Genomic DNA, 288,358 nt, shown 5'->3' with positions numbered 1-288,358 from the left:
TTCTACAATGTATAAAATAGTAAAAATAAAGAAAAGCCTTGTGTCCCAACATTTGACTGGTACTGTATATACACACGTATAGCTATATAGAGAAGACATAAGCACAAAATACACACACACTCCACCGAGAACAGCTTATACTGTCTCTCTCTGTCACACAAACTCTCACACACACTGTCTCTCACCACGCACGCACACACACACGCACACACACGCACGCACGCACGCGCACACACGCGCACACACGCGCACACACACACACACACACACACACACACACACACACACACACACACACACACACACACACACACACACACACACACACACACACACACACACACACACACACACACACACACACACACACACCACCTGCACATTTGACCATCATGGAAACAGGGACAGCTGTGTTATGGCCGGGAAGGAAGGACCCCTATGAAATATCACCTGTCTGTCTGTCCCTTCTGTCTCCTCACCCTCTCACCGAGGAGGTTGTTATTGATCGAGAGGACAAACATGAGTGAAGACATACAGACCTAAACATCATGGAATATAAACCTACTGTACATATGAAGAAATGAAATACAGACCTAAACATCATGGAATGTAAACGTACTGTACATATGAAGACATGAAATACAGACCTAAACATCATGGAATGTAAACATACTGTACATTGATTCATTTGAGGCTACTGTCTCTACATCTCTGTTTCTGTCTAAACAGAATAGTACAATCATAGTAGGAATGTGATTCCCTTCACGGCTAGTCACTTCACCCCATGCAAGAGAACAGGAGGAATGGACTGCATGCCTAACGTACAAAGCTCACTACGGCTATGCAAGAGAGAGAGAGAGAGAGAGAGAACTGGAAAGGACATTTCTTGGAAGAAGAACAAACACAGGATGACAAGGATATTACAACTCTGAGAGCAATCCTTCGAGAACGGTCAGGAGAGTGAAAGCATTATGGATAAACTTCAGTAAATCAACAAAATGGATTCTAAATGCATGCTTGAGGTGGAATTCAGAATTCATCAACTCAAGTTTCAAGAACAGAAAGAAAGAAAGAACAATGGTGACTTGTGAAAGGCTGGGGAAGAGAGGAGAAACACTCAACGATGCAGTAACATCAGGCCTAGACCTCTCTGAATAAATGATACTAGACGAGAGAGAGCGAGAGAGAGAGAGAGAGAGTATTAAGTTAACAGGCCAAGGCTTCAAAAATCAGCTGTTGTGTGATTACATTTCATACAGATATATAGATATATAGATATATAGATATACAGATATATAGTACTTGTTAGAAGTGCAACACCACCCTTATGTCTGAGTGTCGTGTATAACTCATAAACACAAGGAAACGTGTCTCTTCACACACTGGCCGCGAGACACACTGAGGTGCACAACAACTAATTCACTTCTGTAAATAACATGAAAAGATATGAAAATAGAGATATCACATTGCAAATATGCAGTGATGACCATATCTTGGATATATGGTGTCAAGCGCACGCACAAGTAATAACACAGAGTATAAAAGAAATAAAGGAATTGATCGAACGCAGACCACACAACAAAGGAAACTACAAATATAACTTTTTGCAACAGCACACACCAATGTATGACCATTCCATTTAAATCGATTAAAATTGTATAATATATTTATTTAAAGTATGTCAGAGGAACAGTACAATCATTAGTATTTATAAATTGTGTAAGAGATTATGATGAATGCATGTACGAAATGTATCCTATAATTGTAAAGGCTCCGACAGAGATGTACTTGAGAAAAGTGATACAGAACAAAAAAGACGAAATACCAAATATTTTAATACTACAGTATCTATATAGGAAACAAAGCATAATCACATGTTCAGGTCTTAAGCACAGTAACAATGCAGATGACATTTCTAAGATAAATTTAGCACACTTTAGTATGCCTAAAATGACTTGTATTGTTTAAATATAGAATGATAGCATCAAATCAAATCTAATCACATTTTATTTGACACAGGCCCCAAGTACAAACGATTACAACTTTAACGTGAAATTTAAAAAAAATTGAGTTAAGAAAATATTTACTAAATTAAGTAAAGTTTTAAAAAAGTAACAAAAATAATCCTTAGTGTATTATGGTGAAACTATCATTCCGTTGATATCAGGATCCAAATTAGCCTGGTCTCAGATCTGTTTGTGCTGCTTTGCCAACATCTATGGTCATTGTCATGGCTAGGCAGACCAAACAGATCTGGGACCAGGCTAGATCCAAGTCACTCACAGCCAAACAAAGTGCCTGTATTGTTGTAGCAGCAATGTAATATATAGTAGAAAGAGTGGCCTCCCTAGCCAGGTCCTAGATCTGTTTGGGCTGTCTTGCCAACTGACCATAGGAGTTGGCACAAGACAATACAAACAGATCTGTGACCAGGCTAGGGCCCCCTCCTAGGACAATATGATACAGTATTTTCTGTAATAGAGGGGCCTCCCTCCTAGGATAATATAATACTGTATTTACTTTAGTACTAGGGCCTCCCTCCTAGGACAGTATAATACTGTATTACTGTAGTAGAGGGGCCTGCCTCCTAGGGCAATACAGTACTGTATTGACTGTAGTAGAGGGGCCTCCCTCCTAGGACAATACAATACTGTATTTACTGTAGTAGAGGGGCTTTCCTTCCTAGGACAATATAATACTGTATTTACTGTAGTAGAGGGGCCACCCTCCTAGAACAATACAATACTGTATTTACTGTAGTAGAGGGGGCTCCCTCTGTTTTAAGATGAATCTAACCAGGTTATTATTAGGCAGACAGACAAACCACAAAGAACAGGGATCAGTTTCATATTACGTCAGACTTTGAGTCATGCTATATGTTCCAGATATGTTTTATCTCTTATTTATTCTATGTCTAAACAAATGAGAAATGTAAATATGTCAGTTGACGTTGTTACTACCTTATGTTGACATATGTACAGATGTATGTATGTTTTTGTTATATTTTCCATTCCTTTACTTTGAAATGATAATATACTGCATAGATCCTTCAACTGCATGACATACTTATGACAACAATAATCTGTTACAAATGTTTTGTAAGATCCTTATTACTATGAGCTACCTATACTGAGTATACCAAACATTGGGAACACCATACTAACATTGACTTGCACCCCCCGCCCCCTTCAATTCATCAGGGCATGGACTCTACAAGGTGTCGAAAGTTCATTGCAGTTCTTGACTCAAACCAGGTGCACCAGGCACCTTCTACCATACACCATTCAAAGGCACTTAAATATTTAGTCTGCCCATTCACCCTCTGAATAACACACATACACAACCTATGTCTCTATTGTCTAAAGGCTTAAAAATCCTTCTATAACCTGACTCCTCCCCTTCATCTACACTGATTGAAGTGGTTTTAACAGGTGACATCAATAAGGGATGTTGGTCAGTCGATGTCGTGGAAAGAGCAGGTGTTCTTAATGTTTTGTACACTCAGTGTACGTACATGTTGTATCTTTATCTGTGTATACAATTAAATCCATATATCAATGTGTCTACCAATTTCAAATCAGACTTTGACCAGTGTGGTTTGTGAACTGAAAATATGTGGCCAGATGGTACAGTATAATTATAGGAGGTCAGTTATAGTAGACTGATGGTTGTGGTGGCTCAACACTTCCCTATGATTTGTGTTCAATATTATGTCCTTGTTACACTACTGAGCCAAGCCAAGTCAAGCAGAACCGTAGTTTTCACACTAGTGAGCCAAGCCAAGTCAAGCAGAAGCGTAGTTTTCACATTCCTGAGCCAAGCCAGGCAGAATCGTCGTTTTCACAATACTGAGCCAAGCCAAGCCAAGCCGAACTGTCGTTTTCACACTACTGAGCCAAGCCAAGCCAAGCAGAACCGTAGTTTTCACACTCCTGAGCCAAGCCAAGCAGAACCGTAGTTTTCACACTACTGAGCCAAGCCAAGCCAAGCAGAACCGTAGTTTTCACACTACTGAGCCAAGCCAAGCCAAGCAGAACCATTGTTTTCCAGTCTGGTTACGCATGATCCACCATAGTTGCAGTAACCTTGAAGGAATAATGTGATAAGGAAAAATCCAAGCCAGTGTCAAAAAACTTCTGTGGGTTCTCTTCCGGAACAGAGATGATCTTTATCTGTCCAGGACACTCTCTAGCCTGGCTTTCATATATTTTCAATCCGCCACAGGTAAATTCACCAGGAATAACATGGTCACACAGCTATGTTCCATAAGAATAACATGGTCACACAGTTGTTCCCTAGGAATAACATGGTCACACAGTTGTTCCCTAAAAATAACATGGTCACACAGCTATGATCTCTAGGAATAACATGGTCCCACAGCTATGTTATCTAGGAATAACATGGTCACACAGCTACGTTCTCTAATAATAACATGGTCACACAGTTGTTCCCTAAGAATAACATGGTCACACAGCTATGTTCCCTATGAATAACATGGTTACACAGCTACATTCTCTGGGAATAACATGGTCACACAGCTACATTCTATAGGAATAACATGGTCACACAGTTACGTTCTATAGGAATAATATGGTCACACAGGTATGTTCTCTAGGAATAACATGGTCACACAGCTATGTTCTCTAGGAATAACATGGTCACACAGCTACGTTCTCTAGGAATAACATGGTCACACAGCTACGTTCTCTGGGAATAACATGGTCACACAGCTACGTTCTCTAGGAATAACATGGTCACACAGTTGTTCCCTAGGAATAACATGGTCACACAGCTATGTTCCCTAGGAATAACATGGTCACACAGCTACGTTCTCTGGGAATAACGTGTTCACACAGCTACGTTCTATAGGAATAACATGGTCACACAGTTACGTTCTATAGGAATAATATGGTCACACAGGTATGTTCTCTAGGAATAACATGGTCACACAGCTACATTCTCTAGGAATAACATGGTCACACAGCTACGTTCTCTAGGAATAACATGGTCACACAGCTACGTTCTCTGGGAATAACATGGTCACACAGCTATGTTCTCTAGGAATAACATGGTCACACAGCTATGTTCTCTAGGAATAACATGGTCACAGTTATGTTCCCTAGGAATAACATGGTCACACAGTTGTTCTCTAGGAATAACGTGTTCACACAGCTACGTTCTATAGTAATTACATGGTCACACAGCTACATTCTATAGGAATAACATGGTCACACAGCTACGTTCTCTAGTAATAACATGGTCACACAGCTACATTCTATAGGAATAACATGGTCACACAGCTACGTTCTCTAGTAATAACATGGTCACACAGTTACATTCTATGGGAATAACATGGTCACACAGTTGTTCTCTGGGAATAACATGGTCACACAGCTACGTTCTCTAGTAATAACATGGTCACACAGTTACGTTCTATAGGAATAACATGGTCACACAGTTGTTCTCTAGGAATAACATGGTCACACAGTTGTTCTCTAGGAATAACATGGTCACACAGCTACGTTCTATAGGAATAACATGGTCACACAGTTGTTCTCTAGGAATAACATGGTCACACAGCTACGTTCTATAGGAATAACGTGTTCACACAGCTACCTTCTATAGTAATAACATGTTCACACAGCTACCTTCTATAGTAATTACATGGTCACACAGCTACATTCTCTAGTAATAACATGGCCACACAGCTACATCCTCTAGGAATAACATGGTCACACAGTTACGTTCTATAGGAATAACATGGTCACACAGTTATGTTCTCTATGAATAACATGGTCACAGCTATGTTTCCTAGAAATAACATGGTCACACAGTTGTTCTCTGGGAATAACATGTTCACACAGCTACGTTCTCTAGTAATAACATGGTCACACAGCTACGTTCTCTAGTAATAACATGGTCACACAGCTACGTTCTCTAGTAATAACATGGTCACACAATAATATTCTCTAGGAATAACATGGTCATGTCCGCTGGCAGTAACAAACAATCACATTTCTGTTAAAACAAACAAAGTGGATTGTTGCTGTTGTTGTTGTTTAGAGCTGTAAGGGGCCCAGGACATTTTCTGTTGAGAATGTTTTTTCTGTCTCTTATCCATTACATTTTTACAGATTCATGAGCCAAGCAAAATATATTTTCACGGTACTTTATACTTGGCTAAGCTGTCCATCTGTGGCATGACCACAACTAAAGACCAGAGAAACAAGAGGATGGGAAGAAAAACAGAAACAAGATTTCCTCAAGAAATACAACATCATTCCTAGAAACATTTCCCTATTGTCTATTAACATGTCTTCGCAGGGGCAGTGTTGCCTATCAGACCTGCCTGCCCGGGGACGAACATGAAACACTGTTATAATTTTGAATGCTGTCAGAGGACCTTTATAGATGGCAGTCAGACCAGGACCAGTGGTCATTTGTAATATGCCAGGTGCTCGGCTCAGAGCTCCGGCTGTGCCCAGAGGAATTTGTTATTACTTTAAGCGTCTGCTTTGGCCTGCCTGGAGTGCCAGATCGACAAGGATTGAAGTTCTGGGACTATTCTATTGTCCCGTTAAGCCAGGCAAGCTCAATCAAGCGCAGATAAAGGCATTTTAAATGATTTAAAATAGTATTTGAACGCAGGACTTTGTTCATATAGAGGACACATGCTGATTGAATCTGGGCTTCTGTCTGTTGTCTCCAGTTAAGGTCACTTCTTCATTACAGAGACAGCTCTGCAGGGTCGGCTGCCTGGGTCGCACCAGCATGCGTGTGTGTGACAGGGTATGTATGACAGGGTATGACAGGTGTGTGTGTGTGTGTGTGTGTGTGTGTGTGTGTGTGTGTGTGTGTGTGTGTGTGTGTGTGTGTGTGTGTGTGTGTGTGTGTGTGTGTGTGTGTGTGTGTGTGTGTGTGTGTGTGTGTGTGTGTGTGTGTGTGTGTGTGTGTGTGTGTGTGTGTGTGTGACAGGGTATTAGAGAAATGAACAACCTGCTGTGTGACTATATGAATGGCCTGCCCGGTGACATACAAGGTTGATGTAACAGAACTTAATGTAACAGAATAGGAAAAGCAAACAATCTGGTCAAACCATCACATTATTCAAATACAAAGCTTTTCTTTCTTTCTCTTTCATTCCCTCGATGACTTTAAATTTAGCGAGGCGTATCTAGGGACTAGTTGGCCAGAACAGCTGCAAATATTATTTTGGGAGTTTGTTTCTTACCAGGACAGGCAATTGCGCTGCCAATACTTACGACTAAAGTTCAACTGCAACTGTTTGTAACCTCATCAGTCATACTCTTAATATAGTCACACATTGTTTTGTTAAGCTGGATATCGAAATCCCCCAAATTGCTCTGTGAATACTTTTGACAGAAGTTTGTTTTTGTATTATTTGTATTATCGCTTGAGGTTATTTTGTTTAGAGGCCAATAGAATCAGGGTGAAAGTTTATTGCTTAACACCCACCTGTTGTTGCCATGGTTATGGAATGTTTTTTTTACGTTTTTTTTCTAGGCCTGTGTTTTTCCATGCCTGTTGAAGAACCTGGGATTTGTCCAACCTGGTAAAAACAGACATGTGTCATGCCCTGACCATAGAGAGCCCTTGGTTCTCTTTGGTGTAGTAGGTCAGGGCGTGACTAGGGAATGATCTAGTATGTATATTTCTATGTTGGTGCTAATGTGGTTCCCAATTAGAGGCAGCTGTTTATCGTTGCCTCTGATTGGGGATCATATTTAAGTAGTTATTTCCCCACCTGCATTTTGTGGGATATTGATTGATTGTTAGTGTGTTTGGGCACTACATCCTCACGGTCTTTGTAAGTTTTGTTGTTTTGTTTTGTTAGTTTCACTTAAATAAATATGTGGAACTATACTCACACAGCGCCTTGGTCCAATCATTTTCAAGAACGTGACAATGTGAGCCAGAGAGAAACAAGTGATTTCTTTTTATGAGCGCTCTTTTCTTTCTTTTGTGGTTCTTTTCCATGTTTTATGGGAAACATAGGTCTCAGAAAAATACCTGCTCTTGCGCACTTTACAGTTGCAGTTCACAGACACTGAAATATAGTATGTTAGCATGTCTGAGTCTTTTGAAATGTGTTTAAAAACATAACTGCTGTGTCATGGTGCTGTGACCAGGGGGTGCGAAAGACAGAGCAACTCTCAGATGATTTACTAGGAGCCCACTGGGCATAACCTGGTAGAATCAACATTGTTTCCACATAACTTCAACCACAAACATCTATGTGATGACATTGAATCAACATGGAAAACTGATTGGATTTGCATAAAGTCATCAACGTAAGGGCACTTCGTCTTTTTTTCACTAAACTTTGAACCTAAATCTAATGACATGGTGAAATGTTTGGTTGATTTCAAGTTGAATTCACCAAATCTGAACTCAACCAAATGTAAATGAAAATGTTGAATTGACGTCTGTGCCCAGTGGCTATTCCCTTTGAAGTGCACTACTTTTGATCAGAGCCCTATTATAGGGAATAGGGTGCCATATGGGACCCTATTAGGCCTACTGTCAGAGACATACTGTAAAACAATTCCCGTAGATCAATGGTGAGCGTTACAGCAGAAGAACCATCCATTATTCTCAGTAACATACCAGTGTGTGCTGTTCAGCCACAGGTGGTACTGTACTGTATCAAACAAAATATATGTCTAACATAACTCTATAACGGTTGATGGCTTATTAAACTGTTATGTTTAGCTCTTCAGCAACGAAACCCTCCTCCAAACTGAAGGGCCTCAACAAAGGCTACTGTCTGTCTGCCTACCTGTCTGTCTGTCTGTCTCTCTATTTTTCTCTCTCTCTCTCTGTCTGCCTGTCTGTCTCTGTCTTTTTTCTCTCTTTCTGTCTGTCTCTGTCTTTCTGTCTGTCTTTTTCTCTCTCTGTCTGTCTGTCTGCCTGTCTGCCTGTCTGTCTCTGTCTTTCTCGCTCTGTCTGTCTGTCTGCGTGTCTGTCTGTGGTAGAAAACAGTCGCTAGGGACCGGTAGCTACTACTTCATGTGAGATTAATTTACGTGACGCCAGTTTCCACTCCTACGTTGTCTGTGGCGCAGAGCCCCAGCCTGGCTGTGTGTGTGTGTGTGTGTGTGTGTGTGTGTGTGTGTGTGTGTGTGTGTGTGTGTGTGTGTGTGTGTGTGTGTGTGTGTGTGTGTGTGTGTGTGTGTGTGTGTGTGTGTGTGTGTGTGTGTGTGTGTGTGTGTGTGTGTGTGTGTGTGTGTGTGTGTGTGTGTGTGTGTGTGTGTGTGCGCGTTTGCGTGTGTATGGAGGCCTCCGGAGCAGAGCCTGTTTTACACCTCCAGACAGAGAACAGACACGCTGCTACACAACAGTACACTACAACCCAATTACCCCATACTTTAATTCAGGGTTTCCCAAACCCCACACTCTAAATCCTAACTCCACACTCCAAATCCTAACCCCACACTCTAAATCCTAACCTCACACTCTAAATCCTAACCCCACACTCTAAATCCTAACTCCACACTCTAAATCCTAACTCCACACTCTAAATCCTACTTACGGAGCCAGAGATGGGCTAGCAGACAGACCCTCTGGCTGACTTTCTTTTCAACAACTATCAGTGGACTGAAGAAATGTTGATAAAAGTAATGGGCTGCTGTATGTTTCATCGATCATGAGGAATGTGTAATCATTCACAGGACACAGTCCACTACATGAACTAATACTGTTACCCCACACTCAAACAACTAAAACAGATGGGATTTTTCTTTTCAACAATGATGATGTTATCCAGTCAATTGCTGCTGGATGTTTCCCCCCTTCTGTTAAATCTCTTATTCGTGTGAAGAAATTGTAACCTCTAGGTAGGCAGAACAATTATAACTAATGTATCTATTTACATCTAGTCTCATGAAAGTACTGTGTTGATATATTGTACAACTAATAAAGAAACAAAGAAAACTATTCCTGTACGTCAACATTTAAACCTTTCCCAGTGGACAAAACTGGTTGCAATGACACAAGTTCAACCATATTTCAACCAGTAATGATGTAATTTTGACCATATTTCAACCAGTAATGACATCAGTTCAACCAACTGTTCACTCTGGGTTGCTGACGTGTCCACTACTATTCCCTACTATTCCCTATATAGGTAGTGTTAGTCCAAGAGGGCCTAGCAACACAGGGAGGGCCGTTAGATAGGTAGTGTTAGTCCAAGAGGGCCTAGCAACACAGGGAGGGCCGTTAGATAGGTAGTGTTAGTCCAAGAGGGCCTAGCAACACAGGGAGGGCCGTTAGATAGGTAGTGTTAGTCCAAGAGGGCCTAGCAACACAGGGAGGGCCGTTAGATAGGTAGTGTTAGTCCAAGAGGGCCTAGCAACACAGGGAGGGCCGTTAGATAGGTAGTGTTAGTCCAAGAGGGCCTAGCAACACAGGGAGGGCCGTTAGATAGGTAGTGTTAGTCCAAGAGGGCCTAGCAACACAGGGAGGGCCGTTAGATAGGTAGTGTTAGTCCAAGAGGGCCTAGCAACACAGGGAGGGCCGTTAGATAGGTAGTGTTAGTCCAAGAGGGCCTAGCAACACAGGGAGGGCCGTTAGACAGGTGGTGTTAGTCCAAGAGGGCCTAGCAACACAGGGAGGGCATTTAGACAGGTGATGTTAGTCCAAGAGGGCCTAGCAATGCAGGGAGGGCCGTTAGACAGAGAGCAGGGAGGAAGAAAGGAAGGGTTAGCCATATCAGTACGTACTGTATGTGTCAGTCTCAGGTTTGGTCCCAGTTTATTTGTTCATTCCATTTATTTACAGTACATCTCTTGATCCACTCAGCAGCGTTGCAGTGCTTGACACAAACCAGTGCTCCTGACACCTTCTACCATAGGCACATAAACATTCAAAGGCACATAAATATCCTTTAAATCCATAGATAAGCCTAGACCAGACACTGCTACTGTATAGAGGCCAGACACTGCTACTGTATAGAGGCCAGACACTGCTACTGTATAGAGGCCAGACACTGCTACTGTATAGAGGCCAGACACTGCTACTGTATAGAGGCCAGCCGCAGACACTGCTACTGTATAGAGGCCAGACACTGCTACTGTATAGAGGCCAGACACTGCTACTGTATAGAGGCCAGACACTGCTACTGTATAGAGGCCAGACACTGCTACTGTATAGAGGCCAGACACTGCTACTGTATAGAGGCCAGACACTGCTACTGTATAGAGGACAGACACTGCTACTGTATAGAGGCCAGACACTGCCATAGAGGCCAGACACTGCTACTGTATAGAGGCCAGACACTGCTACTGTATAGAGGACAGACACTGCTACTGTATAGAGGCCAGACACTGCTACTGTATAGAGGCCAGACACTGCTACTGTATAGAGGACAGACACTGCTACTGTATAGAGGCCAGACACTGCTACTGTATAGAGGCCAGACACTGCTACTGTATAGAGGCCAGACACTGCTACTGTATAGAGGACAGACACTGCTACTGTATAGAGGACAGACACTGCTACTGTATAGAGGCCAGACACTGCTACTGTATAGAGGCCAGACACTGCCATAGAGGCCAGACACTGCTACTGTATAGAGGCCAGACACTGCTACTGTATAGAGGACAGACACTGCTACTGTATAGAGGCCAGACACTGCTACTGTATAGAGGACAGACACTGCTACTGTATAGAGGCCAGACACTGCTACTGTATAGAGGCCAGACACTGCTACTGTATAGAGGCCAGACACTGCTAATGTATAGAGGCCAGACACTGCTACTGTATAGAGGCCAGACACTGCTACTGTATAGAGGCCAGACACTGCTACTGTATAGAGGCCAGACACTGCCATAGAGTCCAGACACTGCTACTGTATAGAGGCCAGACACTGCTACTGTATAGAGGCCAGACACTGCCATAGAGGCCAGACACAGCTACTGTATAGAGGCCAGACACTGCTACTGTATAGAGGCCAGACACTGCTACTGTATAGAGGCCAGACACTGCTACTGCCATAGAGGCATATGAAATATTCACAATGGGTCATGAATTAAGGAAAAGTCTGAATGGAATAACATAGAACACACAAAAGTTTAATGATAAAACTTAGGGTGAAATGTTTGTTCAGCATTGTATTGCTATTATATAGCTTTAAATGTATTGGTTCCTGTGACAATCTTAGATAACCCGTAGAGGGACCTATATATAGATATAAAGTGATGGTTTTTCAGCTGGAGAGAGTGTGTAGCAACACTGTTTCATTATAATGGTGTGAACAAAAGACATGCAGCACACAGCTGCCACACACTGTCCAGTTGAGAGTACTGCTAATTGGTGATGGGGAAAAAACGTTTAATGAAACCATTTGTGTGTGTGTGTGTGTGTGTGTGTGTGTGTGTGTGTGTGTGTGTGTGTGTGTGTGTGTGTGTGTGTGTGTGTGTGTGTGTGTGTGTGTGTGTGTGTGTGTGTGTGTGTGTGTGTGTGTGTGTGTGTGTGTGTGTGTGTGTGTGTGTGTGTGTGTATATATATATATATATACAGTGCCTAAAGAAAAGTCTACACCCCCCTTGGATTTCTTCACATTTTATTATGTTACAAAGTGGGATTAAAATTGATTTCATTGTAATTTTTTGTCAACAATCTACACAAAATACTATGTAGAAGTAAAATGCCCCAGAAAATTATGATTATTGAAAAATAAACACTAATTCACCTTGATTAGATAAGTATTCACCCCCTGTGTCAATACATGTTAGAAACTCCTTTGGCAGCGATTACAGCTGTGAGTCTTCTTGGGTAAATCTCATAAGAGCTTTGCACACCTGCATTGTGCAATATTTGCTCATTATTGAATGGGCAAGGTCAAATATTTATCTGCCTTTGAATGTTTATGTGCCTATGGTAGTAGGTGTCAGGAGCACTGGTTTGTGTCAAGCACTGCAACGCTGCTGAGTTTTTCACGCTCAACACTTTCCCGTGTGTATCAAGAATGGTCCACCACCCAAACGAAATCCAGCCAACTTGACACAACTGTGGGGAGCATTGGAGTCAACGTGGCCCAGCATCCCTATGGAACACTTTCAACAGCTTGTAGAATGAAACTCTTATTAATGATTTGTCCACTCAGTGTATTTGAGTTATTTCATTTGTATTAATTTGTAGAATTTTTCTTTTCACATTGACATTATGGAATATTTTGTGAAGATCAGTGATAAGTAAATAATCTACAGTCGTGACCAAACGTTTTGAGAATGACACAAATATTAATTTCCACAAAGTTTGCTGCTTCAGTGTCTTTAGATATTTTTGTCAGATGTTACTATGGAATACTGAAGTATAATTACAAGCATTTCATAAGTGTCAAAGGCTTTTATTGACAATTACATGAAGTTGATGCAAAGAGGCAATATTTGCAGTGTTGACCCTTCTTTTCAAGATCTCTGCAATCCACCCTGGCATGCTGTCAATTTAACTTCTGGGCCACATTCTGACTGCTGGCAGCCCATTCTTGCATAATCAATGCTTGGAGTTTGTCAGAATTTGTGGGTTTTTGTTTGTCCACCCGCCTCTTGAGGATTGACCACAAGTTCTCAATGGGATTAAGGTCTGGGAAGTTTCCTGGCCATGGACCCAAAATATCGATGTTTTGTTCCCCCGAGCCACTTAGTTATCACTTTTGCCTTATGGCAAGGTGCTCCATCATGCTGGAAAAGGCATTGTTCGTCACCAAACTGTTCCTGGATGGTGGGGAGAAGTTGCTCTCGGAGGATGTGTTGGTACCATTCATTATTCATGGCTGTGTTCTTAGGCCAAATTGTGAGTGAGTCCACTCCCTTGGCTGAGAAGCAACCCCACACATGAATGGTCTCAGGATGCTTTACTGTTGGCATGACACAGGACTGACGGTAGCGCTCACCTTGTCTTCTCCGGACAAGCTTTTTTCCGGATGCCCCAAAAAATCGGAAAGGGGATTCATCAGAGAAAATGACTTTACCCCAGTCCTCAGAAGTCCAATCCCTGCACCTTTTGCAGAATATCAGTCTGTCCCTGAAGATTTTCCTGGAGAAAAGTGGCTTCTTTGCTGCCCTTCTTCACACCATGCTATCATCCAAAAGTCTTCGCCTCACTGTGCATGCAGATGCACTCACACCTGCCTGCTGCCATTCCTGAGCAAGCTCTGTACTGGTGGTGCCCCGATCCCGCAGCTGAATCAACTTTAGGAGACGATCCTGGCACTTGCTGGACTTTCTTGGGCGCCCTGAAGCCTTCTTCACAACAATTGAACCGCTCTCCTTGAAGTTCTTGATGATCCAATAAATGGTTGATTTAGGTGCAATCTTACTGGCAGCAATATCCTTGCCTATGAATCCCTTTTTGTGCAAAGCAATGATGATGGCGCGTGTTTCCTTGCAGGTAACCATGGTTGTCAGAGGAAGAACAATGATTCCAACCACCACCCTCCTTTTGAAGCTTCCAGTCTGTTATTCGAACTCAATCAGCATGACAGAGTGATCTCCAACCTTGTCCTCGTCAACACTCACGCCTGTGTTAACGAGAGAATCACTGACATGATGTCAGCTGGTCCTTTTGTGGCAGGGCTGAAATGCAGTGGAAATGTTTTTTGGGGATTCAGTTCATTTGAATGGCAAAGAGGGACTTTGCAATGAATTGCAATTCATCTGATCACGCTTCATAACATTCTGGAGTATATGCAAATTGCCATCATACAAACTGAGGCAGCGGACTTTGTGAAATTAATATTTGTGTCATTCTCAAAACTTTTGGCCACGACTGTACTTTAGTTCAGGTAACATGATATACACTGTATTACCTACTACTCTTAAACCTTTGGATGCCATCTACCATAGTGCCCTTCATTTTGTTATAGGTGACAGTTTTGATACTGTATCTCGTATCAAAAGGTTCGGTGGACTTTGCTAAAGACCAGTAGATCTCTACATTACTCCCTTTTTGTTTACAAGGCCCTCCTTCATAAACTGAACTAGGTAAATCTGCTTTTGTATGTGAGTAAATACATATATTTTTATAATATGTATATTTATGTACAGGGCACATTTGAAAAAGAGACCTAGGTCTCAATATGTCTTCCCTGTTAAAATAAAGGTTAAATAAAAAATGATTGACTTCATTGCCCCTCCCTGCTCTTTCTACTGGGTTTTGCTATGCTTACTTCCTGCAGGAGATTGGTGGGCGGAGTAGGAGAGGTGGGCGGAGCTGGGAGGGTCATCAGTGCCTATGGGGCACAACTGTGAAAGCTCAGCTGTGGCATAAAGCCACTGTTTCCCCATTCTACAGGAGATTCCTCTCTCCATGCATACCTTTGATTGTTTCTTTGTGGCGTTGGTAGTTGACAACTCATTTACTGACCTTTATGCCTCATCTGATTATTGTTGAGTGTTTACTTTATTTATGGAATAAATTCATTTTGTTATTCCTTTACTCAGTGTGTGGTTTCCCATTATTTGTTACAATATTGAGCCAGGTTGTAACACTTGTTAAATCCACTTCAATCAGTGTAGATGAAGGGGAGGAGACAGGTTAAAGAAGGATTGTTAAGCCTTGAGACATGGATTGTGTATGTGTTCCATTCAGAAGGTTAATGGGCAAGACAAAATATTTAAGTGCCTTTTGAACAGGGTATGGTAGTAGGTGCCAGGCGCACCTGTTTGTGTCATGAATTGCAACACTGCAGTTTCCGTGTGTATCAAGAATGGTCAGCCACCCAAAGGACATCCAGCCAACTTGACACAACTGTGGGAAGCAATGGAGTCAACATGTGCCAACATCCCTGTGGAACGCTTTCGACATCTCGTAGAGTCCATGCCCCAACGAATTGAGGCTGTTCTGATGGCAAAAGGACGGGGGGGGGGGACCCCTAGGACTCTGGTCAAAAGTAGATCACTATATAGAGCATATGTCCACTTGGGGGACCATCAGGGTTTCGATAGAGGTCTCAGGCTCTTTAAAGTCATGCATGTGACACTGTTTACAGCAGTAGGCATCATGTGATGCAGGGATTTACGGATATGTTTACCCCATAATACCACACAAACAAATGTGAAAGGAGAGAGAAAAGAAAATAGTTAATATGGTTGCTAATAACGATATCTACTTGTGTTTTTTTCAGAATGTATCTCCATAGTTCAAGTAGAAAGGATGTTGTGAGTACATTGGAAACATAGTGGCGAGTCAAGAGCAGGCTGCTGTTTATTGGGATGAATCTTGTCCTGGAGGCAGAGCTGAGCGGTTTCCGCTAGATGGGCCTGTGAAGTCAAAATTGTCTAACAGCTTACTACACAACATACACTTAGTATTACTTTCTTAGCTACAGTATACATATCTCCCTTGCATATTACATAATTTATGCAGTAGCATAGAAGAGCTTGGACTCACCTTGGCTTGTTATGTGCTCACTTAAACATGAAGGTGGCGTGGCGGTTTTGTCATCAAACTGTCATCAAAGTCTGGCGTTCTCTGGATTTATTGTGGGAACTCGGGGGGAAAAAAACACACAGCCACTCCATTGAATGGCAGGCTACTTTGCAATGCTTGCAGTTAGACACTGATTCTTTCCAAACAACTTATTGTTGAATTTGCGATTTCCAACTTGTGTAATGTTTATGTCCAATGGCCGATGAGCACCGATACATTTTATCTATAATTTCTCTTCATTATTTCCCTTCATATGATCAAGGATTAAAAAGGATTTGCCAGTAGATTGTCGACTTCATTCATGATGATGACTGCTAACTAAGACTTTAAAAGTAAGATGATGACATGATCAGTCAAATCAAAGCTACTGTACATATAACATGATTTGATGTCATTTTATCTGTGGCCAATGACCTTGAGCCTTATTGGAAGGGCACTCGTAATATAACTCTATGGCAGGAATCAAAGGGCTGACATTTTGGACGTCTACCCTTAAGGACATAAACTTGGCAATGACGTAGTGTCCCTATGAGTGACAGAACACTGAGCCAGTCACAGCGCAATGCCCCTATTTTTTGCCGACTCGCCCCACCACCACAGAAAGCAATTAGCTAGGTTGAAAGACCTGCATTTTGGAGCTGCCTTACTCCAGAAAACAAAAAAGACCATGTTTGTATGCAGCTTTATTAACTCAATGATAAAAAAACTATTTTTTTACATTGTTTGCAAACTGGCATGTGACACGTATTAATGCCAAAATAACAGGCAAGTCCTTAAATATTTTGTTGCTAAAAATGTGGGGCTCAAAACAGGTGGCTCTGCCCACCTGTCCTAAATGACAGGTCTCAACTGAAAACCTATACAGTATAACAGGCATCCAATTTCACAAACCCACCCCCCCACCCCTTGACTGTTAAGACAGACAATGTTGGCATTTTGAAGCTCACTACCTACAATTTTACATATTTTGTAATGCCTCATTCCAAGTGACAAACATTCGAGCGAAATTAGAGGGGGGCATCCTGCATACCCAGTCTATAATCCAGCCATGGTAATGAATGTATGAAGCAGCTGATGTCACATCACAGACTGTAGCATGATGTACTGCAGTACCCATAATGCAATAGACAGTATTGCATTATGGGTGCTGTAGAACATGCCTCACACACACTGGGAGAAAGACACACAAGGATAAAAATCTAACCATTTATTAATTTGACCACCGAGCAACAAATAATCACCAATCCTGAAATATTTGGCCTCATCAGCCAGCCAGTGCAACAAGTTACATTTAGATCAGTCAGCCACTACAAAGTTCACAGCGGCTTTAGACTCTTGCACACCAGGGTTGGTATTCACAAAGTGTCTCAGCGTATAATTGCTGATCTGGGATCAGTTTTGCCTTTCAGAGCATAATAAGACCGAGGGGACCTAATGCTAGATCAGCACTTCTACTCAGACCCCTGTAAGTACAGAACCACTTATTTTAGAGTGTTTAGTATTAGTACAGATATCACACAACACATAAGTCCTTTACAAGAAAGACCATGAACTGATGGACAGATATTCTTGTCTTTCAGTGGTTAAGTCCACCGGTAGATAAGCAATAAGCATGAGGCTGTGGAAGGAAGTCAGCACTGGTATATAGAAACACTCCTTTCACTTTCAAAACTTGGGTTTACTTTTGAACACAAAATTACTGCATTCAGTTAGTGGGGTACATTGGGTTCGATTGAGGTATACATTATTTATTTTTGGTTGACAAAACAATGGCTTCTTCTAGGAATTGATGGAAAATAATCAGTCTGCGTTGAAAATAAAAAATAATTACAAAACAAATTGTTCTAGTTCCTTATCTCAAAATGGATGGTGGCATATTGTTGTTCTGCCAAAGGTATGCTCAGGTTGGATTGTTAGAAAAGTCACCAGCATTCAAAAATCTTTCAGAGAGCCAGTTGTAGAGAACCTTGGGACATGTAGTCCTTTATGCCTGGATGGTGCTCTTAGAGAACAGTGGTCCTTTATGCCTGGATAGTGCTCTTAGCGCTGAAGGCCAGGTAATACACCAGGATGCCAATGAGAGCAGCCATAACCTCAGTAGGCACCCACGGGCCGTTCCACGCGCCCTAGAATAGACAAGACAAAGCCGCTGTTAGGAAGGAATCTCAGGTGAGAATGAGGTACACTAGGAGTTTCCCATTTTCAAATTGTATTGTGCGTAGAAGACACATCCATAAGTGGTGATCGGTATTCATTGGTTATGCTCTTCAGACTCACCCTGTGATCTACATTGACAGAGAAAAGGGGCTGGATGGATTCTACATCCTCGTTGTTCCTCTGGGCCTGGATTAAACAAACAATATAAAAACAGACAAACATTTGCATATGGCTAAAAGCTACAGTATTTCTTTAATCAAATGACAGGGGCACAAACAGACAAGCATGAATGCACCAGGGTTTCCATTAGCCTGTAAATGAGGGCTTTCAGCCTATAAAAAAAGAAATACGAAAAGTCGATAAATAAGTGTAGCCGGACAAGTTGTCCGTGAGAGAAAAGAAAAAAAATCCATTGTGAAATGCTTGTTATTAATTATTGTAAAACACCAGTGGATATGCTCCAACTTCCAAGGCAAATATGTCATAGGCTAATAAATCTTCAAGCTGCTTGGAAATTAGTATTGGGTATGTCTACTTACACAAAAGATGTGAGATCCTAATAAAAGGGACTGGGCCAAATTGGCGAAGAATGTGTTAATTATCCCTGTTTCCCATGTGCACGCCGACAGGGTATTATCTCTCTAAAACATTTAAGACGGCCTCGCACCATCTTGAGGACAAAGTAACAAGGCTGATGTGCATCAAGCTGCTCCAAGGAGTTGGACAGTTTTGACTTTCCAACAGCAACAGCTCACTTTGAGGGGACAAGTCTCTGAATGTCCTTGAGTAGCCCAGCCAGAGCCTGGACTTGAACCCGATCTAACATGTCAGGAGAGACCTGAAAATAGCTGTGCAGCAACGCTCCCCATCCAACCTGACAGAGCTTGAGAGGATCTGCAGAGAAGAATGGGAGAAACTCCCCAAATACAGATGCCAAGCTTGTAGCGTCATACCCAAGAAGACTCGAGGCTGTAATCGCTGCCAAAAGTGCTTCTACAAAGTAATGAGTAAATGGTATGAATACATACTTAAAAATGTGATAGTTTAAAATTTGTATAAATTAGCAAAAATTTCTAAACCTGTTTTCGCTTTGTCATTATGGGGTAGTGTGTGCAGATTGAGGGAAAAAAATGAATCAATTTTATATTAAGGCTGTAACGTAACAAAACGTGGAAAAAGGGAAGGGGTCTGAATACACTATTTACATAACGAATTTGATTGTCCAACATCAGTTTTATATTTTCTTAATTTTGTGGCCGCCTCGAGTGTTCACTGCTGTGGTGCTGAATCGCAGCAGGAATGGGTGGGCAGTGGGGCGGGCCGGTCATGGCTGGAGGGGATACAGATTTTGTGAAATTAAGATCAAGTCGATTTTTATTTTAATTAACCCTAACCCTTTCCCTAATTCTCCTAACCTGCCTCGTTAATTCTCATACTACGCTGCATAAGTTCTCCTAACCTGCTACGAAAAGTCAAATCGGACGTTAATATGACAGAAGCTGGATCCCTTCTAGCCATGACCCCCGGGCCCTGGTGTTCGTAGACAGAAGCGTTTTGTTATTTATTAGGCCTAATTAAAATGATCATGACGAGGCTAAAATAAATAGGCCTAGATAGTATTTGAAAACAGCTTGGTTATTATACAAATAGCCTATAGGACAGGTTATATTACACAAATATATATTGAAGTTGTGTTTTATTACTGTGTAGGTGATGTGTTCTTCTAGGCTAAATGTTTTTTTATATTCATTTATAATTTATAGCAGGGATGAAGACAACGGCTAATGTTTTGCTTTTCAATAAAACCTGTCATGTTGGTATAAGAACATCGTTCTACATTATTTTAACTTTACAGGCTAATTTATATTCTGTTACGATGAATTACAATAATCTAAATGTGATTTTAAACACCATATGGACATTTCTCAAACGTAAATTAAAATCTTTCCGGTCTCATTGTCCGGCGCCAAATTTTCCCAGCGGAATCCCTGGTAATGCACCTACCTTATGCAGACAGCACTTGCTTGTGTGTGTGAGAGAGAGAGAGAGAGAGACACTATAGGGCCTACCTTGCGTAGAGAGCTGTAGGACTCCTCATCAAAGAACTTGACCTGGTACGTACCAGAGCTGGCCTGTTTGTGGGGCATGCTCCAGGACACCTGAGAAACAGAGAACATATGTCATATAGCTAAACCCAGGACACCTGAGAAACAGAGAACATATGTCATATAGCTAAACACACAAGTTACTCTTCATAAGTGCGTATTGGACATATAGGGGTGGTTTCCTGGACACCGATATGCCTAGTCCTGGACTATTAAGCATTTTCAACTGAGATTCTCCATTGAGCATATTTGTTTTAGTCAGGGAAACAGCAGTATGTGTGTATGACAAGAGCCATTTATTACCTGGTACTTGCCAACATCCTGGCCTCTAGTCACAGGGAACTGTCTTCCATTGACATCAGCATACAGAGCCACACTCTGTTGAAGGAAGACAAAGAGATTATATATATATATATATATATAAATAAAAGAGAGACTTGAGTTTGATAAGTACAGTACCTGGGCTCCATTGGCACAGGCCAGGCTGAGCTCCACGATGAATACGGACTCAGAGGAGATGACAGCATCAGAAGTGGTGTAGGCAGAGGGTGTAATCACAGGGTCTGAACAACTCTCACCTAAACAACAGACAGCAAAAACGTCTTTATTAGAGATTTATGGTATCAAACATTGCAAAACATGAACACATTACTTGTAAAGATATAGTTAACTCGCTAGCAAATTCTCATCAGTTAGTTAGCTACTGATGCTAACAAGCTAGCTAATAGCTACATTTCCTTGACGTTAAGTATTTCTCTGAAATTACTTACCCATGCACAGGCATATAAGAGAAAAAAACGCTGCTATTCTGGTCATCATGGTTGATTTATCAAAATGTGTTAACACGACTAAGAATTGTGGAACTAGTTATTTCGAGATTTCACCAATAATTACAGCCACGTCTTCCTACAAAAACACTTTCAGACCGGTGCGCTATAATGACGTGTACTGTGTCCGCGGGATGCATTATGGGAACGTGACTCTGTTGACACGTCACCTCTCACTGATAATATATGAAATGTCTTTATTATAGGCCATAAGAATAAATAAAACAAAACCATACTGCATGACGGTACACTTATATTTAAACCCTTAAACCCCACCTCTTTAAGGAATACCTAGGATAGGATAAAGTAATCCTTCTAACCCCCCCTTAAAAGATTTAGATGCACGATTGTAAAGTGGTTGTTCCACTGGATATCATAAGGTGAATGCACCAATTTGTAAGTCGCTCTGGATAAGAGCGTCTGCTAAATTACTTAAATGTAATGTAAATGTAATTATATTTAATCCAAATAACCATTTAAAAATAGATGTACCAATCCCATATCGGCTCTTTAAATAAGCATTTGAAGGTTATTTCATTCCAGGTAACAGATACTCTGTGTTTCTGAGAGGGTAGTGCACTATAAAAGGAATAGGGTGCCATTTGCGTTGCATTTCTTGAATTTGCCTGCTCTGATATCGAGATTGTTCCTTTGTTACAACTTGTATTGCACTGAAATTGATTTATTACCAACCGCTGCACAATGTTTTGGGTCCTGACTTTCCCCTGAAAACAAAGTAACACAAGTAGGCTAAGATATACATTTTTATTTGATCAATAACAATGCTAATTTCATTAATCCAGCCACAGCTATAGTATATGAAAGCAAAAAAAAATCCCATTTCATTTAGCAGTTTAATGTGCTCTGTTTACTCTAAATTTTAACCACTAAGTTAAGAGACGGTAAATACCCACAGTGTACAAAACATTAAGAACACCAGCTCTTCCCATGACATAGCTTTCACTTGATCAGTCTATGATCCCTTACTGATGTCACCTGTTAAATCCACTTCAATCGTTGTAGATTAAGGGGATAAGACAGGTTAAAGAAGGATTTGTAAGCCTTGAGACAATTGAGACAAAGATTGTGTATGTGGGGCATTGAGGGTGAATGGGGAATACAAAAAATGTAAATGCCGTTGAACACGGTATGGTAGTAGGTGCCAGGCACACTGGTTGAGTGTGTCAAGAACTGTAACGCTGCTGGGTTTTTCATGCTCAACAGTTTCCCATGTGTATCAAGAGTGGTCCACCACCCAAAGGATATCCAGCCAACTTGAAATAACTGTGGGAAGCATTGGAATCAACATGGGCCAGCAGACCTGTGGAACACTTGAAAACTTGTAGAGTCCATGCCCTGACAAATTGAGACATTCTGAGGGTAAAAGGGGGTGCAACGCAATATTAGGAAGGTGTTCTTAATGGTTTGTACACTCAGACTAGGTATTTGTGGCACAAACACAATGGTTGTTTTTTTTTAATACAGGGATATATGCAATTCTGGTTTACAATTATGATTTCCCCCCCACTGGATCAAGTGAAATACAATATATATATCTATAAAAGAGTATAACATCAACATATTATATTTCAGGGTACAGTTCTGAGTTGTTCATATAAAGACACAGTCTTTAACAGACAAAGAGGAGAAGTTATAGACCAGTATAACAAAAAACCTTACAGATGCACTACACAGAAATCGCTCCGCCATTTCCTGGTTGCTAAAATTCTAATAGTTCACCTAATTAGTATAGTGTAGAGAATCATTGTACCATCTAAACCGCTGTGAAATATATTTTCCATAAACAAAAATATTGTATTTTCAGCTGGTGTACCTAACCGAAAGTAAAAGACGCAAAAACAAAACTTAAAAACTGGAGGCATAGAAATAGCGCACATAGAACAGATCTACGTCTTTTAGACTTGCTTTCAACGAGAATTACATTTATAACATTTCCACATGAATTTGGTCAGGTCGCCCAAAAAGTGACATATTGCAGCTTTAAGGCAAATTAAAGAGTACTTAAAGAGTACTTAAATTGATTTCAAGATCACAAAAAGGACATTGGTAAATCATAAGACTTTGGTATCTGTGGGAAAGATAAATCTGATAAAGTCACAGATAAAGTGCCCCCCCACCCCCCTTTTTACGCTGCTGCTACTCTGTTTATCATATATGCATAGTCGCTTTAACTATACATTCATGTACATACTACCTCAATTGGGCCGACCAACCAGTGCTCCCGCACATTGGCTAGCCGGGCTATGTGCATTGTGTCCTGGCACCCACTCTTTTACGCTATTGCTACTCTCTGTTCATCATATATATGCATAGTCACTTTAACCATATCTACATGTGCATACTACCTCAATCAGCCTGACTAAGCGGTGTCTGTATGTAGCCTCGCTACTTTTATAGCCTGTCTTTTTACTTTCTTTACTTGCCTATTGTTCACCTAATACCTTTTTTGCACTATTGGTTAGAGCCTGTAAGTAAGCGTTTCACTGTAAGGTCTACACCTGTTGTATTCGGCACACGTGACAAATAAACTTTGATTTGAGGCAGAGAAAGGGGGATACCTTGTAAGTTGTGCAACAATGCATTCAACAGAAAATGTAACCCAACCCCCCTGAATCAGCGCTTCTACCTGCCAGGTTACCTGTAGACGTAAAGCTAAGCGCTGGACTGTGAGAAGAACATAAAACCGTCTATAATCTTTCAGCAACATTGCAGTACCACTAGCGGTTCTGGGGGGGGGGGCAGTGCCCCTGTGACAACAATTTTGGACCCCCTTGTGGCCCCCCTAAATGTGGAGTATGAAATAAGTTTTACATAACAAGTTTTTGCTATCGTTTTTTTTTTTTACTTCCGTTTTTAGACAGTGGCAACGATGATGATTATGAACATGGTCTTTTGCCTGCTAATGCCTGCAATCCAGTGAAGAAAACGATATGACAACAATAATGTCTAATGTAACTGGCCCCTCTAACAGTACAACTGGCCCCAGCTTGGCCCCCCCCAGTTGAAATGGTCTAGAACTGCCACTGTGCAGTACCGTACGAAACATAACCGTTTACACACTTTCTTTTCTACTGTACGATAAATTGCAATTAGGAAAATAGGTCGACAGTATAACCGTTTCAAGTCTCACAAAAGTCTGCAGTGAACCGATATACCTAAGAAACAGTCGCTCAAATATAAATCACACAAACACATTATCTACATATAATACGTTTAAGTGGAGCTGGAGGTGTTGCTGTCTAGGCCATCATGTCCTGGGATGTAGGATGAACCTAGCAGAGTAGCTAGAAAGTGCTGCAGTTAAACCCAAGAAACAGATCCTAGCTGTTACTACTTCACTACAGCATGTTATTACAGATGCAGTTTGAGCCTCCTACTTCCTTTGTTTACACTCAAATGTTAAATGTGTTTGAAACAGCCAAAGAATGGTTATGGAAAGACAGAAGGGTGTTAAATTGAAATAACATTGAAAGAGACAGACATGAATGAATGAATGAATGAATGAATGAATGAAAGGCATGCAGAGGAGAAGATAACATGGTCCTGTGTGGCTCAGCTGGTAGAGCATAACACTTGCAACACCAGGGTTTTGGGTTCGAGTCCCACAGGGGACCAGTACAAAAATGTATGCACTCACTACTATAAGTTGCTCTGGATAAGAGTGTCTGCTAAAATGTACAAATGTAAAGTGATGAATAACTCTGCTCATCTGAAAGGTGTGTGTGTGTGTGTGTGTGTGTGTGTGTGTGTGTGTGTGTGTGTGTGTGTGTGTGTGTGTGTGTGTGTGTGTGTGTATTTACAGACAAGACTAAACTGCTCAACGGTGGAGCATTACTATGGAAATAAACATGCACAAACACACACCCACTCTCTCATATGGCACACAGTTGTTCAAATATACGAGACACACCAAGTATTTGTATGTTATCCAGCAGCATTGACTTGATGTGTGTGGTCGAAGTGCATGTTCAGAGCTCGCTGGTGAGAGGCCCCTTGCTCTGGATGTGTCTCATGATTGCCTGAACCACCTCAGAGGTGGTGCCCTGCCCCCCGATGTCAGCTGTGTGCAACTGCAAGAGAATAATAAAATACTGTAATACCAATCACATTGCCTGCTTCGGTCAACATTCAGAGGTGAAATATTTCACAATGTTGATAACAGAAATAACACAATTGTTGTTCTACACATTTCTTTCAGAATATTCTGCAACATCACTCTCCCCTGTACAGGCCTCAGAATTACTATCCATCACACTTATCTAGAGGATGCTGGTGGGAGGAGCTATAGGGCTCATTAAAATGGCCATCCTCCTGTAGCTCCTCTCTGCAGACAACTCAGAGGCATTCTACACAGGTAATAAATCAGTAGGTACATTAGCAACATTTTGTACACTAGAAGAGACTCTATAGAGAAGCATATGTTTGATTACAGGTTGGACTAGAGAGAGAGTGTCAAAGATGAATTTGAGAAATGCCAAGCTATATTAACACAATTAAAAAACATGTGAGTAGCTCTTTATTGGCCTGTGCGCCGTTGATAACTGGCCAGACCTGTCTCTCAGGAGGTGAGCAGGCAGTCAGGTGTTACATCAGGCGAGAGTGCTGGGCAGGTCAGGCGAGAGTACTGGGCAGGTCAGGCGAGAGTACTGGGCAGGTCAGGTGAGAGTACTGGGCAGGTCAGGCGAGAGTACTGGGAAGGTCAGGTGAGAGTACTGGGCAGGTCAGGTGAGAGTACTGGGCAAGTCAGGCGAGAGTACTGGGCAGGTCAGGCGAGAGTACTGGGCAGGTCAGGCGAGAGTACTGGGCAGGTCAGGCGAGAGTACTGGGAAGGTCAGGCGAGAGTACTGGGCAGGTCAGGCGAGAGTACTGGGCAGGTCAGGCGAGAGTACTGGGCAGGTCAGGTGAGAGTACTGGGCAGGTCAGGTGAGAGTACTGGGCAGGTCAGGTGAGAGTACTGGGCAGGTCAGGTGAGAGTACTGGGAAGGTCAGGTGAGAGTACTGGGCAGGTCAGGTGAGAGTACTGGGCAGGTCAGGTGAGAGTACTGGGCAGGTCAGGTGAGAGTACTGGGCAGGTCAGGTGAGAGTACTGGGCAGGTCAGGTGAGAGTACTGGGCAGGTCAGGCGAGAGTACTGGGAAGGTCAGGTGAGAGTACTGGGCAGGTCAGGTGAGAGTACTGGGAAGGTCAGGTGAGAGTACTGGGCAGGTCAGGTGAGAGTACTGGGCAGGTCAGGTGAGAGTACTGGGAAGGTCAGGTGAGAGTACTGGGCAGGTCAGGTGAGAGTACTGGGAAGGTCAGGTGAGAGTACTGGGCAGGTCAGGTGAGAGTACTGGGAAGGTCAGGTGAGAGTACTGGGCAGGTCAGGTGAGAGTACTGGGCAGGTCAGGTGAGAGTACTGGGCAGGTCAGGTGAGAGTACTGGGCAGGTCAGGTGAGAGTACTGGGAAGGTCAGGTGAGAGTACTGGGAAGGTCAGGTGAGAGTACTGGGCAGGTCAGGCGAGAGTACTGGGCAGGTCAGGTGAGAGTACTGGGCAGGTCAGGTGAGAGTACTGGGAAGGTCAGGTGAGAGTACTGGGAAGGTCAGGTGAGAGTACTGGGCAGGTCAGGTGAGAGTACTGGGAAGGTCAGGTGAGAGTACTGGGAAGGTCAGGTGAGAGTACTGGGAAGGTCAGGTGAGAGTACTGGGCAGGTCAGGTTAGAGTACTGAGCAGGTCAGTGTATTGCGCATAGTGACAAGTGTGCAGTGAGGTGAGAGGACTTGACTTACCTGAGTCTCGTTCATGGTCGTAAGGACCGCATTCCTGATCATAGTGGCATAATCGTGGAGCCTGAGACACACAGAAGGACAATGACTTTCATACCCTCTGTTCTGTCCAACAAGTCGACCGCAGCTCAGATTATACAGTACATACACATCGTCATGGTTTAGAAACATCACCTTCATTAGACTACGCAAGGTGAACTCACTTGAGGTGATCCAGCATCATGCAGCTGGCCAGTAGCATGGCAGTGGGGTTAGCAATGTTCCTGTCAGCAATACTCTTCCCTGTGTTCCTGGTGGCCTGAGAGACATATAGAGAAAGAGCATATTGCGAGATCAATGATATACAGTGCATTCGGAAAGTATTCAGACCACTTTACTTTTTACACATTTTGTTAAGTTACAGCCTTATTTTAAAATGAATTATTGTTGGTTTTTTCCCCCCCCATCAATCTACACAAAATACGCCATATTAACAAATAAAAAACAGGTTTTTATACATTGTTGCTAATTTATATTAAAAAAATTTAAAAAAATGAAATATGAATTTTACATTAGTATTCATCGATCCCAATGGGATCGAAACATTGTTTGTTGTTGGGGCATCTCAATAAACCACTGTGGAAGCATAATATTATATTATCAGAGTTGTGGACACTACAGGTGCCCACTGGACTGACCGTTTCGAAGACAGCATAGTCACGGCCATAGTTGGCCCCTGGCACCAGGCCTGGTCCTCCCACCAGGCCAGCACACACGTTGCTAACCACATTACCATACAGGTTGGGCATCACCATAACGTCAAACTGCTGGGGCTTAGACACCAGCTAGGGAATGAGAGAGGGATAGGTTAACAACACCAATAAGCAGTAGTAACACAGACAAAACAGACTTAAAAGATATTTAAAAGCAGGGATATGAACCTTCTTTGCCTGGTCCCAGATCTGTTTCTGCTGTCTCGCCAAGTGCCAACTCATGGCAATATCAAAGACCGCAGGAGTTGGCGAGTCAGCGCAAACAGATATGAGACCAGGCTAAAACTTACTGGTGTGCCTCTATCATAAAGAGAGCATTGATTTTCATACCTGCATGGTGGTGTTGTCGACTATCATGGCGTCGAAGGCAATGTCAGGGTACCCAGCAGCCACCTCTCGACAGCACTGCAGGAACAGACCATCGCCCAGCTTCCTGTGAAGGAGAGAAAACAGGATGTTCAACACCTTGGTTGTAATATAAGTAATGTATACCGGATTGGTCTGAGTACTATCTATCCAAATGTAATGTATATGAAAAAACTATATCTTGCTATGTAACTACTTTGTAAAAAAAATATAAAAAAAATACCATGTAAAAGTAACAACAACAAAAAACGTCCTCTGAAGAGGTGTATGAAGAGGTGTATGAAGAGGTGTATGAAGAGGTGTATGGGCCAAGAAAAATATATACAGTACCAGTCAAAAGTTTGGTTTTTCTTTATTTTCACTATTATTATGGCAAGAACAGCTCAAATAAGCAAAGAGAAACGACAGTCCTTCATTACTTTAAACATGAAGGTCAGTCAATCCGGAAAATGTCAAGAACTTTTAAAGTTTCTTCAAGTGCAGTCGCAAAAACCATCAAGCGCTATGATGAAACTGGCTCTCATGGAGGACCTCAGATTGCAGCCCAAATAAATGGTTCACAGAGTTCAAGTAACAGACACATCTCAACATCAACTGTTCAGAGGAGACTACGTGAATCAGGCCTTCATGGTTGAATTGCTGCAAAGAAACCGCTACTAAAGGACACCAATAAGAAGACTTGCTTGGGCCAAGAAACACGAGCAATGGACATTAGACTGGTGGAAATCTGTCCTTTGGTCTGATGAGTCCAATTTTGAGCTTTTTGGTTCCAACCGCCGTATCTTTGTAAGACGCAGAAGAGGTGAAACGGATGATCTCCGCATGTGTGGTTCCCACCGTGAAGCATGGAGGAGGAGGTGTGATGGTGCTTTGCTGGTGACACTATCAGTGATTTATTTAGAATTCAAGGCACACTTAACCAGCATGGCTACCACAGTAATCTGCAGCGATACGCCATCCCATCTGGTTTGCACTTAGTGGGACTATCATTTGTTTTTCAACAGGACAATGACCCAAAACACACCTCCAGGCTGTGTAAAGGCTATTTGACCAAGAAGGAGAGGGATGGAGTGTTGCATCAGAGTACCGGACCTCCACAATCACCCGACCTCAACCCAATTGAGATGGTTTAGGATGAGTTGGACCGCAGACTGAAGGAAAAGTGCTCAGCATATGTGGGAACTCCTTCAAGACTGTTGAAAATGCATTCCTCATGAAGCTGGATGAGAGAATTCCAAGAGTGTGCAAAGCTGCCATCAAGGCAAAGGATGGTTATTTGAAGAATCTCAAATATAAAATATATTTTGATTTGTTTAACACTTTTTTGGTTACTACATGATTCCATATGTGTTATTTCATAGTTGAGGTCGTCACTGTTATTCTACAATGTAGAAAATAGTAAAAATAAAGAAAAACCCTTGAATGAGTAGGTGTGTCCAAACTTTTGACTGGTACTGTACATTGGTTGCATTCTGACTTCTTCTGGAAGTGTGCACTTGACTTGTTCACTTCACCTCATGCTTTTCAAAGCATTGGAATAGCGTACACATGGGCTAGGGGGCGGGGTCAGTTTCCACCATATTTGTTACACAAATGTTTCCTTTAAAAATCTATGAGGCGGCGTGAACGAGTGCACAATTTGGGGAAAAGGGTAGAGATTTGGACCGTAGCCCCAAAGCACTCAGAATGTAAGTCATTATAACACACATCTAGTGGAATACATAGACACCTCACTGACTGACTGACCTGCCGTCACTGACTGACTGACCTGACGTCACTGACTGACTGACCTGACGTCACTGACTGACTGACCTGGCCTGCCGTCACTGACTGACTGACCTGACGTCACTGACTGACTGACCTGACCTGCCGTCACTGACTGACTGACCTGACCTGCCGTCACTGACTGACTGACCTGACCTGCCGTCACTGACTGACTGACCGACCTGCCGTCACTGACTGACTGACCTGCCGTCACTGACTGACTGACCTGGCCTGGCGTCACTGACTGACTGACCTGACCTGGCGTCACTGACTGACTGACCTGACCTGCCGTCACTGACTGACTGACTGACCTGCCGTCACTGACTGACTGACTGACCTGCCGTCACTGACTGACTGACCTGGCCTGGCGTCACTAACTGACTGACCTGCCGTCACTGACTGACTGACTGACCTGGCCTGCCGTCACTGACTGACTGACCTGACCTGCCGTCACTGACTGACTGACCTGACCTGCCGTCACTGACTGACTGACCTGACCTGCCGTCACTGACTGACTGACCTGACCTGCCGTCACTGACTGACTGACCTGACCTGCCGTCACTGACTGACTGACCTGACCTGCCGTCACTGACTGACTGACCTGACCTGCCGTCACTGACTGACTGACCTGACCTGCCGTCACTGACTGACTGACCTGACCTGCCGTCACTGACTGACTGACCTGACCTGCCGTCACTGACTGACTGACCGACCTGCCGTCACTGACTGACTGACCGACCGGCCGTCACTGACTGACTGACCGACCTGCCGTCACTGACTGACTGACCGACCTGCCGTCACTGACTGACTGACCGACCTGCCGTCACTGACTGACTGACCGACCTGCCGTCACTGACTGACTGACCGACCTGCCGTCACTGACTGACTGACCGACCTGCCGTCACTGACTGACTGACCGACCTGCCGTCACTGACTGACTGACCGACCTGCCGTCACTGACTGACTGACCGACCTGCCGTCACTGACTGACTGACCGACCTGCCGTCACTGACTGACTGACCGACCTGCCGTCACTGACTGACTGACCTGACGTCACTGACTGACTGACCTGCCGTCACTGTCTGACTGACCTGCCGTCACTGACTGACTGACCTGACCTGCCGTCACTGACTGACTGACCTGACCTGCCGTCACTGACTGACTGACCTGACCTGCCGTCACTGACTGACTGACCTGACCTGACGTCACTGACTGACTGACCTGACCTGACGTCACTGACTGACTGACCTGACCTGACGTCACTGACTGACTGACCTGACCTGACGTCACTGACTGACTGACTGACCTGACGTCACTGACTGACTAAATGACCTGCCGTCACTGACTGACTGACCTGCCGTCACTGACTGACTGACCTGACCTGCCGTCACTGACTGACTGACCTGACCTGCCGTCACTGACTGACTGACCTGACGTCACTGACTGACTGACCTGACCTGCCGTCACTGACTGACTGACCTGACCTGCCGTCACTGACTGACTGACCTGACCTGACGTCACTGACTGACTGACCTGACCTGACGTCACTGACTGACTGACTGACCTGCCGTCACTGACTGACTGACCTGACCTGCCGTCACTGACTGACTGACCTGACCTGCCGTCACTGACTGACTGACCTGACCTGCCGTCACCGACTGACTGACCTGACCTGCCGTCACTGACCGACTGACCTGACCTGCCGTCACTGACTGACCTGACCTGCCGTCACTGACCGACTGACCTGACCTGCCGTCACTGACTGACTGACCTGACCTGCCGTCACTGACCGACTGACCTGACCTGCCGTCACTGACTGACTGACCTGACCTGCCGTCACTGACTGACTGACCTGACCTGCCGTCACTGACTGACTGACCTGACCTGCCGTCACTGACTGACTGACCGACCTGCCGTCACTGACTGACTGACCGACCTGCCGTCACTGACTGACTGACCGACCGGCCGTCACTGACTGACTGACCCGACCTGCCGTCACTGACTGACTGACCGACCTGCCGTCACTGACTGACTGACCGACCTGCCGTCACTGACTGACTGACCCGACCTGCCGTCACCGACTGACTGACCCGACCTGCCGTCACTGACTGACTGACCGACCTGCCGTCACTGACTGACTGACCGACCTGCCGTCACTGACTGACTGACCGACCTGCCGTCACTGACTGACTGACCGACCTGCCGTCACTGACTGACTGACCGACCTGCCGTCACTGACTGACTGACCTGCCGTCACTGACTGACTGACCTGCCGTCACTGACTGACTGACCTGACGTCACTGACTGACTGACCTGCCGTCACTGTCTGACTGACCTGCCGTCACTGACTGACTGACCTGACCTGCCGTCACTGACTGACTGACCTGACCTGCCGTCACTGACTGACTGACCTGACGTCACTGACTGACTGACCTGACCTGACGTCACTGACTGACTGACCTGACCTGACGTCACTGACTGACTGACCTGACCTGACGTCACTGACTGACTGACTGACCTGACGTCACTGACTGACTAAATGACCTGCCGTCACTAACTGACTGACCTGCCGTCACTGACTGACTGACCTGACCTGCCGTCACTGACTGACTGACCTGACCTGCCGTCACTGACTGACTGACCTGACCTGCCGTCACTGACTGACTGACCTGACCTGCCGTCACTGACTGACTGACCTGACCTGCCGTCACTGACTGACTGACCTGACCTGACGTCACTGACTGACTGACCTGACCTGACGTCACTGACTGACTGACTGACCTGCCGTCACTGACTGACCGACCTGACCTGCCGTCACTGACTGACTGACCTGACCTACCGTCACTGACTGACTGACCTGACCTGCCGTCACTGACTGACTGACCTGACCTGCCGTCACTGACTGACTGACCTGACCTGCCGTCACCGACTGACCGACCTGACCTGCCGTCACTGACTGACTGACCTGACCTGCCGTCACTGACCGACTGACCTGACCTGCCGTCACTGACTGACCGACCTGACCTGCCGTCACTGACTGACTGACCTGACCTGCCGTCACTGACTGACTGACCTGACCTGCCGTCACTGACTGACTGACCTGACCTGCCGTCACTGACTGACTGACCTGACCTGCCGTCACTGACTGACTGACCTGACCTGCCGTCACTGACTGACTGACCTGCCGTCACTGACTAAATGACCTACTGTCACTGACTAAATGACCTGCCGTCACTGACTAAATGACCTGCCGTCACTGACTAAATGACCTGCCGTCACTGACTAAATGACCTGCCGTCACTGACTAAATGACCTGCCGTCACTGACTAAATGACCTGCCGTCACTGACTAAATGACCTGCCGTCACTGACTAAATGACCTGCCGTCACTGACTAAATGACCTACTGTCACTGACTAAATGACTTACATGATGTTGGCCTTATGAACTGCAGTGACCCTCTTGCGACCTTTCTCCCGGGCCAATTTAAAGGCATACTCAGCGATTCTCAGGGAGTTAGTCCGGGTGATGATCTTGAGACACTCCACCACCCCTGATACACTCTACAGGACGAAGGGAAGGAGAGAGGGATGTTCATGCAGGTTATTTACAGCAAAGAGTGTGAATGGAAGAACACGAAGGGATGAGTTGAGGGAGTAAAAGTGAGTGTGTGTGTCTGCCTGTGCATGTGCATGTGTGCCTGTGTGCGTCTAACCTCATGCTCCAGACTGCTGTACTCTCCCTCAGTGTTCTCCCTGATGATCATGATGTCAATGTTGTTGTGGCGAGTCTGAACTCCAGGGAGGGATTTACAGTGCATGACGTTGGCATACAGGTCCAGACTGGTGCTGTGGGACAGAGAGACAGAGACGGTGTAAGCTGACAGGACTGGACAGAGAGATGGGGGAGACAGTGTAAGCTGACAGGACTGGACAGAGAGATGGGGGAGACAGTGTAAGCTGACAGGGCTGGACAGAGAGATGGGGGAGACAGTGTAAGCTGACAGGACAGAGAGATGGGGGAGACAGTGTAAGCTGACAGGGCTGGACAGAGAGATGGGGGAGACGGTGTAAGCTGACAGGGCTGGACAGAGAGATGGGGGAGACAGTGTAAGCTGACAGGACAGAGAGATGGGGGAGACAGTGCAAGCTGACAGGGCTGGACAGAGAGATGGGGGAGACAGTGTAAGCTGACAGGGCTGGACAGAGAGATGGGGGAGACGGTGTAAGCTGACAGGGCTGGACAGAGAGATGGGGGAGACAGTGTAAGCTGACAGGACTGGACAGGGAGATGGGGGAGATAGTGCAAGCTGACAGGACTGGACAGAGAGATGGGGGAGACAGTGTAAGCTGACAGGGCTGGACAGAGAGATGGGGGAGACAGTGTAAGCTGACAGGGCTGGACAGAGAGATGGGGGAGACAGTGTAAGCTGACAGGGCTGGACAGAGAGATGGGGGAGACAGTGTAAGCTGACAGGACAGAGAGATGGGGGAGACAGTGTAAGCTGACAGGACAGAGAGATGGGGGAGACAGTGCAAGCTGACAGGACTGGACAGAGAGATGGGGGAGACAGTGTAAGCTGACAGGGCTGGACAGAGAGATGGGGGAGACAGTGTAAGCTGACAGGGCTGGACAGAGAGATGGGGGAGACAGTGTAAGCTGACAGGACAGAGAGATGGGGGAGACAGTGTAAGCTGACAGGACTGGACAGAGAGATGGGGAGACAGTGTAAGCTGACAGGACAGAGAGATGGGGGAGACAGTGTAAGCTGACAGGACAGAGAGATGGGGGAGACAGTGTAAGCTGACAGGACTGGACAGAGAGATGGGGAGACAGTGTAAGCTGACAGGGCTGGACAGAGAGATGGGGGAGACAGTGTAAGCTGACAGGGCTGGACAGAGAGATGGGGGAGACAGTGTAAGCTGACAGGGCTGGACAGAGAGATGGGGGAGACAGTGTAAGCTGACAGGACAGAGAGATGGGGGAGACAGTGTAAGCTGACAGGACAGAGAGATGGGGGAGACAGTGTAAGCTGACAGGGCTGGACAGAGAGATGGGGGAGACAGTGTAAGCTGACAGGGCTGGACAGAGAGATGGGGGAGACAGTGTAAGCTGACAGGACAGAGAGATGGGGGAGACAGTGTAAGCTGACAGGACTGGACAGAGAGATGGGGGAGACAGTGTAAGCTGACAGGACTGGAAAGAGAGATGGGGGAGACAGTGTAAGCTGACAGGGCTGGACAGAGAGATGGGGGAGACAGTGTAAGCTGACAGGACAGAGAGATGGGGGAGACAGTGTAAGCTGACAGGGCTGGACAGAGAGATGGGGGAGACAGTGTAAGCTGACAGGGCTGGACAGAGAGATGGGGGAGACAGTGTAAGCTGACAGGACAGAGAGAGATGGGGGAGACAGTGTAAGCTGACAGGACTGGACAGAGAGATGGGGGAGACAGTGTAAGCTGACAGGACTGGAAAGAGAGATGGGGGAGACAGTGTAAGCTGACAGGGCTGGACAGAGAGATGGGGGAGACAGTGTAAGCTGACAGGACAGAGAGATGGGGGAGACAGTGTAAGCTGACAGGGCTGGACAGAGAGATGGGGGAGACAGTGTAAGCTGACAGGGCTGGACAGAGAGATGGGGGAGACAGTGTAAGCTGACAGGACAGAGAGACGGGGGAGACAGTGTAAGCTGACAGGGCTGGACAGAGAGATGGGAGAGACAGTGTAAGCTGACAGGGCTGGACAGAGAGACGGGGGAGACAGTGTAAGCTGACAGGGCTGGACAGAGAGATGGGGGAGACAGTGTAAGCTGACAGGACAGAGAGATGGGGGAGACAGTGTAAGCTGACAGGGCTGGACAGAGAGATGGGGAGACAGTGTAAGCTGACAGGACAGAGAGATGGGGGAGACAGTGTAAGCTGACAGGACAGAGAGATGGGGGAGACAGTGCAAGCTGACAGGACTGGACAGAGAGATGGGGGAGACAGTGTAAGCTGACAGGGCTGGACAGAGAGATGGGGGAGACAGTGTAAGCTGACAGGACAGAGAGATGGGGAGACAGTGTAAGCTGACAGGGCTGGACAGAGAGATGGGGAGACAGTGTAAGCTGACAGGACAGAGAGATGGGGGAGACAGTGTAAGCTGACAGGGCTGGACAGAGAGATGGGGGAGACAGTGTAAGCTGACAGGGCTGGACAGAGAGATGGGGGAGACAGTGTAAGCTGACAGGACAGAGAGACGGGGGAGACAGTGTAAGCTGACAGGGCTGGACAGAGAGATGGGGGAGACAGTGTAAGCTGACAGGGCTGGACAGAGAGACGGGGGAGACAGTGTAAGCTGACAGGGCTGGACAGAGAGATGGGGGAGACAGTGTAAGCTGACAGGACAGAGAGATGGGGGAGACAGTGTAAGCTGACAGGTCTGGACAGAGAGATGGTGGAGACAGTGTAAGCTGACAGGACAGAGAGATGGGGGAGACAGTGTAAGCTGACAGGGCTGGACAGAGAGATGGTGGAGACAGTGTAAGCTGACAGGACAGAGAGATGGGGGAGACAGTGTAAGCTGACAGGGCTGGACAGAGAGATGGGGGAGACAGTGTAAGCTGACAGGACAGAGAGATGGGGGAGACAGTGTAAGCTGACAGGACAGAGAGATGGTGGAGACAGTGTAAGCTGACAGGACAGAGAGATGGGGGAGACAGTGTAAGCTGACAGGGCTGGACAGAGAGATGGTGGAGACAGTGTAAGCTGACAGGACAGAGAGATGGTGGAGACAGTGTAAGCTGACAGGACAGAGAGATGGGGGAGACAGTGTAAGCTGACAGGGCTGGACAGAGAGATGGGGGAGACAGTGTAAGCTGACAGGACTGGACAGAGAGATGGGGGAGACAGTGTAAGCTGACAGGACAGAGAGATGGGGGAGACAGTGTAAGCTGACAGGGCTGGACAGAGAGATGGTGGAGACAGTGTAAACTGACAGGACTGGACAGAGAGATGGGGGAGACAGTGTAAGCTGACAGGACAGAGAGATGGGGGAGACAGTGTAAGCTGACAGGACAGAGAGATGGGGGAGACAGTGTAAGCTGACAGGACAGAGAGATGGGGGAGACAGTGTAAGCTGACAGGACTGGACAGAGAGATGGGGGAGACAGTGTAAGCTGACAGGACAGAGAGATGGGGGAGACAGTGTAAGCTGACAGGACAGAGAGATGGGTGAGACAGTGTAAGCTGACAGGACTGGACAGAGAGATGGGGGAGACAGTGTAAGCTGACAGGAAAGAGAGATGGGGGAGACGGTGTAAGCTGACAGGACAGAGAGATGGGGGAGACAGTGTAAGCTGACAGGACAGAGAGACGGGGGAGACAGTGTAAGCTGACAGGACAGAGAGATGGGGGAGACAGTGTAAGCTGACAGGACAGAGAGATGGGGAGACAGTGTAAGCTGACAGGGGACAGAGAGATGGGGGAGACAGTGTAAGCTGACAGGGCTGGACAGAGAGACGGGGGAGACAGTGTAAGCTGACAGGAGGGCTGGACAGAGAGATGGTGGAGACAGTGTAAGCTGACAGGACAGAGAGATGGGGGAGACAGTGTAAGCTGACAGGGCTGGACAGAGAGATGGGGAGACAGTGTAAGCTGACAGGACAGAGAGATGGGGGAGACGGTGTAAGCTGACAGGGCTGGACAGAGAGATGGGGGAGACAGTGTAAGCTGACAGGACAGAGAGATGGGGGAGACGGTGTAAGCTGACAGGGCTGGACAGAGAAAGCTACAGAGGACCATTTGGGATAGAGATAGGTGCCCCGTTAGCAGCAACAGAGCACTCAAGGAAGAGGTCCTCTGTCTTTTTTAAATAAACGATTGAATAGAAACCTTTACTTACCGGAGGAGGTTGTTTCTGGACTTGTGGGAAGCAGGCAGGGTGTGGAGGGTCTCAATGTTACCTACAAACACACAAACAAAAACATAAGCATGTTGACTGTTTTATAGGCATTCTATAGAACAGTGTTTCCCAAACTCAGTCCTGGGGACCCTAAGTGGTGTATGTTTAGTGGTTTTAGCCCTAGCACTACACAGCTGATTTAAAAAATCAACTCAATGTCAAGCTTTGATCATTTGAATCAGCTGTGTAGTGCTGGAGCAAAAACCAAAATGTGCACCGGGGGGGGGGGGGGTCGCCAGGACCGAGTTTGGGAAACCCTGCTATAGAATACAGACACACAACTTATCATATGACGCAGTGACTGACACAGCTGCAGTTAATGGACAACAGGATTAAATAACTAGAAGCTGCCTACAATTTTAGTACAAAATCACTTCAGTATTTCTCCCATAGAAAGTGCCTTGCTCATTCAAGTTAATGATGGCATAAATGGGTGGACTGGCAGCCATTGCAAATGTACCCATGAGTTCACTAGTCAAATTGCCAGCGTTAGAGCTTCCAAGGCCTTTCCATGGATTCTACAGTTTCTCCTACCTTTGAGGGCCACTCCGTTACGGCGGATGGCTGTGATGGCGTTGTTGACGTCATCCTCGGTAGCTGAGCTGACGTTCACAACCTCAAAGTCCACAGGTACACAGCTGAACCTATAGAGCACATTAACACAATATGGGAAGGACAACCCAACGACTCAGTCATTCTACCTCAACTCATTGGTTGTACTGTACAACTATGGGCATGAGACATATTGATGTCTATGTGTTTATAAGCTGTGAATATCCTGTTATGAACTTGGAACAAGGTAGCCACTCACTACCATTCCAACGCATTTAAAGGGACACTTCAGGATTTGGGCAATGATGCCCTTTATCTACACTGAACAAAAATATAAACGCAACATGTAAAGTGTTGGTCAGATGTTTCTTGAGCTGAAATAAAATATCCCAGACGTTTTCCATATGCACAACCAGATTATTTCACTCAATTTGTGTTTACATCCCTGTTAGTGAGCATTTCTCATTTGCCAAGAAAATCCATCCAATTTACAGGTCTGGCATATCAAGAAACTGATTAAACAGCATGATCATTACACAGGTGCACCTTATGCTGGGGACAATAAAAGGCCACTAAAATGTGCAGTTTTGTCACACAACACAATGTCACAGAGGTCTCAAGTTGAAGGAGTGTGCTATTGTCATGCTGACTGCAGGAATGTCCACCAGAGATGTTGCCAGATAATTGAATGTTCATTTCTCTACCATAAGCCACAAACGTTGTTTTAGAGAATTTGGCAGTACATCCAACCTGCCTCACAACCGCAGACCACGTGTAACCACTGCAGACCAGTACCTCCATATCCGGCTTCTTCACCTGCGGGATTGTCTGAGACCAGCCACCCGGACAGCTGATGAAACTGTGGGTTTGCACAACCAAATAATTTCTGCACAAACAGTCAGAAACCGTCTCAGGGAGGCGCATCTGTGTGCTCGTTGTCCTCACCAGGGTGTTGACCTGACTGTAATTCTGTGTCGTAGCCGACTTCAGTGGGAAAATGCTCATCTTCGATGTCCAGTGGCATTCTGGAGAAGTGTGCTCTTCACAGCTGAACCCCGGTGTCAACTGTACCAGGCAGATAGAAAACAGCGTGACTGGTGTCGTGTGGGTTAAGCGGTTTGCTGATGTCAATGTTGTGAACAGAGTACCACATGGTGGAGGTGGGGTTATGGTATGGGCAGGCATAAGCTACCAACAACAAACACAATTGCATTTTATCGAGGCCAATTGTTGTGCCATTCATCCGCCGTTACCACGTCATGTTTCAGCATGATAATGTACAGCCCCATGACACAAGGATCTGTACACAATTCCCAGTTCTTCCATGGCCTGCATACTCACCAGACTTGTCACCCACTGAGCATGTTTGGGATGCTCTGGATCAACATATACGACAGCGTATTTCAGTTCCCGCCAATATCAAGCAACTTCGCACCAGATACTGAATGGTTTTGTGATCCATGCCCCAAACTTTTTTTTTTTTTAAAGGTATCTGTGACCAACAGTTACATATCTGTATTCCCAGTCATGTGAAATCCATAGATTAGGGCCTCATGAATTTATTTAAATAAATAAAAAGAAAAATTCTCTGCGTGCAGTTTGAAGGAAGTTGCTAGTAGATACCACAGACTTCAAGTCATTGCGCTAAAGCCAATTGTATCCATGAGTTCATCTGACTCTGGACAAGTAGATAAAATCCTGAAGTATCCATTAAATAAACTGTTAAATGAATGAACTGTTATAAGTGTTTATAAGCCATGAATGCTATGACCAGTTATAATACAATTAGCAGACCTTAAGAGCTACCAGGGACATATTAGTGGCAATGTGTTTATAAGATGTTGATGAGGTGCGAATAACAGCTTATAAACACGTTATAGACTGTTATAAAGCATATTTGACTGACCTGAAGAGCTCCTTTACGTGATTGAGCAGTTCTGGTCCAATACCATCTCCAGGTATCAGAGTTACAGTGTGTCTGCCGCCATACTTCGCAGGAGGGGGCTGAAATGCATAAATGATTTTGTTATCCTTGCACACATTTCTGTCAGAGTTACCAGGCTGCACCAAAAGCAAATCAAACTATGGCTGTGTGCCAATGGTGTGAATAAGGCGTTTTGTGTGTGATGTGTAACGTGGGAATGTGATGTACGGTGATGCAATGCAACGCGGTACTTACAATGATTTGTCCCTATTAGTTGTAGAAACGGCCGGAAAAGCAGAACAATACAGTGAGAGATTAGCAAAGCACCAGAAAACAAACAGTTACCCTACACCTCAGATTGCTAGCTCATTAATGATCCCATCTTCCTAGAGGGGGGAGGGGAGTCCTGGATCAGATTAAAAATGCTCAGCCTAAAAAGTGACAACAGAGTTAGTTAGCTAGCCAGTTTTGTCACACCAAATCAACCAAACAATAATCAATACCAAGCAGAAGCTCATAGTAAGATACCTGAATAGGCTAGCTACATCACCAGTACCATGCCTCAAATAGGCATACTTGACAGCAAACAAGCCTTGTGATTTCTGACAGTCAAGTGTACTTGGCAACTCATCATGTGCCTAAAGTGCACATTATAAACTGGTTGGTTCGAGCCCTGAATGCTGATTGGCTGACAGTCGTGGTATACCACGGGTATGACAAAACATTTATTTTTACTGCTATAATTACATTGCCAACCAGTTTATATTAGTAATAAGGCACCTCGGGGGTTTGTGGTATATGGGCAATATACCACGGCTAAGGGCTGTGTCCAGGCACTCCGCGTTGCGCATAAGAACTGCCTTATTGCTTAAGTAAGAGGCCTAGTTACTGTGATCTCTGCACACTCTGCCAGACAGCTAGCTACTGTGACCTTTGCCTGACAATCAGACTGTGATAGGTCTAGTTCATAGTTAGATTAATGCCATGGCTTGGAAAATCTCCTCACACAAGCTCTACGAGCCAGAATATTGAATAAAATTATATTTTAACGGTTGTCTGTGTAGTTGGTCCTTTAGGCGGTAGGAATGTGAGACAATATATCCACAGGAAATTATAATTAAATCACCTTATCAAAGTGCTGGTAGTGCGTTCACATTTCTATCATCTGAAGCATGTAAACACTTACAGGAGCTCAAGTACGCATGCGTGGCGTGCATGTATTTTCATATTGTGCACATGCACGAGGTGATAGAAATCTCAACACACTACCAGCGCTTTGAAACGTTGATTTAATTATACTTTCCTGTTACTATATTGTCTCACATTCCTACCTGCAAAAGGACCACCCTAAAGTGAGCTAACATTTGATTGTATTTAACGCTCATTTCTGCCTGAAGTAGAATTCAACGCAATTCCACATCGGGTTGGTTTCCATGTAACTGGAATCTCTGCACATTCACCAGATGTAGATACAGTAGGCCTACTCAAACCACCACAGACAGCCTATCTGATGCAGTTTCCAAGATGGCACTCACTACTGTTGACTTCTCTCTGCGACTGCTCACGGTGGCTCCAAACACCTCAGAAAACTGAAGAACAGGACAGATAACTCAACATGAGTCCCTTTGGGTCTTTCTAGAGATAAGCAACAATACAGTATACCGTATGAATGTCAAATGAGAAAGTAGCGAAGGGAGAGATATTGGTTATCACTGACACTGACATGCGCTTCTTGCTGATGCCTAACCAGCAGACTAGCTAACCAGAAATGACCTTGTATTCTAGTCCAGAAACACAATTTCTCTCAATCATGTTGTATGTAGTTTATTTACCAGCATAACTGTGAATCACAAACTCTGTCTTACTTTTGCTGTCGTTGCCAACCGTCCACCCCAAATGGGTTTAATGATTTTGGACATTGATATCACTGCACTGGAGGCGGCCATCTTGACGGAATCTGACTAATGCCGTAACCGCGCATCTGCTCGTGCCCACACAACAGAGAGAAGAATCGATAGAGATCCTATTATATGCATTATTAAATTACTAATAATTATTACTATTCTAATTCCCAATTCTATGGAATAATATTGCCACATTAGAGCTCGAGCTGTTCATAAGTCAGTTTACCATATAATTTTGTAATCCATTCTGCCTCCGTAATATAGTTTATGTAATTAATTGGGTGGTGATATTCCCCCCTTCATAACATGAACAAAATGTATGACGCATGGAGGCACCATAATGAGTAACCAATGATTTACAGTATGTACTGTATACACATGGGAGTAATGCCGCGTTCAAAATAACTGGGAACTGGGATCTCGGAAATCGCGGACCTCCGACTTCAGTGCGTTCAAAACAACTAGGAACTCGGAAAAAAATCTAGCTCGGTTACTCCTGCCTTTTTCTGGAGCTCAGACGTTCCGACCTGAAAATCACTGACTTTGTGATTTTAAGTCGTATTTTTCCGAATTCCGAGTTGTTTTGAACGCAGCATAACAGTGGAAAAACGCATGCACGCAGACTTGAGGCTGACGTCACCGAAAATGAAACGCTCAAAACTAATCAGCAAGATCGCACGCTTGATGAAATTAAGATAATTTCTCCATGCTTGTCGTAACTGGAACGATGCAAACACTACAGACGGTGAACTAAGCCTCCCAAATCATATTTTTTGGTTTCCAAGTTTGTCTTGCCGGGAAAGGTGAATTTTCACGAAGAAAATCTAGATGAGTTTGCCTTGGAATAAATAACAGTGGGTGTTTCCTTTTTGCTCTCCTTGCAGTGGGCGCCTTTCCACTTTTGCCTTTGTCTTGTCGAATGCACCTCGAAAGAGCTATCTTGCTTGCCACATTGTATCATTGATAGAGATTCATGTAATTTGCTCAAAAGTATCCTTTTCATGTTTCAAACATTGTTGCTTCAGTGAAACTGCCACGAAATTACCAGGAAAGCCCATGTTCTTTCTGACATGACTATATTATTCTCATTGTTTTCTATAGGACTACTTGCAGGTCTGTCTGCCTTAGCTTCGGAAGAAAATAAATCATGAGATTGGCAGGTAGGAGTGTGTCTTGTCTGTGAGAGTGTGTCCATCGGTCTTTTTAGTTGTATCTAATGTATTTTTGCTGAGAAAGAGCCTATTCTAATGGGATGTGTCTGTGTGACAGGGCCTCTGCGAGCTGTTGCTGTGCTGCTATTGGTGGGCCTCACCTGGGTGTTAGCCAGCTCCATACTTGGAGGGGACAGCAACTTGGTGGTCAAACACTTCTTCAGTGGTAAGACTAAGACAACCTTACTGTCAGACGTCTAGCCCCCACAATAGTACAGTGCCTTTGGAAAATATTAAGACCCCCTGACTACTTCTAGATTTTGTTACTTTACAGACTTATTCTAAAATTGATACAATTAGCATTTTTTTTCTCGTTAATCTACACACTACCCCATAATGACAAAGCAAAAAACGTTATTTTTTTTTTTATATTTGAATGTATACAACAACAAAAAAACATACCTTATTTACAAAAGACTTAAATTGAGTTCAGGTGCATCCTGTTTCCATTGATCGTCTTGGTGTTTCTACAACTTGATTGGAGTAAACCTGTGGTAAATGCAACAGGACAAGGACCTTAAAACTAATTCAGGATCGGTGGGTCCCCTGCAGGACAGTTGAGCTAAAATAGGCTAATGCGATTAGCGTAAGGTTGTAAGTAACAAGACCATTTCCCAGGATGTAGACATATCTGATATTGGCAGAAAGCTTACATTCTTGTTAATCTAACTGCAATGTTCAATTTACAGTTGCTATTACAGTGAAATGGTACAATGCTATTGTTTGAGAGTGCACAGTTTTGAACATAAAGTTATTAATAATCAAATTGGGCACATTTGGGCACTCTTGATACATTTTGAACAGAAATGCAATGGTTCATTGGATCAGTCTAAAACTTTGCACATACACTGCTGCCATCTAGTGGCAAATCTATATTGCACATGGGCTGGAATAATACATTATGGCCTTTCTCTTGCATTTCAAAGATGATGGTACAAAAAACGGTTGGCTTTTTATTTGTTTTACCAGATCTAATGTGTTCTCCTACATTCCTTTCACATTTCCACAAACTTCCAAGTGTTTTCTTTCAAATGGTACCTTGAATATGCATATCCTTGCTACAGGCAGTTAGTTTTGGGTATGTCATTTTAGACGTAAGAGACGTGCGTTGTGCATCCATGCAACACTCACCTTTTTTTGGGGACCATGGCCTCCCTGCGGCCTCGGTGGATTAGTCCACTGAGACAGGCGCAAATCAGACTGGTCTCTCGTGCCATAAGAAAAAAACATTTGCGACTGCTTTACAAAAAATCTTGGTCGACCAACAGCCTATCAACCGATCAGTTGGTTAATGAGGTCAGCCCTAGTTGACAATATAGCGATCCCACATTCTTCCACAAACAAAGCACAGCTAGCTAAATAAAGTTCATAGTCAACACCAAACAATGGGAAACTGTCACTCTGCTAATGTATAATACATGCAATGGGTATTGCTCATCTAAAATGAGTAATTCAGTATGTTCCTGAGAACCTGAAGTTGCCATCTAAGTAAAAGTAGCCGTGGGGGGTGGGTGCACCAAGGTTGAACAAAGCCTACATTATTGCTTGCCTGACCTTTGCCTTATCTGATGAATCTCAGTTCCTGCTTTTTCATGCTTATGAGAGCACTAGGGTATGGAGAGAACCACAGTACATGCATACATCAGGCCGAGTGTCAACGTTGTAGGCTGGTGGTGATCGTGTGGGGTATTATTTTGAATTCATTGCCAATCAGGTGCATCCCTTCATGGCAGCAGTATATCCATCCGCTAATAGATTTTTCAGCAGGATAATGCCCCTTGCCACAAGGCTAGGATTGTCCAGGAGGGGTTCCACCAACATCAATCCAATTGAGCATCTGTGAGATGAGATATTCGGTGTAGAGATGCACTACCAGGAAACTTGGCACAACAGTGGGAAGCATTGGAGTCAACATGTGCTGGCTGGACTGCTTTCAACACCTTGTAGAGTTCATGCCACGACAAATTGAGTCTGTTCTTAGGGCAAAAGGGAGTGCAACTCAATATTAGGAATAAGTTCCTAATGTTTTGAAAGATAATTGTGTGTGTACACTATTTTAATAGGACACTGAAGAGTATGAATTAGGCTGTTTGAGAAGGTTTGAATCCTAAGCAACCTGCATAGACATTGTTTGAAGTACAATAGACCAAAAATAGCTCTGACCTACTACAGTAGCTGTGTGCTAAAAAAAACTTGGTGTAGACATTGTGGAGCACATGTGAATTTCCTTTTTCGGCTTCAGACCAATGCCTACTTCTGACAGTTTTTAATAGACTAGGGCTGGGAATTGCCAGGGACGTCACAATGCAATGGTTAAGGGCTGGTAAGTAAGCATTTCACTGTAAGTTCTACTACACCTGTTGTATTCGGCACATGTGACTAACATTTGATCTGATTTGGAATACGATGTTATCACCACACTTAGTGCCGTTAGTATTCACCCCCCTTGACTTTTTCCACATGTGTTGTTACAGCCTGAGTTTAAAATGGAGTAAATTTAGATATTTTTTTTGTCACTGGCCTACACACAATACCCCATAATGTCAAAGTGGAATTGTCTTTTGACATTTTTATAAATTAATTACAAATAGAAAACAGATGTTTTGAGTCAGGTATTTAACCTCTTTGTTATGGCAAAGCTAAATAAGTTCAGGAGTAAAAATATGCTTAACTATCTTATCTCTGTATCCCACACACACAATTATCTGTGAAGTCCCTCAGTCGAGCAGTGAATTCTAAACGCAGATTCAACCACAAAGACGAGGGAGGTTATCCAATAGTAGATCTACCTACTGGTAGATTTATTTATAATTTTTAAAAAGCGGATGTTGAATATCTCTGAGAGTGGTGAGGTTATGAATTACCCTCTTGGATTGGGTATCAGTACACCCTGTCACTACAGAGTTACAGGCCTCCTTCCTAATTCAGTTGCCAGAGAGGAAGGAAACCGCTCAGGGATTTCACAGCGGCCAATGGTGACTAAAACAGTTAGTTTGATGGCTGTGATAGGAGAAAACCGGATAGATCAACATTAACTCGTATCTATCTTTTCTACAGGGACAAACGAAGAGCCAACCACTGGTATGTGAAAAGTTAAGACCATTATTTACAGTGGCAATCACAAAAAGTCATCCTTTTGGAACCTGAACATTTCAATGTCAGTGGGACAGTGCTAATCGATGTCCCTCAGTTGAGCACCATATTCCCAGCTTGGGTGCGCTTTCATTCTAATGTGCTAATTTGTGTGTCCTCTCCTCTTCCAGAGCCCAAACCACGCAGGTACAAGTGTGGTCTGTCGGCTCCCTGTCCTCAGAAACATCTGGCTTTCCGCGTCGTCTCTGGAGCCGCCAACGTCATTGGGCCCAAAATCTGCCTGGAGGATAAGATGTGAGAATTATTGTACATCATCGGTGCCATCACACTTCTTACACCAATGATTCAACATCACCGCCAACTATCTCACTCTCCAGCTTGCCTCTGTTTCCTTTTATTTCTCTTTCTGCCATCTTCTCATCTTAACCCTGAAGTTTGTCTGAAGAGCTGAATGCAAGTATTTGTCTTTTTTCTTTCCTTCATTAGCCTGATCCCAGATCTGTTTGGGCCATCTTGCCAAAAATGACCGAAGGAGTGGTTTTGTCTGTAGCGTCATTCTGTCTGTCATTCTGTCTGTCTATGGTGGCTCCTTCATTGTCGGTGTGTAACAATGTATTGATGAACTCTTTAAGGGTTAGTTTCCTGAAAGTTTAGTAGCTCTAATCTCATCTTTCATCTACTGCCTAAAATGGGTTTATGATCGTCTTAAATTGAACCAGTAAGTTATGAAATGTTAATGGTCACATACATATATTTAGCAGATGTTATTGCGGGTGTAGTGAAACGCTGGTGTTCCTAGTTAGTACGTTAACTAACCCAGGTAAAGTGTTGGTACTTACGGTTCCTCCAACCTTTCCTTCTCTCCTCAGCCTTGTCAGCAGTGTCAACAACAATGTTGGTAGAGGACTAAACGTTGCTTTAGTAAATGGTAATTAGAACAATCTCTGCCAAATTGTTCATAGTTATGTTTCAAGTTAATTTGTGCAGTTGTGATTTTGACTTGACTGTTGCACAGAGTGCTAACTTTAAATGAATTCATGCTTCTGCTCATCAGGGGTATCTGGAGAGCTCTTGGACACAAAATCATTTGATATGTGGGCAGGAGGTAAGAGGATTAAACCCCTTTATCCTGATGTCCTGGTGTCATTTGACGCGTGTTCGTTATATTTGAATGAGTTTATTTTATACATAATTATCTTCAATATTTTCACTGTACAAGAGGTTAAAAGTGGATTAACGCCCCTCTACATATTGTTCAGTTAAATACAGGTACTTTAATAGGCTACATTCTACCCGTCTGTCTTCCATTCTCAGATGTTACTGACCTGTTGAAGTATCTCCTGCCGTTACATGAGGGAACACTTGTGTTTGTAGCTTCCTTTGATGATCCTGCCACAAAGTAAGAGTCTAGCATGGACATTACCCAGTGAGCCCCAGTCCCGTGCAATGCTTTCAGCGCTGCGTGGTTATAATATTAAGCTTCATGGCACATGACACACACACAGCACGAAAGGGCTTGTTTTACAGTCACCACAATCTTGTAAAATGCTTAACGAAACCAAATATGAACATATTGACGACTTGTAAATCTACCAGTCTATTTCTTACCATTGTAAACATTAAGTGAAAATTATGTTTGGTGTTAAACTATACAAAAAATGGTATATTGTACTGTATGGCAGGGTTTCCCAAACTCAAAATGGACATTCATCTAGCTAGCCTACTTTACTGTAACTGTCTGTCTCCCTCTCCTAACACCCGTGTCAGGTTAAATGATGAGGCTCGTCGCCTGTTTGAGGAGCTGGGTAGCACAGCAGTGAAGGAGCTCACCTTCAGAGACAGCTGGGTGTTTGTAGGAGCCAAGGGCATCGAGAACAAGAGTCCATTCGAACAGGTAGACTACCTGTACTTAAAGCCTAAAATATATATCATTTATACCATACAACAACGCAAGAGCGCCAAGCAAAATGGCTATCCTGCGTAGTTGCATCATTCATAATTGGATGTGCTTGTACATATACGTGTGCATGAGATAAGGATACGTGACCTGTGTGATTACGCTTGATGAAGCATCTGTTCACTCACTGTTCTCCTCATAGCTCTGCTCATAACTCTGTCCACATTATAGCTACACTGTGTTATATCTATGGCTCTGTCAGTGTGTTTCTGTAAAGCCTAATGTTCATGCCCTCTCTCTGCCTGTCTCTCTCTCTCCCCCCCAGCGTATGAAGAACAGTAAGAACAGTAACAAGTATGAAGGCTGGCCTGAGTCTCTGGAAATGGACGGCTGTGTCCCCCTCCGTTCCCCTTCAGAGGGTTAAACACTCTGCTTGTATCACTCCCTTCCTCCACTCTTCTCAGATGATGCTTATGCCCTACATGGATCCAATGCTTTTATATACTGGGAGTGTGCAAGACAACTGCACACTTTGGGAGAAGGGTGGAGAGTTGGCACGCAACCCGTTTCTAAGGACTAGCACCCTTTGAGAGTGAAGGCCTCTGGCTCTAAGGATGAGCAGCACAGATCTATCTGGAGAAACTGTAGCAGCAGAAGCAGTGACTATGACATTTTGACTAGCCTCGATTTACAGGCTTCCTCACATTCCTTCTCATTAATGAAACTTGTAGACGGACTGGGACCATAAATTTCCCCCTGCATTTCTATCACACCGGACCTTTTTTGTATCTCTCGGCACCCATTAATAGCCAAATGGTCATTTAGACAAGCCCACTTAATGGGCTTAAGATGGCCCTATGGCCAGTCTGTCCCTAATGAGACTTGAGTATGGTATTGGTATTGCACGACTACAGTTGGATGAATGATGCTCTGTTACAATATCATGTAACTACAGGGAGGTCAAGACTCGTAAATTTTTTTTCTTCACTTTTAGTTTTTTTGTCAAGTAAAACGTGCTGCAAAGGACATCTTCTCTTAAGTGGACTGCCTCACTGTAACAATGCTGGCAGCACAACAGGCAAGCTGGCCTGATGGTTGATATGCTAACTTGTTGAAGCAACTGTTTGGACTTGACATTTGAACTAGGAATTGATTTAAGTATTTGAGGCTTAACGTTCCTGGGAATGACCACGTAGGAGGACATGGATATTTCAGAGACCAAACGTTTGATGCACAGATAAGGGAAGAAGAAAAAGATGCTGGATAGAATAAATGAGAGGTAATGTCTGTAAAACCCTGTAAATGCACAGGAAGAGGGCGGATAATGCTGCCTATATGAACGGAAATCGCGAACAAAATACAATTAGGGTTCATAGCTACACTAGTACTTCACTAGTAACATGTTATTGCTGGCTGTTCTAGGAAGGATATTGTATGTTGTGATAAATTAAGATTAAAATGCATTAATATATATTTTGTATGCATAGTTTTAATATATTAAATTGTAGATTTCAATCTAGTTGTGCTAGCCTGAGTGTCTGTCTGTTCCATCATGCCAACTCTCAGCCAACTCGTCATGTCAAACATTTGGCTTGACAAGGTGCAATGGAGTTGCCAGAAGCACAAACAGATCTGGGACCAGGTTAAAGTGCTAATAACATCCACCTTTTAGTTGAGGGTTACCCTGGGTGTGGGCTACACCAATGCCACGATTACTGTATATATGTGATAACCTTTTGTATGCTTGCAATGCGCAGTGATGGGAAGGTACTGGGTAAATGGAGATGTCCTGCTTTAGTTCTCAGGCTGAGAATTGTCTGCACCTGCTGATAGTAGAGAGAGAAACCACAGTCTAGACATGTTTTTCTCATCTTAGATACTTTGTATCTAATCCAATGCAACAATGTTAAGATATGATTGACGGTAGGTTGTATAAAGAGTGTTGTCTCTTGTTTCGCACCACAGGTCTTTACTATTGAGCTATTCTGTATGTGAAACTCTGTCTGCAATTGCAGTTTATTACTAAAGAGTTTTATACCGAGGTTCCTGTGTCTGTGTCATCTGAAAGACTAATTGCTAAAGGAAACTTTTATCACCCCATGCAAAGGACCAAGCAACATTTTCTTAGAGAGAACATTGATTGCTGCACAGCTAGTTTACCCAAATACATTCTGTCAACATTTGCTTATCTTTAATGATTAATTATTTAACTTGAAATAGAACTAGCCTAGTCTAGAATCCTAAAGATACTTATTATACCTCGTAGGCTATATTCATGGTTTGATTTCACACTAAAGTGGACTTCAGTGCCTAAAATAAACATGATTGTACTGTTGGATAACAACACTATTCGTGCTTTTACCTGTGTATCTCAGGCCTTGTTCTTAGTGTTGTTTATTTGGATATTGTATCACTTTATTAAATTTTTTTCAATTTGATAGGTATCTTGCATATTTTGTTCTCTGGTTATTTGATTAAATATTTACCACTTGTTACATTTTCAATATGCTAAAAGCAAACTTCGCAGAATGTTTTGGTCCAGGAATAAGTGCTTTGAGACCAAGTGTACTATAGAATTCTACTATTCATTTTTGTGACTTACACTATTTTGTAAAATATTCAAATCTATAAATCTCTGTGTGCGGTGTGGTTCAGCCTGAGTGCCAGTCTGTGTGTGCTATCATGCCAATTCTTATGTCAATGATTGTCATGGCTTGACAATGAGCAATGGAGTTCGCAAGAGCACAAACCGTCTAGGACCAAATACTACCTTGAGTGAATTGTATAGGCTATCCTTTGTGGAGTATGACTGCATGTGAAGTATGTATTTGGTCATCTGATTACTGTAATCTTCTTTATGAGTTGATGTAATGACAATGTGAATGATTGAAAAAGCTGATGTCAACTCAATGTACAGAAGACGTGATATAAAAGGCAAAACGGGCCCGAGGTCAGCACTGATGCTCTTGAGACATACAGTGCAGCCCTTGGTTCCTTCCTGTCCATTAATTCTCTTAAAAGCAAAACTGATCCTAGATCAGCACGCCTACTCAGTCTTGTTACATGCAGCCCCAGATCTGTGTGGAAGTCGTGCATAATGCCCTCATCGGCATGCTCGATGAAGAATAGGGAGCAGTGTCATGCACCGTGGTCAGGCAGCAGTAATCTGTTAAACCCGTTAGGGGGCGCTAAAAGACGGGGTTATTCAGTTCATTCTGTACTTGTGTGAGTGGTCGGCAGAATGGAGGGAAATGGCCCACCCCCTTTCACTGAAGATCTCCTTTCCCTCTTTCTCTGTCATGTTTTGTGAAATAGAGATTTGATCATTATTGCATCTATATGCTTTTTGGGCATTATGAAAATGATATGCTAAACTCTGTCCTTGACTTTGAGCCGATGCATAAGAAATGGGAAATGAAGGCTAAACATATATTTCACAAATGACAAGTCATAGATTTTTGTTTTGTGCAATTACAGACATGTCTAGCATGCCCAATCTAATTGTAAGAAGAAGAACTCAAATGCCATGTACAGCAGATAATGACATAATCATGGCAACAATGTAATGGGGCTTACTACTGTGTAATGCAGTATTTCATTCAAATGGAAATGCCGCCCTCTTGTGGGCCTGTTCAGCAGCGCTCCCGGGCGCACATCAGAGCCTCTCGCGGATTGTGGAGAGGAATAGAGAAGCCAGCAAGCGCCTGCAGTTACACCTTGTACACAGATGGCCGTGTGACTCCTAGCTTGTAAATTATGTACATAAATTAACGTCTGAAGGTATCTGCGTGTATAAGTGTATATACATTTATGTCGCCATATCGACGGTTGACGGGGAAATCTGTACATCAAAGATCAGACCAACGAAAGGCAAGCATCATCTGTGTGGCACGTACCGTTAGACTTCCAGCCTGCTCTAGAATAGATTTAGAAAGACTCGACTCTAGTTGGGATTTTCAAACTTGGATTTACCGACACGCACTAATGGTGAAGCTTAATTTTAAAAAAGGATATAATTTGAAAATGTGTCGTATCTCGCATAATTTGATAGAATATTGATGTTAAAACAATTATAGCCAATGAAGTGCAATTTAAAGGTCGCTTGAGTAACGTTTGAAATAATTTGTGTAGCTACATAACGGAATATAAATTATAGGGCTTGGTTAGCTAGCTTGCTAGCTGTCTGGTTTACCAGTTTGTCTAAAATAATCAGAACGGACGTCAACGAGATGATACATTTAGGTAAGTGCAGTTTTCTTGCTACATTGTTTCAATTGTAACGAATTTCCAACAGTGGTCGACAGCCTGGAATGGAATCCCTATTTCTGTTCAGCAGGGTAGCTTAGGTGTTGCCATCTGTTATTGTACGCTACCATGATGTCTAATTGGAGAGTTAAATGCTTCTACCCGGTAATGTCTTGCCTCACATGTTCTTATTTAATCCCAGCACAGGGCAGGCTTCAATATTCATATATTATTTCCTAGGTTACATTGTTTACGTTATGTCAGATTTCTGTAGTGCGGGATAGCCTATTATTCGCGCCCGTGCGCCTGCTCCATGGAAAATGCCATCAAATGTATTATTTGCCAATTGCTTGTTACGTTAGTTTAGCTTCCCCTGCTGAAACAACAAATATGTTGTCTTATTATAACGTAGCGTATCCATGTATGATTTTTGTGGGATTTCAATCTGACGTGTCAATCATGAATGATAGCAAACCCTTGCGCGCTAGCTGACAACGTTGATCCTGCCACGGCTTCTACAGTCTGCTCCAGCAGCCAGTGAAATGTAAGAGGAGCCTTTTGGGGAAGGACCTGCGCTTGGCCGTGTTGTGTTTATTGTCAACAATATCAGGCTATAGCCTACAAACACCATCATTAATTGCGTTTTGCTTTTATTTTAAGGTCAAATTAGAATCAATCAACATGATGTGTCTTCCTCTTTTATTATTATTAAATGTTTTATATATATATATATATATACATAGTGATTATTAAAAATACATATTTTTTGTTTAAAAAAAAACGTTTGTTAAAAGAGAGGGTCAAAGTACTGGTTGTCATGTTTTATTGGATCACCCCACTGGGAGTAATAGCAGATGGGTAGCGTCTGAAATGGCACCCTATTCCCTATATAGTGCACTACATTGAACGGAGCCAATAGGGCCCTGGTTAAAAGTAATGCACCATATAGGGGATATGGTGCCATTTTTGATTCAGCCATGGTCTATAATAGTGATGTACTGTAGTCATGATCAGACAATTCCTTGTTGATAAAAAAAGCTGAGGACTTCATACGTTGACCCCTGAACCCAGTCACTGAAAACCATGAAGAGTACAGCTTATAATAAATCACTCTTCTAATATAAACTATGAAACAGTTTGGTTCAGAGGTGACACTCAGTAGCATAGAAATAAAATACGTGCCGTGGTCTGAGAGGCTTTGGCCATTCTGTTAATCCACTTTGATCAGTAGTATGATATGTAGTGGCCTAGACCTAAAACAGCAGACCTGTCCATCCACCATGGGGCGAGGGCTCCATCCACCATGGGCGAGGGCTCCATCCACCATGGGGCGAGGGCTCCATCCACCATGGGCGAGGGCTCCATCCACCATGGGGCGAGGGCTCCATCCACCATGGGCGAGGGCTCCATCCACCATGGGGCGAGGGCTCCATCCACCATGGGCGAGGGCTCCATCCACCATGGGGCGAGGGCTCCATCCACCATGGGGCGAGGGCTCCATCCACCATGGGCGAGGGCTCCATCCACCATGGGCGAGGGCTCCATCCACCATGGGGCGAGGGCTCCATCCACCATGGGGCGAGGGCTCCATCCACCATGGGGCGAGGGCTCCATCCACCATGGGCGAGGGCTCCATCCACCATGGGCGAGGGCTCCATCCACCATGGGCGAGGGCTCCATCCACCATGGGCGAGGGCTCCAGGAATAGTAAACCACTTTAGTAGCATGTGTAGTTGGCCTAGTTATAGTAATAAAAGTGCTCATTCATCCAAAGAGATGGGAGCTTGAGTAGATGATAGCTCCACTCCAGTAGTAGGCCTAGGTCCCTTCAGTAACATGTGTAACTCCTATTACTAAATGATTTCAGGTCAGAGGTGATCAGCTCAGTAGTATGTTATATTAAAACAGCTAAATCCATCCATTGGGATCGGAGCGCCATCTCAGTAGTAGACCTAAGACACTTTAGTAACATGTTGTAATCCTGATTTATCACAGAGACATCCGCTGATTAAGGCCCTCTCACCTGGATTAGATAGACTGTTGAGTGGGAGAGGGGAGGGAAGGAGAGGACAAGGGACAGAAGAAAGGAGGGGACAGGAGAAATGAGTAAAGAGGAGAGGAGGGGGAGGGGGTGGGAGGGGACAAGAGAGGGGAGGATGGGAGTGGAGAAGAGGAGAGGGGACAGGAGAGGAGGGACAGGGGAGGACAGGAGAGAGGAAAAGAGAGGGTGGAGAAGAGAAGGAGACAGGAGAGGGGACAGGAGAGGAGAAGAGAGCAGAGAGGGGAGGACAGGAGAGAGGAGAAGAGAAGGGGACAGGAGAAGAGAAGGGGACAGGAGAAGAGAAGAGAGGGGGAGTGGAAAAGGGACAGCAGAATAATAGACGGTTAGATAATACTCCTTCCTCTCACTCTCTCTCTCTCTCTCTGAATGATCTCACTTGATATCTCTCCTCTCCCCTCTCTCTCTCTCGCTCTCTCTCTCTCGCTCTCTCTCTTCCCCCCTCTCTCTCTGAGTGATCTCAGTCTCCCCCCTCTCTCTCTGAGGGATCTCAGTCTCCCCCCTCTCTCTCTGAGGGATCTCAGTCTCCCCCCTCTCTCTCTGAGGGATCTCAGTCTCCCCCCCCTCTCTGAGGGATCTCAGTCTCCCCACTCTCTCCGAGGGATCTCAGTCCCCCCCTCTCTCTCTGAGGGATCTCAGTCTCCCCCTCTCTCTCTCTCTGAGGGATCTCAGTCTCCACCCTCTCTCTCTGAGGGATCTCAGTCTCCCCCACTCTCTCCGAGGGATCTCAGTCCCCCCCTCTCTCTCTGAGGGATCTCAGTCTCCCCCTCTCTGAGGGATCTCAGTCTCCCCCCCTCTCTCTCTGAGGGATCTCAGTCTCCCCCCTCTCTCTCTAAGAGATCTCAGTCTCCCCCCTCTCTCTCTGAGGGATCTCAGTCTCCCCCTCTCTCTCTCTGAGGGATCTCAGTCTCCCCCCTCTCTCTCTGAGGGATCTCAGTCTCCCCCCTCTCTCTCTAAGAGATCTCAGTCTCCCCCTCTCTCTCTGAGGGATCTCAGCCCCCCCTCTCTGAGGGATCTAACGGTCCTCTGTGTGCTTGCTACCTACACTGCCCTCAGTGTCACATGCTTAACCTGGATTGGACAATAGTAGTTGTTGTGTTCCTAAGCCTTGGGTTCCTCCAATGGGAAGAGAACAATCACTGTGTGTTTGAGTGTTGTATGGAAGTTCCAAGTCCCAGTCTAAATGCAGGACAGGAGAAACAGTATCAAAGAGTCGGATACTGTGATGGTGATTATGATTAGAGGAGAGGAAGGAAGTTTAACTTCTCTCTTTTCAAAGTTAGATAAGGCATTTTATGTCTTTGATCATCTCTTCTCAAAATAGATTCTTATTGTAAACTGTGTTGTTGTTGTTGTTGTTGTTGGACGGTCTGATGTCTGTGTACAAATGCACATTTTCATTCAGCTTCTATCCAAATACAAAATATTCCTCTTCCTGGTATGTTGCTCAAGTCTGTACCTGTTAGCTGAAGCTGAGTGTTTTGGGCGTTGATATACAGTTGAAGTTGGAAGTTTACTTACACTGAGGTTGGAGTCATTAAAACTTGTTTTTCAATCACTCCACAAATTTCTTGTTAACAAACTATCGTTTTGGCAAGTCGGTTAGGACATCTACTTTGTGCATGACACAAGTAATTTTTCCAACAATTGTTTACAGACATATTATTTCACTTATAATTCACTGTATCACAATTCCAGTGGGTCAGAAGTTTACATACACTAAGTTGACTGTGCCTTTAAACAGCTTAGAAAATTCCAGAAAATTATGTCATGGCTTTAGAAGCTTCTGATAGGCTAATTGACATAATTTGAGTCAATTGGAGGTGTACCTGTGGATGTATTTCAAGGCCTACCTTCAAACACAGTGCCTCTTTGCATGACATCATGGGAAAATCAAAAGAAATCAGCCAAGACCTAAGAAAAAAATTGTAGACCTCCACAAGTCAGGTTCATCCTTGGAGCAATTTCCAAACGCCTGAAGGTACCACGTTCATCTGTACAAACAATAGTACGCAAATATAAACACCATGAGACCACGCAGCCGTCATACCACTCAGGAAGGAGACGCATTCTGTCTCCTAGAGATGAACGTACTTTGGTGCGAAAAGAGCAAATCATTCCCAGAACAACAGCAAAGGACCTTGTGAAGATGCTGGAGGAAACAGGTACAAAAGTATTTATATCCAGAGTAAAATGTAAATGTAAATGTAAAATGAGTCCAATATCGACATAACCTGAAAGGCCGCTCAGCAAGGAAGAAGCCACTGCTCCAAAACCGCCATAAAAAAGCCAGACTACGGTTTGCATCTGCACATTGGGACAAAGATCGTACTTTTTGGAGAAATGTCCTCTGGTTTGATGAAACAAAAATAGAACTGTTTGGCCATAATGACCATTGTTATGTTTGGAGGAAAAGGGGGGAGGCTTGGAAGCCGAAGAACACCATCCCAACCGTGAAGCACGGGGGTGGCAGCATCATGTTGTGGGGGTGCTTTGCTGCAGGAGGGACTGGTGCACTTCACAAAATAGATGGCATCATGAGGGAGGAAAATGATGTGGATATATTGAAGCAACATCTGAAGACATCAGTCAGGAAGTTAAAGCTTGGTCGCAAATGGGTCTTCCAAATGGACAATGGCCATAAGCATTCTTCCAAAGTTGTGGCAAAATGGCTTAAGGACAACAAAGTCAAGGTATTTGAGTGACCATCACAAAGCCCTGACCTCAATCCCATAGAAAATTTGTTGGCAGAACGGAAAAAGCGTGTGCAAGCAAGTAGGCCTACAAACCTGACTCAGTTACACCAGCTCTGTCAGGAGGAATGGGCCAAAATTCACCCAACTTATTGTGGGAAGCTTGTGGAAGGCTACCCTACCCTTACATTAATCATGCTTTGACGCCAGGACAGTTTCAGTTACGGGTATGCCTATCAAGTTAGGATTTGGCCAGTAGCCTTTGATAGAATACAAAATGACTGGTACTTGATACTTTGACCAATAGGACACATGCTTTCATCTCGTCATCAAAGTACTGTATCACTATTCATCCTTCTGAGAGTGAAATGTAAACTCAGATGATTGAATGATAGATACCTGCCACTGATGTCTGAATGATAGATACCTGCCACTGATGTCTGAATGATAGATACCTGCCACTGATGTCTGAATGATAGATACCTGCCACTGATGTCTGAATGATAGATACCTGCCACTGATGTCTGAATGATAGATACCCGCCACTGATGTCTGAATGATAGATACCTGCCACTGATGTCTGAATGATAGATACCCGCCACTGATGTCTGAATGATAGATACCCGCCACTGATGTCTGAATGATAGATACCCGCCACTGATGTCTGAATGATAGATACCTGCCACTGATGTCTGAATGATAGATACCTGCCACTGATGATTGAATGATAGATACCTGCCACTGATGATTGAATGATAGATACCTGCCACTGATGTCTGAATGATAGATACCCGCCACTGATGTCTGAATGATAGATACCTGCCACTGATGTCTGAATGATAGATACCTGCCACTGATGTCTAAATGATAGATACCTGCCACTGATGTCTGAATGATAGATACCTGCCACTGATGAATTTTTTTATTTATTTCACCTTTATTTAACCAGGTAGGCAAGTTGAGAACAAGTTCTCATTTACAATTGCGACCTGGCCAAGATAAAGCAAAGCAGTTCGACAACATACAAAAACACAGAGTTACACATGGAGTAAAACAACATACAATCAATGATGCAGTAGAAAAAAGAAAAAATAAGACTATATACAATGTGAGCAAATGATGTGAGATAAGGGAGGTAAAGGCAAAAAAAATGCCATGGTGGCAAAGTAAATAAAGTATAGCAAGAAAAACACTGGAATGGTAGATTTGTAGTTTGAAGAAAGTTCAAAGTTAAAATATAAATAATATGGTGCAAAGGAGCAAAATAAATAAAATAAATAAATACAGTAGGGGAAGAGGTAGTAGTTTGGGCTAAATTATAGATGGGCTATGTACAGGTGCAGTGATCTGTGAGCTGCTCTGACAGCTGGTGCTTAAAGCTAGTGAGGGAGATAAGTGTTTCCAGTTTCAGAGATTTTTGTAGTTCGTTCCAGTCATTGGCAGCAGAGAACTGGAAGGAGAGACGACCAAAGGAGGAGTTGGCTTTAGGGGTGACCAGAGAGATATACCTGCTGGAGCGCGTGCTACAGGTGGGTGCTGCTATGGTGACCAGTGAGCGGAGATAAGGGGGGACTTTACCTAGCAGGGTCTTGTAGATGACCTGGAGCCAATGTGTTTGGCGACGATTATGAAGCGAAGGCCAGCCAACGAGAGCGTACAGGTCGCAGTGGTGGGTAGTATATGGGGCTTTGGTGACAAAACGGATGGCACTGTGATAGACTGCATCCAGCTTGTTGAGTAGGGTATTGGAAGCTATTTTGTAAATGACATCGCCGAAGTCGAGGATTGGTAGGATGGTCAGTTTTACGAGGGTATGTTTGGCAGCATGAGTGAAGGGTGCTTTGTTGCGAAATAGGAAGCCGATTCGAGATTTCACTTTGGATTGGAGATGATTGATGTGAGTCTGGAAGGAGAGTTTACAGTCTAACCAGACACCTAGGTATTTGTAGTTGTCCACAAATTCTAAGTTAGAACCGTCCAGAGAAGTGATGCTGGACAGGCGGGCAGGTGCAGGCAGCGATCGGTTGAAGAGCATGCATTTAGTTTTACTTGTATTTAGGAGCAGTTGGAGACCACGGAAGGAGAGTTGAATGGCATTGAAGCTCGTCTGGAGGGTTGTTAACACAGTGTCCAAAGAAGGGCCAGAAGTGTACAGAATGGTGTCGTCTGCGTAGAGGTGGATCAGAGATTCACCAGCAGCAAGAGCGACATCATTTATGTATACAGAGAAAAGAGTTGGCCCAAGAATTGAACCCTGTGGTACCCCCATAGAGACTGCCAGAGGTCCAGACAGTAGGCCCTCCGATTTGACACACTGAACTCTGTCAGAGAAGTAGTTGGTGAACCAGGCGACGCAATCGTTTGAGAAACCAAGGCTACTGAGTCTGCCGATGAGGATGTGGTGATTAACAGAGTCAAAAGCTTTGGCCAGGTCAATGAATACGGCAGCACAGTATTGTTTCTTATCGATGGCGGTTACGATGTCGTTTAGGACCTTGAGCGTGGCTGAGGTGCACCCATGACCAGCTCTGAAACCAGATTGCATAGCGGAGAGGGTGCGGTGGGATTCGAAATGGTCGGTAATCTGTTTGTTAACTTGGCTTTCGAAGACCTTAGAAAGGCAGGGTAGGATGGATATAGGTCTGTAGCAATTTGGGTCAAGAGTGTCACCTCCTTTGAAGAGGGGGATGACAGCAGCTGCTTTCCAATCTATGGGAATCTCAGACGACACGAAAGAGAGGTTGAACAGGCTAGTAATAGGGGTTGCAATAATTTCGGCAGATAATTTTAGAATGAAAGGGTCCAGATTGTCAAGCCCAGCTGATTTGTAGGGGTCCAGATTTTGCAGCTCTTTCAGAACATCAGCTGAATGGATTTGGGAGAAGGAGAAATGGGGGAGGCTTGGGCGAGTAGCTGTGGGGGGTGCAGTGCTGTTGAATGCAGTAGGGGTAGTTAGGTGGAAAGCATGGCCAGCCGTAGAAAAATGCTTGTTGAAATTCTCAATTATAGTGGGCTTATCGGTGGTGACAGAGTTTCCTATCCTCAGTGCAGTGGGCAGTTGGGAGGAGGTGTTCTTATTCTCCATGGACTTTGCAATGTCCCAGAACTTTTTAGAGTTGGAGTTGCACGAAGCGAATTTCTGTTTGAAAAAGCTAGCCTTGGCGTTTCTAACTGCCTGTGTGTATTGGTTTCTAACTTCCCTAAAAAGTTGCATATCGCGGGGGCAGTTCGATGCTAATGCAGAACGCCACAGGATATTTTTGTGTTGGTTAAGGGCAGTCAGGTCTGGGGAGAACCAAGGGCTATATCTGTTCCTGGTTCTAAATTTCTTGAAAGGAGCATGCTTATTTAAGATGGAGAGGAAGGCATTTAAAAAAAATAACCAGGCATCCTCTACTGACGGGATGAGGTCAATATCCTTCCAGGATACCAGGGCCAGGTCGATTAGAAAGGCTTGCTCGTTGAAATGTTTCAGGGAGCGTTTGAAGGTGATGAGTGGAGGTCGTTTGACCGCTGACCCATTACGGGTGCAGGCAATGAGGCAGTGATCGCTGAGATCTTGGTTGAAAACAGCAGAGGTGTATTTAGAGGGCACGTTGGTTAGGATGATATCTATGAGGGTGCCAGTGTTTGCGGCTTTGGGGTTGTACCTGGTGGGTTCATTAATAATTTGTGTGAGATTGAGGGCATCAAGCTTGGATTGTAGGATGGCTGGGGTGTTAAGCATGTCCCAGTTTAGGTCACCTAGTAGCACGAGCTCTGAAGATAGATGGGGGGCAATCAGTTCACATATGGTGTCCAGAGCACAACTAGGGGCCGAGGGGGGTCTATAGCAGGCGGCAACGGTGAGAGACTTGTTTTTGGAGAGGTGGATTTTTAAAAGTAGAAGTTCAAATTGTTTGGGTACAGACCTGGATAGCAGGACAGAACTCTGCAGGCTATCTCTGCAGTAGATTGCAACACCGCCCCCTTTGGTCGTTCTATCTTGTCTGAAAACGTTGTAGTTAGGGATGAAGATTTCAGAGTTTTTGGTGGACTTCCTAAGCCAAGATTCAGACACAGCTAGGACATCCGGGTTGGCAGAGTGTGCTAAAGCAGTGAATAAAACAAACTTAGGGAGGAGGCTTCTAATGTTAACATGCATGAAACCAAGGTTATTACGGTTACAGAAGTCATCAAAAGAGAGCGCCTGGGGAGTAGGAGTGGAGCCAGGCACTGCAGGGCCTGGATTCACCTCTACATCCCCAGAGGAGCAGAGAAGAATAAGTATGAGGGTACGGCTAAAAGCTATAAGAATTGGTCGTCTGTGACGTCCAGAATAGAGAGAAAAAGGAGCAGGTTTCTGGGGGCGATAAAATAGCTTCAAGGTATAATGTACAGACAAAGGTATGGTGGGATGTGAGTACAGAGGAGGTAAACCTAGGCATTTAGTGATTATGAGAGAGATATTGTCTCTAGAAACATCATTGAAACCAGAAGATGTCATAGCATGTGTGGGTGGAGGAACTGAGAGGTTGGATAAGGTATAATGAGCAGGGCTAGAGGCTCTACAGTGAAATAAGCCAATAAACACTAACCAGAACAGCAATGGAGAAGGCATATTGACATTAAGGAGAGGCATGCTTAGCCGAGTGATCAAAGGGTCCAGTGAGATTCAGACAGCTAGCCGGGCCATAGGTAGCAAGCTGGTGGAAGATGGGAGGGAGGTCTGTTTTTAGCCACCTCGTGCGTTTCCGTCTGTGGGTTAGTGGGGTTCCGTGTGGAAGGGGGGACCAGTCCAAGTTGGCAAAATAGTTAGTTATAGTGGCCCAAGAAAAGTGTCCGATAGACCTATTCAGATCGCAGCTGAAAAGACAGCTAACGATTAGCGGGCCGCAGATGGGCGATCAGGTTACGTCGCGACGGAGGGGCCAGTTGGATAACTCCCTCGGGCAGATAACGTCGGTGGTCCAGTCGTGAAGACCCGATGGGGCTCCGCATCGGCAGTAAAACGGGTCAGGATAGGTGAGTTGTAGCCCAGGAGACACTTCAGCTGGCTAGCTCAGGAATAGCCCAGGAGTGGCTGACGGAACTCTTCAGCTGGCTAGCTGGCTAGCTCCGTAATAATGTGTGTTAATTCCGTGACCGACGTTGCCAATAGTCACTCAGGTAGCAGCTAGTTAGCTGCAAGATCCAGGTGTAAATGTCCAGAGCCTGCGGTAGAAATCGGGGAAAGGAGAGAGAATAGGTCCGGTGTGCTCTGGTCTGAGTCGCGCTGTACAAAAACTGGCGATAGCTTTTCGAGCTAATGGATAGCTGAGGACAGCTAACCGTGGCTAGCTGAACTTCAACGTTAGCCAGTGAAAATGGCTAACCTCTTGCTAGCTTCTGTTGTGGAATTCAGATGAGGTAAATAATACTTTCTTTTTTAAATTGGTGAGGCGGGTTGCAGGAGAGTGCTTTGAGGTTGAGTTTAGAATAAAAAAAATATATATATATTAAAAGATAAGTGAAGAAAAAAATATGTAAATATATATATACACGGGACACGACAAGAGGAGGGTAGAGGACGTCTGAACTGCTACGCCATCTTGGATGAATGATAGATACCCGCCACTGATGATTGAATGATAGATACCTGCCACTGATGTCTGAATGATAGATACCTGCCACTGATGTCTGAATGATAGATACCTGCCACTGATGTCTGAATGATAGATACCTGCCACTGATGTCTGAATGATAGATACCTGCCACTGATGATTGAATGATAGATACCTGCCACTGATGTCTGAATGATAGATACCTGCCACTGATGTCTGAATGATAGATACCTGCCACTGATGTCTGAATGATAGATACCTGCCACTGATGTCTGAATGATAGATACCTGCCACTGATGACTGAATGATAGATACCTGCCACTGATGTCTGAATGATAGATACCTGCCACTGATGTCTGAATGATAGATACCTGCCACTGATGATTGAATGATAGATACCTGCCACTGATGTCTGAATGATAGATACCTGCCACTGATGTCTGAATGATAGATAGCTGCCACTGATGATTGAATGATAGATACCTGCCACTGATGTCTGAATGATAGATACCTGCCACTGATGTCTGAATGACAGATACCTGCCACTGATGATTGAATGATAGAGACCTGCCACTGATGTCTGAATGATAGATACCTGCCACTGATGTCTGAATGATAGATACCTGCCACTGATGATTGAATGATAGATACCTGCCACTGATGATTGAATGATAGATACCTGCCACTGATGATTGAATGATAGATACCTGCCACTGTATAAATGCTCCCACAGTTTTATTGTGCAACGTTTTGACCTGAAGGACTTCATCAGGCTCAGATGTCTACAATCCTTTGAATGGCCTTATTTAGGTGTGTTGCCAGGCAGAGGGCAGTGTAGCAACAACTCTTTTATTCAAACTTTCTTTCTTTCCAACACACACACACACAAACACATTCATACCCACACATTCATTCATACACACACATTCATACACACACACACACCTCCCTGGCGGTCGGTTTCGGTCCTGTGCTCACAGGATTAATCAGCAGGAGATAACGAGCAGGCCTTTAACGGGCTTATGAGAGTCCCTCCTCCCCTGTCCCCTTCTCCTGTCCTTGCCCGTGGCAGGTCCTCGCCCCCGTTCCCCGTTCCTACCCGCATTCCTCCATATCCCCCCTTCATCCATGTCCCTCCCCCCAGTCCTCGTGGGGTTATTTAAGATACTATTTGAAGAGGTAGGGTTTCAGAAGTTTTTGGAAGTTAGGCAGGGACTCCACTGTCCTGATGTTAGGCGAAGCTTCTTCCACCATTGGGGTGCCAGGACAGAGAAGAGCTTTGACTGGGCTGAGTGGGAGCTTCCCTCCCGTAGGGGTGGGAGGGCCAAGAGACCAGAGGTGGCAGAACAGAGTGCTTGGGTTGGGATGTAGGGTTTGAGCATAGCCTGAAGGTAGGGATTGGCATTTCCCCTTGCAGCTTCGTAGGAAAGCACCTTGAAGATGATGCGAGTTTAGACTGGAAGCCAGTGGACTGTGTGGAGGAGCGGGGTGACGGGAGAACTTGGGGAGGTTGAACACCAGACAGACTGAGGTATTCTGGATAAATTGCAGGGGTTTGATGGCAGCAACGGGGAGCCCAGCCAACAGAGAGTTGCAGTAGTCCAGACAAGAGATGACAAGTGCCACACCACTTCCTGTGTGAGGAAAGGTCGTACTCTACTGATATTGTAGAGCGGTTCACTGCTTTGATGTTTGCAGAGAACAACAGGGTGTTGTCCCGGGTCACAGACACGCCAAGGCTCCCCGCCCCCCTGAAGGGTTTGAACCCACCAGTAGTGTGGGTCGATAGGGCAGCGTGGCACCGGGGCACCAAACACAAATAGATCACTATTTAAGTCAATGATGTCATAATGAGTGTATTGGCGGCGATTTGTGCAGTGATTTTATTTCTATGACCAAACTGCTGTGCCCTGGACGGAGCAATACGCCACAGGGAAAACCCCCCCGAGCTTCTGCTCCTTATGCTCCTAGTCACAGTCAGTGGCCATGTCTGAATACCAATACTAGCACACTACACATTTAATCTGCATACTCCTTTCGGCGTTTGATCTAGTAGAATTCACTTGTCTTTTCTGACGTGTTTGACAACATCTGAAAATGAGATAAATTGATTCGCTGTACCAAAATGAACGACTGGCGGGAGTCAACGCAGTATTGCATTTGATGGCGCATTCGGAGTACTATTTCTCCAAATTTCACATACTATAAAACTTTTTTTCTCGCATACTATTTAGTACACTAGTATGGATATTCAAACACAACCAGCCACTCAGCCTATAGAAATATTACTATGCTAATAGAATCAAATATCTCCAGTCATTTTCCTCTACCCCCAATCCATCCACTCTCATTCCTCTCTTTTTCTCATGTTCTCTGTCCTATTCATCCCTGTGCAAACAGTAGTTGTTTTTGTTCAAGCAGAAATGTAGCTATAGTCACTGCTTTCATTCACACAAACACTGGCATATTTAATCAGGGAGAATCCCCCACAACCCCCTTTTTTGTCTGTGCCCCCCCCCTTCATTTCTCTCTTGTTCTCTTTCACACAACATTTTTCCCACCCCTTCAAACCAGCCAGCCCCATTGCTTCTTTCTCTGCACATTTACAGTCGCTCTGGTCCAGGGTTAAGTGCCTTGCTCAAATGCATATCAACAGATTTTTCACTAAGTCGGTTCATGGATTTCAACCAGCAACTTTTTGGTTACTGACCCAACGCTCACCTGCCGCTCTTTCTCTCTAAATATCTCTCCCTCTCTCGTGCTCTCTCTCTCCCTCTCTCACTCTCTTTCTTTCAATTTGAAACCTTGATGTCCCCTCTCTACACTCTCAATCCCTTTCTGTCACACACACACACACACACACACACACACACACACACACACACACACACACACACACACACACACACACACACACACACACACACACACACAAACATTGCATCCCCCTCCTCACCCCCCCTCAACACACACATGCATGACCTCGCACACAGTGACGCACAAACACACACTGGCACGCAACCCCATTCCCCTGGCTCCTCCTTTGTCTGCCTGACTAAATCACCAGAAGTTGTTCAGTCCCAGGGGATTAAATGTGTGTATGCCCATGAAGGGAGGGATGAAAAAGAAGGGAGAGAGGGAAAGAGGGAGCACAGTGTTTGTTATGTTTGCAGTGCAGCGACTCTGTGGTACAGAGGGACCCTCTGTGTCCCATGTCCATGGTGTACTATGCGATGGAGACTGTGGTAGCCTAAATTGTGTGATGGAATTTAGTTTCCCATGCTTGCATTAGCCTGTACATTAACTATGTTTTCAAACTTTGAGTTCATGTTTCATTAGAGAAGTATGGGGTTACCACGTGATACATTTTACTGTAGCTAGTTTGTCATGTTTGCAGTAGACTGTAAAAAAAATCTACTTTGAGTTCCAGTTTCATAGAGAAGTTTGGGGTTAAATGGAACTGAGCAGTAATAGGCAAATTGTAAACATTTCGTAATAATCAACTGAAAGAGTCATGATTATTTCTGCTGTGCATTAAAAAATAATGATATTAGGCTGCATGCCAAGTGTACACACCTATATGGTCCATAAAGGGCCTGGAGGGACAGGGAGGAAGAACACAGCTGGATGTTCACATCTCATTACATGTAGGCCTACTTGATGTAACTCCATTACTGCAAGGCTGAATGGATGAGATTCAGACCAGCAGTGACATGATGTGATTGTGAACATGTGCCTTCACACAAAAACACAGGTCTACGATCCAAATGGCAACATATTCCCTATATAGTGCACTACTTTAGACCAGAAACCTATGCATCCTATTCCTTATATAGGCACTACTTTAGACCAGAGACCTATGCACCCTATTCCCTATATAGGCACTACATTAGACCAGAGACCTATGCACCCTATTCCCTATATAGTGCTCTATTTTAATAAAAGTAACAAGTAATTAACCTCTCTGGGGTATGTGGGACGCTAGCGTCCCACCCGCGGGACAAACTATTCAACAGCCAGTGAAATAGCAGGGCGGAAAATTCAAAACAACAAAAATCTCATAATTCAAATTTCTCAAACATACAACTATTATATCCCATACACTTCTCGTTAATCCAACCACATTGTCCGATTTCAAAAAGGCTTTACGGCGAAAGCATAACATTAGATTATGTTAGGACAGCGCTGAGACAAGAAAAACCACACAGCCATTTTCCAAGCAAGGAGAGGCGTCACAAAAACCAGAAATACAGCTAAAATTAATCACTAACCTTTGACGATCTTCATCAGATGACACTCCCAGGACTCAATGTTACACCATACATGCATGTTTTGTTCGATAAAGTTTATATTTATATATAAAAAAAAACATTTTACATTGGCGCGTGATGTTCAGAAAATGTTTTGCCTCCAAAACCCCCGGTGAATGAGCACATCAATTTACAGAAATACTCATCATAAATGTTGATAAAATGTACAACAGTTATTGAAAGAATTATAGATACACTTCTCCTTAATGCAACCGCTGTGTCAGATTTCAAAATAGCTTTACGGCGAAAGCACATTGTTCAATATTCTGAGTACAGAGCTCAGCCTTCAAAGCAAGCTATACAGTTACCCGCCAAGTTCTGGAGTCAACAAAACTCAGAAATAGTATTATAAATCTTCACTTACCTTTGCTGATCTTCGTCGGAATGCACTCCCAGGACTCCCACTTCCACAAGAAATGTTTGTTTTGTTGGATAAACTCCATATTTATGTCCAAATACCTCCGTTTTGTTCGCGCATTTAGATCACTATTCCAAAGGCACAATGCGCGAGCGCAAAACCCTAGACGAAAAGTCAAAAAGTTCCATTACCGTTCGTAGAAACATGTCAAACGATGTTAACAATCAATCCTTAGGGTCTTTTTATCATAAATATTCGATAATATTCCAACCGGACAATAGCATATTCATTACAGAGGAAAAATAAGGAACGGCGCGCCTGCGTGACCACGCAGTAAACACCTCATTGGCCTCAGGCAGTCCACTTGTTGAGTCAGCTCTTATTCTCTCCCCAGTAACAGTAGAAGCATGAAACAAGGTTCTAAAGACTGTTGACATCTAGTGGAAGCCGTAGGAAGTGCAAAATGAACCCTAAGTCACAGTATACTGTATAGGCAATCACTTGAAAAACTACAAACCTCAGATTTCCACACTTCCTGGTTGGATTTTTCTCAGGTTTTGCCTGCCATATGAGTACTATTATACTCACAGACATCATTCAAACAGTTTTAGAAACTTCAGAGTGTTTTCTATCCAAATCTACTAATAATATGCATATCCTACCTTCTGAGCCTGAGTAGCAGGCAGTTTACTACGGGCACGCCTTTCATCCGGACGTCAAAATACTGCCCCCTACCCTAGAGAAGTTAAATAGCAGCAGTAAAATAACAATAGCGAGACTATATACAGGGGGTTAACGGTACAGAGTCAATGTGCAGGGGCACCGGTTAGTTAGAGGTAATATGTACATGTAGGTAGGTAGAGTTCTTAAAGTGACTATGCATAGATGACAGCAACAGAGAGTAGCAACGGTGTAAAAGGGAGGGCAATGAAAATAGCCTAGGTAGCCATTTGATTAGATGTTCAGGAGTCTTAGGGCCTTCCTCTGACACCGCCTGGTATAGAAAGCTTGGCCCCAGTGATGTACTGGGCAGTTCGCACTACCCTCTGTAGACTCTTGCGGTCGAAGGCCAAGCAGTTGCCATACCAGGCAGTGATGCAACCAGTCAGGATGCTCTCGATGGTGCAGCTGTAGAACCTTTTGAGGATCTGAGGACCCATGCCAAATCTTTTCAGTCTCCTGAGGGGGAATAGGTTTTGTTGTGCCCTCTTCATGACTGTCTTGGTGTGCTTGGACCATGTTAGTTTGTTGGTGATGTGGACACCAAGGAACTTGAAGGTCTCAACCAATTCCACTGCAGCCCAGTCGATGACAATGGGGGCGTGCTCGGTCCTCTTTTTCCTGTAGTCCACAATCATCTCCTTTGTCTTGATCACGCTGAGGGAGAGGTTGTTGTCCTGGCACCACACGGCCAGGTCTCTGACCTCCTTCCTATAGGCAGTCTCGTCATTGTCGGTGATCATGCCAACCACTGTTGTGTCATCGGCAAATTGAATGATGGTGTTGGAGTCGTGCCTGGCCATGCAGTCATGAGTGAACAGGGAGTACAGGAGGGGACTACCCTTACTACCTGGGGGCGGCCCGTCAGGATGTCCAGGATCCAGTTGCAGAGGTGTTTAGTCCCAGGGTCCTTTGTCCAGGTGGGAAAGGGCAGTGTGGAGTGTAATAGAGATTGCATCATCTGTGGATCTGTTGGGGCGGTATGCAAATTGGAGTGGGTCTAGGGTTTCTGGGATAAGGGTGTTGATGTGAGCCATGACCAGCACTTCATGGCTACAGACGTGAGTGCTACAGGTCGGTAGTCATTTAGGCAGGTTACCTTAGTGTTCTTGGGTACAGGCACTATGGTGGTCTGCTTAAAACATGTTGGTATTACAGACCCGGAAAGGGAGAGGTTGAAAATGTCAGTGAAGACACTTGCCAGTTGGTCTGCGCATGCTCGCAGTACACGTCCTGTTAATCCGTCTGGCCCTGCGGCCTTGTGAATGTTGACCTGTTTAAAGGTCTTACTCACATCGTCTGCGGAGAGCGTGATCACAGTCTTCCGGAACAGCTGGTGCTCTCATGCATGTTTCAGTGTAATTTGCCTCGAAGCGAGCATAGAAGTAGTTTAGCGCGTCTGGTAGGCTCGTGTCACTGGGCAGCTCTTGGCTGTGCTTCCCATTGTAGTCCGTAACGGTTTGCAGGCCCTGACACATCCGATGAGCGTCAGAGCCGGTGTAGTACGATTCGATCTTAGTCCTGTATTGATGCTTTGTATGTTTGATGGTTTGTAAGAGGGCATAGCAGGATTTCTTATAAGCTTCCGGGTTAGAGTCCCGCTCCTTGAAAGCGGCAGCTCTAGCCTTTAGCTCAGTATGGATGTTGCCTGTAATCCATGGCTTCTGGTTGGGGTATGTACGTACGGTCACTGTGGGGACGATGTCATCGATGCACTTATTGATGAAGCCAATGACTGATGTGGTGTACTCCTCAATGCAATCGGAGGAATCCCGGAACATATTTCAGTCTGTGCTAGCAAAACAGTCCTGTAGCTTAGCATCTACTTCATCTGACCACTTTTCTATTGATCGAGTCACTGGTGCTTCCTGCTTTAATTTTTGCTTGTAAGCAAGAATCAGGAGGATAGAATTATGGTCAGATTTGCCAAATGGAGGGTGAGGGAGAGCTTTGTGTGCATCTCTGTGTGTGGAGTAAAGATGGTCCAGAGTTTTTTACCCTCTGGTTGCACATTTAACATGCTGATAGAAATTTGGTAAACGGATTTAAGTTTCCCTTTATTAAAGTCCCCGGCTACTTGGAGCGCCGCCTCTGGGTGAGCGTTTTCTTGTTTTCTTATGGTGGAATACAGCTCATTCAATGCTGCCCTAGTGCCAGCCTCAGATTACAGCTATGAGTCTTCTTGGGAAAGTCTATAAGGTCTTTGCACACCTGGATTGTGCAATATTTGCCCATTATTCTTTTCGAAATTCTACAAGCTCTGTCAAGGAGTTGGGGATCTTGGCTAGACAGAAATGTTCAATTCTTGCCTAGATTTTCAAGCAGGTTTAAGTCAAAACTGTAACTAGGCCAATCAGGAACATTCTCTGTGTTCTTGGTAAGCAACTGCAGTGTATATTTGGCTTTGTGTTGTAAGCTATTGTCCTGCTGAATGGTGAATTCCTGGTATAAAGCAGATTGAAGCAGGTTTTCCTCTAGAATTTTTCCTAAGCTTAGCTCCATCCCGTTTCTTTTCATCCAGAAAATCTCACCAGTTTTTGCCGATGTCAAACATACCCATACCAGGATGCAGCCACCACCAAGCTTGAAAATAAGGAAGCAGTTAAGCTGTGATGTTTTGTGTTGAATTTGCCCCAAACATAAGGCTTTGCATTCAGGCCAAAAAGTGTATTCCTTTGCTGTGTTTTTTAGCAGTATTACTTTCGTGCCTTGATGCATACATATGCATGTTTAGGAATATTTTTATTATTCTTTTCACTCTGTCATTTAGGTCATTATTGTGGAGTCACTACAATGTTGTTGATCCATCCTCAGTTTTCTCCCATCTCAGCCATTGAACTCTGTAACCATTTTAAAATCACCAATGGCCTCATGGTGACATCCCAAAGCAGTTTCCTTCCTGTCCTGCAGCTCAGTTCAGAAGGACGACTGCATCTTTGATGTGTCTGGGTGGTTTAATACATCATCCACAGCATAATTATTATCTTGACCATGCTTAAAGATATATTCAATGTCTGATTTGTTATTCTTACCCATCTACCAATCACTGCCGTTCTTTATGAGGCTTTCGATAAGCTCCCTGGTCTTTGTAGTTGAATCTGTGCTTGAAATTCGATACTTGACTGAGGGGTCTTACAGATGTTGAATGTATGGGGGACAGAGGAAGGGTTAGTCATTCAGAAATCATGTCAAGCCCTTTTATTTCACACAGAGTGAGTCCATATAACTTATGTGATTTGTTAAACCAATTTTTACTTCTGAACTAATTTAGGCTTGCCTAAACAAAGGGCTTGAATACTTATGCAACGACTATATTTTAGTTATTACATTTGTATTACATTTTTTATTAAATCTATTTCAATCCCACTATGTAACACAACAACATGTGAAAATAGCTCAAGGGTGTGTAAACTTCCTATAGGCACTGTATTTGTGTGTGTGTGTGTGTGTGTGTGTGTGTGTGTGTGTGTGTGTGTGTGTGTGTGTGTGTGTGTGTGTGTGTGTGTGTGTGTGTGTGTGTGTGTGTGTGAGTGTACGTACATCTGTGTGTGTATGTGCATATGTGTGTGTTTGTGTATGCGTGTGCATGTATACACGCCTGTGTCTGTGTGTGTGTGTGTGTTTATGCGTGTGCATGTATATATGCCTGTGTGTGTGTGTGTGTGTTTATGCGTGTGCATGTATACATGCCTGTGTCTGTGTGTGTGTATGCGTGTGCATGTATACATGCCTGTGTCTGTGTGTGTGTGTTTATGCATGTGCATGTATACATGCCTGTGTGTGTGTGTGTTTATGCGTGTGCATGTATACATGCCTGTGTGTGTGTGTGTGTGTGCTTGCGTGTCTGTAAATGTGTGTGTAGGAGAGAGTCAGTGACTGTGAGGGAGAGAGGGATGGGCTGTGTCAGTGTGAATGTGTTTGATGCACTGTGATAACTGTTCCATGGGAACTCCTTGCCCTGGGGACACTGGGGAAAAAGCTCTTATTTAAAGGAGATATTCCCCCGTGTCACCTATTTCCTGCTGAGGCCTTACTTATCGACCCATGTCTGTCTCATCCACAGACTCACTTATATAATGTCTGTCCCCATTCCCCACTGTCTGGTCCCAGATATTTTTGTGCTGTCTTGTCCAATGAATTTTCAATGACCATAGGAGTTGGCAAGATAGCACAAACAGATCTGGGACCAGGCTAATGTCTGTCCTATATAATATGTTTGTCTCCACTCTGGTTCCTTTCCCTTGTTTGTGGTCACATCAATTGATAAGGTCAAAGGACAGGAAAGAACAAAGAGAAAAGTTCAGGTTAGCACTGTAATGTGAAAGAGTCAATTGAGAGGTTTGGAATAATATTACTGTAGCTACCTGACTAGACAGCAGCTAGACCTACAGTATTCCTATGACATGTATCTACAGACAGAATAGAGTTTGTGCTCTTAATAGTTATAGTGTCTAACTTTCATCTTTGTCTCAATCCTCATGCTGTAAACAGACTATAGCTTTAATGTAGGCTACAGATGGAGGAGCATGTATTACTGTACTGTATGGGTCTAAGTAGTAATGTACAGTGCCTTCAGAATGTATTCACAACCTTTGACTTTTTCCTCATTTTGTTGCGTTACAGCCTGAATTTAAAATGGATTCAATTTCGATTTTGTTTCACTGGCGTTTACACAATACCCCATAATGTCAAAGTGGAATTATGTTCTTTGAAATGTGTACAAATTAATAAAAAATGAAAAGCTGAAATGTATTAACAAAGTATTCATCTCCTTTGTTATGGCAAGCCTAAATATGGTCAGGAGTAAAAATGTACTTAAGTCACATAATAAGTTGCATGGACTCACACTGTGTGCAATAAGTGTTAAAAATATATTTTTTAATGACTACCTCATCTCTGTACACCACACATACAATTATCTGTAAGTTCCCTCAGTCGAGTAGTGAATTTCAAAGACAGATTTAACCACAAAGACCAGGGACGTTTTCCAATGCCTCGCAAAGAAGGGCACCTATTGGTAGATGGGTAAAAAACAGGACATTGAATATCCCTTTGAGCATGGTGAGGTTATGAATTGAGCTTTTTGATGGTGTATTAATACACTCTGTCACGACAAAGATACAGGCGTCCTTCCTAACTCAGTTGCAAGAGAGGAATGAAACCGCTCAAGGATTACGCCATGAGGCCAATGGTGACTTTAAAAAAGTTACAGAGATTAATGACTGTGATAGAAAACTGAGGATGGATCAACAACATTGTAGTTACTCCACAATACCAACCTAATTGATAGAGTAAATATAAGGAAGCCTGTTCAGAATACAAATATTCCAAAACATGCATCCTGTTTGGAATAATACACTAAAGTAAAACTGCAAAGAATGTGGCAAAGAAATTAACTTTATGTCCTGAATAGAAAGCTTTATGTTTGGGGCAAATCCAATACAACAAATCACGGAGTACCAGTCTTCATTATTTCAAGCATGGTGGTGGCTGCATCACGTTATGGGTATGGTTGTCATCAGCAAGGACTAGGGAGTTTTTTTATTTATTAAAAGAAACGGAAAAGAGCTAAGTACAAGCAAAATAGTTCAGTCTGCTTTCCAACAGATACAGCAGGACAATAACCTTTCAGCAGGACAATAACCTAAAACACAAGGCCAAATCTACACTGGAGTTGCTTACCAAGATGAAAAGGCTGTTACTGTGTAATAGAGTAGCTACAAGTACGAGTTGACAGATTACGCTAAGAGTTGACAGTTCGCTAAGAGCATCCCTCTGCTCATGAATGAATAATGAAGGAATGAATGGTCCATAGTACTGAATCATCCATTTTTAATCATCAGAACAGGATTTAGCACCGTTGTATTGACTAATGGTCTCCACCATTGGTCTACACCAAACACAACTAAAATTGCAACACACTCACTAAATTCTGGTTGTTGACAAACTCAAAGCAAAACTATGCAATATATTATTCTATGACAGATTCCTTAGTTTAACTAGTCTATGAAGTTAAATGCACAACACTTTTTAGGGGTGCTGGGCTGTAGAAAACGTTGCTTAGTTGAACCGGCCCATAACAAAGATTAGGCTGTCATCAGATGTCACGACACCTACGGAAGGTGGCGCCCCTCCTCGCCCGGGCAGCGCTCGGCGGTCGTCGTCGCCGGCCTACTAGCTGCCACCGATCCTCTGTTTCACGTTCTGTTAGTTAGGTCTAGGATAGGCAGGCACCTGTTTTGTATTAGTTGTTAGTGGGGGGAGGTATTTAGGCTAGCTAGGTAGGTTTGTGTTTTGTGCGGGATTGTTTTTGTCAGGGCTCATGTTTGGAAGTGAGGGTCTGTGTTTTTCCTCTGCCAGTGGTTTACGCAGAGTTTATATTGGGCTGCGTCCCTGCGTTATGTTTGGAGAGGGTGGTGCGTTTTATTTATACGCCCTGCCCGAATGTGCTTGTATTTGTTTCGTGTGGATATATTAAAGAAGTATTCACGGAATCATCTGTCTCCTGCGCTTGACTCTACCTCTCCTGCTTCCTTGAGCCACACCTTGTGACATCAGGGTTTTTGATTAACAGATTTTAATGGTTCCTTTCCTCAGAGTAGGCCTACATTATCTCAAGTCTCACCATACATGGGCAGCTTGTAGCATGGCCTGTTCTAACATGGCCTGTTCTGGCAGGGCCTGTTCTTAAGCCACCCAATCCAAAATGAATGAATCACCTGACACTCTTCAGAATTAACCCAAAAACACTGGAAATGTGGAACATGCCATCTGCGTTAGCCAGCATCCTATTACTGGAGAATTTCTTCAGCAGACTTATGAGGGTTGAAACTGAAAGAAGCAGTCGGTATCGGCTTGCTGGCAAATTAAGGATTGTAGCAATTTAGAAGATAAAAGTTTGCTACTAGCTACGGCACAAACTGCAGAAATAGAAAACCCATTGCAGAATATTCCCTTTTTTAGAAGGCAATCAACACTTGAGATGGAACAGACACTGGGGAAATGCCTGGGAGTAACACCATAAATTGGTACTAGCCAGGCAGTGTTTAAAGTGTCCTATTAGGAATGAATTACATTCAAAATGAGGAAACCATTCCTCTGAGGAGTGTATGAACATTTCTACATTGATAAGAACTATTTGATTTGATAGGATTTTACACATTGTGAGCAGGCATTCTTTGACAGACAGGACTGACTGTGAAAAGGAATATAGTCCCAGGATAAAGCTGAGAACTTTGATTATTCTCAGATCCTCCCTCTGTGCAGTCACCCACTGACCTCACCATCAAACCCAAAACATCAAACGAAAACAATCTCAAACATCAAACTGAAACTGGTGTTCTTGGAAATGAATGATTTGAATATGACCTGAACAGTGGAAAGTTATTAGCATCTCGCTATACTAGCCTGCTGAATACTAATGTGTTTGTTTGTTTTCTTCACAGGATTTACCTGAGGAGATTCACCTTAAGACTTTGAAGGAGAGGATTATCTAGAAGAGGAGGAAGAGGCCCTAGCTTCCCTTAGCTTACCTCTCTTTCCCAGAGACATTAAACACTGTCCTCTGCCTCAGCATGTGTATATAGTAAGGTTGGCTGAGGTGAGGCTTTATTGAGGTGCCTATTGAGTTTAGTCCCCTTGGTAAGGTGCACAGGAAAGGGTATGCACTGTAGGAGATGGCGAGAAAGAAAGTAAGGACAGAAAGCTAGGACGGAGTGGAGATAAGAAGCACTGTGCTGCTCATCCTCTTTATGCCTCTGTAAAGACTCTAAAGAAAGGAGAGAGGAGGAAGGGAGCCTCTAGTGGCAGGGCCCAGCCCCGTAGTCACCAGCAACACTGGAAGAACAGCATCCAGAGAACCTAGAAGGTGGGTAAGAAGAGGACCACAGAAAGAGAGGAGAGACGGGGACTGAACGAGAACCAGAGGGTCGGAGGAGGAGAGGACGGGGAGCAGGAGGGGCATCCCCATGGCGACGGACCCTGGAGAACCCACGGGGACAGAGGACTCCTCAGATAAACCTGATGGAGCGCGAGAGGAGGAGACAGAGCAGGAGCAGGAGGATGGCAGGAGGGAAAGGACGCAAAGTACCCCCTCTGACTTCCCCTCCTCCCAGGCCCAGGAGAGGAGAGCCGCCGAGGGTAGGGATACAGGAGAAGGACCAAGAGGAGGCGGAAGCAGAGGAGGGCGAGGAGAGATGGAGGACAGAGATGTTAAGGAAGAGGAGATACCTCCGTTTAGACCTATGTCTCTCTCCACACCCTCATCCCCGGCTGCGACCGTGGTGGCTTCAGGGTCAAGAGGTCATGGGCCGAGGCTGAGGAGTGAGAAGCGTTTCTTCAGGAAGAGTGTGGAGATCTGCGAGGAGGAGGACGAGGTGGCGGCGAACCCCCCAGAGGTCTCCCACTCCGCCCCCCACCTGGATTCAGTCTTCACTCTCATCGGGGCCCAGGCCCCTACCGCCGCTTCAGCTTCCGCAGCCCTAGGACACGACACCGCTCACCATGACCCATCCAGCCCCAGCACCACCCAGGACCCCGGGGCCAAGGACACCCCCTCCTCCGCCCCTGCCCAGACGTGGAAGGAGAGGGACAGGGAGCAGGAGGAGGAGGCAGAGATGAAGGCCGTGGCCACCTCGCCAGGGGGGAGGTTTCTGAAGTTTGACATTGAGCTGGGGAGGGGAGCCTTTAAGACCGTTTACAAAGGCCTAGACACTGAGACCTGGGTGGAGGTGGCCTGGTGCGAACTACAGGTAAAGAACAATACTCTTTCTTTCTAGTTCTGTCGAGGCTAGACACTATTCAGACATTGTGCCGACCCAAAACAAACTGTACTGCCTTGGATATGTTATTTTCAGCACGGCTCCAGCAAGTATGGTGGATGCGTATGCAGACAAGCTTAGTACAGCTTGGTTTGGCTCGGCTCAGTTTTATGCAGACCAGATCAGTACAGCTTGGTTTGGTTCGGCTCAGTTTTATGCAGGCCAGCTCAGTACAGCTTGGTTAGGTTCAGCTCAGTTTTATGCATGCCACGGTTTGATTTCTGGTTTATGACAACAGTGTCTGTTTAGGTATGTTAATTACATGTGAGTGGTCTCTAGAGATAATGACATGGAAGGTGTAGGGAGGTAGTACTAATCAATGGCAACAATATATTGTGTTGATTTTACTGGTCTGTTTGGAAAATCTATAGCTATTACTTTTGTATTAAATTACACACACCATAATGCATGACTTAAAGTCAGTTGAAATCTTCCCACGACCCTCACACACACACACACACACACACACACACACACACACACACACACACACACACACACACACACACACACACACACACACACACACACACACACACACACACACACACACACACACACACACACACACACACCTAATGCTTCCCAAGAGTCTTCTCAGGAGCTTCTCTCTTCCCTGGGATAATCTCAGCCTGTTGTCTGCTCACTATTCAGTCTGAGATTCAGACTCACTGCGGCACATTGGAGACAGAAAGAGAGAGAGAGAGAGAGAGCAAGACAGAGAGACAGAGAGAGAGGGGGAAAAGAGGGGAAGAAGATGTATTTTTCCTGCACTCAGGAACACATGAATAATGCATGATGATATAGTAATAGGTACACTCCCTGTGAAAAAGAAAATACACTAGATTTGAAACGTTCCAGGTTGAATGTGCAGACTGCAGCGAGACAGTCACCCACACATGCCTGTACTTTCTATGAAATCAATAGATGACGGGTGAGTCATTCATTGTCCATTGATAACAACGTTGCCTGATATTCATTACATCCTTGCAAAAAAAGGTGCTATCTAAAACATAAAAGGGTTCTTCGGCTGTACCCATAGGAAAACCCTTTGAAGAACACTTTTTGGTTCCAGGTAGAACCGTTTTGGTTCCAGGTAGAACCCTTTTGGGTTCTATGTAGAAACCTTTCCACAGATGGTTCCAAAAGGGTTCTACCAGGAACCAATAAGGGTTCTACCAGGAACCAAAAAAAGGGTTCTCCTATGGGGACAGCCGAAGAACCCTTTTGGAACCCTTTTTTCTAACAGTGTAGTATTCATTCCCACTGCATTGCAATTATATTGTATTATATTCTGTATTACTACTATTCATTATCACTGCATATGTCATATATATACATTACCGGTCAAAAGTTTTAGAACACCTACCCATTCAAAGGTCTTTCTTTATTTTTACTATGTTCTACATTGTAGAATAATAGTGAAGGCATCAAAACTATGAAATAACACATATGGAATCATGTAGTAACCAAAAAGTGTTAAACAAATCAAAATATATTTTATATTTGAGATTCTTCAAATAACCATCCTTTGCCTTGATGACAGCTTTGCACGCTCTTGGCATTCTCTCAACCAGCTTCACAAGGAAATCTTTTCCAAAAGTCTTGAAGGAGTTCCCACATATGCTGAGCACTTGTTGGCTGCTTTTCCTTCACTCTGCGGCCCGACTCATCCCAAACCATCTCAATTGGGTTGAGGTGAGCGTCTGTTCCTTCTGCGGCAGGAGACGAGGAGCGCTCAAGACTTTGCGCTGGAGTTCCAGATCTTGGCCGCTGGCTCGGGGTGGAACGACAGGGCCTTGATAGACCACTATCGGTGTGGCCTACGTGAGGACGTCCGCAGGGAGCTAGCCTGTGGAGACGCTACCCTCACCCTGGACCAGCTAATGGACATATCCATCAGGCTGGATAACTTGCTGGCTACCCACGGGCGTTCGGACGGGGTCCTGTTGGTTCCACCCCCTAGCACCTCTGCTCCAAACCCCATGGAGGGTGACCGGAGGAGGAGCCTCCTCCCGCACTGGAAGTGGTCGGAGAGGGCACACTACCGACCGGTGTTGGAGGGGCTCGTCTGGGAGTCGAGATGGCAGGCAGGGCACTGTTTAGATACCTCAGGTGAGTCAGCACCAGGCTCACCCAGAGCCCCTTGTTGGTCACATGTTTGTTTTAATTTCTTTCCCTGAGTTTTTCCCTCATTCCCAGCATAAGGCGCTAGTCGATTCAGGCGCAGCAGGGAATTTCATGGATCGTGGTTTCGCACAGAGGTTAGGGATCCCCCAGGTTCCGCTGGATAAACCCTTTCAGGTGCACTCCTTAGACAGCAAACCACTAGGGTCGGGGGTGGTCAGGGAGTCCACGGCGCCACTGGACATGGTTACGCGGGGGGATCATGAGGAGAAAATTTGTTTTTTCCTCATTGATTCTCCTGCGTTTCCAGTGGTGCTGGGGATTCCTTGGTTGGCCTTTCACAACCCTACTATTTCGTGGCAACAGAGGGTTCTAAAGGGTTAGTCAGAGGAGTGCTCAGGCAAGTGTGTGGGAGTCCAGACCAAGTCCCCACAGTGCACATTCCCCCCGAGTATGCCGATTTGGCTATCGCCTTCTGTAAGAAGAGGGCAACTAAATTACCACCTCATCGACGAGGGGATTGTGTGATAAACCTCCAGGTAGACGCCGTACCGCCCCCGGAGTCACGCGTATCCCCTGTCCCAGGAGGAGACGGTGGCTATGGAAACATATGTCTCTGAATCTCTGAGGCAGGGGTGCATTCGGCCCTCCATGTCCCCCGCCTCCGCGAGTTTCTTTTTTGTGAAGAAGAAAGGAGGAGGGTTTGCGTCCGTGCATTGACTAGAGGTCTAAATTCGATCACGGTGGGATACAGTTACCCGCTACCTCTCGTTGCTACAGCGACGGAGTCATTCCACGGAGCACGCTTCTTCACAAAATTGGATATCCGGAGCGCGTATAACTTGGTGCGTATCCGGGCGGGAGATGAGTGGAAGACAACATTTAGTACCACATCCGGCCATTATGAGTACCTCGTCATGCCGTATGGGTTGAAGAATGCTCCAGCCGTCTTCCAATCCTTTGTCGACGAGATTCTCAGGGACCTGCACGGGCAGGGTGTGGTGGCTTATATCGATGACATCTTGATATATTCTGCTACGCGCGCCGCGCATGTGTCTCTGATGCGCAAAGTGCTTGGGCGACTGTTGGAGCATGACTTATACGTTAAGGCTGAGAAATGCGTGTTCTTCAAACAGTCCGTCTCTTTCCTGGGGTATCGCATTTCCACATCAGGGGTGGAGATGTAGTGTGACCGCATTTCGTCCGTGCGTAATTGGCCGACTCCCACGACGGTGAAGGAGGTGCAGCTGTTTTTAGGGTTTGCCAATTATTACTGGAGGTTTATCCGGGGCTTTGGGCAGGTGGCTGCTCCCATTACCTCACTGCTGAAGGGAGGTCCAGTGCGTCTGCGGTGGTCTGCTGAGGCGGACAGGGCTTTTGATCGCCTGAAGTCGCTGTTCACCGAGGCTCCCGTATTGGCTCATCCGGGTCCGTCTTTGGCATTCATGGTGGAGGTGGACGCATCCGAGGCTGGGGTAGGAGCCGTGCTCTCACAGCGCTCGGGCACGCCACCGAAGCTCCGCCCCTGCGCTTTCTTTTCGAGGAAGCTCAGCCCAGCGGAGCAAAATTATGACGTGGGGGACCGGGAGCTGCTAGCGGTCATGAAAGCTCTGAAAGTGTGGAGACATTGGCTCGAGGGGGCTAAACACCCTTTCCTCATCTGGACCAACCACCGGAATCTGGAGTACATCCGAGCGGCGAGGAGACTGAACCCTCGTCAGGCAAGGTGGGCCATGTATTTCACTAGATTTAGATTTACTATCTCATATAGACCAGGTTCCCAGAACACTAAGGCAGACGCACTGTCCCGTCTCTATGATACGGAGGAACGGCCCATCGATCCCACCCCCATACTTCTGGCCTCATATCTGGTGGCACCGGTGGTGTGGGAGGTGGATGCGGACATCGAGCGGGCATGTCGTTCAGAGCCAACTCCGCCTCAGTGTCCTGCGGGACGGAGGTATGTCCCGCTTGGTGTCTGCGATAGGTTGATTCGGTGTGCGCATACGTTACCTTCCTCTGGCCAACCAGGCATAGAGAGGACGGTGCAAAGCCTTAGGGGGAAGTACTGGTGGCCCACGTTAGCTAAGGACGTGAGGTTTTAAGGCTCCTAGACACCTGCCTAGAGGGAAGTTACATCCCCTCCCCGTTCCACAGCGGCCTTGGTCACACCTATCGGTAGACTTCCTAACCGATCTCCCTCCTTCCCAGGGGAACACCACGGTCCTGGTCGTTGTGGATCGGTTTTCTAAGTCCTGTCGTCTCATCCCTTTGCCCAGTCTCCCTACGGCCCTACAGACGGCGGAGGCCCTATTTACTCACGTCTTCCGGCACTCCGGCACCCCAGTTCATGTCTTGGGTGTGGAAGGCATTCATGGAGCGTCTGGGGGTCTCGGTCAGCCTAACCTCAGGTTTTCACCCCGAGAGTAATGGGCAGGTGGAGCGTGTGAACCAGGATGTGGGTAGGTTTCTGCGGTCGTATTGCCAGGACCGGCAAGGGGAGTGGGCGAGGTATATCCCATGGGCAGAAATGGCCCAGAACTTGCTCCGCCACTCCTCAACTAACATTTCGCCTTTTCAGTGCGTGTTGGGGTACCAGCCGGTCCAGGTACCATGGCATCAGAGCCAGATCGAGGCTCCTGTGGTGGAGGATTGGGTATAGCGCTCGAGGGAGACCTGGGAGGTCATCCAGGAGCACCTCAACCGGGCCGAGGCCTGGCAGAAGACGGGCGCTGACCGCCGCCGCAGTGAGGCCCCAGTGTTCACGCCTGGGGATCGGGTCTGGCTCTCGACCCGAAACCTGCCCCTCCGCCTGCCCTGCTGGAAGCTGGGCACGCGGTTTGTGGGGCAATTTAAAGTCCTGAGAAGGATAAACGAGGTGTGTTATAGGTTACAGCTTCCCCGTTATTACCGTTTTAACCCCTCGTTTCATGTGTCTCTCCTCAGGCCGGTGGTGGCTGGTCCGCTTCAAGACGCTGAGGTGCTGGAGGTCCCTCCACCCCCCCGGACATCGAGGGGGCCCTGGCGTACACGGTACAATCCATACTGGATTCCAGGCGTCGGGTGAGGGGCCTGCAGTACCTCGTGGATTGGGAGGGGTACGGTCCGGAGGAGAGATGCTGGGTGCCGGTGGGGGACATCTTGGATCCTTCTCTGCTGAGTGAGTTTCACCTCCTCCATCTGGATCGCCCTGCACCTCGTTCTCCGGGTCGTCCTCGAGGATGGCGTCGGCGCGCTGCGGGAGCCGCGCGTCGGGGGAGTACTGTCACGACTTCCACCGAAGGTGGCTCCTCTCCCTGTTCGTGCGGTGCTCGGCGGTCGTCGTCGCCGGCATACTAGCTGCCACCGATGCCATTTTCCTTTTAATTTAGTTCTGTCTGGTTTTACACACCTGTGTCTTGTTTTGTTTGTTTTCGGTGGGTTTATATTTCCCCGCAGCAGGTTAGGCTGTGTGCGGGATTATTTTGCTGTAGGCAACATGTAAGGGGTGCGTGCCGGCACCACGGGCGTTGTTTGTTGTTTGTACGGTATGTGTTTACCGTGGACATTTTGCTTGTGGCATAACGGAGTAGAGATTTCTCCCCTGTATGTGTCGTTGGGCTTTTCGGATCTGCCAAAATAAACGGTGGATTTTCCTGGAACCCTTCTGCTCTCCTGCTCCTGATTCCACACACCCCCCTCCATCGAGAGGCTCTGTTACAGCTAAGGTGTGTGTAAACTTCTAACTTCAACTGTATAATTCACTTTTTTGGCTACTACATGATTCCATGTGTTATCTACAATGTAGAAAATAGTTCAAATGAAGAAAAACCCTTGAATGAGTAGTTGTTTTAAAACTTTTCACCGGTAGCGTATATATTGAAGTGACATGTTCCCCTTAGGCACTGTTGTTTAGCCTATCTATCTCTGACGAGCCTGACGCGAAGGATATACTACTTCCTCGGGAACAGGCCCCGATCCCCGAGATCTGCCTCTAGAGTAGGTGGAGAAAGAGGGGCCGAAGGGCGGGCTGCCTTCTAAGAATTCGTAGGCGATCAAATAAACCCCCACTTCCCTCCATTCTGCTTGCAAACGAGAATAAATCGACGAGCTATGCGGAGAGAATAAAATCGATGAGTTATGTGGAAGATTAAACTACCAAACGGACATTAAAAGCTGTAACATGTTATGCTTCACGGAGTTGTGGCTTAACGATGACAATATCAACATGGTTAAACGATGTACCGGCAGGATAGAACAGTGGCGTCTGGTAAGACAAGGGGCGGTGGACTATGTATTTTGGTAAATAACAGCTGGTGCACGGTATCTCAGGAAGTCTCGAGTTATTGCTCGCCCGAGGTAGAGTATCTCATGATAAAATGTAGACCACATTACCTACCGAGAGAGTTTTCATCTGTATTCTTTGTAGCTGTTTACATACCGCCACAGTCAGAGGCTGGCACTAAGACAGCATTGAATGAGCTGTATTCCGCCATAAACAAACAAGAAAGCGCTCACCCAGAGGCGGTGCTCCTAGTAGCCGGGGACTTTAATGCAGGGAAACTTAAATCTGTTTTACTAAATTTCTATCAGCATGTTAAATGTGCAACCAGAGGAAAAAGAACTCTGGACCACCTTTACTCCACACTCATATGCATACACACGCATACAAACTCTGCTTTGCCCTCCATTTGGCCCTCCATTTGCCCTCCATTTGGCAAATCTGACCATAATTCTATCCTCCTGATTCCTGTGTACAAGCAAAAATTAAAGCAGGAAGCACCAATGACTAGATCAATAAAAAAGTGATATGGCAAAAAAAAGTGATAACGTCATCCCCACAGTGACCGTGTATGTACATACCCCAACCAGAAGCCATGGATTACAGGCAGCATCCGCACTGAGCTAAAGGCTAGAGCTGCCGCTTTCAAGGAGTGGGACTCTAACCCGGAAGCTTACTAGAAATCCCGCTATGACCTCTGACAAACCATCAAACAGGCAAAGCGTCAATACAGGACTAAGATCGAATCGTACTACACTGGCTCTGATGCTCGTCGGATGTGGCAGGACTTGCAAACCAGTACAGAGTACGAAGGGAAGCACAGCCGAGAGCTGCCCAGTGACACGAGCCTACCAGACAAGTTAAACTACTTCTATGCTCGCTTCGAGGCAAATAACACTGAAACATGCATGAGAGCACCAGCTGTTCCGAAGGATTGTGTGATCACGCTTTCCACAGCCGATGTGAGTAAGACCTTTAAACAGGTCAACATTCACAAGGCCGCAGGGCCAGACGGATTACCAGGACATGTACTGCAAGCATGCGCTGACCAACTGGCAGGTGTCTTCACTGACATTTTCAACCTCTCCTGTTCGAGTCTGTAATACCAATATGTTTAAGCAGACCACCATAGTGCCTGTACCCAAGAACACTAAGGTAACCTGCCTAAATGAAGCCATGAAGTGCTACAGAGGGTAGTGCGAACGGCCCAGAACAAGCTTCCTGCCATCCAGGACCTCTATACCATGCGGTGTCAGAGGAAGGCCCTAAAAATTGTCAAAGACTCCAGCCACCCTAGTCATAGACTGTTCTCTCTGCTACCACATGGCAAGCGGTACCGGAGCGCCAAGTCTAGGTCCAAGAGGCTTCTAAACAGCTTCTACCCCCAAGCCATAAGACTCCTGAACATCTAGTCAAATGGCTACCCAGACTATTTGCATTGCCCCCCCTCCCCTCTCCACACCACTGCCACTCTCTGTTGTCATCTATGCATAGTCACTTTAATAACTCTACCTACATGTACATACTACCTCAACAAACCGGTGCCCCCGCACATTGACTCTGTATCGGTACCCCCCCCGGTATATAGTGCTGCTCTTTAATTACTTGTTACTTTTCTCTTGTTCTTATCCATATTTTTTTTAAACTGCATTGTTGGTTAGTGGCTCGTAAGTAAGCATTTCACTGTAAGGTCTACACCTGTTGTATTCGGCACATGTGACTAATAACATTTGATTTGATTTGATATTTCAAAAGTATTGTGTTGTAGAGGCCAATGCTTTTGTGTCTGTTCCTGAGCTGTGACAACCAACACAACAGGATCAATGAAGCTTAACCCTATAAATGAATGATGATATTTACATAGAACAATCAACAATTGGACAAGAAAGGTAGAGTGGAGAAAAGAGGGTGTGTGCAGGTACTGAAATAGGAACAATAGCCATAATGAGAACATACCTCACCAAGAGGTTGAGATTAAGATGAATGATAAGGTGAACATAGAACAACACAGAGATAGAGAATGAAAGGAGGAAAGAAAGCAAGAGGTGAAAAGGGAAAGGGATGTGCGTACAGGGCAGGAAGTGAAATATGAACCAGTAATCGCTTTAGAGAATGTCCCTTCCCATTGGTGGACTCTCATAACTGTCATTTATTGGCCCTGAAGACCTGAGAGCGTGACAACCTAAATGTGAGATTGTACCCTTGCGGAGCAGCTCGTGATTTACTGACACTGTAGATCGACAGGGAACAACAGCCAACGGCATCATACGGTGTGGCCTCAACTGGTGGGAGACACCAGTCGAACTTACTCTTTGCGGTCACAAAAGAGAAGCTGTGTGATTCGGCAGCTGATTTGTTTGATGTCTTGTGTGGAAAGGCTAGTAGGCTAGTCTACCACGGCTGTGTGGAAAGGCTAGTAGTCTAGTCTACCACGGCTGTGTGGAAAGGCTAGTAGGCTAGTCTACCTCGGCTGTGTGGAAAGGCTAGTAGGCTAGTCTACCACGGCTGTGTGGAAAGGCTAGTAGGCTAGTCTACCTCGGCTGTGTGGAAAGGCTAGTAGGCTAGTCTACCACGGCTGTGTGGAAAGGCTAGTAGGCTAGTCTACCGCGGCTGTGTGGAAAGGCTAGTAGGCTAGTCTACCTCGACTGTGTGGAAAGGCTAGTAGGCTAGTCTACCTCGGCTGTGTGGAAAGGCTAGTAGGCTAGTCTACCACGGCTGTGTGGAAAGGCTAGTAGGCTAGTCAACCGCGGCTCTGTGGAAAGGCTAGTAGGCTAGTCTACCACGGCTGTGTGGAAAGGCTAGTAGGCTAGTCTACCACGGCTGTGTGGAAAGGCTAGTAGGCTAGTCTACCGCGGCTGTGTGGAAAGGCTAGTAGGCTAGTCTACCTCGACTGTGTGGAAAGGCTAGTAGGCTAGTCTACCACGGCTGTGGTAGGTGTTGGCTGTGGAGCTTATGCTACATAGCAGCTGTGTCCAAACTCTCTCTCAAATGGCACCCTATTCCTTGTGTAGTGCACTACTTTTGACCAGAGCCCTATGGGTCAATTCCATTTCAATTTTCTTAATTGAAAAATAATGAAGCAAATTGTTTGGAATTGAAATTTGAGTTTACTTCTTGAATGGAAAGAATTGAAATGGAATTGTGTTAGAGCACTGCTTACAAGACTAACCACCTCCATTGCTACCCTCTAGCCTTTAGCTCGATTTCCCTGTTTAATAACAGCACTTTTTCAAATATGTGTAATGTTTTATTCAGACAGTATTGAAGTAGAGGGGTAGATGAATGAGGAGAGGAGACCCAGCAGGAAGGATTGATGTCCCGTCTCCTGGGGCGACAGACAGATTTTTATGTGTGCTAGGAACTGTGTTACCATTAGACCACTAGACCACGGGGCTCTACACATAACAACCTCCGTATCCTACCACCTTTCAGCTCTGTCCCTACTGCTCTTATCATAAATCACATCAGGTGTTACCACTAGACTGCTTGTAGAGCTATGACCACCAGTCCTGTTCTTACCGTAAATCAGTCCCACCAGCCAACCGACCGCTCTGGTTTAGATCACTTACCACTCCAACTGGTCACTCCATCAAAGACAGCCAGCAGCAGCCAACCATACCTAAGCACTTAGGAAAGCCAGACATCCTCAACCAGAGACTTACTGAGGCAGTAAAAGTAGCCTGTTTCCATTAATGCAGTAGTACTAGTGTGTACCATTTACTGTGGTAGTAACACGTTTATTGTACCACCAGAGAAGGAAACCTGCACTATGATTGTATGCACTCTGCTTTGGCCCTTATCTCAAGTAATGAAAACAGTGTTCTTGATCTTGGATTTGCAAACATACTCTAGGCCTTTTCCACCTTATGAAAACTGTTTAAAATGAGAGAGACGGAGTGAGAGAGGGAGAGGGAGGGAGGGAGGGAGAGGTAGAGACTGATGAGCCAAATAGAGGATTAACATGGCATGACTCCCAGAGAGTGGCAGTCTGGCTAATGCACACACACACACACACACACACACACACACACACACACACACACACACACACACACACACACACACACACACACACACACACACACACACACACACACACACACACACACACACACACACACACACACACACACAGATGGTTGGATTTGTGTGTGTGCCACACTCTCACACCTCTCTCTCTAGCCCTCTCTTTCCCTCCCTCCCCCCTCTCTCCTCCCTCCCTCCCTCCATCCCTCTCCCCCACTTTGTCTGCGAGAGTGAGTATACAGAGTGATCCAGGGAGTTAATTACAGTGGGTGCCTGTCAGGCGGGAACAAAAACCCTGCACAGACAGCACAACTAACTGGTCTGGGGCGGTCTGGGCTAGGGTAGAAACCTCACAAACCAACCCCACAGGCTGGCTCACCCCAACCCTCTCTTCTCCTGTCAGCCCACTGAGCCCACACCGGCCTGACCCAATCCACCCGAAATCCACCCAAACCACCCATTCCACCCACTCCACCAAATCCACGCAAACCACCCATTCCACCCCAATCCAGCCCAAATCCATCCAGTCTACCCAATCCAGCCCAAATCCACCCAGTATACCCAATCCAGCCCAATCTACCCAGTCTACCCAATCCACCCCAAATCGACCCCATCCACCCAAACCACCCCAAATCCATCTAATCCACCAAAATCCACCCAGTCCACCCCAAATCCATCCAATCCACCCAAATCCACTCAATCCACCCTGTGTGGGAATGTATCAGTGTCCGAGAGTGTGTGTGTGTGTGTGTGTGTGTGTGTGTGTGTGTGTGTGTGTGTGTGTGTGTGTGTGTGTGTGTGTGTGTGTGTGTGTGTGTGTGTGTGTGTGTGTGTGTGTGTGGAATGAGCCAGGCAGCCAGGCGAGGGACAGCTGGATGGAGCTAGTCTAGCCAAGAGAGTAACCTGTCCAGGAACGACAGGTTCCGACCAGTCTTCTTCTTTTCTGGTTTTATGACGGTCAGCAAAACAAATGTTTCTAGGTGCATGCTGCCACCTACTGTACGGGTAGTGAACGAGGAAAATTCTTCTCACTTTCTCCACCTAAGAGACACACTAGACAGCCCTTACTCTTGTCACTTCTGTCTCTATCACCATAAAAGGGCACTTCAGGAATTCGTTGCATGTTTGCCACCACAATTGCAGCATTTCGCCTCAGCTGGCATATGATATTCCTCCCGTGCCTTTGGAAAGTTTTCAGACCCCTTGACTTTTTCCACATTTTGTTACGTTACAGCCTTATTCTAAAATTAATTAAAAATATTTTTTAAATCATCAGAAATCTACACACAAAACCCCATAATGATAAAGCCAGAACAGGGTTTTAAACATTTTTGGAAATTTGTTAAAACAAAAAACAAAAATACCTTATTTACTTAAGTATTCAGACCCTTTGCTATGACACTCGAAATTGAGTTCAGGTGCATCCTGTTTCTATTGATCCTCCTTGAGATGTTTCTACAACTTGATTGGAGTCCACCTGTAGTAAATTAAATTGATTGGACATGATTTGGGAAGGCACACAGCTGTCTATATAAGGTCCCACAGTTGACAGTGCATGTCAGAGCAAAAACCAAGCCATGAGGTCGAACGGATTGTCTGTAGAGCTCCAAGACAGGATTGTGTCGAGGTACAGATCTAGGGAAGGGTACCAAAACATTTCTGCAGCATTGAAGGTCCCCAAGAACACAGTGGCCTCCATCATTCTTCCATGAAAGAAGTTTGGAACTTCCTAGATCTGGGCGCCCGGCCAAACTGAGCAATCGGGGGAGAAGGGCCTTGGTCAGGGAGGTGACTAAGAACCCGATGGTCACTCAGACTCTAAAGTTCCTCTGTGGAGATGGGAGAACCTTCCAGAAAGACAACAATCTCTGCAGCACTCATCCAATCAGGACGTTCTGGTAGAGTGGCCAGACGGAAGCCACTCCTCAGTAAAAAGCACATGACAGTTTGCTTGGAGTTTGCCAAAAGGCACCTAAAGACTCTCAGACCATGAGAAACAAGATTCTCTGGTCTGATGAAACCAATATTGAACTCTTTGGCCTGAATGGCAAGCGTCACGTCTGGAGGAAACCTGGCACCATCCCTGCAGTGAAGCATGGTGGTGGCAGCATCATGCTGTGGGGATGTTTTTCAGTGACAGGGACTGGGAGACTAGTCAGGATTGAGGCAAAGATGAACGGAGCAGAGTACAGAGAGATCCTTGATGAAAACCTGCTCCAGAGCGCTCAGGACCTTAGACTGGGGCGAAGGTTCACCTTCCAACAGGACAATAACCCTAAGCATACAGCCAATACAACGCAGGAGTGGCTTCAGGACAAGTCTCTGAATGTCCTTGAGTAGCCCAGCCAAACCCCAGATTGTACAGCAACGCTCCCCATCCAACCTGACAGATCTTGAGAGATCTGCAGAGAACAATAGGAGAAACTCCCCAAATATAGGTGTGCCAAGCTTGTAGCGTCATACCCAAGAAGACTCGATGCTGTAATCGCTGCCAAAGGTGCTTCAACAAAGTACTGTGTAAGGGTCTGAATACATATGTAAATTTGGATTCTCCACTGGAATCCATTTCTCCTCACTATTATATCTACTCGACACGCCATCAGTTCAAACAAAACATCCGCTTCCGCCATCTTCCGTTCCGACCAGACAGCGGATGGAACGGCTTTTAGGTTCGCTTTACTGAAGAAAAGGGTTGCTTAGGGGCACTTTACCGCAGTAAAAGGTTGCTATGAGACAATCGTTAGAGATGTTGGAGTGATTTAAAGTGTCTTCTTAGAAACCACAACCAGCCAGGGAAGCCTGGCCTCCTGAGGATTCACCTTAGTATTTATGTCATGTCCACACACAGAGGTGCTAATGCTCTCTCTCTCTCTTTCTCTCTCGAACACACACACACACACACACACACACACACACACACACACACACACACACACACACACACACACACACACACACACACTCATACACACACACACATCCAGTACACACACACAGACACTCATACACACACACATCCAGTACACACACACGCATGCATACACACACACACACACACACACACACACACACACACACACACACACACACACACACACACACACGCATGCATACACACACACACACACGCATGCATACACACACACACACACACACACACACACACACACACACACACACACACACACACACACACACACACACACACACACACACACACACACACACACACACACATCCAGTACACACACACAGACACTCATACACCCACACACATCCAGTACACACACACAGACACTCATACACACACACATCCAGTACACACACACACGCATGCATACACACACACACATGCATGCATACACAAACACACACGCATGCATACACACACACACACACACACACGCATGCATACACACACACACACGCATACACAAACACGCACGCATACATACACAAACACGCACGCATGCATACACAAATATGCATGCATACACAAATACACATGCATGCATACACAAACACACATGCATGCATACACACAAGGCTCCAGTTGGGGGAAACATGGTATTTCTGTGGCAGACTCTCTAATCGAGATTGGGTTCTGGGTGCTTTAGATTAGGGACAACAAGGTTAGTTAAAGGTGGCATTATCATGTGTTCACTCAGCTCAGACCCTGCGGGGAGAGGAGACACTCTATTGGATTAAAGACAAAGATTAAAGGTCAAACAACCACAACAAGATAATATAATAGCACAGAAAAGTGTTAATCTGACGTGGAAGAAAGGCAGATTTATTTCACATATTTTGTTCATTTTGGCCATTGTAGTCCAGTCAGGGGGAAAAGGACCATTGTAGTCCGGTCAGGGGGAAAAGGACCATTGTAGTCCAGTCAGGGGGAATAGGGCCATTATAGTCCGGTCAGGGGGAAAAGGACCATTGTAGTCCAGTCAGGGGGAATAGGGCCATTGTAGTCCAGTCAGGGGGAAAAGGACCATTGTAGTCCGGTCAGGGGGAAAAGGACCATTATAGTCTGGTCAGGGGGAAAAGGGCCATTGTAGTCCAGTCAGGGGGAATAGGGCCATTGTAGTCCAGTCAGGGGGAAAAGGGCCATTGTAGTCCAGTCAGGGGGAATAGGGCCATTGTAGTCCAGTCAGGGGGAATAGGGCCATTGTAGTCCAGTCAGGGGGAATAGGGCCATTGTAGTCCAGTCAGGGGGAATAGGGCCATTATAGTCCGGTCAGGGGGAATAGGGCCATTGTAGTCCAGTCAGGGGGAATAGGGCCATTATAGTCCGGTCAGGGGGAAAAGGGCCATTATAGTCCGGTCAGGGGGAATAGGGCCATTATAGTCTGGTCAGGGGGAATAGGGCCATTGTAGTCCGGTCAGGGGGAAAAGGGCCATTGTAGTCCAGTCAGGGGGAAAAGGGCCATTGTAGTCCAGTCAGGGGGAATAGGGCCATTGTAGTCCAGTCAGGGGGAATAGGGCCATTGTAGTCCGGTCAGGGGGAAAAGGGCCATTGTAGTCCAGTCAGGGGGAAAAGGGCCATTGTAGTCCAGTCAGGGGGAATAGGGCCATTGTAGTCCGGTCAGGGGGAAAAGGGCCATTGTAGTCCGGTCAGGGGGAAAAGGGCCATTGTAGTCCAGTCAGGGGGAAAAGGGCCATTGTAGTCCAGTCAGGGGGAAAAGGGCCATTGTAGTCCAGTCAGGGGGAAAAGGGCCATTGTAGTCCAGTCAGGGGGAAAAGGGCCATTGTAGTCCAGTCAGGGGGAAAAGGACCATTGTAGTCCAGTCAGGGGGAAAAGGGCCATTGTAGTCCAGTCAGGGGGAAAAGGGCCATTGTAGTCCGGTCAGGGGGAATAGGGCCATTGTAGTCCGGTCAGGGGGAATAGGGCCATTGTAGTCCAGTCAGGGGGAAAAGGGCCATTGTAGTCCAGTCAGGGGGAAAACATGGATACAGAGACAGAAAAATGGTATCCACATATCATCTGACTCTGGGGAAGTAGATAAAGTGCCTCATTGGCAAAATCCCGAAGTATCCCATTAAGGGGCGACAAGTCAATGCAGGTGGTCAGTCCAGTTCAAGTGGTCAGCGGTCTGATGGCTTGTAGATAGAAACTGTCTCTGAGCTTCTTGGTATTAGACCTCATGCTCCGATACTGTCTGCCAGACAGTAAGGGAGTTCATGGCTGGGGTGTGTGGGGTCCTTGATGATGCTGCGTGCCTTCCTCAGGCACCGTACAGCACCCACTGAAGGGCCTTGCGGAAGTCGGAAGTTGACATACACCTTAGCCAAATACATTTAAACTCAGTTTTTCACAATTCCTGACATGTAATTCTAGTAAAAATTCCTTGTCTTAGGACAGTTAGGATCACCACTTTATTTTAAGAATGTGAAATGTCAGAGTAATAGTAGAGAGAATTATTTATTTCAGCTTTTATTTCTTTCATCAAAATTCCCAGTGGGTCAGAAGTTTACATACACTCAATTAGTATTTGGTAGCATTGCCTTTAAATTGTTTAACTTGGGTGAAACATTTTGGGTAGACTTCCAAAAGCTTCCCACAATAAGTTGGGTGAATTTTGGCCCATTCCTCCTGACGGTAATGGTGTAACTGAGTCAGGTTTGTAGGCCTCCTTGCTCGCACACGCTTTTTCAGTTCTGCTCACAAATTTTCTATGGGATTGAGGTCAGGGCTTTGTGATGGCCACTCAAATACCTTGACTTTGTTGTCCTTAAGCCATTTTGCCAGAACTTTAAAAGCATGCTTGGGGTCATTGTCCATTTGAAAGACCCATTTGCGACCAAGCTTTAACTTCCTGACTGATGTCTTGAGATGTTGCTTCAATATATCCACATAATTGTCTTCCCTCATGGTGCCATCTATTTTGTGAAGTGCACCAGTCCCTCCTGCAGCAAAGCACCCCCACAACATGATGCTGCCACCACCGTGCTTCACGGTTGGGATGGTGTTCTTCGGCTTGCAAGCCTCCCCCTTTTTCCTCCAAACATAATGATGGTCATTATGGGCAAACAGTTCTATTTTTCTTTCATCACACCAGAGGACATTTCTCCAAAAAGTATGATCTTTGTCCCCATGTGCAGTTGCAAACCGTAGTCTGGCTTTTTTATGGTGGTTTTGGAGCAGTGGCTTCTTCCTTGCTGAGCGGCCTTTCAGGTTATGTCGATATAGGACTCGTTTTACTGTTGATATAGATACTTTTGTACCCGTTTCCTCCAGCATCTTCACAAGGTCCTTTGCTGTTGTTCTGGGATTGATTTGCACTTTTCTCACCAAAATACATTCATCTCTAGGAGACAGAATGCGTCTCCTTCCTGAGCCTTATGACGGCTGTGTGGTCCCATGGTGTTTATACTTGCGTACTATTGTTTGTACAGATGAACATGGTACCTTCAGGCGTTTGGAAATTGCTCCAAGGATGAACCAGACTTGTGGAGGTCTACAATTTTTTTTCTGAGGTCTTGGCTGATTTCTTTTCATTTTCCCATGATGTCAAGCAAAGAGACACTGTGTTTGAAGGTAGGCCTTGAAATACATCCACAGGTACACCTCCAATTGACTCAAATTATGTCAATTAGCCTATCAGAAGCTTCTAAAGCCATGACATCTTTTTTCTGGAATTTTCCAAGCTGTTTAAAGGCACAGTCAACTTAGTGTATGTAAACTTCTGACCCACTGGAATTGTGATAGAGTAAATTATAAGTGAAATAATCTGTCTGTAAACAATTGTTGGAAAAATTACTTGTGTCATGCACAAAGTACATGTCCTAAACGACTTGCCAAAACTATAGTTTGTTAACAATACATTTTTGTGGAGTGGCTGAAAAACGAGTTTTAATGACTCCAACGTAAGTGTATGTAAACTTACGACTTCAACTGTACATACCCACTTTTTTCAGTGGGCATTGCCTATACTCACTTCTTAATTCGTTTTGTTGCGTATCAAAGTAGTGTAGTGGAGGTATTCGACTAATTAATTATGTAATACAATAGAGAAATCATGCACAAAGTAGCCTACACAATCGAAAAGCATGTGAAATATATTCACATGCGCGCAGCACACAGCCTAGTGTCTGTGTTCATATTTCAGAAGAAATATGAACACAGAAATACTGGACATTTTGAACTCCACTGGTGACGATTTGATAAAATTACAGTCATGGTCCTGAATTGGACTGCCATTTTTCTGATCTCGGTCTTGACTTGGCCTCAAACCTCTCGTCCCCCTCCCGGTCTTGACTCGGCCTCGAACCTCTCGTCCCACTCCCAGTCTTGACTCGGCCTCGAACCTCCCGTCCCCCTCCCGGTCTTGACTTGGCCTCGAACCTCTCGTCCCCCTCCCGGTCTTGACTCGGCCTCTAACCTCTCGTCCCCCTCCCGGACTTGACTCGGCCTCGAACCTCTCGTCCCCCTCCCGGGCTTGACTCGATCACGCCTCCGGTCTTGGTCTTGAATCGGTCTCACTTTAGGTGGTGAAGGCGAAGGTCGAGTCATGTGTCCTCCGAAACAAACACCCGCCCACTTAACCCGGAAGCCAGCCGCACCGATGAGAGGAAACACTGTTCAACTGACGAACGAGGTCAGCCTGCAGGCGCCCGGCCTGCAGCTTTGGTTTTCTTGGGCACTGGGACGATGGTGGTCTCCTTGAAGGGAGCTGGGGACTACAGCCTGGGACAGGGACAGTTTGAAGATGTCCGAGAAGACGCCCGCCAGCTGGTCAGCACACACTGTGATGATGTAGCCAGGCATGACATCTGGGCTACCCGGTCGCCTCACATTCTCAACCACTAAAACGCTTATAGCCTCTCTCAACATGACAGCCACACTTCAGTTAGCTAACAGTATGTACTCACACCCCTAGCTACTCCTCTGTACACACGCACAGAGAATTACCAGTGACCCGTGGATCTGGTTTCCTACAGGCCATACCTCCCCCTTTCACATGTTAGGTGAATAATCTCCTCTATCTCCCGCATAGACACACCTGAGATGTTAGTTTATAGTAGATAAACCTATCAATAGGAGGTGTATCTTAAACTCACTGGTGTAAAGTACTTAAGTAAAAATACTTTAAAGTACTACTTAAGTCGTTTTTTTTGGTATCTGTACTTTACTATTTATTTTTTACTTTTACTTATCATCCCTACTGCCTCTGATCTGGTGGACTCAGTAAATACAAATGCTTCGTTTGTAAATTATGTCTGACAGTTGAAGTGTGCCCCTGACTATCGGTATATTAAAAAAACAAGAAAATTGTGGCATCTAGTTTGACATATATATGGAATTTAAACTTTTACTTTTACTTTTGATACTTAAGTATATTTAAAATCAAATACTTTTAGACTTTTCCTCAAGTAGTATTTTACTGGGTGACTTTCACTTTTACTTGAGTCATTTTCTGTTAAGGTATCTTTACTTTTGCTCAAGTATGACAATTGGGTACTTTTTCCACCACTGCTAAAACTGTTGTCTATTTATGGTAATGTCGAGGAGGAATGGAGAGGCCCCTCACAGTCCAAACGAAGTGGGGTTGTTTCCCAGCTGACTGGACACAGATGTCTGTCATGTTGGCTGACTGTCTTACCGGCTGTCTGTCAGGCTGACTGACTGCTTTATAGGCCTTGCTGACCCGGAACCTGGCTGGCTGGCCTTCTGCTTAACAGAAGGTGTCTGGTTCAAAACCGTGTCTGGTCCAAAACAGTGTCATGGTGTGTCTGGTCCAAAACAGTGTCATGGTGTGTCTGGTCCAAAACAGTGTCATGGTGTGTCTGGTCCAAAACAGTGTCATGGTGTGTCTGGTCCAAAACAGTGTCATGGTGTGTCTGGTCCAAAACAGTGTCATGGTGTGTCTGGTCCAAAACAGTGTCATGGTGTGTCTGGTCCAAATCAGTGTCATGGTGTGTCTGGTCCAAAACAGTGTCATGGTGTGTCTGGTCCAAATCAGTGTCATGGTGTGTCTGGTCCAAAACAGTGTCATGGTGTGTCTGGTCCAAAACAGTGTCATGGTGTGTCTGGTCCAAATCAGTGTCATGGTGTGTCTGGTCCAAGACAGTGTCATGGTGTGTCTGGTCCAAAACAGTGTCATGGTGTGTCTGGTCCAAGACAGTGTCATGGTGTGTCTGGTCCAAGACAGTGTCATGGTGTGTCTGGTCCAAGACAGTGTCATGGTGTGTCTGGTCCAAAACAGTGTCATGGTGTGTCTGGTCCAAAACAGTGTCATGGTGTGTCTGGTCCAAGACAGTGTCATGGTGTGGTTGGTCCAAAACAGTCTCATGGTGTGGTTGGGGTCAACCTGGGTCATGTCTGAGTATATTTACAAGCCTGTGGCTTGTGACTGTGGTTATGGGCCAGGAAGTGGGACTGAAGCCGCCACACAGAATGTCTTAGTCTGTTTAAAGACAGAGTTACAGGCCTGTCACTGTGACTGGGCTGGAGATGCAGTGTTGTGCACGTTACCAAACCCATTACCCATACATAGTACATTACCAAAACACATTATCAAACATAACGCTAGTCTACTGTCAAGTTCCTCGTATTCTCCCTCATCGGAAGATATGTCGAAATCACTCGATGACCAATACGCAGCGGGTTGACTGTTCCACATCATATTTATTATAGATGGAAACGACAAAACAAAATAAACACGTAAAGGAGAAAGGTGACAGTTTCACAGGTGAAACGAAACACAGTGCAAAATACAATTACCCACAAACACACAGACAAACACACCCTACTAATATAGGACTCCCAATCAAAGGCAACTCAACACACCTGCCTTCAATTGAGAGTCCAGCACCCAACCTACACACAGAAAACCTAACCTAGAACCTAAACCAACACTCACAACCCCACTATACCATAACCAAACATAACTCTGCCACGTCCTGACCAAATATAATACAAAAATACCTAAGTATATGGTCAGGACGTGACATCTACTGTACTTACAACCTGATTTACAAGCCTGCCACCAGACAACACATTGCCAAACAGCACATTACCCATTCACATTACATTACCAAAACACATTATCAAACACCTTACTAAACACATTACCAAATACTTTTTTTATCGGGAGCAACTGTGAACAATAGCCATGTCAGACATGAATTACATCTAATTGGCCAATCTTATTGTTCTCTGATAGCTCAGGGATACAATCTTACAATACACATTACCAAACAGATTACCACACTACACATACGGGCCATTATTTGTAGACTTTTAGCCCTGTTCATGTTCAGTAATGTGTTTTTCTCTGAGTGCTACATTGTTATTATCAGCATTAAGGGGCTGTTTGGCTTAGGGGCCCAAAATAGCTGCTTTATAACAACCAGTTAAGTGGTGCAACTATATTCAGTTCGTGTCCTAAATGGTACCCGTTTTTTTTATAGGCCCTGGTCAAAAGTAGTGCACTTTAAAGGGAATAGGGTCCCATTTGGAATGCATTCATAATCGTCAAATGGGTTGGAGTCATCGAGCAACATCAACACACAAGGACTTGTTAGGAATTATCAGACAGACACTAGATAATGGTTTATTTATGTTATGTGGGAGCCAGAGGAGTTGTGTAGATTATTGCATGATTGCGTCACCAATAGCAATCTATTGCCCCTGGTCAAAAGTAGTGCACTATTATAGGGAATAGGTTGCCATTGGCAACACACACCATATGTATCACACCACTTAACTTAGTAACTAGGATATTCACTCAGAGGGAATGCAGAGAGACACCCACTAGGTTGTACACAATAGGCCTCTTTCATAGCTGCCCCTATCTCTTTCACTCCCTCTCTTCCTCTGTTTCTCTCTCTGTGTTACTCTGTTGCTCTCTCTCCCCCATTTGTCTTGTGGTCAGCTTGATCTTCTTTCTTTTCTCAACCGTGTGTTTGTCTTTTGTGTATGTTATCACATCGTATACTGCCAGTTTGTTTGCTTTGCTGTAGTAAAGTGTCAATATTTTCATAGCTTAGTAGTTTTTGTAAACCACATATAGTATCTATTTTATTGTGCATCGAATAGCTGGCCAGCGTACTGTGAGATTTGATTCTGGGTTCTGAGAATACATATTTATCAATGAGATTTCTGCTCCATTGTCAGCAGTAATAGTATATGCTGGTATGTTCAGCAGTCTTTAGAATGAATGGAGGATTATGTCTTATTTATGCAGCCCCAGAGCATATATTCTACCGCCTTAACATATTGTAGAGAGCAGATGTGTGTGTGTGTGTGTGTGCGCGTGTGTGCGCGCGTGCGCGTGCGTGTGTGTGTGCGTGTGTGTGTGTGTGTGTGTGTGTGTGTGTGTGTGTGTGTGTGTGTGTGTGTGTGTGTGTGTGTGTGTGTGTGTGTGTGTGTGTTTGTCTGGGGCTGCCATGACATAACAGACAGGATAATTATGATAATTGACCCTAGTGACCTTTGCTGACCCCAGATTGTCTGACCTGACTCTGGTAAACACAATAGATGCACCAGGGGAGAGGCCAGAATGAATATCTCTACGGGGAGAGCTGCTGGTTCAGTGGAGAGAAAATGGGGAGGTAATGAGACAGATGGCCATACAGGGACAGATGACAAGCAGTGACACAGGGTGGTGCTCTGATTATACACAATGACATTATGACAGATGCAGTCAGACGATTACCAACGGAAACGACACACACACAATCACGTTGTAAGGGAGTTAGATGCAGAAATAATGTAAAGAGGCCTAGACAGACCTAAGGACACATCCACTAACACCCAGAGTCCCAGACATATAAAAACACTCACACATAAAGCCAGTCAGACTGTGACGCAGCAGAGAGTCTAGGAGAGGAGAGGAGTGGAGAGGCAGTGGGGCAGTCCCAATTTAAAGATGCTGAGAGAGAGAGAGAGAGAGAGAGAGAGAGAGAGAGAGAGAAACACTTCATTACAATTCGATTATTTACAATGAAATGGTGGTTCTATGTGTTATGTCTCCCTGAGTGCTGCCAAGGGTTACTACATCAGGTGTTGGTGAGGAAATGGACGCCTCACAGCAAAAGTTTTGTGGGTGATGCTCTTGCTCAGATTGTTGTTCCTTCTAAACTTCAAGATGTAGTTTTGAAAACATCTCATGACAGTTCTGGTCATTTAGCGGTTAGTTAAACCTATGATCGAATTTGGCAAAATTTTTAATGGCCTCGTTTAAAGAAAGACATTTCCACTTACATCAAAACATGCCCTGTTTGTCAGCTGACTGGGAAGCCTAATCAGATGTTAAGGCCAGACCAGCTACAACCTATTCCTGTTACAGGCCAGCCATTTGAGCATTTGATTATTGATTTTGTTGGACCCTTACCCCGTTCTAATGCTGGTAGCACCTACCTGTTAACTGTGATGTGTCAGCCTACGAGATATTCTGCAGCCTATCCACTTCGCAACATTACCACTAAGTCTGTTGTGAAGGCTTTGTCACAGTTCATCTACCTTTTTTGGAATACTTAAGATGATTCAGAGCGATCACGGTTCCAACTTCACTTCGCACATATTTGCACAGGTCTTGCGTACTGCACTGAATTAGAAGGTGACTGGGAAGAGGGGTTACCCTGGTTGCTACTCTGCTAAAGAAGTATCACAGAGCACTGGGTTCAGTCCTAATGACCTTGTTTTTGGTCATGCTGTATGTGGTCCCCTTGCTCTATTAAAGGAGGATTGGAAGGGGGTTGAGCCTCCCCCAAATTTGTTGTCATATGTTAGTGGTTTCCGACACAGGTTGTATGGAGCCTGTGAAATGGCTAAAGAAAAACTAGCATCCTCGAAGGTCAGGATGGAGCAAGGAGACAATTGCCTTAATCTGGGCGTTGCAGCATTTTGATGTATATGTGGGGTCGGGTGTGGTCCCTATTGTGGTTTACACTGACCACAACCCCTTTACTTTCCTGCACACCATGCTTTGCTCAAATCGCAGGATTATGCGCTGGTGTTTGTTCCTGCAGGCGTTCCATTTGGATGTGCGACATGTAAAAGGTGTGGATAATGTGGTGGCTGATGCGCTTTCCCGTGCACCGATTTAGTCGACCTTCGGACGCCTTTGTTGCGTTTGTTTATCTTTTCGGTTGGTGGTATGTACATGGTTTATTTAGTCCTTCCTGTTGCTCTGGCTTCTGCTCTCCTGTCGCTCGGTCTCCATTTCTTTCTCTGAAATTGTTGCTTCCAGGTACAGTGGTTGCTGAGGTCAGATGGGGTTAGGCGATTTGGTTGGGTTGGTGTCATGGGCATCCGGTGGGCCTCTTACCTTTATGGTTTGTATAGTATTTTGTGTCTGAACCTTTAATAGTTATGGTTTTTGATCAGTTGTATTTGTGTGGTTGGGGGTTTTGTTTTCGGGTCCTTGTTAGACCCCGGTTTTTAGGTGGGGTGGGGAGTTACACCCCCCTCACTCTCCCTGCCTACTTCTCTGTGTTTGTGCTTTTATTTGCAGATTGGGGACAGGTGGAGCTGATTGGGTCGTTAAGGTGACAAGTTGCACCTGGGTTTGGGATCAACTAGGAGATAAAAGTTCCTGGTGCACAGTCCTGGCTCTCTCTCTCCACAAGCACCATTTTGTTTTGTGAACTGGTTGATTATGGTTTTTTGATTAGGTGCACCCTTCAACACTTACACACATTTTACCTTCAGCCATGCATCTCCGTTACACCCCTCACATGCCTACTTTCACACTTCAAAGTTTAGTTTTCCTTTGTAGTTTTATACTTTGTTAGTTATTTAATAAATATTTGTGTTACTCCTTAACTGCCAACATGTCATTTACATTTTAGTCATTTAGCAGACGCTCTTATCCAGAGCGACTTACAGTACAGTGCATACATTTTTACATACTGGCCCCCCCGTGGGAATCGAACCCACAACTCTGGCGTTGCAAGCGCCATGCTCTACCAACTGAGCTACAGTGGGACCATCTAAGAGCCAGGTTGTGACATCTGTAGCTCAGTTGGTAGCGCTTGGCACGTACAATGGCAGGATAGTGGGTTCGATTCCTGGGACCACCCATATGTAAAAATGTATGCATGCATGACTATAAGTCAGTTTGGATAAAAAACATATTTATTATATTAAATGTCTGCAGTAGTAGCTCCTCTCCCTGCAGACAAGGACTCATCAACACAGAGCCTACACAAATGGAAAGCAAAATATTATGAATGCTATTCCTGGGATGTTTTAGGCTGGGTTTCTGTACAGCACTTTGAGACATCAGCTGATGTAAGAAGGGCTATATAAATACATTTGATATGATTTGATTGTTGTTAGTTGTTATCATGAACCTGACAGGTGCTAGCTAGAGGATGGTAGTTATCATGAACCTGACAGGTGCTAGCTAGAGGATGGTAGTTATCATGAACCTGACAGGTACTAGCTAGAGGATGGTAGTTATCATGAACCTGACAGGTGCTAGCTAGAGGATGGTAGTTATCATGAACCTGACAGGTGCTAGCTAGAGGATAGTAGTTATCATGAACCTGATAGGTGCTAGCTAGAGGATGGTAGTTATCATGAACCTGACAGGTGCTAGCTAGAGGATGGTAGTTATCATGAACCTGACAGGTGCTAGCTAGAGGATGGTAGTTGTTATCATGAACCTGACAGGTGCTAGCTAGAGGATGGTAGTTGTTATCATGAACCTGACAGGTGCTAGCTAGAGGATGGTAGTTATCATGAACCTGACAGGTGTAGCTAGAGGATGGTAGTTATCATGAACCTGACAGGTGCTAGCTAGAGGATGGTAGTTATCATGAACCTGACAGGTGCTAGCTAGAGGATGGTAGTTATCATGAACCTGACAGGTGCTAGCTAGAGGATGGTAGTTGTTATCATGAACCTGACAGGTGCTAGCTAGAGGATGGTAGTTATCATGAACCTGACAGGTGGTAGCTAGAGGATGGTAGTTATCATGAACCTGACAGGTGCAAGCTAGAGGATGGTAGTTATCATGAACCTGACAGGTGGTAGCTAGAGGATGGTAGTTATCATGAACCTGACAGGTGCAAGCTAGAGGATGGTAGTTATCATGAACCTGACAGGTGGTAGCTAGAGGATGGTAGTTATCATGAACCTGACAGGTGCTAGCTAGAGGATGGTAGTTATTATCATGAACCTGACAGGTGTAGCTAGAGGATGGTAGTTATCATGAAGCTGACAGGTGCTAGCTAGAGGATGGTAGTTATCATGAACCTGACAGGTGTAGCTAGAGGATGGTAGTTATCATGACCCTGACAGGTGCTAGCTAGAGGATGGTAGTTATCATGAACCTGACAGGTGCTAGCTAGAGGATGGTAGTTGTTATCATGAACCTGTCAGGTGCTAGCTAGAGGATGGTAGTTGTTATCATGACCCTGACAGGTGCTAGCTAGAGGATGGTAGTTATCATGAACCTGACAGGTGCTAGCTAGAGGATGGTAGTTATCATGAACCTGACAGGTGGTAGCTAGAGGATGGTAGTTATCATGACCCTGACAGGTGCTAGCTAGAGGATGGTAGTTATCATGAACCTGACAGGTGCTAGCTAGAGGATGGTAGTTGTTTTCATGAACTTGACAGGTGCTAGCTAAGAGATAGTAGTTTTTTTGTATTTTCTTGCTTTGTTTTGCAATATGGCCATCAAGCCTTGTTACCACTTGTTGCAAGTGTCACGTCTGCGGTTTCCCCGCCTCAGGTCATGACCTTTGGTTGTTGTCCTATTCAGTCTAAAGCGTGATGTTGAATGATGCCTAAGAGACCACAAGTGACAAGGTCAACTGAGGTCAATGACCACAAAAAGCCCACAATGCTTCATTTGTTCTTTTTTCGGTGACAATTGTTAGGACAGCTGCCATCTGTGAAATGGCTAAGGGGCCCATATGCTTCAACATTAATTTATTGATATCATACAAAAGTGTCCTGTCATCCTATCATACATAAATGTAAAATCATTCAGCATTTCCTAATAGTATAAAAGCATGTGGAATGGTTCTGACTTAGATTTTTTTCTTCACCCTGTAATAGAGAAGTGTTTAAGTCTGTGATCTCTCCTGGGTTGAAATTAATATGTATTGCATAGCATATTTTTTTGTGCTGTATGTTTTCTAACTGCGTACCTGCATCACAATTTCTCATCAAGTAGCTGAATATATCCAAAGTGTGTATTTGCCAGAAGCCAACAGAGGAGCCAGTCAGTAGTCTGCTGTGTGTGTGTGTGTGTGTGTGTGTATGCTGTGTGTGTCTGTTTCCACCATGAGTGTGGCTGTCTGCGTGTGTGTGCGTGCGCATGCATGTGTGTGTATGCATACTTCTGTGTGTGTGTGTGTGTGTGTGTGTGTGTGTGTGTGTGTGTGTGTGTGTGTGTGTGTGTGTGTGTGTGTGTGTGTGTGTGTGTGTGTGTTCCCCAATGATTTACTGCCAGTGAATGGATTTCTGCAGCATCCGCCATACTGGGCCTAATAGCAGCGTTGGAGATGCATCTGAATGAGTTGTACAGGCTGAGGTGGGGTGTTGGCTCTCCACTGATGCAGATGAAACTATGTTCTGCTACCGCCATCTAGTGGTTGTAGATGTGTAATTAAATGAAACATGGTTGCTTGGTAGTGTAAAGAGGTCTGACTGATTGGTATAGTTCTCCAGTATTGGCTCTGTTGTTGACAGTACTGTTTCCTGATTGGTATAGATCTCCAGTATTGGCTCTGTTATTGACAGTACTGTTTCCTGATTGGTATAGTTCTCCTGTATTGGCTCTGTTATTGACAGTACTGTTTCCTGATTGGTATAGTTCTCCAGTATTGGCTCTGTTGTTGACAGTACTGTTTCCTGATTGGTATAGTTCACCTGTATTGGCTCTGTTGTTGACAGTACTGTTTCCTGATTGGTATAGATCTCCAGTATTGGCTCTGTTATTGACAGTACTGTTTCCTGATTGGTATAGTTCTCCTGTATTGGCTCTGTTGTTGACAGTACTGTTTCCTGATTGGTATAGTTCTCTTGTATTGGCTCTGTTGTTGACAGTACTGTTTCCTGATTGGTATAGTTCTCTTGTATTGGCTCTGTTGTTGACAGTACTGTTTCCTGATTGGTATAGTTCTCCAGTATTGGCTCTGTTGTTGACAGTACTGTTTCCTGATTGGTATAGTTCTCTTGTATTGGCTCTGTTGTTGACAGTACTGTTTCCTGATTGGTATAGTTCTCTTGTATTGGCTCTGTTATTGACAGTACTGTTTCCTGATTGGTATAGTTCTCTTGTATTGGCTCTGTTGTTGACAGTACTGTTTCCTGATTGGTATAGTTCACCTGTATTGGCTCTGTTGTTGACAGTACTGTTTCCTGAAAGCATGCTCCCCGTAATCTCAGGTTTAGTATATGCATCGTCTCCTGAAAGCATTCTTCTTGTCATAGGTTTCATGTTCAGTGTATGGTGATGGTGGAATGTGCAGAAGTGTGAACCTATACCACTTGAAAACAGATCTAAGCACTTTAAACCCATTGTTTGTTTTTGTACAATATTAGGAGTGTAGCACTGAGCGCTGTCTAGGCTGTGGGTATGTTCTTACTGATGAAGACCTTTGGGGTTGAAATGTTGGCCTGCTGGAGCATTCAACAGTGTGCAGGTATCGATCTTTGTAACTTGATCTCACAACCAAGTGCTCTCACTGATGTCTACTTATGTCTAACCTGCGTTGTGTGTATTCCTGTGTGTCTACAGGACCGTAAGCTGACCAAGGCAGAGCAGCAGCGTTTTAAGGAGGAGGCAGAGATGCTGAAGGGGCTCCAGCATCCTAACATTGTCCGTTTCTATGACTCCTGGGAGTCAGTGCTGCGAGGGAAGAAGTGCATCGTCCTGGTCACCGAACTCATGACCTCGGGGACACTCAAAACGTAGGTAGAAGACACACACACATAGACAGACCGACACACACATGCACACCACTGCTCAGCGTCAAATAGGGTTACACCAAAGACATGACGGCTCACTCTAGCTTCCTGTAAATTGGAACCAGTGAGTTGGCTAATCAGAGTGCATTCATGAGGATGTTGATATTCTCTCTGTAGAAATAGCGTCTCACTTTAAATAAAGTATTTCTCATGAAGTTTAATGAAGCCTCTATAAGCCGATGCATCACAAATCACTTATAACCAAATGTTACCTACCGCCTCGATTCAGTGTTATGTAGCAACATTTCTTACATTAGATAAAATTAGAGACTCAGAGATCCAAAATGTTATATCATACACTGCAGTTGAGGAACAATGAGAAAGTAATTCTGCTTCGAAAGATGATACATTTGTAACTACACTTTTGAGAAAATGGTCCTTGAATGTTTTGGTACACCTACTGGAGAGCTCTTCTTTGTCTACACCCATTCAGCATCACTCACACCCTCTTAAGCCTTAGCCCCACCTATCTCTTTAAGGATTCACATGTGAGGCCATGTGCTAAACAGAGTGAGTAAGGTAGTGTAGTAAAGAACCATAGATATGAAGACTAAAAGTTGTGAAAGTAGTAGCCTACAATAAGGAAAGACTCCAGGTAAAGTCACACTTGATCTAGTCTTTGGCCTATATCCTAATCTGACTTTGCTACAGGTCATGTTGTTCTTCACATTACTATCTCTGGTAAACACACACTATATCAAATCAAATCAATGTTTATTTGTCACATGAACAGGATGCAGAAGGTGTAAACGGTACAGTGAAATGGTTACTTGTATATTTGCATAGTAGCAATATCAAAAATAGAAAGTGTCCAAATTGATGGGTCACGTGAAATAAATGCTATAAACACCCCTCAGTCACATCTAGCTAAGTGGATGGGTCACTATTGTCTAGACATTTACACATGTTCAAGAAATACAATAGATGGCCGTAATCACCCCCAGACACACCTGGCTAACTTGATGGGTCATGTAATCATCTGGCAAAGTGTAGTCTTGTTTAGACATGTAGCTAGCTAGCTAAACAATGAACCATAAATCCAACCCATAGCTACAGTATAAACCGATTGTCATAGCTAGCCACCATTCATGAAATGCTGTTGTATGAATCTGCAGGTAGCTAAAGCTAACCAATTAGGTTCAGCTTTAGCTAGCTAGCTAACATTAGGCTATAACTAGCAATGCAAATGGCTTTCAGAGATACTAATAATATTTCTACACAGATCATATACGTAACGTTCGCTAGCTAGCTAACAGTATGCTTTAACTTGCAATGAAAACAACTTTCTGACAAAATTAGAAATGTATAATATCTGAAAATGTAGCTAGACTCTTACCCAAATACATGGATGAATCCTTCACAGCAGCATGTCTTTTCTGTTTTGTTTGTAGCTAGCTACAGCTTGTTTGGTCTGTTTTGTCAAGTCACTCCAGTTCACACGTGTGCCAAATGTAGTCCATCACAACTTTTTTCCACTGATCTTTGTTGATAGCACTGGCTAAATTCAGGGCATCAATGTTGTTGAGAGCAGTAACAACACTTGCAGTTCTCCATGGCTAACATTATATATATATTTTTAAACGTGGTAGCAAGGATTATCTACACATACTGAGCAGCTCATGTTATAGACAAAAGCGTTCTACATGGCAGACCAATCCGAACTCATCTCTTGGCATGTCCAGCCCATCCATTATCTCAGCCAATCATGTCTTTTTCCGTGGCTAAACCAACTAGGCTCACAATTTAACAATTTTATTTGTATTTACAAATGGCGTACACGCTTGTTATTAAGGCACATGAAAGTTCACGTTCCAGAAGGCATTTCTGCCAAAAAACTCATTTTTATTTAAAAAATAAAATAAAATAATTCAAATGCCTCTCCTGTGAAGTAGTGACGTGCGACATACACCTAGCTTCTTGAAATGTGTCACAAATGTGGTCATACAGTTGGTCCTCTGTCTATATAAACCATAATCATTATACTGTTGACCTTAGTTATAACCTTTTGTCCTCTCCTGTCCGGTCCTGTCCGGTCCTGTCCTCTCCTGTCCGGTCCTGACTGCAGGTATCTGAAGCGCTTCAAGGTGATGAAGCCTAAGGTCCTGAGGAGCTGGTGTCGTCAGATCCTGAAGGGCCTCCAGTTCCTCCACACCCGGACCCCTCCCATCATTCACAGGGACCTGAAGTGTGACAACATCTTCATCACGGGCCCCACCGGCTCCGTCAAGATAGGAGACCTTGGACTGGCCACTCTCATGAGGACCTCCTTTGCTAAGAGTGTCATAGGTAACTAACGATCATCAGTTATCAGTTGTTGTCTTATGTTATGTTGTGGGAAGGGTATTGACATTTTTAATGGGCCACAGGTATGTCAGAACTCTTGTGAGTAAGATTTCCAATGTATTTATTACAAATGGCAATTAATCTTGAACTAGTGCTAATGGACCTCTCTGTTGTACAAATGGCTTTTAGAATCTGTGGTCACTCTGCAACATTAGGAATATTTTATAAGCTGCCCCCAACAAGGCAGTATCATCTGTGTACAGTCTCTGCTGTGATTATTCTTGCTCTTAGGTCAAGCTCTAGTGTACTAACTGCCACTCAAAGGGAATGTTAAAGGGATTTTGGCAATGAGGTCCATTATCTACTTCCCCAGAGTGGATACCATTTTTATGTCTCTGTGTCGAGTATGAAGGAAGTTAGAGGTAGTTTCACGAGCCAATGCTAACTATCATTAGCGTAATGACTGGAAGTCTATGGGTATTTGCTAGCATGCAAAAAAAATATATTTACAATTCACACATGCATACTACACATGTACATGTGTGACATTTTACAAATATAAAGTACCCAACAAATATAAGTAGCCAACAAATTATTATTTATCAGGTTATTAACCTTTACAGTTGTCTCTGCTGTCCTGTCTTCCAGGTACACCTGAGTTCATGGCTCCAGAGATGTACGAGGAACATTATGACGAGTCAGTGGATGTCTATGCCTTTGGGATGTGCATGTTGGAGATGGCCACCTCAGAATACCCCTACTCAGAGTGCCAGAATGCTGCACAGATCTACCGTAAAGTCACCAGCGTAAGTATGGGTTCCTGGGACTGCAGTCCATTTGCGCTTTGGTTGGCCTAGTCTTTCTATTCCCTACTTCTGCAAGATCTTTCTCTTGATAAAATTCCCTTTGAACCTTTTGCAGTCTTGTCTTTTCCCTACTTCTGCTTGATTCCCCCCCTCATATTCAGTAAATTATTATACACTACATATACAAATTAGTAGATTTGGCTATTTTAGCCACACCCATTGCTGACAGGTGTATAAAATTGAGCACACAGCCATGCAATCTCCATAGACAAACATTGGCAGTAGAATTGCCTTACTGAAGAGCTCAGTGACTTTCAACGTGGCACCGTCATAGGATGCCACCTTTGCAACAAGTCAGTTCTGCCCTGCTAGAGCTGCCCAGGTCAACTGTAAGTGCTGTTATTGTAAAGTGGAAATGTCTAGGAGCAACAACGACTCAGCTGCGAAATGGTAGACCACACAAGTTCACAGAATGGGACCGCCAAGTGCTAAAGTGCGTAACGCGTCAAAATTGTCTGTCCTTGTTTGCAACACCCACTACAGAGTTCCAAACTGCCTCTTGAAGCAGCATCAGCACAATAACCGTTCGTCGGGAGCTTCATGAAATGGGTTTCCATGGCCAAGTGTTGGCTGGAGTGGTGTAAAGCTCGCCGCCACTCTGGAGCAGTGGAAACTCGTTCTCTGGAGTGATGAATCACGCTTCACCATCTGGCAGTCCGATGGATGAATCTGGGTTTGGTGGATGCCAGGAGAACGCTACCTGTCTCAATGCATAGTGCCAACTGTTAAGATTGGTGGAGGAGGAATAATGGTCTGTGGCTGTTTTTCATGGTTTGGGCTAGGACCCTTAGTTCCAGTGAAGGGAAATGTTAATGTTACAGCATACAATGATATTCTAGCATTGACAAGCATGACAAGCATTTCTCTACACCCGCAATAACATCTGCTAAACATGTGTATGGGACCAATAAAATTTGATTTGATTTTAGACAATTCTGTGCTTCCAACTTTGTGGCAACAGTTTGCGGAAGGCCCTTTCCTGCTTCAGCATGACAATGCCCCCGAGATTCATACAAAAATGGTTTGTTGAGATCGGTGTGGAAGAACTTGACTGCCCTGCACAGAGCCCTGACCTCAACCCCATCGAACAACTTTGGGGTGAACTGGAACTCCGACCGCAAGCTAGGCCTAATCGCCCAACATCTGTGCCCAACCTCACTAATGCTCTTGTGGCTGAATGGAAGCAAGTCCCCACAGCAATGTTCCAACGTCTAGTGGAAAGCCTTCCCAGAAGAGTGGAGGCTTTTAAAGCAGCAAAGGGGGTACCAACTCCATATTAATGCCCTTGATTTTGGAATGAGATGTTCGACGAGCAGGTGTCCACACACTTTTTGTCATCTAGATTGTATCTGTGACAGTATATTATCTGTAGTCAGGGCTTCTTCATTTCTGCTTCATGATTAAAACTCTGAAGCACAGTAGTCCCATTTAAGGTACAGTTGAAGTCAGAAGTTTAGATACACTTCAGCCAAATACATTTAAACTCAGTTTTTCACAATTCCTGACATGTAATCCTAGTAAAAATTCCCTGTCTTAGGCCAGTTAGGATCACCAATTTATTTTAAGAATGTGAAATGTCAGAATAATAGTAGAGAGAATGATTTATTTCAGCTTTTGTTTCTTTCATCACATTCCCAGTGGGTCAGAAGTTTACATACACTCAATTAGTATTTGGTAGCATTGCCTTTAAATTGTTTAACTTGGGTCAAACATTTCAGGTAGCCTTCCACAAGCTTCCCACAATAAGTTGGGTGAATTTTGGCCCATTCCTCCTGACAGAGCTGATGTAACTGAGTCAGGTTTGTAGGCCTCCTTGCTCGCACACGCTTTTTCAGTCCTGCCAACAAATTTTCGATAGGATTGAGGTCAGGGCTTTGTGATGGCCACTCCAATACCTTGACTTTGTTGTCCTTAAGCCATTTTGCCACAACTTTGGAAGTATGCTTGGGGTCATTGTCCATTTGGAAGACCCATTTGCGACCAAGCTTTAACTTCCTGACTGATCCCTTGAGATGCTGCTTCAATATAGCCACATCATTTTCCTACCTCATAATGCCATCTATTTTGTAAAGTCCACCAGTCCCTCCTGCAGCAAAGCACCCCCACAACATGATGCTGCCACCCCAGTGCTTCACGGTTGGGATGGTGTTCTTCGGCTTGCAAGCCTCCCCCCATTTCCTCCAAACATAATGATGGTCATTATGGGCAAACAGTTCTTTTTTTGTTTCATCACACCAGAGGACATTTCTCCAAAAAGTACGATCTTTGTCCCATGTGCAGTTGCAAACCATAGTCTGGCTTTTTTATGGCGGTTTTGGAGCAGTTGCTTCTTCTTTGCTGAGTGGCCTTTCAGGTTATGTCGATATAGGACTCGTTTTACTGTGGATATAGATATTTTTGTACCTGTTTCCCCCAGCGTTTTCAAAAGGTCCTTAGCAGTTGTTCTGGGACTGATTTGCACTTTTCGCACCAAAGTACATTCATCTCTTGGAGACAGAATGCGTCTCCTTCCTGAGCGGTATGACAGCTGCTGTCAGAGTCTAGGTGATGTGGGTAAGGCGAAGTCAGGCGCAGGACACTGAGATGAGTAATAATAGTAACTTTACTCAAAAATAATCCTCCAACAAGGAGAACGAAAATCCAGAATCACATGAACGAGACAACTGACAACAATAAACATGCACAAAACCATAATGGCTCCAGAGGGTTAAATAGGGAAATAATTAAAACGAAATGGGAACCAGGTGTGTACAATACAGACAAAACAAATGGAAAAAGAAATGTAGATCGGTGGAGGCTAGAAAGCCGGTGATGTCGACCGCCGCCCGAACAAGGAGAGGCACCAACTTCGGCGGAAGTCGTGATAGTACCCCCCCCTTGACGCACGACTCCAGCAGCGCGCCGACACCGGCCTCGGGACGACCCGGAGGACGAGGCGCAGGACGATCCGGGCGGAGACGGTGAAATTCCTGCAGTAAGGAAGGGTCCAGGATGTCCTCCACCGGCACCCAGCATCTCTCCTCCGGACCGTACCCCTCCCACTCCACGAGGTACTGAAGGCCCCTCGCCCGACGCCTTGAGTCCATAATGGCTTGCACAGTATACGCCGGGGCCCCCTCGATGTCCAGAGGGGGTAGAGGAACCTCCCGCACCTCAGACTGCTGGAGCGGACCAGCCACCTTTGGCCTGAGGAGAGACACATGGAACGAGGGGTTAATAAGGTAATCAGGGGGGAGCTGTAACCTACAACCAACCTCGTTCAGTCTCCTCAGGACTTTAAATGGCCCCACAAACCGCGGACCCAGCTTCCAGCAGGAAAGGCGAAGGGGTAGGTTTCGGGTCGAGAGTCAGACCCGATCCCCGGGTGCATACACCGGGGCCTCACTGCGGCGGCGGTCGGCGCTCGCCTTCTGCCGCTTGATGACCCGTTGCAGGAGCACATGGGCAACGTCCCATGTTTCTTCCGAGCGCCGAAACCATTCGTCCACTGCAGGTGTTTCAATCTGGCTCTGATGGAACGGTGCCAGGACCGGCTGATAACCCAGAACACATTGAAAAGGAGATAGGTTAGTGAAGGAATGGCGGAGGGAGTTTTGGGCCATCTCTGCCCAGGGGATGAAAGCCGCCCACTCCCCCGGCCGGTCCTGGCAATAGGACCGCAGAAACCTACCCACATCCTGGTTAACTCTCTCCACCTGCCCATTACTCTCGGGGTGAAAACCTGAGGTGAGGCTGACCGAGACCCCCAGGCGTACCATAAACGCGCTCCAGATCCTCGACGTGAACTGTGGAACCCGATCAGAAACTATATCCTCAGGCACCCCGTAGTGCCGGAAGACGTGGGTGAACAGGGCCTCCGCAGTCTGTAGAGCCGTAGGGAGACCGGGCAAAGGAAGGAGACGGCAGGACTTAGAAAACCGATCCACAACAACCAGGATCGTGTTGTTTCCCTGTGACGGAGAAAGATCTGTTGCGAAATACACCGATAGGTGTGACCACGGCCGTTGTGGAAAAGGTAGGGGTTGTAATTTCCCTCTGGGCAGGTGTCCAGGGGCCTTGCACTGGGCGCACACAGAGCAGGAGGAAACATAAACCCTCATGTCCTTAGCTAAAGTGGGCCACCAGTACTTCCCACTAAGACAGCGCACTGTCCGACCGATGCCAGGATGACCAGAGGAGGGTGACGTGTGAGCCCAACAGATCAAACTATCGCGGACATCAGACGGAACATACAGATGACCAACTGGACACTGGTTGGGAGTGGGCTCTGTACGTAACGCCCGCTTGATGTGCGCGTCCACCTCCCATACCACCGGTGCGAGTATGGGAGTGGGATCCGTGGACCGCTCCTCTGTGCCATACATCCGGGACAGTGCGTCTTCCTTAGCGTTCTGGGAACCTGGTCTGTAGGAAATGGTGAAAACAAAACAGGTGAAAAACATGGCCCACCTTGCCTGACAAGGGTTCAGTCTCCTCGCCGCCCGGATGTACTCCAGATTGCGGTGGTCAGTCCAAATGAGGAAAGGGTGTCTAGCCCCCTCAAGCCAATGCCTCCACGCCTTCATACCCTGACAACAGCCAACAGCTCCCGATCACCCACATCATAGTTTCGCTCCGCCGGGCTGAGCTTCTTTGAAAAAAAAGCACAGGGGCGGAGCTTTGGTGGCGTACCCGAGCGCTGAGACAGCACAGCTCCTATCCCAGCCTCGGACACGTCCACCTCCACTATAAATGCCAAAGAGGGATACGGATGAGCCAGCACGGGAGCCGAGGTAAACAGAGCCTTCAGGTGACCAAAAGCCCTGTCCGCCCCAGCTGACCACTGCAGTCGCACCGGTCCCCCCTTTAACAAAGAGGTAATGGGAGCCGCTACCTGACCAAAGCCCCGGATAAACCTCCGGTAGTAGTTGGCAAACCCTAAAAACCGCTGCACCTCCTTTACCGTGGTTGGAGTCGGCCAATTACGCACGGCTGAATTGCAATCCTTCTCCATCTCCACCCCTGTCGTGGACAGGCGGTACCCTAGAAAGGAGACAGACTGTTGGAAGAACAGACATTTCTCAGCCTTGACGTACAGGTCATGCTCCAACAGTCGACCAAGCACCTTGCGCACCAGGGACACATGCTCGGTGCGTGTAGCGGAGTATATTAGAATGTCATCTTTATACACCACTACACCCTGCCCATGCAGGTCCCTGAAAATGTCATCTACAAAGGATTGAAAGACTGATGGAGCATTCATCAACCCATACGGCATGACAAGGTACTCATAGTGCCCAGAGGTGGTACTAAATGCCATCTTCCACTCATCCCCCTCCCGGATACGCACCAGGTTGTAAGCGCTCCTGAGATCCAATTTTGTGAAGAAGTGCGCCCCGTACAATGACTCTGTCACACTGGCTATGAGAGGCAGCGGGTAACTGTACTTCACTGTGATCTGATTTATACCTCGATAGTCAATACACGGGCGTAAACCTCCATCCTTCTTCTTCACAAAAAATAAACTCGAGGAGGCAGGTGAAGTGGAAGGCCGACTGTATCCCTGTCCCAGAGATCCGGAGACATATGTTTCCATAGCTGCCGTCTCCTCCTGTGACAAAGGATACACGTGACTCCTGGGAAGTGCTGCGTCTACCATGAGATTTATCGCACAATCCCCCCATCGATGGGGTGGTAATTGAGTCGCATTCTTTTTACAGAAGGCGAGAGCCAAATCGGCATATTCTGGAGGATGTGCATGGTGGAGACCTGGTTTGGACTCTCCACCGTAGTTGCACCTATGGAAACACCTACACATCTCCCCGAGCACTGACGTCACCATCCCTTGAGAGCCCCCTGTTTCCACGAAATAGTGGGGTCATGATCGGCCAACCAGGGATGCCCCAACACCACAGGAAACGCAGGTGAATCGATCAGAAAGAGACTAATTCTCTCCTTATGATCCCCCTGCGTTTTCATACATAGTGGAGCTGTGACCTCCCTGATCAGTCCTGATCCTAAAGGACCACTATCTAAGGCATGTACGTTGAAGGGCACATCAACAGGAACAATAGGGATCCCTAATCTAATTGCAAATGAACGATCAATAAAGTTCCCAGCTGCACCTGAATCTACTAGCGCCTTGTGCTGGGAATGCGGGGAAAACTCAGGAAATTCTACACATACACACACGTGTGAAACAGGAAGCTCTGGGTGAGTCGGGTGCCTACTCACCTGGGATGATCCACCAGTGCCCTGCCTGCTGCCTCGACTCCCTGGAGAACCTCCCCAGCACCGACCAGCAGTGTGCCCTCTGCGGCCACAGGTGGTGAAGGGAAGGGCCCCCCCTCCGGTCTCCCTCATAGCAGCACCTCCTAGCTCCATCGGCGTCGGATCAAAGGGGCTGGGAGATGGAACTGACGAACCCCGATCCGGACATCCGCGGGAGGCATCCAGTCTGATGGATAGGTCTACCAGCTGGTCAAAGGTAAGGGTGGTGTCCCTGCAGGCTAGCTCCCTACGAACGTCCTCGCATAGACCACACCTGTAGTGGTCGATCAGGGCCCGCTCATTCCATCCCGCGCCGGCGGCCAGAGTTCGAAAGTCCAGAGCGAAGTCTTGTGCACTCCTCATCCCCTGTCTGAGATGATACAAGCGGTCCCTCGCCGCTCTCCCTTCAGGTGGATGATCGAAAACCGCCCGGAAGCGGCGGGTAAAATCCTCATAATTGTCCAACGTCGGTCCTTCCCTTCCCCAGACTGCGTTGGCCCATTTGAGTGCTCTACCAGTCAGACAGGAGATGAGGGCATTTACACTCTCCCGTCCCGAAGGAGCTGGGTGAACGGTTGCCAGGTAGAGCCCAAGCTGGAGTAGGAACCCCTGGCACCCGGCAGCCGTTCCATCGTATACCCTCGGGAGCGCGAGCCGAATCCCACTGGATCCAGGTGAAGGAGAGGTGGACAGCGTTGTGGGTTGTTGTGGGAGCTGGGGTGATGATGATGGGGTTGCTGGAAAACCCCCTCTCTCCCATTGCTCCATGGTTTGTAGCACACGATCCATGGCTGTGCTGAGAATTTGCAACATAGTCGCGTGCTGCTGGACACGCTCCTCCATAGGTAGAGGAGGGCTGTGTGCACCTGCTGACTCCATTGAAGGTGCATGCTTCTGTCAGAGTCCAGGTGATGTGGGTAAGGCGGAGTTAGGTGCAGGACTCAGAGTTGAGTAATAATAGTAACTTTATTCAAAAAGAATCCTCCAACAAGGAGAACGAAAATCCAGAATCACATAAACGAGACAACTGACAACAATAAACACTCACAAAACCATGATGGCTCCAGAGGGTTAAATAGGGAAATAATTAAAACGAAATGGGAACCAGGTGTGTACAATACAGACAAAACAAATGGAAAAAGAAATGTAGATCGGTGGAGGCTAGAAAGCCGGTGATGTCGACCGCTGAATGCCGCCTGAACAAGGAAAGGCACCAACTTCGGCGGAAGTCGTGACTGCTTCGTGGTCCCATGGTGTTTATACTTGCGTACTATTTTTATACAGATGAATGTGGTACCTTCAGGCGTTTGGAAATTGCTCCCAAGAATGAACCTGACTTGTGGAGGTCTACAAATTTTTTTCTGAGGTCTTGGCTGATTTCTTTTGATTTTCCCATGATGTTAAGCAAAGAGGCACTGAGTTTGACGATAGGCCTTGAAATACATCCACAGGTACACCTCCAATTGACTCAAATTATGTCAATTAGCCTATCAGAAGCTTCTAAAGCCATGACATCATTTTCTGGAATTTTCCAAGCTGTTTAAAGGCACAGTCAACTTAGTGTATGTACATTTCTGACCCACTGGAATTGTGATAATTTGAATTATAAGTGAAATAATCTGTCTGTAAACAATTGTTAGAAAAATTACTTGTGTCATGCACAAAGTAGATGTCCTAACCGACTTGCCAAAACTATAGTTTGTTAACAAGAAATGTGTGGAGTGGTTGAAAAACAAGTTTTAATGACTCCAACCTAAGTGTATGTAAACTTCCGACTTCAACTGTATAATACTGCCCGTGTAGGACGGAGTAGTCCCATCATCTAAGGTATATTACTGTCCATTTAGGACAGAGTAGTCCCATCTAAGGTATATTACTGTCCATGTAGGACTGAGTAGTCCCATCAAAGGTATGTTACTGTTCATGTAGGACAGAGTAGTCCCATCATCTAAGGTATATTACTGTCCATGTAGGACAGAGTAGTCCCATCATCTAAGGTATATTACTGTCCATGTAGGACAGAGTAGTCCCATCTAAGGTATATTACTGTCCATGTAGGACAGAGTAGTCCCATCATCTAAGGTATATTACTGTCCATGTAGGACAGAGTAGTCCCATCTAAGCTATATTACTGTCCATGTAGGACAGAGTAGTCCCATCTAAGGTATATTGCTGTCCATATAGGACAGAGTAGTCCCATCATCTAAGGTATATTACTGTCCAAGTAGGACAGAGTAGTCCCATCTAAGGTATATTATTGTCCATATAGGACAGAGAAGTCCCATCATCTAAGGTATATTATTGTCCATTTAGGACAGAGTAGTCCCATCTAAGGTATATTACTGTCCATGTAGGACTGAGTAGTCCCATCATCTAAGGTATATTACTGTCCATTTAGGACAGAGTAGTCCCATCATCTAAGGTATGTTGCTGTCCATGTAGGACTGAGTAGTCCCATCTAAGGTATATTACTGTCCATGTAGGACTGAGTAGTCCCATCAAAGGTATGTTACTGTTCATGTAGGACAGAGTAGTCCCATCATCTAAGGTATATTACTGTCCATGTAGGACAGAGTAGTCCCATCATCTAAGGTATATTACTGTCCATGTAGGACAGAGTAGTCCCATCTAAGCTATATTACTGTCCATGTAGGACAGAGTAGTCCCATCTAAGGTATATTGCTGTCCATATAGGACAGAGTAGTCCCATCATCTAAGGTATATTACTGTCCATATAGGACAGAGTAGTGCCATCTAAGGTATATTATTGTCCATATAGGACAGAGTAGTCCCATCATCTAAGGTATATTATTGTCCATATAGGACAGAGTAGTCCCATCTAAGGTATATTACTGTCCATGTAGGACAGAGTAGTCCCATCATCTAAGGTATATTATTGTCCATATAGGACAGAGTAGTCCCATCATCTAAGGTATATTATTGTCCATATAGGACAGAGTAGTCCCATCTAAGGTATATTACTGTCCATGTAGGACAGAGTAGTCCCATCATCTAAGGTATATTATTGTCCATATAGGACAGAGTAGTCCCATCATCTAAGGTATATTACTGTCCATGTAGGACAGAGTAGTCCCATCTAAGGTATATTATTGTCCATATAGGACAGAGTAGTCCCATCTAAGGTATGTTGCTGTCCATATAGGACAGAGTAGTCCCATCTAAGGTATATTACTGTCCATGTAGGACAGAGTAGTCCCATCATCTAAGGTATATTACTGTCCATGTAGGACAGAGTAGTCCCATCTAAGGTATATTATTGTCCATATAGGACAGAGTAGTCCCATCATCTAAGGTATATTATTGTCCATATAGGACAGAGTAGTCCCTTCTAAGGTATATTACTGTCCATGTAGGACAGAGTAGTCCCATCATCTAAGGTATATTACTGTCCATGTAGGACAGAGTAGTCCCATCTAAGGTATGTTGCTGTCCATATAGGACAGAGTAGTCCCATCTAAGGTATATTACTGTCCATGTAGGACAGAGTAGTCCCATCTAAGGTATATTACTGTCCATGTAGGACAGAGTAGTCCCATCTAAGGTATATTACTGTCCATGTAGGACAGAGTAGTCCCATCTAAGGTATATTACTGTCCATGTAGGACTGAGTAGTCCCATCTAAGGTATATTACTCTCCATGTAGGACAGAGTAGTCCCATCTAAGGTATATTACTGTCCATGTAGGACAGAGTAGTCCCATCTAAGGTATATTACTGTCCATGTAGGACTGAGTAGTCCCATCTAAGGTATATTACTCTCCATGTAGGACAGAGTAGTCCCATCTAAGGTATGTTGCTGTCCATATAGGACAGAGTAGTCCCATCTAAGGTATATTACTGTCCATGTAGGACAGAGTAGTCCCATCATCTAAGGTATATTACTGTCCATGTAGGACTGAGTAGTCCCCTCTAAGGTATATTACTGTCCATGTAGGACAGAGTAGTCCCATCTAAGGTATATTACTGTCCATGTAGGACTGAGTAGTCCCATCTAAGGTATATTACTCTCCATGTAGGACAGAGTAGTCCCATCTAAGGTATGTTGCTGTCCATATAGGACAGTGTAGTCCCATCATCTAAGGTATATTACTGTCCATGTAGGACAGAGTAGTCCCATCATCTAAAGTGTTGTCTGTTCTATCACCCCCCCCCCCCGTCTGTCTCTCTACTCTCTACTCTCACTGTATCTCTCTCTCTCTCTCTCCCTCTCTTTCTACAGGGTATAAAACCAGCCAGCTTTGATAAAGTCAACGACCCAGAGATTAAAGAGATCATCGAGTGCTGCATCCGCCAAGACAAGAATCAGAGGTAAGCAGTTTTACCTCTCCCCTCTCTTTCTCTTTCACTCTCTTTCTGTCTCTCTGTCTCTCTCAATTCAATTGAATTTCAATTTAAGGGCTGTATTGGCATGGGAAACATATGTTAACATTGCCAAATCAAGTGAAGTAGATAATAAATAAAAGTTAAATAAACAATAAAAATGACTCACAAAAGTCTCTCTCTCTCATAATAAGGACGAGTGCTTGTAAAAAAAGTTATTTTGGTGGACTGTCTAAAGTGATTAGTACCACTGACCCCGGTACACATACCAGACCAGGCATGGGTTCAACTCCAGCCCACTGCCCTTCTGATTTGCCCCTCTCCTACTGTTCCTGTCATCTCTTCTTCACTGTCTTATCCAATAAAAGGAAAGAAGTGGGAATTTGTTCTTTGCTTGATGTGTTCTCTCTCTCTGCAGGCTGTCCATCCGGGACCTGTTGACCCACGCCTTCTTTGGGGAGGACACTGGGGTGCGTGTGGAGCTGGCGGAGGAGGACATGGGGTATCAGGAGTGTCTGGCCCTCAGGATCTGGGTGGAGGATCCCAAGAAGCTGAAGGGCAAACACAAAGACAACGAGGCCATTGAGTTCAGTTATGACCTGGAGAATGACAGCGCAGAAGAGGTGGCTCTGGAGATGGTGAGAGAGGGGGGGGGGGGGGGGACCTAGAGAACAACAGTGCTGAGGAACTAGCTTTAGAGAGGGGGAGAAAATGAGGGAAGGAGAGGGGATGGTGAGTGAGGGAGAGAGAGAGATGGTGAGACATTGATACCCTTTTCACACTATGGTACCAACCCGAAACGTACTCTGCGGGTTATTTTCTTTTTAGATTGACCTTTCTAGCATGGCCCCAGGCCAGCGCAGTACAGTAAAGGTCGGCTCAGCTCATTAGTGTGAAAATGATATGAGAGAGAGCAGTGCAGGTCGGAAAAGGAATAACTAGGCCCTCTCAGAGAACTACAGGGAAGGTGAGAGGGTCACAGGAAAGGTGGGGCGGAGTTGCTTTGATGTATTGCAAAGTCCACAGCTCATTAATCAAGGTTTCCTCGCTTGTCTAACGTAAATTCCCGTGCAATGCTTTTAATGTCTCTCTGTGTCTCTCTCTGCCTCCCTCTCGCTCTCATTCTCACTATCTTACTCTCTCTCTCCCTCCCACTCTCTCGCTCCACCCCCCCAACCCCCCTCTCTCCCTCCTTTTCTCTCTTCCCCCTCCTCGCCAGGTGAAGTCGGGCTTCTTCCATGAGAGCGATGCTAAAGTGGTGGGAAAATCTATCCGCGACCGTGTCACACTCATCAAGAAGTCCCGTGAGAGACGCCAGCAGCAGCTGCTCCAACAGCAGCAAGGCTTTGATGAGAGACGGGACTCCACCCTTACCTCCTCCTACACCAGCTCTTACCCCTCCTGCACCTTCTCCCTGGGGCCTGGGGTGGCTGGGCTGACAGGACGAGGCGGGGGAGGTGGTTGGCAAGGGGAGGCTGAGGAGATACCAGAGGTAGATCAGCATATGAGGCAACAGCAGCAGATCCACAGTGGGAATCCTCTGAGCCTGCCCACAGGTACTGTACGACTCTATCAGAGGCTTATCAGATAGGTTCGTACTGTACAATACACATACACTGACTGTACAAAACATTAAGAACACTTTCCTAATATTGCCAGCACCCCCTTTTGCCCTCATAACAGCCTCAATTCGTTGGGGGCATGGACTCTCTATCGAAAGCATTCCACAGGGATGCTGGCCCATGTTGACTCCAATTCTTCCCACAGTGGTGTCAAGTTGGCTGGATGTCCTTAGGGTGGTGAACCATTCTTGGTACACACTGGAAACGGTTGAGCATGAAAAACCCAGCAGTGTTGAAGTTTTTGGGTCCCATGTGGCTCAGTGGGTAGAGCATGGCACTTGCAATACCAGGGTTGTGGGTGCGATTCTCTTCGGGGACCAGTATGGGAAAAAGTACAAAAATGTTCTGGATAAGAGCGTCTGTTAAATTACTAAAATATCAAATGTTAACAAAAACCAAACCCCGTTCAAAGGCACTTAAATATTTTGTCTTGTCCATTCACCATCTCAATGGCACACATACACAATCCATAACTCAATTGTCAAGGCTTAAAAATCCTTCTTTAACCTGTCTCCTCCCCTTCATCTACACTGAAGTGGATTTAATAAGTGACATCAATAAGGGATCATAGATTTCACCTGGTCAGTCTATGTCATGGAAGAGCAGGTGTTCCTAATGTTTTGTATACAAATGCCACGTTCAAAACAACTGGAAACTCGGAAATCGCAGACTTCCGACTTCAGTGCGTTCAAAACAACTGGGAACTCGGGGAAAAAAACGAGCTCCGACTGGGAAATATCGATTTGAACGGTCATCCAACTCGGAATTCCAACTTGGAAACTCGGGCCTCTTTCTAGAGCTCTGACTTTCCGACCTGAAAATCACTGACGTCATGATTTGACCTCGTATTTTTCAGAGTTCCCAGTTGTTTTGAATGCGGCATTAGTGTATATACAGTACCTACCACCGTAACAGCATCAAACAAAGTATATAGTATATATATTGAACATGTAACAGATACACATATTTTTGGATTGTGGACAGACTGATACCAGTATAAAAATGTGTATCAAATAATTTCAATATCCCCAAAAAATCTATTGTTTTACACCTCCCATTGTATTTACTTCAGGAGAGGAGAGCATTGTTTCAGCCAGCTGTGAGTCCAATGCCAATGGCCAGAGCCAGGCGTACCCTCAGCAACGGGAGTCCTACGTGCTTTCTCAATCCAACCTCCCTGCTGCTGCTTCGGCAAGTCTATGGCTACATCTCAAATAACACCCTATTCCCTATGTAGTGCACTAGTTTTGACCAGGGCCATGTAGTGCACCATGTAGAGACTAGGGTGCTATTTGGAACAGACACAATGTTATGGTTGTTCCTGTTTTGGAAAATCCAGTTTACAAAGAGATTGAACTCTTATTTTCACTCAGCAACACTGCAATCACGTTAACTTATATTGTCTGTTATTTATTTTTAGGAAATTTTGGCCCACACCCAAATTTTCCCAATTAGTCAGAGCAGAGGAGTTCCGAATGTGCTTATTGGTCAGAGTAGTGGGATTTCCGGCATGTCCATTGGCCAAAGTGGTGGTGGGGCTCCTGATGGTCAGCAGACTTACGTTCAGCCTGTTGCCATGCCAACACAGGTTTCACCAGGTGTACCACAGCAGTATTCTCAGGTGAGTGGATCTGCATCTCTATCGACTCTGGTCTCTCAAAAACACTACAGCTACCCTCAAAACAGTTTGAACCTTCCCAAATAACTCTTAATCATCACCTTAATATTTTATCAGATGTTCTTTAACAATAATGACAATTCCAATGATCATAATTATGCTTTCATGTTTTCTAAAACTGTTTATAATGCTTTGATTAAATCATGTGATTAATACTTACACTTACCTTCTCTCTCCACCTCAATACCCCCTCTCCTCTCTTACCATAACTCCCTCTGCCCACCTGACCATCCCTCTGTCACCCTGCGACTACCATCCACCAACCATCTCAGTCATACCACTCAGATGGGTCACAGATTGCACATATGGCCCCTTCCCTGTCCTACGCACCCCCAGCCTCCCCCCAAGCCCAGCTCAACATCCTCCCAGCTCCCATGTTAGCGGGGGACCCAACAGGACGAGTGGGGGCCATGGTCCCTCTCCCACAACAGGCCCAGGCCAACGTCACTCCCAATGTCATCCAGATGACACCCCAGCCTTTAACCCAGCAAGCACTGCCTGACATGATCCCACAGCAGCAGACCATTGTTCAACAACAACAACAACAGATACTGATGGAGCAACAGCAGCAGCAGCAAATGGAGGCTCAACAAGCCGCCCTGCTTCAGCATCATCAACAACATCATCAACAACAGACCAGTGGAATTCCCCAGAACCAGGCAGTACTGATACAGCAACAGATGGAACAACAACAGACCAGTGGAATTCCCCAGAACCAGGCGATACTGATACAGCAACAGATGGAACAACAACAGACCAGTGGAATTCCCCAGAACCAGGCGATACTGATACAGCAACAGATGGAACAACAACAGACCAGTGGAATTCCCCAGAACCAGGCGGTACTGATACAGCAACAGATGGAACAACAACAGACCAGTGGAATTCCCCAGAACCAGGCGGTACTGATACAGCAACAGATGGAACAACAACAGACCAGTGGAATTCCCCAGAACCAGGCGGTACTGATACAGCAACAGATGGAACAACAACAGACCAGTGGAATTCCCCAGAACCAGGCGGTACTGATACAGCAACAGATGGAACAACAGCAGCAGCAGCAGCAGCAACAGCAGACTATAGCAACCCAACAGCAGCAAACTACTGAGCCACAGCAGCAAGTGTATGTGCAGCAAGCTTTGGTTCAGCAGCAGCAGGCCTTACAACACCAACAATCAATGGAACAACAGCAACAACACCAACAATCAGTGGAACAACAGCAACATCAGGCCTTACTACACCAACAATCAATGGAACAACAGCAGCATCAGGCCTTACAACACCAACAATCAATGGATCAACAGCAGCATCAGGCCTTACAACACCAACAATCAATGGAACAACAGCAACATCAGGCCTTACAACACCAACAATCAATGGAACAACAGCAACATCAGGCCTTACAACACCAACAATCAATGGATCAACAGCAACATCAGGCCTTACAACACCAACAATCAATGGAACAACAGCAGCATCAGGCCTTACAACACCAACAATCAATGGAACAACAGCAGCATCAGGCCTTACAACACCAACAATCAATGGAACAACAGCAGCATCAGGCCTTACAACACCAACAATCAATGGAACAACAGCAGCATCAGGCCTTACAACACCAACAATCAATGGAACAACAGCAGCAGCAACAACAGGCGTTGTCTTTGCAGCAACAGAAATTGGATCAAACCCAAGCCTATGCGCAACCACCACAAATCGACGTACAACAGCAGCAACAACTGCAGCAGCAGCAACAGCAGCAAATATTGTTACTACACCAACAACACCAGATAGAACATCAGCAACAACAACAAGCAATGTTATTAGAACAACAACAGCAAGTGTACATACAACAGCAGCTTGAGCAACAGCAGCAACAGGCTTTGCTACAACAGCAACAACAGGCGCAACTACAACAGCACCAACTGGAGCAGCAGCAAGCGTTGTTACAACAGCAGATATTTGAGCAACAGCAGCAGCAAGCGCTGTTACAACAGCAGCAACAAGAGCAGCAGCAACAGCAAGCCTTAAAGCAACAGCAACAACAGGCACAACTACAACAGCACCAGCTAGAGCAACAGCAAGCGCTCCTACAGCAACAACAGACAACAACAACAACAACAACTGGAGGCTCACCAAGTGAGCCAGATACAACAACCACAAATGGATTTACAACAGCTGCAACAACAACAGCAAGCTGTGCTGAAACAACCCACCCAACTACAACAACAGGTGGTCGTCAGTCATCCAGTCAACCCACAGCACCAGCAGGCTGTGCTCAAGCAACAGTTGGAACAACAGCAAGCCATGCTACAACAGCAACAGCTTCAACAGCAACAAGTGATTTTACAGAAGCAGCAATTGGAGCAACAACAGCAGCAAGCTCTGTTACAACAACAGATTGAACAACAACGGCAACAGCAGGCATTGCTACTGCAACAACAAGCGGAGAGAATTCACCAACAGGGTTTGCTACAACAGCAGCAGCAACAAATTCAACAACAGCAAGAGACTGGGCAACCGCAGCAGCACCAGCAAACCGCCATAATTCAAGTACAACAAAGCGAGAAACAAGAGACCGCTTTAATTCTGCAACAATGTGAGCAGCTGCAAGCATTGATTCAACAGCAACAGATTGATGTATGTATGTTGCAACAACAACAGCAAAACCCTGCTTTGTTTCCACCTAGTCACACTAGCCTAACCCAGCAGCAACTGACAGAACAACAGCAAGTGGTGCTGATACTACAACAACAACAGCAACAACAACAACCTATCTTACTGGAGCAACAACAAGAAGCGTTCGCCCAACAACATCAGCAGCACCATCAGAGCTCTGTCATTGAACCTCAGCCTCAAATCCCCCTTATAGCCCCAGCCATACCAGCAGCAGAGGTTACACAGGCCATTCAGGTCCAAGCTCAGATGGCCGCCCAGGGTCAGGAAGTCATACCTGTAGCCATTCAGCTACAGATTTCCAGCAAAGCTCTACCGGCTGTAGTGCAAGCCCATGCCCAAGTCCTGGCCCAGATTCAAGCTCGGAATGAAGCTCACCCTCAGAGCCAGGGCAATGTCTCAGTCCCAGTACTACAGGCCCAGCCCCAGCCTCCACACCAAGCCCAGCCCCAGCCTCCACACCAAGCCCAGCCCCAGATGATCGAGGTCCAGATTCCATCTCACATGGTGGCCCCAATCCAGACACCAAGTCCTCCGATCCCTATCCAGCCTCAGGTTCCTCTGGTACAGGCTCCCCATCAGATGCCAGCTCTAATACAGGCCCAGGCGCCAGGGCAGTCAGTCATCCAGCAGACTCCCCAGCCTTTGCATCCAACCCAGGCCCTGACTCAGACTCAGATTCCAGAAGTTCTTGAGACTCAGATGATGCCTCCTAAGCAGCAGAGCACAGCTCTGGTCCAACCCCAACCTCCAGTCTCAATACCCCCCATGCAAAGCCAGGTCCAGCCTCAACCCCAGCACCAGTCTCTAGTGCAGCCCAGTGTTCAACTTCCAGAGGTGGTGCAGCCTCAACTCCAGCACCAGGCCGGCCTATTGGCACCGCAGTATGTCACTGCACTTCAGCCCACCCAACAGCAAACCATGCAGCCAGTCCAACAGCAACATCAGGACATCACTCAACAAGTTTTACAACAACAACAACAGATACTGATGGATCAACAACAGGACATCACTCAACAAGTTTTACAACAACAACAACAACAGATACCGATGGATCAACAACAGGAGATCACTCAACAAGTACCACAACAACAACAACAACAGCAGATACTGATGGATCAACAACAGGAGATCACTCAACAAGTACCAAAAACAGGGACACAAACACAACAACAACAACAACAGCAGATACTGATGGATCAACAACAGGAGATCACTCAACAAGTACCACAACAACAACAACAACAGCAGATACTGATGGATCAACAACAGGAGATCACTCAACAAGTACCACAACAACAACAACAACAGCAGATACTGATGGATCAACAACAGGAGATCACTCAACAAGTACCACACAACAACAACAACAACAACAGCAGATACTGATGGATCAACAACAGGAGATCACTCAACAAGTACCACAACAACAACAACAGATACTAATGGATCAACAACAGGGGATCACTCAACGAGTAACACAACAACAACAGCAGATACTGATGGATCAACAACAGTCCATGCTGCAGAACCAGCAGATGATGCTGTCCCCTGGATCTGTTGATGTTGGAACTGTCCCTGCAGCCCCTGCAGCCAAGGTCATAGACCCTACCACCTTGGTCTCTGCTTCGTCCCAACACATACAACAACAGACTGGACAAGCTCCAGCTCCAGCCCCCATCCAGCTGGCTCTGCAGTCCCTTCCCCCTCAGCAGCAACAAGTCTCAATTCCCCCTCTCAACCCAAGTCAACTGGCTTCTCCGCTTCCTCAGATCCCCCCACATCTGTTGCCCCAGCAGCCCACTGTTAACCCAGCACAGATAGCAGCCCCCAGTAACGTGCCCCAGCTCGGGACTCAGACTAGAGCCCTACCCCTCTACAGTCCGGTAGGAGCAGGAGGTCCTCCACCATCCCCCCAGCACCAGGCTCAGCTGACGCAGCTGCTACCCGCCCACACACACACCCAGACGGCCATGCAAGCTCTCGCAAACACTCACACCCAGACACTGGCCCAGACGAAGGTCCACACTGAGACCCAGCTCGCTGAGGCCGCATCGGTGGCTGCCACCACCGAGCAACAACACCCTCCGAATCACCCCCAGGCTACTTCCCTCCCTCTTCCACACATGTCCCCCTGCCCCACTCATACAGCATCTCACCCCCACCCTGCCTCCTTGCCACCTCTCCATCCTGCTACCCCTGGCACAGAGACCCAGCCCACCCCACCAGAGAGTCAGCTAACCCTGCCTGGCCTGGCTGATGGCCCCCTGGGCCCCACTTCTCCCCCGCCTGTTGCCGCCGCTGCTTCCCAGCCCCTTGATTCTAACGCCCCCTCGCTGCTGCCCCCAACCTCAACCTCGCTCCCAGACTGTGACCCTGCTCTGCTGAGCATTGCTCAGGTACATAAGTGCATGCCACTCTACCACTACAGCAGACTGTTCCACTACTACCACTATCTGCAGCCAATAACCAGCCGGTTCTAGAAATGTGTATACATTAGAGAGCAATCCAAGGGCCGCACCCTTTTTAAGATACAGAATAAAACACATTATTTATTTTTTTGAAGAAAAGCTCCTTTTACTTAATTACGCTAAGTACATTTGTATGGTACTTGTTCTGATTTAAAGTTACCAGTACTACAACAACATGATCAAGTGTTTTCCTTTAACTTACATTAAAATACAGTCCTTTTTTATTTATTCCCAATTCAGTTTTATTTTTATTAGTCAAATAATGGTTTGGTATGTATTTTTTCTTTGTGGGTTTTTGCTGTTTTCTGAATGTCTGTATGTATTTGTGTTTGCGTTGGTCTGTCTGTGTGTCTGTCTCTATCTATGTGGCTCTACAGGAGAGTCCGAAATCGTCTGGCACAGAGAGACACTCCACTTCAGGGTATGTGTCACATCATTACTCTCAACGTCGGTCCCAATTCGCTGCCTAGCTCTAGCCCCCTGGCCCTGTCACGTCAATGTTAGCACATCTATAAGGTGGAAGTGATATGGCGGATGCTTCACCACTACACTGTTTATACCTATCCAGACCCTTCAGATCTGCAATCATCCAAGGGTTAAGGCCAAGGGGAAGGGCTACGGACCGGTTGTCAATTTTATACTGCTCGTTTTGAATGCCAAGCCCTCTTCCATGTTAGAAAAGGTTATGCCCAATACTGTACATGAAGTACTAACAATAGAAGTACTATTCATTTGACCGCAGCTCTGTTCCAGCCAATGGGGATGGGGATTTACAGATGTTGGCCAATGAGAAACTAGAGAGGGTGAAGTCTCAGAGGAGATTGTCCTATCGGGGGCCAGAAAAAGGATCACATGCATTTCAACTGACCATGATTCAGGTATAGTATCCCTAATAGTAAAGATTTCTAAAGAAATAGTAATGTCCAAGACATTTTTGTGTCCAAGACATTGGACAGAACAACATGGTTTCTCTTCCTGTGCTCCCTAGGTGTCCGGCTCTGGGGACAACATGGTGGAGTGTCAGCTGGAAACCCACAGCAACAAGATGGTCACCTTCAAGTTCGACACTGAGGGAGACGCACCTGAAGACATCGCAGATTACATGGTGACTAGACCAACACACAGTTATACATGGACATTGTATGGGATTATAGCACCACAAACATCTACCTGTTTGGATACATTACATGTGATTATATTCATGTTTAATTATGTTATATTGGCTGGGATGAGGAGTTTTGCAGCAAGCACTCTCATTTGGTCTAATGCCAAGTTCCCCATGCAGCCTTTGTTTGGTCCATTAAGTTTAGTTTTAAAAAGTGTGTTCTATTGTGTATCTGTAATGGCTTGTGTAGGTGGAGGAGGATTTTGTCCGTGAATCAGAGAAAGAGACATTTGTGGAAGAGCTGAGGTCCATTGTCAAGAGAACGCAGGAAATTCTCCTCACACATCAACAGGTCTGGTTTGAAAACATTGGATGCGTCCCAAATGACACTGTATTCCCTACAAAGTGCACTACTTATGTCCAGAACCCTACAGCCACTGGTCAAAAGTAGTGCACTACAGAACCCTATGGCCACTGGTCAAAAGAGGTGCACTACAGAACCCTATGGCCACTGGTCAAAAGTAGTGCACTACAGAACCCTATGGCCACTGGTCAAAAGTAGTGCACTACAGAACCCTATGGCCACTGGTCAAAAGTAGTGCACTACAGAACCCTATGGACACTGGTCAAAAGTAGTGCACTACAGAACCCTATGGCCACTGGTCAAAAGTAGTGCACTACAGAACCCTATGGCCACTGGTCAAAAGTAGTGAACAACATAGGGAGATAGGAAGGGTGCCATTTGGGACGTAACCATTATGTAATGTCTGTTTGGCTCTTTTCTACTCTAAATCTTTACAGACATACAGTTTTTAATGCTGAGCACCATACACATAGTACAGACGGGACAATAATGTCCTGCTTTGAATATAATGTTGCCTCTAAACAGGTCTATGTACTGTCTGGTCATTTTCTCCTACCATTATGGAAACAATATGTCAGGAGCCATGTTTTATAGTATGGCAAAAATAAAAGAAGAAGAGCCTGCACACTCATGAGCTCCACCCTGTACCTTTATTAATAAACAAACAACGTTTCCATCCTGCAAGGTGAACACTGAACATACAGAGAGCTAATGTCATATGTTTATGGTGTATGGAGAACATACAGGGGCCCTTACAGTAGCTAATGTATTGGAGCAACAGTAACTAATCAGCTGTTTTACCATGTAATTCTGCCTGTATATGTAAACTCAGCAAAAAAAGAAACATCCTCTCACTGTCATCTGCATTTATTCTCAGCAAACTTAACATGTGTAAATATTTGTATGAACATAACAACTTTCAACAACTGAGACATAAACTGAACAAGTTCCACAGACATGTGACTAACAGAAATTGAATAATGTGTCCCTGAACAAAGGGGGGGGGGTCAAAATCAAAAGTAACAGTCAGTATCTGGTGTGGCCCTAGCCCTCACCCTCCGATCCAACAGGTCCCAGACGTGCTCAATGGGATTGAGATCCGGGCTCTTCGCTGGTCATGGCAGATCAATGACATTCCTGTCTTGCAGTAAATCACGCACAGAACGAGCAGTGTGGCTGGTGGCATTGTCATGCTGGAGGGTCATGTCAGGATGAGCCTGCAGGAAGGGTAGCACATGAGGGAGGAGGATGTCTTCCCTGTAATGCACAGCATTGAGATTGCCTGCAATGACAACAAGCTCAGTCTGATGACGCTGTGACACACCGCCACAGACCATGACGGACCCTCCACCTCCAAATCGATCCCGCTCCAGAGTACAGGCCTCGGTGTAACGTTGATTCCTTCGACGATAAATGCGAATCCGACCATCACCCCTGGTGAGACAAAACAGTGACTCGTCAGTGAAGAGCACTTTTTGCCAGTCCTGTCTGGTCTAGCGACGGTGGGTTTGTGCCCATAGGTGACGTTGTTGCCGGTGATGTCTGGTGAGGACCTGCCTTACAACAGGCCTACAAGCCCTCAGTCCAGCCTCTCTCAGCCTATTGCGGACAGTGTGAGCACCGATGGAGGGATTGTGCGTTCCTGGTGTAACTCGGGCAGTTGTTATTGCCATCCTGTACCTGTCCTGCAGGTGTGATGTTCGGATGTACCGATCCTGTGCAGGTGTTGTTACACGTGGTCTGCCACTGCGAGGACAATCAGCTGTCCGTCCTGTCTCCCTGTAGCTCTGTCTTAGGCGTCTCACAATACAAACATTGCAATTTATTGCCCTGGCCACATCTGCAGTCCTCATGCCTCCTTGCAGCATGCCTAAGGCACGTTCACGCAGATGAACAGGGACACTGGGCATCTTTCTTTTGGTGTTTTTCAGAGTCAGTATAAAGGCCTCTTTAGTGTCCTAAGTTTTCATAACTGTGACCTTAATTGCCTACCGTCTGTAAGCTGTTAGTGTCTTAACGACTGTTCCACAGGTGCATTTTCATTAATTGTTTATGGTTCATTGAACAAGCATGGAAAACAGTGTTTAAACCCTTTACAATGAAGATCTGTGAAGTTATTTGGATTTTTATGAATTATCTTTGAAAGACAGGGTCCTGAAAAAGGGCCGTTTCTTTTTTTGCTGAGTTTATGTTAACATGGTCTGTTCTGTGTCTTCCTGTTGTCCCACCAAGACTGGCTCTATGGAACAGCTGCATGTGAGCACTCCAACAGGCACAGCAAGTGAGTTACAGTCTAAAATGACACCTCATTCCATATATGATGCACTACTTTTGACCAGATGCCTATGACCCCTTATCAAAAGTAGTCCACTACAGATCCCTATCACCCCTTATCAAAAGTAGTCCACTACAGATCCCTATCACCCCTTATCAAAAGTAGTCCACTACAGATCCCTATCACCCCTTATCAAAAGTAGTCCACTACAGATCCCTATGACCCCTTATCAAAAGTAGTCCACTACAGATCCCTATGACCCCTTATAAAAAATAGTGCACTACAGTATATAGGGAATAGGGTGCTGTTTGGGAGGCAACCCTTCCTCTCTCCTCCCCTCTCCCTTCCTCCCTCCTCTCTCCCTCCCCTCTCCCTTCCTCCCTCCCTGCTCCCTTCCTCCCCCCTACCACTCCTCCTATAGGATCTATAGGCTATAATCTACTGATCTTGGATTGGAAAATACAGATGAGAAGATACAAGTAAGATAAAAGCGAAAGATGAAAACTTAATTTCCCCTTTACATTTTCATAAAATAGATGATATTGTAATAAACCTTTTACACAGTTCCATTGACATGATGTAATATCTCTCTATCTTCTTGTTGAAATACTGTATTTTTTTTTTACACTCAAATAGCAGTCAATACAAACTGAAATGAATGTGTATACAACATTTTAATGGACAAGAGTAACAAAATAAAACAAATAAGAGAAACAATTTAAATCAATAATGTCCCATGGTCTTAAAGCCACTCATTATTCAAAGAGCAGAAATATGGGATTGGTGACCTCAGTCCGTTTGTTTTGGCTGCTAGTGTTCCTGCCTGTCAATGTGATTCGGTCAGGGTGTATCCAGTCCCTGAATTTTGGGTTTTAAGAGGCTGACCGTGAAGACGGTGAAGAGTTGTGTCCATCTTTGGTGAAACCGGGGTAGGGACAGGGTCATCATGCTCTCTTCTACTAGACAATACATGGTCATAACATATGGTCATAACATGTGGTGCTTTGACAAATGTGTCTTAACCCTCTTTACAAAGCATTATGAATGATTATGAATGATTTCTGTTTAAGGCATCTTCCTTTAGCCTTTTTTCATTAAAGTGGGATCTTTTTATACATGATTTCTCTTTATCTTCCAGCACCCTGTAGGCCAGGATCAATTTCCAAAAACAAAACAAAGAATACATACATGCATACACTACCGTTCGAAAGTTTGGGGTCACTTAGAAATGTCCTTGTTTTTGAAAATAAAGCAATTTTCTTTGCCCATTTAAAACACTATCAAATTGATCAGAAATACAGTGTAGACATAGTTAATTATTGTAAATGACTATTGTAGCTGGAAATGGCAATTTTTTTCATGGAATATCTACATAGGCGTACAGAGGGTCATTATTAGCAACCATCATTCCTGTGTTCCAATGGCACGTTGTGTTAGCTAATCCAAGTTCATCATTGTAAAGGGCTAATTGATCATTAGAAAACCCTTTTGCAAGTATGTTAGCACAGCTGAAAACGGTTGTTCTGATTAAAGAAGCAATAAAACTGGCCTTCTTTAGACTAGTTGAGTATCTGGAGCATCAGCATTTGTGGGTACGATTACATGTGCAAAATGGTCAGAAACAAAGCACTTTCTTCAGTCAATTCTTGTTCTGAGAAATGAAGGCTTTTCCATGTGAGAAATTGCCAAGAAACTGAAGATGTCGTACAACGCTGTGTACTACTCCCTTCACAGAACAGCGCAAACTGGCTCTAACCAGAATAGAAAGAGGAGTGGGAGGCCCCGGTGCACAACTGAGCAAGAGGACAAGTACATTAGAGTGTCGTTGGAGGAACAGACGCCTCACAAATCCTCAGCTGGCAGCTTCATTAAATATTACCCGCAAAACACTAGTCTCAATGTCAACAGTGAAGAGGCGACTCCGGGATGCTGGACTTCTAGGCAGAGTTCCTCTGTCCAGTGTCTGTGTTCTTTTGCCCATCTTAATCTTTTCTTTTTATTGGCCAATCTGAGATGTGGCTTTTTCTTTGCAACTCTGCCTAGAAGGCCAGCATCCCGGAGTCGCCTCTTCACTGTTGACATTGAGACTGGTGTTTTGTGGGTTCTAATTAATGAAGCCGCCAGTTGAGGACTTCAAAAACAAGGACATTTCGCAGTGACCCCAAACTTATATATATATATATATATACACAGTGCCTTGCGAAAGTATTCGGCCCCCTTGAACTTTTCGATCTTTTGCCACATTTCAGGCTTCAAACATAAAGATATAAAACTGTAATTTCTTGTGAAGAATCAACAACAAGTGGGACACAATTATGAAGTGGAACGAAATTTATTGGAAATGTCAAACTTTTTTAACAAATAAAAAACTGAAAAATTGGCCGTGCTAAATTATTCAGCCCCCTTAAGTTAATACTTTGTAGCGCCACCTTTTGCTGCGATTACAGCTGTAAGTCGCTTGGGGTATGTCTCTATCAGTTTTGCACATCGAGAGACTGACATTTTTGCCCATTCCTCCTTGCAAAACAGCTCGAGCTCAGTGAGGTTGGATAGAGAGCGTTTGTGAACAGCAGTTTTCAGTTCTTTCCACAGATTCTCGATTGGATTCAGGTCTGGACTTTGACTTGGCCATTCTAACACCTGGATATGTTTATTTGTGAACCATTCCATTGTAGATTTTGCTTTATGTTTTGGATCATTGTCTTGTTGGAAGACAAATCTCCGTCCCAGTCTCAGGTCTTTTGCAGACTCCATCAGGTTTTCTTCCAGAATGGTCCTGTATTTGGCTCCATCCATCTTCCCGTCAATTTTAACCATCTTCCCTGCCCCTGCTGAAGAAAAGCAGGCCCAAACCATGATGCTGCCACCACCATGTTTGACAGTGGGGATGGTGTGTTCAGGGTGATGAGCTGTGTTGCTTTTACGCCAAACATAACGTTTTGCATTGTTGCCAAAAAGTTCGATTTTGGTTTCATCTGACCAGAGCACCTTCTTCCACATGTTTGGTGTGTCTCCCAGGTGGCTAGTGCCAAACTTTAAACGACACTTTTTATGGATATCTTTAAGAAATGGCTTTCTTCTTGCCACTCTTCCATAAAGGCCAGATTTGTGCAGTATACGACTGATTGTTGTCCTATGGACAGAGTCTCCCACCTCAGCTGTAGATCTCTGCAGTTCATCCAGAGTGATCATGGGCCTCTTGGCTGCATCTCTGATCAGTCTTCTCCTTGTATGAGCTGAAAGTTTAGAGGGACGGCCGGGTCTTCGTAAATTTGCAGTGGTCTGATACTCCTTCCATTTCAATATTATCGCTTGCACAGTGTTCCTTGGGATGTTTAAAGCTTGGGAAATCTTTTTGTATCCAAATCCGGCTTTAAACTTCTCCACAACAGTATCTCGGACTTGCCTGGTGTGTTCCTTGTTCTTCATGATGCTCTCTGCGCTTTAAACGGACCTCTGAGACTATCACAGAGCAGGTGCATTTATACGGAGACTTGATTAGACACAGGTGGATTCTATTTATCATCATTAGTCATTTAGGTCAACATTGGATCATTCAGAGATCCTCACTGAACTTCTGGAGAGAGTTTGCTGCACTGAAAGTAAAGGGGCTGAATAATTTTGCACGGCCAATTTTTCAGTTTTTTATTTGTTAAAATAGTTTGAAATATCCAATAAATTTCGTTCCACTTCATAATTGTGTCCCACTTGTTGTTGATTCTTCACAAAAAAATTACAGTTTTATATCTTTATGTTTGAAGCCTGAAATGTGGCAAAAGGTCGAAAAGTTCAAGGGGGCCAAATACTTTCGCAAGGCACTGTATATATATATATATATACACACACACACATACACACAGTTGAAGTCGGAAGTTTACTTACACTGAGGTTGGAGTCATTAAAATCGTTTTTCAACCACTCCACAAATTTCTTGTTAACAAACTATAGTTTTGGCAGGTCAGTTAGGACATCTACTTTGTGCATGAGACAAGTAATTTTTCTAACAATTGTTTACAGACAGATTATTTCACTTATAATTCACTGTGTCACAATTCCAGTGGGTCAGAAGTTTACATACACTTAGTTGACTGTGCCTTTAAACAGCTTGGAAAATTCCAGAAAATGATGTCATGGCTTTAGAAGCTTCTGATAGGCTAGTTGACATCATTTGAGTCAATTGGAGGTGTACCTGTGGATGTATTTCAAGGCCTACCTTCAAACTCAGTGCCTCTTTGCTTGACATCATGGGAAAATCAAAAGAAATCAGCCAAGACTTCAGAAAACATATTGTCGACCTCCACAAGTCTGGTTCATCCTTGGGTGCAATTTCCAAACGCCTAAAGGTACCATGTTCATCTGTACAAACAATAGTACACAAGTATAAACACCATGGGACCACACAGCCGTCATACCGCTCAGGAAGGAGACACATTCTGTCTCCTAGAGATGAACGTACTTTGGTGCGAAAAGTTCAAATCAATCCCAGAACAACAGCAAATGACCGTGTGAAGATGCTGGAGGAAACAGATACAAAATAATCTATATCCACAGTAAAACGAGTCCTATATCGACATAAACTGAAAGGCTGCTCAGCAAGGAAGAAGCCACTGCTCCAAAACCGCCCTAAAGAAAACAGACTACGATTTACAACTGCACATGGTGACAAAGATCATCCTTTTTGGAGAAATGATCTGGTCTGATGAACCAAAAATATAACCTTTTGGCCATAATTATTATGTTTATTATGTTTGGAGGAAAAAGGGGGAGGCTTGCAAGTCGACGAACACCATCCCAAACCGTGAAGCACGGTGGTGGCAGCATCATGTCGTGGGGGTGCTTTGCTGCAGGAGGGACTGGTGCACTTCACAAAATATATGGCATCATGAGGTAGGAAACTAATGTGGCTATATTGAAGCAACATCTCAAGACATCAGTCAGGAAGTTAAAGCTTGGTCGCAAATGGGTCTTTCAAATGGACAATGACCCCAAGCAAAGTTGTGGCAAAATGGCTTAAGGACAACAAAGTCAAGGTATTGGAGTGGCCATCACAAAGGCCTGACCTCAATCCTATAGAAAATGTGTGGGCAGAACTGAAAAAGCGTGTGTGAGCAAGGAGGCCTACAAACTTGACTCAGTTACACTAGCTCTGTCAGGAGGAATGGGCCAGAATTCACCCAACTTATTGTGGGAAGCTTGTGGAATGCTACCCAAAACGTTTGACCCAAGTTAAACAATTTAAAGGCAATGCTACCAAATACTAATTGACTGTATGTAAACTTCTGACCCACTGGGAATGTGATGAAAGAAATAAAAGCTGAAATAAATCATTCTCTCTATTATTATTCTGACATTTCACATTCTTAAAATAAAGTGGTGATCCTAACTGACCAAAGACAGGGAATTTTTACTAGGATTAAATGTCAGGAATTGTGAAACACTGAGTTTAAATGTTTTTGGATGAGGTGTATGTAAAAATCAGACTTAAACTGTGTATATATTTATTTATAAAAATAATAAAATCAGAACTTAGTCGGATCTCAGTTTACTGTTGAGAGTTAGAATAGTAGAATACACCAGGTGCAATCAGTCACTGACAGTCACACAATTAGCTCATGTCAGCTACATTTTTTTTGGATTGGTAAGTTAGTTCAGCGGCCAGCAATTTAAACTTGTCGTAATCATGGTCAAATTACCGACCACAGGGCCACCATTGATTTTGTTAGTCACTCCCACTCAGATATCATATTAAAAACTGCAAAAATTTCTCTCCACCTTATGGCAAAATGTGTAGAATTGCATGAAATTAGTTGTTGTAACATTGAAAAATTTTCATGGCGGTGGCAACAAGCTTAGGTCCCCCAAAAGGCTAGAGCTAGCTCTGACTGTGTGGGTGTGGATGTGGGTACACAGACTCGCAAGCCACTGCGACCCTTCATGAGGAATTCCCATCTTTTGTGGCCCCCTCCCCCATCAAAGTTGCCTATCCCTGCTATAGGCTTTATGAAGTGTTGATGGAGCCTTGAAAGTTGAAGTTAGTTTAAAGTGGGACATTTTTTATGTTATTTCTCTCTGTCTGCCAGTGGATTCAGAACCCCCCTTGAAAAAACTGTTATGAGTGATTCTGAATGACTTCTAAAACATCTATGTGGGCTTTATAAAGTGTTTAAGGAAACTTTGAAAGTTGTAGTTTAGTTTAAAGTGGGACTTTTTATATATTATTTTATGTTCCAGTGGACGGGGCGCCCCAGTCGTCTCCGGTGGGCAGGTGGAGGTTCTTCATCAACCAGACCATCAGACACAGAGACTCCACGTCCAACCAGGGAGGAGCGTCCACCCCTCCACCTCTCTCGACCGGCGAGGTCAGGGTGCCTCAGTCTACAGACACTGACAGAGGTACAGTAACAGGATGACACCTGGGTCTGGGCTAACAGTCATTTAACACTGGGCAGTCATACCCTTTTCACACTACCAAGCCCTCCTGAAAACCAGTAGGGGTTGAAATATTTTCTGAATTGTCTTGTGCAGTTAGTGTCCTGCTCCATTAATGGGCTATGCACTGTACAGAACATGTACATTTTCTAACACAGTTCCAGCAACTAGGGTGGAAGCGTAACCAGGCCAGCGTAGTACGGATGGGCTCTGCTCAGTAGTGTGAAGAGGGTACATTCTGCTGTGTTTGGTTCTGTCTGTTGAGTAACACCAACTAACCCTCTGTACCTCCTCTCTCTGGTCTGCTTTGATTGGTCGACATACTCTAGAGTGGGATGGAGGATCCCAGAGATCGGACTCCTCCTTTGCTGAAATGGTTTCCTCTCCTCCTATCTGCCCCACCTCCACCTTGTGTGCCCTGGCCTCTGCCTCCTCCCCCCCTGCCTCCACCTGCGTCTCCACCGTTTCTACCCCTGCCTCCATGTCTGCCCCCCCAGCCACTGCTGCCCCCACTCCTGACACGACTGCCTCTGCTGCCTCTGACAGAAGTGTTTCTGACCTGGCTTCTACTAGTGCAGCTGTTGCCTCAGTCCTACACCCAGTCCCCGCTGCCTCAGCTGGCCTAGACCTGCAGGCTTCCATCCACCAAACTTCCAGTACAACCACAGCAACATCCTCCATTCCAACCCATGTCCCAAACACCGCTACCAACCTCCCAGTCCCTGCCATGGTAGCTGCTTCTGCCACCATTGCTCCCTCTACCACAGGCTGTCTAACTGAAGCTCTGACCTGCTCCATGGCGAGCCAGGACCAAGGACCAAGCCTGGGGGATGTAGTAATGATGGCAGCCCCAGGGCAGTGTGTGTCTGGAGGGGGCCACTCATCCACCGGCTCCATCAACCCTCCAGTGGCTGTGGCTACAGCTGTGGCCTCTCCTCCTGCCAGCCATGCAGGTCTGGAGCAGCAGCAAAACACTCTGCCTCAGATTCAGTGCATGTCAGCTCAGCCTCAGGCTGTGCCTCAGATTCAGTGCATGGCAGCCCAGCCTCAGGCTCTGCCTCAGATTCAGTGCACGTCAGCCCAGCCTCAGGCTCTGCCTCAGATTCAGTGCAAGGCAGCCCAGCCTCAGGCTCTGCCTCAGATTCAGTGCATGGCAGCCCAGCCTCAAGCTCTGCCTCAGGCCCAGGTCCAGTTACAACAGCAGCTCCAGACAATGCAACAGCAGCAACAGCAACAACAAAACCTGCAGGCTGTGCAACTCCAACAGGTACAGCAACAACAGCAAGTGTACCAAGAGCAGATACAACTGCAGCAGCAGCAGCAGCAACAAGCATTGCAAAAATCTATTGAACAGTTGCAGATGCTGCAACAGCAACAACTACAGCCACAACAACAACATCAACAACAACAGCAGCAGCAGCAGTCTCAGCTACATTTACAGCCCCAGCTCAGTCAGACAAAGCCACTACAAAAACAGTGTATGTCCCTGCAACCACAGACAGAGATGTTGCCACTGGCACTACAACAACAGATACAGCAACTGCCTGTCCAAATGCAGAACACACAGTGCAACACACAGTTACACATGCAACAGCCACAGCTACACCAGTTACCACCACAACAACAACACCAGTTACCACCACAACAACAACAACAGCCACAGCTACACCAGTTACCACCACAACAACAGCCACAGCTACACCAGTTACCAACACAACAACAACAGCCACAGCTACACCAGTTACCACCACAACAACAGCCACAGCTACACCAGTTACCAACACAACAACAACAGCCACAGCTACACCAGTTACCACCACAACAACAACAACAACAGCTACACCAGTTACCACCACAACAACAACAGCTACACCAGTTACCAACACAACAACAACAACAACAACAACAACAACAGCTACACCAGTTACCACCACAACAACAACAACAACAGCTACACCAGTTACCAACACAACAACAACAACAACAACAACAACAACAGCTACACCAGTTACCACCACAACAACAACAACAACAGCTACACCAGTTACCAACACAACAACAACAACAACAACAACAGCTACACCAGTTACCACCACAACAACAACAACAACAGCCACACCAGTTACCACCACAACAACAGCTACACCAGTTACCACCACAACAACAACAGCCACACCAGTTACCACCACAACAACAGCCACACCAGTTACCACCACAACAACAACCACAGCTACACCAGTTACCACCACAACAACAGCAACAGGCAGCGATTGACCTGCAGCAACAGCAACAGTTAGGTCTGGAACAGGCACTAGATATTCAGCAGCAACAGGAAATGCTCCAACAACAACAGTCTTTTATGGCTGGAACTGCCATACAGGGAGATGTGTTACAGCAGCAACCTACGCTGCTAGCCCAGTCAGTGAACCAACAGTATGTCCAACAACAACCAGTACAGCTACTAAACATGGCACTGGTGAAACAACAGCAACAAGAGGTTAACCCTCAGCAGAAGCATCAGGTGCCCCAGCAGGAGCAGCCGTCGTTCCAACAGTCAGAGTGGGAGCTGTCTACATGGGAGGCCATTGTGACCGAGGATAAAGTCAGTCACTCTGCCCCTCTACACCACTCCTCAGACTCCACTCTGCCACTCAACATTAACACAACCTCCGATGCCCCCCTACACCCCCTCTCCCTCACCCTGACACCCTCCCCGGTCCAACCATCCTCTGTGGCTGAGTCGGACAGCGAGGGTCCTCCCAAAATCGAGTTTGTAGACAACCGCATTAAGACTCTGGATGAAAAGCTGAGGAACTTGTTGTATCAGGAGTATAGTAGTGGGGCAGCTGTGACGGGGGGAGCTGCTGTGGTTTCTACCGCAGGTCCCACCGCAGTGTCAGCAGCCTCCACATCGGCAGGAGGGGTCAAATCCTCGGAGCCGCCCTCGCTCCATCCCTCCTCCTTCCCTACTCCTGCCTCCTCCTCCTCAGACACCTCTCCTCATTCCTCCTCCTCCACCACCTCCTCCACCACCTCCCGCTCCTCCTCTACCTCTCCTGACCTGGAGAGGGGGAGAGGAGTGGGGGAGGAGGCTCCTCCAACAGACCCGGTGGAGCAGCAGCCCGCCCCGTCTCTTTCCTCCGCCTCCCCCCCTTCCTCTCCCCTGGCCCTGCCACATGGACACTCTGCCGGGCCCCCGCCTATCCCTGGAGAACCCACCGTTCTTGTAAGTGAGGTGCACATATCTGAATAGTGTTTGATTGACTTCTTCCTGAAACATTTAGTAAAGATCACTGCTTTGATTGCCTTGTTGTTATAAATTGATAGATACATGTATTTTTCGATGCTATGGTTCTTGTAATGTGCTTATGATATTTCAGTATCTCTCCTTTTCTCTCTGAGTGTCTCAACCATTACCCCCATGGCTGCAGCCACTCTTACCTTATCGCTGTGTTACCTATCCCCTCCAGGCTGCCCCCTCTCACTCTGACACCAGTACCCCAGGAGAAGTCACTACGTGGCCCCCCAATCTGCACCCCATCCCCCTGGGCCATGGACCGCCACAGCATAATGCAGGAGGTGGATATTTTGGCCTAAACCTGACATGTCCTAGTATCAGAAATCCCGTTAGCAAGAAATCCTGGACTCGCAAATTCAAAAGCTGGGCATGCAAACTGCGCCACTCCGCCAGCTTGTTCAAGAAGCCCAGAGTCAAGCAAGGTAGCGTGTTTATAGAGAGAGAGAGAGAGAGAGAGAGAGGTTGAATGGGGTGTTTGTTGGTGGGGGTGTTTATCTAAAATACAAATGTTGTCTAGTTACGTTTAGTGTAATTCTGTTTAGTGTAACATACAGTGGGGAAAAAAGTATTTGATCCCCTGCTGATTTTGTACGTTTGCCCACTTACAAAGAAATGATCAGTCTATAATGGTAATGGTAGGTTTATTTGAACAGTGAGAGACAGAATAACAACAACAAAATCCAGAAAACGCATGTCAAAAATGTTATAAATTGATTTGCATTTTAATGAGTGAAATAAGTATTTGACCCCTCTGCAAAACATGACTTAGTACTTGGTGGCAAAACCCTTGTTGGCAATCACAGAGGTCAGACGTTTCTTGTAGTTGGCCACCAGGTTGCACACATCTCAGGAGGGATTTTGTCCCACTCCTCTTTGCAGATCTTCTCCAAGTCATTAAGGTTTCGAGGCTGATGTTTGGCAACTCGAACCGTCAGCTCCCTCTACAGATTTTCTATGGGATTAAGGTCTGGAGACTGGCAAGGCCACACCAGGACCTTAATGTGCTTCTTCTTGAGCCACTCCTTTGTTGCCTTGGCTGTGTGTTTTGGGTCATTGTCATGCTGGAATACCCATCCACGACCCATTTTCAATGCCCTGGCTGAGGGAAGGAGGTTCTCACCCAAGATTTGACAGTACATGGCCCCGTCAAATGATGCGGTGAATTTGTCCTGTCCCCTTAGCAGAAAAACACCCCCAAAGCATAATGTTTCCACCTCCATGTTTGACGGTGGAGATGGTGTTCTTGGGGTCATAGGCAGCATTCCTCCTCCTCCAAACACGGCGAGTTGAGTTGATGCCAAAGAGCTCCATTTTGGTCTCATCTGACTACAACATTTTCACCAGTTGTCCTCCGAATCATTCAGATGTTCATTGGCAAACTTCAGACGGGCATGTATATGTATTCTTGAGCAGGGGGACCTTGCGGGCGCTGCAGGATTTCAGTCCTTCACGGCGTAGTGTGTTACCAATTGTTTTCTTGGTGACTATGGTCCCAGCTGCCTTGAGATCATTGACAAGATCATCCCGTGTAGTTCTGGGCTGATTCCTCACCGTTCTCATGCTCATTGCAACTCCACGAGGTGAGATCTTGCATGGAGCCCCAGGCCGAGGGATATTGACAGTTCTTTTGTGTTTCTTCCATTTGTGAATAATCGCACCAAATGTTGTCACCTTCTCACCAAGCTGCTTGGCGATGGTCTTGTAGCTCATTCCAGCCTTGTGTAGGTCTACAATCTTGTCCCTGACATCCTTGGAGAGCTCTTTGGCCTTGGCCATGGTGGAGAGTTTGGAATCTGATTGATTGATTGCTTCTGTGGACAGGTGTCTTTTATACAGGTAACAAGCTGCGGTTAGGAGCACACCCTTTAAGAGTGTGCTCCTAATCTCAGCTCGTTACCTGTATAAAAGACACCTGGGAGCCAGAAATCTTTCTGATTGAGAGGGGGTCAAATACTTATTTCCCTTATTAAAATGCAAATCAATTTATAACATTTTTGACATGCGTTTTTCTCGATATTTTTGTTGTTATTCTGTCTCTCACTGTTCAAATAAACCTACCATTAAAATTATAGACTGATCATTTCTTTGTCAGTGGGCAAACGTACAAAATCAGCAGGGGATCAAATACTTTTTTCCCCACTGTAGTTGTGTAATTTCTGCTAATCTTATCCTGACAGGAATGATTATTTCTTTGTTATTTTTTAACTAATCTTTTGGTAATAAGTAACTGTAGTCTTATATTTTTCTTGTATTTCTATTGTTATGCGATTGTCTTTGTTATATAGTGTCGGTGTTGACGATATCGCTACATGACACATCACTCTTGTGTTTTGAATTGTTTTGTTTTGCAGAATGGCTTAACTGCATTATTTGGCAATCTTTTTTGTTTGCATGAGGGGGGTTCTTCACCCTGCCTGGGCCTGCATGAGGGGGGTTCTTCACCCTGCCTGGGCCTGCATGAGGGGGGTTCTTCACCCTGCCTGGGCCTGCATGAGGGGGGTTCTTCACCCTGCCTGGGCCTGCATGAGGGGGGTTCTTCACCCTGCCTGGGCCTGCATGAGGGGGGGTTCTTCACCCTGCCTGGGCCTGCATGAGGGGGGTTCTTCACCCTGCCTGGGCCTGCATGAGGGGGGTTACTCACCCTGCCTGGGCCTGCATGAGGGGGTTACTCACCCTGCCTGGGCCTGCATGAGGGGGGTTATTTATCCTGCCTGGGCCTGCATGAGGGGGGTTACTCACCCTGCCTGGGCCTGCATGAGGGGGGTTACTCACCCTGCCTGGGCCTGCATGAGGGGGGTTACTCACCCTTCCTGGGCCTGCATGAGGGGGGTTACTCACCCTTCCTGGGCCTGCATGAGGGGGGTTACTCACCCTTCCTGGGCCTGCATTAAACCAGAATAATGTAGAAAAGAAGAGAGAAGAAAGAGAGAGATGGGGGATAAAATCAAACTTTATTTGTCACATGCACTGAATACAACAAGTGTAGTACTTACCGTGAAATGCTTACTTACAAGCCCTTAACTAACAGTGAAGTTCTAGAAGAGTTAAGAAAATAAAAAGTAATAATAAAAAGTAACACAATAAGAATAACAATAACGAGGCAATATACAGGGGGTACCGATACTGAGTCAATGTGCGGGGGTACAGGCTAGTTGAGGTAATCTGTACATGTAGGTAGGGGTGAAGTGACTATGCAAAGATAATAAACCTCGAGCAGCAGCAGTGTACAAAAAGAAATGGAGAGGCGGGTTGTCAATGTAAATAATCCGGTGGCCATTTGATTAATTGTTCAGCAGTCTTATGGCTTGGGGGTAGAAGCTGTTGAGCAGCCTTTTGGTCCAAGCCTTGGCGCTCCGGTACCGCTTGCCGTGCAGTAGCAGAGAAAACAGTCTATGACTTGGGTGACTGGAGTCTTTGACACTTTTTGGGGCTTTCCTTTGACACTGCATAGTATATAGGTCCTGGATGGCAGGAAGCTTGGCCCCAGTGATGTACTGGGAGGAGGAGGAGGAGGAGACAAGGGGAGAGTGTAGGAAGAAAGAGAGAGATTGAGGGGTGAGGAGGAGGAGAGAAGAGGAGAGTGTAGGAAGAAAGAGAGAGATTGAGGGGTGAGGAGGAGGAGAGAAGAGGAGAGTGTAGGAAGAAAGAGAGAGATGGGGTGATGAGGAGAAGAAGAGAAGAGGAGAGTGTAGGAGGAAAGGGAGAGATGAGGAGGAGGAGTGAAGAGGAGAGTGTAGGAAGAAAGAGAGAGATGGGGGGATGAGGAGGAGGAGGAGAGTGTAGGAAGAAAGAGAGAGATTGAGGGGTGAGGAGGAGGAGGAGGAGAGAAGGGGAGAGTGTAGGAAGAAGGAGAGAGATGGGGGATGAGGAGGAGGAGAGTGTAGGAAGAAAGAGAGAGATGGGGGAGAGGAGGAGGAGAGAAGAGGAGAGTGTAGGAAGAAAGAGAAAGGGGGGGTGAGGAGAAGGAGAGAAGGGGAGAGTGTAGGAAGAAAGAGAAAGGGGGGATGAGGAGGAGGAGAGAAGGGGAGAGTGTAGGAAGAAAGAGAAAGGGGGGTTGAGGAGGAGGAGAGTGAAGGAAGAAAGAGAGAGATGAGGAGGAGGAGAGAAGAGGAGAGTGTAGGAAGAAAGAGAGAGATGGGGTTGAGGAGGAGAGTGTAGGAAGAAAGAGAGAGATGGGGATGAGGAGGAGGAGGAGAGAAGAGGAGAGTGTAGGAAGAAAGAGAGAGATGGGGTTGAGGAGGAGAGTGTAGGAAGAAAGAGAGAGATGAAGAGGAGAGTGTAGGAAGAAAGAGAGAGATGGGGTTGAGGAGGAGGAGAGAAGAGGAGAGTGTAGGAAGAAAGAGAGAGATTGAGGGGTGAGGAGGAGGAGAGAAGAGGAGAGTGTAGGAAGAAAGAGAGAGATGGGGTGATGAGGAGAAGGAGAGAAGAGGAGAGTGTAGGAAGAAAGAGAGAGATGGGGTTGAGGAGGAGGAGAGAAGAGGAGAGTGTAGGAAGAAAGAGAGAGATGGGGTTGAGGAGGAGGAGGAGAGTGTAGGAAGAAAGAGAAAGGGGGGATGAGGAGGAGGAGAGTGAAGGAAGAAAGAGATGGGCAGTATAAGGAGGCTGATGATGAGTTTACATCTGTAACTTTGGAGATCAGAATTGAACCTGGCTGCTTGCTGCACCCAGGATATGAGAGCATTAGACCCCTTTATGACCCCCACCAGCCCCGCCACACCCCCACTCTGCCCCCACTCTGCTCTCAGAGGGTAAAGGCCACTGCACACTGCTCAGTCAGTGCCCACCACATAGCAACCACGCACTGCTCTACGCTTCACCTGCTCAGACTGAGCATCTCACACTTTGAGTGCTCACTCACACTTGGCAAATGTCATGACAATCACCCCATTAGAAATGCAATACATTATGCAATGCTTTATAAATGAGTCAATTGCTTGCCAGTATGTTCTGTATGTAATATCCTAGATTATAGTGACATCATAATTGACTATACATTGTTCAGTGCAGCGTTTAGAAGCAACTACCTATTCCCTTTCTTTCTTACCTGCATAGGCTTTTACAAGGCCGTCATTGTAAATAAGAATTAGCTCTTAACTGACTTGCCTAGTTAAATAAAGGTTAAATAAAAAGAAAACAAATAATAAAATATAAGGCTGAGCCAATAAACCACATTGTTTTAGAAGACTGCTATGCTTGCATGTATTAGTGTGTTCCACTGTAGTTTAGTTATATGTGAATGTTTATTGTAGATATAGCATGAACATACAGCACGTTACATACCTTATGTTCAACATCTGTGTGTATCACAGGAGGCTGCTGAGGGGAGGATGGCTCATAATAATGGCTGGACCGGAGCAAATGGAATGGCATCAAACCATGCGTTTGATGTATTTGATACCATTCCACCAATTCCAGTCATTACCTCAAGCCCGTTCTCCCAAATGAAGGTGCCACCAACCTCCTGTGATATACACACTTTCTGTTTAAAAGCTGCCAAATATCATACACCACGGACAACATCACTGTTTATCCAAGTGAATTCATAATGTCAATCAATTCATTGATTGGTTGATTGATTGATTGATGTTGATTGGTTGATTGACGTGGGATGTTAGTGTGGGGTGTAGTATGTTATTGGGACACTGTCTATGAGTGTGTGAGAGAGAATGGATGTGTGTGGGTGGGTGAGAGGGAGAGAATGGATGTGTGTGGGTGGGTGAGAGAGAGAGAGAGAATGGATGTGTGTGGGTGGGTGAGAGAGAGAGAATGGATGTGTGTGGGTGGGTGAGAGAGAGAGAGAGAGAATGGATGTGTGTGGGTGGGTGAGAGAGAGAATGGATGTGTGTGGGTGGGTGAGAGAGAGAGAGAATGGATGTGTGTGGGTGGGTGAGAGAGAATGGATGTGTGTGGGTGGGTGAGAGAGAATGGATGTGTGTGGGTGGGTGAGAGAGAATGGATGGGTGTGGGTGGGTGAGAGAGAATGGATGTGTGGGTGGGTGGGTGAGAGAGAGAGAGAGAGAATGGATTTGTGTGGGTGGGTGGGTGAGAGAGAATGGATGTGTGTGGGTGGGTGGGTGGGTGAGAGAGAGAATGGATGTGGGTGGGTGGGTGAGAGAGAATGGATGTGTGTGTGTGGGTGGGTGAGAGAGAGAGAGAATGGATGTGTGTGGGTGGGTGAGAGAGAGAGAGAGAATGGATGTGTGTGGGTGGGTGAGAGAGAGAGAATGGATGTGTGTGGGTGGGTGGGTGAGAGAGAATGGATGTGTGTGGGTGGGTGAGAGAGAGAGAATGGATGTGTGTGGGTGGGTGAGAGAGAGAGAGAATGGATGTGTGTGGGTGGGTGGGTGGGTGAGAGAGAATGGATGTGTGTGGGTGGGTGAGAGAGAATGGATGGGTGTGGGTGGGTGGGTGAGAGAGAATGGATGTGTGGGTGGGTGGGTGAGAGAGAGAGAGAGAGAGAATGGATTTGTGTGGGTGGGTGGGTGAGAGGGAATGATGTGTGTGGGTGGGTGAGAGAGAATGGATGTGTGTGGGTGGGTGAGAGAGAATGGATGGGTGTGGGTGGGTGAGAGAGAATGGATGTGTGTGCGTGGGTGAGAGAGAGAGAGAATGGATGTGTGGGTGGGTGAGAGAGAGAGAGCGAGAATGGATGTGTGTGGGTGGGTGAGAGAGAATGGATGTGTGTGTGTGGGTGGGTGAGAGAGAGAGAATGGATGTGTGTGGGTGGGTGAGAGAGAGAGAATGGGTGTGTGTGGGTGGGTGGGTGAGAGAGAATGGATGTGTGTGTGTGGGTGGGTGAGAGAGAGAGAGAGAATGGATGTGGGTGGGTGGGTGGGTGAGAGAGAGAGAATGGATGTGTGTGGGTGGGTGAGAGAGAATGGATGTGGGTGGGTGGGTGGGTGAGAGAGAATGGATGTGTGTGGGTGGGTGAGAGAGAGAGAATGGGTGTGTGTGGGTGGGTGGGTGAGAGAGAATGGATGTGTGTGGGTGGGTGAGAGAGAGAGAGAATGGATGTGTGTGGGTGGGTGAGAGAAAGAGAATGGATGTGTGTGGGTGGGTGAGAGAGAATGGATGTGGGTGGGTGGGTGGGTGGGTGAGAGAGAATGGATGTGTGTGGGTGGGTGGGTGAGAGAGAGAGAATGGATGTGTGTGGGTGGGTGCGTGAGAGAGAATGGATGTGTGTGGGTGGGTGAGAGAGAGAGAGAATGGATGTGTGTGGGTGGGTGAGAGAGAGAGAGAGAATGGATGTGTGTGGGTGGGTGGGTGGGTGGGTGGGTGGGTGGGTGGGTGAGAGAGAATGGATGTGTGTGGGTTGGTGAGAGAGAATGGATGGGTGTGGGTGGGTGAGAGAGAATGGATGTGTGGGTGGGTGGGTGAGAGAGAGAGAATGGATTTGTGTGGGTGGGTGGGTGAGAGAGAATGGATGTGTGTGGGTGGGTGAGAGAGAATGGATGTGTGTGGGTGGGTGAGAGAGAGAGAATGGATGTGTGTGGGTGGGTGAGAGAGAATGGATGTGTGTGGGTGGGTGAGAGAGAGAGAATGGATGTGTGTGGGTGGGTGAGAGAGAGAGAGAGAGAGAGAATGGATGTGTGTGGGTGGGTGGGTGGGTGAGAGAGAATGGATGTGTGTGGGTGGGTGAGAGAGAATGGATTGGTGTGGGTGGGTGAGAGAGAATGGATGTGTGGGTGGGTGGGTGAGAGAGAGAGAGAATGGATTTGTGTGGGTGGGTGGGTGAGAGAGAATGATGTGTGTGGGTGGGTGAGAGAGAATGGATGTGTGTGGGTGGGTGAGAGAGAATGGATGGGTGTGGGTGGGTGAGAGAGAATGGATGTGTGTGCGTGGGTGAGAGAGAGAGAGAGAATGGATATGTGTGGGTGGGTGTGAGAGAGAGAGAGAGAATGGATGTGTGTGGGTGGGTGGGTGAGAGAGAATGGATGTGTGTGGGTTGGTGAGAGAGAGAGAATGGATGTGGGTAGGTGGGTGAGAGAGAGAGAGAATGGATGTGTGTGGGTGGGTGGGTGGGTGGGTGGGAGAGAGAGAGAATGGATGTGTGTGGGTGGGTGAGAGAGAATGGATGGGTGTGGGTGGGTGAGAGAGAATGGATGTGTGGGTGGGTGGGTGAGAGAGAGAGAGAATGGATTTGTGTGGGTGGGTGGGTGAGAGAGAATGATGTGTTTGGGTGGGTGAGAGCGAATGGATGTGTGTGGGTGGGTGAGAGAGAATGGATGGGTGTGGGTGGGTGAGAGAGAATGGATGTGTGTGCGTGGGTGAGAGAGAGAGAGAGAATGGATGTGTGGGTGGGTGAGAGAGAGAGAGAGAGAGAATGGATGTGTGTGGGTGGGTGAGAGAGAATGGATGTGTGTGGGTGGGTGGGTGAGAGAGAGAGAATGGATGTGTGTGGGTGGGTGAGAGAGAGAATGGGTGTGTGTGGGTGGGTGGGTGAGATAGAATGGATGTGTGTGTGTGGGTGGGTGAGAGAGAGAGAATGGATGTGGGTGGGTGGGTGAGAGAGAGAGAATGGATGTGTGTGGGTGGGTAAGAGAGAATGGATGTGGGTGGGTGGGTGGGTGGGTGAGAGAGAATGGATGTGTGTGGGTGGGTGGGTGAGAGAGAGAGAATGGATGTGTGTGGGTGGGTGGGTGAGAGAGAATGGATGTGTGTGGGTGGGTGAGAGAGAGAGAGAGAATGGATGTGTGTGGGTGGGTGAGAGAGAGAGAGAGAATGGATGTGTGTGGGTGGGTGAGAGAGAGAGAGAGAATGGATGTGTGTGGGTGGGTGAGAGAGAGAGAGAGAATGGATGTGTGTGGGTGGGTGGGTGGGTGAGAGAGAATGGATGTGTGTGGGTGGGTGGGTGAGAGAGAATGGATGTGTGTGTGTGGGTGGGTGAGAGAGAATGGATGTGTGTGGGTGGGTGGGTGAGAGAGAGAGAATGGATGTGTGTGTGTGGGTGGGTGAGAGAGAATGGATGTGTGTGGGTGGGTGAGAGAAAATGGATGTGTGTGGGTGGGTGGGTGAGAGAGAATGGATGTGTGTGGGTGGGTGAGAGAGAATGGATGGGTGTGGGTGGGTGGGTGAGAGAGAATGGATGTGTGGGTGGGTGGGTGAGAGAGAGAGAGAATGGATTTGTGTGGGTGGGTGGGTGAGAGAGAATGGATGTGTGTGGGTGGGTGAGAGAGAATGGATGTGTGTGGGTGGGTGAGAGAATGGATGTGGGTGGGTGGGTGGGTGGGTGGGTGGGTGAGAGAGAATGGATGTGGGTGGGTGGGGATAAACTGATGCATACGTTGAACTAACTGACCCCTCCCCTAAAATAGATTTATATGTTATGATTAATCACTTATCTACCACACTTCCCCACATCCCATAACATGTCATGCTTATTTAAGCATGATTTTATTGTGGATGTACTGTATCTTTAGTTGTCTTTATCATTACCTTTTTGTTTATTCCTGTCGCTGTAAGAAAAGGACAGAAAAGCATTGTTAAAATGCTATAGTTTTCTAAATCAACGTAATGTACGCACACTTTCCCATAGTCATGCATGTACTGTTAGCTTGTATACAATGCATACAATGTATTGTACAATCACAGGGTGGTGTGCTGATGCTGATGTGATGTCGTGTGATTCAATGATTTTTAACTCTGTTCTTCTGTGTTTGTGGTGTCTGTGTGTTCATGTCTTATCTCTGTGCTTGTTGGTGTGTCCCTCTTTGTGTGTGTTTGTCTCTGTGGCTCTACCTTGTCCTCACTCATGTGAATGTCTGTCTCTATGCCTGTCTCTGTGTCCTTGTCTCTCTGTGTATTCTCTTTCTCCTCCCCTTGTTTTTCATTCACCCTCTTTTTACCAGATGGTCACTCTAGAGGCAGCCAGGCAGTCAGAGAGGGAGCTTCCTCCAACCCTACCCACTCACTCAAGGGACGATTTCGGGTACGGCCCATCCCGAAAAAAAAACTAGCCCCCTAGACAATAGATCTGAAAGGATTAGATAGGTGTAAGAATTATGGTAAAATATCCACAGAATGTACGAGGGGACAAGATACCTACTACCACGTCTAATCAATTATTTCAGATCTATGAGGTGCCTAGAACTTTCTGATAATCCTGAAAATCCCTTCCTGTTTAAATATCAGAATACGCTGGTAGGGGAAGAACACAATCAAAGTTAATGACTCACATTTCTCCAGGTCACCGCAGTGCCCCAGCTCCCCGAGGCCTCTCCCCCCAAAGAGGCAGGCTCCAGTATAGGCAGCAGTCACAGGAAAGTGGGGCGCTTCTCTGTCACCCAGACGGAGGCCCAAAAAGAGGAGAAAGAGCTAACAGACAGCTCTCCTGTGTCTCCTGACCTGGAGAGAGAAAGGAGGAGGACCCGAGGGAAAGAGGGAGAGGAGGGGAAGAAGAACCCAGCACTCAGCCACCCACCCCGAGGACATGGGCATGGTCACTCACCCCTAGGCAGTAGTGATGATGAGGAGAGTGAAATGGGGGATGAAGACCTGAGGAAGGAGCTGCACAAGCTGAGAGAGAAGTGAGACATGGAGGGGATAAGGAAAGATTAGATTATAATGAACCCAATCAAGAAAGAAAGAAAGAAACTGAAGTATCTACTGAATTCCCCTTTTTCACATATTGACTAACCAGTTTTTATTCTCTTCCTCCCTCCCACTCCACTTCATCCCTGCCTGCCTATATTCTCAAAATGTACTCACTTTCTCCTCCTCAATTATTTCTCTGTTTCTCTATTCTGTCTCCCTTTCATTAATGATCTCCCAAACTCCATTCTGTTAATTTCCCTTCCTCCCTCCTCCCCTTCTCCTCTTCCTCTTTCCTCTACCTGTGTTCTACCTCTTGCCAGACACATCAAGGAGGTGGTGTCCCTGCAGGCTCAGCAGAACACAGAGCTCCAGCAGCTGTACAAACAGCTCCGCTCCCTCAAAGACCACCGGCCGACCCTGCCTCTGCCCCGCACCCCAACCCTCCCCTCGGGAGCGGCAGCCCTCTCCCCCCGCAGGCCCGGCCCGGCCAAAGCCAAGCTCCGGCCCAGAACCCACTCCCACATAGACAACAATGGAGTCACTGGTCACCCTGGTAACCAATCTCTCTTCCTGGGTCTACATTCGGTCTTTCAATCTCGATCTCCTTGTATTTTTCTCTCTCCCCCCTCCTTCCCCCTACACACAACACCCCATAATGCCAACGCAAAAACAGGTTTTTAGACATTTTTTCTCATGTATTAAAAAATGTAAAACATAAATATTTTATTTACGTAAGTATTCAGACCCTTTGCTATGAGACTCGAAATTTAGTTCAGGTGCCTCCTGTTTCCATTGATCATCCTTGAGATGTTTCTACAAGTCCATCTGTGGACATGATATGATTGGACATGATATGGAAAGGCACATACCTGTCTATATAAGGTCCCACAGTTGACAGTGCATGTCAGAGCAAAAACCAAGCCATGAGGTCGAAGGAATTGTCCATAGAGCTCCGAGACAGGATTGTGTCGAGGCACAGATCTGGGAAAGGCAGTTAACCGACAGTTACCCGGTAGGCCGTCATTGTAAATTTGAATGTGTTCTTAACTGACTTGCCTAGTTAAATAAAGGTAAAAATAAAAACAAATAAAAAATGGAGTTTGCCAAAAGGCACCTAAAGACTCTCAGACCATGAGAAATAAGATTCTCTGGTCTGATGAAACCAAGATTGAACTCTTTGGCCTGAATGCCAAGTGTCACGTCTGGAGGAAACCTGGCACCATCTCTATGGTGAAGCATGATGGTGGCAGCATCATGCAGTGGGGATGTTTTTCAGCGGCAGGTACTGGGAGTCTAGTCAGGATCGAGACAAAGATGAACGGAGCAAAGCACAGAGAGATCCTTGATGAAAACCTGCTCCAGAGCACTCAGGACCTCAGACTGGGGCGAAGGTTCACCTTCCATCAAGACAATGACCCTAAGCACACAGCCAAGACAACGCATGAGTGTTCGATCGGCTTTCGAACCCAACCGAATATCTCTGAAGAGACCTGAAAATAGCTGAGCAGCAATGCTCCCCATCCAACCTGACAGAGCTTGAGAGAATCTGCAGAGAACAATAGGAGAAATTCCCCAAATACAGGTGTGCCAAGCTTGTAGTGTCATACCCAAGAAGACTCGATGCTGTAATCGCTGCCAAAGGTGCTTCAACATTGTACTGAGTAAAGGGTCTGAAATCTAATGTAAATGTGATATTTCCATTTTTTATTTTTAATAAATTAGCAAACATTTCTACAAACTTGTTTTTGTCATTAAGGGGTATTGTGTGTAGATTGAAGAGGGGGGAAAAAACAATTTAATCAATTTTTGAATAAGGCTGTAACCTAACAAAATGTGGAAAGCGTTATGGGATCTGAATACTTTCCAAAGGCGCTGTACATGTGATATCTGACTGTCTGTTGTATCTCGTGAAGGTATCCAGCAGTCCAGTAGTTTTTCAGGCGGAGAACAGAGCAGACTACCACCGTACTGCAACCCAGAACACACCAGTCTACTGACTACTAAAAGAGGTAAGTAAAGGTTTCACCAAAACATAAGACTATTCCGCTTCCTCTGAATAAAGTGTTTGATTGAATATCTTCCCTTTTTCTTTTCTCAGACCACAGTCCTCCCTCCCAAGATGCCAGGAAGAGCACGTTCACAGATGACTTGCACAGACTGGTTGATGATTGGACAAAGGAGACAGTGGGTCCCACCCATCCCAAGCCCTCGCTCAATCAGATCAAGCAGATTCAGCAGGTGCAGGAGTTGAGAGGCTGGCCACAGCCCACAGAGGTAAAGTACAAGGTTCACCCACTTGTGACCTATACATACAGTTGGTGTACAATTCAGTCTATGACTGCAAGCTACCAATAACTACTACTACTACTACTACTGTTGTTACTACTACTACTACTGTTGTTACTACTACTACTACTACTGTTGTTACTACTACTACTACTACTACTACTGTTGTTACTACTACTACTACTACTACTACTACTGTTGTTACTACTACTACTACTACTACTACTACTACTGTTGTTACTACTACTACTACTACTACTACTACTACTGTTGTTACTACTACTACTACTACTACTGTTGTTACTACTACTACTGTTGTTACTACTACTGTCACTACTACTGTCACTACTACTGTCACGGAAAGTGGACCAAGACACAGCGGGGAAATGTGCACTCATCTTCTTTTATTTAAATGGACAAAGAAGGTAAACCAAAATAAATACGTACACAAAAACACAATGACTAATAACAGGCCGGTAAGGCAACAAAGCTATACCCAGCACAATCTCCCACAAATACTAAAACAAACACATACCTATATATAGAACCCTCAATCAGAGGCAACGAGAAAACACCTGCCTCCAATTGAGGGTTCAACCCCCAATTAACTAAACATAGAAATACAAATAACTAGACTGAACATAGAAATACATAAACATAGAACAGTGCCCAAAACCTGGAATACTAAATCAAACACCCTACAACTAACACAACCAGCCCGAACCACATAAAACAAATATACCCCCTGCCACGTCCTGACCAAACTACAATAACCCCCCAAAGGTACAGACCCCGGATGCACCTCACACAAATAAACAAAATAACCCCAAAACAAAATAAATCCCCTAAACTAAAGGGAGGGAAGGGCGGGGGCTGCCGTCAACGACAGCTCCTGTGCTACACCCCCCCTCCCCAACCAACCTATACTGGAGGTGGCTCAGGCTCAGGTCTATTTCCCCCACCCAACCTGTCCACCCCTGCTAAATACTCAGGGCTGTAGAGCGGCTCTGGGAGCTCCGGACTATAAGCCGTCTCTGGAAGCTCCGGACTGTAAGCCGACTCTGGAAGCTCCGGACTGTAAGCCGACTCTGGAAGCTCCGGACTGTAAGCCGACTCTGGAAGCTCCGGACTGTAAGCCGACTCTGGAAGCTCCGGACTGTAAGCCGACTCTGGAAGCTCCGGACTGTAAGCCGACTCTGGAAGCTCCGGACTGTAAGCGGGAACAGGACGTTGTTGTTATGTTTAGGCTATAATCTGAATGGAGTTATTGTTATGTTTAGGCTAACTGTAGGACAGTGAGAAGTGCAGTAACATTATGGCTAGCCTCAATTAGTTTATTATATCTCTGTTTGATGTAGTCAAGACAGGTAATATGTAATCGGATTGGGACGATAAGTTACTAGCAAGAAGTCAGTCTAGCGTGAGATAACAGTGGTTACGGTCTCTCCCTCCGTGCTGCGGTGCTCCGAGCGTTTTAATAAAGTAGCAAAACCATTGGCTTTTCTGCTGCTTCCCTCACTCGGATCGGACCGGTTGTCCTTTAGATCCTTTTGGAACAGGTTTTAAAAAGGCATATTGAGTCTGGGGCTTTCCCATGTCTATTTCGGAACGGAAACTCTAACTCCCATCACTATTTGTCCTTATTCAAATTCAATCATGATGTGTTTAGAGACTGATTAGAGGAACAATAGAACACTTAGTACCAGGCCATTAGCAAGGGCCATTAGCAAGTTTGGTAGGCTACTCATCAGCGCCATTCATTTGCAGTTTTGGATTGGGATTACAGTGACCAACGCTCATAGGCAATTTGACTGTGGTCATGACTCGTGACTGCCGGTGTGGCTGTAATATGGTCACCGCAAAAGCCCTAGTTATTACATACATTATAATGGTATGCTTGGTGTTATGGTGCTCATTAGTGTGTCTTGACTGTCATCTTTCCAGGTGGCTCCTCCAGGTTGGTTCCCTGTGGCACCACTGAACCCCCAGGCCTCCCCAGCCCCAGCTCAGTACACTGCTGGGGGGAGCCTGAGCCAGTGGAGTGGGGTGGGGGGACCACCAGGATCACAGCAACAACAAACGCACATGCCTCAAGTCCCACAGCTGCAGCAAAGTTTACATCTCCAGCAAGCCCAGCCTCCTCACCCATTACAGATACAGCAATCACCTCTATGCCTACAACAACAGCCCCTAATCCAGACTCCACTATTGTCTCAGTCCCCGGCTCCTGTACAGCCACAGACTGGGCAACAACAGATACCCAAGCAGCCCAATGTCGGTGTAGGAGCCTCACCACAGAATCAGAATCAACCTCCGTTGCCTTCCCAGATACCCCAAATGGCCCCGTCATCTCAGCTGGCCCTAGCCCAGCCTGGGTGTCTGATTCCTGGGTCTAGCACAACCACGGTGGTGGGAACCATAGACACTGGACCTGCTGCTGCTGCCACCGGTGGCCCCGGAGGGACATTCTGCTCCTCCTCCTGCTGCTCTGCTGCTGCTCAACCATCCAGTGCCAAACTTCACCCCACACCCCCAACCTCAACTCTTCCTCTGGGACAGCAGTAAAATGAAGAAAATAAAAAAAGGGAAGAGTGATGTCGATTATGATGGAACGAGGGAAGGAGAAAAAAGATTGAGAGTGTGTATGTTATGAGAGGTAATGTCTGAGAATGAGAAAATGGACGCCAGTGGGTTTGTAAAGATGAGATGGGGAGTGAATGAGAGAGATGGTTGAGTCTATGTAGAGTAGAGTAGAGTATGTACAGACAGAGGGAACATTTGGAACTCTGGGGGGGGGTTATTGTTGTGTTTGAGTGTTGAGATGTACAAACTTACGTAACGTTTGTGTGTGTATTTGTGTGTGTGTGTGTTTGTGTTGCCATTGATTTTCTCAATACATATCTCTTGTGTGTTTTGACACCAAGTAACAGTCATGTTATTTTTTAAATCCAACTAAGTTGGACCCTGAACTCTTCTCCCAAGTAGAGACATGAAGGAACACAAACATTATGACATTATTATTGTATTTTTTATTTTTATTTGTCAATGCTTACTTATATTGAAAAGGACTATGGATTTTAGAAGTGCAATTACTAACTGTCATCTAAATGTTATCATCCTGTATTGTCGTGATTTGTCTGTAAGGCATTTAACAAAATATTTTTGTAGAAGCACGTTGACAACAATCAACCAGACATTTACAAGCCAATACAATGAGCCAACATCTTACATGAATATAGCACAAATGTTTCAACAGGCTACCAATGAGATGTAAAGCAGCTAAAAACAGCATGTTACAGTAACACCACAGAGCATGGTAATAATGGCTATTATCACTACCACAATGTCACTAAGCACACTGTTGTACGGTGTAGTGCACTGGCAAGGCATGTACTTTGTGTATTGTTATATTTTACATTGATAAGTAGTGGTAACAACTAGGTTAGAAGATTTAAAATAACAAGTTGATGAGTAACATGATTAAATTCTGATCAATTGATTTCCTTAATACACTGATAAATTGATTTCATTGATGAATATGTTCAGTGGGCTTTCATTGAAATCTTACTGAATAAACACTCATCGAGACTAAGACTGCATGATCTTACTGCTACAACATACCTTGACTTGCCTGACTTTAGTGCAATCTACTTACACGTGTGCTTATATATATATATATATCACGTCTGCTGCTGTGCACAACAGAAAACTCCAAGGTAACTTATTGATCAGGAATAAATCAATGTTTTATTTGAGCTAAAATAAATACATTTGTTTTAGATAAATGTTTTATTTCCTCTACCAGTCTCAGCCCTGCATATTGAAGGTGTCATCCAAGGAAAACAATGATGAGAAAACAAACAAAATGCTAAGTCATTTCATGGTAATGGAGAACCCATGTAAATGTATAGGGGCTGTTCTCATATTGCCTTCTACAATTAATACTTTACTGTGTGTGTGTGTGACTGTGCACCAAAAACGTGGACTATGTACAAGAAGTGCTATAGTTTCTAAAGGGTTCACCCTATATGGTGAAAATACCCTCAGATTAAAGCTGACAGTCTGCACTTTAACCACATATTAATTTTATAATTTCCAATCCAAAGTGCTGGAGTACAGAGCCGAAACAACACATAATGTGTCACTGCCTCAATACTTTTAGAGCTCACTGTATGAGATAGACTGCTTCATAGTGAATTGAAAACTCACCATAAAACTACTGAAAGTGGAAGGACGAAAACAAAACATTGACATTTCTATTGGGGAGCTAAAACAGTTTGTGCTTACGCTTATGGTTGTTCAAAAAGTAAAACCATTGCATATGAATATAGAGTTTAACATAATGGTTTCCGGTATTTTTTTGGGGAATTTGACAACCCACATTTTCACAGTACTATAGTTGCTGATTATTAGTGGAGTGGAGGAAGTTACTGTGCTGTCAAGTCAATACTAACATGTTGACCATATGTCACAGCTTAATGATATTCATGAAAAGGAAATGTGGAACTCACCCTTTCCTGAAGTGTTACCAAAATGTAATCTAAAAGAAGAAAATATTATTTTTGTATTTTGAAATGGGGTTGTACAAAATGTAAAAATGGTGTTCTTCTGATCAACATTTAAAATCTGAGGTTATCTGATACTAGAAAACATTGGTTCTCATCTCTGTTGATGGAGTCCCTCCATGCATATATTATGTTCCTCTTAGATTATGTGCTGAAACAGAGCTACGTCATGTTTCAATTACCAGAGGTTTAGTCAGCGTGGATATAATCATAGGGATATCTCAACTTGTTTTATCTCTATGGTAATATTGTCTTACATTTCACATCTTGACTCACTGGACAACAACAAAACGTTATCAAGGGGCAGGCCTAGACTATCTATAGGCCATTGGGATCTTCTATATGACACATACTTGAGTGTCCAGATATTACACTAGATTGGGAACCAATGATTTATAAAGATATTTAATCAGAAAAAAACATAAATAAAACGTATGTTGCTGGTGATTTAGCCTCTGTAAAATGTTAACTAATTGAATTGTTGATTTTATTTATGTTTTGTAACTAATCAAAATAAATGGTGTTAAACATCAAACTGTTAATGGGCATTTTGTTGCTTATTCTATTGGACACACACCTGTCCTCAATTTCACCAGTCTTGTCATTATATGGTTGAAATAATGTATCTTATTACAGACCTAGGTGGATCGGGTGGAATAGCTGCTGGTTAGGGTTATTACAGTTGAGTGATTACTTCCTTGTAATGTAAATATTGTTTCATTTTGTGTCGGCCTACATCACAGATTATCCATTATATTGAACAGATAAAATAAATGTCTTCAAAAATGGAAGGCATTTGGGAGGAGGTAAGATCGAAAGGACGAATTCCAGCCAATGACAGGGCAAGATATGCGTGTGAACAACAGGCACAAAGTCAAAATGGGCTATATCGTAAGAATTCATGAAAACAAAAATGTGCTTTTTGGTTTTAATTTAGGATTAGGGTTAGCAGTGTGGTTAAGATTAGGTTTAAAAACACATTTTAAGAGGATACATTGTGGAAGTAGGCGGAGTTTGACTTTGTGGCTGTGGTAACTAGTGACAACCAGGACCAACTCCGATATGAAGTGTTTTTTTCTCAAAGTTGCCGGGATATCACATATCCTACTTATATCGATACACTCATAACAACCTAATAATTACGAAACTTATATTCAATCAAATAGGCCACACGTAGCAAATAAGCCATTACATTTTTGTTAACCAAATTCGATACTCACTCATTGGCCTCCATACAAAAATGAATCGCCTAGTGAGCGAAAAAACGCCACCTGCTGGAGAAGACAGATTTCGGGCCCAGTTATACCGCTCGCTCGCCCCCTCCTCTCTGCCTACATTTGAAGGCCCGCTACTAGCGCAACTTTATTGTTATTTCAACTGCAGACAGTCTCTTTGCGAGTGGTTTGAAATGCCGCTGTCTTTATTTCTGAGTTGTTTATAGTAACATTGCTCCTGTAGTGGTCTTTTAAATCTATTCAAACCCTGCATACATATTTGGTGACAAACTACACACCTAGACATACTTTGTGGCAAAAAAACCTATGCAGTGAGTGCAATTTTGTCAATACTTTTCGCTGCACAATAAGGCCTCATCGATCCTCGGCCTTTCGTACGGATTTTAACCGATTTCGAATGCTTGGCCGGTGGCCTCTTTGCAGCAACCAGACAATTAAAACCCCGGTAAGAAATGATTTCGGACCGATTTTTATGGACGTGCAACTTACATACAGCTAATACAATACTATTTTCTGTCATGAACGAATATGAAATACTAGATATTAAACTAGCTAGATTAATACATATTTATCCGATGTTTAGTTAACGCGTTACCTAGTTAGGTTGCATACGTTAGCCAACGGTGGCTAGCATGTTCTGCTAGCGGCTAAGTTAGTGAATAAACAGCAGTTATAGTAGCCAAATACTGAAATGTGTTGTCTTGAATTGCAACTAACTAATATATTACTCGTCATTTAATTAATACAAATTATTACCAGCTTGCTAGCCATCGGTAACGTTTAAATTAACTGTACTTTTCGTTTGTTAGTTAACATTAGTTTACATAACTAGTTACTTACTAAAGCCATTATTGTTAGCCAGGCTGCAATCTTTACTTATCTAGCTAAGCTGCTAGTTAATGTTACTTTCTTACCAGTACTAGCAAGCTAACGTTACTTAGCCAATAATGTTTGTCTGATTTTTCAGTTAAGATGTGAAAGCTGTCAGTTTGCAAGGCCTACCCCTCCCCATACACCATGTTATTATTAGTTAGCCAACTTTTGTAGCTATTTTGCGTTTAATATGCATCTTGTTTGCTAACTATATTTAGCTAATCGGGGGCTGGCTAGCTAGTCAAGACCCACTGCTAGCAAGCCAAGTATAACGTTAGTAGCTAACTAACGAGACACTTTCTGTTAGTAAGACTAGCCTATCTTAAGTATCCTTTAACCTAACACCCAAATCCCTGTATATGTTTTTAACAGATACGTTTGTGCTCTCTCTTCTACCCGTTCAACAGGTGCCTAACCATGGCCAGTACAGTGTGACAGGCACCTAGTCCCAGTGAAGTGACACAACCGTTAACCTGTTACTGGCACTGCCCTGTGCTGCTTCAGTACCCTCACCATTTTAATGATATATATATTAAGCACTCAATGCAACCCTAACCTATTTCCAATTTAGACTATCACGTGTAGTGCTGTTCCATTCTCAGTAGCCTAACTGTCAGACAGAGCAGTACTAGTTCCCATACACTCCCAGTATGGCGTCGGTTCCAGTATACTGCCTGTGTCGCCTACCCTATGATGTCACACGCTTTATGATCGAGTGCGACATCTGTCAAGACTGGTTCCATGGAAGGTAAGTTATATTTCAGTGTCATTGAGCTTTACTTATTTGAGCTAGTTGAGTAAATTGGTTTTGTTTATTGTGTACATTATTATTTTTTTGTTTAGTTGTGTTGGAGTGGAGGAAGACAAAGCAGCAGAGATTGACCTGTACCACTGCCCCAACTGTCAGGTCACTCATGGGCCCTCTGTCAGTAAGTCCCTCTTGTCACTTTCAATTTGATTTCCAGGCTGTCTTTTTATATTTGACATGTATTTCAAACCTGTTTGAATCTATTGCATCAGGTGTGCTAGTCCTGAATACATTAAATACGTGGAATGTCTGGGGGTACTCATGGAGAGGTTTAGTAAACCCAGCTCTACAGGAATGCACATGCCAATTCCTCTGAGTCTTTGGCCTTCTGGTCTGCCTTTAGTAGTGTGGTTCTGGTTGTAATCCCAATCTGTTGTTGTCCCCTTTATGTTCTGCAGTGAGGAAGCGGCGTGGAGGAGCCAAGCAGGCGGATATTGGAGCCACTGGAGGAAGAGACACTTCTGGTCGACCGGTAAAGACGGGCACTCCACAGTTTGTCAGAGAGCTACGTAGCCGCACCTTCCCAAGGTAAACCTCCCATATTACGTTATGTCTATACAGTACATGTTCATTTTCTTCCACAGTCTTTATATCTACTATTTACATTTACCTAAAATCACTCCCTCCCAGAGGAAGAACCCAACCTGACACCTAAATGAATTCAAGCGTAAATCTTCTGCTTGCGTACATATTTTTGTCTTACTTTTTAACTTGGCATTGTTTGGAATGTGCTCGTTAGTAAGCATTTCAATGTAAAGTCTACACCTGTTGTATTCCGCATGTGATCAATACAATTTAAATACATTTTATTTGATATACAGTGTAGTGTCTCAACTCTATCCGAGTGGTCCATAATATGGCCTTTTAATTTTGCATTTTGTATTCTGTTAATGTATCATTGTGGAGTGACACTCTAATAATGATTTCTACCTCTACAGGTCTGCCCTGGTTCCCTCCATTGAAGTAATAATAATAAGTCATTTCATTTGTAAAGTGCTTTTCTCACACCTGAGGCTCTGAAGAAAACAACTAATAAAATAGTCAATTTCTATAAAGCTCAGTTTTTAACTGTGCCTTAAACAAGGCCAGAAACTCTGCAGCCCTGATAGTGACTGGAAGTGTGTTCCACAGCCAAAGAGTCACACAACTGAAAGCCCTGTCATCCATATCCAATCAAATGTATTGGTCACATACACATGGTTAGCAGGTGTTATTGTGAGTGTAGCGGAATGCTTATGCTTCCAGATCTGACAGTGCAGCAGTATCTAACAGGTAATATCTAACAAATTCCACAGCAAAACCTAATACACACAATCTAGTAAAGGAATGGGATGAGAATATATCAATATACGGATGAGCAGTGACAGAGCGGCTAAGATGCAATAGATAGTAAAGAATACATAGTGAAGGATACATTATATACATATGAGATGAGTAATGTAAGATATGTAAACATTCTTGAAGTGGCATTATTAAAGTGACTAGTGTTCCATTTATTAAAGTGGCCACATTGGTATCTGGTTGCTCACATCTAAGTTCTCAATCTAAATACATACTGCAATTCCAACCACAAAACGTCTAACACTAATTCTATTTTTGAGGCAACACATGTTGTCATGGAAAATATCCATGTTATTGCCAACAAGCAATGAGCAACTCTGCTGTAAAATCCAGTGCATATTAAACGTTGAGATTCCTGAAAGGCCAGTCACTTTGGCACTGGCAAGGAGTGGAATGTTAGCTAAATAGGCTGGTACTCAGACTAGCGGTGCTTTGCCCATTCTAGTTATTCAATTTCTATATGTCCCTTATGCTCTCCCAATCTGTGTTTTGTTCAGTGCTGACGAGGTGCTGTTGAAGCCGTCGGGGGCCCAGCTGACTGTGGAGTTCCTGGAGGAGCGTTCCTTCAGTGTTCCCGTGATGGTCCTCAGGAGGGACGGCTTGGGCATGAGCCTTCCCCCGGGGAACTTCGGAGTCAATGACGTAGAGCACTATATTGGTAATCCTCCCCGTTTTACATGCCATTATTTTGATATGTGGTGGTTTTACCCACATAATTAAATAGAACACTGAATTATATTCTCTGCTATGGTACCTTTACCTACCTTAGTTGAATGTATTATTTTTTTTATTTTACCTTTATCTAACTAGGGAAGTCAGTTAAGAACAAATTCTTATTTTCAATGACGGCCTAGGAACAGTGGGTTAACTGCCTTGTTCATGGGCAGAACGACAGATTTTTACCTTGTCAACTTGGGGATTCGATCTTGCAACCTTTCGGTTACTAGTCCAACGCTCTAACCACTAGGCTACCTGCCGCCGCATGCACTGACTGGAAGTCGCCCTGGATAATAGCATCTGCTTAATGATTGAAATGTCAATGTACACCTGCTCTTCAACTAGTCACATCTCAACGACATTTCATTACCGTGGGAGATGTGACCTAGTGTAGGTTGTCAGAGTAACCTAATGTCTTCTCTCCCGCAACACTTTTTCTGTGAAGTTGTATATGATCATGGTTAAGGCTGTGGCGGTCATGAAATTTCTTTAGCCGGTGATTGTCAAGCAAATAACTGCAGGTCTCACGGTAGTTGACCATTAATTAATGTAAACATATTTAGCTTCTCCTGGCTTCCACGCAAAGCCTACAAGCCACTGATGTAGACCTTTGGAACATCTACATTTAAAAAAAGTCAAATACATCCATGTTATATAGCCTTCACATCACGTTAAAGCCATTATTTATTTTAGACGGGTCTAAAGAAACATTATATGAAGAAATGTAGTCTATTTCAGAAGAAAAGAATAGCATACTATGCGTTGTCCTTATGTTAGGTCCTGATCTGGCTATGCCATATGGCTGTGGGCTACACTAGTTCATTTAGCAGACAAGATTTGCTTAGAATTCCATGGCATTATTTTATGTTGTAGTATGAAGAATACAATTGAGCATAGCTGAATAAAATAGAAAGGATATTTTCTCCAAACAAATTCTGAGGGAGTGCACACTATTTTGTGTTGAGCGGTTATTTATTTAACTTTAGTTGTGATACAAACGTTGGGCTTAAAATGTTGATTTTTCAATACATTCTAAGGCTGCATAATGCAACTCTAATGATGATTTGGAAAAAGTTGCATGAAAGGCATGAGCTCTGCTCCGTTTTTTTTGCGCAGGCTGTACACACTTCATCAGTCTGTCATTCACAATTTGACAAGTACTTGATAATTCCTTGAATTTCTCGGAGGCATCCCCCCTTGTGTGGCTGTAATGCCCCCTAATCCATGCCTTTTGCGGCCAGTAGCCATTGTGCCCTTGGGCTGAAAATAATAATTATAATTCCCTTCTCCCAACTGCATGCTCCAAAGCACCTCACTCAAATGGCTCTCCGTCACGTGATCGGGTCTTTCTCACAGGCTACAAGTGAAGACGGACACATCAGGGACGCAACTGCGCACATCCCATTCCGAGGCGCATATTGAAGATATTGGAACAACTGTCCACATTTACTTTTCGTGAGCCAACAAAATGAGTAGACCTAACGAACAGCAAAAGCACTATCCTATGTCAATCTACTATCCCCCATAGTACAGAAGTCGACCTATTCTGTGCGAGAATAAATATTCCAAACATAGTCTGGAACAGTTGTGGAATGCGATAGATCCCAAATCAATGCAACCACTACCATTAAAAAAAACCAGTTTTAAGCAATGAGGCTAACACAACAGATCAGAATGTTTTAGCTGGTACTCAGTGTAGGTTATCAGAGTATGTAACCTAGTGTTGATAAACTATTAGGCTGTTTCTTCACATTGTAAGCTCAGCAATGCGCACATGGCAGTAGGCTATAAGCGCGAATGTTCCATTAGCGGGGTAACTCCATTCTCAAAAGTGACCGCAAATGCTATTATGCATATAATGCTGTTGTTATAAAAGTGCATTTTTATGGTGAAAATGATCTTCCCAAACTAGAAACTCACGCGCTGCGTATCTATTCCAGTTAGGCTTTACACCCGTTGTAAAGCGGATTAATGTGCTTCAGTTTAAGAAGTTATTTGGCCACTTTAGTTGTGATTCAAAACATATAGGACTATGGGCTAGGCTACATGAGGTGTGATACTAACCTTATTAAAACATATAGGCCTATGGGCTAGGCTACATGAGGTGTGATACTAACCTTATTAAAACATATAGGACTATGGGCTAGGCTACATGAGGTGTGATACTAACCTTATTAAAACATATAGGCCTATGGGCTAGGCTACATGAGGTGTGATACTAACCTTATTAAAACATATAGGCCTATGGGCTAGGCTACATGAGGTGTGATACTAACCTTATTAAAACATATAGGCCTATGGGCTAGGCTACATGAGGTGTGATACTAACCTTATTAAAACATATAGGCCTATGGGCTAGGCTACATGAGGTGTGATACTAACCTTATTAAAACATATAGGCCTATGGGCTAGGCTACATGAGGTGTGATACTAACCTTATTAAAACATATAGGCCTATGGGCTAGGCTACATGAGGTGTGATACTAACCTTATTAAAACATATAGGCCTATGGGCTAGGCTACATGAGGTGTGATACTAACCTTATTAAAACATATAGGCCTATGGGCTAGGCTACATGAGGTGTGATACTAACCTTATTAAAACATATAGGCCTATGGGCTAGGCTACATGAGGTGTGCGACTATGATTTCAAAAAGTCTCAAAAAAAGGCATGAGTTTCTTGGCTTACTGCACACAAGCTGGGCATCATTCAGTGATAGACTAATAGTGTCACCCTTCAGACTATTCTTGATTTAATCTTGTCATCACATATACTAAGTAAAATTGTGTGTGAAATTTGTTTTGATTTAGAATGGACATTATCATGCACCTGTATCAAAACAGGGGCAGCAGGAAAAAATGTAATCTATGCACTTAAATAGCGAATGGAGGACGCTTTTCTCGTTGTTCATTTTCATGCCAGCCAGGTAGGCTATATCCTGTTGTAAAGAGAAGCCATGTGCTTAATATTAGGAAAGTTGACAAATGTGTGTATATATACAGTAGGCCTAGCCTATAGAAAGCTGATGGGATCCTCCTCTTTTTAATAGAGGCCATCACTCTGTTTTCACACGCAATTGCATAGCCTATAGAAATGTTGCGCAACATGAGCTCATGGTCTCTCATGAAGTGTTTGATTTGATTTTCAGTTACATTTAAATTGATGTCAGAGTGATTAGAGGGACAATAGAGTGCTGAGTACCAGGCAGTTAGTAAGTTTGGTAGGCTACTAATGACCATTAGCAGCATGAAATCAAATGAATTGGTCACATACACGTGTTTAGCGTCAGACCTTGGAGAAGCCTAATTACCGTGACTAAACGGTCACGTTAAATTTGACTGCCACCATGACTCGTGACCGTCGGTGTGGCGGTAATACGCTCACCGTAACAGCCCTGATCACTACAGGATAATGAAGTCTGGGGAGCAGCAAGATGTGATTGTGTTGATTGCGTGTTGTCTGTAGGTCCAGACAGGGTGATTGATGTGATTGACGTGTCTCGCCAAGCTGACCTGAAGATGTGTCTAGGGGACTTTGTGGAGTACTACAACAGCCCCAACAGAGACCGAGTCCTCAACGTCATCAGCCTGGAGTTCTCTGAGACCAGGTACACTGCTTGTTCTTGGGTCTCTTCGATCCACTCATTGGTTGGTAATGCTTTCTAGGGGTCTTCCTTGTCACCAGTACATCATTTGGTTGATCAAAAGTTCCATTTTGCCAGAGCCATACTGAGTGTAAGAAATGACTTGGCATAATTGTTTCTGCAGAAAAGAGTAGTTTAAGTACTGTTGTAAAATCTGGTGTTTTAAATATACAAAATGTGAATGTTCTGTACCAGGCTGTCCAATCTGGTGGAGACTCCAAAGATAGTGAGGAAGCTGTCATGGGTGGAGAACCTGTGGCCTGAGGAGTCAGTGTTTGAGCGGCCCAACGTCCAGAAGTACTGCCTCATGGGGGTAAAGGACAGCTACACAGACTTCCACATCGACTTCGGAGGCACCTCTGTCTGGTACCATGTACTACGGGTAAGAAGAGCGCCGTTATGGGACAGTTGTGGGACAGATTGTGGAAAGGGACAGTTGGCACTAGGCAGTCTTCCTGCTGTGCTGACATGCACAATTGGATAGTTATACACTGAGTATACAAAACATTAAGAATACCTGCTCTTTTCATGACAGACTGACCAGGTGAACGCTATGATCCCTTAATGATGGCACTTGTTAAATCCACTTCAATCAGTGTAGCTGATGCCTTGAGACAATTGAGACATGAATTGTGTATGTGTGCCATTCAGAGGATGAATGGGCAAGACCAAAACATTTAAGTGCCTTTGAAAAGTTATGGTAGTAGATGCCAGGCGTAGGACAGTTGCAGTGACCGTATTACCGCCACACCGGCAGTCACAAATTCCCTGTGACTGTTGGTCACGGTAATCCCAATCCAAAACTCTGCAAATGAAGGGTGCTGATTTGTAGCCTACCAAACTTGCTAATGGCCTTGTACTCCGCGCTCTATTGTTCCTCTAATCACTCTAAACCAGTGGTCCCCTACCGGTTGATCTCCAAGCCATTCCTAGTCGATCACCAAACATTTCTGTAAAAAACCCAACAATAAAGCCTTGTCTTCCTATTTGTTTTATTCGTTTGGAGCTGTTGACGGTAGGTGCACTTGATTCTGCAGCCCTAGCGCCTGACTAGTAAAGGCCCAGTGCACTACTTTTGTGAAAATAATATATTTTTCCCCAAAAAACTATATTCATATATTTTTTTCATTCTGATTTTTCAGACCCTCAGCCACCCTACTTCCCAAGGCTATGCTTCCGTTATTATTTGTGGCTTGCCTTTTTTAATATTCCAAATTGCAACTCAATATTAGGAAGGTGTTCCTAATGTTTGGCATACTCACTAAATAGAGGTGTTACGAGAGATTTAACATTTAAATGTATTTTATCCATTACTGCCTTTATGTTGTTCATCATTGTACGTGCTGTGTCTGCCTGATGGATGAAAATGAGCTCTGCTGCTAACATGCTGACCAGACAGGCTCCGTGCATGCGTATGCACGCGCCATCGTGCGCATATTGATTTTGTCAATATGCACCAAACGCGTTAAAATACCAAAACCAACCGTTAACCAACTATATTAATTTGGGGACAGGTTGAAATACATGGACATTTAGCTAGCTTGTTGTTGCTAACAAATTTGTCCTGGGAGATAAACATTGAGTTGTTAGTTTACTTGGATTGCATATGGTCCTTTTTTTTTTAGCTGGAACTTTGTAGAATTTTAATCCATGTTGAGTCATACAAAATCATGTGTTCTCTACTCTGACAATTAATCCACAGATAAAAAGGGGAAAACTAGTTAGTTTTTAGTTTTTCTTTGATAAGTTCATCCTTCTTCTGTGGATTTTATATGGCAGGTGGTAACCAACTTTAATGTGCATTACCACCACCAACTGGAGTGTGGATCTTTAAATCACCACCGTTGGTATGAGTAGATGGGAGAGGCGGGACTTGCAGTACATCAAGTGTCTGAAATGGAACCAAGTTCTATGTTAGTGCCAGGCTATGCAGACTCCCGCGAGCAGTTTGGATGAAATTATTATATAAAATGTATGTGTACATTTTATTTTGCAACTCTCGCGCACGCGACGTGGCCGGTCTGATCAGCATGCAAAGCTTACGTTCATGTGGAATAAAATGTTGATCAACTGAAAGGTTGATTTAATAAGCACTGTTAGATGAATGTCTACGTGTGTCTCTCAGGGTGAGAAGATCTTCTACCTGATCTCCCCCACGCCGGCCAACCTGGCCCTGTTTGAGCGCTGGAGCTCCTCGTCCAATCAGAACGAGATGTTTTTCGGGGACCAGGTGGACATGTGCTACAAGTGTTCCGTCAAACAAGGGAACACGCTCTTCATCCCAACAGGTAATCGCCCTCGCTCGCTCTTCATCCCAACAGGTAATCGCCCTCGCTCGCTCTTCATCCCAACAGGTAATCGCCCTCGCTCGCTCTTCATCCCAACAGGTAATCGCCCTCGCTCGCTCTTCATCCCAACAGGTAATCGCCCTCGCTCGCTCTTCATCCCAACAGGTCTAAATCAGTCGCTGATTAGAGGGCAATGATGAAAAAACACAGTGGAACTGGCTTCGGGTTCCAAAGTTGAGTTTGAGGGATCTAGAGTACATCCATGTAGGGTACTATTAGGTACACCCATCTAGTACCGGGTCGGACCCCCCCCCCCTTGCCTCCAGAGCAGTCTGAATTATTTGGGGAATGGATTTTACAAGATGGAAACGTCCCACAGGGATGTTGGTCCATGCTGACGCAATGTCATCCATGAACTCATGCTGCTTCCACCAAATCCTGACTCAGCCATCAGCCTGTACTGTCGACACCAGGCAGGACTGGGGAATGAACTCATGCTGCTTCCACCAAATCCTGACTCAGCTATCAGCATGACTCAACAGGAACCGGAGTTCGTCAGACCAGTCAGTGTTTTTCCACTTCTCAATTGTCCAGTGTTGGTGATCGCGTGCCCGCTGGCGTGGTCGTCTGCTGCAGTAGCCCATCCATCACAAGGACCAACGAGTTGTGTTCCAAGATGCCGTTCTGCACACCACCGTTGTACTGCGCGTTGTCTGTTTGTGGCCCGCCTGTTAGCTTGCTCGATTCTTGCCATTCTTCTTCAACCTCTCAACAATAAGTTGTTTTCGTCCACAGGACTGCCTCTGACTGGATGTTTTTTGTTTGTGGCACCATTCTTGGGGAAACCCTAGATACTGTTGTGCGTGAAAAGCCCAGGAGGCTGGCCATTTCCTGAATCCGCCGTGCCTGGCACCGATGATCATACCACGCTCAGTCACTTAATTCACTCATTTTACCCATTCTAACGTTCAATCAAACAGTAACTTGGATGCCTGTCTGCCTACTTTGTATAGCAAGCCATGGCCACGTCACTCACTCTCTGTAGGAGTGATCCATTTTGTGAACGGGGTGGTGTACCCAATAAACTGTCCAGTGAGTGTATGTACAGGGAGTAGTCCTGTGACATGCAGTACTGCAGTGTTTGACATGCAGTACTGTTAACTTCATGTTTTAAGTATCCCTATATTTCTGTTATTACGGGGTTATCACTCAGTCAAGAGTGCGCCTGCACGGGAAGTCTAGTTGTTGATGGACCGAGCCTTGTAGTGGCTACCTTGTAGTGTGTTCATACGGTATAGTAAACTTTGTTAAACTGGAACCTTGTCGTTGTGTCATTTCGAGTTAACAGTACATTTCCGGTGGAGTTCGTCAGAACTCAGTATATTATGTGTTAATAGTACATGCATAAATTAATATTTTATTACCTGTATATGTGTGAGTTGTTCACATGTACCTTTGTGTGTGTTTCAGGATGGATCCACGCTGTGCTGACTCCTGTGGACTGTGTGGCCTTCGGAGGGAATTTCCTACACAGCCTCAACATTGACATGCAGCTCCGGTGAGTCCCTTCACCCCTGCCTCCTCTTAAAACATTAGTCACATCACCTACGGTACTCTGTTTTTCTCAACTGATCTTAGCAACCTCTCTCTCCATATCAAAACTAGAATGCCATTCGGAAAATTGCTCTCGCAATACATGGCGGCAGGTAGCCTAGCGGTTAGAGCATTGGGCCGGTAACTTGTCGGTTCGAATCCCCGAGCCGACAAGGCTCTGTTGACGTGCCCTTGTTGCTCCTAGAATTCACTCTGGATAGGAGCGTCTGCTAAATGACTAAAATGTACGTTTTATATTACCGTTGTACCAGAACCGTTTTATATTACCGTTGTACCAGAACCGTTTTATATTACCGTTGTACCAGAACCGTTTTATATTACCGTTGTACCAGAACCGTTTTATATTACCGTTGTACCAGAACCGTTTTATATTACCGTTGTACCAGAACCGTTTTATATTACCGTTGTACCAGAACCGTTTTATATTACCGTTGTACCAGAACCGTTTTATATTACCGTTGTACCAGAACCGTTTTATATTACCGTTGTACCAGAACCGTTTTATATTACCGTTGTACCAGAACCGTTTTATATTACCGTTGTACCAGAACCGTGTATTCCTACTATAGCTTCTATTATAAACTGGTTGGATCTATCCCTAAATGCTGGTTGACTGACAGCTGTGGTATTTCAGACCGTATACCACGGGTATGACAAAACATTTATTTTTACTGCTCTAATTACTCTGTGTTGGGTCGTGTTTAAGAACAGCCCTTAGTCGTGGTATATTGGCCATATACCACACCCCCCTTGGGCCTTATTGCTTAAATACCAAATGTCTAATAACATTCTTTCTGTGTTCTCTTCCAATCAGAGCATATGAAATAGAGAAGAGGTTGAGTACAGCAGACCTGTTCAGGTTTCCAAACTTTGAGACAGTGTGTTGGTATGTTGGCAAGCACCTGCTCGACACATTCAGAGGTGAGGCGCTTCATCATAAATCAACCTCTGCTGAACTGCATTTGTTTGGGCAATGTTTGTCAGGAACCTTTATCTTCTATACTGGTCTACTTTACAGGTCTGCGAGAGAACCGCAGACACCCTGCTTCCTACCTGGTCCACGGAGCCAAGGCCCTCAACAACGCTTTCCGCACCTGGACACGCAAAGAGGTGATTCTTTGTAGGCCCCCTTATGAATGCATTAATTAAGCCTTTATAGCAGCTACATAAGACATAATAACACCTGTCATAGGCAGTCATAAACATTATGAACAATGGCATGAAGGTGTCATGAAGCTAGTTATATTGGGCGCAGTAGTCCTTTGTGTTTTGTGATGTTTTTGTGCTCTGGCCAGTCGCTGACTGACCACGAGGTGGAGATTCCAGAGACCATAGAGACTCAGCGTCTAGTGAAGGACCTGGCCAAGGAGATACGACTGGTTGAGGTAGGCAGGGGGAAATATTTCATAGAGTACTCTGACCGAGCCAAGCTACTGGGCTGGCCTGGTAGTTCGTCCACCATAGAAAATATCTGAGCCAGTACAGTTCAGGTCGCACCTATAGTGTGAGGCACTATCAAATTTCTGTCTTACTGAGACTACTCCGTCTTCTCCTCTGCCACCACAGGACATCTTCCAGCAAGGCCGTCCTGCGGCTCCTTTCACCTCTACACAGGGCTTCCCCACTCCCCTCCCCAAAGCCTCCCCTCTAGCTGTCTCCCAGAGTCCAGGCCGCCCCCCGGGGAAGAAGAGAGGTCCCAAACCCAAGGATATGTCCCCCAGCCCCAAGAAGAAGGGTCCAAAGGGCTTAATGAAAGAGGCAGGCGAGTTGGACCTCCTGGAGATCCACACCAAACACACACTGAAGAAATTCCAGTGTGGAAACAAGAGAAACAAGAAGAAGGTATGACTGATTGTTCAATAGTCCTTTTTACCTCAATATTTCCCTCTCTGGAACAAATAAGGTTGAAAGTCTAAATGTACTTTGGCTCTCAGCCTCACATTGTTAATGTGTATTATAGTGAAATGCTAACAGGATTGTGCCATTCCTCTCCGTCTCCAGTTAGAGCTGCCTCTGGAGGAGTTTGCAGGGAAAATGAGCAAGAGCAAACTGAAACTGGTGCTGACCAACGGCAAAATACAGGGGTAAGACTGGGAGGTCAGGAGACTCTTCATGCCAAATCTTTATCTCTCACTTTTTTCCCTCACCCTTTCTCACTCTCTCTGCCTGTCTCTGTCTCTCTGCCTGCCTGACTGCCTCTGTCTCTCTCTGCCTGCCTGACTGCCTCTGTCTCTCTCTGCCTGCCTGACTGCCTCTGTCTCTCTCTGCCTGCCTGACTGCCTCTGTCTCTCTCTGCCTGCCTGACTGCCTCTGTCTCTCTCTGCCTGCCTGACTGCCTCTGTCTCTCTCTGCCTGCCTGACTGCCTCTGTCTCTCTCTGCCTGCCTGACTGCCTCTGTCTCTCTCTGCCTGCCTGACTGCCTCTGTCTCTCTCTGACTGCCTCTGTCTTTGTCTCTGCCTGCCTGTCTCTGCCTGCCTGTCTCTGCCTGCCTGTCTCTGCCTGCCTGTCTCTGCCTGCCTGTCTCTGCCTGCCTGTCTCTGCCTGCCTGTCTCTGCCTGCCTGTCTCTGCCTGCCTGTCTCTGCCTGCATGTCTCTGCCTGCATGTCTCTGCCTGCATGTCTCTGCCTGCATGTCTCTGCCTGTCTCTGCCTGTCTCTGCCTGTCTCTGCCTGTCTCTGTCTCTGCCTGCTGTCTCTGCCTGTCTCTGTCTCTGCCTGTCTCTGTCTCTGCCTGTCTCTGCCTGCCTCTGTCTCTGCCTGCCTCTGTCTCTGCCTGTCTCTGCCTGTCTCTGCCTGTCTCTGCCTGTCTCTGCCTGTCTCTCTCTGTCTCTGCCTGCCTCTGTCTCTGCCTGCCTCTGCCTGCCTCTGTCTCTGCCTGCCTCTCTCTGTCTCTGCCTGCCTCTCTCTGTCTCTGCCTGCCTCTCTCTGTCTCTGCCTGCCTCTCTCTGTCTCTGCCTGCCTCTCTCTGTCTCTGCCTGCCTCTCTCTGTCTCTGCCTGCCTCTCTCTGTCTCTGCCTGCCTCTCTCTGTCTCTGCCTGCCTCTGTCTCTGCCTGCCTCTGCCTGTCTCTGTCTCTGCCTGTCTCTGTCTCTGCCTGCCTGCCTGTCTCTGCCTGCCTGCCTGTCTCTGTCTCTGCCTGCCTGCCTGTCTCTGCCTGTCTCTGTCTCTGCCTGTCTCTGTCTCTGCCTGTCTCTGTCTCTGCCTGCCTGTCTCTGTCTGCCTGCCTGCCTGCCTGTCTCTGCCTGCCTGCCTACCTCTGTCTCTCTCTGCCTGCGTCTGTCTGACTGCCTGCCATCCTCTCGGTCTGCCTGCCATCCTCTCGGTCTGCCTGCCATCCTCTCGGTCTGCCTGCCATCCTCTCGGTCTGCCTGCCATCCTCTCGGTCTGCCTGCCATCCTCTCGGTCTGCCTGCCATCCTCTCGGTCTGCCTGCCATCCTCTCGGTCTGCCTGCCATCCTCTCGGTCTGCCTGCCATCCTCTCGGTCTGCCTGCCATCCTCTCGGTCTGCCTGCCATCCTCTCGGTCTGCCTGCCATCCTCTCGGTCTGCCTGTCTGCCTCGCTCGCTGTCTATCTGTCTGCCGCCTCTGTCTGCGTCTCCGTCTCTCGTACTGTTCTTGCTACATTTCAGTGTCATCCATCCTTATTTCTACCCACAGGAAGAAGGGTGGTTGTTCAGGCATCAGTAACAGTGCGGCCCGTGCCTGTCAATTCCAGCACCATGCTATGGGAGGGTCTACCTTGTCAGATTTCGAGTCCGAGGACGAGCTGCAGATTGATGAAACTCCCCCTCCACGACGCAAGGCTGGAGGATCTAGCAAGAAGAAACTCAGTGGTGAGAGAGTACATCATTTAGTTTGAATGTAATATGTAGTGGGAAGCACCTGCTTCATAATAGCATTCATTACTAAAGACTACAACAGTTTTCTGCTCCTGTTGGGGCGTTCAGTTCATCCTTCTGAGCCTTGAGGAGGAAGGTTTTTGAAGAGTCCTTTGGAACAGTGAGTGTTATCGTTATTAAATTGTATTGGTCGTATACACACTGAGAGCCAGGCCTAATCGCTCAACATCAATGCCCGACCTCACTAATGCTCTTGTGGCTGAATGGAAGCAAGTCCCCTCAGCAATGTTCCAACATCTAGTGGAAAGCCTTCCCAGAAGAGTGGAAGCTGTTATAGCAGCAAATGTTGGACCAACTCCATATTAATGGCCATGATGTAGAATGAGATGTTAGACGAGCATACTGTTGGTTATGTAGTGTATTGTGCGGGGTAGGTTCTGTTTATTAACCATTATTTTAACAGGTATATTGATAGAAAATACATCTCTTCTACTCGTCCCCAGGTCCTTTGTGTACAAGAGAAGAATGTGCAAAATATAAAAAGTAGCTCTCGTGCTAGAAAAGGTTGGCGACGCCTGGCCTAGATCGTATTCCATCAGGGCACACTTGGCAACAAAACCCGCTACGGAAAAAAATTAACATTAACCTCTCTTGGGTAGGGATCAGTATTTTGACGTCCGGATGAAAAGCGTGCCCGTTGTAAACTGCCTGCTACTCAGGCCCAGAAGGTAGGATATGCATATTATTAGTAGATTTGGATAGAAAACACTCTGAAGGTTCTAAAACTGTTTGAATGATGTCTGTGAGTATAACAGAACTCATATGGCAGGCAAAAACCTGAGAAAAAAATCCAACCAGGAAGTGTGGAAATCTGAGGTTTGTATATTTTTTCAAGTGATTGCCTATCTAATGCACAGTGTCTGTGGGGTCATTTTGCACTTCCTAATGCTTCCACTAGATGTCAGCAGTCTTTAGAACGTTGTTTCATGCTTCTACTGTGAATGGGGAGAGAATAAGAGCATATGGAGTCAGATGACTGAGAAAATGACATGAGCTCAATCGCGCGTGCTCCCGTGAGAGTTAGGTGTGTTTCTTTTCATTTCTGAAGAGAAAGGAATCGTCTGGTTGGAATATTATGGAAGATTTATGATAAAAACATCCGAAAGATTGATTCTATACATCGTTTGACATGTTTCTACGGACTGTAATATAACTTTTTTGACTTTTCGTCTGAACTTACTGCGCGAGCACAGTGCATTTGGATAACTTGAGTGAACGCACAAACAAAATGGAGGTATTTCGACATAAAGATGAACTTTATCGAACAAAACAAACATTTATTGTGGAACTGGGATTCCTGGGAGTGCATTCTGATGAAGATCATCAAAGGTAAGTGAATATTTATAATGTCATTTTTGACTTTTGTTGAATCCAAAATGGCGGGTATCTGTATGGCTTGTTTTGATGTCTGAGCGCTGTACTCAGATTATTTCAAAGTTTGCTTTCGCCGTAAAGCTTTTTTGAAATCTGACACAGCGGTTGCATTAAGGAGAAGTGTATCTATAATTCTTTGAATAACAGTTGTATATTTTATCAACGTTTATGATGAGTATTTCTGTAAATTGATGTGCTCATTCACCGGAAGTTTTGGGAGGCAAAACATTTCTGAACATTACACAACACACCAATGTAAAATGGGGTTTTTGGATATAAATATGAACATTATCGAGCCAAACATACATGTATTGTGTAACATGAAGTCCTATGAGTGCCATCTGATGAAGATCAAAGGTTAGTGATTAATTTTAGCTGTATTTCTGGTTTTTGTGACGCCTCTCCATGCTTGGAAAATGGCTGTGTTTTTTTTCTTGTTTAGGTGCTATCCTAACATAATCTAATGTTATGCTTTCACCGTAAAGCCTTTTTGAAATCGGACAATGTGGTTGGATTAACGAGAAGTGTATCTTTAAAATGGGATAGTTGTATGTTTGAGAAATTTGAATTATGAGATTTTTGTTTTGAATTTGGCGCCCTGCTATTTCACTGGCTGTTGGCGAGTGTGTCCCACATACCCCAGAGAGGTTAACCTCTCTAGGGTCGGCGGGACGAAATCGTCCCACCTACGTAACAGCCAGTGGAATCCTGTGGCGCGTTATTCAAATACCTTAGAAATGCTATTACTTCAATTTCTCAAACATATGACTATTTTACACCATTTTAAAGACAAGACTCTTGTTAATCTAACCACACTGTCCGATTTCAAAAAGGCTTTACAACGAAAGCAAAACAATAGATTTGACACCCAGGCACAAATAATCAGACACCCATTTTTCAAGCTAGCATATAATGTCACATAAACCCAAACCACAGCTAAATGCAGCACTAACCTTTGATCTTCATCAGATGACAACCCTAGGACATTATGTTATACAATACATGCATGTTTTGTTCAATCAAGTTCATATTTATATCAAAAACCAGCTTTTTACATTAGCATGTGACGTTCAGAACTAGCATACCCCCCGCAAACTTCCAGTGAATTTACTAAATTACTCACGATAAACGTTCACAAAAAACATAACAATTATTTAAAAAATTATAGATACAGAACTCCTCTATGCACTCGATATGTCCGATTTTAAAATAGCTTTTCGGTGAAAGCACATTTTGCAATATTCTGAGTAGATAGCCCGGCATCACAGGGCTAGCTATTTAGACACCCAGCAAGTTTAGCCCTCACCAAAGTCAGATTTACTATAAGAAAAATTGTATTACCTTTGCTGTTCTTTGTCAGAATGCACTCCCAGGACTTCTACTTCAATAACAAATGTTGGTTTGGTTCAAAATAATCCATAGTTATATCCAAATAGCGGCGTTTTGTTCGTGCGTTCAAGACACTATCCGAAGTGTAAATAAGGGTCACACGCACGACGCGTTTCGTGACAAAAAGAATTCTAAATATTCCATTACCGTACTTCAAAGCATGTCAACCGCTGTTTAAAATCCATTTTTCTGCCATTTTTCTCGTAAAAAAGCGATAATATTCAGACCGGGAAAGCGTGTTTACGTTCAAAGAGAGAGAAAATAAAAGCATGGGATCCCCTCGTGCACGAGCATGAGTCTCATAGTACTGTGACCGGCCACTATCCAAACGCGCTAATGTTTTTCAGCCAGGGGCTGCCTCGATATCATTCAGCTTTTTCCCGGGTTCTGAGAGCCTATGGGAGCCGTAGGAAGTGTCACGTTACAGCAAAGATCCTCAGTTTTCAATAAACAGAGCCAAGAAGAACAAGAACTTGTCACAGGCCACTTCCTGCATGGAATCTTCTCAGGTTTTTGCCTGCCGTATGAGTTACGTTATACTCACAGACACCATTCAAACAGTTTTAGAAACTTGAGGGTGTTTTCTATCCAAAGCCAATAATTATATGCATATTCTAGTTACTGGGCAGGAGTAGTAACCAGATTAAATCGGGTACGTTTTTTATCCGGCCGTGCAAATACTGCCCCCTATCCCCAACAGGTTAACAACCCTTGTCCCCTCAGGTCTCCCCCGGAAGCTACCAAGGGCCAAGCCTTGCTCTGACCCCCATCGCATCAGGGAACCCGGAGAGGTGGACTTCGACATTGAAGAGGACTACACTACAGATGAGGAGGAGACCATGACTGTCCATGGAGTGAAGGGTGGAGCCGGGGGCATCCTGGACCTGCTGAAGGCCAGCAAACAGGTGGCAGGGCTGGACTCTGCTCTCAGGTAGGACCTGCCTCGCAGTTCCAGACACCTAATCAGCACTCTGAATACATTTTGTTTGACTATCATGTCTTTTATTTTTTATCTTTCTGACGTCAAGTGGATAATGGAGCCAATGAAATGTGGAAGATTAATGTTTTACTCTTTGCTTCCATTAACATTACTGAGAAGCTTGGACGACTTGCGTAATCAAAGTTTTTGCTACAGATCTTATTAGAATTCTTACTTAAATTACATTTAGTTGTTTGTGGCGAATCTTGATCACTCACCTCTCTACCCTCCAGTGAGGAAGCGCCAGCCTCTCCCAGCACACGAGAAGCCATTCAGGGCATGCTCTCCATGGCCAACCCTCCCTCCTCTTCCTCCTCTTCTTCGTCCTCCTCCTCTTCCTCACCTCTCTCCGTCTCTGGAGGACTGTCTGAGGGACTGGGATTAGTCAAAGAGAAAGGAGGGAGAGCCGTGTGGGTGACAGGAAACAATAAGAGCAGAACAGGAAGCGCCTCTAAAGAGAAGACGACGTTCCAGCGCCCCGGGAAACGGCCTGTCAAGCGGCCGGCCCGTCACCTTAGTGATGAGGAGAGCACAGATGAGCAGGAGACTCTTGGCACCTGTTTTAAAGATGCAGAGTATGGTGAGTCATAGGCTGTGTGCGTCCATATGACACCCTAGTCCCTATATAATGTACTACTATTAACCAGGGACTTGTTTCCATTCAGCCACAAGAATTAGTGAGGTCGGGCACTAATGTTGGGCGATTAGGCCTGGCTCACAGTCGTCATTCCAGTTCATCGCAAATGTGTTCGATGGGGTTGAGGGCAGGGCTCTGTGCAGGGCAGTCAAGTTCTTCCACACCGATCTCAACAAACCATTTCTGTATGGACCTCTCTTTGTGCATGGGGGCATTGTCCTGCTGAAATGGGAAAGGGCCTTCCCCAAACTGTTGCCACAAAGTTGGAAGTGCAGTGTCATTGTATGCTGTAGATTTAAGATTTCGATTCATTGGAACTAAGGGGCCTAGACCAAACCATGAAAAACAGCCCCAGAACATTATTCCTCATCCACCAAACTTTACTGTTGGCACTATGCATTCGGGCGTGGGCGTGTGTATAGATATCCAGTGCATTCGGAAAGTATTCAGACCTTTTTTGACTTTTTACATATTTTGTTACGTTACAGCCTTATTCTAAAATGAATCAATCTACACACAGTACTCCATAATGATAAAACCATAACAGGTTTTTAGACATTTTTGCAAATGTATTAAAAATAAAAAACGGGTATCTTATTTACATGAGACTCAATTGAGCTCAGGTGCATCCTGTTTCCATTGATCATCTTTGAGATGTTTATACAACTTGAATGGAGTCCACCTGTGGTAAATTCTAATGATTTGGACATGATTTTGAAAGGCACACACGTCTATATTAGGTCCCACAGTTGACAGTGCATGTCAGAGCAAAACCAAGCCATTGTCTGTAGAGTTCTGAGACGGGACTGTGTTGAGGCACAGATCTGGGGAAGGGTACCAAAACATTTCTGCAGCATTGAAGGTCCCCAAGAACACAGTGGCCTCCATCATTCTTAAATGGAAGAAGTTTGGGTCCACCAAGATCTTCCTAGAGCTGGCCGCCCAACCAAACTGAGCAATCGGGGAAGATGGGCCTTGGTCAGGGAGGGGACCAAGAACCCAATGGTCACTCTGACAGAGCTCCAGAGTTCCTCTGTGGAGATGGGAGAACCTTCCAGAAGGACAACCATCTCTGCATCGTCTCTACAGAAAATAAATAATTTTGGCAATTTAATAAAAATATACTTTATGGAAAGCTTAACTTCCTCTAGCCTTATGGAGGCACCGCCTACGCTCTCGTGTCTTACGCACGGTCCCCAGCCCCTAATAGCCTACAGCTGCTCGCTCTGTGCCTCTCTCTCTCTCCCTTCCGGCAATGGCTCCGGTTTAACCCCCTAGAGTCGATTGACACACCGTTGCTTGAGAGTGATTAGAGCAGGGGTTCTTAAACTTTTTCAGCCTCGGACTCAAATGAGAGATTCTGTGTTTTCCTGGGACCCAGACCTATGAAAACATGCAACTATACGTAAATATCGCTACATTCCATTGCCCTTATTCCATCCTAAAACAAATGCAATGAAATATCCATATAAATATCTATTCATGTTTATTTTTCCCTTTAAACAACTCTTACATATCAATCAAATGTGTCTATAAAGCCCTTTTTACATCAGCTGATGTCACAAAGTGCTATACAGAAACCCAGCCTAAAACCCCAAACAGCAAGCAATGCAGATGTAGAAGCATGGTGGCTAGGAAAAACTCCCTAGAAAGGCAGGAACCTAGGAAGAAACCTAGAGGAACCAGGCTCTGAGGGGTGGCCAGTCCTCTTCTGGCTGTGCCGGGTGGAGATTATAACAGTGGCAAGATGTTCAAATGTTCATAGAAGACCAGCAGGGTCATATAATAATAATAATCACAGTGGTTGTAGAGGATGCAGCAGGTCAGCACCTCAGTAGTAAATGTCATTTGTTTTTTCATAGCCAATCATTCAGAGTTAGAGTCGAAAACAGCACGTCCGGGACAAGGTAGCACGTCCGGGACAAGGTAGCACGTCCGGGACAAGGTAGCACGTCCGGGACAAGGTAGCACGTCCGGGACAAGGTAGCAGGTCCGGGACAAGGTAGCACATCCGGTGAACAGGTCAGGGTTCCATAGCCGCAGGCACAACAGTTGAAACTGTAGCAGCAGCACAACCAGGTGGACTGGGGACAGCAAGGAGTCATCAGGCCTGGTAGTTCTGAGGCATGGTCCTAGGGCTCAGGTCCTCTGAGAGGGAGAGAGAATTAGAGGGAGCATACTTAAATTCACACAGGATAAGACAGGAAAAATGCTCCAGATATAACAGACTGACCCTAGCCCCCCCGACACAAACTATTGCAGCATAAATACTGGAGGCTGAGACAGGAGGGGTAGGGGGACACTGTGGCCCCGTCCGACGATACCTGTGGACAGGGCCAAACAGGATATAACCCCACCCACTTTGCCAAAGCACAGCCCCCACACCACTAGAGGGATATCAACAGACCAACTTACTACCCTGAGTCCAGGCTGAGTATAGACCCCACACCACTAGAGGGATATCAACAGACCAGGCTGAGTATAGACCCCACACCACTAGAGGGATATCAACAGACCACCAACTTACTACCCTGAGACATGGTTGAGTATAGACCCCACACCACTAGAGGGATATCAACAGACCAGGCTGAGTATAGACCCCACACCACTAGAGGGATATCAACAGACCAGGCTGAGTATAGACCCCACACCACTAGAGGGATATCAACAGACCACCAACCTACTACCCTGAGACCAGGCTGAGTATAGACCCCACACCACTAGAGGGATATCAACAGACCACCAACCTACTACCCTGAGACCAGGCTGAGTATAGACCCCACACCACTAGAGGGATATCAACAGACCACCAACCTACTACCCTGAGACCAGGCTGAGTATAGACCCCACACCACTAGAGGGATATCAACAGACCAGGCTGAGTATAGACCCCACACCACTAGAGGGATATCAACAGACCAGGCTGAGTATAGACCCCACACCACTAGAGGGATATCAACTAGACCAGGCTGAGTATAGACCCCACACCACTAGAGGGATATCAACAGACCACTTAACCCCACACCACTAGTACAACCAGACCAGGCTGAGTATAGACCCCACACCACTAGAGGGATATCAACAGACCAGGCTGAGTATAGACCCCACACCACTAGAGGGATATCAACAGACCAGGCTGAGTATAGACCCCACACCACTAGAGGGATATCAACAGACCAGGCTGAGTATAGACCCCACACCACTAGAGGGATATCAACAGACCAGGCTGAGTATAGACCCCACACCACTAGAGGGATATCAACAGACCACCAACCTACTACCCTGAGACCAGGCTGAGTATAGACCCCACACCACTAGAGGGATATCAACAGACCACCAACCTACTACCCTGAGACCAGGCTGAGTATAGACCCCACACCACTAGAGGGATATCAACAGACCACCAACCTACTACCCTGAGACCAGGCTGAGTATAGACCCCACACCACTAGAGGGATATCAACAGACCACCAACCTACTACCCTGAGACCAGGCTGAGTATAGACCCCACACCACTAGAGGGATATCAACAGACCAGGCTGAGTATAGACCACGAAGATCACCTCCACACGAACCCGAGGGTGATTTAGAGCAGGGGTTCTGGAATAATCTGTCTAGGTTGGAACTGTTGCTGTTAAAATACAATAAATCATTTTCAATCTGAACTGGAATAAACTGAACACACGCACAGGCTTTTTGATAATGCAACACGAAGTAACAGTACAGATGAAAAATGATCAGGCCAACTGTACATCTTACTGTAGAAATTCTTGTTGAAAACAGGTCTAGGTTGGAACTGTTGCTTTTAAAATACTAGTAATCATTTTGTATTCTGAACTGGAATAAACTGATTGATCGCATCACACAGATGTAGACCAGAACACACACACAGTTCTGATGAGAGGTGTGTGGCTAGTTAGTTTTCAAGAAACAGGTCTATTCTGGGCTTCGTTTTTAACAGTGTAACCCAGAGGTCATGCTCAGCATTGAGTCTGTTCCTTTACTTGTTTCTTAAGTATGCCAGAGTTGAGAACCCTGACTTGCATAGGTATGTGGTGCCAAACTGGACCAGAACATCAGCCAGGCAGGAGACCGCTTCCTGCTGTAGATGAACAACTCAGAACTGTGTGTGTGTGTGTTTGCCTCAACAAGCATCAGGCTTCAATCAGTTTATTCCAGTTCAGAATACAAATTATACAAACGTTCCAACCTAGATTTGTTTAACCACAATTTCACAATGATATACCCATATAAATATCTATTCATGTTTATTTGCACAAGGCCAGGGGAATGTTTGAAAGAGAAACTCACATCTACTACTATGAGCGAGTACTCTGCTTATCATCACCTATTATAAAATGACAACAATGCCTTGCTAGCTGACTTCCACTGTCGAAGCACTGTTTCCTGAAACATTCTGCCCTGTTTTGAAAGAACTCCCTGGGTTTACCGTCATGCTCTGGATGTTTGGCCAGAACGTGTTGCTTTTTATTCATCCGTTTGTTTTGAGAGACTCATTACTAACGAAATGCACAAAACATATTGTAATGACCAGGCTAGATCACAAAGGAACAATTGTCCAGACAGAGGATGGAGTTTACGAATTCACGTTTATTAACCCAACTCCACACAGGCTGTTTGGCCATAGCTCACGTCAAATATATGAAAGATACCCTATAAAACAACCGTGACCTTCTCTTGTGAAGACCAGACGTAAGCGAGAGAACAATGGCTAAACTTGGCCTTAACTTGCAATGCGCCATTCCGAGACAAACATATGCAGTTGTGGTGTGTTGATTGGGGGAAAACATGTTGGCTGAAAAAGTCTCAAAATAAAGGTGGATAATGTTGTGTAACCAAACAACAAAGTGCTTCCCTAAAAGCTGCCTGGAGTTAAACAAACATCTCTTTTCAGAAAGAGAAAAGCTCAATTATAGCAACAAAATAGCAAAGTAAATTATTTTATCTAGAATATTATAGTTTAGCTTCAGATTGTCATAGAGAGGAATCAATATATGCATCTGAGTCACGTCTCTTGCGGGCATTTTCGAACACGTTTCTACCATAAGGCATCACCGAGTTAAGCATTGTTATAGAACGCTTGATATAATCTGGATATGTTTTATGTATTTATTTACAAATATAAAGCAAACAATACATACCCTTTGTTAAAGAAAAGGGCAAAAGGGATGCGTGATACCCTCATTCAATTGGAGCCCTGGTTTTAACCAAACACACCAAGCCCTTCCCAGACAAGGAGGAATTTTAATCCGTGCATGCGACAGGATTGGAGTGTTTGGCTATACCGAAATCTATGGATAGCATTATTGTGTCTGTCAAACAGGTAGGCTTCCACTTATTTTTTGGAATATGAAGAAATAGGCTCCAATTATATTTAATTCTGTTTATTCCCATAAATGTTGCTGCACGCGTGCATATATAGGAGGTCCCTTACCAGGCAGAAATGAATTTTATTTGAACCCCTGCATCGGAGAGTTACAATGTTGCTGTCACTATACAGCGAACTACCTATAGTAGGAAACCTGGTTTGTTATTAGAATATCCCACCTGTTATCACACATGGCACGACCCCATAGTTGTTACAATTACAATAAAAAATAACACTTGTATAACATATTTAACATATGTTTTAATATTCCTGTGTAACTGTAAAAAGAAATAGTAAGATCATTAGAACTTTGGGAACAAGTGCTTTCATAAATGCATGGCGCGCCTCGTTTCACTGGAGCAGTGTAAAATAAGCTTTATGTCAATGACCCAGCCTTAACGAATTGTGTTTATGTACACATCGAATTTGATCGTCCAACATCATTTACAGCATTTATTTATTTCGTCACCGCCTAGAGTGGTCTCTTTCCTCTGCTGTATTTCAGTCAGCGATGTTTTCTCTCGGGGTGGCTGTCCATGGTCCTGAAATCAAATCAACTGTTTGCTTGGACACCAGCCTTATCTCCAGCTCCTTCCACTTCTGGAAACTATCTAGGTGGTCATGTGACTTCTCATGCGAGCTGAGGTGGCACAGATTCTTCCAGTCCCTTTTCCATTCCTGACCAGCGCAGATTTTCACTCGTCTGAAAAATATTTGCAGTAAAAACAGAAGGCTGTATCGTTTTGCTTGGAATAGACAAGCCATGGTCTCCACTCTCTCCCAGTTCGCCATCCTCCTATTGTAGTGGGCCACCGAAAACTTTAGCTGCCCCTCTCTTGGGAAATCCCCCTCCTTATCCTGATGTGGCCCAGCCTGCACGAACATACCCCGTAAAGATCCATTCATATATTTTGGCCACTCACTGGAATCTTTTATGTTTTTTGCCCTGCGAAGACCCTACTATCTTGGACCCGGACTCCGATTCGTCGCTCCTTGTCCCCGATGACGGTGGTGGTGGTGGTGCTGCTGCTGCTAAATCCAACTCCCAGTCAAAAAAACATTAAAGATCCCAGTGAGTGGCCAAAATAGGAATGGATCTTTACGGGATATGATCGTGCAGGCTGGGCCACATCAGGATAAGGAGGGGAATCTCGGCGAATGAATGGCCTGGCCTCGTAGGCTTGTCATTCTCCACACCTGCTGATGGACATTCACCAGCCAATTTCTTTTTTCTCATTTTTATTTTATTTATTTTTTATATTCGCTTCCTGATAGTTTATCTTAAACATGGTAGCAAGTTGTTTCAAATCTCTATAGATCACTTTTAGCTACGACTCATGGATATCATTTTTGCTATCTAACGTTAACAGGCTAGGTTACGCTACCGCCTTAATCACTAATCATCCTCATCACACACAAACATAATTTTTTTTTTTAAATATCCATTTCATTGGCAGCAATGCTATGAGCTGGTGTCTGGGGTGCCGCTGGCGGTGTAGGAGCCTATCGGGGGCGCTGGTGGGTGGCAGCCAATTGTCAAAATGCAGCCCCAAATTCAAGTGCCGCCATAGGTGCCTGCCTAATCTTGCCCAATGGGAGGGCCGGCCCTGGTTGCGACCAATACTTTAAAGGCTGGATTAGAGGGACAAGAGAGCGCCAAGTACCAGGCCATTAGAAAGTTTGGTAGGCTACCCATCAACACAGTTCCTTTGCACAGTTTTGGGATTATGGGGTTACCGTGACCAACGGTCACAGGGAATTTGACATAGGTCATGACTCTTGACTGCCAGTGTGGCGTTAATATGTCACCGCAACAACCCTAGTCTCAAATATGCACACTCTGCCTAACTGGTTCCCGGGCGAGCTAAAAACAAACACACACACATTTTAGCTTGTCTAAGTCATGGTCCAATCAGGGCACTATGGATGCTTAACTAAATGTGAATGATCCAATGATGTCACAGTCATTATCCTTGACTGTCTGTGTTTTCAGTCTATCCGTCCTTAGAGTCTGATGAGGAGGACCAGGTCAAGAGGAAGAGGAACTGGGGCGACACTCCTTGGAGCCCCAAAGGTACTCATTATTGAGGTCCCTGAATATTGGACAGTGGACATATTCCATCACCAAATCAGCAAAGGAAATGTGTTGATACTTAGTTTAACATTTTAGAACCATTGGTAGGGGGATGCTCCAAATAAAGTGTTACCAATCATTTGATTAATTCCACAAAAATCTTCTCTTGTTCCCTCAGCCCGGGTGACCCCCACCCTGCCCAAACAGGAGCGCCCAGTAAGGGATGGGGCCAGAGTGGCGTCTGTAGAGACTGGCCTCGCTGCAGCTGCTGCCAAACTGGCACAACAGGTGAGAGTGGACATATGTTGGAGGAGGATCTACTTTTAGCAATAAATAAGCTTTTAAAATGTAATTCCATTGTCCAAGTGTTGCTGTATCTCCTCTCCACTTCTACGGGCAGTTTGGGACAAGTTAAAGTTCTGAGAGAGGAAGGGCTGTTAGCACTAGTGCTTTTTTTTTACTAAATCTTATAGGCATCCAAATAGATAAGACAACCATCAAAGAAATGTTTTCCCTCAACTGTCAATTGAGAGCCAAATGTCAAAATGCCGTGCTCCAAGGAACTAGGGAAGCTGAGTGCGTGTCAACTGATTTGTTTGTTTATTCATTCATCCAGGAGATCCAGAAACCCACCAAGAGGAAGTACACCAAAAAGCCCCGCCCTGTTGCCCCACCACAGCCCCTTCCTCAGGCTGAGCCGTCCCCTCCCTCCCCCCCCTCGGGCCCCGGAGCCTCCCACCCCTGACTTCAGCCCTGAGCGGAGGATGGAGTGCTATTCTGCCAGTCTACTGGACCATGAGTACACGGCAGGCCCTGGCCCATTCGGCCCTGGAGGCCCCAGAGGGAGTGCTGCTATGGCTCCTGGGGTGTTCCTCACCTCCAGACGACCCTCCCTCTCCCCCCCAGAACAGCAGCACTTACTCCCCCTCAGCAGCCTCCACTGCTGGGCTAGCCAGCCCCGGCAGTATTGGAGCTTGTGGAGGTAAGTACACAAACACAACATCACAGCACATAGACATGAGTTGTGTTCATTAGGGCACACAACGGAAAACGTTTCTAAGCATTTTGCAATGGAAAATGATTATTACATGTCCAGATAGTCCCTCACTGTGTGTCTGTTTTCTTCCATTTGGTGCCTAATGAACAAGACCCTGCACATTGACATTCACAAATGTGACAAACTATTTTCTTACCCATTGCCTTCTTCCTTCATCTCAGGGAAACGTCCAAAGAAAGGACTTGCAACAGCAAAACAGAGACTAGGAAAGATTCTGAAAATACACCGCAATGGGAAGCTTCTCCTGTGAGAGATGCTTGGGGAGATATAGACGGAGAAAGATTTTTAGGAATGATTTTCAGAGGAAAGATGGATGTAATTTTAAAGAGCACTTGAAGGACGTGACAGCTTTAAGAGACTGTTTATTTTTTGTTCATCTGGTGTCCTCATGTTCCACCCTATACTCCTTCCCAGTCCCCTTTAATAATTAGTCATTGTTTGAATCTATATAGCGCTTTTCTAGCACTGAAATATTCCCATTCTGCTTTGGTACTCTGCTTTCACATTTGGGATTATTCATACCTTCATATGAATATATTGAGAAGCATCTCAACATTTAGTTGGTCATGCACCGCTCAGATCAATGGAAAACATATGGTCAATTAATTGATCTGTCTAATCGTCAATCAAACCATTTAACTTAGATGACGGAATCATGTATTCATCAAATTGGAAATGAAAAATGTCTGAAATCAATTTTAGTTGATAAGTTTATAACCCACGATATGACCCATTCTTCATTTGACGTGGGTCTACTTTGTGTGCACAAGCGCGCATGCTTGAAGGCAACGGGGTGAATATTTTAAATGGGAAATAATGTATTTCCTTACAATTCAGTCAAATGGGATTTTGAGTTCATTTTTAGTTTGAGATTGACTAATTTAGTTGGATTATTTATTTTCAAATAGCTTTTATATTTATTTTGTGGTAGTAGGAATGCTTGCCATTCCCTTTCCAGTTCTGTGTTGTCATCCATGTTCTCACTTTCAACTCTTCAAGTTCACTCCATCTTTTGTATTTATTTGACTAATCTAGGTTGTTCCTTTTATTTATTCACCACCTGGGTTTTTCTTTTTTCCCCATGTACATAGCAACCAAACATTTTTAAAGGCACAGTGCAGTCTGTCTTTTTTCTGTTTTATATATATTTTCACACTGAGGTTGGAATAATATTGTGAAAATGTTGATTATTCCCTTTTAGTGTGCAAGCTGTTTTGAAAAGTCCACCTGGAATTTCAGCCTGTTTTAGTCGGATATTGAGTATTGGCCTGCCTGGTGACTAAATTAGTTAATAGACCAATAAGAAAGAGTTCCAAACCACTGACGACAACAGCTAGTTTTCAGGTTCCCCCTCCCCACTCAGACCACTCCCAGACAGTCCTAGCAAAATGTTTACTTGAGAAATTGCTCTTTTGCAAAAAAAAAAAAAAGTTATTTATTTTTGTACCTTTTTTTTAAATAAAAAAACACTGAAAAGCACCATAAGGTACTTAATTGTTTCCCAGAAAATATGTTATATTGAGAACAGCAACATTGGACCTTTTTTTTTATTATGTGAAACCTGTCACCAGAAGTTCTGCATATATTTCAAGAGATTTCACTTGTGTTTTTGATTCTATTCATTTAACAGACTGGTACCTAGGCTACATTAAACTCACATCTGGATGAAGTTTTGTGATTTTAGATGTGTATATTTTTGAATTGATATAGCCATCTGGTCCATTAGTACTGTTATGACATGAACAGTCTGGTTCCTAATAATCTTCCAATCCACCATGGTTTGTATTCAAGTCTTTAGTATTATACACTTGAGCCAGCAGTTGTAGAATGCATCCCAAATGGTGCCCTATTCTCGTTTGCACTATTTTTGACCAGGGCCCATTTGAGTAGCATACGATTTCAGAAATAGGGTGCTGTTTGGGACGGAGACGTAGAATGTGTTTTATTTAAATTACGTGCTACACATTTAGACATGCAGAGTTGTAGTTTTATCTAAGGATATTGAAGTCGGGAAGCTATGGATTTGATAATGATTCTGAAATGTACATAATTGTTGGAATTTTGTTTTTATATAGTTCAAAGGAAGTTTTTGTTATTTCTTAACATACCTTGTATAAAATACATAAATGTAATATGGAAAACTGTATGCAATAGTCTAAAGTATAGGTTTTTTTTAAATGTATTTGTATGCAGTAATAATTGTCATTCTGTTTAGATGGTTGTTATAATTAAGCAGTAAGGTCCGAGGGCGTGTTGTATATGGCCAATATACCACTGCAAAGGGCTGTTCTTAAGCATGATGCGGCGTGGAGTAGCCGCGGTATATTGGCCATATACTACAAACCCACAAGGTGCCTTATTGCTATTATAAACTGGTTACCAACGTAATTAGAGCACTAAAAATACATGTTTTGTCATACCCGTGGGATATGGTCAGCCAATCAGCATTCAGGACTCGAAGCACCCAATTTATAATGGCAGTAAGGCACCTCGGGGGTGTGTGGTGTACATGGCCAATATACCACGACTAAGGGCTGTTCCTATGCACGACGCAACACAGAGTGCCTGGACACAGCCCTTATGGTATATTGGCCATATACCATAAACGCCTGAGGTGCCTTATTGCTGTTATAAACAGGTTACCAATGTAATTAGAACAGTAAAAAAGTATTTTAAAATTTGTCATACCCGTGGTATATAGTCTGATATACCTTGGCTTTCAGCCAATCTGCATTTAGGGCTGGAACCACCCAGTTTATAATGAAGTTTATGTTCTCAGTAGCTCTGCTCTTATTGTTTGATTTGTTTCCCTTATGTTATCATTTAGTATTAATAATATTTACCCTTGTCAATGTATATGTTAGATGTGAAAAGCATTGACCTGGAGGAGATATACTTTCCTTTTCTTATTATTTGTGTGGCCTGCAGTTGTTCCCCAGTACCAAAAAGGCCCTGTACTCACTCATGTTGCACTACTGATGTACAGCGCATTTAACAGAATGGTTGTGTGATATACAACAGTTTGTCTGTACAAAGTTTCTCCACATAACTTCTGTAATAATTCTTGTGCTAAAAAAAACTTTGTACCACAACAGTTGTATGAAATGTGTTGTACATAATTTGTACAACCTGAGTATACAAGACCAAATAGTGCAACCTTTTAGTGGGCCAGTACTGTTACATTGTTTGTTTTACTACACTTTTCTCTGCAGTTGACCCCTGTCTTAAACCATACCTGGGTTAAAATACTATTTGAAATCATTCAAAATACTTTAGCTGTGCTCGATTTGAGCTTGCCTGTTGCAATGAAACCAATAGAAGTCCCAATAGTGCAAACCCTCCCACCAGACCTGGCAATCCAGGCAGGCTAAAGCAAACGCTTAAAGTATTTGAAACATTAGAAATAGTGTTTCAACTCAGATCTGTTTTCTACCAGTTTTAAAAGCTTCATAGCTGGACAGATGGTGGCGACACTGAAACGCACATCAATCTCAACTGTATGTTCAAGATGAATGGTTCTGACTGCTATTATTGTAATGATATTAAAAAAAAGGAACATTTTGCATTGTATTAAACACACCAATACTTTACATGTATTTGGACGTACATTTTTTTCCCCCTTCCTATAGCATTTCTACCAAGGACTTTCAGAGGATATGTCTGCACCATCCCTTATTCTTTGTCATTGCAAGGAAGGCATTTGATTTATATTTTTTTATAAGTATATCACTGAGCCATTGCTATTTTATATTGGGATGGTTTATTATAGTGTGGATCACAGTTTCTCTCAGGGTTTTATTTTGTATCTATATTGTGCTTATTAGCTAATGGTGATACTTACATTTACACAAGCTGTAGAAAAATATCTCTCACATTTGTATTCCATGTACTGAATTAAATGTCAGGTAATTATCCATCTGGTTTTCAGAGCTTGAATGTTCATATTAAGTGGAATTAAATCATATACTTTCAAAGGTCAGTCGTATGTTTCAATGTGATTGTCTGACTCATTTCATAATTATTGAGGAATTGTTTCTCAGACCGGTCTCAAGCTGGCAACCCGAGGGCTGCTGGGCTCGTATTCACAAAGTGTGCTGATTTTTAAGTCCCTCCTGTCCATATAATCTTATCTAAAAGGCTAAACTGATCCTATATCAGCACTAAGGTACTGTTGTGCCCTGGAGCAAGGGACTTAATCCCTAAACTGCTCTCCATCTAGAGGTGCTGCTCTGTGGCTGACCCTGTAAATCTTAGTGTGTGTGTGTGTGTGTCACAAGATGGGCAATAAAGTAACTATTCAATAGTTAAGGCCCAGTGCAGTCACAAATGAGATTTTACAGTGTCTTCAAAGTATTCATATCCCTTGACTTATTCCATTTTTTTTTTTTTTACAGCCTGAATTCAAAATGGATTAAATAGCCGTCTTTTCTCTTACTCATCTACACATGAAAAAATTATATTTAGTAAATTTTACATACAGGCTGTAAAACAACAAAATGCAGAAAAAGTCAAGGGGTGTTAATACTTTCTGAAGACACTATTTATATTTCCACACTATAAAGTTGGAATAATCCTGTGAATTAATGAAAATTATGATGATGCCCTTTTTTAATATAAGAGATGTTTAAAAAGATGGCCTGATATTTCAGCCTGTTTTGGTGGGGAGTTTTGGTAAAAAAAAAGAAAAATGGCGTTCCAAACATTTTCATGCGAATATGATCAAATCTGCATAAATAAAAGAAGCGCATTTTACATCAATTTTACTTGTTGCGGAGAAAAGTCTGTGCGTGAAGAAATGGGGCACAACTTTTGCGGTTAAATTCCCAAGTACCAAATAAAAAATACAATTTAACTCTACTGATGGTTTTGTCACTAAAATGCTGCATAAGGAGGCCTGCATCTTGTCGGAGAGATAGGTAGGAGCAAGTCCATGTAAAGCTTTGTATTCATTTTTCCATCCGGGATTTTAGAAATATTTTATATAAGGTCTGTGTTTCGTGTAGACTTACCCTGGTGAAACGTTTTGCTAACTGCCCAAAGTCTCGGACAAGGTCACTTATCAATAATTAGCATTGTAAAACAATTTTTTAAAAACATATTGGCGAATATATCGAAAAAACTCACCTGGTCCGAGATAATTACACAGCTATCAAAACACTACGCTTAGGTAAGCCTACACCAAATACACAATTAATTAGATCGTTTAAATTGATTCACGATGTGAAAAATGAATGGAACCATTTCCAGCCATTTATTGGTATTATGACACGTCCACTGTGGCGGACAAAAGGACAGGCACCCCCAAGTGTCTGACCAGCTCTGCTGTGTAGCAACCTAGCAGTGCCAAAAGCCCTGGTCTGTTCTTCGAGGTTTAACGTCAGTTGGCATTCCATAAATGTTGCATTACCGCCACCTACTAGACTGGAGTACAACTCCCGAATACTTTGCTTCTAGCACTACACTCACAAAAATAACTAAATAAATAATAAATCAAATGATAAAGAATAACACCACCCTACTCCACTATTTAAATCTATTTAGTCTTACCGAGGGTTGCACATTTTGTGGAATATTCAGAGGTGGAAACTTTCAGTGGGAATTAACAGGATTGGCATTGGATATATTTACCATATATGGAGGCAGAAACATAAACCTTTATCATAAGTAGACATTGCAAAAGATGAAATCCTTCCAATAGAAATAAAAAAAAACAATGTAGTTAAGAATTGAATTTTAATTAAATGAGTTGACTCTTCATTGTGGGCGGCAGGGTAGCCTAGTGGTTAAAGCGTTGGACTAGTAACCAAAAGGTTGCAAGTTCAAATCCCCGAGCTGACAAAGTAAAAATCTGTCCTTCTGCCCCTGGTCAAGGCAGTTAACTGTTCCTAGGCCGTCATTCAAAATAAGAATTTGTTCTTAACTGACTTGCCTAGTTAAATAAAGGTAAAATATGAGATTTCACTGAACAACAAAAGAAAGGGAATATTGAATGATCCCCAATGATCCATCTCCCAAAAACAATGGAACCAATATACAGTTAGGAAAGCAAAGGCTAGCTTTTTCAAACAGAAATTTGCATCCTGTAGCACAAACTCCAAAAACTTCTGGGACACTGTAAAGTCCATGGAGAATAAGAGCACCTCATCCCAGCTGCCCACTGCACTGAGGTGGTGACATCAGCTAAAGAAAGAACTTCAAAATCTGGACCCCTACAAATCAGCCTTGCTAGACAATCTGGACCCTCTCTTTCTAAAATTATCCACCGAAATTGTTGCAACCCCTATTACTAGCCTGTTCAATCTCTCTTTTGTATCGTCTGAGATTCCCAAAGTATGGAATGCTGCCGCGATCATCCCCCTTTTCAAAGGGGGAGAACCTCTAGACCCAAACTGCTACAGACCTATATCTATCCTACCCTGCCTTTCTAAGGTCTTCGAAAGCCAAGTTAACAAACAGATCACCGACCATTTCGAATCCCGCCGTACCTTCTCCGCTATGCAATCTCGTTTCCGAGCTGGTCATGGGTGCACCTCAGCCACGCTCAAGGTCCTAAACGATATCATGAGACAATACTGTGCAGCTGTATTCATCGACCTGGCCAAGGCTTTCGAATCTGTCAATCACCACATTGTTATCGGCAGACTCAACAGCCATGGTTTCTCAAATGACTTCCTCACCTGGTTCACCAACTACTTCTCAGACAGAGTTCAGTGTGTCAAATCAGAGGCCCTGTTGTGCGGACCTCTGGCGGTCTCTATGGGGGTGCCACAGGGTTCACTCCTCGGGCCGAGTCTTTTCTCTGTATACATCAATGATGTCGCTCTTGCTGCTGGTGATTCTCTGATCCACCTCTATGCAGACGACACCATTCTGTATACTTCTGGCCCTTCTTTGGACACTGTTAACTAACCTCCAGACGAGCTTCAATGCTATACAACTCTCCTTCTGTGGCCTCCAACTGCTCTTAAATGCAAGTAAAACTAAATGCATGCTCTTCAACCGATCGCTGCCCACACCTGCCCGCCCGTCCAGCATCACTACTCTGGACGGTTCTGACTTACAATATGTGGACAACTACAAATACCTAGGTGTCTGGTTAGACTGTAAACTCTCCTTCCAAACTCACATTAAGCATCTCCAATCCAAAATTAAATCTAGAAACGGCTTCCTTTTTCGCTACAAAGCCTCCTTCACTCATGCTGCCAAACATACCCTCGTAAAACTGACCATCCTACCGATCCTTAACTTCGGCGATGTAATTTACAAAATAGCCTCCAACACTCTACTCAGCAAATTGGATGCAGTCTATCATAGTGCCATCCATTTTGTCACCAAAGCCCCATATACTAACCACCACTGCGACCTGCATGCTCTTGTTGGCTGGCCTTGGCTTCATATTCGTCGCCAAAACCACTGGCTCCAGGTCATCTATAAGTCTTTGCTAGGTAAAGCCCTGTCTTATCTCAGCTCACTGGTCACCATAGCAGCACCCACTCGTAGCACGCTCTCCAGCAGGTATATTTCACTGGTCACCCCCAAAGCCAATTCATCCTTCGGGCTGCCTTTCCTTCCAGTTTTCTGCTGCCAATGACTGGGATGAACTGCAAAAACCAATGGATTGCCACCGACGACGATATATATGAATGGATAAAGATTTCGATCACATGACACCATTCATTCCTATGTGAAGACTCATTGAAGCCAAATTAAATTGGTTAAGATGGCGTCTCGAGGACACATAACATCTGTTACAAACCGGCTCAGAGTTCGCAACAAAAGGGAGACAACGTGGAGACAAGGAGTATCAAAATATATATTTATTAAATAAAGTAACTAAGTAATTAACAATGGTGTGTGTAATCAGTAGTGTAAGTGAGTGTTTTGCATACCTGAATGTAATAATGCAGAGTGTTGAAAGGTGCCAAGGCAAGCAAACAACCCCCAAAAAATAAAAAAATAAATTAAAATAACACAACTACCAAAAACAACAAGGTGTCTGCATGGAGAGAGTCCCCACAATGACAGTGGAAGAGGTCTCTTTATCCTGGGACACACCCGAGCCCAGGTGTTTCCCATGTAGCTGACGACCCTTCCAACTCCGCCCACTGGCATCCTAATAAGGAAACAAGAACAAAGAGAGAAAATACGGCAGACAGAATGGGAGGGTCGTCACACATCACAGAGTTTCTAAACCCAGAGGCGCAACATCACAAGACTTCCGGGAATGCTTGCGAAACAGACTAAGCAGACCAGGTCTGAGAAGTCAATAAGATGCATTTTAAATCATTCCTTGACAGTTTTTCATTTTCATCAAAAACAACTTCATATGGAAGGAGTGCATTTGATTTGATGGCTTGCACATGTGCAGTTCAGCACGAGACGACCGTTTGATGTATACAAACCCTGGATTGCTGATGCTATGTATGTCTTTTATTTAACCTTTATTTGACATTTAATTATGTTAAGTATTTAATATTGGCACTCCCTAGTAGGAGCAATCCTCCATAGCAATTAATGGAATTATACGCTATTTCAATTAAATCAGGGATGGGCAACTGGCGGCCTGCGGACCAAATATATATATATATAATATATATATAATATATACAGTGTGTTTTTTTGTTGTTGGGGGAACTCAGTCGGGGTCTCAACTTACTTTCAGAATAATAGAATACACAAGGTGCAATTTCGAAATTTGGTTGTGCATCAACAGTCACTCAATTAGCCCATGTCAGCTAAAATGTTTTTAGAATTTATCTAGCGGCCAGCTATCTAAACTTGTAGTAAGCATGGTTGAATTACTAACTGGGGTGGGGCCCATTGATCATCAGTTATCATATTAAGAACGGCAAACATTTGCCTCCACCCTATGGCAAAATGAGTAGAATTGTAGTAAATTAGGTGTAAAACTATACATTTTTCTCTCCGCCCAATGGCAAAATGAGTAGAATTGCATGAAATGAGCTATACAATTGCAATATTGTCTCTCCGCCCAATAGCAAAATGTGTAGAATTGCAGCAAACTTGCTTCAAAACTGCAACATTTTCTCTACATCCAAGGCAAAATGCACAGAATTGCAGGAAATTTACTTTAAAACAGACCCACAAGCCACTGCGCTGCCTCATGCTGAGTTGTTTTTCTTGTGGCCCTCACCCCCATCAAAGTTGCCCATCCATGAATTAAATGTTTCAAGTACAACATTACATGTATTTAAGTATTGTTGTAGTGGGAACAGTAACAGTAAAAAATACTTTCAGTTGAATTTTTATGTTTAGCCTACATAATATAATTTTAAAGTATGCATTAAGATGTCTGTAATATAATAAACGTGTCAAAAACGAATGTAGACATTAATAAATGCATTTCTGTAGTTCCCTCAATATGTTTTACAATTGAGGAGGAGTGTCAAGATGGCTGCTCGGTGGCTTCAATACAGCGCCTTCTGTTAGTCGTCCAAGGTTTTTACACATCATTGGTTTAGCTAGCCAACGTCGCCATGACATCGCCACAGACAATGACCCAGATACTTCACCAAATGTATAAATGTGAAGCATCCGGTTGGCGTTTTCACTAACTACCAAATATGGTGATGAGAGGAAGCCCAGCAAGTGGGAGAATATGGAGCAAGGTGGATTTTGACCGACATTCTGCAAATGTTCTCATCGATTAAACATGTGATCTCCATACAGTTTTCTGTTTCCAACACTACAATATGTAACAAACAGAGTGGACTTCACCCTTCGCCAAAGTAAAAAAATAAATAAAATGCGTTGTTTAGGGGTGCAAGTGCGAATTTAGTTAATGCACACACGCGCATCACAGAGTAGGCGTTCCCTAACGGAAATATGTGCCTATAGGATCTCACATAGTGCTTGCCTATGCCAACCTCCTTGCTTGTTCTTTCTGCCCACTATGATTAATTTACTCCCATTGGAAACGACAGGCTCTGGTCTATCTAGGGTTAGTTATAAAAAATATTTGACATCACGTACACGTGTGATCGGGGATTTCTATTGGGGAAGCAGTTTCTACCAATCTTCATACTGTACTGTCTTTGAAAACATGCACAGTTTAATGAACATTGGAGCACTCGGGATCCGGAGTTGCGCTGTATCACAATCGGCCGTGATCGGGAGTCCCATAGGGCGGCGCACAATTGGCCCAGCGTCGTCCAGGTTAGGGGAGGGTTTTGCCGGGGTAGGCAGTCATTGTAAATAAGATTTGGTTCTTAATTAACTGACTTGCCTAGTTAAATAAAGGTAAAACATTTTAATGAAATGAAAAGCACAAGGGCGATGCGCACAAGTTGGTGGCAGAACAAAGGGAGTTCTTATAGAACGGCAGCAAAAAAAGCCTCTATTTACATGTTGCTTATGAGTGCATTTCCCACTAATTTTGAATTATAATTTGATTTTAAGCCTCTGAAATGTTTGTGTCATCATCGCAAATCAACTGCATTACACTTAAAAACACTTAAACTTCAACCAGTAAGATGGCTCTTTGGCTAGCTTTTGCTACTGCCAATATCAATGATCGTTAGTATTCTAGCTAACAACTGCTCCATCAAAATAGTTATTTTGAATAGATCACAACCAAATATAATCTTAGGGACTGTTCAAGCAAGAATCAATACATCATTGTAAGAATATGAGAACTACAAAAAGTTATTTTGTTTAGAAATAATAAAAATGTAAACCTAGCCTTTGTTGAATGAGTGCAGATGGTGATGGCTTTCTTACTGCCGCCAAGAGTCGCGCGCATCTATGCGTAACGTCAGTGTGTCGTGTACTGGAAAATGGTATTTTTATTTAGTTAGGTAATGAAAAATATATATAAATTAAAAATATATATATATATATTTTACGGTTCCCTTTTCCCATGTTGTATCACAAAGTGTAATGGCTCTATATACTATCGTTCAGTTGGGGGCAGTAATGCAACATATTGGATGCCAACCGCGGTTAAACCCCACTGAAGAAGAACATGCGCAGTTTGAGCTACTCCGGGAAGTGACGTTGCAGGCTAGCTCAGTGCTGCCACCTCTCCTTGTCTAACTCAAATTGAAGGTCGACTGGGGTACTGCATGCTGCCATTAGCAACTAAATTATCCTTACTTCTGTGTGTGATTTTTAAATAATCGGTTGAAGGATATACATCTGGTGTATTAGAAGCAACTATTGGTACCATGATTGTCTTCTAAACATGTTGTTCTTTACACGAAGTTTGCCATTTTCCATTCACTATATCGGGGATCCTGTTTGCCGCTAACAATGCCTACAGTACCGCGGTCGATCGTGAACTACCGTGGCTTCAATGACATGAGGGGTAGTCGTTCTCTCCTGCAAGACACTCGCCAGAAAGCCCCTAGCTTACGTAGGGAGCGCAGTTGTTCTCGCGAGATTCAAACCTACCCAGCTCGCTAGTGCAAGATGGAGAAGTGAAATTTACACGCATCTAAGGTAAGTAACTATATGCATATCTTCGTTAACATTGGGCTCTAGTATGATGCATTTTTTAAATTAGGAGTCTTTAAAAACGGTTCATATTGGTTTGATAGTGCTAAGCAGGGGTCTGAAATGCGCGTTGTTTTAGGCTAAAATACGGACATTCTGCTGTGTGAACCGCCATTATTAATTTAGCCATGGACCATGCATACATAGTTCCACCAGAGTTTTCTGTCTTTGGTCCCACTGAGTGAAAAACCATTGTGGCAAAGATAATTTAAATAAACTCTGTCTTTGTGGTGCGCTATACACGCGCTACAAACACACTGCAACTTGCGTGTTTTATGAAAAGCTAGCTAACCTAGCTGCAGTTTGTGTAGGGTAAAGGCATTTTGCAAGAGGCAGATGCCCTTTGCTTTGAGATTTACAATGAGTTAGTCGATTAACCATGTAAACACGAACCTCAGCGGCAGAGAATCAGATATCCCGTTACGACTAACTACTACTGCTAGTCGAGATTGCGGATGAAAGTTTAGCAGAAAACCGACACCAATGTAAAGAGGCTAGCGAGTTACTAGGCTAGCTAGGGCTGGACATCACATTATGCCGGTATTTTGATTGACAGGTCGTTTGTTTTACGAGGAGATCCTAGAAATGGTATTCAGAACGGAACAGAACAGCCAGCACACATTCAGTTATTACTAGTAAGTAGAGGTTGATTTAGGTCAGATCAGCCCATTGGATTTGAAATAAAATTATATATTGTTGACATTGTGTGAATAGTCAGTAACATTTGAGTAGTTCATATCTGATTATTAATAAGCCCAGTCTTTTTTAAATTTCTCATGAGCTTTAGATTAAGATTTCATCCAATATCACAAACTGCCGTACAATATTCCATTTGCTTTTACATTTTGTTTTTTTAACCTTCATTTAACTAGGCAAGTCACTTATTTACAGTGATGGCCTAAGAACAGTGGTTTAATTGCCTTGTTGAGGGGCAGAAATAAAGATTTTTACCTTGTCAGCTTGGGGATTCGATCTAGCAACCTTTCGGTTACAGCTTGGGGATTCGATCAAGCAACCTTTCGGCCCCATGCTCTAACCACTAGGCTACCTGCCGCCCAATCTATGACAGTTCCCTCATACCCTTCAGCTTCATTTGAATAGGTAGGCCAACCATTGTCTTAGTTGTTTTTTGTTCATCTATAAGTTTGGAATGTCCCCACAGGAGCCCAGCTGTCAAAAAAACAACAACATTTTGCTCAATAGATGTGCTTGTTTTTAGGCTTTCAGATTGTTTATGAGACCAGACAAAACTATGCTAAGGAGGAGGAAATGATGGTGGCACTAGTGAACCAAAGCAATTTCTGGTATGTACCAACTACTGGTAGTATTGTAAACTACTATAATTTACTATAAGTATTAATCTCTTCTAACAAAGTTGTCGTTCTTCTGCCATCATTTTATTATGCTATTTATCTAACTAAAATAACTAGGGGATGAACTTGAGAATATTGTATACTTACATGTTTCATCTGACTTTGAATTGTAGCTAAAAGCATTTTGACCATCAGAAAGCCATTTGAATAGCAATGCAGTCTAATTGATGTCAGACAAACAGCGGCAGATCGAGATTCTTCCAGTGATTTGCTTTTATGTATTCCACTGTCTTCAAGAGACCATTGTTTGCCTTTGACATCCTCCTGTCACAGTGTGGTTATCCTTCTTGCTGCAGGGCTCTAAGGAGGCTTTCACACAAAATTGGTTTGGAGTTAATTTACCCCTTTTAGCTTGGTTAGTGTTCACACCAGTCGAAACTATCTGCGCTCCGAAGCGCACTAAACAACGCACCATGGTTCTCTCAAAAAGGGTGGTCTCAGTCCAATTCCATTTGTACCGTGATGCGGTTCGCGCCAGGTGAGAAGGCAGTCTGTACCAAACACAGGAAAAGAACCAGAGGCGAGCTATATTATTGGTTGTTTGACTGCGATCATTTGATGAAATGCATACATCATCATAATTTCATATCCCGGGGAAATGGGCTACTGAATATAGCCATTTCACCTCAGTTAGAGCAGCTATTATGCTATTTCCTGTTATTATTGGAAGGCCAAATTAATATGAAGATTGGGATGCAAGTGATGCTTAATTTCATGATAATCATAAATGGATTTAACGTGAGCATTTTGTGTAAAGTAAACAAATTACTAGCATAAACACATGATTTTGTTTGTTTGACATTTGGCAATGTGAAGCCAACCCGACCAAATTGTGGGGGGAAAATACAATGTAACAAATAGTCTAACTCTGATTTAACCTATAGCTCAGAATTATGTGTGAAAACGCCCTATGGTTGAGGCCAGACTGTACATGGAGAATGGACAATATTAGAATGAATGTATTTTGGTCCGTGTGTGATATATAAAATGCCCTCTTTACTAATTGGCTGAAGGGGGGGGGCAATACATTCTTGGCCAATACTAATAATTGGCCAAGAATGCATATAGAGGAAACCACTGAAATTGTAAGGATATGGACCGATCATCTCAGCTGCGGCTCCCATTGTGAAAGCATTTGAAATCACAGATACAGATTAAATTAATGGGCCAGTCTGGCCTCACCTTAATGCTGCAATTGCTTTGGCAAATATAAGAGAACCCAACAGTTAATTGCGTTCAGCTAATACATTTCACTAGATTGGAGATGTATACATAGACTGACAGGATTTCCTGTCAAAATGCCAAAAGTATGTTTGCTCATCCGCTGATGTTTTACATTTATGAAGTGCTGCTTGCTAAACGATAGTGGAGACGGGTTCTGACTACGTTGGTACCTTCAGCTTATTCAGAGGATAATATTACCCTAGTTACAGTGGGGATGGATGGTGACTTGTGTTAATAGAAGATATATAGATAGAACTCTTATGATAAAGACAATATAGGCACAATTTGGTTGCTGAGATTTTGTGGTTGCTGGATAGGGGCTTAATGAAATGTGTGTCAGTGCTCTATAAAAGGCAATAGGGGGTGTTTTGATAGTTACTATTTTCAGACAGTAATACTTGATGTGGGAAGAAAAAAATCTCCACCCCAAAGTATTTTTTTATACTGAGTAACACACAGGAATTCAAATCCTAAACGTTTATGCAGTTACAATGGAAAATATTGAGATATTTGTATTTAACTTTTGTACAGAAACTTGCAGCAGACATTCATACACAAAATATGAACATGTTTTAGAGGGATGGAGAAATGAACGCCCATCTCCTATCACCGGTACTAACTAGCTACGCAAATTTGATTAACTAAAACTGAAATACACCACCAACTCGCTGTCACGTTAGGTCCGTATGAGGGAATGATTCAGCTGGTTATAATACGTTTCGGCTAGCTAACCAACCGGCTAGCCAGCGCGGTAAGTGAGTGCGTCTTTTTATCCACTTCAAGCATAATATTTTTCGAGGAGCTATGGTAAAACATAAACGACTGATTCGTTCACGCCTGGTCGGGTGTGACTGTTGCCAGCTAGTGAGTTGTGTGTACGGTTTGTGTATTTGTGTATTGGTAAGGATGCAGGACAGGAGAGTACGGGCTTCTTGTGAGGCCTACTGCAGCCGGGCGCTAGATTTAACGGCGTGTTAAACCGTTTGAGGAATGGGGAAAATACTCGCGGTAGCGGCGGTTGAATCTCTCAACTTGTCATTAATAGGCTAGGCTTAGCATAGCATGTTAATTTGCTAGCTAGTTTACCACACATTTCGTTAGATACGTCTTATTTGATATTGCCTCGAGTATTAGATGTGTGTTGACATCCTCAAAAGCAATATTGATTGAAGTAGCTCGTTAGCCAGTTCACCCACTGTCACCCAGCTATCTAACTAGCTGCTAACTAACCTCCTACCCGGACATTTTGGCTTAACGCGAATTTACTCATGTTCTTTCGATGAGGTAAACAATACATATTTATGATTACAGTTTAGCTAACTAACCGCCTTTTTTCTCCATTAGCCAGTTAGCCGCGTTAGCTAGTGAACTCTCCCGTTTTTTTTTAGCTAACTAGCTAATAATTTCCTTACCGCAATAGCTGCCTAGCTACAGTAATGTTAGCTAGCTAACAGTTGCCTAACTACCATTTGGTTGATGCTGTTTTCGTGTATGCTTTATTTGATAACGTCAGCTTTGTTTTGGATAGCAACATGCTTGTCTGGTGTTAGACTAGGTTGCTAGCTAGCACATTTGTTACGTTGAGTATGACCGCGGTATGTAGAGAACGTTAATGTTAGCTAGATAGCTAACGTTAGTTCGCCATACTCACCTTGTTAAAAAATGTAGTAACTTAGCTAGTTAGCCAATTGCGACGTTCTCAGATTCTACGGTCTATTGGTCAACATTCATTGTAGTTTAAATGCAAACGTTTGAATGCTTTTAAAGCACTTCCCTTGACAGGTTAGAGACATTAAACTGGTAACGTGTGATATTTTTTACTAGTTCTGTGCGGGAATCATTCAGCTATTCAGTTATGTTGTAATGTAGATTAATATAGCTACTATACTAGTTAGCTTCTTCATCAAGAGAATGTATCAGCAAGGTTTTCAAATGCTTGGAACCAGCTGAGCAAAGCCCCCGAATCCAGTTAATTGCAAACAGGTTGAGGGTAGCTGGCAACAATAGTCTTTCTGATTTGTCTGGGGTTTGTAGTGAACCAAGCCTTAGAGAGATAATGTGAAAATGACCCATGTTTGATAGTATGTTGTTCAGAGATATACTGGTGGAAATGTGCCATGTTTCTCAACATTGTATTGATTGGAACTGTGTGGATGCGCAACTGTCCTTAGGCCTATACTTTTGAACCCACACTTGGCTGTCTTGCTCAGAAGCTGTGTCCAGACTACTGACTGTTACCTAATTGTATAGGGTAATGATTGGAGTCTGCACCACTGAGCAAATAGATTTTCCTAGCTAGGCCCTCCTTGGTTGTTCTGTCTGTCTGTGTTGGCAGGGTTCGCGTTAGAGTTCAGAAAAATACATTTTCAAACGCGTACCATCCAAAAAATCACCATTTTAAACCATTTCACCTGTGTTTTTATTTATATATATATATATATATTTTTTTTTTTACTTCAATGGAGTGATCAGGGGCGTGCAACTATAATTTTCCTTAACAGAAAATACATTATTGCAACACATTCGGCATAAAATAGCTTAATTTTCATCAGATGACAACAGAAGTGCAACGCTATTTGGCTAGCAGCCACACAAGTAAATGAGCTTACAATGAAAAATTGCCATGTTTCTGTTTATCATAAAAATAATGCAGCCAGCTACATTTCCTAATGTTTTGCTTAAAATTAATCTTGCATTTCACTTGAGAAAAGTAGGCAACACCAAGAAAAGCACCACAGAAAAGTAGCCAGACATCAGCTGTCTGCTGATAGATCTCATCCGATTGAAGTGCAACTGAAGTGTCAAATTAGTCTGATGCAGAGCAGAAATTACAATAAGAAGCCTTATAGATATGCGTTTACAAAATGCAGCAAGATATTTCTTATGCATGATCTTTTTTCGTCATGGACAAACGCAGAATTCTGCATTAACATGACCCCTGGTTGGACAAGAGACAGCCATTTTTAATGGGAGGGATGTTTTTTTGATTAGGGCCTAATGTCTAAATGTGTAAGTTATGGTTAGACAAGTGTATTTTAAACTTCCAGCTATTCTCTCCCTCTTACAAGTGTTGACAGGCTTGTAGGGAAGTTAGTGCCTTGACACAGGAGAAAATAATTTTTAGTCTTTCATATTGCCTTTGTCTTTATAATGTGAATGACTGTCTTTCTCTTGTTTTAGGCATTGTGAATGAAACATGCTGTTAAGTTGGTATTGCCAAATTACTTAACTGTAAGTGACACTTGTATATTGTTTATCTTCTCAAAAATACCCATTGCATAAGCTCCATTTCAGTCTGAAATCAATTAAACTTACCGTCTACTATTTAGCTTCTCATTTGTTGTTGCTAGACTAGATGTAAGGCCTAAATATGCAACTGTACACAACAGCACAATTTCCATGGAAACACACATGCATTGCTTTTCTACAGACTGCATGTTAATCTATTATGTTCTACATTCCAACAGGAGCATCAGATAGAAGATATTGACAATGAAGGTTGACAGAAGCAAGTTAAAGAAAACCCCCACTGAAGCTGTGAGTATGCATCTCAATGTTGTCTCTGTCTGTAGTTCGTGTTGGACCCGGGCCTGCACTCTCCGTCCTTTACAGTCTCCCCCTCCTCTCTCCCTCCTCTCTTGCTCTCTCTTCCTCACAGCCTGCGGACTGCAGAACGCTCATAGAGAAGCTTAAGGGATGCCGCGACGAGCAACTGCTGTTGGAGCTGCAGCACATCAAGACCTGGAATATTGGCAAGGTGAGCAGGAGGGAGAGGCACTTTGCAAATGTATTTGTTAATGTCAAACTTCTGGGTGACGTTCATTCTTTGTATTAGATCACAATTTCATTCATAGGCAGTACTTTACCTGATCAGGTAAATGTATAGAAATGTTTCAGGTTTCTCTGAACCGTTTTAATCTTCCTCCTCGATGTAATATTATGCGTTTTAGTCCAGGACCAGGCTTAATCTGGGTCTGGGAAACAAGCACTGTATTGTACTGACATGACCCTGAATTGGCGTCACCAGGGACATATTCTCGTTCACCTGGGCTGTAGAACAAACCATCCTCTGACATGTAACAGCTATATTCATGACCTTTCTATCTATAAAGTTCCACAACGTTTGTCTGCTGAACGTGGCCCAGGTGTTGATGCTCAATCAGCAGAATGTTAGCTCTATCTAAAGTTATTTCTTGAGTCCTCACCTGCCCCTCTCCTTTTCAGTGTGAGCTGTACCACTGGGTGGACCTGCTGGACCGTTTCGATGGGATCCTGTGTGACGCGGGTCAGACGGTGGAGAACATGTCCTGGCTGCTGGTGTGTGACCGGCCGGACAACGGGCAGCTCAAAGCCCTGCTGCTGGCCGTGCTCAACTTCACTGCCCTGCTCATCGAGTACAGCTTCTCCAGGCACCTCTACAGCTCTATAGAGGTAGGAGTAGGACCACTCTCCAGTTGACACAATAACCAGGGTCATGTTTACATTTACATTACATTACATTTAAGTCATTTAGCAGACGCTCTTATCCAGAGCGACTTACAAATTGGTGCATTCACCTTATGATATCCAGTGGAACAACCACTTTACAATAGTGCATCTAAATCTTTTAAGGGGGGGGTTAGAAGGATTACTTTATCCTATCCTAGGTATTCCTTAAAGAGGTGGGGTTTCAGGTGTCTCCGGAAGGTGGTGATTGACTCCGCTGTCCTGGCGTTGTGAGGGAGCTTGTTCCACCATTGGGGTGCCAGAGCAGCGAACAGTTTTGACTGGGCTGAGCGGGAACTGTGCTTCCTCAGAGGTAGGGGGGCCAGCAGGCCAGAGGTGGATGAACGCAGTGCCCTTGTTTGGGTGTTGGGCCTGATCAGAGCCTGAAGGTACGGAGGTGCCGTTCCCCTCACAGCTCCGTAGGCAATCACCATGGTCTTGTAGCGGATGCGAGCTTCAACTGGAAGCCAGTGGAGAGAGCGGAGGAGCGGGGTGACGTGAGAGAACTTGGGAAGGTTGAACACCAGACGGGCTGCGGCGTTCTGGATGAGTTGTAGGGGTTTAATGGCACAGGCAGGGAGCCCAGCCAACAGCGAGTTGCAGTAATCCAGACGGGAAATGACAAGTGCTTGGATTAGGACCTGTGCCGCTTCCTGTGTGAGGCAGGGTCGTACTCTGCGAATGTTGTAGAGCATGAACCTACAGGATTGGGTCACCGCCTTGATGTTAGCGGAGAACGACAGGGTGTTGTCCAGGATCACGCCAAGGTTCTTAGCACTCTGGGAGGAGGACACGAGTTGTCAACCGTGATGGCGAGATCATGGAACGGGCAGTCCTTCCCCGGGAGGAAGAGCAGCTCCGTCTTGCCGAGGTTCAGCTTGAGGTGGTGATCCGTCATCCACACTGATATGTCTGACAGACATGCAGAGATGCGATTCGCCGCCTGGTTATCAGAAGGGGGAAAGGAGAAGATTAATTGTGTGTCGTCTGCATAGCAATGATAGGAGAGACCATGTGAGGATATGACAGAGCCAAGTGACTTGGTGTATAGCGAGAATAGGAGAGGGCCTAGAACAGAGCCCTGGGGGACACCAGTGGTGAGAGCGCATGGTGCGGAGACAGATTCTCGCCACGCCACCTTGTAGGAGCGACCTGTCAGGTAGGACGCAATCCAAGCGTGGGCCGCGCCGGAGATGCCCAACTCGGAGAGGGTGGAGAGGAGGATCTGATAGTTTAGTAGGGCATACTGAATATTAAACTGTGGACCACTTATTGGACAAGTTCATGTTCAGGCTGCCTCCCCTTTTCACTTCCTTTAAACATTTTCTCCCTTCTGACACAACCCATTTGTTCACAATGATGTGGTTTCCTCTTCTGTTGTGTGGGTGAAGTGGGCCTCCCTGCTTAGCTCTGTTGGGACCCACCTACCTAAAATAGTTTGATCTCTTGGTTTAAATGGACAGTTCTGGTGCCTTTGTAAGATAATCCAGGAAACGCATTGCCATAATGTGTCCTGAGTAAAGGTTAAATTAATAAACAGTTTCTTTCTCTCTGGGTGATGCACCTGTCACAAACATAGGTGGAATGAGCCAATCAGTCTTTCACTTTCTCTCCTCACAGCACTTGACCACCCTGTTAGCGTCATGTGACATGCAGGTGGTGCTGTCTGTGCTGAACCTCCTGTACGTGTTCAGTAAACGCTCCAACTACATCACTAGACTGGGCTCTGACAAGAGGACCCCTCTGCTGGCACGCCTCCAACATCTGGCTGAGGTACCGTACAGGTGGCAGAATGAGAACATGTTATCAGATATCCTGATGAAGACATGCTTGTTGATGCTTTTGTTCTGCATGTCCATGTTAAACCGACTTAACTTTGATAATGAGTGACATAGCCGTTTGTTTTTGGCTTTCAGTCTTACTGGTTTTCAACATGCAAGCAACAGCTTATTTTGATGTTAGCACTTGGTGTTGTATTTCAAAACCAACTGGCCAACTGTATAGAGCAGTAGAGTAAAAATGATTGTCTGTTAATGTATTTGCCTTGATGTTTAGCCTAGGTAATGAAGTGATTTGGATAGGTGGTCTGATGTGTGACGTTATCCCTGTAGAGTTGGGGAGGAAAGGAGAATGGCTTTGGTCTGGCCGAGTGCTGCAGGGACCTGCCTATGACGGTGAGTCTGAACCTTTATCATTGTCACAATCTATAAAGGCTTGCTGTCTCCAGACAATCAGCTCATTTGCTTTGTAATGATTACATTTCCCATTATGACTGTCAAATGATACTGATGATGTTCGTTTCTATCAACCCCCCGCCCCCACGACTCACCTATCCTCTGTTTGCATCCCTCACCCGTCTCTTTCCCCCTCCTTCCACATCTCTTCTCTTGGCCTCTCTCCCCTCTCTTTCCACATCTCTTCTCTTGGCCTCTCTCCCCTCTCTTTCCACATCTCTTCTCTTGGCCTCTCTCCCCTCTCTTTCCACATCTCTTCTCTTGGCCTCTCTCCCCTCTCCTTCCACATCTCTTCTCTTGGCCTCTCTCCCCTCTCTTTCCACATCTCTTCTCTTGGCATCCCCATCCCTGTTGTGGTGACCTGAGCAGAAGTACCCTCCCAGTGCCACCACACTGCACTTTGAGTTCTATGCTGAACCTGGCCCTGAGGTCAAAGTGGAGAGGAAGGTAAAGACTGACACATTTCCTTGTACTGTGCCAGAAAACAAATATTAGTGTGCGACTAATGCATGTCCCTGGTCTTTAGTAAGTCATGTCTTGTTATGAGTGGATTTATTGACCATTTGTGAACTTTCTCTCTGCCCGACAGACCAGCAGTAACACATTACACTACATTCACATCGAACAGCTCGACAAGGTAAGGGACAAATGTTGTCTATTTTCTCAGAGCATTTAATGAATTTTACCGAATACTGAACAAAAGTCAATTTACCTTTTTAAGTTGTTTAGGACTTCGCTGCTTTTCTTCCATTGATCCTACATTCATATTAAAGAAACCAACCTATCCCCCAGGCCAAATTCACATATTCCTGATATTCTATGTTGTTCTTCCAGATCTCTGAGAGTCCCAGTGAGATCATGGAGTCACTGACGGTGATGTATAACATCCCTAAAGACAAGCAGACCCTGCTGTTCACACACATCAGACTGGCCCATGGCTTCTCCAACCACAAGAAGAGACTACAGGCCGTGCAGGCCAGGCTCCACGCCATCTCTATACTGGGTAAGAGGGAGGGAAGGAGTGTGTGCTGCCTCAATATAGTTCAAAAGAGGTTATAATTGTTGGATTTATGTAGAGCTTTTCCAGACTCAGACTGTCATTCACCGCCAATGACATGGTGGTTTTCTACAACCACCTCCAAGTTCTATGTTCAGGTGGTCATCGGTGCTTATGTCTCTGTGATGTTTACCTGTGTGTCCGTATTGTCTGTCTGATGCATCAAATCCAATTTCCCCTCTGGGGATCAATACAGTCAATTCATTACATGTCGATCACTCTTTGAAATGAGTTTGCGTGGTAACTATTTGAATTGTGGGGTTCTTTCCCTCCGCAGTGTACTCCAATGCACTCCAGGAGTCGGCCAACAGTATTCTCTACAACGGCTTGATAGAGGAGCTGGTAGATGTGCTACAGATTACAGACAGACAGCTTGTGGTAAGAAATGACCTTTTCTCCTTTCCCCCTCTCCTTTCCCCTCTGTCTATCCTGCTGTCCTCTGCCCCTAATGGGTTGGTGAGTCTGTGTCACATACCAATAGTAGGTGTGAAATTGCAATCATGTCATATTATTGACCAGTATCAGATGTCACTGGATTGTAGTTAATGTAGCTAATGATTGCAATGTGGTCAGATTTTGTCCAATGTTTTTGGAATTGCATGACAATACAATCATGATTGTCTTAGCATTGTATATGTCCCTAAAGAGTTTCCACAGTCATGGACAGTCCTGGAAATAATGATATCTTGAAAGTCCAGGAAAACATACCTTTTGACCTATATGTAATCCTCTATGCAGTTCTTTAGTTTCATGAATACCCTGTCTCTTTCCTCAGGACATAAAGGCAGCGTCTTTACGCACCTTAACATCCATAGTGCACCTGGAGAGGACACCCAAGCTGTCCAACATCATCGACTGCACCGGCACAGCCTCCTACCACGGCTTCCTGCCTGTGCTGGTGCGCAACTGCATACAGGCCATGATCGGTGAGTGGTCTATCGATTTGAACTTGGACTGGTTTTGATGCCAGTCCAATGAGAACACAAGCCTTTACATTTTAGCCATTTATCAGACGCTCTTATCCAGAGCCACTTAGTTAGATAGGTGCAAACAATGGAGTAACACATCTTCAGAGTTGGTGTTATGGTCGGATATGACTGTTGTACTAAAGCTCTGAAAAGACACTCTTAAAAACTATTCTTCAAGACAAGATGGGTATTTTGGTCTCCCGTCACTATGCCTGTCTGTGCGACTGAGTAGAATCCAGTAGAGGTTGATGGACCCAGCTCTAGGAAGCAAGGCTGCCTAAACAAATGGGTAACTGCACCGAAAGGCCTGCAACAAAAATAATTGATTGAAGTGACCGTTGAACTGACTGTGCCTCTAACCTGCGGTGGGCGTTTCTCCTCAGACCCTCTGATGGAGCCGTACCCGCACCAGTTTGCCACTGCTTTGTTCTCCTTCCTCTACCACCTGGCCAGCTACGACGCTGGGGGGGAGGCCCTGGTCTCCTGTGGGATGATGGAAGCCCTGCTCAAGGTAAAGAAACACACTGTCACCTCTGACCTGGCGTCTACTCACCCTTTTTTTATTCTGCTGAGCTGGCCTGGTTTCACTATGTACGTATGCTGCGCAGGTGTGTGACAATTTGAAGATCTGTTGATCGCCCACAGAGTCTGTTTATGTCCAGCATACTCACTTGCTCTGCATAAATGCTGAACAGACCTAAATATATCCTTCCTGCTTATGGTCCCCATAGGTACGCCAATTAAGCCCCCTTCTGCACTAAAAGGCTCCATGTAGAGGAGCTTAATTGTTTTCTAAGACAAGAATAGGCTTGATCTGGGAGTCTGGTCCATAGTGTTTGTATGCGCACAGTCTCAGCTCCCTCTCCCCTCCCTTACTCCCTTCCTCTGTAGGTGATCAAGTTCCTGGGGGACGAGCAGGACCAGATCACGTTTGTCACGCGTGCAGTTCGAGTGGTGGACCTTATCACCAACCTGGACATGGCAGCCTTCCAGTCACATACCGGCCTTACCATCTTCATCAGCAGGCTGGAGGTAGGGTCCTGTACACATGTATACCCCTAACACACCTAGCATTCTAGATTCAGGGCAGGCTCCTGTGCCTATATGTTTCCCCGAGCCAAAACGCTTTTATTAGTTTAAATTGACATGTTGCTGCCAGAGGGCTTGGAAGTTGCTTTTGGGGGCCTTTGTGACCCACCTGGTAAATAATAAATGTGTTGCATAAATAACCTGAGTGGGTGACGACGCACCTAACTGCCTGGGATCTGACGCAGCTCTCTAGGGGCTCTGTACTCTGCTCAGAGTCTCTGCTGGAACAACCGTGTGCCAAAGTCCTGTACTCTTTCCCTCTCTCTCTCTCCCTCATCTTTCTTTCCCTCTCTCCCTCTCTCCCTCTCTCCCTCCCACTCTTTCACTCTCTCTGTCTCTCTGTGCAGCATGAGGTGGACCTGTCGAGAAAAGAGTGTCCTTTTGTCATCAAGCCAAAGATCCAGAGACCCAACTCTACCGTGGAATCTGAGGACATGGACACGGACGTGGATGGCCAGTCAGAAAGCTGTAGGCTCCTTTTTATTTTCTATTGTTGTCAATCAGCTCTTCCATACATTGGGCTATAGGCCTACATTTAGTTGAAGAGACCATATGAATTGATCAACATGGTTATAAGGTGTTAGTCTAAAAATGTTACCATGTTTTGGTCAGTCAATATAGATCCATTTTATTGACATTTGTTGAGGGTTAAACTGTATGTGGAGGTACTGTCCAGTGATTGTTCTATAATAGTTAGCTAGCTACGTGTTGTGTTATGGTCATTACTAACAAACTAATCAATTCCCAAAACTAGAATGTAAGAAGTTAAATGGCCTCCATGTTTTCCTTGCCTTTGTTATGGGTGATAATATAGATCCAGTGTTGGCTGTTGTGTTGTAGTGGTATGGCTGTGGTCTTATGGCATTGTGGCTGGGTGTGGTGGTGTTATACTTGAGAGATAAAATGAACTGCAGACCAAGATGTCCGACTGTTGTTTTCAAGGTAATCTACTCAGGTTCGCGGAATGCTGATTCATGGACTCTATCGTGTTTAAATCTGGTTTATATGGACCAACATGACATGCGCACAGGGAGCAGTGATGACGTCATCCAAAAACATGGCAGACACTGGATGAATATAAACTCAACAACAAAAGAAACGTCCCTTTTTCAGGACCCTGTCTTTCAAAGATAATTTGTAAAAATCCAAATAACTTCACAGATCTTCATTGTAAAGGGTTTAAACACTGTTTCCCATGCTTGTTCAATGAACCATAAACAATTAATGAACATGCACCTGTGGAACGGTCGTGAAGACACTAACAGCTTACAGACGGTAGGCAATTAAGGTCACAGTTATGAAAACTTAGGACACTAAAGAGGCCTTTCTACTGACTCTGAAAAACACCAAAAGAAAGATGCCCAGTGTCCCTGCTTATCTGTGTGAACGTGCATTGGGCATGCGGCATGAGGACTGCAGATGTGGCCAGGGCAATAAATTGCAATGTCCGTACTGTGAGACGCCTAAGACAGCGCTAGAGGGTGACAGGACGGACAGCTGATCATCCTCGCAGTGGCAGACCACGTGTAACAACACCTGTACAGGATCGGTACATCCAAACATCACACCTGCTGGACAGGTACAGGATGGCAACAACAACTGCCTGAGTTAGACCAGGAACGCACAATCCCTCCATCAGTGCTCAGACTGTCTGCAATAGGCTGAAAGAGACTGCACTGAGGGCTTGTAAGCCTGTTGTAAGACAGGTCCTCACCAGACATCACCGGAAACAACGTCGCCTATGGGCACAAACCCACCATCGCTGGAGCAGACTGTGAGCATTACACCGAGGCCTGTACTCTGGAGTGGGAATGATTTGGAGGTGGAGGGTCCGTCATGGTCTTGGCGCGGTGTCACAGCATCATCGGACTAAGCTTGTTGTCATTGCAGGCAATCTCAACGCTGTGCGTTACAGGGAAGACCTCCTCCCTCATGTGGTACCCTTACTGCAGGCTCATCCTGACATGACCCTCCAGCATGACAATGCCACCAGCCACACTGCTCGTTCTGTTCGTTATTTCCTGCAAGACAGGAATATCAGTGTTCTTCCATGGCCAGCGAAGAGCCCAGATCTCAATCCCATTGAGCACGTCTGGGACCTGTTGGATCGGAGTGTGAGGGCTCGGGCCATTCCCCCAGAAATGTCTGGGAACTTGCAGGTGCCTTGGTGGAAGAGTGGGGTAACATCTCACAGCAAGAACGGGCAAATCTGGTGCAGTCCATGAAGAGGAGATGCACTGCAGTACTTAATGCAGCTGGTGGCCACACCGGATACTGACTGTTACTTGTGATTTTGACCCCCCCCCCCCTTTGTTCAGGGACACGTTATTCCATTTCTGTTAGTCACATGTCTGTGGAACTTATTCAGTTTATGTCTCAGTTGTTGAATCTTATGTTCATACAAATATTTACACATGTTAAGTTTGCTGAAAATCTCACAGTTGACAGTGAGAGGATGTTTCTTTTTTTGCTGAGTTTATGTTAATATCTTCGGCTGTCAGTGTTGAATAAGAAGAAAAAAAATCGGCCTCAGCGACAATTATTGGAGTCATTTAATGGATGTTTTGTGCACAAAGGTGATGACTAATGTGTCTTTTTAGAAAAATGACTATCTGACTTTTCTGTGGCCGTCTATGGAAATGGTCTTTCTGGGCCGGGCGTCAGTTAAATATAAGGATGTAGATTTGACCAGTCATGCTTATCGGTCTCTAGGTTCATTTGCATAATTTTGTGGAATTATGGTCATGCATCTTATCACGCCCACAGCATACATGAATATCCTATCACCTATCAGACAGAGCCAGAGTAACTCCTCACTGGAGTGAAACGTGCATTTGTAAGCCCTGTCATTGCTCAACCAATAACAATTCTAAATATTTCACAATCTCAACTGGTAATTAAAGTGCGCCTCCCGTTTGCCATTCGACTACATAGGCTATAGTCAACGGTAGGCAGGCTATCAGTGCATCACCCACCACTTTGCAATGTGAGCTTGAGGCAGGAATTATCTGAAAGCTTTACTTCAAATAATGACACAGGTCAACCAGCATTTCTCTCCTGTTCTGTTGGTTATCATATCAACTTTCTTTCGCTGTCCTGAAGCCCAGGGCACAATCCTAGTCATATTAGCAACCAATCCTGGTCATATTAGCAGCCAATCCTGGTCATATTAGCAACCAATCCTGGTCCACCTCTGTCACATCTGCTCGCATTAGGTTTAGAAAAAATTAAATAAAAATTCCCAGGGAATTGCGTTGTTTGATTGACTTAGCTGCTTCATTACAGAAGTGACATGTTCACTAATAGGCTTTAGCTTTTTGACTGTAAGACAATTGGCTTGCTCTTGTTACATGTTTTCATTAAGCTCTTGAAGAAAGACTGGACATTTTTCTATGCATGCTTAGTATCATAGAGGGAGAGGTGAACTGAGAGCTTTCATTCTGACCAAAATCTGTCCAAAACAAGCCCGATGTGTTTCTATGTTGCCTGCCTTACAGCCTTGGGAAGACTACCATTGCTAGGGCGGAGAAATAAGAATCTCATATACAGTTCTCTGATAGTATTTTCTGTTGGTCACGTCATTTTACTGTTTATACATTTTTTTAGAGTTTGGTAACCGGTTAATGAGGGTCAGTTGGTTGACAGCAAAATTGACCGCAATGTACATCCCTATGCAGTACCGAGGCAAAACTGTAGAAGCAGTTGAAACCATGCTTCCAGACTGGAACCCTGGCCCCTCGGGTGTTATGGCTGTGTGGTTTGGCTGTTTTGTGTTGTGGTTGCTAAAACTGTCCTCTTAACAGTGTCAGAAGAGAGGATGGAGAGCAGCCCTGGTCCCTCAACGTCCTCTGGCTCCAGACCTGAGACAGAACACCGAGCGCAGAGCAGCACTGCCAGCACGCCCCGCACAGGTACACACTCACATAGCAACGCACATAAACAAACATTCTCAGCTTAGACTATCATACGCTCAGTCAAGCGAGCACACACACACGGGCGCTCACACTCCTATGTGTTCCATCTCCCATATGTTTTCTCCCTCCAGGCCTGCAGTGTATTCCCCAGAGAGCAGCTCTGCTGAAGTCGATGCTGAACTTCTTGAAGAAAGCCATCCAGGACCCTGCCTTCTCTGATGGCATCCGTCACGGTGAGTGAGCTATGATAACCACACTCTAAAAAGCATGATCAATGGAGAGACGCTAGACTTAAGCTATCTGAGGGAAACTGGTCCTATTTTCTTTTTTTTATTATTTTATTTTACCTTTATTTAACTAGGCAAGTCAGTTAAGAACAAATTCTTATTTTCAATGATGGCCTAGGAACAGTGGGTTAACTGCCTTGTTCAGGGGCAGAACGACAGATTTTTACCTCGTCAGCTCTGGGATTCGATCTTGCAACCTTTCGGATACTAGTACAACGCTCTAACCACTTGGCTACCTGCCGCCCCATGCACTGACTGGAAGTCGCCCTGGATAATAGGAAATGTATTGTATGAATGCCCCCTGGACGTTGCCTGACTAACCTCCTGGTCTCTGTACGGCCTCTCTTCTCCAGTCATGGACGGGTCTTTGCCTACCTCACTCAAGCACATCATCAGTAATGCAGAGTACTATGGACCTTCTCTTTTCCTACTGGGTGAGTACTCAAGTCACACAACATGCTTCAGAGGAATCTAATATGACATGTATTATAATGTGTAGTATGTTTACTAATATCACTTGATCATTGAGACAGTTCTGCGAAGTCCATCAAAGCATACATTATGCCATGTTGATAAGAGGCAGTTTTTGTCCTCTGATTTTAAACACACTCCCTCTCTCTCTCCTCCCTCCCTCCCTCCCTCCCTTTTCCACAGCGACGGAGGTGGTGACAGTGTTTGTGTTCCAGGAGCCATCTCTGCTCTCCTCCCTGCAGGATAACGGCTTGACTGATGTCATGCTGCATGCCCTGCTAATCAAAGACGTGAGTCCCACAGCACTCCATCCCCTCTCAGCTCACCCTGCATTCAGACCACTCCATAGTCGTCAATGCAGGTTGGCTTTGATAAGCGCGAGGGAAAGTTTGTCGCTGGTGTCAATGCGGGGTCACTCTTTCTTTCTTCTCAATCTTTTCTCTCCCTCTTCAGTCGCTCAGTGGACCCCCCCCCTCATTTCTCTCACTGCTCACCCTCTCATCTCCCTCTTGTCCTCTCCTGCGCATTTGACATGTTTAAATGTCCCGTTTTCTTTTTCAGCAGGGTCATACATTAACACCGGCGTAGCCAGTGGATGTAGAGCCTACACTGCCTAGTCTTCATCTTGCCCTCCATCTCCTCTCTGTCACACAGCATTGCATTAAACAGTCATTCTCCCTCCTTGGTTTCACCGCTTCCTTTCCTCCCTCACTCTTTCCTTCTGTTTTCCCCCTGCTCCTGATTGCCTTTACGTTTTGGTTCCCTGTGCCCTACCCTCACCCTCTCTTCCCCTCACCCTCTCTTCCCCCTACCCTTCGTACCCTCACCCTCTCTTCCCCGTACCCTCCCTTCCCCCTACCCTTCGTACCCTCCTTTCCTCCCTCCCCAGTCCCCTTCCTCCCAGTTGTTCCCTACCCTCGCCACTCTGTCTCTCACTCGCTCTCTCTCTTCCTCCCCTTTTTCTCTCTTTCTCCCTTTTCTCTCTCTCACAGTCTCTCTCTCTGCAGGTCCCGGCCACCCGGGAGGTGCTTGGTTCTCTCCCTAACGTGTTCAGTGCCTTGTGCCTGAATGCGCGAGGCCTGCACTCCTTCGTCCAATGCCAGCCCTTTGAACGCCTCTTCAAAGTGCTGTTGTCACCTGACTACCTGCCTGCCATGAGACGACGCCGCAGCTCTGACCCTCTGGGTGAGTTGGATGTGTGTGTGTGTGTGTGTGTGTGTGTGTGTGTGTGTGTGTGTGTGTGTGTGTGTGTGTGTGTGTGTGTGTGTGTGTGTGTGTGTTAGTTAGTTATTGCAATCTAGTATGGCAAGAGAGACCTTTAAGAGAGGTGTGTTAACTTAAAGGAAGCTAGTATATTGGGGGACAATTCACTCTGTTGAAAAATAGGTGTTTGTTATAGGAATGTATAATGTTGGGTTGTAATTTCTGCTACACTAGAAGTTAATGGTTACATGTATGAGGAATGTATATTGTAATGGAGGTCGGATAAGAGCCAGGGGCTTGTAGAGTTACTAATTAAGGGAAAAAGACAATCACATAGTTGTGGTCACAGGTAAGTGTGGATGAGGAATGGGGGCTGTGGTCAGGTCATGTGAAGGGAGAAGGAACCGTTTATTACCCACATTACTTATCTTCCTGCCTAGCAACAAAGATGTAGTGTTTAGAGAAAGGAGGAGACTCAGCCTAAAGGGTGTATAAATACTGGTGCTGGTGGGAACATGTCTTTGTCTTTTCAGCTGTTTGACTCAGTGGGTGAATTAACTTGGTTTGAGCTTTAACTAGTTGTCTGTTAGTTTGTACTCTGTTTATTTAGAACTGAACAAAAATATAAATTCAACAATTTCAAAGATTTTACCGAGCAGCAGTTCATATAAGGAAATCAGTAAATTGAAAGAAATGCATTAGGCCCTTATCTATGGATTTCACATGACTGGGAATACAGATATGCATTTGTTGGTCAAAGATACTTTAAACAAAAATGGGCCTCACAATGGGCCTCGGGATCTTGTCACGGTATCTCTGTGCATTCAAATTGCCATTGGTAAATTTCAATTGTGTTTGTTATCCATATCTTATGCCTGCCCATACCATAACCTCACGGCCACCACGCGACACTTGTTGACATCAAAATAACGCTCGCACACACAACGCCATATACGTGGTCTGCGGTTGTGAGGCCGGTTGTATGTACTGCCAAATTCTCAAAAACGGTGGATGTGGCTTATGGTAGAGAAATTAACATTCAATTCTCTGTCAACAGCTCTGGGGGACATTCCTGCAGTCATCATGCCAATTGCACGCTTCCTCCAAAATTGGGACATCTGTGACATTGTGTTGTGTGACAAAACTGCACATTTTAGTGGCTTTTTATTGTCCCCAGCACAAGGTGCACGTGTGTAATGATCATGCTGTCTAATCAGCTTCTTGATATTCCACACCGTTCAGGTGGATGGATTATCTTGGCAAAGGAGAAATGCTCACTAACAGGGATGTAAACAAATTTGTGCACAACATTTGAGAGAAACAAGCTTTTTGTGCCTATGGGACATTTCTGGGATCTTTTATTTCAGTTCATGAAACATGGGACCGACACTTTTATATTTTTGTTCAGTGTAGTATGGCGACACTGTTGATGCAGATGTCTTTATGTAACCATGCTGGTTTGTGTGTGTACAGGAGATACAGCGTCCAACCTGGGCAGTGCTGTGGATGAACTGATGAGACACCAACCCACTCTGAAGACTGACGCCACTACTGCCATCATCAAGGTGGGTTTACAATGACATGTACAGGAGGCCTGGAAAAACTGAAATGATCAGCACCATTGAGCAGGGATAGGAGTGAGTTCTCCAGTACAGGTTGGCATTTGATTACTAATAATCAAATACAAGTACTCAATTTACAAATAACTATTTTAGCAGGTTAAATGTATAAGCACAGGCACAATTTCCAACTGTAAGATGTTTATTGTTTGGAGTATGTCAAGTGCAGTGACAATGTTAAAGTTGTGTATCAGAACCACCAGTCATTGGAACAACCTTTAGCATACTGCAAACTTTTTTGGCCTTCAAACCCGTTTCACGGTAACATGTGAGTACTCAATTACTCAAAATGATTTTAGTGATGTTCTCAGACACTCATTCAAATGCCCATCCCTACCATTGTTCATGTCTGGACTTCTAGTTTTGACTCCGCATGTGACTTGACCAGGAAAAACTGAGGTCTTGTTGTAGCTTTTAACTAGGGCACAGAGTTCAACTGGTTCAGGTCATGTGTTAGGACCCTAATCATATAGATTAACCTTGTAAACTGCATAGTGAATTAGCACAACATGATTGTTTCTGTAACCTGGGCCATGTGATCTGAACAGGAACAACTTATTGTTTATCCCTGGAGGGGTTTTTACGCTATGGTAAATTAACACACACTTGTCTTCTCTTCAAAACAAATACCCTTGCTTTGTTTTCACCAGCACTCGAACTTGTCTTATCTTGCCAGCACCGACTTTGCTGAGCTACTTTATTGAGGAAAAATGTACTTGCTGTGATATCCTAGCTATCTTAAGATGAATGAGTCGCTCTGTATAAGAGCGTCTGCTAAATGACTAAAAGGTAAACTGTCCTCTCCCAGTTACTGGAGGAGATATGTAACCTGGGCCGAGCCCCGGAGTACATCTGTCAGAAGCCCTCTATCCAGAAGACTGATGGCACTGTCACCGCGCCCCCCGCCCGCTCCTCCCACGCTGCCGAAGAGGCTTCCAGCGAAGATGAGGAGGAAGAGGAGGCGCTCCATACCTTCACCCAGCAGCAGGGGGAACCAGAGAGCAACAGACAGTCAGTGCCAGTTGAACTGTATGACATTCCAAATCAGCGATGTGATTCTTCCTGATCAATTCAGGATTTATTGCTCCTGATATAAAAAAATAATCTATTTATAAATCATTTTATGTATTTACATTTTGTTACATTTTTGATCGGGAGTTGGGATAATAGTGTTTTTGTCATTTTTCCTATAGGGTTGTTGGCACTGAAGAGAGGATACCGATTCCTCTGATGGATTACATTCTGAATGTGGTACGTGTGTTGATGCACGTTCTCTGGTTATTTTATGTGATGATACCTGCAATAAGGCACACTTAAATCAAGTCCCTTTACTCACCTAAAATTGTCAATGAAGTGATGACAGGCAAGATCACATTATGACATTTCTCTATTCCAAATTAATCGGAACATTTGTACAAAATAATGACTTCTGGGAGCGTATAACGGTATGCAGACTCTACTACTACTACTACTATCGTTTTATCACTTTTTGGGACGTGCTTACTCAGTCACTAGACGGCTACCACCTGGTTAGTGAACTCTGCACCTTAGAAGCTGCTGCCCTATGTACAAAGACATGGAATCACTGGTCACTTTAACCTTTTCACATGTGAGTTCCAAATATCTAATGGTCGCCCCAGCGTGAGTCGTTTTATGCACGTGATGTTAGAATGCACTCACTGTTGCAAAATGTGATTATAACACAATGGGACAGTTAACACGCGCTGCCTGCCAGATATCTTTTGGCTATGTTTCAACTTGTCAATTTCAAATTATTTTCTAACAACTGTTTGAATTGAGGTGTGTTCCGCCGCCTCATTAATTCACATAGAAGTAGCCGATTTCAGCGTTGCAAACAATTTGTTTGAGACTTTACTGAGTAGGCTAAACTTCTGTCTTTGAGGAGAGCCTAACACACTTCACTCATGTTTGCGCAGATCAAGTATGCATATATTTGTGCAGTCTTCCAAGAATTGGAACATTTTCTTGCTGGCGGTCGCTTTGCCTTCCTTGTTGTTTTCCTTACAAATGATAACTTTGGATATGTGTGTGTGTTACTTTGATAGGAAGTTCCTTATTTTCTGTATATTATGTTTCTACTGTAGGCGCGTATGTATATATGGAGCATAATGTATTTACAGTTTTATTCATGTTTTCAAGTACTTGTGACAATAATGCATTCCGATAGTTGCATCTATTGTAATGGGCACCGATGTGTGTAAAATAATTTAAGGTTGTACTGATGATAATGAGCTAAACTATTTGCCAGCTATGTGTGGCGCCATGTTTGTTGACATTATACAATGCATTCTGGGTGTCACGTAATCTGTCAGACCGAAGATGTTATAATGAGGTGAAGGAAGGGTTCACTCTTCTTTTGGGTGAACTTCCGGAAGTGGATGATCGTAGATGACACACCCCCTTCAACATGCATACTATAAACAGACAAATCTCATCTTGTCTCTTATCTTTGGTTGATGCGAAAAAAAATAAACATTCCGGCGCGCAAAAACTACCCGTTGTTGGATTACTTTCCATTTCTAGAACGTGTTTCACTCAATTATTTCGATCAATGGTGAGCTCACCCGTGATGTGATTAATTATAAATAGTAATGCTATTAGCTAATTCATATTGTAGTTTCTGTCAGCCGAGAGTCATATTTGAGTTATACAAAATACTCAATCTTTCCTCGGTTAGCGTGAGGACAAATGTAGCCTACATTTTCCGGTTTGGAAGATTGTGTTACGCTGTAGCCATTTCTGTGAATGTCTGAACATTGCATCCAAAAATAAACCGATCACATTCTGGACATAACTTTGTAAGGACTGTGTTTGTGCAAAATGTTTCTGTGGAAAGAAGTGTTGCGTCAATCGAAAATGGATGTTGTAAGTAAGCGTTCTCATCAGGCGTTTTAAAAACACCGGTTTGATCGTATGCTACAGGGACCACTATAGAACTATACAACGATCACACCCGTTTGTTGGTACGTGTGAAAAGGTTCATGTTTACAAACTGTTTTACTCATTTCATATGTCTATATACTGTATTCTAGTCAATGCCACTGCGACATTGCTCGTCCTAATATTTCAATATTTCTTAATTCCGTTATTATACTTTTAGATGTGTCTTGTTAGATATTACTGCTTGTTTCATATTACTGCAATAAAATTATATTTGATTCCTTACCCCTTTAAAACCTCTTGAGGATACAATCCTGGTAACGGGATTGGTTGGACAACAACCAGTGAGAGAGCACGGCGCGATATTCAAAACAAAATAATCTCAAAATTAAAATTCAAGTATTATACGGCATTTTAAAGATACTCTACTCGTTAATCCTATCACATTGTCCGATTTCAAAAAGGCTTTACGGTGAAAGAAAAACATTAGATTATTTTAGCATAGCACCTCAGCAAAAAAAAAAAGCAATTTTCCAAGCACGATAGCCATCACAAAACCAGATATACAGCTAAAATTAAGCACTAACCTTTGACAATGTCCATCAGATAACTCCTAGGACATCATGTTAGACAATACATACATTTTTTGTTCGATCAAGTTTATATTTATATCCAAAAACCCAATTTTTGCATTGGCGCGTGACGTTCAGAAAATGTTTTCTCCCCATAACTCCCGGTGAATAGGCACATTTAATTTACGGAAGAACTCATATAAACGTTGAAAGAATGTATAACAATTATTTAAAGAATTAGAGATAATCTTCTCCTTTATGCAACCACTTTGTCAGATTTCAAAATAACGTTACGGAAAAAGCACATTGTTCAATATTCTGAGTACAGAACTTAGCCTTCAATGCTAAGCTATACAGTTAGCCTTCAATGCTAAGCTATACAGTTAGCCTACAACCACGGCGTCGACAAATCTCTAACAATATGTTCGAAATATTTACTTATCTTTGCTGATCTTCAGCGGAATGCACTCGGATGGGCACCCACTTCCACAAGAAATGTTCATTTGTTCTGCAAAGTCCATCATTTATGTCCAAATACATCCGTTTTGTTGACCCATCCAGAACACTTTACAATGCCATGTGGCGTGGACGCAAATCCATAGACGAAATGTTCAAAGTTCCATTACCGTTTGTAGAAACGCGTCAAACGATGTTTACAATCAATGCTTTAGGGTATTTTTTTTACGTAAAATTGCGATAATTTTACAACCGGGCAATAGCTATTCATCCCAGAAGAAAAATATAAAAATGATGACGTCACGTGCACGCGCATCATAAGACACCTCTCCTCAGACTGGCCAATGATTGACTGAGGCAAAATGATCTGCCCGGTAACAGCTGACGGTTGAAACCAGTTCATAAAGATTGTTGACAGCCAATGGAAGAGTTAGGTGTAACATAAATCCTATGTCACTGTAGTTTTTCAAGGGATTCAAAACAAAAACGACATTTCTAAATTCTCCCACTTCCTGATTACATTTTTTCTCAGGTTTTTTGCCTGCCATATGAGTTCTGTTATACACAGACACCATTCAAACAGTTTGAGAAACGTCAGTGTTTTCTATTCAAATCTACTAATAATATGCATATTCTGTTTTCTGGGACAGAGTAGTAACCTGTTTAAATTGGGTACGTTTTTCATCCGGCCGTGAAAATACTGCCCCCTAGCCCCTAATACTGCCCCATTCCCCTTTTGTGTTTCTTCCCAGATGAAGTTTGTGGAGTCGATCCTTAGTAACAACACGACAGACGACCACTGTCAGGAGTTTGTCAACCAGAAGGGTCTCCTGCCCCTGGTCTCCATCCTGGGTCTGCCTAACCTGCCCATCGACTTCCCCACATCAGCTGCCTGCCAGGCTGTAGCCGGGGTCTGCAAGTCCATACTGGTGAGACCTGACACTGGGGATATGGAGTTGGGATGGTTATGATGGGAGGCTGTAGCTGGGCTCTGCAACTCCATAATGGTGAGACTAAGAGATGTGGGGATATGATTTCAGTGAATTTGTTAGTGATTGATCTCAAGCAGAGCTGGAAAATGGACTATAGACTCTTTAGAATATATAACCTGTGGTATTTTGATGGTAGGCTTATATTTCTGAGGTTCTCTGACTGTTGTGACTAAACTCCAGGGAGACCTGTTAAATGTAACCATTCAGTCTCTCCCTGTGACTGTGCTGTATTGACACTGAAGCATGGTGTGTCGTCCCGTGGTCCCCAGACGCTGTCCCATGAGCCCAAGGTGCTCCAGGAGGGGCTGTGTCAGCTGGACAGCATCCTGTCGGCCCTCGAGCCGCTCCACCGCCCCATCGAGGTCCCCGGGGGTTCCGTGCTGCTCCGAGAGCTCGCCACCGCCGGTCACGTGGCCGACGCCACATTGTCGGCCCGCGCCACGCCACTGCTGCACGCGCTCACCGCCGCACACGCTTATATCCTGATGTTCGTGCACACCTGCAGGGTAGGGCAGGTAAGATGCCTGTAAACCAATCAGCAAGGACCTCAAGTTATGTCACTCCACACCTGTAGCCCACAAAGTAGAGGCTGTAGATTAGGTTGATGTTTGTATTTAATTCATTGAATGATGTCAGCAGCATATAATCAACCAACCAATCCGCCTCTGTGGATTTAGAGCGCACCACCTCTGTGGATTTAGAGCGCACCACCTCTGTGGATTTAGAGCGCACCACCTCTGTGGATTGTCATTGTTGGGAAGGAGTTGCTTGACTGTGAGTGGTTTGGTATTTTTGTGCCCAGGTGTGTTCATTAACCTTCCCCTGTGTGTTGTGCAGAGTGAGATCAGAGCCATCAGTGTGAACCAGTGGGGCTCCCAGCTGGGTCTGAGTGTTCTCAACAAGCTGAGTCAGCTCTACTGCTCTCTGGTCTGGGAGAGCACCGTGCTGCTGTCTCTCTGCACACCCAACAGGTACGCTTAGCTCTAAGCCTGTCTGATACGCTCTCTGTCTCTCTCCTCCTGGTCTAGCTCTCTTTAGCCCTCTATCTTTTGGCCTTGAGGTTCTCACTGGTTCTCTCTCTCCCCCTCTGTCTCCCCCTCCGTCTCTCTGTGTGTGTGGCTGTATCTTTCTCAGCATGCAGTCAGTCGACAGAACACACTAACTCTCTCCTGTGTCTCTCTCCTCTCCTCCCCCAGTCTCCCCCCAGGCTGTGAGTTCGGCCAGGCTGACATGCTGAAGCTCGTTCCCAAGGAGGAGAAGCCATCTGGCAGCGCCACAGCCACCGCTTCTGCCTCTGGATCCAGGAGAACTGGTAACAGAGATGCCCTTCTACTGAAAAACAACCAAAAGAAAATGTTAAGAATGGGACAATGTTTGGCAGTTCGTTTTTCTTTTTACATTCTAAAAACAACTTTTGAATGTTGGAGTTTGTTAGGCATCGTTTGAGAAGGGAATGCAAGAAGGGAATGTATCGTGCAAGAAGGGAATGTATAAGCATATTTTAGCCAAACTTTATCTTCCAGCAGAGCCACCCCTAGCTCTAACCACTAGCCCTTTCCCCTCTCTCACTAGCTGAGTCTGAGGCTGTTGCTGTGGACCCCTCTGCCACGTGTCTTCTAGAGGGGATGGGGTTGGACGGGGACACGCTAGCCCCCATGGAGACTGACGAGCCCACTGCCGGCACCTCTGACCCCAAGACCAAGTCCAAACTGACCCCCGCCATGGCCACTCGCATCAAGCAGATCAAACCCCTGCTCTCTGGTGAGGACATCAGGAGCTTTGTCTTTTCTTTTTCACACCAAATACAGCACTGTGCTGTCAGAATCTCTGCATTAGTGAAGAAAGACATAGGAAACATACAGCCTCATACATTTACATTTTAGTCATTTAGCAGACGCTCTTATCCAGAGCGACTTACAGTAGAGTACATACATTGTATTACATTTTTTAAATACTGGCCCCCCGTGGGAATCGAACCCACAAACCTGGCATTGCAAGCGCCATGCTCTACCAACTGAGCTACAGTGGGACTATACAGCATACAACTCTCTGGTGAAGGTTGAAACACTGTCCGTTGTGACTGCTGATTCTATATTTGTGAGTGCTGGCTGTCTCTTTCATCCTGGTGTGGTAACTCTCCCCTCTCTACTCCAGCGTCGTCTCGTCTGGGCCGGGCTCTGGCCGAGCTCTTTGGTCTGCTGGTGAAGCTGTGTGTGGGTTCTCCAGTCCGACAGCGCCGCTCTCACCACGCCACCAGCACCGGTACAGCCCCCACCCCCGCCGCCCGGGCCACTGCCTCATCCCTCACCAAGCTGCTCACCAAGGGCCTCAGCTGGCAGCCCCCGCCGTACACCCCCACCCCTCGTTTCAGGTACTCTACTGTTACCCCTACACCCCCACCCCTCGTTTCAGGTACTCTACTGTTACCCCTACACCCCCACCCCTCGTTTCAGGTACTCTACTGTTACCCCTACACCCCTACCCCTCGTTTCAGGTACTCTACTGTTACCCCTACACCCCTACCCCTCGTTTCAGGTACTCTACTGTTACCCCTACCCCTCGTTTCAGGTACTCTACTGTTACCCCTACACCCCTACCCCTCGTTTCAGGTACTCTACTGTTACCCCTACACCCCTACCCCTCGTTTCAGGTACTCTACTGTTACCCCTACACCCCTACCCCTCGTTTCAGGTACTCTACTGTTACTCACAACGGCTACTTGGGTTGCTTCCGGAGTTTCTACCTGTCTCAGGAAATGTGCACCTACACACCCAGTGGTGGAAACTTCCTTTAACTAATGCTTACACTAATTCAATACATACTTCTGGAGAAGGGCAGAGACATCCCCCAAGGCTGTTGTGTAGATCTGAGAGGATTGGAGTTATCAGATGTGTGTTCTCATGGCGTGATGTCTCTGCTCTCTCTCTCCTCCCCTCCAGGCTGACTTTCTTCATCTGCTCGGTGGGCTTCACGTCCCCCATGCTGTTCGACGAGAGGAAGTACCCCTACCACCTCATGCTGCAGAAGTTCTTCTGCTCCGGAGGACACAATGCACTCTTTGAGTGAGTAGAGCACCCTCCGATAATAGACCTGTAGCTACAACCAGGCTCATTACTGTTGCTGCTCAGCTCACACCATTAATACCTGACTTAATATTTATTTGGCACTACCTTATTGTCAGGATTATTAATAGAATGATTATAAGTAGGGCCTTGAGTTTTCCCTGACCAGGGAACATATGGGGCGGTAATTGTGAGTGTACCCAACGAGCTTATGTTTCTCTGCCCATCGGCTCTGACACATCTCTCGTTTCCCCTCCTCTCCCCAGGACATTTAACTGGGCCCTGTCTATGGGTGGTAAGGTGCCTGTCTCAGAGGGCCTGGAGCATGCAGAGCTGCCAGACGGGACAGGGGAGTTCTTGGATGCCTGGCTGATGCTGGTGGAGAAGATGGTGAACCCCAGTACTGTGCTGGACTCACCCCACAGCCTGCCTGTCAAGGTTCCCGGGGTCACCCCCACCACCCCCCAGTTCAGCGCCCTGCGATTCCTCATAGTCACTCAGAAGGTAGGGGGATTGGTTAGTGGTGTGTGTGTGATTTTAATTTTTTTGATTTATTTTTTAATATATATATTTTTTTTTAGCCCTTGATGTTTAACTATTCTTGTGGGGAACAGAAGTCCCCACGAGTAGTAAGCAAACAAAAATTTGACCTACGTTACATTTTGTTAGTCCTCACAAGGTCAAATGCTATTTCTAGGGGATTTAGGGTTAAGGTTCAAATTTGTGTTAGGGTTAAAATTAGGTTTAGGGTTAAGTTGAGGTTTTTGGGTTAACTTCTTATGGGTACCTGGGACGGTAGCGTCCCACCTGGCCAACATCCGGTGAAATTGCAGAGTGCCAAATTCAAAATTACTGTAAATATTGAACTTTCATGAAATCACAAGTGTAATACATCAAAATAAAGCTTAACTTCTTGTTAATCCAGCCGCCGTGTCACATTTCAAAAAGGCTTTACGGCGAAAGCAAACCATGCGATTATCTGAGGACAGCGCTTAGCACAGAAAACATTACATAGTTACCAGCCAAGTAGATTAGTCACGAAAGTCACAAATAGCAATAAAATTAATCACTTACCTTTGATCTTCGTATGGTTGCACTCACAAGACTCCCAGTTACACAATAAATGTTCATTTTGTTCGATAAAGTCCCTCTTTATATCCAACAACCTCCATTATGTTGGCGCGTTTTGTTCAGTAATCCAATGGCTCAAATGCGGTCACAACAGGCAGACGAAAATTCCAAATAGTACCGGTAAAGTTCGTAGAAACATGTCAAGCGATGTTTATAATCAATCCTCAGGTTGTTTTTAGCTTAAATAATCGACAATATTTCAACCGGACAATAGCGTCGTCAATATAAAAGAAAAACAAGAAAGGCGCACTCTCAGTCGGGCGCATAGAACAGCTCTGAGGACATCCCACTATTCACTCAAAGTTGTCATTCTCTCTCATTTTTCAGAATAAAAGGCTGAAACAATGTCTAAAGACTGTTCACAACTAGTGGAAGCCATTGGGAATGGAATCTGGGTCCTATCCCTTTAAATGGTGGATAGGCTTTCATTGGAAAAACAGCCATTTTCAAAATAATGGCACTTCCTGGATGGATTTTCTTCATGTTTTCGCCTGCCATTTCAGTTCTGTTATACTCACAGATATTATTTTAACAGTTTTAGAAAGTGTTTTCTATCCAAATCTACTAATTATATGCATATCCTAGCTTCTGGGCCTGAGTAGCAGGCAGTTTACTTTGGGCACGCTTTTCATCCGGAGGTGAAAATAGTGCCCCCTACCCTAGTGAGGTTAATTAAGGTAAGAGTACTGGTTAGGGAAAATAGCATTTTGAATGGGACTGAATTGTGTGTCCCCACAAGGTTAGTTATACAAGACTGTGTGTTACATGAAAAATTATTATCTTTTTTTTAGATGCATGTTTCCAAGAAGACAAACACACGTTGCTCCCTCTAATGCTGAGCCACTCTCTGCCTCCCATTTAGGCAGCGTTCAGCTGCATCTGCAGCCTGTGGAATAGGAAGCCCCTTAAAGTGTACGGGGGCCGCATGGCTGAGTCCATGTTAGCTATACTGTGCCACATCCTGAGAGGAGAACCTGTCATCCAGGTGTGTTCTTTTATATAAGGTGCAGTGGCACACCAGAAGAGAGAAACTATTGGGGGGGATTATTTGTAATGTACACACATTTTCTTTGTCAAATAATCCTTTGAGGGATGGTTGCTAGTGGCATGTAAATTAAATTTCGTTCATTTCTCCCAGGAGCGCCTGGCCAAGGAGAGGGAGGGCACAGCCCGTCCAGAGGAGGAGGGAGGTCTTGGGGCCTCTACGCTGCCTGTAGGCCCCAGCTCTGGAGGTGAGAGGAAATGGTGTATTTTCAACAACATTACATGGTATTAATGACAGCGAAGGCTGTCATTTGATACAATGTATTTTTATACACATGAAGGATAAATGCACAATAACTATCCAAGAGCACATAATGATTTATAACACTTGAATGTAAAATCCAGGTGCAGGTGGATCAGCAGGGGTCCCTGGAACAGCAGTGAATGCAGGAGAGGGCCCTGCCGGGTCAGTTCCAGGACCAGCCATTGGAAACAGTACAGCACCACCTGCACCAGGGGGTGCAGCAGAGGACTCCACTAACACTACTCCCAGGAGAGAGCCACAGGTTAACCAGGCTCAGCTACAGCAGGTGAGGAGGGTGTGGCTGTCGGTCCGGTCCGTGTGTGTTTTTGGATTCCTTTACCTTTTGTGACCTTTTCTTCATAGAAATGGCAGTTTTTGTCAGACCGTTTCCTCATAGACAATTTTTGGCATTAAACATGCATCATTCGACAGCTTTGATAGATATAACTGCTAGCATTACTAGATACCGTTGAGATCATTGGTTGCACTGTTAGCATAGGTTGAAATTGTACTGTTTTGTTGTCAACCTCTTGTCCCCTTGAACCCTCACCCTGGTGTGGCCTGCTCCACTTTGTGTTGTTGTGACAGGCTCAGGGAGGAGGCAGGGAGAGGCAGCCAAACGTCAACCAGCAGCAGCTACAGCAGGTATACAGCTAGATGCCTCCGCACTCAGCGTCAATCTAAAAAAATAGGAATGGAGTCTATTTATATACAGTCTATATGCTGCACCGAACTTGCACTTTCTAGACGGGGCGAATAGGCGCGAGCGTACATTTGACTAGAATTGAATCTGATCTTTCGTTTGTAATGGGGTCAAGGCTGAAGGTGGCCAGGAGGAACCAGAGGGAGGGAGGGAGCAAGAGAGAGTGGGAGGCTGGATGTCCCTTGGTTGGTGGAGCATTTTTGATACACACAGGAAACTGTTGTGCGTAAAAAAAAAAACAGCAGCGGTGCAGTTCTTGACACAAACAGGTGCGCCTGCCAGCTACCTACATACCCCGTTTGAAGGCACTTAACCTCTCTAGGGGAGGTGGGACGAAATCGTCCCACACTATTCAACAGCCAGTGACAAATCAGAGCTCCAAATTTAAAACCACAAAATGTCATAATTCAAAGTTCTCAAACATAGGACTATTTTACAACATTTTATAGATGCACTTCTCCCGAATCGAACCACGTTGTCTGATTTCCAAAAGGCTTTACAGCGAAAGCAAAACATTAGATTATGTTAGGAGAGTACATAGACACAAAAAACCACACAGCCATTTCCAAGCAACTAGCATGCATCACAAATACCCAAAACACAGCTAAATGCAGCACTAACCTTTGATGATCTTCATCAGATGACACTCCTAGGACATTATGTTATACAATACATGCATGTTTTGTTCAATCAAGTTCATACTTATATCAAAAAACAGCTTTTTACATTAGCATGTGTTGTTTAGAACTAGCATACCCACCGCAAACTTCCGGTGAATTTACTTAATTACTCACGATAAACGTTCACAAAATACATAATTATTTTAAGAATTATAGATAATGAACTCCTTTATGCAATCGCTATGTCTGATTTTAAAATAGCTTTTCGGTGAAAGCACATTTTGCAATATTCTGAGTACATTGCTCGGCCATCACGGCTAGCTAATTTGACGCCCACCAAGTTTGGGACAACCTAAACTCAGAATTACTATTTAAAAAATGGTATTACCTTTGCTGTTCTTCGTCAGAATGCACTCCCAGGACTTCTACTTCAACAACAAATGTTGTTTTGGTTCCAAATAATCCATAGTTATATCCAAATACCGCCGTTTTGTTCATGCGTTCAGGTAACTATCCAAACGGTGATGCGCGAGCGCATTTCGTGACAAAAAATTACAAAATATTCCATTACCATACTTAGAAGCATGTCAAACGCTGTTTAAAATCAATTTTTATGCTACTTTTCTCGTAAAATAGCGATAATATTCCAACGTTGTATTCATTCGAAGGCTGAAAGAAAAAAATGGAGTAGTCTCGTGGACGCGCATCTGTGTCACTGTCCCCAGGCTGACCACTCACAAATTCTGCTGCTGTTCCTGGCCCAGAAACAGCAGACACCCCATTCCACTTTCTGGTGCCTTCTGAGAGCCAATGGAAGAGTTAGAAAGTGTCATGTTACAGCACAGATGCTGTAATGTCGATAGAGATGCAACAGAAGGACAACAAATTGTCAGACAGGGCACTTCCTGTATGGAATCTTCTCAGGTTTTGGCCTGCCATATGAGTTCTGTTATACTCACAGACACCGTTCAAACAGTTTTAGAAACTTTAGCGTGTTTTCTATCCAAATCTACTAATTATATGCATATTCTAGTTTCTGGGCAAGAGTAGTAACCCGTTTTAAATCGGGTACGTTTTTTATCCGGCCGTGAAAATACTGCCCCCTATCCCAAAGAAGTTAAATATTTTGTCTTGCCCATTCACCATCTCAATGGAACACATACACATTCCATGTCTCAAGGCTTAAAAATCCTTCTTTAACCTGTCTCCTCCCCTTCATCTACACTGAAGTGGATTTAATAAGTGACATCAATAAGGGATCATAGATTTCACCTGGTCAGTCTATCTTGGAAAGTGCAGGTGTTCCTAATGTTTTGTACAGTCACTGTATATAATGCGTGACGTTGACTCACTGATCACACTGTGCCTTAGCCATAGTCTGCTCCTTTTCTCACTCACTCACTCACTCACTCACTCACTCACTCACTCACTCACACCAGCAGTTATGACAGTGCTTTACAGATACCCAGCCTAAAACACCAAAGAGTAGGCAATACAGGGGCTTGGGAAAGACTCGCTAGAAGGAAGTCTCCTCTAACCCTGTCCTGTGCTCGGTCTCTCTGTCTGTCGTTTTTAACCGTTGTCTCCTCTATCTAGTTGATGGACATGGGTTTCTCCAGAGAGCACGCCATGGAGGCCCTGGTGAACACCAGCACCATGGAGCAGGCCACAGAGTACCTGCTCACACACCCTCCTCCTCTACTCAGCGGAGCCGTTAGGGTACGACCACACACATACTTACGTGGGAACGCGCAGTAAGGGAGAGATTGACTGAGTCAAATACAGAACATGCACACTCAGCCATGTTCCATTGACACACTATTTGCTCATATTACACACATTCACAGGAACACACGCAGGTACACACACACACACGTCTCCTCCTGTAATGTGTGTTAAGTGTACTCTGTTGGTCTGTAGGACATGACCATGTCAGAAGAGGACCAGATGATGAGAGCCATCGCCATGTCTCTGGGACAAGAGGTCAGCATGGAACAGCGCTCTGATTCGCCCGAGGTGCGCTGCCACACACACGCACACACACACTAAGACACGCCCCCACTCACAGGCGTACGGATGGAACATATTGCTGAATGAATGGACAACAGCTCATGAATGAATAACCAGGGCCCCCTCCAGAAAGGAGCTGTGGAGTCTACAATGCACCCTAGGCACTTGTGTGATCTGAAAGTATTGGATAGGTGTGTAGCCTAGCGGTTAAGAGCATTGGGCCAGTAACTGAAAGGTTGCTGGTACTAATCCCTGAGCAGAGTAGGTGAAAAATCTGTTAATGTGCCCTTAAGCAAGGCACTTAACCTTAGTCGCTCTGTATAAGAGAGTCTGCTAAATGTCTAAAATGTAAAAGGATATAGTGTTTTCCACAAGCACATGGAGTAGCCAGCCTCCTCCCGGTTAAGACATTACTACCAACAGGCTGTATTTTGGTGGCCTCCGGCACATTCTAATCCTAGATTAGATTTTCAACCAGGAAATAACCCATCTTTTTTTTTATTTTTTTTTACACTTTTATATGGTTAGTTTCATCAGCTGTTGTACAACATGATATACATCACAGGGGGGAAATATTTAGACTATACTGGGCCTAAAGAATCCTGTATGAGTCTGCTGACTTCCACGGGCTTCAAGCTTCCTTTTCAAGACATTTTCTCAACTGTCTGCAATACAGGTATGATAGATGAATGTAGCAGGTGTTTAACATGGGCTTTGCTACACAGAAAACGGCAGTTGACTAGTCCATTGTCAACATTCTGAAGTCAGTAGACCTATGTCAATAAGTATTAATAGGTTTAAAACCACTAGCCTACCTATCGTTCCTGCAGTGAGGAGGATTCACAATATTTTATAAACTAGTCAAGCTTGCTGTCCCTCAATCAAAGCACATTAAAAGGTCATGTTCGCCACCACTCCTTGGCTGCATATGAAACACGCCAGGGTCCAAAGTTGAATTTATTTTCTCACTGGGCAAAAATCTACTGGCCTATCAGAATTTCTCCATGGTGTAGTTGTTAAATGTGTTGGGGTCATGGAGGGCCTATAGGTTGTCATGCTTTCTCTATATAAGCCTATTCAGCTATTAATAGGCTACATTTGGTTATTATGTGTGTTTAAAAAGCTGTGTAATGTAAGTCATGACTCCATTCTTTAGAACCGCAGTGTATTAATTGCATTCATTTTTGTTTGTAAATTATGTATTTTTGAGAAGATTTGAATATAGGATGCTGCCCCCTTTAAGACAAATGTTCCAAAAGAGAGAGATCAACATGACCACAGTAGGCTAGCCAAGACCAATGCCACTTGTCTTTTTTGCAGACCATCAACAGTAGCCGGCCTATTGCTAGTATGTGCACAATCACTTAAAGTAAATAAGATCAGTGAGTAGATCGATGGGCACGTCTTTTTACTCTGGACAGCTCGTGTGCTGTGTGACAACATCAACCTATGTTCTGCTCGAAGTTATGATTGGCAGGAGAGTGGTAGTGCTTGAATGATCGACCTATCCTATTGCTCAAATACAAATAGCGTGATGTTTACGTGTGTTGTCTTCAATGGTAGACTGTGACAGAGCAGGCAAATGTTGAACTGGAATGAAAAAAAAAGTGCTGAAAAGTCACTGGCCCCTACATGTTTTTACTGCCAGCGGGCCAACATTAAAGTCAGACCCTGCATGCAAAAGGAAAATCAATGTGCCAGAAAACAATTTGGCGAAGTGGATTTCGACATGCAAATTCATGCTCTCTCTGTGTAAAGAAATTTGACTGCAACCGCAGCGCACCCAACACACACACACACCCATGTACAGAGAGGCGGGACAGACAGTCACACCAGCAGTGTGTCCCTGTCATCAGGCTCCTGTCCTATCAGTAGATGACTAGAAGATGCATGTTGTTCATTCTAGCAGGAGAGGGCTTGGCGCTCTTTTTTTTCTCTCTCTCCTGACTAGCGAATTGAAAAGTAGTTCATTTTAAGTGGAGAAAGTACCCGGCTGAAAATGACCCTTATCTGTATAGCCGACAGCCAGCGCTAGTGGAAAACACTGGGTGTACAATTCTATTTATTGTTGCAGCTCCAGCTTTTCATTTCATAGACTTGGTGAAATATCAGCTGTATTGCTTTTATCTATACAGTGGTCTCAGATGTAAACACAGATTGTTTAGGTGTTGTTTCCGAAACTGGGCCCAAACCACTTCACCCCCACAGGTGCTCACATTCCCTCCCTATATCTTTCTCTTAGGAGGCGGCACGTCATCGCGAGGAGGACGACAGGAGAGCCAGGGAGCGTACGGAGGAAGAGGAGGCTCGCTGCCTGGAGAGGTTCCTGGAGGCCGAGCCCCTGGACAGTACGGAGCTCCACGCCTTCACTGACTCCATGCTGCCCGGCTGCTTCCACCTGCTGGACGAGCTGCCAGACACCGTCTATCGCCTCTGTGACTTGCTCATGACTGCCATCAAGAGGAGTGGTCCAGAGTACAGGGATCTCATCCTACGACAGGTGGTCAACCAGGTACGTGTAATACCAATTGGTCAACACCTTGGAGAAGTGATGAAGATTGCTAGTGTTGTCACTCTGTTAATGACCTCTGGACGATAAGCTGTAGGTGTGTCCTTGTGACCATCTGCACCAATTATTTGAGTTCTCCGTGTCCTGTATGTCAGGGTTTTCTAATCTGTCCTGGGGCTCCCCCTGGGTGCACATCTTGGTTTTTGCCCTAGCACTACACAGCTGATTCAAATCTTGATGAGTTGGTTATCATCTGTGTAGTGCTAGGGCAAAACCCATAACGTGCACACGGGGGGAGCCCCTGGACAGAGATTGGGAAACTCTGCTGTGTGAAATGTTAAGGTGTGATCTATTAAAGTATATGATCTTTGACATGTGTAGGTGTGGGAGGCAGCAGACGTGCTCATCAAGGCAGCAATACCCCTGACCACCAGTGACACCAAGACTGTGTCAGAGTGGACCAGACAGATGGCTACCCTGCCCCAGGCCTCCAACCTGGCAACACGCATCCTGCTGCTCACACTGCTCTTTGAGGTATGGACACACACACACAAACAGGAAAAACCTCCTGCTCAAACTACTTTAGTGACAGAGACATAGATGCACAGTAATTCCTTCCTCACACACCCCTACCGGCCCTGAATGTTGATCCATGCTGTCTTCTGTTCCCTGTAGGAGTTGAAGCTGTCATGTGCTAGGGTGGTGGAGAACAGTGGGATCCTCAATGTGCTCATCAAGCTGCTAGAAGTAGTGCAGCCCTGTCTGCAGGCTGCCAAGGAGCAGAAGGACATCCAGACGCCCAAGTGAGTAGCACCCCCCAGAGCTGTGTATTTAGAGTTGGGCCAACTTTTATAATTGTGGATGTTGTTGTAATTCAGTTTCAAAGTATTCATTTAATATTTCCCATGTAATTATAATGGGAGCTAACATGGCTGCCATAAAATGTTGAAGTGTCATTCATGTAATTGAATCATAATGAAGAAACCTCAATTGTCCAAGTCTCTAAATACCGTAATTTCCGGACTATTAAGCGCACCTGAATATAAGCCGCACCCACTGAATTAAAAAAAATATTATTTTGAACATAAATAAGCAGCACATGTCTATAAGCCGCAGGTGCCTACCGGTACATTGAAACAAATTAACTTTACACAGGCTTTAACGAAACACGGCTTGTAAAAAAATTGCAGTAAGCTTTAGTTGTCTTTTTGCACTGAGTCAATTCCTCATGCTGCTGTTTCCAACGTCTTATCATCGACTCATTAAGACCAAGCTCCCGTGCAGCAGCTCTATTTCCTTTTCCAACAGCCAGATCAATCGCCTTCAACTTGAAAGCTGCATCATATGCATTTCTCCGTGTCTTTGCCATGATGAGGGTGACAAAATGACTACCGTAATCAGAATGATGGGAAGTTTGAGAGCGCTCGATTTAATCTAAACAGTAAACCAAAAAGTTGTTTGACCTTAACCCGTTCGGCAATTTCATTGGTCTAATGAAAGCTTCATGCCGCCAAAAAACTGAGCACGTCACAGAATGTGTTTTTTTTGGAGGAAAAAAAATTGAAAGCGGGAAAAATCCATATATTAGTCGTGTCATTGTTTAAGCCGTGAGGTTCAAAGCCTGGGAAAAAAGTTGCGGCTTATAGTCCGGAATTTCCGGTACATGGCTCTGCCATCCCCCAGGCTCTTTGACAGCAAACGGACTAAAGGACCGCTATTGAGATTAGCTAGCTAGCACACGTGTGGAAATTAATACCATTCAGAAATATACTGTCCTGCTACAAATGGCAGCATGAACGATCTTCATTTTTTAACGAAGCCTTTTCTTATTTCAGCGATACTTTTTTTTCGTACTTGGGTGAGGTACATGTATAAGCATTGCATCTGTCAGACAAAAGGCAATGTACAACACGACTGAACGTTGTCTGTCCGACTGTGTACAGGTGGATCACTCCAGTGCTGCTGATCATTGACTTCTATGAAAAAATGGCTGTTTCGTCCAAACGCAGAGCGCAGATGAACAAGGTAAGAGGAATGTCCCCGTGCAACATAAAGATTAACCCACCTTATAGGATATGCATGTGATTACCATTGTATCGCCATGTCTGGTCTTTTAGTCAACCTTCTCTCACTACCAAAAAAAAATAAATTATCCCTTCGTCCCCACACCCCCTCCACTCTCTCCAGTACCTGCAGCCCAACGGTAATAACTGGCGTTGGTTTGACGACCGGTCAGGGCGCTGGTGCAGCTACTCTGCCTCTAACAACGGCACTATAGACTCAGCCTGGAGGGCCGGGGAGAGCAGCGTCCGATTCACCGCCGGACGCAGGAGATACACCGTACAGTTCAACACCATGGTCCAGGTATAGAGAGAGATGTGTATATAGTGCCTTAGGAAAGTATTCAGACCTGTGACTTTTTCCACATTTTGTTAGGAAACAGCCTTATTTTTTTCCCTCAATCTGCACACAATACCCCATAATGACAAAGCAAAAACAGGTTTAGACATTTTTGCTAATTTATTAAAGATTAAAACAGATCACATTTACATAAGTATTCAAACCCTTTACTCAGTACTTTATTGAAGCACCTTTGGCAGTGATTACAGCCTCGAGTCTTCTTGGGTATGATGCTACAAGCTTGGCAAACCTGTATTTGGGGAGTTTCTCCCATTCTTCTCTGCAGATCTCTCAAGCTCTGTCAGGTTGGATGAGGAGGGTTGCTGCACAGATATTTTCAGGTCTCTCCAGAGATGTTCAAGTCCGGGCTCTTGCTGGGCCACACAAGGACATTCAGAGACTTGTCCCGAAGCCACTCCTGCGTTGTCTTAGCTGTGTGCTTAGGGTTGTTGTCCTGTTGGAAGGTGAACCTTCGCCCCAGTCTGAGGTCCTGAGCAGTTGGAGCAGGTTTTCATCAAGGATCTCTCTGTGCCTTGCTCCGTTCATCTTTGTCTCGATCCTGACTATTCTCCCAGTCCCTGCTGCTGAAAAACATCCCAACAACATGATGCTGCCACCACCATGCTTCACCGTAGGGATGGTGGCAGGTTCCCTCCAGACATGACGCTTGGGATTCAGGCCAAAGCATTCAATATTGGTTTCATAAGACCAGAGAATCTTGTTTCTTATGGTCTGAGAGTCTTTAGGTGTCTTTTGGCAAACTCCAAGCGGGCTGTTATGTGCCTTTTACTGAGGAATGGCTTCCGTCTGGCCACTCTACCATAATGGCCTGATTGGATTGTTGTCTTTCTAGAAGGTTCTCCCATCTCATCATAGGAACTCTAGATCTCTGTCAGAGTGACCATCGGGTTCTTGGTCACCTCCCTGTCTAAGGCCCTTATCACCCCCCTGCTCAGTTTGGCCAGGCGGCCAGCTCTTGGAAGAGTCTTGGTGGTTCCAAATTTCTTCCATTTAAGAATGATGGCGGGTGCTGTGTTCTTGGGGACCGTCAATGCTGCAGACATTTTTTGGTACCCCTCCCTAGATCTGTGCCTCGACACAATCCTCTCTCGGAGCTCTACGGACAACTCCAACCTCATGGCTTCTGCTCTGACATGCACTGTCAACTGGGACCTTATATAGACAGGTGTGTGCTTTTTCAAATCATGTCCAATCTATTTAATTTACCACAGGTGGACTCCAATCAAGTTGCAGAAACATCTCAAGGAGGATCAATAGAAACAGGATGCACCTGAGCTCAATTTCGAGACTCATAGCAAAGGGTCTGAATACCTATGTAGATAAGGTATTAATAAAAAAAATATATATATTATATACATTTGAAAAAATGTCAACTGGTTTTCGCTTTGTCATAATGGGGTATTGTGTGCAAATTGCTGAGGATTTATTTTGTATTTAATCAATTTTAGAATAAGTCTGTAACATAACAAAATGCACTGTACACACTCACTAACTCAATGGCCAGTTTATTAGGTACACCCATCTAGTACTGGGTCGGACCACCCTTTGCCTCCCAGAACAGCCTGACTTGTTCGGGGGATGGATTCTACAAGGATTCCACTGGGATATTGGTCCATGCTGACGCGATGGCGTCACGCAGTTGCTGTCGATTGGACGGCAGTACATCACCTCCACCAGCCTGTGCCGTTGACACCAGGCAGGATTGTGCCATGGACTCATGCTGCTTACACCAAATCCTGACTCTGCCATCAGCATGACTCAAAAGGAACTAGGGTTCGTCAGACCAGGCAATGTTTTTCTAGTCCTCAATTGTCCATTGTTAGTGATCGTGTGCCCACTGGAGCTGCTTCTTAGCTGATCTGAGTGGAACCCGTTGTGGTTGTCTGCACACCACCGTTGTACTGTGCCATTATTTGTCTGTTTGTGGCCCGCCTGTTAGCTTGCTCGATTCTTGCCATTCTTCTTCAACCTCTCAACAATAAGTTGTTTTCGTCCACAGGACTGCCTCTGACTGGATGTTTTTTGTTTGTGGCACCATTCTTGGGAAACCCTAGATACTGTTGTGCGTGAAAATCCCACAGCCCGGTGGTTTCTGAGATACTGGATCCATAGCACGCGCCTAGTCTTTTAGGTCACTTGTTTTGCCCATTGTGATGTTCAATCGAACAGTAACTGAATGCCTCTGTCTGCCTGCTTTATGTAGCAAGCCACGGCCACGTAGGTGCGATCCATTCTGGTGAAAGTAGTGGTGTACCTAATAAACTCGCCGGTGAGTGTGGGTGGGGAGCCTCTTCTATACAGAGACCACTCAAACAAAGGAGCAGAGTCGACAGTGGATTTTTTATTTTTATTAGACTTAGGAATACTTTAAATCCTGGTGTTAATAGCATGCTCAATGGAGAGTATTCATTGAAAGTGCTTATCAGTCCAGTTATGGGCATAATTTGGGTCTGGGAAACCATTGACTTGTATATCTTTGTTCTATTCCAGGTGAATGAGGAGACTGGTAACCGTCGTCCAGTGATGCTGACGGTCCAGAGAGTGCCTCGCATTCTTAAACCTGCCAAAACTGGCAGCATGATGGACTCTGAGAGGGAGGAGGGGGACAGGGGCAAGGCAGAGGAGACTCAGACAGACCCAGGTAATAACTGGATAGGAGCTACTGTTCTAGTATAGCCTCGAACAGATACTTGAGACTGATGAGGGGGACATGGGCAAGCCATAGGGTAGAGAGACCCAGATAATGGACCTACTGCCTTCCACAGTGCCTTCAGAAATTATTCACACCCCTTGACTTTTTCCACATTTTGATGTTACAGCCTGAATTTAAATTAAGATGTTTGTCACTGGCCTACATACAATACCTCATATCAGTGGAATTATGTTTTTACAAGTTAATGAAAAGCTGAAGTGTCACGGCACTAAGTATTCAATCCCTTTATGGCCTAAATTAGTTCAGGAGGAAAAATGTGCTTAAGTCACATGATGGGTTGCATGGACTCACTCAGAATTTTTTTAACATTATTTTTGAATGATTACCATATCTCTGTACCCCACACATACAATTATCTGTAAGGTCCTTCAGTCGAGCAGTGAATTTCAAACCCACATTCAACCACGAAGACCAGGGAGGTTTTCCAATGCCTCACAAAGAAGGGCAACTATTGGTAGATAGGTATCAATAAAAAAGCAGACATTGAATATCCCTTTGAGCATGGTGAAGTTATTAATTACATTTTAGATGCGGTCAATATACCCAGTCACTATAAAGATGCAGGTGTCCTTCCTAACTCCGTTGCCGGAGAGGAAGGAAACTGCTCAGGGATTTCACCATGAGGCCAATGGTGATTTTAAAACAGTTACAGAGATTAATGGCTGTGAGAAAACTGAGGATGGATCAACAACATTGTTGTTACTCCACAATACCAACCTAAATTAGAGTGAAAAAGGAAGCCTGTACAGAATAAAAAATATTGCAAAACATGTTTTTTATTTGCAATTAGGCACTAAACTGCCAGAAAATGTGGCAAAGAAATGTACTGTATGTTTTGAATACGAATATGTTTGGGGAAGAAATATGCGCAACTCCAGTGTTTATAAGTAAAGTGTGAAGTGTTTACCTTTTATTAGACATTGCTATTGTCACAAAGCACACTTTGTTTAGATGAGAAATTTATGTATATTGTTACTTTAGTTGTATACCATAGTCAAATCCTCCCCTCTCTCTTTCAGACTCTGCCCCAGTAGCCGTGGAGATGAGTGCTCCTAAAGATGACAACACTACCCCTCAACTAAAGGAGTCCTTCTCTGGTCCCTCTGCTCCTCCTGCCCCCCCTCCCGCAGCCCCCCTGGACCCCACATCTGAACGCACCGGGCTAGGAGGAGCCATCGTGGTGCAGGGCCTGACAGAGGACATGACCACGGTGCTCATCAGAGCCTGTGTATCCATGATCAGTGTCCCCGTGGACCCAGACACCCTCCACGCCACACTAAGGTTCCTACTTTTATTTTGTTCCCTTAAGTCTTGAATCTTATTTAAATGCAGTGTTTTCCATTAGTGTCGCCTAATCAGCTTGTTAGACACATTTTCAGCCGACTACTTTGTCCACTTCATAATCATATTAACTAGGCTACTTTTCATTTAAGTTTCTGTCGAGCCCTCTCTCGCTGGAAGGAACACTATGCATCTTCTTGCAATCTATTGATAGGATAGGTGCTGACCTGAGGTGCTGACCTGTTGCGCCCTCGACAACCACTGTGATTATTATTATTTGACCCTGCTGGTCATTTATGAACATTTGAAATTCTTGGCCATGTTCTGTTATAATCTCCACCCGGCACAGCCAGAAGAGGACTGGCCACCCCTCAGAGCCTGGTTCCTCTCTAGGTTTCTTCCTAGGTTCTGGGCTTTCTAGGGAGTTTTTCCTAGCCACCGTGCTTCTACACCTGCATTGCTTGCTGTTTGGGGTTTTAGGCTGGGTTTCTGTACAGCACTTTGCGATATCAGCTGATGTAAGAAGGGCTTTATAAATGAATTTGATTTGATAGGTGCCTGTCAGTCACAAAGCGAGCGATGACAGAGAAACGCAGTCTGGTGTCTGTCCTGCCTGCCAGTGCAATTTGTGTGCACTGGTATTTGTTTGCAGTCAAATTTCTTTACATGGAGGGAGTGGGGATTTGCATGTCCGATGTAATATAAGTGGTTGACAATGAGTCCGTAATCCACAACTTGGCCAAATTGTTTTTTTGAACATTCCATTTATTTTCTTTCTGGTGTTTCACATAGCCAGCCACGTGGAGTTGTTATGCATAATAGGCTGTTTACTGGGCTTTGATTGACAGCTGAACAGCAAGTGTTGACCAACTTGTAAAAGGTGTAGAACTGATTGAATTAACTCCATCTTCTATATCCCTTTGCCATTCATAAATCATACAATGTGGTTATATGAACATGGAATCACATCTGGACAAGGAAAGCAAAGGATTTCCTAGGTTTCCTTTCCTAGGATGTTGGAACTTGCCAGACAGTGACGCTGAAGTGAGTGAGTCTCGTCAGTCAGTGTAGGCTACCAAATTGTATCGGTGAGAGAGCCATTCATTTGGTTCCCTAATTTGCTACTAGTATGCCTATGGCATTTTGCCGATTATCTACAGATACATTAGATGAAGATGGTGAATCATCACTGCAGGAAGAATAGGTAGTGGACAGCCTCATTCTGGTCCAAATATGATAATTAGGCCCCTAATGGTATCCAGGCATTAAAGCGGAATTCAACTCTGTAAAAAGATGTATAGACCTTAGTATGGAATCAACTAAATGTATACATTTGCCCAAGTTTATCATAAGATATGAACTGAATGCATCAGTTATTCGTATTTCCTGCAACTTTCTGAAGAGGCAACACAAATGCCCCTTGTCCGTGTACGCGGTGTGTGCGTCTACCTCTTTGTATAGCCGTTAGCCATGATGGTCTTGAAAAGCCTTCTTATAGTTGGAAAGGCTTTCCCAAAAACCTTCTCAATTAAACTTTAACTACAAAGTAGCCTATGCTTACCTGTCAGAATGATATCATAATAATTTTCATCAATCCAGTGGGTATTTGTTTTGCCAACTCTCCCATCACGTGTGCTACAAAAACACAGCTAAACAACAGCCTAGGTGCACACTGGGATTAAAGTGGAACTACACCCAAAAATCAACATTTATCCAGATTTTTCCCAGACCTCAAAAGTGGTTTCCTGATTTGGTTTAAGCATTGTTGTGGATTTGGAACTAGGCTTGGGCAGTATACCATATACAGGAGTATTTGGAAATTGCCAAAGGATGGTTTTTCAATACTGTCATTGTTGTTTATACTTTGTTTGATCTATTTTTATACATTTTGGATATTTGTAGCTACTTTTTAAGGAAATACCTGCAGTAAACTTGTGCATTAAGTTAGGAGATGAGGAATATTGAGTTAATTACAAATTTTAATTACTAACCTTACTGGTAGTCCCCAGTCACGTGGCCTTTACAAGCACACAACAATGAGAGATCGGAGCCTTGTTGTGGAGTAGTATGGAATCCACAACTAAATGTTTGCCAGCTAGATATCTTATAACTTAACTGTCTAAAATGTGCTAAATGCTCTGCAGTTGTGCATTTGATTTGCTAATTTATTAGCTTGTTACCTAAGTGGTTACCCTCTAACATAATCAAGTTTCGTGTGGTAAGAGGAGAATCCCCTCCTAGATCAAGAGCCTTGCTGTCTAATATTTATTTTGTGCGTGCAGCTAACTGTGAGTAGCGTTTTTGACCTACTTCTATAACTCTGAGCTGGGATATCAGTCCTGCAAATAATTTAGGTCAGAGACTGTATAATAACATGCTCGCAATGCGCTCGTTAGCGTTCTCTATAGGATTTTACATATATTTGTTAGCATTGCTAACCTACAGATTACAAATGCTCAGTGGGGGTTGAAAATAGCAGTCCTTCTGTTCAGTGCCGGTATTAGCAAATATCCCGGTATGACAGTATGGATACTTCTCAAGCCAACTTAGAACATCCAATGTTGTGGGAATTCATTTCTTGCAGTAAAACTGTAAATAAGACTTCAATCTTGAAGATTACTTTTAAAAATACATTTTTTTTTTTACAATTAATGTTATTTTACTTAGAAAATAGTCCTGATCATATACTGTAGGTCAAGACCATATCCCAAATAACTAACACCTTGTTCTTACATTATCAGTGATTTCAATTATAAAGTCATCTCTTTCTACATAATACCACAACTACATTTTCCAGGTATTCAATAATTTTGCTGTGAATTTCGGATGGAATCGAGGCATTAGAATGTGCTCGATGCCACAAATGGAGCTCCTTAGGCAAAATATTTTGAACCCAGGGGGCCAGACCCACCCGGCCCAGGTCATGCTGGCTGTCTACTTTTTCTATTTTACTACTCTAAGTACTTGTTGCACACTGAAAAGGGTCATGAAAAGTGCTGTACAAATCAAATGTAGTAGTTTTATTTTACTGATCCGTAATGGGAAATTGGTTTGCGTCAGTCATAAAATGGCACCCTTTGAATCACAACTGCGAAACGTAACATAAAATACGTCTATATATAAATTGCACCGGAAGAACTGGCATCAATTGGACTGTGTGTAATTTATAATTATTCTTCAGGCTGTGCCTGCGCCTGACGAGAACCCACCACTACGCCATGATGTTTGCTGAGCTGAAGAGTACCAGGATGATCTTGGGGCTGACGCAGGGGTCGGGCTTCAACGGCTTCACGCCGCTCGTCACCCTGCTGTTCAGACACATCATCGAGGACCCCGCCACGCTACGCCACACCATGGAGAAGGTACTGGAACACTTTGACCTATTTGAACTATTTGGTATTATTTTCAGTTTTCTGATCAGTGCAGCTGAAGGCAAGGAGAAACTGAGAGGAACGAACTTCAGACTGTTGAGAAACCCCCAGTCAGTGTTAAAATGTAGTGCACTATAGCCATTTGTAATTTGCACTTAGTGTCTGTCTGACCTCTAGGTGGTGCGGTCAGCAGTGACCAGTGGGGCGGGCAGCACCACGTCAGGTGTGGTATCAGGCTCTCTGGGCTCCAGAGAGATTAACTACATCCTGCGCGTTCTGGGCCCGGCCGCCTGCCGGAACCCAGACTGCTTCGCAGACACGGCCAACAGCTGCGTCCGCATCGCCCTACCTGCACCCCGCGGAGCTGGTACGGGTATGTTAAAATACTCTGGTAGGAGTCTGGATAGTTGAATGTCCACAGGTCTATCTGGTTCGAAGGACCATGCAAAACAGTGTGGTGTGGTGACCAAATCTTTTTAAAACAACTTCTGAATACATCTTGGACATCTCAGACAGACCTGTGGCCAGTCAACTAGCCGCTTGCACTTATAGCTCTCAGCTAGTGCCCCTATTTTACAGTGTGACTTAATGTGACAGTGTGTGTGGTTGCTGTAAGTGTTGACATCTTTTCTCACTCTGCTCAGCGTCAGATGATGAGTTTGAGAACCTGCGTATCAAGGGGCCCAACGCGGTGCAGCTGGTGAAGACCACCCCCCTCAAGCTGTCTCCGCTGCCCCCCATTCCTGACACCATCAAAGAGGTCATCTATGACATGCTCAACGCCCTGGCTGCTTACCACGCACCTGAAGAGGGTAAGCCCCTCACAGGCACCCTATCCCAATTTGTGTTTCCTCGATAGCTTGCGTCCTATGTCCTCACCTCCTTCACTATATTGAACAAGGTCCAAGGTCCTTCCCCTCGGTTCTTAATCTCCAGTGCATTAGGAGAAGGAGGGGAGAGTGGATGTGAGGAATGAAAATACATCAATGAATTCAGACAGCTAGCCGTACACTGAGTGTATAAAACATTAAGAACACCTTCCTAATATTGAGTTGCGCGCCCCCCGCCCTCAGAACAGCTTGTCAAGTTGGCTTATTGTCCTTTGGTTGGTGAACCGTTCTTGATACACATGGGAATCTGCTGGGCGTGAAAAACACAGCAGCGTTGCAGTTCTTGCCACAAACCAGTGCTTCTGCAACCTACCTCCATACCCTGTTCAAATGCACTTAAAGCTTCTGCCTTGTCCATTCACCCTCTGAATGACACACACGCACTATCCATGTCTCAATTGTCTCAAGGCTTAAAAATCCTTCTTTAACCTGTCTCCTCCCCTTCATCTACACTGATTGAAGTGGATTTAACAAGTGACATCAATAAGAGATCATAGCTTTCACCTGGTCAGTCTAGGTGATGGAAGCAGCGGGTGTTCCTGCTACACGTGTGTAAAGTGAAAGGTTCTGTGGGCTAACTTCCTGTGTGTCTTTTGTGTAGCTGAGCGTCCAGAGGAACCTCCTGTGGCGGTGCCCGGGGGGCAGGACCTGTGTCAGATCCTCCAGGATGATGATGTCTACCAGCAGTACAGACTGACCAGACAGGGCAGTGACTTCGACTCACAGTCCGCTTTCCACATCAACGTAAGTGTCACATCTGGCTGGCTGTTTGAGAGTCCTTCTGGCCATGGTCCTGTTTCAGTAGTGGATACACGTTTTGCAACAGAAAACAGAAGATGTGTTCTTATTGGAAGTTTAGGTTATACCTCTGTTTCAAAATGTTTTCTCACTGACTGAACAGGGCCCAAGAGTGAGTTATCAATGGATACATGTATGTATGTTTTGAAAACTGCTGTATTAGTCTAGATATTGTAAGTAATATTTTCTCCATCTCCCCTCGCTCTCTCAGGCCCAGGTGTTTACTGCAGATGGTGCTGTGGCTGACTCCTCTCAGTCTGGCACGCCCCAGGGAGAAGGTGAGGCACTCCCTCCCTGCTCTTCACCTCCAGCCTCTACTGGTATTGACTGCATTTACATCCTTACACTTCTTCCTTTAGTTTGATTACATTTTAGGATGAAAATATACAATATAGTATGTTTACACAAACTGAATGAAAAATGATTTTGGCACGAGTGCATCCTTAAAAATGTGTTCTAACAACCTCTCTACCCCCACTTGATCCCAACTCCTCTCTTCTCTTTCCCCTCTGTCCATTTCCCTCATCTCCTCTCCCCAGCCTCTACTCCAGAGGAGATGCGTGAGGAGAAGAAGGAGGTGGAGGGTGAGAACGGAGCCAGCTCAGAGGAGGGTAAGGGGGCCAAGGCTAAGGCCTCCAAACCCCTGATGCCCACCTCCACCATCCTGCGTCTCCTGGCAGAGCTGGTCAGGTCCTATGTGGGCATCGCCACCCTCATAGCATCCTACTGCTACACGGCCGGACAGTCTGAGCTCATCAAGGAGGTGGGTTGGTTCGCCTGGACAAAACTTCAATTTTTCAAAGTCTATTTGTATTGAGATTTTTACTACTGTAATACATTTAACATTAAGAACCCAAAGGGATCAAAGCTTGAAGTTTCCCCAACTCAGTCCTCGGGACCCCCAGAGGTGTACGTTTTGTTTTTTTACCTAACACTACACAGCTGATTCAAATGATTGAAGCTGGATGATTAGGTCATTATTTGAATCAGCTGTGTAGTGCAAGGGCAAAAAACAAAATGTGCACCCGGTGGGATCCCGACGCTCGAGTTGGGGAAACCCTGCTTTCAGTACTTGAAAATGCGTTGACAAACTCCTGTTCAACTCTTCCCATTCCAGTAGCTATGTTGGTCCATTGTACTTCAAACAACTTGTGTAGGCAGGTTGATTGTGGATTCAAACCTTCTCAAATAGCCTAATTCAAACTCTTAGCAGAGGTGCTCCCACAATAATGTGAGTTTGTACTGCATACAATGTAAAGTGTTGGATTTTTCACACACCAAAAGCTTTGCTTTTATACTTACAAGATTGAGTAAGCTGTTTTGTCTTGTGGTGATGTGGTTTCTGCCTGTATTTCCTTAAACCTTTATTTTGGCAATACATGTCAATATTTCATAACATGTTTTTTTTGGTCCGTAGGTGCCCAACATAACAGCAGGTGGTGGTGTTGTACACAGTCACTCATATAGATATAGAGGTCTTTACAGCCTGTCTGCATTCCTGTTTTCTCTCATCATTAGCTTACCTGTGTAATGCTGACATAAGCTCAGAACCACTTGTTTTATCGATTGCTGTGCTCTGCCAAATGTATATTTAGTCTGTTTGTATTTCTATTTGTAATAGATTGACGCTATAATACATTTACTCTAGGCCTGTATCTAAAAATACATACAGCCTAATGAGACATGCATGCATACATATACCGTAATTTCCGGACTATTAAGCGCACCTGAATATAAGCCGCACCCATTGAATAAAAAAAAAAATATTATTTTGAACATAAATAAGCCACTCATGTCTATAAGCCGCAGGTGCCTACCGGTACATTACACAGGCTTTAACGAACTTTACACAGGCTTTAACGAAACACGGCTTGTAACAAAAAATAAAAAATGAGCAGTAAGCTTTAGTTGTCTTTTTGCACTGAGTCAATTCCTCACGGTGCTGTTTCCAACGTCTTGTCATCGACTCATTAAGACCAAGCTCTATTTCCTTTTCCAACAGCCAGATCAATCGCCTTCAACTTGAAAGCTGCATCATATGCATTTCTCCGTGTCTTTGCCATGATGAGGGTGACAAAATGACTACCGTAATCAGAATGATGGGAAGTTTGAGAGCGCTCGATTTAATCTAAACAGTAAACCAAAAAGTTGTTTGACCTTAACCCGTTCGGCAATTTCATTGGTCTAATGAAAGCTTCATGCCGCCAAAAAACTGAGCACGTCACAGAATGTGTTTTGTTTTGGAGGGAAAAAAATGGAAAACTGGGAAAAATCCATATATTAGTCGTGTCATTGTTTAATAGTCCGGAATTTACGGTACTGTTAATTCGGAAAGTGTTCAGACCCCTACACTTTCTCCACATTTTGTTACGTTACAGCCTTATTCTAACATTGATTAGGTAAACAAACAATTGAATCTCCACACAATACCCCATAATGACAAAGGAAAAACAGGTTTCTAGATCTTTGTTAAAATGTGAAAAATAAAATTAAAAAACGGATCACATTTACATAAGTATTCAGACCCTTTACTTAGTACTTTGTTGAAGCAGTGATTACAGCCTCGAGTCTTCTTGGGTATGACGCTACAAGCTTGGCACCTGTATTTGGGAGGTTTCTCCTATTCTTCTCTGCAGATCCTCTCAAGCTCTGTCAGGTTGAATGGGGAGCATCGCTGCACAGTTATTTTCAGGTCTCTCCAGAGATGTTAGATCAGGTTCAAGTCTGGGCTTTGGCTGGGCCGCTCAAGGACATTCAGAGACTTGTCCCGAAACTACTCCTACGTTGTCTTGGCTGTGTGCTTAGGGTCGTTGTCCTGTTGGAAGATGAACCGTCGCCCCAGTCTGAGGTCCTGAGCGCTCTGGGGCAGGTTTTCATCACACATCTCTCTGTACTTTGCTCCGTTCATCTTTCCCTCGGTCCTGACTAGTCTCCCAGTCCCTGCAGCTGAAAAACATCCCCACAGCATGATGCTGCCACCACCATGCTTCACCATAGGGATGGTGCCAGGTTTCCTCCAGACGTGACTTGTGATATTCAGGCTGAGGAGTTTTATCTTGGTTTCATCAGACCAGTGAATCTTGTTTCTCATGGAGTCTTTAGGTGCCTTTTGGCTATCTGACCAAAATGGAGAGTGATGGAGTGCTGCATCAGATGACCTGGCCTCCACAATCACCTGACCTAAACCCAATTTGAGATGGTTTGGGATGAGTTGGACCACAGAGTGAAGGAAAAGCAGCCAAGAAGTGCTCAGCATATGTGGGAACTCCTTCAAGACTGTTGGAATAGCATTCCAGGTGCAACTATTTGAGAGAATGCCAAGAGTGTGCAAAGCTGCATCAAGGCAAAGGGGGGATACTTTGAAGAATCTCAAATATAAAATATATTTTTTAATTTAACACTTTTTTGGTTACTACATGATTCCATATGTTATTTCATAGTTTTGATGTCTTCACTATTATTCTACAATGTAGAAAATGGTAAAGATAAAGAAAAACCCTTGAATGAGTAGGTGTTCTAAAACGTTTGACTGCAACTGTATTTTTATTTATGTAGTAGCAGGACACTGTGAAGTCCATTATTCCACTGAAGAGTATGAATAAATCTAATCAGTCTCGTGCGCCGAATACAACAGGTGTAGACCTTACAGTGAAATGCTTACTTACGAGCCCCTAACCGACAGTGCAGTTTAAAAAAATACAGATAAAAGTAACAAGTAATTAAAGAGCAGCAGTAAAAAATAACAATATATACAGTTAGTTGAGGTAGTATGTACATGTAGGTAGAGTTATTAAAGTGACTATGCATAGATGACAACAGAGCGTGGCAGTGGTGTGGGGAGGGGAGGGGGGGCAATGCAAATAGTCTGGGTAGCCATTTGACGAGATGTTCAGGAGTCTTGTGGCTTGGGGGTAGAAGCTGTTTAGAAGCCTCTTGGACCTAGACTTGGCGCTCCGGTACCGCTTGCCGTGCGGTAGCAGAGAGAACAGTCTATGACTAGGGGGTGGCTGGAGTCTTAGGCAATTTTCAGGGCCTTCCTCTGACCGCCGTCTGGTGTAGAGGTCCTGGATCACAGGAAGCTTGGCCCCAGTGATGTACTGGGCCGTTCGAGCTACCCACTGTAATGCCTTGCTGTCGGGGGCTGAGCAGTTGCCATACCAGGCACTGATGCAACCAGTCAGGATGCTCTCGATGGTGCAGCTGTAGAACCTTTTGAGGATCTGAGGACCCATGCCAAATCTTGCCAAGGACCCATGACAAATCTCCTGAGGGGGAATAGGTTTTGTCGTGCCCTCTTCACAACTGTCTTGGTGTGCTTGGACCATGTTAGTTTGTTGGTTATGTGGACACCAAGGCACTTGAAGCTCTCAACCTGCTCCACTCAACCCCGTCCATGATTATGGGGGCGTTCTCCTTTGTCTTGATCACGTTGAGGGAGAGGTTGTTGTCCTGGTACCACACGGCCAGGTCTCTGACCTCGTCCCTATGAGGCTGTTTGAGAATGTTTGTATCCTAAGCAACCTGCCTAGTAGTGCTGACTGATTAGTGCTCCTGGAGGTCGCTAAGATGTTAGCGTTGTCAGAAATGCTACAGAAGGTAGAACGTTGTTAGTTCTTAATGGACAGAAATAAGCATGTGAGAGTGATAAATTGTACTTTCATTAACTTTTGCCGCTACAAACCTATTCAATCTGAAAGGTGGCAAGTCTAATTGTCACTTTATGGACCCTGTATTCTCGTTCTTATCTGACACCCAGATAGTGAGCTAGGTCGGGGCAAGACATTGTCTTTTTTCTTCATGCTACTGACCCTGTTAAAAGTCCAGTATGTGGTTCTCGGTAACAGCCCGATGGCCAGGGAGTGTCTACGACATTGGTGTCATGTTGTCTTAGATATAATGGTAGGGAGATGTGAATTTAACATTGAGCTTCAATCAAAGGCTGTTGTTGCGCTGACTGGCTTTATGTATTAGTTTGTCCAATAAGTTCCTCAGTATTGTCCTGACTCTCGTCCTCTCCTGGCCCAGGGGTCCAACTCTACTTTTCTCTCTCCCTATGCTGCACCGTTCTATATTTGTTGGGTATAATACTTGTTCTCCTGACTCCCTTTGCTTTCTCTCTCTCTCCCCCTGCAGGACTGTAGTGTCTTAGCCTTCGTGCTGGATCACCTGCTGCCCCACACCCAGAGCTCTGAGGATAAGGACACCCCTGCCCTGGCACGTCTGTTCCTGGCCAGCTTGGCAGCTGCCGGCACAGGCACCGACGCACAGGTGGCTCTGGTCAACGAGGTGAAGGCCGCACTCAGCCGGGCGCTGGCCATGGCAGAGGGCACGGAGAAACACGCCAGGTGTGTGTGAGAGAATTGGGTGTGTGTGTCAACCTTGCGGCGGTGCGTGCTATGCCACTGCTTATAACGATCAATTAAGTATAACTGTAAGAAATCTAAGACGTGTAAAATAAGTGATATCCAGGTCAGGGCTCTAGCTATGCATTTGGTTTGTTAAGTGGCTACAGTAGACAATCAATCCCCTCTTGGATCAAGGTCCCTGTAGCCTAAAATTGTTTTGTGCGTACATTTTTTTATATATCGATATAGTAAATAGTGCCTCTTGTGTACACTTCCGGTAATACCGTATACCCGGGTATGGTACGACGGTATGAACATCTGTATACAGCCCAACCCTAATAGATATCACTTTTATGTACTGAGTAATATAGCCATCAGAGCCAGTTCATGCTTCAACTTTATTATGCAGTTTATAATAAGATTCCCCCCCCAGGCTCCAGGCAGTGATGTGTATCATCAGCACCATCATGGAGTCGTGTCCGTCCACCTCTAGCTTCTACAGCACGGCAGCAGCCAAGACGCAGCACAACGGCATGAACAACATCATACGTCTCTTCCTCAAGAAGGGACTGGTTAACGACCTGGCTAGAGTACCACACAGCCTCGACCTGTCCAGGTACACACACCTCTGATGCTCTCAAACCCCCTGCCCACCCTCTCTCGGAGGATTCACATTCACCCTCTCACTGAGGATTCACATATAAGAAAAGGTTATTGTTCTCAAACAATTGCAGTGCGCACATGGAGCAGGCTATTCTGTGTTGCGTGTAAAAGTGATCATTTGAAATTAAGACTTCATTGGTGACTTTAGTTGTGATAGGCCTACAAACCTTAATATCGTTGAAATCAAAACATATAGGCTGCATGCGACTATATTAATTATTTGAAAGAAGTTACAAAAAAGGCATGTGCTCTGTTCCTTGCTCCTCCCACTGATAGAGAGAGAACATTGCATGGCTGCTTGTGTGGCAAGCAAGTAGGAGTTATCTAATCAATGGAAAATGGAATTAAAATGACAGTATTAAATGTGAAATGAGAAGATTACAACAACCAAAAGCCAACCGGTGGGCTGCTATTTATAATCCGAACGGAGTTGTTGCTTTTAGCTGTATGTTGGGTAGAAGTGAAGTAACGTTATGAGGCTAGCATCAATTAGCCTAGCTAGCTAGCTTGACTAGCTACTCAAGGTTTGGTGCAGTCAAGAAGGGTACTATGTAACTGGACGGGATGATAAATAACTAGGAAAAAGTAAGTCTACTAACGTGACTTAACAGTGCTTGCCGTCTCTGTTTCTATTCCTGCTCCCGTGTCACTCGCAGTGGGGAGACACCCTGCACGGCCCCTCCCCTGATCACTAGCACTGTACAGGCGCTGTTGTTCGCTCTCTCCCTTTCTCCGTTCTGGTTAATAAAGTACAAATTCAACCGGGTGTTGGACATGACCAGGTCTCTGTTTTAAAAATGTATTTGTTCATATTGTATCCATATTGTATCCATTTCGAAACACAACGCTCTAACCCCATCACCAGTTATCCTCATTCAGATTATTCAAATGCAATCATGAAGTGTTTGTGATTTTCAATTGCATTTGCATTTATGTCAGAGTGATTTAGATGGACAATGCTGAGCAGGGGTTGGAACCAGCTTAGGGAACAGAACTGAAAACCTGGAAAGAAAACATTATTTGAAGAATAGAATCAGGACCGGGAACGGAAGTGAATCTACTATTCCGGAATAGAACCGTTATTTTAAAAGCTTGGGAACCGGAACATTTTTTTCAAAGTTCCGGGCATTTTCATCCAGTCCCACACAAAAAAAGCACCTATGCAAAGCTCTGTCACTCAGTTATTCTAGTGTCTGCTTGCCAATTGAGTCTTTGCCAGTGTGTCGGCTACCAGCCCCTCTCCCCCTCCAGAGCATAGATTACTGTAGCCTACTGACGACGTTACATGCGTGACTCGGAAATGGATTCTCTTTTTCGATGCTAGATAACTATAGTATCCTTATCACGTTTCCCATTGGATTTATTAACTATAAAAAGGTAAGATGTGATTTTAATTCTTGTGCTGCTCTGCACACATGCTTGATAGCTCTTGTCCAACGTTAAGTCACCTCTCGGAAGTTTAAAGACATAAAACCATTTTTATTTAACCAGTTAAGTCAATTAAGAAATCTTATTTACAATGATGGCGAGTTGGGTACTAGCAACGTGTCAGTGCCATTCATGTAGGCCTACAGAGCGCAGAATGGGAGGAGATTACCTTGAATCAATGGTCACTTGGAATTTTACTGTCAGTGTGGCGGTCACCACAACAGCCCTAATTATTACATTTATAGTAAGGCATCAGTGAATTCTCCCCCGTGGGTCTTTCTTCCAAAAAAAGTTAATAAAAAGCCTGTCTAGCCACAGCTGGCTAGTGAGAGCTTCTCTCCCCCCTATTGGTCATTGCAGTCTGAAATGTGCATAATTTTCTCAACTTGTCGCTGAATGATTTCTGCATATTTTCTCACCATTGATTTCTTCTCTTATCTCAGTCCTAACATGGCCAACACGGTGAATGCAGCTCTGAAACCCCTGGAGACTCTGTCCCGTATCGTCAACCAGCCCAGCAGCCTGTTTGGAGGGAAGGGGGGATCCAGCAAGAGCAAGGCTGAGCACGACACTGTGGGAGCCGCCAGGGACTCAAACAGCAACACACAAGGTACCACAGGTGGTGTGTGTGTGTGTGTGTGTGTGTGTGTGTGTGTGTGTGTGTGTGTGTGTGTGTGTGTGTGTATAAACTCAGCAAAAAAAGAAACGTCCCTTTTTCAGGACCCTGTCTTTCAAAGATAATTTGTAAAAATCCAAATAACTTCACAGATCTTCATTGTAAAGGGTTTAAACACTGTTTCCCATGCTTGTTCAATGAACCATAAACAATTAATGAACATGCGGAACAGTAGTTAAGACACTAACAGCTTACAGACGGTAGGCAATTAAGGTCACAGTTATGAAAACTTAGGACACTAAAGAGGCCTTTCTACTGACTCTGAAAAACACCAAAAGAAAGATGCCCAGGGTCCCTGCTCATCTGTGTGAACGTGCCTTAGGCATGCTGCAAGGAGGCATGCAGATGTGGCCAGGGCAATAAATTGCAATGTCCATACTGTGAGACGCCTAAGACTGCGCTAGAGGGAGACAGGACGGACAGCTGATTGTCCTCGCAGTGGCAGACCACGTGTAACAACACCTGTACAGGATCGGTACATCCGAACATCACACCTGCTGGACAGGTACAGGATGGCAACAACAACTGCATGAGTTACACCAAGAACGCACAATCCACAATCAGTGCTCAGACTGTCCACAATAGACTGAAAGAGGCTGGACTGAGGGCTTGTAGGCCTGTTGTAAGGCAGGTCCTCACCAGACATCACCGGCAACAACGGAGTGTGAGGGCTCGGGCCATTCCCCCAGAAATGTCCGGGAACTTGCAGGTGCCTTGGTGGAAGAGTGGGGTAACATCTCACAGCAAAAACTGACAAATCTGGTGCAGTCCATGAGGAGGAGATGCACTGCAGTACTTAATGCAGCTGGTGGCCACACTAGATACTGACTGTTACTTTTGATTTTGACCCCCTTTTGTTCAGGGACACATTATTCCATTTCTGTTTAGTCACGTCTGTGGAAACTGTTCAATTTGTCTAAGTTGTTGAATTTTGTGTAAATATTTGTATGAACATATGTTCGGTTTGCTGAAAATAAACGCAGTTAACAGTGAGAGGAAGTTAATTTTTTTGCGGAGTTTGTGTGTATTAATATGTATACTGGATAAGTGTGCCTTGAATTCTAAATGGATCACAGACATTGTCACCAGCAAAGCACCATCACACCACCACCTCCATGCTTCACTGTGGGAACCACACATGCGGAGATCATCCGTTCACCTCCTCTGTGTCTCACAAAGACATGGCGGATGGAACCAAAAATCTCAAATTTGGATTCATCAGAACAAAGGACAGATGTCCTCCGGTCTAATGTCCGTTGCTCGTGTTTCTTGACCCAAGCAAGTCTCTTCTTCTTTTTGTTGTCCTTTAGTAGTGGTTTCTTTGCAGCAATTTGACCATGAAGGCATGATTCAGGCAGTCTTCTTTGAACAGTTGATATTGATATGTCTGTTACTTGAACTCTGAAGAATTTATTTGGGCTGAAATTTCTGAGGCTGGTAGCTCCAATGAACTTATCCTCTGCAGCAGAGGTAACTCTGGGTCTTCCGTTCCTATGACGGTCCTCATGAGAGCCAGTTTCATCATAGTGCTCGATGGTTTTTGGGACTGCACTTGAAGGAACTTTCAAAGTCAATGAAATGTTCTGCATTAACTGACCTTCATGTCCTAAAGTGATTATGGACTGTCATTTCTCTTTTGCTTATTTCAGCTGTTCATGCCATAATATGGACTTAGCCCTACTTGGTAAAATACCAGTTGTCACAACACAACTGATTGGCTCAAACGCATTAAGAAGGAAAGAAATACTACAAAAAAATTTGTTGAACAAGGCACACCTGTTAATTGAAATGCATTCCAGGTGACTACCTCGTGAAGCTGATTGAGAGAATGCCAAGTGTGTGCAAAGCTGTCATCAAGGCAAAGGATGGCTACTTTGAAGAATCTGAAATATAAATAATATTTTGATTTGTTTAACACTTTTTTTGATTACTACGTGCTTCCATTTGTATTATTTCATAGTTCTGATGTCTTCACTATTATTCTACAATGTTGAAACTAGTAAAAAATAAAGAAAATGAATGAGTAGTTGTATCCATCTTCTGACTGGTACACACTCTACATGGTCAAAAGTATGTGGACACTCCTTCAAATTTGTGGATTTTGCTATATCAGCCATAACTGACAGGTGTATAAAATTGTGCACACCGCCATGCAATCTCCATAGACAAACATTGGTAGTAGAATGGCCTTATTGAAGAGCTCAGTGACTTTCAATGTGGCACTGTCATAGGATGCCAGCTTTCCAACAAGTCAGTTTGTCAAATTTCATCCCTGCTAGAGCTGCCCAGGTCAACTAAGTGCTTTTATTGTGAAGTAGGAACATCTAGGAGCACCATAGGCTCAGCCTCAAAGTCGTAGGCCACACAAGCTCACAGAACGGGACCGCTGAGTGCTGTAGCACATAAAAATTATCGGTCCTCGGTTTCAACATTCACTACCGATTTCCAATCTGCCTTTTTAAGCAATGTCAGCACAAGAACTGTTTGTCTGGAGCTTCATCAAATGGGTCAAAAAAAGGATCCAAACATTTCAAAGGTCCCTGTATGCATGGCACGTAAGGGTACAGAAAGCACCCCCTTCTCCCAAACAGCAAGGCTGCCCACGACAGCTGAAACAGAGCAGTACCTAGCCAATTTCTTTGCCCTCGTTTTTGTCAGTCCCTCAATCTGGAGGCCACTCCCTGCAAGCCTGTGTACATGGCTGAGACTGCCAAATATCAGCACCACCAGCTGGCACTTCCACCCGAGGCTGTCCCAGCATGCCACGAGGGGCTGGTACTGAAGCGGCTTCTCAGCCAAGGCCGGCTCCATGTAGCCGTCCAATGAGCAGCCCACTTCCAAAATGAGCACCTCCCCCTGGCCTCTCCCCACAACAATATCTGGCACACAGGAAAACACAATCATAAACCTCAAGCCAGCTTCCCCTTACACAAGAATGTTTATGCATGTGTGCTCTTGGTGACATTACTTTTCTTACCTTGCTGGCTATCAGGTCAACAAAGTGGTCATGTTCAGCAATGTACTAATCCTTGCATTAACACACACACACACACACACACACTCATAAATACACATGTACTAACATATGTTCTCACTACACACAAACACGTACTCCACAGAAGCAAAGGGAAATGGAAAAGCCTAATTTTGGACTGTTCTAGGCTTATCGTTCCGTTCATTTTACTGGATCCATGTTCGTTGCAGGTGACTCGGGTGAGGTTGAGGGGACTCTGGTCGAGGGCAGTCACAGGGTCCAAGGGACAGACAGTGACCTGATGGATGGAGAGACGGAGGGAGACACAGTGGTCATCGCTGGACAGCCGGAGGTGCTCAGCACCACAGCCATGCAGGTAGAGAACGAGCTGGTGGATCTGATAGACGAGCTGTTGGAGAGAGATGCCGGCACCGTCAACAGCTCCATTATTGGTAAGCAGAGAAGCCTGCTGTCCAGGACTCTGTTCAGAAGGGTGAAACGTTACAAAACCTCCAGGTAGAATTTTTTGTTGTAGAATAGGTCTGTCGTGCAGAAATGGGCAAATGTTCTACTATTTTGCTTACATCTCTATTGGAAATATTGTTAACGTTTCACCCCTCTGAATACACCACTGGACTCATCAGACTGATATGGGATGGTGTCAATGGAAAGGGGCGGGCACATACAATAGTCTTGATGGGTTATTTTTTATATTTTGTTATATCGGTTGTTCTGTCACTCAGTGGGACGTGGTAGCGGTGAGGACGAATCACAAGAGGACGTGTTGATGGATGAGGCGCCATCCAATATCAGTCAGGCTTCTACTCTACAGACCAACAGAGAAGGTCAGTGCTGGCGCTGATGGTTTCTTTTCACGTTGTCCTCTCCATGATTCCGACAGTTATGGTGGATGCGTAACCAGGCCAACACAGTATAGCTTGGCTCGGATCTGTCATAAAGATGCATTAAATTACTATTTCATTTGTTGTATTCAGTACTATGGGGTTATTCGTGTGGAAAGGGTCAAAGTGTGTTGGGTGGTTGGGTCTCAATCCATCTGTCCTTCACTGTTCTCTCCTTCTCACCCTCCAACTCCTTCACTGTCCTCCATCTCTCCATCTCACCCTCCAACTCCTTCACTGTCCTCCATCTCTCCATCTCACCCTCCAACTCCTTCACTGTCCTCCATCTCTCCATCTCACCCTCCAACTGTCCATCTTTTCCTACCGTAGACTCTATGAACATCCTGGAGCCTGAGGATGAGGAGCACACGCAGGAGGAAGACTCCAGCGGCAGCAATGATGATGAAGACAGCCAAGATGAAGAGGAGGAGGAAGAAGAGGAAGAGGAGGAGGAGGACCAGGTGAGGAAAAGGGAGTGTTTTTGGTGTTTGTGTAACAAATAGCCATACTTGACAAGTAGCCTTTTTTGAGACCTGAGGAGTTGCATTGGCTCCGGCTTAATGGGCTAATATAGGGAAGATCTGGTTGTGAACCCTCTCGGTCCCTTCTGAATGGTCTCCATTCACTTTAGAGTTAGTTTTACACTGTAATGTAAGAAAAATATTCCATGTTCTCTTTCTCTCAGGATGATGAAGGTGATGAGGATGATGATGATGAAGGGTCGGAGATGGAGCTGGATGAAGATTTCCCAGACATCAACGCAGCGCCACACATCCGCTTCGAGAGGTTTGACCGCGACGATGATCTCATCATCGAGTTTGACAACATGTTCTCCACCACCGGTGAGTCATGTTGGTGTTTTATTCCTCTTTGTTTTTAATATATGGATAGATTTAGAAGGCAATTTATGTTATTGGCCTGGGCCCATATTTATAAAGCTTCTTGGTGTAGGAGTGCTAATTTAGGATTAGTAACCCCTGTCAGTCATATTCCTTTTAGTCTGAAAGGCAGAGCTGATCCTAGATCAGCACTCCTACTCAGATGCTTTGAGTACTCGCCCTGATATCTCCAAGTAGATTTCTAGTCTCTCTTCGAAATCCTCTTTAACAACTAGGACTACAGACACACAGCCTTACCAATAGCTGGATTAGCTATGTAGCTGTAGTAATATATAGCCTAGATTATGATAACCATGTAACGGTATGTAGAGTGACGGGGTTGTGTCACTACGTGTCCCCCTAATGTCTGCAACTGTTCTCTCTGTTTATCATGTTCCCATCAGCTGACATCCCTCCCTCCCCAGGCAACATCCCCAGCTCCCACCCCCTGATGGTGCGTCACGCCGACCACGGCTCCTTAACGCTGGGCGGAGCGGGCACCAACAACCGTCTAGCGCAAGGCATGGGTCGCAGCCAGAGAACGCTACGCCAGCTCACTGCCAACACAGGTCACACGATACACGTCCACTACCCTGGGAACAGACAGCCCAACCCCCCACTCATCCTGCAGAGGTAAGACAGATGCTACAGTGAATGAATAGATTAATTAATGGGACTTTTCCTTGATTCGGTCAAATACTTCAGCTGCCTTTTAATTTAGTTTGCCAGGTACAAAGGGATCTTTGGAATAGTCCCCAAGTTCATAGTCCAAGCAAAATCAATCACACCTCATAAACAAAGTATTGACACTAGTTGCTTTACTGATGTTTGACTCAGGTCCATTTCCAAGAAGGTCATGCATGTGGGTGGGTTTAAAGAGAATACTAAGATCATATCTATGCCTGTGCCTTCCCTCCTCTAGACTGCTGGGTCCCAGTGCTGCAGCAGACATCCTGCAGCTGTCCAGCTCTCTGCCACTGCAGTCCCGCGGCCGTGCCCGACTCCTGGTGGGCAACGAGGACGTGCACATCATCGCCCGATCTGACGACGAGCTACTGGACGACTTCTTCCACGAGCAGAGCAGCACCGGAGGACAAGCAGGTAGGACACTCACTCACTGTCCACCAGTCCACGCTGCTCTATGGGGCTGCTTTACTAGACCCACGTTAAGCCTAGTCCTGGATGTGGAAATACTTTCATTAGAGAATAAGTCCAGGACAAGGAGGAATCTCTGTGGGAAATGGTGTCCTAAGGGCTTAGTCTATGCTAGTAGCCCCAGTCAAATCTTGGATTTGCATTTCTTTGAATTGCTCGTAATTCTGTTTCTGTCCGGTCTTTCCAGGCACTCTGTCCAGTATCCCCACTGCCTTAACCCGATGGACTGATGAGTGTAAAGTGCTGGATGCTGAGAGCATGCACGACTGTGTCGCAGGTATTTCAAATCTTCTACTAGTCTGCTATTGGACTGACAAATTATTATTTTTGTATTCCCTGATTCTCATATTGTTGCTGAATCACACACAGTACACTTCACTCCTCTAACCCCACCCCTCTATTTCTCTCTCCTTCCCAGTGGTGAAGGTTCCTATCCTGCAGCACCTGGAGACTCTGAGAGACGAGGAGCTGGAGGAGAGGAGGGAAAAAAGACGGAGACAGCTGGCTGAGGAAGAGGAGGCTAAGCAGAACGACAGAAGGACAGGAGGAGGAGAGGAGGCCAGGGAACAGAGTCTACAGGGCTCAGGACTGGGGACGGTCAACAGTGCTGCTGGAGAGACCACTGCTGGTACTACCACTTCTTGTTTTGAAATGCCTCTATTTGTAATATTGCTTTTACCGGATTCATCGAAGTTTGAAGCTCTAACTTGTAAACAATTTTGCTCAAGTGAATTCTTTTCAGATAATGTTCTGGTCATTTCCAGTGTGTTATTCTTCTGTGCATGTCTTTAGTAGCCTAACCCAAACCCTCTGGACCCTTCTGAAGCCAGTGGGCAGACGGGCGGACGGACAGATTAGCGGGCTGTGGGCTGAGGTAGTAGTTTGTATAGTTTTAGGATCACACCAGATCTGGGAGATGACTATACAGTCTACTGTCTTTCCCACGGCAACGCCATGGCGACCCAACTATTACCATGGAAACAACAGGACTGCCGTCTTATTGATCAATAAAATTTGATTGATTGTGGACGGTTACTCTGCAACTGATGGTTGAAAAACATGTTACTGTGACAGTATTACGTAATATTATATTTCTATGCAGTGATGTTGTAATGCGCTTGTGTCCGCTTGTTGTATGGCTGGAACCCTTCTATGGCTGTGCTGTGGTGAGGTAGTAAGTTGTGTTGTTGTTGGGGATCAGGATAGTGCGCCCCGTACGGGAGATAACTATACAACTTACTGCCTTCCTCAGTGCTGCCCAACAACATCTCACAGCGATCTCACTCAGGAAAGAAACTAAAGGTTTGGACCGCTGATGTCATTGTTACCTCTCTGGCTCGGTGCTCCTTAAACCTCTGCTTGAATACCACAGCCAGTTCCACTGATTAAATCTACAGTACTAGCACACCTATAGGATCTGCCGTAACTGAAGTAGTGAACCTATTGCTCCCTATTGAGTTAGTTTGACTCATCTCCTGTTCTGTTTGTTGTCCCATCAGTGACATCAAGTGAACCTATTGCTCAAAATCAGAACTGTTTGTCAGTTGTCCCCTCTGTTCTGTGTGTCTTCCCTGGTTCAGAAGGTGAGCCCCAGGGCAGTGAGGTGTCCTGTCTGGATCACCCCAGGGTCTCAGAAGGCTTCCTTACCGCGCCCCCTTCAGGAGAGGTCACCCCCACCACCCCAGCCCCCCACGAACAGGCCCTGGTCTCCCTGGAGACCACCATCAGCCAGCAGGTCCACCAGCCAATCACAGATCTGCTCCTGGCCGAGTCGCACGCCAATTCGCTGGCCACACTGGCGGGGGCGGGTCTTCCTGACCTGACCGCTTCATCCGATAGGCTGAACTGTGAAGCTGAGGCATCCCAGATGGAAATGTCCCCGGCGCCCCCTATTGGTGAGAGGAGGAGAGATGATGGATGGACTAGCTTTGGAACTGTAAAAAGTATCAGCATGTTCGTTTTAGCTCGCCCCCAGCACCGGTTGGCCGAGTTTGCACATTTGAGACCATTCCACTCTTTCACAGAGTGATTTGATGAGCAGTGAGGACACACATCTTGTATTTGCAGTGATGCTGTGGAGCTATCTGTCTGACAACAATCTGTCTTTTAAATATACCCGTCATGGCTAACAACACATTGCTTCACAGTGTTGTGCTAGTGTAGATATCGGAACAAAGCAGGTGTAAATGCAACCACATTGTTTTTCCCAGGATGTTGTCATCAGCCTATAAAGAGGTGCTTATTGTATCAACATTTTGCTTCTCTTCCTTGTCCTCTCCTCCCCTGTCTTGCCCGCACCAGCCTCCCTGAGTCCAGACATCGTGGAGACCTCTGAGCCTGCAGCAGTGGGCGTGTCACAATTGGAAGGGTCTCCCATGGATACCAGTAGCCCCGCCTCTGCCACGCAGGAAGAGCACGTCCCCAACCCTGCCCAGGCTGTCCATCTGTCTCAGGAGCTGTCTGGGAGTGGAGACAGCAGGCTGACGGACGCGCACACAGACGCAGAGACCTGGTGAGGGTCTTAGAAGACAATACAAATGATACATTCCAAATTTGAACCCTAGCCCTTCTTTAGCTCCAGAAGATTTGGATAGGTTTATATCGAACATGATACATTCTACCTCACCTGTCAGAGGGTAACATGGAGCTACCACTGTTGTATATTGCTTATATCAATGTGATCTAAACTAACATCAGATCAAAATAAATGTGATCTAGGCAGAGGCTCTGAGGGAAAGATGATCTAAACAAAACTATTTTTCTCATGCCAAGCCATTCACCCCCTTCCTCCCTCTCTCTCCCTCCCTCCCTCTGTAGCTCCACCACTGTCTCCCCCCCTGGAGAGACCATGCCCCTGAGTGACCGTGCCAACAGCCAATCCCAGGCCATCCAGGAAGAGCCACTCCCATCCACCAGCAATGAGGATGAGGACCCACTGGCAGGTAAGAAGAGTCTCATTGGTTGTTTTTTATCTGTCCCTCTCCCTCAGTGGTGGGCATCCAACACTATTCTAACGCGCCTGATTGTACTGCTCACCTGTTGCACATCAGGCGCCCTAATTGTACTTCATGGACAGTAGAGCTCTACATTTCTACAGTCGCCCCTCTCTCTGTCCAGGCATCAGTCTACCAGAGGGTGTTGACCCGTCCTTCTTGGCAGCTCTTCCAGAGGACATCCGTCGTGAGGTGCTCCAGAACCAGCTGGGTATCCGACCCCCGGCGCGCCCCCCTGCCTCATCCACCCTCCCCTCCACCACCACCCCAGTACTAGGAGGAGGACCCGGGGTCACGGAGGTCAGCCCTGAGTTTCTGGCTGCCCTGCCACCCGCCATACAGGAGGAGGTGAGGAACAAAACTTAGGACTTAAAAAATCGTATTATTTAACCAGCCATGTAGTTGTAGGACTGAACTGTGTAAGAATTATTTTGAAGACGTTATGAATTCTCAATAAAGCCTTTATATGTTGTTTAACTTATTTTGGTTTAAAGTGGTATAGTTCTAGATGGTGTCTAGAAGTCTCTGTCGAACCTGCCTCTTCCCTTATCCCTGTCTTTCTCTCTCCCCTTCTCCCTCCCCCAGGTGCTAGCGCAGCAGAGGGCAGAGCAGCAGCGTAGAGAGCTGTCCCAGCAGCCCACGCAGGGCGACACTCCCCTGGACCCTGTCACCTTCATCCAGACCCTCCCCTCGGAGCTGCGTCGCTCCGTCCTGGAAGATATGGAGGACAGCGTGCTGGCAGTGATGCCCCCGGACATCGCCGCCGAGGCAGCCGCGCTGCGCCGCGAGCAGGAGGTGAGTGTAAGATTGTTTTTTTCTACACACTATCACCAAGTAATACAACTGTGCCAAACCACGTAGAATATCTTCGATAAAAAACAGAATTTATCAAATACTGTTTCGGCTACATCATGTGCTTAGATGTAAAACATGAGAAACCCCTTATTATTCAGTTATTTCATCATTGCATTGATTGTAAATTTGACATCAACAGGCTCGTCAGAGACAGCTGATGCACGAGAGGCTATTTGGCCATAGTTCCAGCTCGGCCCTGTCGGCCATCTTGAGGTCGCCTGCGTTTACCAGCCGCCTGGGGGGAAACCGAGGAGTACAGTACACCCGCCTTGCCGTGCAGAGAGGAGGGACCTTCCAGATGGGAGGAGGTGCCAACCACAGCAGGTGAGAGGGACAGGATTGTTGAAGGGAGAATGTCTCTGTGTGATGTTTTAAGGAGAACGCGTGGTCTTAAGGTTCCGTCTAACGTGTCCTCTGTCCTCTCCCCAGGCCGTCTAGTTCCAGTGTGGACTCTTTGCTGCGTCTGCGTGGTCGTCTGCTCCTGGACCACGAGGCCTTGTCCTGTCTCCTGGTCCTCCTCTTCGTAGACGAACCCAAACTCAACACCAGCCGTCTGCACCGTGTGCTCCGCAACCTGTGCTACCACTCCCAGACGCGTGGCTGGGTCATCCGCAGTCTCCTCTCCATCCTGCAGCGCAGCAGCGAGAGTGAGGTGTGTGTCGAGACCACCCGCCTGGAAGACGCCAGAGGCAAGCGGACCGCCGGCGGTCAGGGAGGTTACGGAGGGAGTAAAGGATCTACGACCACAGCTACCGCTGCCTCCTCCCTCTCCTCCTCTTCCTCCTCCTCTCTGGAGTTGATCAACAGGGTGGAGTCTCGTAGCTCCTCCCAGCTCTCTTGGCTGTCCGTTTCCATGGACGCGGCTCTAGGCTGCCGCACAAACATTTTCCAGATCCAACGGGCGTCGGGGCGGAAGCACGCCGACCGGCACTCTGCTGGGGGGGCGTCAGGAGGGCCCGGGGGGACCCTGGGAGGAGGGGTACAGGGGGTTACAGCTGGGGTGACGTGTGCAGGGGGAGGAGGGTCGACTGTACACATCCACCCCCAAGCCGCCCCTGTGGTCTGTCGACACGTACTGGATACTCTTATCCAACTGGCCAAGGTAGGAGACAGTTTAGTACTGGATGAGTGGGTGAACATGGTACTTCTCAGGGAAAGTGGGTCTGGAATCTGTATCAGTCATTCATTTTAGTGCTCAGACCAGAGCCTTTGTATGTCTTGGTCTTTAACTCTATTTTTTTACTTTGAAAGTGGGTTTCAAAATGTTATGGAAATAGTGAATTGTCAATGTAATGTCTCAATTAGTCCAGGTCATTAACCTCGTGTGTTACTCTCTTATCGCCAGGTGTTCCCCAGTCACTTCACCCAGCAGCGCTGTAAGGACCTGCTCTCCTCCTCCACCTCTGATCTGGACTCCCGTCTGTGTGCTGCTGCCTCCATCCTTACTGGAACAGCAGGAGGAGGCTCTAGATCTACCCAGACTAACGCCTGCTCCACTCCCTCCTCAGCCCAGAACTCCCTGGGCGGGGGTGCCTGTGGAACGGCCATCACCCCCCAGTCCCTGGGCATCTCCACCGACTTCTGGGACCTGCTGGTGAAACTGGACAACATGAATGTGTCGAGGAAAGGCAAGGCCTCCATGAAGACTGTTCCCCTAGGGGCAGGAGGGGATGCCGAAGGGGCTCAGTACAGCCTGGAGGCCTCTCCGCTGGGCCAGCTGATGAATATGCTGTCCCACCCAGTGATACGACGCTCCTCCCTGCTCACCGAGAAACTGCTGCGTCTCCTGTCCCTCATCTCCATCGCCTTGCCTGATAATAAGGCTTCTGAAGTCCCAGCTGGACACCCGACACCGCAGTCTACCACCGCCGGAGCTGGCAATCCCACCACTGCCACCAGTGTAGCAGCAACAGCAGGTGCTCCGGGCTCTGTCTCAGCCTCTGCTCAGGGGACCACTGTAGGGGTGGTAGTTCCAGCTCAGGGTTCATCTTCCACAGCTATAGTGTCCATACCCACCTCTACTGGAGCCAGCGCAACCGGTGAGAACGCACCGCAGCTACACTGACATCAGTTTATCGGAGTGGGTTAAGATGAGATTGACTTTGTCACCAAGGGGAGTTTGGGCTTGTCTACCCGTCACGCAATACTAATAGTGTCAATGTTTATCTTTGTGAACGCAACAAGGTAACGCACCATAATAGAAGACTATAATGATGTATGATTGTGATATGTGTGTGTGATGTGATTGTGTTTTGTCTCAACAGGGAAGCATCGAGCGACCGTGCTCTGTATTGAAAGTGACACCAAGCTTGCCTCCACTGGACTCACTGAGAAACAACTGCAGCTCTCTGTCGAGGTACAGAACAGAATGCGCTCTAAAACAACACTGGGTCCCTAACTGGGAAGGCTCATAGCTCTCTACATAGCTAGGTGTATCTGTTGGTGTAGTAGAAACTGTTCAAACGTAGTGTAACATCCAGCCACTTTCAGCTGCGGGCTACAAAGCAACGTCTAGTGATGTCCCTACAGTAGTACTTCCTTCCTGTTGGTCTGTTTTCTTCCGTTTGGTTCATAATGAACACCACCCAGGCTTTAGTAACACTAGTGGGACTCTCCTGTGAGGCTAATGTAAGTGCCTCCCACCTTTTCTTACGCAAGGCTCTGATGAAGGCGTCCTACGCTGAAATGTACGCCTGTTTCTAGGTCCTGAAAGTAACTTCAGATCAACACAGTGCTGCTATTTCTTGGTCTTTAGTTTCTTGGGGTTTCACCTGTTGAAGTGTCCTGAGGTAAGGAATGTTTTTGGCTAGAGTAACACTCTTCCCCGCCCCTCCCCAGGTGCTGACCAGTCACTCGTGTTCAGAGGAGGGTCTGGAGGATGCAGCTAACATCCTGCTCCAGCTGTCCAGAGGAGACGGAACCACCAGAGACACTGTACTGCGTCTGCTGCTGAGTGGAGCTCGACACCTGGGATACACACTCTGCAAACAGATTGGTTTGTAGGCTACATCATACACACAACCATATACAGTCAAGCTGTTTGTATTCAACTTCCCATGTTTACATTTGTTTCATTTTCACTAAGATTTCACTTATGAATCAATTTAATGGTCAAGGTTTATAAATTACTTGACCGATAGAACTGTGTTTCTACTGATGGTGTTAAATGAGGTTTTCTGGACATAACGAAAGGTGTCCCGCAGTGGTCAATTCTGGGTTCTGAAATGTTTACATGAAATAATATGGACTTGTCTGCTGCTGATACTGTTGTATGCTATTAGACCCATGGTTAACCAGGTTCCTTCTAAACTACAGTCTGCCTTCATTGTATTACAGAAACACTTTATTGACCTGAAATGAGTATTGAATGCAGGTCAAACTAAGTACATGTTGTTGTTCTCTGATTTAATAGGTCATGCCTGTTGCTAAATAGTAGAAAGCATATTATTCAGTCGACGGTCCTAGATTATGGCAACATCTATATGAACGCAGCTGCTACTTCATTAAAGCTGTTAAATGCAGTTCATTCTAGTATTCTACTGTGCTTTATTACGGGTGACGGTTTTAGTACGTATCACTGCATATTTCTACCAAAATGTTGGTTGGCTGCCTTTTGATATCATGTAGGTTGATACATTGCTATGTTTTAATTTATAAAGCCCTTTTACTGAACTCCCACAGTACCTAACATATTTATTAGACTTTAGACATGAGTTACCACCCCCGCTCTCAGGGATGGTTAACTCTGGAAGTTCCTTCGGTCTCTACTCAATTAGGTTAACCATCTTCCTAATGTTCTGGTGCCTCGAGGGCAATTCAAAAAGCTGATTGAGAACCTTATTATTGATCAATGTCTTTGTTATTTATGACTGTCTTCCTGCTTACATTTTGATGTGTATTTTCAGTCATTTCTGTAATTCAGAGCTCATCTGTGAGAGACATTGGTAGTCTCAGTATGACTCCCTGATAAAATAAAGGTTACATAAATAATGTGCAAATGTAACCAACTTACTATCCTGTCTACTCCCCCTCTCCCTCCAGGCACTTTATTGGCCGAGCTGCGGGAGTACAACCTGGAGCAGCAGAGGAGAGCCCGGGCTGACGCCCAGTCACCTGACGCCCCTGCCGAGGACACCTCCATCTCCGCCAGGCTGAAGGCCGGCAAGCTCTCCAGCAGGTGAAGAGAGCGAGAGTCTTGCAACTTACGGGGGTTAGGGGTCAGGTTTAGGGTTAAGCTCTCCAGCAGGTGAAGAGAGCGAGAGTCTTGCAACTTACGGGGGTTAGGGGTCAGGTTTAGGGTTAAGCTCTCCAGCAGGTGAAGAGAGCGAGAGTCTTGCAACTTACGGGGGTTAGGGGTCAGGTTTAGGGTTAAGCTCTCCAGCAGGTGAAGAGAGCGAGAGTCTTGCAACTTACGGGGGTTAGGGGTCAGGTTTAGGGTTAAGCTCTCCAGCAGGTGAAGAGAGCGAGAGTCTTGCAACTTACGGGGGTTAGGGGTCAGGTTTAGGGTTAAGCTCTCCAGCAGGTGAAGAGAGCGAGAGTCTTGCAACTTACGGGGGTTAGGGGTCAGGTTTAGGGTTAAGCTCTCCAGCAGGTGAAGAGAGCGAGAGTCTTGCAACTTACGGGGGTTAGGGGTCAGGTTTAGGGTTAAGCTCTCCAGCAGGTGAAGAGAGCGAGAGTCTTGCAACTTACGGGGGTTAGGGGTCAGGTTTAGGGTTAAGCTCTCCAGCAGGTGAAGAGAGCGAGAGTCTTGCAACTTACGGGGGTTAGGGGTCAGGTTTAGGGTTAAGCTCTCCAGCAGGTGAAGAGAGCGAGAGTCTTGCAACTTACGGGGGTTAGGGGTCAGGTTTAGGGTTAAGCTCTCTAGCAGGTGAAGAGAGCGAGAGTCTTGCAACTTACGGGGGGTTAGGGGTCAGGTTTAGGGTTAAGCTCTCCAGCAGGTGAAGAGAGCGAGAGTCTTGCAACTTACGGGGGTTAGGGGTCAGGTTTAGGGTTAAGCTCTCTAGCAGGTGAAGAGAGCGAGAGTCTTGCAACTTACGGGGGTTAGGGGTCAGGTTTAGGGTTAAGCTCTCTAGCAGGTGAAGAGAGCGAGAGTCTTGCAACTTACGGGGGTTAGGGGTCAGGTTTAGGGTTAAGCTCTCCAGCAGGTGAAGAGAGCGAGAGTCTTGCAACTTACGGGGGTTAGGGGTCAGGTTTAGGGTTAAGCTCTCCAGCAGGTGAAGAGAGCGAGAGTCTTGCAACTTACGGGGTTAGGGGTCAGGTTTAGGGTTAAGCTCTCCAGCAGGTGAAGAGAGCGAGAGTCTTGCAACTTACGGGGGTTAGGGGTCAGGTTTAGGGTTAAGCTCTCCAGCAGGTGAAGAGAGCGAGAGTCTTGCAACTTACGGGGGTTAGGGGTCAGGTTTAGGGTTAAGCTCTCCAGCAGGTGAAGAGAGCGAGAGTCTTGCAACTTACGGGGGTTAGGGGTCAGGTTTAGGGTTAAGCTCTCTAGCAGGTGAAGTGATGGGTTCTGGGGATAGATGGGGGTTAGGGTTCAAGCTCTAGGAGGTGAAGAGGCCATAGTACCAGATGCTGTTTTTCTGGATCCAGATTAAGACCACACCTGAACTAAAAATCACTTTCGGTTTTAGTCCAGGGGTAAGCTTCTCTATTGCTTTTTAGTCAGCTTAATCTGTGTCTGGGAAACTGGGCCTCAGTGTCTAACTCAAGTGGTCTACATACTAGTGTTAAGTTCATGTTTTAAGTATCCCTATATTTCTGTTATTACGGGGTTATCACTCAGTCAAGAGTGCGCCTGCACGGGAAGTCTAGTTGTTGATGGACCGAGCCTAGAGGGGAATGGCATTTTAATACTTTGCCAGTGTTACGAGAGATATTTTGATTGCAATGACGGACTACATAATTGATTTGGAACAGAGGTACAATAGGATGCGCAAGTACGACATGGTTCTCCCGGATGCAGTGTTAGCTTTTAAGTTGCAAGATACTGCCTGTCTGGATGGTAGGGAGAAACAGTTGGCTTTGACTGCTTGTACTGTGCTGACTTTTGTCGGCACTATAATTTTTGGGGGGTGAAATTACGTCTGTCGGGCCAATAACAGATGAGTGACGCAGCATATTACACTGAGCAGCAGGGAAAAGGCGCCAACAAGTCACGTCCTCAAGACAACCAGACGAGGGCGCCATTTCCCGGCACAAATCCACTGGACCGGTATGGAAGGAGATCAAAATGTGCTATTTGTCAAAGCACTTACCATTGGGTTAAAGAATGTCCTCATAAAAATGAACAAGTTAAACTAAGAGGAAAATATAAAACACAGAGAGAGAGCAGTGTAACATTACACTGTTTTCAAACAAAACTGCTTCTGATACTGAGATCATTATTGTTGAATCCTTAGGATCTGCTGTGATTGATACTGCATGTTTACGGACAGTGTGTGGTGCAAAATGGTTTGATAGCTATGTCAGAGAACTAAATATGAAAGAAGTACAAAATATGAGTGACACATCAAGCAACAGAGCTTTCACATTTGGAGATGGGAGACTCATCCATTCTACCAAGAGTTAAGATACCAGCAAAAATGTGTCAGACTAAGAGTCACATTGAAACAGAGATGGTCCCTGCAGATATCTCCTTACTATTAAGCAAAGCTTCCCTAGAAGGCAGGGGCTGTACTAGACATAAACAATGACAAGGCAGTGATGTTTAAACAACCAGTGACTCTTGAACTTACTACCTCAGGCCACTATGGTTTAAACATTTTAGACAAAGACATCAGAGTCCGTGTGAAAATTTGATTCTGACAGACACAGAGCACATGGAGATTCTGACAGTCACAGAGAACATGGAGATTCTGACGGACACAGAGCACATGGAGATTCTGATGGACACAGAGCACATGGAGATTCTGACGGACACAGAGCACATGGAGATTCTGACGGACACAGAGCACATGGAGATTCTGACGGACACAGAGCACATGGAGATTCTGACGGACACAGAGCACATGGAGATTCTGATGGACACGGAGAACATGGAGATTCTGACGGACACGGAGAACATGGAGATTCTGACAGACACGGAGAACATGGAGATTCTGACGGACACGGAGCACATGGAGATTCTGACAGTCACAGAGCACATGGAGATTCTGACGGACACAGAGCACATGGAGATTCTGACGGACACAGAGCACATGGAGATTCTGACGGACACAGAGCACATGGAGATTCTGACGGACACAGAGCACATGGAGATTCTGACGGACACAGAGCACATGGAGATTCTGACAGACACAGAGCACATGGAGATTCTGACGGACACAGAGCACATGGAGATTCTGACGGACACAGAGCACATGGAGATTCTGACGGACACAGAGCACATGGAGATTCTGACGGACACAGAGCACATGGAGATTCTGACGGACACAGAGAACATGGAGATTCTGACGGACACAGAGCACATGGAGATTCTGACGGACACAGAGCACATGCAGATTCTGACGGACACAGAGAACATGGAGATTCTGACAGTCACAGAGAACATGAACACAAAAGAAAAACACAAAGTATTGTTAAAGCTTCACAAACAGTTTGGACATGCTACAGTTGACAGACTTCAGAAGTTACTCAGAAGTTTAGGGAATAATGATGATGAGAGTATTTCCGTTCTACAGCAGATAGTTAACAGTTGTGAGACGTCAAAAATACAGTAAACCTAAGCCCAACCCAGCTGTTGGTTTGCCACTGGCTTCCAAGTACAATGAAACAGTGGCTGTAGATCTACATGAGTTAGGACCAAGTGTGGGGTACCTTCACATAATCGACCACTTCACACGCTTCAGAGCTGGAAGCATTGTGAATACAAAGAAACCCAGTGACATCATCAAGCACTTCATTCATTCCTGGATATGTGTGCATGGCCCACCCCAGAAATTGTACAGTGACAATGGAGGAGAATTCAATAATAATGAAATAAGAGAAATGGCAGAGAACTTCAACATGGAAGTAAAGACAACTGCTGCATACAGTCCATGGAGCAATGGACTTCTGGAGAGACACAAACAAACACTCACAGAGATCATGCTGAAAGTGAAGCAAGACAATGGGATGTGACTGGAACACAGCCCTAGATTGGGCCTTGATGGCAAAAAACTCAATGCACAATGTTCATGGTTACAGCCCATATCAACTAGTGTTCTGGCAGAACCCTAATCTTCCCTCTGTAGTGGTTGACAAGCCACCAGCACTAGAAGGGACCAATGTGAGTGCATGGGTGGGACAGCACCTTTCAGCACTACATGCAGCGAGAAAAGCGTTCACTGAAGCAGAGTGCTCAGAAAGAATTCGCAGGGCTCTGCGTAAACAGCTACGACCCACTGATGAGAAGTACGAAACTGGAGACAAAGTGTACTACAAACGAGTTGACTGTCAAGAGTGGAAAGGACCGGGAGTAGTCATTGGCCAAGATGGTGTGGTGATATTTGAGGCACGGAGGCATCGTTGTCAGGGTGCATCACTCAAGATTGCGGAAAGTAAATGATCAACAAGATAGAGGGGCTGTTGCTGAGAATCAGTCTACTAATGAAAATTACAAAAAGGACACTAACAGACACAAACCTACCAGACGCATCCAATGATATGGACACTGAAACTGACACAGGAAATGAAGCAGAGACCTTCAACCATGCCACAGATAATACTGTTGAGTGTTCAAATGAGGAAAACATTCAACAACAGCCACATGTGTTAAGAGAACATAGTTGTTCCAATCTGAAAACTGGACAAACTGTTAAATACATGGATAGAGAAAGTGGTATTCCACATACAGCAACCGTCATTGGACGAGCAGGAAAAGCCAAAGGAAAACACCAGAACTGGTACAACTTGCAGTACTCTGAACCAGTTACACTTTCTGGTAAAACAGGGTCAGCTGACCTGTCACTTGTAGATAATCTCAGAATTGAACCAATGGAAAATCGAGAAAAACTATGACATTCAAAATGATGTACTTTAAACAAAGGATGTGTCATTTGACTCAGCTAAGCTAGATGAGCTCAGTAATTGGAGGAAAAATTGAGTGTTTGAGGAAGTCAAAGACATTGGCCAAAAATGTGTCTCAACAAGGTGGGTGTGTACCCTTAAAGAATCCTTACCTGGAATAGTGCCTAAAGCATGTCTAGTGGCTAGGGGTTTTGAGCAGCTGGCTGCTAAAGAACTCCCAAAAGACTCACCGACATGCGCCTCAGAGTCACTCAGATTGCTGATGTCAGTGATCTGCCAGAAAAAATGGAAACTTAATTCCATAGACATCAAATCTGCATTTTTGCAGGGAACAGAGCTGTCAAGGGACATTCACATCTGACCTCCACCTGAAGCTAAACGCGAAGGAACACTGTGGAAACTAAAGAAGTGTGTGTATGGACTGGCAGATGCATCACGCTACTGGTGCAATAAAGTCAAGGCAACAATGCTGAATACAGGTGGAAAAATGTCACAAGTGGATCCTGCAGTCTTCTATTGGCTTGATCAAGACTACAATGTGACTGGAGTACTTGCCAGTCATGTTGATGACTTTATCTGGTGGGGCTCACAGACCTTTGCTTCAACTGTGATTCCACACCTCAAAGCTGTTTTCCAGGTTGGCCGTGAGGAGCATGATCATTTTTGTTATGTTGGCATAGAGTTTATTACAGTTGATGGAACAATACTGATGCAACAGGAGAGCTATACCAAGAATCTTCAACCCATTCACATGGATTCTTCAAGAGCCGTACAAAGGAATTCCCTTCTGTTGAATTGAAGCTGATCAATTGAGGTCAAAGATAGGACAAATGTTATGGGTTGCTAGACAGAGTAGACCTGATGTAATGTTTGATGGTTGCAACTTGCCATCTAACACACCACTGTATAAACCATTCATGAGGCAAACAAAGTTGTTCGTAAACTGAAATCACAACAAGTCACTAAAGTTTCAGCATGTTGGAAAAGATGACTCTTTGAAACTAGTTGTCTTCAGTGATGCTTCGCTAGGGAACCTTACAGATGGAGGCACACAAGGTGGACATCTAATTCTCACCCATCTGTTGGCAGTCAAAAAGGATCAGAAGGGTTGTCCGAAGCACACTTGCTGGAGAAACACTTGCTCTTGCGGATGGAATTGACAATGCTATCTTTCTTGCAACTCTGTTCTCAGAGCTTACCACTGGTGAGACAAAACGGCACATTCTACCTGTAGTTTGTGTCACTGACAACTACTCATTAGTTGATGCTGTGAAGTCAACTAAGTCTGTCACAGAGAAGACTTTGTCTTGAGATTAGCAGCATCAAGGAACTTATTCAAGCACAGAGAATCCAGTGGATTCTGTGGTCGACCACAAAGGAACAGCTTGCTGACTGTCTGACTGAAAAAGGAGCATCCGGTCTTGTGCTCCTACAGGCTCTCCTCCTACAGGCTCTCCTCCTACAGGCTCTCCTCCTACAGGCTCTCCTCCTACAGGCTCTCCTCCTACAGGCTCTCCTCCTACAGGCTCTCCTCCTACAGGCTCTCCTCCTACAGGCTCTCCTCCTACAGGCTCTCCTCCTACAGGCTCTCCTCCTACAGGCTCTCAGTAATGGAAAGTGGCAGCTTGAGTAATACAAATAAAAACTGTCACACAACCCATTTGTAATGGGGAACTTAAATAATACTTGGACATTTAATTATGTTGTTTTATTTGTCTTTAAAGAAAAGGGGGAGATTGTAAAGTTCATGTTTTAAGTATCCCTATATTTCTGTTATTACGGGGTTATCACTCAGTCAAGAGTGCGCCTGCACGGGAAGTCTAGTTGTTGATGGACCGAGCCTTGTAGTGGCTACCTTGTAGTGTGTTCATACGGTATAGTAAACTTTGTTAAACTGGAACCTTGTCGTTGTGTCATTTCGAGTTAACAACTAGGACAGGGAAGACTGTGTGGAAGAACTGCTTCTAGTAGATTTATTATCTTGAGACTAAATGCCCAGTATTAAGGACAGTGTCCTGTTGAGTCAGCTATGTGATTAGGTTGACATTTAGCTCTCTTAAGTAAACTCCCCTGTGATGATAGTGTCATAGTAATGAATAGTCATCGGTGGTTCTCTCCTAGTGCCAACTTGACCTATTCAGATTTGGCTAAATACGACACTTTTTATTTAGTCTGGGAGATTAGAGAGACCCACAGTTTAAGGCTTGAAATAGAATAAATCTATTTAATTTTAACATGGTCGTGATTTTCAAAGTTTATAGAGGTTTAGGCTCATAAAATAAGTTAGTCCACCATCAGTCAGTGTCTGATCATTTAGGCCCCAGCTTTTTCCTTGCTGTGTCTGTCTGCGTTTGTCTATCCTGCTCTACCGCCACTCCGTTTCTGTATAATGATAGTACTTTGCCTTGTCGCCCGTCCTCGCGTGCTGACGGGGGCGCAGGTTCGACGGCTCTGAGAGCGTGGTGATTGTGGCTGCCCAGAAGCGTACGCTGGGCGGACGGGAGCTGCAGCTGCCCTGCATGTCTTCCCTGACCTCAAAGACGTCCACCCAGAAGTTCTTCCTGCGGGTCCTGCAGGTCATCATCCAGCTCCGGGAGGACACGCGCCGCGCCAACAAGAAGGCCAAACAGACCGGACGACTTGGTGAGACGTGTGCACTACTAACACACTCACTACCCCATTACACAGAGAGGGCAAAATCAGTCATAGTAATGGCTTCAGCCTGTTCATGTAAAGAGATGAACCGGAACAAAACTGTTTTTATGATCTGGTTAATATGACCAGGAAGACGAGAGCGGTTGAGAGCTTTCTCTGACAGGGATGAGATTTCCCTAATTATCAGGAATGACAGCGTTTCTAGTTTAGACTTTCTATGTTGTCTGGATCACATCTCTGCTCTGGGTGTTCTGTAACTGGTCTCCTGTGTGTCCAGGCTCCACCAGTCTGGGCTCCGCCAGCAGCATCCAGGCGGCGGTCCGTCAGCTAGAAGCCGAGGCTGATGCCATCATTCAGATGGTGAGAGAGGGGCAGCGGGCACGCCGTCTGCAGCAGGCCCCCCCGCCCTCCGCCTCTGTCGCTGCTGTCACCACCTCTGGATCCTCTGTGGCCGCCCCTCATCCCCCCGCTGCTGCCCCCGGCACGGCGAGCGCTGCCACGGTTAGCATGATGGGCCGCATCGCACTGACAGAATACTGCTACTACTGAGCAAACATGACTAAACGCAAACGTGCATATTGATCCATACGGTCACACATTATTGCTGTTGACTACATGACTCATACTGACCACATGCTCATTCTGTAGACCTGGCTTCAAATAGTACCAGGTGGGCATTTTTCTATTGCACTTTTGGGACTTATTGGTGCCATTGTATCAGGCAAGCTCAATCAAGTGTAGCTGAAGTATTTGAAAGAAATCAGACTATTTTAACCAAGGTCTGATGACATGCATATTGACCATACACTCTCACACTGCTTTCGTTGACATTTCCATGCATATTGAACTTACTCTACAGGCATGTAAACTGACACAGTGCTATTGACCTCGTCGTTGCATTTACAATCAGCCTACAGTACAGCCCAACATCCATGATGCATGACAGTAGCTGAAAACAGACAGACGATCCACTGCATTCTGACGGCCTGTCCGGTCTGTCTGAAGAGGGAATGCATCCATCAGACCTGGGTTTAAATACTATTAGAAATCATTTTATATACTTTATCTGAGCTTTCCTGGCTTATTGGACCAGTAGAATAGTCCTAAAATCTTGACCCCCCCCCCCCCTCAAATAGTATTTGGACCCAGGTCTAGAATAAATGTGCTGGCTGCTCTCTACTGTATGATGTGAATTGATGATGTGTATTGGCTGGCTGTCATGGCTTCATGCTTTTGCCCCCTCCCTTCCAGTCCCCCTCTCTGTGTCTGTCTGTAGCCTTATGAGAATGTCAATGTCATGGTGCATCAGCATGCCCCACTGGTTTTCTGGTTTACTGGAAAACTGTCAGCCTTGTGTTGAATTAATCACATTTTTCTTTCTTTTGTTCTTTCTCTCACCCACCCTCTCTATTTCCCTCTTTCTTTCTCCCTCTGTCTCGTTCACTCTGATTCTCACTCTTTTTCCTCTCTTTTTGCCCTCCCTACATTCCTCTCTCCAGTCAGAGGTGGGGTCAGTGTCTGAGCCCCAGGCAGTCCAGAGGGATGATTCTCCCATGGATGTAGACCAGCCCTCTCCCCTGGAGCAGGACCCTGCACCCCTGGGTTAGACAGTCCTCAGCTACCACAACACAGGTTCCAGCTCATCTTTATTGCAGTCACGCTGTGCAGATCAGATTTCACAACGCCTAAAAAGGTGTTTCAGGAACCACATTTGTATATTCTAGCAAAGTTCTGAGAGCAGCGTGACTGCAAAGAAAGACAACCTTGAACATGACCAGAGCCACTCAAACCACAACAGAAATACCGCGCTTTAGGAGCACTTGTCTTGGCACAGTGATTCTAACATTATTGTGTTTGGTATTTCCTGCTCTTGTGCAGATGAAGAAGGCAACAGCCAATCAGAGACAGAGGAGCGTCTCCCGGACCTTCCCCTGCTGAGCGAGCAGCTGCTATTGGACGAGTTGTGGGACATGCTCGGGGAGTGCCTGAAGGAACTGGAGGAGTCACATGATCAACACGCTGTTCTGGGTACGTTAGGATTACAATATTGAACCTCACATGGGCAAAACTAGGGCCCTGAGTTTTTCCTGAGCGTGACATCTGTGTACTATGTGATAACACTGTATCTGTCGTGGAACCTCCATTGGAAAACCAATGTCCTGAATGTGTCAAAAGTAGTGGTCATTGATTTTGCAGTCATGCAGTGAAACATGGTCAACCCTCAGCCCATACCAAACAGGAAACGTTTGGAAATGTAATGTTTTGTTCTTACTGAACACAACCTTGGATAAAAGCCTTTTTCGCAGGAGTGATGACGTAGTCTACTCACACCTCGCCCCCCTCTCTCCCTCAGTCCTTCAGCCGGCGGTAGAGGCCTTCTTCCTGGTCCATGCCACAGAGAGGGAGAGCAAGCCCCCTGTCAGAGACACCAGGGAGAGCCAGCTGTCCCACATCAAAGACGAGCCTCCCCCCCTGTCCCCCGCACCCCTCACCCCCGCCACCCCCTCATCTCTGGACCCCTTCTTCTCCAGAGAACCCTCCTCCATGCACATCTCCTCCAACCTGCCTCCCGACACACAGAAGTTCCTCCGCTTCGCTGGTGAGTTTTGGGACTAGGAAGAAGGGTATAGCAGGTTATGGACTCCAGTATCTTCCTTGCACCCTCTCTCTTTGCCAGTCACTTAAAACATCAGAGGAAGTGAGGAGTCGAGAAATAATTTAGAGATTCAGCCTGTATCATTTTGGAAAGCCCACGTGTGTTAGTTGCACTGTAGGTCTTTGTCTCTTTCATTATCTCCTTTTCTCTCCCTCCCTCCCCCTCAGAGACTCACCGTACAGTGCTTAACCAGATTCTGCGCCAGTCCACCACCCACCTGGCCGACGGACCCTTCGCTGTGCTGGTTGACTACATCCGCATCCTCGATTTTGACGTCAAGAGAAAGTAAGGAAGGATTTTCTTATGGGGCATCATCTGGGTCGTGTTCATTAACCTGTTAGGGCTAGGGGGCAGTATTGACACAGCCGGATAAAAAACGTACCCGATTTAATCTGGTTACTACTCCTGCCCAGTAACTAGAATATGCATATAATTATTGGCTTTGGATAGAAAACACCCTAAAGTTTCTAAAACTGTTTGAATGGTGTCTGTGAGTATAACAGAACTCATATGGCAGGCCAAAACCTGAGAAGATTTCATGCAGGAAGTGGCCTGTCTGAGAAGTAGTGTTTCATCTTGGCTATTTTTATTGAAGACTGAGGATCTTTGCAATAACGTGACACTTCCTACGGCTCCCATAGGCTCTCAGAGCCCGGGGAAAAGCTGAACGATATCGAGGCAGGCTCTGGCTGAAACACTTTATCGCTTTTGGCAAGTGGCCGCTCAGAGTACTATGGGCTTAGGCGCGTGCCCGAGTCGACCGAATGCTTTCTTTTCTTTTGTCTGTTTACCTAAACGCAGATTCCCGGTCGGAATATTATCGCTTTTTTATGAGAAAAATGGCATAAAAATTGATTTTAAACAGCGGTTGACATGCTTCGAAGTACGGTAATGGAATATTTCGATTTTTTTTTGTCACGAATTGCGCCATGCTCGCCACCCTTATTTACTCTTTCGGATAGTGTCTTGAACGTACGAACAAAACGCCGCTGTTTGGATATAACGATGGATTATTTTGGACCAAACCAACATTTGTTATTGAAGTAGAAGTCCTGGGAGTGCATTCTGATGAAGACAGCAAAGGTAATAACATTTTTCTTATAGTAAATCTGACTTTGATGAGTGCTAAACTTGCTGGGTGTCTAAATAGCTAGCCCTGTGATGCCGGGCTATCTACTGAGAATATTGCAAAATGTGCTTTCACCGAAAAGCTATTTTAAAATCGGACATATCGAGTGCATAGAGGAGTTCTGTGTCTATAATTCTTAAAATAATTGTTATGCTTTTTGTGAACGTTTATCGTGAGTAATTTAGTAAATTCACCGGCAGTGTTCGATGGGAATGCTAGTCACATGCTAGTCACATGCTAATGTAAAAAGCTGGTTTTTGATATAAATATGAACTTGATTGAACAAAACATGCATGTATTGTATAACATAATGTCCTAGGGTTGTCATCTGATGATCATCAAAGGTTAGTGCTACATTTAGCTGTGGTTTGGGTTTATGTGACATTATATGCTAGCTTGAAAAATGTGTGTCTGATTATTTCTGGCTGGGTACTCTGCTGACATAATCTAATGTTTTGCTTTCGTTGTAAAGCCTTTTTGAAATCGGACAGTGTGGTTAGATTAACGAGAGTCTTATCTTTAAAATGGTGTAAAATAGTCATATTTTTGAAAAACTGAAGGTTTTGCATTTCTAAGGTATTTGAATAACGCGCCACGGGATTACACTGGCTGTTGAGTAGCCCATAGAGGTTAATCACCTAATGGAGGAAAACTGATGAAAACAGCCACACCCTGGACTTGTCCAAAAATAAACTCATTTCGTTTTCAGTTTAAAACATGTTTTCGGTTGCTCACCCTAATGAACAACCCTGATCTCTCTCTAGGTCAAACACTGGTCCTTTGAATGGAAGCGTGCCTCTTTCATGATAACATTTGAGCTTTTTTTAAATATTATTGACCCTCTCCCCAGGTACTTCCGTCAGGAGCTGGAGCGTCTGGACGAGGGTCTGAGGAAGGAGGATATGGCTGTCCACGTCAGGAGAGATCACGTGTTTGAAGACTCCTACAGAGAGCTGCACCGCAAGAGTCCCGAGGACATGAAGAACAGGCTGTAAGACTCTGGTTTCTGTCTCTTAGGGTCTGTCTCTTAGGGTCTCTCTCTCTGTCTCTTAGGGGGTCGGTCTCTTAGGGGGTCGGTCTCTTAGGGGGTGTCGGTCTCTTAGGGGTGTCGGTCTCTTAGGGGGTGTCGGTCTCTTAGGGGGTGTCGGTCTCTTAGGGGGTGTCGGTCTCTTAGGGTCTCTGTCTCTTAGGGGGTCGGTCTCTGTGTCTCTTAGGGGTAGGTCTCTTAGGGGGTCGGTCTCTTAGGGTCTCTGTCTCTTAGGGGGTCGGTCTCTGTGTCTCTTAGGGGGTCGGTCTCTGTGTCTCTTAGGGGGTCGGTCTCTTAGGGGGTCTCTTTGTGTCTCTTAGGAGGTCGGTCTCTTAGGGGGTCTCTGTCTCTTAGGGGGTCGGTCTCTTAGGGGGTCTCTCTTTGTGTCTCTTAGGGGGTCTCTTTGTCTCTTAGGGGGTTTCTCTCTCTGTCTCTTAGGGGGTCAGTCTCTTAGGGGGTCGGTCTCTAAGGGGGTTTCTCTCTGTCTCTTGGGGGGGGGGGTCTCGTGTCTTTGTCTCTCTCTCTCAGGGTTTCTTTGTCTCGCTCTGTCTCTATTTATCTGGCTTGCTTCTGTCTTTTTGTATCTATTTATCTCACTGTGTTCTGAGTATTACGACCGAATGACAGTCAAGTGCACTGACCTCGTACATCTCCTTTCCCCCCCACCAGGTACATAGTGTTTGAAGGGGAGGAGGGTCAGGATGCCGGAGGTCTGCTGAGAGAGTGGTACATGATCATCTCCAGGGAGATGTTTAACGCCATGTACGCCCTGTTCCGCACCTCGCCCGGCGACAGGGTGACCTACACCATTAACCCCTCGTCCCACTGCAACCCAAACCACCTCAGCTACTTCAAGTTCGTAGGTCGCGTGGTGGCCAAGGCTGTCTACGACAACCGACTGCTGGAGTGCTACTTCACACGCAGCTTCTACAAGCACATCCTGGGCAAGAGCGTCAGGTAACACACTACTACTTGGCCTATGAGGGCAAACGGTGTTGAGATCATGGAGATGTACGTATGTAGAGATGTGTGTTATGTTTAACTGTGGAGTATCACCTTGCAGTGGTCGATTGAGCATGTGTGTTGTGTCGTCAGGTACACAGACATGGAGAGTGAGGACTACCCATTCTTCCAGGGCCTTGTCTACTTGCTGGAGAATAATGTCTCCACTCTGGGCTATGAGCTGACATTCAGCACTGAGGTACTTCCTTTCTGTGTCTTTTTATATGAACCAAACTTAGAAAACAGGCGAGTGCCTCAGGATGGGTATAAAGAATGTGACCTAAATGATCACTAACAGATGCCAGCCCTTGACCCAACATTGGATTAATCATGTTAGTTACATTTCTCTATAGCCTGTGACCCCACACATACTGTTACATTCAGTGGAAGCACTGCTGAACTGTCTCCCTCCCTCCAATCCCTCCACCCCCCTCGCGCTTGCCTCTCATGTCCCTCCATCCTCCTCTCTCATGTCCCTCCATCCTCCTCTCTCATGTCCCTCCATCCTCCTCTCTCATGTCCCTCCATCCTCCTCTCTCATGTCCCTCCATCCTCCTCTCTCATGTCCCTCCATCCTCCTCTCTCATGTCCCTCCATCCTCCTCTCTCATGTCCCTCCATCCTCCTCTCTCATGTCCCTCCATCCTCCTCTCTCATGTCCCTCCATCCTCCTCTCTCATGTCCCTCCATCCTCCTCTCTCGCTCGTCCCTCCTCTCTCGCTCGTCCCTCCATCTTCCTCTCTCGCTCGTCCCTCCATCTTCCTCTCTCGCTCTCTTTCTCTCTCTCTCAGGTCCAGGAGTTTGGTGTGTGTGAGGTACGTGATCTGAAGCCTAACGGAGGAAACATCATTGTCACCGAGGAGAACAAGAAGGAGTACGTCCACCTGGTGTGTCAGATGAAGATGACTGGTGAGACCAGACACATCAATCACATGTATTATAGAAATACCTTTTTCACAAGGTCATTTACAGATACCCGGCCTTTAAAAGTACATCTTTAATTGGCATAGTACATTTGTGAACATTCAGTCAAATAGCCAGAGAGATGTTATACATGTCATACACTTGTTGGTGGTCATGTATAATAGGAGCATACTTAGTCAAATGTACATCAAGACTTTGTTGGGAACACTGACAAAATATGAAGTATGCGCTTTTGACCTGTGTGCTGCAATACATATATTTGTTTTTCATTTTGTTTTATGTGAACCAGCCTTCTTTCTCATAGGTTGCTTGGCAGAACACATCTTGTCATAGTGAAGTACTACTTGTGTAGCCTTGTAAGTGTTTAACTCTGTTCTTCCCCCCCCTGTAGGTGCGATCCGTAAGCAGCTGTCCGCCTACCTGGAGGGGTTCTACGAGATCATCCCCAAGAGGCTGATCTCCATCTTCACAGAGCAGGAGCTGGAGCTGCTGATATCTGGCCTGCCCACTATAGATATAGACGACCTCAAGGCCAACACCGAGTACCACAAGTACCAGTCCAGCTCCATACAGGTGCATACATAGACGCACACGCCAGGGTCATATTCATTAGGGCAAAATGTAGCACCACATTTTGCAACGGAAAACAAATGAGTTTCTTATTGGACAAGTTCCGGTAGAACCTCCCTATTGCAGTCACTTGTCTTTAGTTTGGTGCCTGATGAATACGTCCCAGGACCAGCAATGTCCCACAATGCCAAATGATAGTCTGTTGGTTGTATTATATACTATGCATTCATATAGATGTGCTACTGGTCAGTGTAGTGAGGCTGTGACCCTGACTGTTCCTCCCCGTCACCTCAGATCCAGTGGTTCTGGCGGGCCCTGCGTTCCTTCGACCAGGCGGACAGAGCCAAGTTCCTGCAGTTTGTGACGGGCACGTCCAAGGTTCCTCTGCAGGGCTTCGCAGCGCTGGAGGGCATGAACGGAATACAGAAGTTCCAGATCCACCGCGACGACCGCTCCACCGACCGCCTACCGTCAGCTCACACCTGGTAAATAACACACTGCTCACGCCTGGTAAATAACACACTGCTCACGCCTGGTAAATAACACACTGCTCACGCCTGGTAAATAACACACTGCTCACGCCCGGTAAATAACACACTGCTCACGCCTGGTAAATAACACACTGCTCACGCCTGGTAAATAACACACTGCTCACGCCTGGTAAATAACACACTGCTCACGCCTGGTAAATAACACACTGCTCACGCCTGGTAAATAACACACTGCTCACGCCTGGTAAATAACACACTGCTCACGCCTGGTAAATAACACACTGCTCACGCCTGGTAAATAACACACTGCTCACGCCTGGTAAACAACACACTGCTCACGCCTGGTAAATAACACACTGCTCACGCCTGGTAAATAACACACTGCTCACGCCTGGTAAATAACACACTGCTCACGCCTGGTAAATAACACACTGCTCACGCCTGGTAAATAACACACTGCTCACGCCTGGTAAATAACACACTGCTCACGCCCGGTAAATAACACACTGCTCACGCCTGGTAAATAACACACTGCTCACGCCTGGTAAATAACACACTGCTCACGCCCGGTAAATAACACACTGCTCACGCCCGGTAAATAACACACTGCTCACGCCCGGGAAATAACACACTGCTCACGCCCGGTAAATAACACACTGCTCACGCCCGGTAAATAACACACTGCTCACGCCCGGTAAATAACACACTGCTCACGCCCGGTAAATAACACACTGCTCACGCCCGGTAAATAACACACTGCTCACGCCCGGTAAATAACACACTGCTCACGCCCGGTAAATAACACACTGCTCACGCCTGGTAAATAACACACTGCTCACGCCCGGTAAATAACACACTGCTCACGCCTGGTAAATAACACACTGCTCACGCCTGGTAAATAACACACTGCTCACGCCTGGTAAATAACACACTGCTCACGCCTGGTAAATAACACACTGCTCACGCCTGGTAAATAACACACTGCTCACGCCTGGTAAATAACACACTGCTCACGCCTGGTAAATAACACACTGCTCACGCCCGGGAAATAACACACTGCTCACGCCCGGGAAATAACACACTGCTCACGCCTGGTAAATAACACACTGCTCACGCCTGGTAAATAACACACTGCTCACGCCCGGGAAATAACACACTGCTCACGCCTGGGAAATAACACACTGCTCACGCCCGGGAAATAACACACTGCTCACGCCCGGGAAATAACACACTGCTCACGCCCGGGAAATAACACACTGCTCACGCCCGGGAAATAACACACTGCTCACGCCTGGTACCATTAATGAATACTGATGGATTGATGTCAAAAGAATGTATTTAGTTATGCATGTAGATCTGAAGTTTCCATTCAGCCAGGTCGATTTGATAGAACTTCAGTTACTCAGGTAAAGAGTTTCCATTCTCAATTCCCTTATAAACCATTTGTCTCCTCTCCTGTAGCTTCAACCAGCTGGACCTTCCAGCCTACGAGAGCTATGAGAAGCTGAGGCACATGCTGCTGCTGGCCATTCAGGAATGCTCCGAGGGATTCGGACTGGCTTAGACCTACCCACACGGAGACTCAACACACACACACACAATTTAGACTTGCGTACTTTGACAGATTCAAGCTGATGACACACACACACACAGACACATTGTCACACACACACTCGCACTATCATAGACATTACTGGATGACTGGAAATGGCCTCTAGACATACAACTGGTTCCTAATCCATATAAAGAAACAGACGGACCAGCAGAGCGGTATGATTAACTGACTGATATTACCTACTACACACAGAGCCTCATGTCAATAGACACAGACCTGTGCCTGGTATGTCTCCCTCCCCTTCCACATTACAATGGCAGAAAGGATAAAAACCTGGACTAATATAAGACATTTTCTCCATTTAGTTTGATTTCTCTGTACAAAAGGTTTGGGAGTTTATTTTTCTTTGTTGTTCTTCTCTGGCTGTGTAAAAAAAAAAGGAGAAGTTTGTTTGTGTGTGAGAACAGGATGGTTATAAAACCTTTGGGGAAAAAATGTTGGCTGTTTCTTTTTGCGAATTTGTGACCTCCACAAGCCTTGAGGGGGAGGGGGGTGGCATTTTTATGGGGAAGAAGGAAGAAGTTTTGAAGAAATTCAAAGAAATGCACTTTTCAAAGTTTTGTGGCATTTTTAAGGAAGGAAAACAAATGATGAGAGTAAGAAAGGAAAGGAGATGATGAAATTAACCACAAATTCTAGAGTATTTTTAGCTATTAAATCGCTGACCCCGCCTTGAGCCTTTGAATCAGAGTGAAATAACTACATGAATAAATGCATAAAATGGAGTCCCATTTGTCTCTTAACATTATTATATATTGAAACCTATATCACCCTTCATCTGAAACAAGCTATAGCCAATCACCCTTCATCTGAAACAAGCTATAGCCAATCACCCTTCATCTGAAACAAGCTATAGCCAATCACCCTTCATCTGAAACAAACTATAGCCAATCACCCTTCATCTGAAACAAACTATAGCCAATCACCCTTCATCTGAAACAAGCTATAGCCAATCACCCTTCATCTGAAACAAGCTATAGCCAATCACCCTTCATCTGAAACAAGCTATAGCCAATCACCCTTCATCTGAAACAAACTATAGCCAATCACCCTTCATCTGAAACAAAATATAGCCAATCACTTCATTTGAAACAAACTATAGCCAATCATACTAGACCTTAATTATAAAAATATGTACTGTTGTAATAGTGTGCCATTGCACTAATGCAAATTATTTGAAACAATTGTTTAATCTTGTGGAGGACCTCTTCCCTGAAGATTGTGTGCTCGTCCTTATGGTCATTTTGAATTGTCCTTGAGCGTTCCCTGACAGATCAAATTAAAACCAGTCATAGTGAACACCTCTCCGAAGAGCCTGGATGGGTCACAGCGTGGGACCAATCAGAATCTACCATCACAAGGTCACTCAAGTCCGCACTGCCCACCAGCAGAGAGAATCTTAATGAACACGTAACAGAATTCCATGCAACATTTCAGCCAGGTTTATTGGCATGACACTTAGCTATGAGGAAAATGTGTTTCTGTTGTCTTTATCATGCTCCTCTCCGCTGTCCCCCCTGTCCTTTTCTTTGCTGTGTGAGTGGATACTGATGGACTGTACGACACCTTACCAGACTGGCCTGTGAGGAGGCTGCAGAGAAAAGCAGGCAGCTGGAGCTAGAAATGCAAGCATTTCGCGCCACCCGCAATAAAATCTAATTTGTTTGTGACCGATAAAATTTGATTAGATTTGAGCTGCGGTTCAGGATCTGTTTCAGTTGTCTGGCTGACTCCTGTGGCCATTTGTGATGTCGTGACAGCACAAATGGGTTTGGAACCAGGCTAGCTTTGTTCTGTTCAGACAGGCTGGTGCAACTAGCATGCTGAGATGACAGTAAATCAGTCCTCCAGACACAGCTGTCTTGTAACACAGATGGTGCTAGCTAGTCTATGTGCCTGCAGCACTACTGGTCTGCAGTCTGGGTCTCCTCAGCCTCACAATCTCACTGCTGATGGAAGTGACCGGTCCAAGAGTGGGCCATTCAGTTGGACAGGGTTGCATTTTGATTGGGGTGTTTTTGTCACATGGTTCATGTTGTGAT

General features: G+C 45.0%; 6 protein-coding genes across 27 annotated transcripts; 4 read left to right on the top strand and 2 right to left on the bottom strand.

Annotated features, from left to right (window-relative positions):
• Positions 1-17,646: 17,646 nt before the first annotated feature.
• Positions 17,647-21,666, bottom strand: ssrd (Translocon-associated protein subunit delta). Its single transcript, NM_001141872.1, is given in 6 exon segments — positions 17,647-18,578; positions 18,730-18,795; positions 20,679-20,768; positions 21,018-21,092; positions 21,174-21,292; positions 21,485-21,666. Coding segments are annotated over 6 exon segments (504 nt in total). The 5' UTR covers positions 21,534-21,666; the 3' UTR covers positions 17,647-18,473.
• Positions 21,667-22,292: 626 nt separating this feature from the next.
• On the bottom strand, positions 22,293-42,855 carry LOC106572708 (isocitrate dehydrogenase [NAD] subunit gamma, mitochondrial-like). Of its 5 annotated transcripts, XM_014147113.2 has the most exons (14): positions 42,753-42,855; positions 42,488-42,603; positions 42,158-42,211; positions 40,878-40,889; positions 40,605-40,702; positions 38,681-38,790; positions 38,087-38,147; positions 33,921-34,053; positions 33,635-33,768; positions 28,408-28,510; positions 28,003-28,149; positions 27,529-27,623; positions 27,329-27,389; positions 22,293-25,632 (listed from the first exon to the last, which is right to left on the bottom strand). In XM_014147113.2, exons 2-14 carry the CDS (start codon positions 42,566-42,568, stop codon positions 25,531-25,533), a joined length of 1,191 nt encoding a protein of 396 aa, XP_014002588.1. In that variant the 5' UTR covers positions 42,569-42,603; positions 42,753-42,855; the 3' UTR covers positions 22,293-25,530. The 5 variants fall into 5 exon arrangements, with proteins under 5 accessions (XP_014002588.1, XP_014002589.1, XP_014002590.1 ...); XM_014147114.2 differs by lacking the exon at positions 40,878-40,889 and having other exon boundaries at positions 42,753-42,848; XM_014147115.2 differs by lacking the exon at positions 42,158-42,211 and having other exon boundaries at positions 42,753-42,848.
• A 241-nt stretch (positions 42,856-43,096) lies between these two features.
• On the top strand, positions 43,097-51,165 carry fam3a (family with sequence similarity 3, member A). 3 transcript variants are annotated; one of them, XR_006759073.1, is made up of 11 exons: positions 43,097-43,380; positions 43,628-43,686; positions 43,796-43,903; positions 46,795-46,818; positions 47,001-47,124; positions 47,700-47,758; positions 47,885-47,935; positions 48,145-48,229; positions 48,598-48,724; positions 49,053-49,263; positions 49,318-51,165. XR_006759073.1 is itself a non-coding variant. In NM_001165375.1 (10 exon segments), coding segments are annotated over 9 exon segments (690 nt in total). In that variant the 5' UTR covers positions 43,130-43,380; positions 43,628-43,673; the 3' UTR covers positions 49,152-50,769.
• Positions 51,166-52,378: 1,213 nt separating this feature from the next.
• On the top strand, positions 52,379-159,447 carry LOC106572720 (uncharacterized). The gene is made up of 28 exons (XM_045696109.1): positions 52,379-52,969; positions 76,140-77,444; positions 105,636-105,808; positions 107,931-108,151; positions 108,797-108,954; positions 119,503-119,591; positions 120,022-120,241; positions 120,823-121,159; positions 122,298-122,416; positions 122,646-122,846; positions 123,176-125,307; positions 125,594-126,463; positions 126,736-127,978; positions 128,428-128,471; positions 128,793-128,928; positions 129,039-129,155; positions 129,406-129,507; positions 131,752-131,800; positions 138,026-138,187; positions 138,553-139,927; positions 140,321-141,449; positions 141,694-141,943; positions 151,370-151,449; positions 151,707-152,047; positions 152,375-152,607; positions 153,968-154,063; positions 154,153-154,328; positions 156,285-159,447. The coding sequence occupies exons 2-28, from the start codon at positions 76,662-76,664 to the stop codon at positions 156,903-156,905; spliced, it is 11,457 nt and encodes a 3,818-aa protein (XP_045552065.1). The 5' UTR covers positions 52,379-52,969; positions 76,140-76,661; the 3' UTR covers positions 156,906-159,447.
• A 736-nt stretch (positions 159,448-160,183) lies between these two features.
• Positions 160,184-192,202, top strand: LOC106572710 (histone lysine demethylase PHF8-like). The gene is given in 23 exon segments (XM_014147117.2): positions 160,184-160,585; positions 161,421-161,761; positions 161,857-161,942; positions 162,220-162,349; positions 163,660-163,820; positions 167,347-167,488; positions 167,720-167,906; positions 169,650-169,812; positions 171,283-171,370; positions 172,241-172,347; positions 172,445-172,536; positions 172,722-172,811; positions 172,993-173,268; positions 173,428-173,510; positions 175,083-175,258; positions 178,811-179,018; positions 179,300-179,646; positions 187,086-187,166; positions 187,345-187,454; positions 187,783-187,893; positions 187,895-188,065; positions 188,067-188,148; positions 188,385-192,202. Coding segments are annotated over 22 exon segments (3,078 nt in total). The 5' UTR covers positions 160,184-160,585; positions 161,421-161,663; the 3' UTR covers positions 188,474-192,202.
• A 7,097-nt stretch (positions 192,203-199,299) lies between these two features.
• LOC100380641 (E3 ubiquitin-protein ligase HUWE1) lies at positions 199,300-287,041 on the top strand. 16 transcript variants are annotated; one of them, XM_045696354.1, is made up of 86 exons: positions 199,300-199,683; positions 200,957-201,041; positions 205,515-205,565; positions 205,802-205,871; positions 205,993-206,091; positions 206,559-206,765; positions 208,440-208,592; positions 208,931-208,993; positions 209,423-209,500; positions 209,643-209,690; positions 209,888-210,056; positions 210,388-210,488; positions 210,886-211,036; positions 211,462-211,589; positions 211,970-212,110; positions 212,515-212,635; positions 215,971-216,078; positions 216,213-216,314; positions 216,722-216,802; positions 217,023-217,129; positions 217,832-218,024; positions 219,516-219,607; positions 220,470-220,690; positions 220,855-220,912; positions 224,343-224,519; positions 224,852-225,097; positions 225,420-225,553; positions 225,779-225,894; positions 226,155-226,343; positions 226,737-226,953; positions 227,522-227,644; positions 227,911-228,148; positions 229,638-229,760; positions 229,914-230,007; positions 230,165-230,349; positions 230,652-230,708; positions 232,983-233,105; positions 233,307-233,402; positions 235,639-235,908; positions 236,287-236,439; positions 236,581-236,708; positions 237,849-237,930; positions 238,093-238,269; positions 240,817-240,967; positions 242,059-242,320; positions 245,502-245,682; positions 245,869-246,064; positions 246,336-246,503; positions 247,183-247,325; positions 247,591-247,657; positions 247,919-248,142; positions 252,513-252,724; positions 253,158-253,340; positions 255,259-255,425; positions 258,696-258,917; positions 259,209-259,310; positions 259,698-259,828; positions 260,053-260,209; positions 260,650-260,878; positions 261,168-261,346; positions 261,588-261,677; positions 261,819-262,028; positions 262,981-263,295; positions 263,702-263,912; positions 264,218-264,342; positions 264,518-264,741; positions 264,979-265,194; positions 265,388-265,572; positions 265,678-266,350; positions 266,594-267,287; positions 267,513-267,604; positions 268,087-268,243; positions 269,290-269,425; positions 276,677-276,891; positions 277,181-277,404; positions 278,403-278,505; positions 278,782-278,931; positions 279,257-279,502; positions 279,727-279,844; positions 281,539-281,679; positions 282,385-282,672; positions 282,811-282,916; positions 283,508-283,625; positions 284,032-284,213; positions 284,505-284,695; positions 286,163-287,041. In XM_045696354.1, the coding sequence occupies exons 4-86, from the start codon at positions 205,827-205,829 to the stop codon at positions 286,263-286,265; spliced, it is 13,881 nt and encodes a 4,626-aa protein (XP_045552310.1). In that variant the 5' UTR covers positions 199,300-199,683; positions 200,957-201,041; positions 205,515-205,565; positions 205,802-205,826; the 3' UTR covers positions 286,266-287,041. The 16 variants fall into 16 exon arrangements, with proteins under 16 accessions (XP_045552310.1, XP_045552302.1, XP_045552312.1 ...); XM_045696346.1 differs by having other exon boundaries at positions 247,591-247,699; positions 262,984-263,295; XM_045696356.1 differs by having other exon boundaries at positions 247,591-247,699; positions 277,181-277,263.
• Positions 287,042-288,358: the final 1,317 nt, after the last annotated feature.

Source organism: Salmo salar, chromosome ssa15 (assembly GCF_905237065.1).
Source record: "Salmo salar chromosome ssa15, Ssal_v3.1, whole genome shotgun sequence".
NCBI lineage: Eukaryota > Metazoa > Chordata > Actinopteri > Salmoniformes > Salmonidae > Salmo > Salmo salar.
The sequence above is the reverse complement of the archived record's forward strand: the minus strand, read 5'-3'. Positions and strand labels throughout refer to the sequence as shown.

What these genes read in the sequence shown, in the direction of transcription:
- LOC106572708 (XM_014147113.2), bottom strand. Translation starts at nt 42,568, where the DNA reads ATGGCCGCCTCCAGTGCAGTGATATCAATGTCCAAAATCATTAAACCC. An exon ending in TAACGGAGTGGCCCTCAAAG is followed by an intron (nt 38,148 to 38,680) that starts GTAGGAGAAACT and finishes GTGTGTTTGTAG; the next exon opens with GTAACATTGAGACCCTCCAC. An exon ending in ATGATGCTGGATCACCTCAA is followed by an intron (nt 27,390 to 27,528) that starts GTGAGTTCACCT and finishes TGTGTGTCTCAG; the next exon opens with GCTCCACGATTATGCCACTA.
- fam3a (XM_014147079.2), top strand. An exon ending in AAACGAAGAGCCAACCACTG is followed by an intron (nt 46,819 to 47,000) that starts GTATGTGAAAAG and finishes CTCCTCTTCCAG; the next exon opens with AGCCCAAACCACGCAGGTAC. An exon ending in AAACGTTGCTTTAGTAAATG is followed by an intron (nt 47,759 to 47,884) that starts GTAATTAGAACA and finishes TCTGCTCATCAG; the next exon opens with GGGTATCTGGAGAGCTCTTG.
- LOC106572720 (XM_045696109.1), top strand. Translation starts at nt 76,662, where the DNA reads ATGGCGACGGACCCTGGAGAACCCACGGGGACAGAGGACTCCTCAGAT. An exon ending in TCCTCTGAGCCTGCCCACAG is followed by an intron (nt 121,160 to 122,297) that starts GTACTGTACGAC and finishes TATTTACTTCAG; the next exon opens with GAGAGGAGAGCATTGTTTCA. An exon ending in CTGCACAAGCTGAGAGAGAA is followed by an intron (nt 152,048 to 152,374) that starts GTGAGACATGGA and finishes ACCTCTTGCCAG; the next exon opens with ACACATCAAGGAGGTGGTGT.
- LOC100380641 (XM_045696343.1), top strand. Translation starts at nt 205,827, where the DNA reads ATGAAGGTTGACAGAAGCAAGTTAAAGAAAACCCCCACTGAAGCT. An exon ending in AGAAAACCCCCACTGAAGCT is followed by an intron (nt 205,872 to 205,992) that starts GTGAGTATGCAT and finishes TCTTCCTCACAG; the next exon opens with CCTGCGGACTGCAGAACGCT. An exon ending in TCTCTCTGCACACCCAACAG is followed by an intron (nt 225,554 to 225,778) that starts GTACGCTTAGCT and finishes CTCCTCCCCCAG; the next exon opens with TCTCCCCCCAGGCTGTGAGT.